Genomic DNA, 288,358 nt, shown 5'->3' on the forward strand with positions numbered 1-288,358 from the left:
ACTATAGAAAACTTCCTCAAGGCTTTGCTAGGCTTCCTACCATTTTTAGTTTTCCAAGATATTAGACTTCTGATGGCATCGGCATTCTGACAGTGGTGGACATGAGTGTTAAATGGTTGAGTAATAGTGTGTCTGAAAGGACTAGGACAGTAAAGAGATATTGTAAAACAGTATAGTGGGAGGAGTGGGACCAGGAGTGGAATAGGGTCATATAAAGCAGTGGCAAAAGCCTGGACTCACTGGCTTTTGAAATTATTCTTTCTCTAAAATTAAAAATTAATTAAAAAAAACCATGACATTCAAACAAGTTTTAAAATTATATGAAGATTACTAACATAATTACCAGGAATACAAAAAAAAACCCCAACACAAACACATTTCAAATTTATAGTGACAAAAAACATTAAAGGAGTAGAATAATTTCAAAGAAATTGATATGTTCGATATCTCTCCTTCCTGCAGCATTGTAGGTGAGTCCATGGCAAACACTGTTTTGCACCACAGAGTCTCTCCAAAAGGTTTGCTCTCTCTCATCCGCTGGACTTGCCTGCTCACCAGACTCAGAATTGAACCTTTACTCATGATCAGTTTTCTTAGGCTCTCAGAAAGCAAAGATGCAAAGAGTGCTTAGAAAAGAGTTACCTCCCAAGCAAAGGTGAACTGACGAAAAAGCTAATGGTAAAACAATTACTATTAAAACAAAACCACACATGCCTCAAGACCCAATCACTTTCACCTTTCAAAGTTTGCTTGGCTAAAAACATTCACCCAGTGTCTACAGAACTGAACCACCCGTGTACTTGGAATCCGAGTCAGTTTTCATTATTAGATGATTTCAAACAACTTTAATCATAATTAATTCTTCTTTTAATTTTTAAGCTAAAGAAGATTGAGCTAAATTATTATCTTGTATGAGTCGGTGCTGTTAAGTTAAAAAAAAAAGAAACAAACCAAGCAAATTTAAAATCTTAATATTACAGTATGTGGCTATTAATGGCTAAGCCTCTGGCCATGATGAATCCAAAATTGTTTAACACAGGTAACAGGACACAGTAACAGCCAATTGTTTAACCCACAACTGCTTTGAGAACCACCTAGCTGAGTAGAAAAGCAGTTCACAGTTTTGCAGAACATCTGCTTCTCTGTATTTCTAGGTGCATTACTACAGGAATTCAGTTGAAGCAGAGCTACAAGCCATTTCTAGAATTAAATACACAGTTATTAATTTCGGACGTATAATAGCACAATCATCATTACAGAAAGGGAGCATAAAAGTGAAGGGAACATTTATTTAATTTGTATTTTCTGAAACATCATGGATTTCTTCAGCTATATAGAGAGTAAAGTCACTTTATGCACAGCAGGTGAGAAATATCTACCATGACAGTATTCAGACACAGTATATTTTCATCCTTCAAGATATTAATAAATTCAACCCCTTTTTTAAGACACTCCAGTCTTGTAAATCAAGCCCCAGAAAAGCTGCAAAACTGAAGAATATATTGGCGAACTCCTTATCATTGCATCAGTTTATCTTCTTTCAATATCAAGAAAATTAAAAGGAATAGTTGAGGCACAAGTGATTTTTATGCAGAAGTATAGAAGTATTTCAAATCAGTAGACTAAAACTTCAGTACTTATTTTAACTTTCTTAAAAAAAGACAGAGATCATAGGTATATGATCACAGTAATAGATCACAGTTACTGCAGTCTTACTGGATTGCTTTTTTTTTTTTCCAAGATGAAAAAAGAAATTGGTTCACAGAACTTGCCAAATCCACTTTATACTCCATTTCACATAGCTCATGTCTAATCAAAGTACAAACCCGTGCTTCAAGGGAGTCTGAAATCATTCTGCTATACTTGACAGTAAACTATTTCTTCGGTAAAGACAACTTCAGTGAACCCATTCGCTCAGAGTCCGTCCAGCTGAACTGACATAAATGTTGCACGCAGAACTTAACATGAAAGTGCTCTGACAGCAAGCTTTTGAGAATAAGTTCATATCATAAGAGTTTGTGCTTGAAACTACTTTTATAACTATGGTTATTGTTTCTGTTAAGAGGCACTGCATAAATATGGAGTTATTCATCTAATGCACTTAATATTTCTCAGCTGAGGACTATTGCAGTTTTACCCTATGTCTAGGTGTGATAATACTTTGGTTTGCTTTACAACAGTAGCATTGCACTGGCAATACAGCTGATACTAAAAAGAAGGCTGGAAACTCTGCAGACTGGAGGACTGAAAAAAACCAATCTGCTCCCTTACTTCTTTTCATGCTTCTTGGTTAGTTTTCCTCTTTCTAGCTGGAGGCTTGTACTGTTTGTTCGCTTCTCCTTTTGCTGGCTCTCCTGGGAAACTTGCTGCACTGCTCGGAGGATAGCAGTCTGCACAATCTGCTTGCTGGCATTCTGCAGCTTAACTTCATCTTGCTCCACCCCTGGCTTCTCACCTGCCAAAGCCAAACAAGAAAGAAAAGGAACTAAGAACTTGGGATTACTCTGTGAAAACATGAAGGACAGAAAAAGAGAAGAGTAAAAAAACCCAACAAAACAACCAAACCACAGAGTGCCTGGGGACAGTTTATTACATAAGAAACCTGCCAATACAGAAGACAAATTAGGGTAGAAAGTGCCCCTGTGTGCTCAGTGCTACAGGACTGAATGAAGGGGGAGACTGAGTCATACAGCTGAGTTACCCACACCCCAGCTCTGGGGACAGCTGTGACTTCACAGCTGAAAAAACCACAGATACATTTTGCAGTAAGACAGGAAATGAGGGTTTTCTCATCCAGCTGTTAATCACATCCTTTTTGACTTGAGCTGTGTTTCTGGACGGGGAATTGGATTTCAATTTGCAAGCCTGACATGTACTACACCACCATACAGAAAAAAATCTGTTTCATTAACATTTCTGTTTACTATTACTTCAGATTAAAAGCCCTCATCCATCAAATTCCAACTGACTTCAATTTACAAAATTTTGTTAAGTGCAGTTTATTAATCCTTAGCTAGGTTTTCAAAGATATCTGCACAACATTAAAAAAGGCTCGGATTGCTATATGTAAAACAGAAAACACTTTCTATAGCAACCTGAGAAATACATATTTCTTATGTGAAACTTCCTTGTTTTGCCAGAAAGTTTAATCTGGAGGACAAAAAAGTAATGTAGTGTGACTACTGACATTTGGTAATGAAGAATAGTTTATGTTAAGAGGTTTCTCTTTAAAAGTGTTTTGATTCCTAATACAAATGACAATGCAGACAATAAAAAGTGCTCCATAACATTCAAAGTTATCTTGATCAAAAAATATATATTCTGAATTAAGCTGATTTACACCTATTGGCATTTAGGAACTCAGTTACCAATTGAAATTCTTAACCTAGGTGCTTATTTACATCACTAGATTTAATTTTAAAGGTTTTGAAGACACTGATCTCAGTTCTTTCTTAAATGACTGATATGTTCAAGTATTTAATTAAATAGTATTTGTATTTTACTGTCTTTTTTAATGACATGTATTAAGAATTACATCCTGAGAGAAATCAAACAGAGTGAATTAAAGGTCAGTTGCTTTTATGAGAGGTCCATATCTGGAACTGTGATAAATTCCCAATGTTCTTTCAGGATAAAAAGATAGATGCAGGATAAAGATAGAAACAAATGGAGAATCCCTAGTTTCCTTAAGGAATACACTATTAAGATGTGATATGCTTGCACCTGGGTCAAGGCAATGTGCGATATCAATGCAGACAATGAATTGGTGGTGAATTTATTATGAGCAGCTTTCTGAAGAAGGATGTCGAGATAGCAGTAGACAAAATAGTGGAAATGAGATGGCCCTGTCTGCTTGCAGCCCAGAAAGCCAGTTGTATGATGGTCTACATAAAAGAAGAGTGGTCAGCAGGGCAAGGGAGGTGATTCTACCCCTCTACTCTGCTCCCATGAGATTCTGGAGTACTGTGTCAAGGTCTGGGGTCCTCAGCACTGTAAAGACATGGACCTGTTGGAACATGCCCAGAGGAGGGCCATGAAGATGATCAGAGGGCTTAGATGACTCTCCTATGAAGGCAAGCTGTGAAAGCTGGGGTTGCTCAGCATGGAGAAGACAAGACTCCGGAGAGACTTTATTATGGCCTTTCAATACATAAAAGGGACTTAGAAGAAAACTGGAGATTTTTTACCAGGGCAGGTAAAAGGTCTGAAAGGACAAGGAGCAACAGTTTTAAACTAAGAAGGTAAATTTATACTGAACATAAAGAAGAAATTTTTTATGATAAGGATGATGAGACACTGGGAACAGCCTTCCCAGAGCTGTTGTGGATGCCTCATCCCTGAAAACATTCAAGATGCGGTTGGACAGGCCTTTGAGCAACCTGATGTAATAAAAGATGTCCCCGCCCATGGCAGAAGGGTTGGACTAGATGATCTCTGAAGGTTCTTTCTGACCCAAACTGTTCTGCGAGCACAAAACAACTGCGAGCTGCAAAACAAAGCTTACTCAATGAGAAAGGAGTAATTCCTTATCTCCCACCTTTCTCTGAAAGGACCTAAAACCAAATACTTATTTTTATCATGTTCATATTATACACGTTATACATAAAAATGTTGTTTAATACTATTGAAACTGAATAATTAAAAACAATCCTGCAACTGTATTGTGATGACAAAGTTTGTCTATAATTAAGAGGTTAAAAATGTGAAAACTTAGAAAATATGCTTTAAACTGGAAAAGCTGACTGAAAGGAATCACTTGAATTCTTGGTAGTATCAGCTTCCCTGATTCAGTTTTTCCCACTCCTCAGCACTTGCAACTGTTTTTTTGAATAAAATTCAATGTTACTTAACAGTAAAGTATAGATACTTCTTTATTACTCAAATATGAACTTAATTTTGTTACACAATTGTAAGGTGATAGAAATTAATTAGTCTTCTTGCAGAGTTGATCAGTCAACTCAGCTGATGTTCACAAGATAATATATTAACAAAAGCATAGATAAAAATGAAATTCTAAATACAGATGAGTATGTTGTAATGGTCTATGATATTATGTGTAATGTGAAAAATTTGCCAATCCCTAAAGCCATAAACCCCCAGAATTTATTGCTGAAAAGATACCGTCATTAAGTACATTGCTGTTGAAAATGACTCAGTTTTCTTTCCTTAGGGATGCTTGCCACTTAATATCTGCAAAGTCTGAATTTTAAATATTTTTACATGAGGAAGGTCATTCACAGCAACACCCAGGTGAAAAAAGGATAGTTTTCCAGTGAATTTCTATCTTTTTCAGTTGTTTATTTTGGAGTAAAACCCATCTGAAAGCACCACTCAGATAAGTGAGATGTAGTTTTCATCTGCTCAGCTTTAGATTAGCAACTCACTAGATGATTCTTTTATTTGCTGAGATAACCAAGAACAGAGAATCCAAAACCCCTGGACTACTTCTACCCTGCCTCTGAGGGCTTAGTTATGCACAGAAAGGAAATAAGGCAGTTCAAACAAATTTAATTTATATTTGTGTAACTTCTGGATAACAACAGCTAACTGGCTTTGGACATGGAGAGAGCCAAAGCTGTTGGAGTGGGGGTGATGTGACCAATGAGATCAGCTTCTGCTGACCATCTAAATTAGAAAGCAAGTGAAAATAATAGTTATTTTTGAGGGAGATATCTGGCGCTGTGTAGAGGTTCAAGACTATTATGTGCAGAAGCTGGATGCCAACCAGAATCCAGACATGTTAAGCAGTTCCCCTGGGTGTGTGGTATTAATTACAGCTGGCCCATCTGGACACGATGCTGGGAAAATGGTTCTATATTACCCTACTTGAGCAGGAGTTGGACAAGATGACCTCCAGAGGTCCCTTTCCACCATGAATTTTCTTCACTCCTGTGAGTCTAGCTGGTTAGGCTGCCATAAACCCCAATTTTTCCACTTCCTGAAGGAGTAAACAGCCATGTCTTGAAGAGCATTCCCACTACATTCTCTTCTTCCAATTACTCATTTCAAGGAAATCACTTAGCTAGCTGTTTCTGAGAAGCTCATTTATTTATTGATATGCCGGACCTACTCTGAGGAAGAAGAAAAGAATTGACTAAGGAAAGCAGAGATGACTCATGCAAGAATCCCAAAGAGGCTGAGCTGGAACATATCTACCTCCACCTTGCTGAAATACAGACTGCTGTGGACATCAAAGCAGAAATTTGACTGCCTATAGAATTAATCAGGCATTTTAAGAACTGTGTCTTTTCAATCAGGTGAAACAGTGACATCACTCCTGCTGTCCAAGTATTTGGTGTTTTGGTAATCAAAATAAGAGTTACTGGGGTGATAACATGCAATTAATTTTTATCTATGTTTTTTTAAAATTTGAAGAATAACTTGTTAAGTTAAAATTCTACGACAAGTAGTCTAAGGACTACTTTTTTTTCTATTGATGTCAGAAAATCTTTTCTACTTGCTCTCTACCTTTAGATGCTCACCTGACATACAGCAACCCAGCACCTCAATTCTGTAAATAGATGTGGTGGGGGAAAACAGTTTTCCCCCTGAAGCTATAAAATGGTAAATCCCCAGGGGGTGGTGACCCTTAAAGTTTGAGCCAATGAGCGCTTCTGCAAAATATAAACATATCACAAGCAGACCAGAAGAGAAGAAAGGTAGTTGTAGTGGTAGTAGAAGAAGTAGCCATGTTGTAGAGCCATGAGGAGAATGGGCAGGAGACCCCTGGAGGCCTGTGCCCCCCCCCCCCCCAGCCCCGGCTGGGGGCTACAGGGACTTGGAACAGTGTAAAACTGGGCTAAGTACCTGTGGCTGAGAGGTTGGAAGTTTTTTCTCCACCATGAGCAGCAGAAGCGGCGGCAAAACCAACACTGGCCAGAGAAAGTGGCAGAGAGCCAAGAGATAAGAACTGAAGAAGCAGCAAACGAGCACGCAGCCGAGCAAGAGAGACACAGAGTTGTCTGAGAGACAAGAGCCAGCAGCAGAGAGAGCAGAACTAAGCTCTACAGAAAGAGAGTTTGGGGTAAGAACTGAACCAAAACCCCCAAACTCCTTGGAGACCCCTCCTAGAAAGGAGGGGTGAGATGCAGCAGCACTGCAGAGAGGAGCTGAGAAGCTCAGGCGTCCTGGAAATCTGGACCGGGATGGCCAAAGAAATGCAGAGGAGGGCCTTCGCCCCCCCTGCTGCTTTGAGACAGAGCACGGAGCTCCTCTGCAAAGGGGACTTGAACCCCCTGAAGATAAGGACCGTCACGAAGGCTTCTGGACTTCATTGATATGACCATGGTGAAGCGACCTTTGTCCTGGGAAACGCAGCCCATGGAAGAGAAGACCCTCGCTTGGAGACGAGTGGCCGAGAGGGCTTGGATACCCCCCATGTGTGTACTGGCAGAGATCCAGCTACAGCTGCTGCATGAGAGAGAGAGAGGAGAGACTGCTGCCCTAGAGACATTGCTGCTCTGAGAGTAGAAAGGATCTTTTCCTTCTTCCCTCCTGGACTTTTATTTGGAGGGGAGAAGAGATTTGATCCATTGTAAATACTTTTATGTCATGGTAGAGATAGTTAAGATTGTATGTAATGTATTGTAGTATTTATTTTGTACAGTCATTGTAATATATAATCCCTTTCCCCCATTTTGAGTCTCATGTGGTGTCTGGAAAACCCATCTCACACTGCGCTGAGATGTAAGAGGGGGCTTGGACTAGGGAATTGGATTTTAGGGCTCTCAAACTAGAGAACTGAAATATCCAGGTTAAGTGATGTTAAATGCAAAGCAGTAATTTATCATTAACACCTGACAAAGTCTCTTTAGCATGTTTTTATTACCTTATCTTTCATTTGGTAAATTTTACGCCAACTAACACAGAAGATGAAAATTAACTTTCAAACTCTGGTCTGGTTCTGCAATCTAAAGTTTAGTTTGAGAGATCAAAAAAACCCTCAAAATCTTGGACTGGCTGCAGGAATCAGTCACATATTCCACTTTTAGCTAAAACTAGTTCCATAGATCAGTGCCTTGAAATTCCCTTAGCTTGCTTGAGGATGTTCCCCAAGAAGGAAAACATGCTAGCAGTTTGGAAAAAGAATAAAAGTATTTGAAGTAAATTCCAAGTATTCATTTCAATTAATAGAACTAATATTAGTTTAAGTCCAAAAACATCTAGTGTGGGAGATTTTAAATGCTCTATGATGTTTCTAGACTATGGAATACCCACAGAAAGGTATACATAGAAAAAAATAGGTACAGAGAAAAAACATTTGGCAGAACTTCACTCTGGTTGCACATGAGCCTTTTCTCATTTATACAGTTCACTTTCTTCAAAGTATCCCAAGTCATTTCCTTTCCAGCCCACAATCAAAGTAGTCTCCTACACTGTCTGTTGATATCCCCTGTGGCTTTTCCCTTTCAGCCTGCTACAAATTTATTATGCCTTATAAACACTCCTACTAAATAACACTCAACAACAGGTAATTTGTTTGAATCAGCATCTAAGTTCTCTACTGTACCTTGTCATAGGATTGTTTGGAATATTATCATGAAACTAAACTACCACAGGCATGACCTTGCAAAGATACAAGTTCATCCCAGATCCAGTAATGCTGGCAATAAACAGTGGAGTGCACAATAGGTGATCTAGAAGGAAACAGAAGCAACATTTCTGACATGCAAAGAGAGCAGGAACTAAATGGTGAATGAGCTGTGGTAGAAAGAAACTTTCCACTCTTGGAGAACATGGAATAGAAATAATTTATCCCATACTTTCTGAGAAGGCATTAGTTATGCATGAGCATGCATTACCATGAATGTACATTCAGTCTCAGGAAACTTCTACTGTCCCTCAATTATCCCTTTTGCTTCTTCGCCTGTATGAGGTTACTATTTTTCAAGGAGAAAAATACTGCCTTTAATTTTAATTCACCTTTCCTCAAAGTTTGTGACATTTATGCAGCTCATCATGTCTTCCTGAAGGTTACATCTCATTCTGTCTTGAGGAACAACACAAACATTGCATTTGAAGAGAGCAGCTTAGTTTATATGACAGGTTCCATGAATCTCAAGGGCTATGCATCAGAGGTCAGAAGTTTATGTTCTGTTTCACAGGAATAACAAATGCAGTTTAATTCCAGCAAATGAATACCACTAACGTCAGTCTTCTGGAAATGAGAATTTTTTGTTTGTGTAAACAGCTTTGAGCTTAACCACATCTAAAACTAAGAATAAAAATCACATTCCTCTAAGCAAACTTCTGATCAATTTAAAACTCAGAAATATCCAAAATGTTTTCCCCTGTTAGCTACAATTTTAATTTATGCAGGAATCTTGAAGCTGGAAGAGCCAAGAAGTAAATATTTTTTTCTTCATTTTTACATGAGATTATGCAGGTATGGCCTTTAACCAGAAAATTTACTATTAGTTTTATCAATTGCTTTGGATTGCAATAGTTAACCATTATACTATTTTCCGCAGCACTGCAACATTAGAATTAATTTTTTTGCATTATTAATAAAAATTAATAATAATTCAACATAAATGCTGATCTCTGGAAAATCCATTTCAATTTATTGAAAATTACTACTGTAATTTTTATAGTCCAACTGACAGTACTGATGAATTTTTAAAGGAAATGACAGTATAAGTAAGCAAGACCACGATGATCAGAATTCATCAAATGGTCCAGTGTGGATGAATGGGAGCTGTATTTATGGAAAAAAGTTGCATGTTATTACCTAAATTGTTTTTATAAGCTCTACATATTTAAAAACTTTCAGAACCAGACAAGTTTATAATAACATAATATACATGTGCATGTTGCAATAATTAACACTAACATTCTTTGCATCAATATTGATATTCTTCTACAAGAAACCAAGTTAATTTCTTTAACTTCCCTGTGGCATTAAGCAGTAACATATCTCCATCTTGTTGACCACAGCATAGAAGTTCCAGGTGAGCCTCTTCTGGTGAATATTTCATAATCTGTGAATTAAAATGGTTAAAAAAATCTCCTTCTTTGTTTTGCTTTAGAGATTGGAGCTAGGACTTCAGTACAAAACGCCTAATTTGAAGAAGAGATATAAAGTATGAGGCTACACAGCATCCATAATCAGGAAATGTTGATGAGTCAGTTTAATTATATCCAGAATGAATGAACACGGCAATCAGCCAGGGCTGAAGGCTTTCCAACACATGTGCACAAACCAACTTTATGCATGAGAGTCATTAAGCTGTTCACAGGATTAGAGACCCAATTTGTCTCAATTTTAGTAATGATGCCAGTTCAGAGACCTCATGAAATGATCCTACAAGGAAGTTTTAAATTTAATATTTAAAAAAAAAAATAATAAATGCATTCTTAACTGCATTAGAGTTAATTGTGCCCAGTATCCTTTCTCATGCTCTAAAATGCAGCCTGGTGAGGTCCTGACTAATAGTTGTCAAGAATTGGAAAGCATTACTCAGTTACTGCAATTCCTTGAGGAAGAAGGGAGGATACTGAACATATCAGAACAGCTAAAAGTGTTTTAATGTAGGATCATTGAGTTTTTCCAATACCCTAATCACTCTGTGCAGGGGATTGTAATACTCACTTTCACTAGAAAATTCATGGTTAGGTTCAGTTTTATTTTTTGCCCTAACATCACTCCCTAATTCCTGCTGCAAAACAAGTATGGAAGAAGAACTTCCCCCAAGAAGGGGGCCAGCACAGACTACTTTTTTCTTCAAAATAAAATATAAGAGCAGAAATACAGATAAACTGTTGCAAAGGACATAATAATATCTCCAGAGTAATACTTTACTGTATCTTTTTATCCAGACACTACCTATATCTCAACTGAGTTTCTGTAATTATTTTCCCCACTGAATTTTTCAGTTTCTTAAAAGAAGAAAATATCAGGAAACCTCTTTGGTTTGCTATATGGAAATTGTCTTTTTGGAGACTCCAGCAATTTATTTCATACTATTTGAAATATGCCAGCCAAAATGAAGATTCCAAAGTTGTTTTTTCTTAGAGCCTGAGATCCATAGATACGTTATCTATTCCTAAGCATTTTTTTCAACATATTTTAGTAAGGTTTCTTGCCATAAATTAATAATATTAACTAAAACGAGATTAAACACTTCAATCCATATATTTTCTTCACACCTAGCAATAAGTTCACTCCTTAAGGACTGTGTCTTTTCAGCTTTGAGACTGAATGTAGTTCAAAGGGTTGGTCACAGACAATTCTGTCACACCCAAACACATAAATGTGATACATAGATTTTGATCCCAGAAGGAAAATTTCTCATTCCAATACTGTAAACTAACACTAATTTATCAGAGCTTTTAGCTCCTAGGCTAGAGTTCAGTGTATCAAAAATAAGATACTTCCTAAAGAGCATCTAGGACCAGCTAATTCAAAGTTTGTGAAAAATTTATATTCTCTCCATCTGCACAATTTTCCAATTTCTTTAGGGAATCCATTTCAAATATTGAAATAAGAAACCTGTGATTCGTCCATGGAGGGAGAGGTCCAACGGCACAGAAACAGGGGACCTATAACAGAATCATAGAATAGTTTGGGTCAGAAGTGACTTTAAGGATCCAAACTCCCTGCCAAGGAGCATCCACAACTTCTCTGGACAACCTCTTCCAGTGCCTCTCCATCCTCACAGTGAAGAATTTATTTGTAATGTCTAATCTAAGTCTTCCTTCTTTCAGTTTAAAACTGTTCCTCCTTGTCTTATCACTATCTGCCCACATAAAAAATCACTCTCCCTTTTTTTATAAGTTCCATTTATGGACTGGAAAGCTCCACAAAGTCTTCTCTAGGCTGAACAACACAAACTCTATCAGCCTGTCTTCACAGGAGAGGTATTTCAGTCCTCTGATCATCTTGGCTGCCCTTCTCCGCTATAACAGGTGCATGCCCTTCTTTTGCTGAGGACTCCAACACTGGATGCAGCATTCCAGGTGGGCTCTCAGCAGAGCAGAGTAGAGAGGGAGAATCCTCTCTCTTGATCTGCTGGCCACGCACTGCTGGCTCATGTCCAGCCTCTCATCCCAGCACCACCAAGTCCTTCTCGGCAAGGCTGCTCTCCCAGCTCTTCTCCCAGTCCATGCTCATGTCTGATTGCCCTGACCTGCAGGTGTAGGACCTTGCACTTGGACTTGCTGAATTTCATGAGGTTCTTGTGGTTCTACCTCTCAAGTTTGCCCAGATCCCCCGGATGGCATTCCATCCTTCTGTTGTGCCAACTGCACTGCTCAGCTTCATGTCATCTGTAAACTTGCAGAGGTGTACTCGATCCCACTGTCTGTGTCATTGATGAAGGTACTGAAGAGCACCAGTCCCAAGACAGAGCCCTGAGGGACACCACTCATGATCTAACTCTCCCTGCCTTCTATTTTCTACTGTTCAGGTGCTCAGAAATTCCTACACAAAGAAAGAAAACATTAAGAACGGAAAGCTAAATAACATTTATGCAGGTCTTCTGAATCTTACCAAAAAGTTCATTGGTGGACTTCCACAAACCCCCACTGACATAATTAGCTTTTGTGTTAGAAGACTTTTGTATCCAACACTGCATAGCATAAGTAAAGGGGAAGTTTTCAATGGAGGCATATTCCACTACTAAAGGTTTATTTTGCTAGCTGTTGTATTCATATTTCTGCAATCTTTTGTGGGTTTTGGTCTTAAAGATGTATGTACAGGTTAATTAAAATTTGCTATATCTGAACCTGATTTTTTTAAAGAAGAAAATTGTGAAGAGTTTATGTAACCTGTCAAAAGCCAGCAAACCAGTGAAAACAACTGGCTACATTTTAGATGTGTTTCAGTCCATGGAATTACTCAGAATAAGAAATTGTCTAGCTAAACCTCAGCTGATACAGAGCCCTTCTCTAGCCTTAAAAAAAAAAAAAAAAAGAACAAACAAACAAACAAAAAAACCCCACAATCCACAACAAAAACCCCAGGGAAAAAAACTAAATTTGCAACTTTCCTGCTTATTTTGGAATTTGACTGGAATACCAAAGCTGTTAACATGGCTATTAGCAATTGAGGCTGAGACTTTATATATATATATATATATATATATATATGTATGTATGCATATACACAAAGTCACAAGAGAAAGTGAATCAAAGATTATATAAACCTAAAAGGCACCTTGAAAAAAAACCTTTTATTTATTTTTTTTTCATAGCTGTAATCTTGACAGAATCTGTCTTTACAACAGGCTCTTTTCCACCATTGCAACTAATTCTCTGTCTTCCCAGAGAAATATTTCCTGCTCTATTAAGGAACTATTACCTCAAGATAAAATGCAATGTCAATCTGCGAGTATTTAATAGAAGTAGTAATGGACATGCAACCCCTCCATATTGATAAATTGTGAATAGATTCATTGCCCAAAGACAGAAAATACAGTGTCATTGTATCAAATATGCATACTACAAAGTGAAGCAAATGCAAGTAATTCACAGGAGATTATATTTGCCTTACCATTAGAGAAACAGCTGAGTAGTACATGGCTCAATTTACTTCTTCAGGCAGAAAATTTCAAACTCTCTTGAAGAAGGAAGACAGTATCTTCTGATAACACTACTACAAGCATTTACAGGAGTAGACAACAGCAGCACAGAGCTCACCTGCCCTGACTTCCCTGGTAAGGCATTCTAAAGGAACCTGAAACATTTTATGACTGTTTAAGTCAGCCTTTAATTGCTGCTGACATCAGTAAAGACTCTTCTCCAACTGACATTCACTGAAATTCAGTAGGACCTTTCAAGTTGTAAACACAATACAAATGGGTAACTAGTAGTCAGAAAATTTCAGAAAGCCTATAAAGAAATTATAAATACATTGTTTGCAAATAATTTTTGTTTAACCTAGTATTTGTAAACTTAATACAATGGATTATGTCCTTAATAAAACATTTAATAGAAAAGATTGAGGGTATAGGAATAAATCTACCTTTCACTGTATTTTACAGTAAGTGCATTTATTTCCATTATCATGATAAAGCTTATAAGACTGGAATCTTATTATTTATGCCTATTACAAGTACAAGAGAACAATTCATCTAGAAGAATAATGACTTGGAGGGATAAACTTTAGAGGTCAGTGTAACTCATTCCTTTTCTACACTGACTGTTTGACTTTCCTGCTCAGTAAACAGTGCCAGTAAGGATGTTAATAATGACTGTATCACTTATTACCACCATCCCCCAACTATGAACAACTCCTTCAATATAGGCCACTACACTGCCACTGTGAAAACAGAATTCTTCTTACTGCTAACCTGAAAAGGATTCAACCCAGTGACATGGAAGTGAAAGGTGCCAGCCTCAGTTGTTTAAGTCTTCGGTTCTGTTAAAAATAATTTTTAAAAGTACATTCTGTGCCAGTTTTTAAGACTATATTGATTCATACTTTAAAGAAATATTGCACCTAGAACTGTTGACTATTTTTTAAGCTTGATAATTTCATCACATTTCTGAGTATCTATGAACAAACTTTCTTTCGCTTCACTAATGAGATCTGCTAGCGGAGTTTCACAGCAGGGGAAAGATCAATGTGTCACTGGGGAGAGGGCAGCGTAAATAACAATTTTTCCTCAGCAAAAGAGAATAAGAAATTTCCTCCTATATGATTTCTTCCTACCAGGTGGCAAACACTTCAAACTACTGTTGAGAGCTCTTAGCTGTAACTGAATTTAGATACTTTCGGGCAGCAACTGGTCTTACACTCACTACCAGCCATCACAAATTCTGGACAAGAAAAACATATGAGACTGCCTGAGGCTCTGCAGATAGTCTTGTCTGTAGCTTCTGATTTGTGTCCATCACATGGACTTTGTCAGCAGTAAGATAATGAGTAAGAATCCCACATATAAATACTCTTCTGTCCTATATTAGGGATTTTTTTTGTGGGGGCTACAGAAATCAGAGCATTACCAGAAAGTAGCACAGCAGTTAATGGGGACAAGGACTGCGTCCTGCCTTGTTCTCATGGATAAAAGATACTTCATTAATGGACATAATACCACACTCCGCACAAACACCGGAGATATCCCATAACAGGTTACCTTCAAAAAACTTGTTATTGGTAGCAATTTTTGCATTCATTAACATGTTCCTCCATACCATCTTGATCTGGGCATTTTGGACAGGGATCTCCATAGTACCTGTAATTCTATAATCAAAAAAAGAAAAAGTCTATCAAGAAATTCCATGTCTTCACTTTCCACAGCCCAACAGGTTGCTGCTATCCCAGCTTTTCCATCAGAGGAGATAAGGACTATTGAGACCAGTAAGCACATCTGTTTCAGTGTGCAGCTGCTACGTCTTCAATTGCAGTTTAATGAGATTCCTAAAACATTTGGTACAGGATACGCTTCTGATCTTGTGTCATTACACAAGTCTGCTATACTGCTCCTAGTTTAAAAATGTTAAGAACAGCTGTGCTGCTGAAAAGCTAGTTGAAAAGCTACTGGTGTTGCTGTTGCATGAAAAAGGCGCTGAGCACTGAATATTCTGACTTCTCTATCTTTAAACTTTGTGTTCACACTTTTTTCTTTTTTACATAAAAATATTGATACAAAAATTAGTTCTATCTCATTCTCCTTCTTTTTAGATTGCAGGATCATGAGTAAAGCACATGAGTTTCTAGTTACTGAGAAAATGCCAGGTAAAAGAAATTCTTCAAATTACACTGATAAACAACAAGATTCACCTAAAAGTTGAAATTCAATTCAAAGCAGGTACAAGCTTAAAGGAAGGGAGTATTCTGAACTGAAACAAGCTGTCAGTGTAAATGTTCCAGTCTTTCTTGAAGTATTCAGATCAAAACTGACTCCTTTCCAGGATACATTATTTAGCCGAAAAACCCCAAACGTATTCAACCAAATACAGCTTTGTACTAGATGAAAGAAGGATGGCCTGCAATTATGAGATTTTATAATTTGGTTATTTTATTTATGGTTTTACAGAATAAGAGAAGAGTAAAATTCTCAAAATAGAATAAAATAATCACTGAAATTATACTCTGGTGAGATCTGCTTAGAAAACCCATTAGGTAGCTCAGATGTCCTTAACAGGATTCTAACTTTATTCCCAAGTTAATTTTAAAAACACAGGCCATGGCTGTGCTATATCAGTACACACACATAAGGGCAAAGGCCTAAGACATAAGCGTTTGAGTGACTCGTGCAAAATGGCATCAGAGAAAATCATTGGAGCATGAAAAACACCTTTGTACTGTGCTTGTTCAGGTAAATGGGAAGTAAAGAGTATTATTTTTATGTTTGCACTGAAAAAAGACATCTTAAGGTTGATAATAAGCACGGAATATGGCCAAGGTAATTTTTGGAAGAGTAACTAAATTTGCAAATTAGTTTGATTAGAAACATTTAAAATTATTGTTAAATTTGATAAATGCCAATATTGGAAGCGATCACACCTTTGTAAACTAATTACGTGCTATCAGAAGAAAGCTTGCTGCATTCTGTAATTTTTGCTAATGCTTTAGAACAAATAACTGGTTTAATACCTCTTAATTTCCTACCTGACAAGGACAGATATTTAATCTTTGGAATTATTTAGAGTTATCAATATTTTATAGGCTCATTTGGCATCGATTTTTTTTTTAAATTCTAGAATACATTATCCTCTAAACAAAATCTATCTCCTAAGAAAACCTGCCAATTCAACAGTGATGACTTCTCTTTGCTTTTTGATCCAATACAAAACCTTGAAATTTCATGCTTCTCTACTGCAGTCCAATCCATAATTCCATCCTTAAATCCAATGACAAGTAACATATTTTTGTCTACTTCTCAGGCTGTTCAGTTTAGGAAAGATAAAGAAGTTAAACCTCGCAATATGTGGCTTCTGCACATTTCCACCACATGGATCATACCCTATTGTAAGGGCAGCACAACATGCGAATACTCTAGAAAAAAATGAATGCCCAAACATCTAAGAATTTGGACTGCATTTCCTATACATCAGTATAACATTAGTCGAATAGAAGAAAACTGTATGAAGCCCTGCTCACATTAAACCAAGTAAGGAAAAATGTATTTTTTTTTATTTCTTTTTCTGGAATAGAAAAAGTGGGAATTCTAAGTGGGAATGAAGAAAGATCACATATGAAGAATACGTTTTTACATACCTGCAAATAGCAATACACTAAAATGACACAGAAAGTCCAATTTTGAACATGGAATACTGCCCTCTTGGTAATAATTTTGTTCTATCTAGCTCAGCAATATCCAGGCTGGGGGGGGGGGGGGGATTGTTTATTTGTTTATTTGGGGTGATTTATTGTGGGTTTTTTTCAACACAGTAGCTATAAGATTTCAGGAGTTGAAGATTAACAGGAAAGTATCTATTCAAGTAAATAGTCAGTTGGCTTCAACTATTTAAAAGTCTATTTAAACCTGGTAAGTCTCCTCTTGGTTGTTGTTTTGTTTTCTTCTTTCCACCTCCATTCTGGAAGTATGTTTATCATTCTGACCCCAAACGTTTATAGTTTGATAAATTTTCTGCTTCCTCTCCCCTCACACCCCAACAAATAAATGGACTTTTGCTTCCTCTCCCCTCGCATCTCAACAAATAAATGGAACAGAAAATGAGGTCGTTCATCACAGTGAGATAAAATCAGAAAGTTGACTCAAGAAATGAAACTCAGTTTCTAAGTAAATTTACAATATTCTTACATTACATGGCCTTAAGAACTGTGAAGATGCTAAAGATGTATAAAGCTCTGATTATTTTTATTTTTTTTTAATATCTGGAGAAGAAATAATGCCAGGTCAGGGTTGATTTGCAGCGAAAAAAAAAGGTAATAAAAAAAAAATCGGAATCTACTCAGGCTTGCTCTATCTGAATATAAGAGATTGCTTTATCATCTCTTTTACAAACTCCTACCGAGTTGCCCTATGTATTTTATGGCAACATTTGCAAGGAAACTATGGGCTTTTCTTTGAGTAAAAGCAAACTGAAGAAGAATGACTATACAAAACCAATTTGGACAGATTTTTTTTCTGTCTCTGGATTACAGTTGTGAAAATAATCATGCAGTTATTAATGACATTTGGGGTTTGTTCTCTGTCAGTCTTTGGGGGGGGGAAAGCACATTTTCATTATTTTAGAGGTAATCTCTTCCTGCAGTATTCTGGTCCCACAGTGCATTTCTAGAACGTGTACAGTTAATGGTGACAGTCTGACAGATAAAAGGAGTTCAGAAAAGAGCCACTAATACTGAAAGGTGTATTACAAAAAGCAGTGGCTGGTTCTATTAATATAAATCATTTGGCCCCAGTTTCAGAACACGATGTAAGTGAACGAATCAAATCAGACAGCAACCGGGCAGTTAAAGAGACAAAATGAACTTCAGATTGTTGAAAAGATAAGTTTTTTTCAAAAACTTAGACTCTATTGAGCTAGCAAAGTTAATCCCAAGATAATTTATTTTAATGAAGGTTCTTTCCCCTTCACAGACTGGATATAGGACTTCAAAGAAGACAAAACTTCAGTTAGCTTTGCAAAAAAAAGGTATTAATAGTTATTCATTGTCAAATTGCAGCTTTTACCTTCCCTTTTCTATTGACCCACTATTTTACTGACAGTTATACACCTTTAAACAAGTTATTTTCAAGTCATTTCACTACACATTTATATCCTGGAGCTACCAGGCCTCTCATTCCTTTCTGAATAACAAACTGCCTACTTCAAAGCAGAATGTATGAAACCCAATGCAGATTCTCTGTAGTTTCCCTTCTTCTATTTGTTAGCTGATATATACTATGCAGCAGAGATTCTGCACCCTTATAGAGTGAGGTCTCCCATTAGACATGCACTCCTTCTGAAATCTTCAATTTTGTTCCAGTAAAAATAGGACCGAACAAACTTTCTGTTCTCTTCCATTCAAATATTTTTTGGGGGGGGACAGGGAGGAATTGAAATTTGTAAAATATCTCCATGAGTTTCACAGATTGTCTCATCTGCAGTCACCAGTGTGGATGCCGAGGGCGATTCCCTCTCCAGTCAGTCCAAGGCCACGTCCCCCTTCCTGACCCTTTTGTACAGTCTGACAAGCAGTTCTCTGCACATTTGTATAGGAGGCTCCTCTCCCTGATGGGAACCACAGCGGTGACCCTCATAACCTCCAGCTCCACAGCCAAACACATCCTAAGCTAAGCCACCTTCTTTGAACCTACCTGCCTCTGCCTGCTGGCAGCTCTGGCTCACCCACCACCCCCTCCCCGCATCAGTTCTCCCGCACGGCCGGGTCCTTCCCGCTGGCTTCCCCAGTTGGGGTCGGGAAGCGGCTGCCCTTACCTGGAGCGAACACCATGGTGCCGCCCGGGCGGCGCGGCTCAGCACCTCGGACAGCTCCCGGCCCTGCGGGGGCTCAGCACCACGGACAGTGCCCGTCCCCGCCGGGCTCAGCACCACGGACAGCGCCCGGCCCCGCACGGCGGCGGAGGCGGCTGCGGGCCGCGGTCCCTCCCTCCACAATGCGGCGGGGCGGGGAGGGGGCCGGGGCGCCCGCACGGACACACACACAGACACACACACACTCTCACACACTCTCCCGGGGAACCATCACTGCCACAACTCGCTGCCCTGCAGTGGCAGCAGGGGGAAGGGCAAAGAGGAGAAAAGCAATAGCGATGTGCCCAGCAGGGAGCCCGGCTAATTGCTCCTAATTACCTCGCGGCAACAGCCCCGCTGCCTGACATTTTGGGGTACACTGCTCTCACCACAAGCTAACAGTCCTGGTAACGGGCTGCAGCGACACTGTACTTCGTCACAGTATTTTACTTTCCCAAAGGTTCAAATGCTGAGGAATTTATACTCTGATTTCACAGGCCCGTTAACCCAGCTGTACCCAACAGCAGCACTTTAAGAGGGAACATGAATGTTTTCGCATATAAAATATGACATCAGGGCCAAACAGTAAAGAAAGTAATGGATAAGTAATAAAATAGAGAAGATGAGGCCAAACAGCAAGAGAAGACAATTTAAAATTTCCCACCAACTTTTATGGTTCACATTTAATTTGCTTTTGTTTGTAAAACCCATGCTTAGATTTCCTGTGGAAAATATACTTCTATAGAAGTAAGATGAACAACAGCCAAATGGGACACAATTTAGAAAAACTAACTCTCCTGTTAAAGTCTTTCCTGCAAGAGGAATTTTGAAAAACATTGATTACCAGTGCAAATTAGAGAAAGTAGATTTAAAAAAAAAAAATTAGCATGAATGTTTGCACGTAAATTTTTCCAATATGCAATACATTTTCCAACCACATTTTAATAACCTACAGGTCATTTCATAACCCACAAACTTATTTCATTCTTTTTCACAGTCAAGCATTTTACACACATAGAATTCTCCAATTAAACCCGAAGAGGTTTAAGTCTCAAAATAAGGCCTTATTCTTAAAATACAGATACAGAAAAGCACTACCTTGTTTAAATAATATTGCCTATATACTTCAACAAGAATTCAAGAAAGGCATCACAGTCAAAGTCAAACTAAGTATCTGATGACAATTTTTTCTTTTCTTTTTTTTTTTTTTTTAACTGTATAACATAATTTCTCCTTGGAAATACCTTTCAGATTTACTTTCACTTATCATTTCTAGCATCCGATTTCTGGATATTCCTTTAATTGCTCTTAACAATTTCAGCTTCTTTATTGCCATTTGTTTCTCTCTCCTGTCCTGTATTTCAGGGACTTAATTTCACTTCTCTCAGAGCGCAACCGAATTACAAATATAAACATACCTCCAGTTGCTCAGAAATGGTGTTCCCTCTATGATTATTACTTCAAAATTTTCCATTCTAACCTTTTTTCATCTATTATTATTCTTATTCACCTAAAGTCTGGGAACTAATAGCGTACCTAAGAACTCAATTAGAACAATTTCTAGTACAAGTATCCCACATGAAATACAGACAAGACTGCAGTCAGCATTATTCAGCATTCTTAAGAGAAAGGTGAAGGACATCCTGTAATCTTTAGAAAATCAGAACTGATATACAATTTGGAAAGGCCGCAAGAAAATTTACACTAGTATTTTTATGGTGTATCAGTTATGTGGCCCCTAATGCTTGATTTGTGGATCTCCATTGCTCAATGGAGAGTCATCCATCATGAAAAAGAGATGCTAAGCCACTTCTCCCAAAAGAAAAATCAATTGGATATATTTCTATTACATACATCCTCAAAAGAAATTATATGGATGTCTACAAGGCACTGGGTTTTGAGGTAGTGGAGCACCTTGTTAAAAGATTTTCAAAACATTTTGAGGAAAGAGTAAATTCATTAATGATAATGTTCAACACACTTCTTTCTTTCTTTGACTGCTCTCTGTGTTTACCCTAACAAATAGCTCAAACCAGGCACATTTTATTTTAGAGTTTTCAGTTTTCTTGCTCAAATTAAAGGCTACCAGCAAGTAATGTTTTCTCACACAGAAAATAAATGTTATCAAGAAGCATTTTGGGCTTCTTTTTGTCACATTTTCAAGTTCAGATTTGGTCACAAGTTCAAATGAACACAAAATCACTGAAATAACTGCACATGACAGAGCTCTATAGTGAACTGTCACCCCAAAAAATGTGCAGTTAACGCAGTAAAGCCATCAAAACAAAGACTGAACTAATAGTTATTTTTCATTCAACTTCAGATCAATGGAAAACATTGTCAGGTATTCCCAGTAATAAAAAAATAAACCTTGAGAATGAAGTGCAGTGGTAAAAATTACAGTATACCTTAAAAATATATGTAAAGATGTACCATCAACTCGTATGAAATACAAAACACAAAAGCACTTACAAAAAATCTGTATATATTTTTATCACTAATTATACAGTCCCTCTGTAACATTTACATTCTTACTGTTTGAGTGAGGAATTACTAATTTCTGTAAAACACCAGGACATCTAAAAATTCCTTAGTACGTATCTTCAAAAACTTTTGAAGAAGTCTTGACTTACTTATAGGGTACTTTTTTTAAGAAATGTAATGCTTTTTAAAAAAGTTAACTAACATTTTGAGACAGCTATAAAAATCAAGTTGACTGATGTCACTTTAAATCATCTGTTGCTATTCATAATTCCGTGGTTTTACATCTGAATTAAACCCTGAAAACAATTATTTGGTTGCATAGGATCAGAAGCTTAGTAAATATGTATTAAGGAGATATTTTTACCTGATATTCAAAGTTTCAATGTTTTGTTAACAAGTACACACAGTTAATATTTTTCAGGTAAGATTTTAAACTCTTTTCTGAAAGAATCATTCAGAAGTAATTACTTAAATATGAGAACAATTTATAATAAAATGTTTTCTAAAGCGATAAACAAGGTTTCATACATCTACATCAGATGCTAATATTATATTTTGTAAAAAGCTTTCTTCTCAACTTTGAGAATTAATTATCTCTCTATTATATTAGAGTTTGGTTTTGGGTTTTTTTGTTTGCTTTTTTTTTTTAATTTCCTTCCACATCTAAACTTTAATAGTCAAACCTAGCTTTTTGGGAGGGAAGACTAATACAATTAGGAAATTGCTTCAACTACTTGATGCCTTTTGCTAAACTGACTATTACCATAATGGTCTTCAAAAACTTATTACAGTCACTGACTGTCTTATAGTTAAGCTTAACAACAAAAATCTTTACTAGCCCAGGTGCAATACATTACATCTGAAAATTCAAGGAAATTGTCCAGAGGATTGTGACTGTCAGCAAGAAATACCTAAATATTAGATGAATATTTGAAGTGTCAAATGGCAATTTGTATACTAGGGGTCATACTATTCAGGGTCCTAGATTTAGACACCTAACTTCTAATACCTCTCTGATTATTATACCTCTAACAGAGAGATGTAGTGAATAAACAGAGGTAGAAAAGCAAAAGAAAAAGGGGCACAATTGCAAATCTCCTGAAAAAATAATTAAACAAAAAGCCAGTTACCTTTCTGTGAGTGCTCCAGAAGAATAATGATGCACAGATTTCCAGCAGCTAAAGACATGACACCTTGAAAGCCAGAAGCAAGAACATGCAACATTTCTCAAGACAGGAAAAAGTGAATACCATTGAAGATAAATGTGGCCACCACAGTTTCAATTCATCAGTCTATTAATCTTTCTTAATTAACCTGATAAACTGCACAGTAGTCCAGGGTTGAGATTTACAAATATGAATAAATTTTAGACAGAGTCTAGGAGAAATAGCTGTACAGTTTTAGGGTGGGTTTGGGGTTTTTGTTTGTTTCTTTGTTTTGTTTATTGCAAGGTTTTTTCAATAGCACCAAGATGAGTCCGCCACAGGACTTCCACAGTTGTAAATAGATCCCAAAAGCCCCACTTCCATCTAGCTGGTTTTATTGCCACCCTCTCATCTGAATGCCTCACACCCATGAATGGTTATCTTCCAACAGTCCCATAAGTAAATTGGCATCTTTCTCTTTTAGATGGAAGTCAAAATTAGAGAAGCTGAACCCAAAGCAAAAGCCAATCAACAAGAAATAAGGACCTAGATAAATTCAGGAGGTTTAAATAAAAGATTGACTGACTCACCTAAAACATCACTGCACATACAACTGTGCAGTAGAATCAAAGCAATCGTTGCTCCCACCTGCCACACCTCTGCAAGTTGCCAGTCCCTTCACCGAGACAGATGAACGAATCGCAGTCCAAAATTCAGAGGTTTTCCATTACACGGGAATTCTTTTACACGGCAAGGAATTCAGTCCAGTCAAGTCCTTGGCTAATGACTCTGGATCTAGCAGAGACACTGTGAAACATAGGCAGAGACTTTAAAGAACCTCACACACAACCACTGTCCCCTGACATGGAACAGGCCATACCATTCTGCACCACACTGAAGACACATAGGATGGGTTGGGAATCTGCCACAAATGAAACTCTCACCTTCAAACCTTTTCTGTTACTACCAGCGTGACATTTGTTACACTAAAAATGAGTGGCTTTTACGTGTCTTTCTCTCTTCTATAAAAACTGTTTTAAGACTCTGATCATGCCACGACTTATTGGTGTGTGTAACTTGACATGAATCATAAAATTTGGCATTTGCTTAAGTCTTCAAAGAATCTAAAAGGAGACCATTAAAGAAGCATTTATGACCCATGGTAAAACAGCTTGCCAATGAACTAAGGAGAGGAATGAATGAAGACATTTCCTAACTCATAAAAAATGCTATTAGAATCCTCAATAAATCAGTTATACATTTTGACAAATGTAAACAACCTAAATATTAACCCACATGCTTAATTTAATGCTGAGAGAACAAACATATGTAAAATGTAAATACCGAAATCGTAATTTTAATATGCTACTAAACAGCTTAAATTCAAGAACTGAGAATGGGAAATTGTACTGAATTACAGCAACATGAAATACAAACACTAAATACGCAACTTGTCCCATAGAGTCAAAGGATTGGGGATTTCGTCATGCATGGCTAAAAATTAAAAAATGTGGCCAAATAAGATAAATATATGAATTTTAAATTGAGTTTGAAAACATAAACTTTGATACAAAAGAAAGCGTTTAAAACAGTAGAGTATCAAAACTTTAAATTAGGTTAGCAAGATTCACAGAGCATAATGCATGTCCAATTGAAAAGTATCTATAATAGGACATCCCTATTCTAGTGGAATTTATCACATCCATCAAATCAGGGCTACTGTCTGACTGCATTTAATCTGTCCTTGAAACAATGGGAGATCTACAAGAAAGTCATACAACTGGATAAAAGTTAATTACTGAAGTGGAAAATTAAACCTATGCTTTATATTGAAAGCATATGACCAACACTCTTAAAATGGGTAATTGTTCACTTCAATTAAAACATTTCTGTCTAACATAACTCTGTTTATGATGGTAGTAATGACATTTTCAAGTAAGAATTGCAGGGTCGTGGTTTGGTGGGTTTTTTTGTGTTGTTTTTTGGTTTTTGGGGTTTTTTTGCAGACCAAATGGCAAGACTTTAGCATAAGCAAACCTGTCAGGCACTGTAAAAAATTTAAGTTTTAATTGTTACTATGTGTATAGTTATAGATAACTGTTAGTCTAGTAACCAAGCCCAGTTATGTTCAGACTTCTAACTCATCTGAAATAAAAAAGAGTAGAGCTGCTCTTTCCTAATTCCCAAGCTGACAGTTGAAATCTTTTTCCTTACTTGACCCAAGATCAAGAAATCCAGAAACAAAATTAGAATAATACATATACATACTTTTTAAAAAAAATCAAGTCTTTCTAATAGGAGCAGTCAATGAGATCTTATTGCTTTCTGGGGTATAAAGTTTTCTGTACAGTGTTGAAAAGTTAAATATTGAAAGCTTACACCAGCATTACAAATTTTATGCTCAAAATCCTGGTTTAAGTTCTATTTTATACTTTAAGAGCATAAATATAGTGGCCATTGTTGTTATAAATCTTACTGGATAATCTGGACAAATTAGTAAAATATTACTGGGTAAAATATCAAAATCAATAATAGTTGTAATATAAAATAAGGCATTTTGTAAAAAGAAAATATTCAAATACCATTATTTCAGATGGGGAAAAAAATGTTAAAATCACAGAAAACTATGAGAAATATCAGAGAACAGAAATATTTTCAGGTAAGAATTTCTCACTGAGAGAAGGTAACTCTCAGCAAGGAATACCTTCTGAAGCCTCAGCTACACAACTCAATAACCACATATAAAACTCATTAATCTGAAGTACGTACCAAGTGGAAATGTATGAGGAAAATATTGTTTACTTCTAATACTTGCAAAGATTAACTTATGTTGAAAAAATATATTTTTCATCCTTTTGGGATTACAGTTTTGTTCTTCAGTAAGTTAAATACCTATTGTCTTTTATTAATAACTCTTTTCTCCTTAATTTGATCAATTTTTTACCATTCAAGGTTGTGTAGGATTGCTGAATAAGAGGTAAGCAGGGTCAGATTAATTTAAATAATAACAAAGAGAAAAAAAGCCCCAACGTTAAACCCCAAATTCCATTCTCCCGAAAAAGCAGAAATGAAGCACAGATATCCCTCTTCAAAATCCCATAAGTCTACCAGCAGTGGGTGTTGCAAAGGACTTATGTCTGATCCTTTCTGTTGCCTGGCTGCTTCTCACAAACCGTGCAACAAGTGCTGTGTTTCATCATATGGTATTCAGTGTGGTGCCAAAGCTGGCAAGTCCTGCTCCATTCCTTTTCCTAACTCAAGCAATGTGCTCCTGCCACTTACCTTGGGTCAAACCTAATGAATTGGTTCGACAAGGGAGGTCAATTTAAAACTAACTCACTGAAGCACTCACTGAATTGCTTTGTTATAGGAATACACTCAACTGGCTTATTCTAAAGCCACAGAAGCCACTAAATCTGAGGCTAACAGACGGAGGAAACAGGTGCAAAAGGTAATGGCAAAAAAAGAAAGGAGAGAACGGGATTACCCCTTTCAGCAACAATTTGCAGTTTTGCTATGGCAGTTGAAACACAAAGCTGCTGTCTTAAGAGGTAGCTCCACAATAACTGAAGTCGTTCTAAATTGAGGCTGCTCTTCCACTGACCCTAGCACCAAGGCAATCATGTGGGGCTGAAAGAGTTAAGAAAAAAATGCCTCAGAACAGTTATTATTGTTCAGGTGCTTCAGCTCTTCATGAATTGCTTCACTGAGACCTTACAGGAGTGCTACTGCAGGCAGAAAAACAACAATAAACTGCAGCAACCACAACTTTGCTTGTCTTAAATCACTGTGGATGTGATTCCTTGACCTCATTTAGCTCTTTCGTTAACTCAAAAACAGGGAAACATCTCATGATTGAGCTGTGCCTTGGGCATAAAGCCTACTGCCTTGATGCATTACTTCTCTCTTTTTGTTACCACCTAAGACAGACAAATAGGTTCAAGCTAAATAGAGTGCCAAGCTTCTTCCTGTGCTCAAAGAACCGAGGCTAGATCATCTTTGGATCAAAGTCAATAGCTATTATTTTGTTAGAAAATAGTACATACTATCCAGCATATTAATGAGTAACCAGAATATTAGATCCACCACAATTTTATGCATGGTAAATTCTACCTGAAGAAACAGGTGGAATTGCTTTGAGTTTCCCTTGAACCTCTTTACCCTCACAAGCACTCAAAAATAAAGAATTCAACAGGAACAAAAGAACATAATTTAGCAATGAGATTTGTCATGACAAGATAAACCTTTAGGGGGTGAGCTGTCACTCCTTACACCAGTTTAAATGAGAAGGTCCTGTTCTTTCCTCTTCGCTGTTTACCATCATCCCTGCTCTTACCTGAATACTTTGATCACTTACCTTGCACTGACAGAGAAGTTCACCAGACACCTTTCTGAGCAGGAAAGGAATCAAGAAGGAACAAGACTCACCCTTTCAGCACAATTAAGCTTTACTACACAAAGTATACTTTGCTGTGCCTTTAGAGGACTGTACTCTCAAACAGCAAGCTTTATAGCAGAACAGAAACAAATAAAAACAATGCCTATATTTAAAAAAAAAAAATCATTGTAAACTATTCTTCCATACACAAGAAGCCATTCTCTATTCATTTTGCAAAGCAATCGGATCAAATTCTACTGCCATCTGAGAAAACATTCTTTAGTGGCCTAAGCAAATCTCACAAAAACTTCAGTTATTTTGTAACAGGGAATGGAAGAATGCTGATGGGTTTATCTAAAGTACAAAAAAGATGGATGTCCAGGTGTAAAGAAAAAAAGTTCTAAATGTGGTTAGATACAGACAGTCAGTATAATTTGATATATCAAGCATCAGAGTTACAAGACACTTCATGGCTTTCATAGTCAGAGAAACTAAACCTATACACTGATTCTAAATGCTGGAGATTAAAGTAATGGAAACAAATAAAAAAATTTATGATCTGAGACTAGTGACTTCTTAAATATTGAAAACATATTCTTTAATATAATGTACCCTAAATGTATTAAATACAAAATTGCATTCAATTTGTAATAAAGTTTAATAAATGCAGTGTTTAGAACATTTTCACACTACTTTCTTGCTTTTACCCCAACACTTTTCCTTTACTTTGCCCATGCAACCTTAAACACATGTGAACAAGGTCTGACAGTATGCAAAATTAGAACTAACTAACGTTTTGAAAGACAGCGTCCTGAAAAGTCTTCTCTGTAAACCCTAATTATGCTGATGATGAGTACAAAACAGACAGAAATCACCTGCAGATAACTGATAACCTCCCTTGAAGAGAAACTCCCACCTGGAAGAACACACAATCTTGTGTCAGTACCATTTCCAAATTCTATAGTAGAAAGAAGTAAGGTGTTGATCTCAGAGTGGAGCTCTAGTATACCCCATCCTCCTGTTTGAGCAATCTGCAGTGCCACTACAATGCTTTGTTCCTGTAAACACTGTTTGTAATACCCTGGGACCCTGAAAAAAAAAAGTGTCTTTATTACTGAAGAATGAAAACTTAGATGCAGGGAAGCTTGGTCTTTAGAATATTTTAAAAGACAAAAATACTCTAAGTTCTTAGCATATGCAGATTACTTAAATGTATAAATAGGCCATTGGGAAGAAGTCAGAAAACTACAAGTGTAGGCACAGTAGGACTTGTGTGGTTTTGGTCATTGTTTTCAACAGAAGGGTTTGCATCAGAAAAGACATTTTTCTAAACAGAAGAAAAATTCTCATGTTTTGGTAGAAAAAGCAGAAAATAGCTCTCATGATTTAATGATTTCATAAAGATGATCTATATCCAATGCATTATATCTATTTGTCTTAGTTCTTAGTTCAAAAATTACTATTTCTGGCTATTTCAGGTTTCTTGTATTACATTTAAAAGTCATTCCTGAGAATAGGTGTCTCAACTCTTATGACACATATTTAACAAATCTATTCATGGAAATTCTCCATCTGTTCTGAAATGAGTAAGAATGTTATTATAATTGTTTTAGATCTATATGAAGACAAATGACAGACCAACTGCAGTAATGGAATTTTTAATGAAACGTGCAAGTTTCTGGCTGAATGGGCATACTGCTGTGATCTAAAGACTAACTGTTTGAAAAAGATGAAAATTCTTCAGATCTGTCTTTACCTTCCAGGTAGAATTATTCTGTTCTGTATCAATCTGCAAATGTTTACATTCAGAAAAGTCACCTGTTGTAAGCAGATGTACTCTCCTGCATAAATGCTTTGTCCTTTCTGTAAGCCTAGAGGTGTCTGAATTTATAAAATACTTAATAAAAGATAATCTGTCCCTAAAAATATACTCTAACCTTAGGGTAGACTTTCTGATATAATCAGATATTTTATTCTGTATCACACACAGACTCTATTAATTTTAAGTATTCTTACTTAATGGAATAACAAAAGTTATCTCTACATTAGAAAACTGGGGCCTGATCTTCAAAAGAACTTGTTTGGGTACCTAAATGGTAAGACTTTGCAAAGTATTTAGTATTTTGTAGCTTATATGAACAAACAGAAACAAACAGAAACTGACCCACACATTTGCTACAGAAGTGAGTATGAGGCATTTCCTTTCACAAACTGACCTCTAATACTCCAATCTCCAGGCCTAAATCTTTCTAAAAGAATTAAGCAGAAAAACAAAACCAGAATTACTCACTCAACTGTGAGTTGCTTCATTTTCTATTATTTTTTTAACTATTGATAAGTGAACACTGTGTAAAAGAAGGGGTGGGGAGTGGAGAAGGGCTGAAAGGTATTCTTCCTGAACATTTAGTTTCCAAACTGAGTTGTGCCAAATAATCAGTAGCATACCCATGGCTAACACAATTAGGATCAGAAATTAAGCAGATACCAGAGGACAAAATGTGTTAATTTTGTTCCTCTTTCTCTTAAAAAAACCCCAAAACAAAACCCAAACAAAAACCCAAGCTATTTTAAGAACACCCAGTTAAAATCACAGAATAGCAAAGTTCTTATTTCAAATATTTCTTTTCACTCTAAGTTAGTCTTTTAAAGTGCAAAGCCTTTTAATTAAATTGTTATACTTCCTTATATTTAGATCTTTTTGCAGCGGAGACGACTGTGGTTTAGTGTTTCATCTGGTGCTGACCTTACACAAAGCAATCACCAAAAGAAGCTCATTTCACATCAACTAACATGTTGCTGCATTGTATACATGTAAGCCCTGCTTACACAACACCTATTCATATACTTAATTCCCATACACAGAGGGTTCCATTGAAGCCACACGGTCACGCAACATCATAAAATGGATGGAGGTTCAGTGTCAGCAAAAGAGAGTAACCAAGTGTTTGCTCTCCTATGTATATTAAAGACATAACTGACTCTGATCTCATAAACCACAGACTGACAAGTGTACGTTCAGGACTAATTCTATACATAATATTTTTGCTACTTAATTTGGAGAAAAAAGTAATCCATATTCAACGTTATTTTAGCCGTCTATTTTCTACAGCATTCTTTCATTCCTGCATGCACGCCAATTAGCTAACTTGCCTGCTGTTTGAAAACTTTTAAAGAATGTTAGACTAGTCTGGCCCCAATACAGTCAACAGCAAAATTCCCTTTAGTCAGAGAGAATCTCATCCACTGTCTCAAACTCTGAAAGAAGCTGCCATGCCATCCTTGTAAAAGCAAAAATAAAAATTTGCCCATTACTCAATCAACATGGTTTACAGCTTACTGTTTATCCGGCTGGAAAACATCAGTGGCTTGGAGCTGACACATAGCTGCTTTTATACATGATGTTTTCTGGCACAGATGAGAGAGACAGAAGCAGTAGTGTCTTAAGATGAAGACAGATTTATCTGAACTTCACAGACAGATCCCCACAATATATAAACAAACCTCCCTTCAGAACACACACAACGAACAGCTTAATTTAGAACACATTAACAATAATCTATATACAGCTTCTTATATCCACACCTTCTTTCTGAAACCTCTTCCAAAACTTTAAACTTAAGTATTCTAGGCCTTCTCTCTGCCTTGAGTAAAAACAACCAGGGAGAAAAACAATTATCCATTGGTTTTCAAAAAAAGAAAAAATAAGGTAATTTCACATCCTTCAAACAGACGGTGGTAGTAGGAATTGCCAGTAAAATTCTCAATCAACTTCAGAAATATAACTGAGCCTTTGCCTTCTTAACCAGTATTGTCAGCCAAGCAGTCTTCTGACACTTAAGCACCTAAAACCTAGCAGGAGGCCGAGGCCCCTTTTAAAACCTTTGACATGGAGGCAATTCAATTGACTTCATTTAATTTGATCCTGTCATAGACTTTTAAGACCAAGTCTCATATAAGGTGTTTATACCTACCCAAGGAACATGCAACAATAACATTTGTTCATGCCTCTGCACACTTCTGTATTAGATTATGTATAATATCAATCTGTCTCAGCTTTTAAAAGCTACAAACATCACACAGTCCTTATAGCTGTTAACTTTTCCAGCCGTAAGCTTTAGCAATAGCAGAATTTACTCTGATGTAACACAGAATGTTATCACACTTTTGGTAGTGAGTCTTTTAATGCAAGCCTGTTTTTCTATAACAATTTCAAATTCACAGCCTGACTGCTTGAAAGTCAGGGGGCAATATTCTTTTAACTGTAAGACTTGAGCTCTCTCTTTCTACTTAAGTGCCTGCTGTCCCATGAGATCCATTTTATTTTATTACTTTCCAAAGAACCAACCAACCAACCGACAAAAAACAACACCCTCCCCAACAACAAACCAATGAAGCTGTTCTTGAGAGGTTATTCAGCTTATCCCTCAGCTTCAAAGCTGAATTAACCATATTTAAACCATTCCTAACATATGTTTGTCTAACCCATTTTTGAATGTCACCACTAGTGGAGATTGCAATGTTTCCCCAGGTATTTTGTTCTAGTAATTCATTATTAAACCCTTTAAAAGATTTTTTTTTTTAATGCAAATGTTTACTGCTGTAATTTAAGCTCATTGTTTCTTGCACTTTTCATAGCAGACCTAGAGAAAATTTACTTTCTTCACATTTTACACTTTTGAACTCTTATTATTTGTATGCTCTTTATCAACCCCAATTTAATCTAGAAAAAAAGTGAACACAATTTTAGATAAGAAAACATAGCACAACTAATATATTTAGAAAAAAAAACGTAGATCCTATTTTGGACCTACTATCTTTATATCTATGATCATATACAGTAAAACATTTTAACAATGGTCATTTATCATGTTCCTCAAGAGAACCAATAAAATGCAATGAATACACATCCTCTGATGTTGCACAGGTACAAAATGTATAGTTTGTTTACAAACTAATATTACTGAATGTAAAATGAAGCAACAGTTTAAAAAAATATATTGGTAAAGGTCCGAAGTTTACATTTTCTAAAATATTAAGTTCATGTTTTATTTACAGACCAGCGTTCAAACAATTACTGGCATTTTAAGATAACTGTTTAACCTGATGAGTACATGAATAAAATGAAGCTGTAAAAAAAAACCTCAACCAAACAAAAAAAACCCCAATGATAGAAGTTCCATATAACAGTTCCAAAAACACTTTCTAAATTTCTTTTTAGAAAAGCAAGATGTGATGTACCACACAGTAACTTACCAGAAACTGATCTAACACTTCCATATGCTATAGGTATCGCAAGTGACCAATGTTACTACAATGTGCCCAAGAGTGTGGGTTTTTGCCCATTCCAACTTCAAATGAAGTTTTCACAACAGCTGCAGTATTTACAAATTTAAAATAAAGGCTCGATATCCCTTTGGATTACATTACCACTGTTATTGTGTCTTCTCTTGCTGACTACACACAGGAGACTGCAATCCAAAGACAACTTATTGTGTTGACTCCGCGAGTTAACTATGAAATTAGCAGCATGTACCCCAGCTTATCTTAAAAAAAAAAAATAGGCGAGACTAAGCAACCGACTAATAGCGAACACTCACTCTGGATCAATTACAACTGAATTCACTCACTGAAGTGTCTCTATTGCTGAGAGGTGGTGAGTTAGAAGGTGGAAACTTTTAAACTTGAACAGGACCTATGAGCTGGTATGACAAGCCATGACACAAACCCCAGCTGAACACTGTGGGCAGGTATGTGATAGCCTGTGGTTGTGCTCCGCAGCTCCAGGAGTCTGGCAGTGACAGGTCACTCGCCAGTGCAGCTAAGCCTCCTGTGCTCCCAGAAACACTCCTTTACCTTCACTGTGTTAGCTTAGGTGAACTGAAAGCTGCATAATAAAAAGCACAGCCTCAGGCTGTATTAGCTTTAACTGATTTCTACTGGGTTTGAGTAAGGAGCATGTCTCATCCACGCTGCACCCTTTTTCCTTTGTGGCCCAGTCCCATCTCCAGGGCCCTACACAAGAGTGAACACAAAAACAAATGAGGCAGAGTTTTTTACCCACTGAAGGGATTGGTGAATGCCATGACACTGCTGCTTTGCCAGCCAGAATCACTGTGAATAACGTAGTTTTTTCAAGAAATCAAGTATTTCATTAAACTTGCCACCTTGATTAAAATAAGAGGGTATCTGGGGGAATGGAATAAGAAGCAATTTCATTCTGATCACCATCCCACTTACACTCTACCGCACCTACCTACATTAAGTGAAAAAAGGAGGAATTAAAAAGCTTAGGGAATCAATGTCTGTTTCTCAAAAAATTATAACAGCTTCAGAATTATGAAAACCAAGTATTTCCTTTCCATGTTTGTGATTTTTGAGATTTCAGCGCTTTCAAACTTACTGATTCTCACTGACTGCAATGTTTATGTTGTATGCAGTATTCCATACTGAATGAAATAAGTATCAGCCAGCAATTATCCCTGTTTTTATAGAGAACTTGATCACACTCTCAAATTAAAGCAGGTATTAGTGCATTATACTGTTAATGGCAACAAAATTGCTTCACATTCTAAGAATACCCATCTCTGAAATGTTTTAAAATACCTAAGGAAATGATGCTATGTATTCCTACGTAACATTCAATTCTCTAAAAATATGATTTCTTGAAAAAATTCTCAGTCTAAACATATATCAACACTAGATTTTGTTCAATTTCATTTCTTATATTATTTCTGATAAAGTTTCTGCTTTAGTTTTTAACTACAAGCTATAGTTTCTAATTGCTGCTCTGCTTCCGCAGCCATGGCTGCTGCCTGTAACTGTTCTGTTTCACTCTGGATGGAATTGGCTGTAGTAACTTGTTTTCTTTCACTGTGCATATTGTTCTCATGCCTTTTTAGGTCAGATGCCTTAGCAAACGCTTTAGTGCAGGAACTGCAGACAAAAGGCTTCTCTCCTCGGTGTCTTCTTTCATGGTCCTTGAGATGGGACTTGTGCTTGAAAGCCTTATCACACATATGGCATGCAAATGGCCTCTCATTACTGTGAACTCTTTCATGCTTTTTTAGATCTGGTGCGCGAATAAAAGACTTTCCACACACCTCACAACTGTAAGGCTTGTAGCCTGTGTGTATTTTCAAGTGTTCTTTCAAATGAGCTTGTGTGGTAAAGCCCTTTGTACACATTTCACAAACAAACGGCCTATCAGCAGTGTGTAACTTTTCATGTTTTCTCAATCGCGCTTCGTCAGAAAAGGTCTTGCCACAAGCCTGACATACGATATGTTCCCTGTGACCGTAAAGTAAGTACTCAAACTTCATATCCCCGGCTGCCGTGGTCCAGCCAGGTGTCTGTTCATCTTTCACTTCACTTATGCCGTCGTTAAACGTCAAAGCCTGAGGGGTCTGAGATCCTAAGTCTTTAGATTCAGTTGTTTCCATAGGCTCTACTTCTTGGCCATAGCAGTTTACTTTTCGAACTTCTTCACTTCCCAACTCTTTCAGAATTGCCTCTTGCACTCTCAGGGTAGTTGTTGGTGACTTTCCATCTTCCTGACTTGGAGGAGTTCCTTCCACTGTCACATCTGATGGACTATCATCATGATCTCCAATTTCTTCCACCTCATCATCTTGTGTATCATTGGGCTCTCCAATAGGACGGTTTATTTTTAGACAGTACTTGCTCTTGGACTGTGTGTTGTCTTCAGGACTAGAAACATCACGTTTTTGAGAGCAGAGTTTATCAAGAAATCGAATACCGAGGATCTGGCCTGAAGACATCATCAAATTTACATCCTCTTTCTTAACAGATATCTTTGCAGTATACATGTAATTGAGAACTTCCTCAAAAATATCAGAACGAAGGAAATCTATTTCTATTACTGATGAACTATCAACTTCCAGTTTTTTGAAAAGTTTTTTGAAGTAGGTACTGCAGGCAGCAAGCACACACCTATGGGCTCTGAACTTAACATCTTCAACCACAATAGCTATGTCACAAAATTCTCCTTCCAAACGTTGTTCATTCAATGTTTTCAGGAACACAGTTTTGTGATCGTCGTCATTATATTTAATGGTTTCAGACATACTGATGAAAAACTCCTGTAAAATAACGAGGGAAAGTTTTGTAATTTTTATAAAGCAGTCTGAGTCATAAAATCCCAACAGACAAAACTATTTACATACTAAAAAAATTGTCAAATAATTTTTTTTCTTAATATGATCAGAAAAAGCTTTTAGATTATACAAGCATTACTCTGACACTTATTTTAAAATTGTGAATACATAAAGATCTTTCCTTTTCACTTTACAATTACTCAGTTTTATTTATTGATTCAGTTATAAAAAACTGGAAACCTTCTCTGTGAAACTGCAATTCTCAGTAAATGTATGAGCCAACTCTTAAGTAATTCTTACAGCTAAAGAAAACGTCAATACTAAAAATGTGTAAGAAATACTCTGTGTCAGCACAACAAACTAAATGTGAAATATCAAATATAAGCCTTACCATGAACAACGTGGGAAATTTTCTGAGCAAATGATTATTAAATATTTGACAGATTAGCCCTCAGACTGGGCCACCTTCAGCCTGAAAGACAGGAAGATAATAACATTTCAAGAAATTATAAGATCTATTCCAAAAATTATTTTAAATTTGTATGTTAAAACACAGCATTCTCAATTATTTTATGTTAGACAAAATGCACTGTTAAAATATTCAGTTATTTTTCAGTGGTACTACAGTTCTACTGCACAAACTGATCTGATAGCGTTGTTGATATAAATTATGTGTTTACTTTCCTCTGGCTACTGCACTTCCCCAGCTCCACTTTCCCGCTACTTACTTCGCGTTACATCTAGAAGTCTGAAACACCTCCACAGGAATCACTACAGTCAACCCAGTAACCAACCCATCAAGAAGCTGATTAGTCTTCTGCTGAACCAGAGATCCGAGTAACCCTAGCAGAGGGTCTGGCAAGCAGATCGGGCATCCCAAAGGACAGCAGACTGTGCTATGGGCGGATGAGCATCAAGGACCAGGGAAAGAGACACCAAGTGTACCAGATCTCCAAACAATGGAGATATCCGAAGAGCAGAAGCATAATGCCAGACACATAATTCAAATTATTCAATCCCAATTGCTGGCATCTCATTGTGACAGAAAAAGGAAACACAGCGGAGAGGAGGGAAATGTAATAATGGTTCAGAACAAATCCTCCATCACCTGGCACAGAGCTGCTGGGAACTTCTTTCCTAAATTCTATGACATTCTACGACAGGCATGATGACAGGTATGCAACTTCCACTCTTGGTGCCGTGTGTTTCACATGGTATGGGAACGTTTGACTCACTACAAATACCTTTGCAGGTCTGGCATCTCAGCTACAGTGTCCCTCGCTACCCAAAAAAAAAAAAAAAAAAAAAAAGGAAGACCAAACACTCTTGTGTCTTATGTATTTTTCTGGGCTGGCTGAGTCTGCTGGCCCACGAAAATGTATCAATCCAGCATCAAAGAGGGCAGGACAACCACCATTTCAACAGGCTATGTTTGGAGCTCTTTGTAAGCTGGGAAAAACGCTTTCTTTTCAAACAAGTAGCAAAACGTCACTGCTAATAATCTAGCAGCAATTGCACCCTGTTCTGTTAAAAAATATGCAATTTTACTGCAGTTCTGTTGACACTTACTGAGGGAGAATTAATTATTGAGGTAATTGTCTGAATTAATTCTGATTTATTCCTTCACACACTTTTTACACAGCCGCTACCACCGCCGGGACGTGGGGAGGTGTGTCCGGGGCTGTGCCTGCTCGGGACGCGCTCGGTGCCTGCCCACGCCGGTTCCGGCGGCTGCTGTGCCCGTGGCCGCGGAGGCGCACGCCCGCTCCACGCACCCGCCGGCGGGGACGCGGCGCGGGCGGGTTCCCGGCGGGGACCAGCCCAGCTCCTGCCGCGCCGCCCGCGCTCCCGGACCGGCGTCGGGGGCGCCCGCGAGCGGCAGCGGCTGCTCTCCAGAGCGAGCCCGGCGCTCCCGCCGCGCCGCCTCACGGGGCTGCGCAAGGACGGCGCCCCGCTCGCTCCCTCCCTCCCTCGCTCCAACGGCTCCCGCGCGGCTCCCGCCGCCTGGATGCGGCGCCCCTTTGTTGCTGTGGCCGCTGCCGCGCGCGGGGCCCGCGCGCCACAGGGTGCGCATCCATGGCTGGACGAGTCCTCGTCCTCCTCCTCCTCCTCCTTTCCCTCTCCCTCCCATCGCCTGCGGGAGGCAGGCGCGCGAAGGCTCCGAGGCTGCAGGCGGCGGGCGCGCCCGCGGCGCCGCCATCTCACCCAGCGCGCGCTGCCGGGGCTGTAACGGTGGCGGCGGCGAGCGGGGGAGGGATGGGAGGGAGGAGGAGGAGGAGGCGGAGGGAGGGAGGGAGAGGGCGCGCGAGGGAGAGCGCGCGCGCGCAGCGCAGCGCCGGCCCGGCCGCCGCGCGGGAGCAGGGAGGGGGGGAACCGGGAGAGGGCTCGCGCTTACCTGCAGCCCGCGCGCGCGCGCGGAGCCGCGCTTCCCGGGGGAGCGCGGGGGGGCTCCGCTGCCGCCGCCGCCGCCGCGCGGGAGGGGCACGGGGAAAAGGGAAGGGAGGGAGGGAATGGGGGGGGGAATTTGGGGAGGGGGCTTCGGGGGGGGGGCCTGCGCGCGTCTCTCCGGCCGTCACCGACGCCTCCTGCACGAGCACTCCAGTGCGCGCGCGCGCGCGCCGGGGGCGGGGGGGTGGGGGTGCGTGCATGCGCGGTGCGAGCAGAGGGCGCGCCTGTGCCCGGGGAGCGCGGAGGAGGAGGAGGCGGGGGCGAAGGCGAGGGGGGAGCGGGGGCCGCGGCGCGCCGGCCCCTATCGCCCTCCTCCCCCACCTCAGGGGGGCGCGCACCGCGGGGGCGCGCGGTGCGCAGCCGTTCCCGCCCCGCCGCGGGCACCCGCCCCGCCGCGCCTGCGCCAGCCGCGTGTGCGAGCCCGGGGCGCGGCCATCGCCTCCCTGCCCCGGCAGGCGGCGCACGGCCGCGAGCACGGCGCGGGCTCGGCCCCGAGCCGGGAGCAGCGGGAGCGGCGCGGCCGGTGGGCGGCGCTCGGGGGCGCGCCCGCGCGTCACCGCGGAGGGGCGGCGGGAGCGGGAGAAGCTGCGGGAATTGGAAGTAGATGGACTAGCTGGAAGTAGATGAACTTCAAGGTCACTTCCCACCCAAACCATTCTATGATTCTGTGAAATCTTTTAAGTATTTCTGAATCCTGTACAAGAATTCTGTCCAGCGTGGAAGGAGCTTCCCTTTTACAGTTTCACAACGTGCTAATTCTTTCTTCTACAGTGCCTAAAACACTCCTGCAATAAACTTCTTACTCCTGAGAAACATGTAGCTGCTATTCTCTCACACTGAGCAGCAAATCACACCATTTCGTTACACTCTCTCTTCCTGTTTTATCTGTACAGTGCCTGGTGCAATGTGGACATGCCTAATTTCTAGGGCCAGGTTCTGCTGTAATGTAAGTAATCAGAATTAAACTACTGGTGGAAAAAAAATAGGATCTTTTGAAAGGTATGGCTATCCATTTTTTTATGCTTTTCCTGTGTCATAGGCTACTGCTGAATGTGTATTTTTGCCTGTTTCAAATTGTATCATTAGTAGCTCCCACTGAGATACTGGAGCAGAGGAAGCCTACTACAGTTCAATATCCAGACTAGGTAACTATGCATTGTGGAGAAGAAAAAATTAAGCATTGTTACTGTCTAACTGTGTGTGGTGTGTTGAGCCTGTCTGGATCTCTGGTGCCCACCAAATCTGCTCTATCACTCCTCTCCTCAGCTGGACAGGGGAGAGAAAATATATTGAAAGGCTCATAGGCCTAGACAAGGGCAGGGAGAGATCACTCACTAATTACTGTCACAGGCAAAACAGACTCAACTTGGGGAAATTATTTTAATTTATTATCAATCAAATCAGAGCAGGGTAATAAGAAATAAAAGCTAACCCTTAAAATGCCTTTCCCACACCCCTCCCTTCTTCACAGGCTTAACTTCACTCCCAAATTCTCTTTCTTCTGCTCCCTGCCAGCAGCACAGGGGGGTGGGGGATGGGGGCTTTGGTCAGTTCATCACACACTGTCCTGCTGCTCCTTCCTCCTCAGGGATAGGACTCCTCACACTCTTCCCGTGCTCCAGCATGGGATCCCTCCCACAGGAGACAGCCCTCCATGAACTTCTTCAACACAAGTCCTTTCCACAGGCTGAATTCTTTGCAAAGTGTTCCAGTGTGGTACCCTTCCACAGGGGGCAGTCCTTCAGGCACAGACAGCTCCAATATGGGTCCTCCACAGGGTCACAAGTCCTGCCAGCAAACCTGCTCCAGCATGGGCTCCTCTCTCCATGGCCCCACAACTCCTGCCAAGAGCCTACTTCAGCATGGATTTCCCACAGGGTCACAACCTCCCTTGGGCTTCCACCTGCTCTAGTGTGGGACTCTCCATGGGCTGCAAGTGGATGTCTGCTCCACTGTAGACCTCCATGAGCTGCAGGGGGACAGCCTGACTCACCATGGTCTGCACCATGAGCTACAGGGGAATCTCAGCTCTGGTGCCAGAAGGACCTACTTCCCCTCCTTCTTTGCTGACCTTGGTGTTTCTTTCCACATATTCTTTCCACATATTCTTTCCACACGGCTGCTTCTTTCATGTATTCTTCCTCCTATCTCTTCTGTTTCACAGTTCCCCCTCCCTCCTTAATTATGTTATTCCCAGAGGCACTACCACCGTCGCTGATGGGCTCAGCCTTGGCCAGCAGTGGGTCTGTCTTGGAGTTTCCTGGCATTGGCTCTGTCAGATACAGGGGAAGCTTCTGGCAGCTTCTCACAGAAGCCACCCCTATGTCCCCTCCAGCATCAAAACTTCAGCACACAAACCCAATACACTGTGTCATATTTTTCATTACATATGAATGTTGCACTAGGTTTTGGAAATAAAAAAACAAAAGGCAAAGATCACAGAAATTCTGGCTAAAGAGGCCTGGGCTTGAAAATGTGTACAATTGATGGTGAAGCATAAGAATAAAAACCCTCACATCTCCACTAGCATGTCAGTTGCCAAAAAACAAGGGTTTTTTCAATTTACAGGAAGATACCCTTCTGCAGAAAAGGTGTTTGGATCATGTATCTGATTGAAACACTCTTCCTATGAAATTACACTCTACCTATCTAACACAGATTAGTAATCAGGTTTTGAAGTAATTTTGCTGTTTTCCTATCTGATGAACTAGACTGCAGATGCTGTGAATATATTGAACCAACAGGCTGTTTCCAGATTGTTTGGATTTCAGGGATATCTGTAAGCAAAAAGAGCCCTTTGTAGGATGAGCTTGTTTTGTTTAGAAAATTGTGTGACAGGAGTGAAGAATGACAAGTACCACTCTCTGTAATCATGTGTGAGGCATTGGAGGTGGCAAGAAGGGAAGACTGAAGGTTTTCATCTAGTGTATTTGAAGTGGTGACTGATTTAAAATATATATTAAGTATCATTTGGTTCTCCTCTATTTGAGATGGTAAGGTTCATATTGTCTGTATGAGTTACAAGTGGCAATAGAAATATGATATTATGGCCAGTTGAAATCGTATCTTGTTCTTGCAGAAATGGTCATCATACAAGGACATAGATTTCCCATGTTCATTTTTCATGGGTCAGACTTCTAGTGAGACCAAATTGACAAAACAAAGTGAAGGTACAAATTGTCCAGTATTTGTGAAAGGGTATCAGACTCTGTTAGCATATTTCCACGTCAGCAAGGACGGTCTATCTAAGCCTCCTGAGAGTGTAAGTGAATGTGCTAGAACAGAGGAGCAAAGTCAGGGAACAGATGCTCCTTGCAGTGTGTGTTTCCCATAGCAACCTGGCAGATTTCCCAGCAGGAATTTGCGTATGAGTTAGTCATGTTTTTGCATCACTTACTCTCTTCTATATTTTCAAGTATCCCCACAAAAGAGGAAATAGTAGAGACAAATGGGGAGCAGCAGAGCATAGATGATGGAGGTTGGTGGCACAACCTCTGGCTAAGCTGTATGAACAGAGATGGTGAGAGGCCATGTCACCCTCCAAATGGCTGAACAGTGCTTACAGTTTGCACCTATGCCCAAAGGGGCACAAGTCCTCTCGAGAGAGCTTGATCCAAAAAAACTTACTTAATACTATTGTATTCTAAGTAGAAGAGCATTTTAATTACATACTTACCAATTAATTCTCGTATACATTGTGACGTTATCTACAGTCATGTATATTAACACATGGTGATATACATTTCTCAAAAGTTGTGGTAGGTAAAAAGGTGTGGCTGTGTGAACACAGCAGTTCATACTCTGTGCATGCACAAGGCATCCCAAATTCTAGTCAGGTCTAGCTGTAACTTATATAGTTACACACACCTCATTACTGTCCCTGTTAATGATCTCTCTGTGTCTGTGCCCTGTCCCCAGCCCCCTTACACCTTTTATAGGGTGTATATTTCTTAATGTTTTGGGGTTTGCACTCTATTTCTTCATCAATTTTATCTATTTCTTCCCTTTATCCTCCTCATCCTCTAATTTTTCCTTATTTTTCTTTCTCTTTCACTGTCAATTACCTTACTCTAGGCCCAATTCTTGACTTTGACATACTATTTGACTGGAACCATATGGATAGTGAGTGAAGAAGGATGGATGCTACTTTCCAATGCCAAGTACCAGAGGAATACCATGAAACTTCACTTCCTCTTCCTCTCTCATGATGTTCTCTCCATGTTTCCTTACTCTTGTGTAATTATCTTTCTTCCTTATTCCCTTGTGATCCTGTACTCTGGTACTGAAGCTGCGAAGTGTTGCAGGCTTTAGGGAGTAGCAATGTCTACTGTCATTCACAGCACCCAATGGAAAGAGTACACTGAGCATGTATGAGAGGTCCCAGAGGATCATGCATCCTAGGTAAAGACGGTATCAAATGGACAAACCCTTAAAATTACACACTCAGTCTTACCTGTATATTTCTAGACCTTTAAGATGGTAATGTACAGAAGGCATTTTTGGGAAATAGTTAATGTTCTCTACATGAGAGCTGTTTCTGTGCTTGATTCCTTCTTGTACTGCAGACCTGCTAACACTTATGATCACACTGCTAAGAAACAACTGGTCCACGATAATATAACAGCTTCCACATGCCGGATCTATCAAAAAAGAACAAAATCCTCATTCACAGATCAGGTGTATTTTTTTACAGAATACATATGCAGCTTGGTTCTATATGATGGTTTTAGTTTCAGCTATGTTTCATGTGCATGGCAGAGTCTGTCAGTATGCAGTTAATAAGAGAGACTGCCATTCTGTGAATTATTTATGTGCTGTCCAGTTTGTTTGTGTAAGTAGGGCAGATATATTTTTTTGGGTGAATGATCTGCAGATGTGGGAATGGGCAGAGCAGAACAATTTAACTCTTCTTTGAGGTGGAGTTGTGGTTACCAAGTTATCATTGATCTTTTTATGGCTATGTGAAGAGGATTTTTATTCACATGTGAATTTCATAGAATAGTTTAGTTTGGAAAAGACCTCTAAGATCTTTGAGTCCAACAGTTAAGTCAGCATGGCCAAGTCCACCACTAAGCTATGCCTCTAAGTGCCACACCTACATGTCTTTTAAATACCTCCAGGGATGGTAATTCAACCAATTCTTTGGGCAACCTGTTCCAATGTTTGGCAACCCTTTCAGTGAAGACATTTTTCATAATAATAGAATCATTTGGACATGGCATAGTGTGCATTTTCTGAAAGGAGCCAAGCTTGCCAAATGTAAACAAGTACTGTTTACTGCAATGGATTTATTTTGTAAAAAAAGCTTTTCTCTTGTGTTTGAATATTGGAAACTGTTCCTCATAATTATGGATAGACTATAATTGAAAAATCAGTTGTCTCACAGCTACAGCCCTCAGTCCCCTCCAACCTTATTCTTCATCAGCCTTATATTTTGTTATTCCTGAAAGTTAGATGCTTATTGTTTACAGCAAAAACTACTCATTAAATTCCACATTACTATTTTTGTTATTTAATGCTGTGTAAAAAAGCTAAAAGCAGTATCTAATTAGATTGTTTCATCTCACTGAATGACCAGTGCACTCATAAATCTCACACAAAATGCCATTGGTAGAGAGGAATCAAGCTCCCCCAGTAGACAGCTTGACTGCTTCTAGGTGATACAACTGCTTTCTTCACTGGCTCATTGCAGATATTTATATATTTATAAGCAGTTAAGTGTGTTTTGGCATTCATATCATTAAAGAGAGGTGGCAAGTTTCATACAGTGAACAAGTCGTGTGGCTTTATGTGTGACATTTTATTTAAAGGCAGTCAGATTTTCTGCACATTTTGCTAAAGACCATAGACTTTCACATTTAAAAGTGCACATTTTTGAATGGAGAGCACTTTTACTGACTGTTTTAGTTTGCACATTTCAAGCCTTCATCAGCCCTTTCCTCCGAGGAGATAAGAAAGATTTTAGCCTGTTAACACCTGTATTTTCCATCTCACTACTGAATCTGAATATTTGTAGAAAGCATGGAAACAATTTTATGATAATGAAAATAGAATTCAAAAGTGATATCATCTAACAGCTAAGTCATTAAAGGTCACTGGAATACCCATCACCAAAAAACCCCAAAGCCCACCATAACCACAGAAAACCATTTGAGATTAACTGTGCTCAGACTAGAAAAAAAAAAGCTCAGTGCACTGCTAAAACAATTAAATATAATTGATTGTAACCCATTCAAGAATAAGAAATATTTAGATAATGAGAGAAGAATTTAATTAATTTTAAGGTAATAAATTGGCCTAGAAAGCTAAAATAATTATCCTGATGTCGTACAACATTAAGGAGCTAAAATTTGGCTTTTCAGTTTTCTCAGTTCCATGGACAAACTTCATCTTCGTTACCAGTTATTAAAAGTGTAGAAAAAGAAAGAATAACTTTGGTATCAACTTACCTTCCCTGAACTGACAGTCTCTTTGGTTATATAAATGTGGCAATAGCTATCCAGGAAAAAGAATTAATTCTAATCATCTGTAATGTCAGTTTCTCAAACTATCTTACTCCTAATGACAAGCATACATAAAGTAATAACAAACACAGAAAGAGAAATTGAAGATCTTCTGGTGCTTACTTTTGCTTATAACCTTTTTCTTTCAGAAGAACAAACCTCATACATTGCCTTCAGGCAACTCTGAGGTGCAACTCGTGCAGTAGCAGTAAAACTGTTTTATATATCACTTTTTGCTGATGTTTTTGGCCACATGCTTATAAAAATGCTGCAGAAGATGGAATCTTATCTGTCAGCCTCAAATGCTTCTCAAGCTGAAGAGAGAGATGAAGAGAAACAAAGGGGGAAAAACTAAGATATGAAAGGAAAATAATGCAGAAGTAGGAAGGTTGGACTGGAACAGGTCTAGTAAAGGCAACGGTACTGGTGGAGTTCCCCTGGCTTGGGCTGGTGTGAACACCCTTGGATGAAGGACCAGTGTTTCTACAGTGGATTCTGACCCTAGCACAGTAGCAGATCCCAATGTAAAGTGTTCTCATTATCATCTGCTTGTACTTCTACTACTGGTGTCAGTGGGCCTTGTTGCTGTGTGATTTTTTTTTCCCTGCATTTAATGTTTTTCAGAATGTAACAGATAGCATAATATAAAATTAGTCTCATAAATCTAATAGGTCTGTAACTGTTCTAAGAAGTCTGCATAACTTTTGTCCAACAAAAATAATAAATATGTATAGGTAGGTTGAGACGGGGGGTGGTGTGTGTAGTTTTGCTTTGGGCTTGTGATGGATATCAGTCTCTCATTTCCTGCTGAAATACAGCACAATTCTGGTTCCCCTGTTCTGAAGAAGATGCAAAATAAAAGAAAGAAGAAGCAGAAGAGAGCCTCAAAATTATTTGGAGGGCTACAGAAAGTGTTTTAGAGTGAGAGACTTTAGAACTGCAAGTTATTTAGCTTCCTTGGCAAGTCTGCATTAGGATAACTTGTTTATAGTGACTAAGACACTTAACAATGCAGAGAAAATAGTGAGTGAATAAAGGGATCTTTAGTCCAAAGACAAAAGACCTGAATTGCTCGTAGTTGGAAGCTGAGACCATGAAACCATCCAGATAACCAACGAGGCATACAATTTCTTAAACAGAGGGACTGATTAACTGTTGGAACAAATCAGCAAGAAAACGAATGGATTTTCCATCTCTCGAAATCCTCAAGTGAAAAAATTAATGCCTTTGAAAGTTATGCTTAGTCACACGCTAGTTAATTGGCTCAAAGTAACAACAGCAAGTGACATTGTGTCCTGTTTTACATAGGAGGTTAAAATGGATGGTTATAGTTCTCTCTCTGCCTTGCCAGTCTATGAAATACTGCAACCGCCAAAGGCCCACATTAAAAGAAAAGTAGTGCTTTGAAGTTAAGCACTGCAAGGGTAAAGAAGGAAGAACTGAGGTTACTCTAGTAATCTTCATTATGATCCTCTGTGTATTTGCATTATGATGCAGTCTTAACTGCTCAGTAACTCAAATTTTTCTTTGAAGCTGGACTATTACCAAAGCTATAATCCTAAATTTTTGTAAATCAGACTATTCTAGTGCTTGCTTTATGGAAGCAACTCCTACCTCTTTTATGTGGTTTAGCCCTTAGTGAGGGATGACCCTCACTAAGGGTAACAAGTAACGAACAAGTAGCTGTATAAAGGACTGGCAGAATGAAAAGCACTTTGTATCAGTGTCAAGTTGATGAACATATATTATCTTCAAGGAGAGAGGATACTCCATTAGGCCATCAAACTGACTATTCTGAAAGGCAGCTCCTCAGTTATGGAGAGGGCACGTTCCTGCATATTAGGAACAAATATTCTGTTCATAAATGCAGATACAGAACATTGGTCACTCCCCAGTTGCAGAATACAATGGATTTTTGCACGGAGGATTTTCTTTCTCATATTTATGTTTGTTACCTGAGATGAATACAAACATCATGAGACATATGCCTGTTAGGAAAAGGAATGAAGCTAAAAAAATTGCTGCCCAGCAGTTTGCTTGAGCTCATCATCCGTACAGTCAGTAGGAATATTGCCATGCTTTAGGGAATTAGATGTGAACCCATAATTTATAATGCAATGTATAAATAAAACTGACTTATTGACTGACATTAATTTTTTAACATATCGCTTCATATTGAGAAAAAGAATATCAAATTTCAATACAGAAAAATGCCTAGAGCTATGAAATGGTCTTTTGAACTCATTAAAAATATCCCTCTCTATGGCTCTGTACATAACAAAGAATTCAGGAAATAAAATTACCAAATTAAAATAAAGAAGTGGTGTAAGTGCATTTTTAAGGGAGAGGGCAAAGGGAGTTTAATTTATAATGTTGCCTGCCTTTGTCTCTTACCAGTCTCAACAACATCAAACAGTTGTATGCTAGAGTAGAAAAGAAAAATGTAAAGCAACATTTTGGGGTTTTTATGTGTGCTCCTCTATTTTTTCATGCCCTTTCCAAATGTCATAGTGTTCAGAGATCACATCCAACATCCACTAATGTACCCAGAATGGCTCCCATTGATTTCCATGGGAGACAGTGTCAAGCTATGTTAAGGACAGAATTGAACATATCCTAGGTCTCTTCAGCTGTAGTGGAGTTTTATTCTGACAAACGCAAAGCTCTCAATGTAAATTATTGGTCTCATTTCTTACAAGATGAAAAAAAAAAAACCCTCTCCATTTAGTTTGATGAGAGTTTGGAAAAATTAAAATCCTGTATTAGAATCAATGTAAGTATTATTACTGCCTTGTCTGCTTTCTTAGGCCTGGATTTTGCAAAAGCAGCATTTAATTAATTACTTAAATGCATTGATACCTGTATCTTCCTGTGCTACTCAGTGTGAACAATGTTTCTGGAATAAAAGCAATGATTTTGCTGAATCCTACTAGATTTACTATTTAAAACAGAAACAATCCCCTGTGAACTAGTCTGGTTCTCCTCCCATGTTCGTTATGAGTGTAAGCTTCATCTCCATATCATGTGGATACTTGTCTTGCCCAAAAGAAACAATGCGGTAATTGCTTGGTGATTTTGGCTCTATCCCTCTATTAAAGTTTACAAACCCCAAGAATTCCCAAAACTCTTTATTATTAAGTCCCTATCATGTCAAAAATTTGGAGCTTACTTCAGTAGTGTAGGACCACACAGTTAATGCAAGTTTATATTTCTTTGCTTTCCTAAAGAGAAATAAAATAGTTAGACCATTAGGTTCTTACATTAAATTAAAAGAGTAAGTTATTGTGGTTTTGGAAACATATTTCTCAGTTTAGTGTTCCCACTGAAACACTCCAAACCATACACCACTCACTCACTCCCCTCTCCCCCTCCCCTTCCCCCCTGCTTAGGGCTGGAGAGGAGAATTGGAGGCACAAAAGGTAAAGATCACAGGTTGAGATAAGAACAATTTACTGAAAACAGCAATGAAATAAGAAAATGAACAGTAATAGCAGCAATCCTAATAATAATCTGCAAGAAAGAGGTGAATGATTCACACGATTGCTCACCACGCAGAGCCAGGTAATATGCAAACTACCACCACACTTCCCTGACCTCAGGACACCCCTTCCCTGGTTCCTGGAAAATGATGTGAGGTAGTATAGAATAACCTCTGGGTCCTAGCTATGCCCCATACTGGCTACTGCAAAAACTAACCCAGAAGAAGCATTAGCACCAACTACATTATCTTCCACATTGATAAAACCCCTTTCCTGTTATCATTTTTGGGCCTCACAATATTTCAACATGAAGAGATGTTAACTGTTAGTTATGGGATTTGGTGGGTAGAGAGAAACCTTTACTGACATGCAAGTATTTATATGGTAGATAAGAATGATTTTCCTCATCTCAGAAAAAAGCTTTACATAAAATCAGAAATTAGTGTCATATTAAGTGAAAACTGTTGCTAGGATAGCTAATGGAAAATAGTTGACAATCACTTACTTTGTATATACTAGTTATTTCCCTTTGAATAATCTCCTGAGTACATCCAAGTTAATAATTCTGACTTTGAATTCAAAAACATATCCAGAAGGAAAAGGGGTGTCTGTTAAGGATAATAGTTTTTAACCATAATCAATATGTTTTCTGTTGTGCAGTCTTCAACAAATTGCTTTGCTACAGTTTTATAAATTGCTAAGAGATCCAAATATATCAAAGTGATGATGTGCAGGAAATATTAACTTAAGGTAACAAGGTAACAAAAGCAGCTTTTCCCTTTTCTCCCCTTCTCCCCTTCAGTTGCTTCTTGGCTTCCAGAGGCTTCTAACGGTTCTCAGTATTTGCTGAACTGAAAAAAAAAAACAACACAAAAAACCAAAAAACCAGCAACTACAAGCAAATAATATGTAGTGGTAAAGAAAATACTTTCCTCCACTGTCAGTGTGGACCATAGTGGCAGATATGACAGGTATCCACAAGCCATTTCAAGGGATGACATTATACAACAGTTTAAGTTGTCCTGTCTTTGTAGAGACCTATTTATTTTGCTTTTATATGACTGCATTATTTGTGCCAACTCACTCAAGAAATTACCAGAATAGAATATTCCAAGCGAAGCAACCAGGTTTTGGAGGGGTTTTTTTGTTATTGTGGTTGGTTGGTTTTCAGTGTATTTGGGTTTTTTCCCTTGCTGTTGGCTTTTTTGTTTTGTTTTGTTTTAAAACCTGGTCTTATCAGGTCTAGATCCAGAGAATATTCCACCAATTCCTCTTTCTCACCCAGTTGCCTATGATCATCATGGCTGGGCTTCACAAATGAAGATCTGGGAAGGGTTCTACCCACGTTTGTTACAAGCACGCTGGTGGCTAAAAAGACCAATATGAGTTAGACAAATCCGGTTGCAAAAGGCACAACAGAAAGACTCCTTAGGTGGTGTATTCTGCAAGGCACGATTCTTTCTGCATTGTCTTTTCTCCTCGAGAATGATCCTGCGTGCGTTCTCAAAGGAAGCAGCAGCGTTATAGATGGTGTGTCTCCAGACCTCACGATTGGAGGCCAGAGTAGACCAGTTATGTTGATCAATATGACCAAGGCCGAGATGTTGTTTCAGGGAGTCCTTGTATCTTCTCTTCGGGGCTCCTCTCTTGTGGAAACCAGTGGCAAGTTCACCATAAAGCACAATCTTAGGGAGGCGGTGGTCCTTCATCCTGGAGATGTGCCCTGCCCAGCACAGCTGTGTTCTCAGCAGCATGGCATCAATACTTGTGACTGCTGCTTGCTCTAGAACAGATGTATTGGTCACATAATCTGACCAGTGGATGTTTAGGATTGTACAGAGGCAGCATTGATGGAAGCGTTCTAGGAGTTGCAGGTGGTGGCGGTAGATGACCCATGATTTGGATCCATATAAAAGAGTAGACATGAAGTCCAATGTCAAAAAGCCTAATAATATGGCCTTCTGAAGCTCAGATCTGCCTGTGTTTCTATTGACTATTGACTTTAAACACAGCACTTTTCAGTGGTGTTTCAGGGCACTTTAATAGCTATAGGTTGGCTTAACTATCATTGCAGAAACTTGAAAATAACCCAGTACACTGTAGGTGGTAATGTTTTAACTTATGGCAAAATAATCTGACTTTGACTTCTGAGATAATGGCTTAGATGCATTTAACTAACGTACAAAATCCCCAGGGATAACATATGTCCTTATGAACGCTGGTAAACACAGTTAACAAAATGAGAAATGTAATGACTACAGCATAAAAAAGGCTTAGTGCAACAGGTATGGCAAACTATTCAATTTGCTTTTGGCCTGCTGCAGCAAGAAATTATAGCATGATGAGTGCTTCTGGCTGAGGCAGAAAACATACAGATTTTCCAAATCTGAAGACCTTGCATGAAAGGGGAAGATTGGAATACACCCATGGGATGTAGCTACTGCACACTAGAATGATAACTGGCTGTAGTGTGCCACTTGCTCCTAGTCTGATGATGTTGTACAGTTGGACTTGGTCTGAGAACAGCGTTGGTTGTTCAGCCACAGGATTGTCAACATTTCTGCCAAAACAGGCTAGTCTTACCAGCTTCTTTGATTGAGGTTCTTTCATCTGTTTGAGTCCCCAGTACATGTGTGTGTTTTTTAAACTGATACACGATATCAACTGCATGTAGGCTTTAATCAGGTCATGTGCTTCAGTACTGTACAAATCGCAGGAAATACAGGAAACATAACTTGCAATAAATTATAGGCTTGTGTGAATTATTAGTCCCATGGAAATAAGTAGAAGTTACATTTGCCTGGTTTGAACAATTTATGTTTTATAACCACAATCTGTTAGAGTTTTTTCCACAGAGCACATACAAATATTTCCAGCAGCTGCAACTGCCAAATTGGAGCAAATGAACATTGCTCAGTCTCTGTACTGAGATTAATCTCTGTACGAAGAGATTAATAACAATCATGCCTTATGCTCATCCCAAACATTACTCACTCTGCTTTACCTAATGCATACTTTGGACTTAAATGCCCATTGACCTCTCAGCCAAAGCTGTGAGTGATGCAACTACTGCCTGTGATAGTAATACAACAAGTCTTTTTACTTGATTTGTGCTATGACTTTAAAATGAGGTAGAGTTACATTAATCACTTATAGTACATCTGCAGTAGAATTTGAAAACTTACAGTCTGATTGTTTTATGCATTGGCAACTAAACTAATCTGCATTTACCACTCAATCCAAATTTATTATTCACAGAATTCAAGGTGAATGGCTAAGGATAGGTCTCTGCTTTCTATCTTCTACAGTTTTCCTTCATGCTTTATTTTGACATGAAAACAGAGAGATGATCTCAGAAATGTGGAGGAGAAACACATGCTAATATAAGAACTTCTTCTTGTAGAACCCTAGAGGAACTTCAAAACTAAGTTACCCTTCATCCAAGTGTGATACCAACGAAGATAAGCAACTTTTCAAAAACCTTTTATAAATACCAAAATAGATATGCACAGTCCAGAAATTATTGTTATAGTACCTTCTCAGTCTCAGTTTCTGTATGTAAGATAAGCCAAAGGAGGAAGGGGTGGAGAGGATAGAGGAGAAAAATTTTCCTAGTATCAGCATAATGACTTTGGCTACTGTCTGTCAAGCAGTCCAATTTACAGAAAGTAATGTTGCCAGTCTGATCATCCTTTAATGGTGGGTGTCATGCAGGTGAAGTCAACAGAAAGCCTACAGTGTGCTTTAAGATAAGTTCTGTCTCTTCATAGCCTTTTCCATCTCAGTTATCATCTCTCTCCCTAAATCAAATGTAACTAGCCATTGCTGACGTTCATACCCTATATATGATGTTCTCATAAGTGGAGATATGTGCAAATGAAACAGGTGTGTGGTATTGCATATTGACTATCATTCTCCGACCTTATCATAGTCAAAACATAATTTTCCATGTGCTGGCCAGTGCTGTCCCTCATGGTGGCACTCACTGAAATGATAATCAGGATTATTTATGCACTTTTTAAGCTAGAGCTATTTTCTAATTGCAGCAGTTTTCAGATTTGTGCTTATTTTAATAAGATATATTGTTATTAATAGAAGTAGACCCAAGTTCTTTGTGTCAAGCCTTAGGTGCAGGCAATTACATGTCTTCACAGCTGTTAAAATGACAATAAGTAAGTTTCCATACACATTTAAGCAAATCAAAGTGCTAGGATAACTCTTGCTTCAAATACGTCGCTATGAGATAATGTGGCTTTTGTTTCTCTTAGACTATATGTCCAAAGACAAAAAAAACCTCTAAATTTATTAACTGGAGAGCAGACAACTTGGTAAGTTAATCAGAGAATCATAGAATATCTGGAGTTGGAAAAGACCCACAGAAACCATCAAAGTCCAACTCCTGGTCCTGCACAGTACAGCCCCAAGAATCATACCATGTGCCTTGAGAATATTGTCCAAACATTTCATGAACTCTGGAAGGCTTGTGCTGCCTTTTTCTTTTTTAATCATAGAATCATAGAATATGCTGAGTTGGAAGGTACCCACAAGGATCACTGAGTCCAACTCTTAGCCCCACACAGGACATCCCCAAGAGTCACACCATTTTCCTGATAGCACTGTCCAAACACTTCCTGAATTCTGTCAGGCTTGGTGCTGTGACCACTTCCCTGGGGAGCCTATTCCAGTGCCCAACCACCTTCTGGGTGAAAAACCTTTTCCTGATATCTAACCTAAACCTCCCCTGACTCAGCATCATGCCATTCCCTTGAGTCCTGTCACTGGTCACAAGAGTGAAGAGATCTGTACCTGCCCCTCTGCTTCCCCTCTTGAGGAAGTCATGGACTGCAATGAGGTCTCTCCTTTCTTTCAGTCTCTTCTCCAAGGTAAACAAACCAAGTGACCTCAGCCACTCTTCATAAGGCTTCCCCTCCAGACCCTTCATCATCCTCGTGGTTCTCCTTTGGACTCTCTCTAACAGCTTAATATCTTCTTCATAAGATATTTCTGTGGTGTCCAAAACGGCATGGAGTACTCAAGATGGGGCTGCTATGCTCACAGTATTTCAGTATTTCATGCACAACACAAGTCACCAGCATCTGTTGCAGCTTTGGATCAGTATGCTGTCTATTAACCTACTATACTAAGTGTTAACATTATTATATATGTTTGCATGTTTTGCTGTCACAGTTACAAGATCAACAGGATTATGCATGATCAATACAGAGGCTGAATATGTCATAACAGCCTTAGACATTACAGGCTGCTTTGATCCAGAAATATTCTGTTGCAGTCCTCTAAAACACTGTTAAAATTTTTGGGTTGCTGGTTTTGCAGGAGCAATTTAACCATGAATTCTGCTCAGCCAATCACTTTGCTTTTTCTGAACATACGATATGGCGCTCACAAGAGTTTCATGTAAGCAGTAACTCAGGTAAGACTTGGGTGCTTTTTTCTTCTCATAAGATCAGTGGTGCAGAAAGACCAGAGTGAGGATGTGACAGCTTTTGCTTTCCAGTCTTCTTTTTTTCAAATACTCTTACTCACTCTGACTTTCAGAGCACTTGATTTCACCTTACTCTTATTATCTCCTGGATACCTGGTACCTGGACTCTGTCAAGTACTGTCTAATTTTGACTTACTGTTCTCTGTTGAATGTCTTACTCCTCTTCTCAAGGCTCCTCATGCTCACAGGTCAGTGACTGCCTTGTTGATGGATGACCTTAACTGCCCATTTCCTCATCCTCACCTCTGCTCAACTTACAAGCTTAGCTCAAAACTCCCACAAGAATAATTATCCAATTTGTGTCTTCACTGAATAAAAATCTCTGTGATCTTTGGCTCCATTCCACTCTGGTACAGTTTAGTTTCTTGCATCATTGGCCCCTATCATCATGTCCTGTCACTAGTCCAGCCATCAAAATCTGACTTAATTTCTCATAGTTTACCTTAGGTTTTGTCTCGGGCAGTCCATTACGGAACTCTTTGGAGTTAGTTCTGGGAATTCTCTATAAACATGAATAAAGTGTTTCTCAAGTCCTGCTTAAAAATTCTCCTTTCAAAACTCTTCATTGTAGATAAGCCATGTGCATTGTTATCCGTTATCCCTCACATCCCTTTGTATTCACCTGTGCGTCTTTACCCAGTCTCTTGCATTACTGTTTGACTGTAAGCTTTTTGGTGGAAGAATCCACATTCTTGTTCTGTATGTGTGCTACACCTTGAAAAATGAAGTCCTGGACCATGACTGGGGCTTCAAGACAGTATGATAAAACAAATCATATACTATCCTGATGATGAACCTAATTGTTATTAGTTCCTCACTTTTTGCTGTGTTTCAGTATGAAGTAAGTCATTCAATACCATGCCAGATATACAACTTGTGTTCAATACTCTTGCTTAAATCTAGGGGCATGGTCAGGAGGTTCTAGATTGTGTATTTACAGTTTCTGATGGAAAAAAAATATTAGCACACTTCAATGCATATTTGCCTTATGAATTACCTTTAAATGGTAAAATCAACCTCAACAGTTCAGGCCCTCAAAGGTCTATGGTGTTCACAGACCTTGGTTTTCATTTGAAATCTGTGCTGTAATTATGAGGCTTCTCCAATATTGTTGTTCCAGTGATTTGCTTTAGTTTGCTGTCAGATACTGGGTGGAAAACTTCTGTTTAAAGGAACACTGGTCTTCGGAAGTAAAATTCTGAGGCAAGATTATATTTCAAAGAAATACTACACAAACACGAAACATCTGAAACATTTTCAGTTTCATGAAACATTTGGTGACCTATGGTTTCAAAGGGCAAGAGGGTTCTAAGAGATGATTGCAGTTTCTGCTAATAGTGGAATGTATACGTTCTGTATAAAGTTTACTAAAAGCTTAGTATCTAGGAATGGGAGGACCTCGCAGACTTCTGTTTGCAGCCCCCCAAAAAATTACACAGCAGAATTCCTTTCTTTTCTCTCATCTGGTTTCAAGTCAGCCTTCAACTGTTTTTCATTAATAACAAAAATAACATCTCTTGCAAGTACTGTTCACAAGTTTTGTTCTCACAGTGCAAACACATAGAAAATCTTCAGTTCCGATTTATTTTTCCTGCTTTCAGTACAACCTGGTGCATCTGCTATACATCTGCTCTTTGCTCTAGCCTCTTTTTACAGTTACATTCTCAAAACCCATCTTTTCGGGCTGTTTCAACTCCTGGACCTCAGGGTATACACACGTTCTCTTCCAAATTAAATCTCTTTTTAGAGACAAATATTTCTGTTTATCTCTCTGATATAGGCCATAGTATTTTCTTCTAGATCTGCCATAACTCCCTGTCTAGCATCGTAGAAAGGAATATGCACTGTAGAAAGGAATATGCATTCTTTAATAACCACATTACACATTTCTATGTCTTGAGACAACATCTGCCAGTGAGATTTCCTCCCACATGTTTGAAGCTGTTGCCTTCCCACTGCCATGTTTAATTCACTTGTACTTGCACCAGGACAAAGACACAGAAAATAATATCAAATCAAAACTACATGTTTTCCTGTAATTTGGTAAGTCTGATCTGAGAACTACCCGATAATTTTATTTAAAACATGATGTATAACAGTAAAGAGAAAGAAGAAGTAAAGGAATTTCTCTTAATGTTCTGGTTGTCCTGTCTGCAAAAGCAAGATCCTGACAAGCCACGCTGTTGAACAGCATAGCATACAACACGGACATGTGGAGGAATCTACTTCTGAACGACAGCAGATAGCTGTTGTGTACTCTAGGGGCATTTCTTTGCCAGTGAAGCAAAGATACAACTATCTGAGGAAAGGTACTAGGCTTCCTTTTACCTTTGCTCTGTTTAAGCTGAGGATATGCTTTTTACTATTGAAGTCACCCTCATGCAAATTTGAAAGGGTTGGCTGTTTCAGTAAACCAAATTACTGAATTCGGTCTAAGAGAAATTCCTATTAAATATATTGAAGGAAATATTCCATTTATTCTCCATCAGCCATGAGATTAATAATTTACACCTTAATGTTTGCAATGAGATATGTTGAATAGAGACTGACATCAGTTTTCCAAGGGGCTCTAGCTGGCAATAATACTGACACATTCTGCGTTTGTGAACTTCTACTCATCAGCCATAGCAGCAAGGTATAAAGAATTATAAATGATGGTGGGCATTTGATAAATGGGTATAGATATATTGCAGCTATCACTGAATAAAAATAAAAATAGAAAAAAGCAGAGGAGGGTGTTCCATTATTTATGTTTGAACTTCTCTTTAGGTAGCTATTGCATGCACTTCTCTTCTGTCAACAGAAAGATTAGTGCTTGGTCATACTCACCAAAGGGACTGGGACCCAGTATATGGGGTTTTATAACGTGGGAAGATCCTAGCTCTGATTGCTATCATAGCAGGCTCCGAGCAGGTTGCAGGTATTGGCTGACAAGTAAGTACACATGCAGAAAGTTTCCCTGTCACCTTGCATGGATATGGATGCCTATGGAAATTTCTGACAGCAAGGCAGTAGCAATATTGTATTTGTAGGTTGAATCCAGTAGACCAGTAAGGTCAAATCTTCAGGTCTTGTGACTTGTGTCCCTATTTCCTTTTACCACGAATATGAGAGTAAAGCTCAACGTGACGCCTGGCCATGACTCCATCCCAGAGACAAAAGATCAAGATGAAAACTTTTTTAGAAGAAGGATGATGGTGGGTGTTGAGTGCCAAGGGTCCTGTAATGCATACAGTGAGAAACACTGCAGAATATCTGGGAGGGATACAGAAAGCAGAAACAGAACAAGGAGAGGCCGGTTTCTCCCCCTGCTGCAGTTCTAGATAACTTAAAGTGTAACTGGGCAGGGAAGTCTGGTGAGGAAACTGATGCAAACCAGGTAGAAAAGACACTAACAGATCAAATGCTCTCAAATATCACATCTTCTGAGGACAATGGCTTGCCCTGTCAGAAGCAAAACCTGCATGGGATTAATGACTTCTGTCCATCAGTATATTCCCAAGAGAATCAAGAGAGAAACCCTACTGTCTGTCTATGTTTTCTTCCCCTGTGAAAAAAATGGATGCAGAGGATGAGGCATCTATATTAGAAAGTCTTAGATACAAATGCTGGCTCAAAAGATCATTATTTCTTTCCCTGGCAGGGAAACAGTGCCAGAGGAGAGACCGATATTGGGGAGTTTTAATTGTTGGTGCCAACACAGTACACATTAGTTTTGACAAACAATGTTTGCTTTACCAACTGACATATAACAAATCTACTTGCCAGCGTAGTTGAGAAAGCAGAGGTCTTCTTGGACCAAGCAGAGAATTTAAGGTGGATCCTTATCAAAGTACGTATAGCCAAAATCAAATCACTTGGGAGTCTCAGCAATAGCTGCTTTGCATAATTTCATGTAGATATTACTGGTTTAGTGTTGAAATACTTCAATCTTTCTCACAGAATTTGTAGTTTCATGGGTGTAGTTTCATCCTCTGTTTATGAAGGGGAAAATACATATGCAAATACTGTTGCATCATGAAACCCCTTGACATTTGTGCTTATGAATGAGCCATCATCAGCTGTAAAATTCTCAGGAACTGGAGCTCTGCAGGCATTGGATTTAGACCATCTTCCCCCTAGTTTCTCACTGGTATACATTAAAAATAATAAGAGAGTTTTTGGTATCAAAAGACATGATTAGAGTTATGGTTTAGTATACACACTGAAGGCATCTGTGGAACCTAGCAACATTATGGGGATGGCCTTTTCTATTCCTATTTCTATTCATACATACTAACAGAAGAGATATCTTGTATTGCATATATGAACATTTTGTTACTCCTGCAGTACAACATTTTGTCTGATCAATTATTTTACCAAGTGACACTTAGATAAATAGGTTGTGTTCTCTCTACAGAAGTCCTGGATTAGCATTGTCCCCCTACCTAATTTTCCTTAAAAAAAAAAAAAAGGTTTTTACAAAACCCACATAGCTATTGGTTGTTCTGTATCACCTCATGCTACAACACTACTGTCTTATTTTACTTGCATGTGTTTGGAGGTTTTCTTTTTTCTATGTGATAGTTCTTGTATGAACAGCCACAAGATTTTTCTAACCCTCTGTCGCCCTTGCTTTTACCTTAAAGAAGCACAGAATTAGTTCTGTAGACACAGCACAGAGTTTGACATGGTGGCACAGTCTTTTTACTGAGACTCAGTCATAAGAAGTAGCTTTCTTGGTGCTGAACTATTACCAACTACCTTATCTCTCAGTCACATCATCTTCCCCAGGCTCAAAAATAAGTTCCATCATACATAGTGAACGAATTGATTTCTCCACCATAACATGTGAACAATACTGCTGCTGTTGGAGGAATTTTGTTAAGGCTGTGGGTAGGGTCTTTTCCACCCATCATTGGTAGGTTTTAGCTTTGGCCAAATTAGTTTTCCTGTGACAAAATACTTTATTCCAAATCACTAGAGCAATGGGTTTTGGCCTGCCACAGTACCAGGTGTCTTTCCTGATCCTGTAGGGTTAGTGGTCAACAGGAAATTAACATACTTCACTGGAGAAACTGGAATCAAGTCCCCACACTGTACATATATTTCTGGTCAAACAAGGACATATAATGATAAAAATTTGGGTAGGGACCCAACTGGTGCTACTGTTGTCCCAACATTCATTAGCTTTTATTGCTGAAATGACTGATGTACTTGACAACACAGGTGGAACATGCCAGGTGTCAGCCAAGGTTTCTGTCACCCACAAGGCTACGGCAGAGCTTTTGCTCTGCCTGCCTCTCTTTTGCTATCTCATCCCCTTCCTATGTCATTAAATGCACTGAAGAAGACCTTAGTGGCATGACTGAATAAATAGTGCTGATGCACCATTTTAGTACAAATGTGCCAACGCATGTAATCAGTGAGTTGATACCTGACTTAGCCAGCCTGTGTCATAGCAGCCTGACTCACATGGGTCAGAAGATTTCTTTGCATTCCTAGGCTTTAAGTAAGGGCCATAAGTACTAGAATGGGAGGAAACAGTCCCATTCCTCAGCCCTTGCTCTGAGCAGATCAGGTAGAAACGGTCTCCAGTTCAGAGATCGTGCAATGTTGGGCCCTACTGAAGACAACCATTTGGTCATGGGGCAACTTTATAGGTGGAAAAAAACCTGTCTGTTATGCTAAAACAGTTTTGCCATCAATATAGCAATGATGTTACCTCTTTATTCTCACACACTAACAAATATGTCATTTCCTGGAGGTGTCTCCATTTTGCCTTCACACAGAAGTCATAATGTGGTTACGCAAATAGCAGAGCTGTTTCTACTAAACAGTGCTGCAGCTGTAAATACACACAAATTGGTTGAATAGAAGCAATACTTATCTTCTTTTTATTAAGCTGGACAGAAATCTGGGCTGAATCTACATTCCTGGAGAATCACAGCAAGGCAGTGTAAAGGGAGATAGGATGCATGCCATAAGCTCCAAAGATTTTCACAGAAAAGTGGAGCGAAAGCGACAGCCTGTTGCTAAAAGAGGGTCAAAAGGACTTAACTGAACATGGAGAAGACAGGATTAAGATAGAAAAGTGGGGTATGTGTCTATAGAGAGGACAAGTCATGGAGAACAACAGAAATGTACTGGTCCTGAGCCTGGAGAATAGCTGCTGTGGGGGAAAACATGCTGGCCTCCAGAATGGAAGAGTAGCTCTAGATAATGCTGACAACATGATACTGGATGTGAAATTGAGAGTTGGTGGAGACCAGAGCAGACATTTTTACAGTGAGAGGAACTAAAAATTTAGGAAATAAAGGTGATATTTTTGAGGAGAAGGATGCCTTAGGATGCAATCATGAGGATGTATTGAGGCTTTCAGAAGTTGAAGTAGACAAAAAATTTCTATGTCTGTGAAAAGGGCAAGTGGAAACAGAGAATTAAGAGGAATTTGAGAGGATGGTAATCATTCTGCTTGTTAATTATGCTCTCCTTGGAAAGTATGGGCAAGAGCTCATGCAGAAAGAAGTAGACACAATGGGCATTGTGTATATTGTCTACTTGGGGGAAGGATTTATTTAAATACAAGAGTGTGGTTTAACATTGTTGGAGAAAATAAATGTTTTTGCACTTTAGGAAAACTATCTACAGGAGTTCCATCGTGCATGCTTTTCAGTGACAGGTCAGAAAGAGGTGCGGGAAAGTCAGGATGGGGTTTAAAAGGTCTGAAAGCAGATGACAATCCATTAAAGCTAATGGACCAGAAAACATGAAAGGTCCAAGTGTCAATGCAAGAGAAAATTGGCAAATACTGAAAGAGATCAGATGAAGGCTGAAGTGAAAGTGTCTACAAAAAAAAATAAAAATCAAAGGGAGTACTCTAAAATCATTTATGGGAAAGACACCAGTGATGAAAAGAATGAAACAAGACTGAAATTTGAAGAGAGATATGAAAGCAAAGAAATACACACTTAAGGGTTGGATGTACCGTCATTGTAGGAGCTGAGGTGGTTAGGGATGAGTGGGGAACACTACAGGACAGAGAGAACTAGCAAGACTTTAAAGAAGGTTGATAGGTGGGATAAGATGTAACAGCGGAATGAATGCAAGGAGGAGCAGCAGATGCAGTCTGCTTAAAAGCCATGAAGTTGGATGGGAGAGAGGATGCTCAAGAGAGGAGCCTGATAGATCAAAGACAGATGGGTTACATTGGAGAATATGAAAGAAAGCAAGAAGGGACAAAAAGAATTTAAAATAACTGAGAAGTGGTACGATAACTATTACAGGCTATATTCTGAGAGTCTGCAGAAGCTTCCTCACACAGAACCACATCATACAGATATTCAAGACAGTCTTTTATTTCTGTATTATCAGGCCACATGTTGCAGTGTTTTCATGTTACATATTCACTTTTATAGATCAATATGACAAAATGTATCTGTACTGACATGTCATCTGATTACAGGAAAAAAAAACCTTCTTACATGTCAATAACCAGATGGCATTTTGAATGGAAAAAACCAAACCAAACCAAAAATCCTTTGCTTAATCCATATTCAAAGATGATTTCATCAAAATACTATTAGAACAAATAATGTTCTGTGGAAATGTGTTTATTTTAGTCCAGTAGCTTAGGATTTAGGTGTTTTAGAGATGAGCCGTTAAACTGTCAACACCTCTGTGACTATATAAAAAGATTGATGGGTATGTAAGTTGCATATGGATTGGAGATTGGACTAAAGGAATATAAATGCCTTTAGAAACCTTCATATGCCAAATCCATCAACTGTTTGGCCAGAAAACCAATGTCTGAGAAACAGCCTCCTAAATCCACTGAGGAAGGACATCTGCACTGGTAACACTCTTGATTTAATGAAAGAGTATCATCATACTAGCTATACTCTTCCTACTGGAAGAGGCTTTGAAGGTTTCTTAATGATTTGCTTTTGTACACTCAGATATATTGCTTTCATTTTTTTCTTTGCTCTGTTGTACAATTTATGACACACCCTTCTGTGAGCCCCATCATGTGCTCTGTCTAATCTTGTCCTTTTTACACTATAGTCACACAGGATTATTCACCAAATAACACATGCTCAGTACTTAACATGTGCACTGTAAAGCAGGGCTGGTGTGGAAACACACCGCTCTGAGTTGTAATTCAGGCAGCCCCAAAGCTTCATTTGTTCTCGTATCTGTGTTTTGCAGTTCCAACCAGTTGACATTTCCCGAGCTTTGCTTGTGCACAGAAGTTGAGAGTCATGGTACACCGCAACACAGCAGAAAGCAAAGTTACTTCTAGAAAATGGAAAAGAAATGCGTAGTAAACTCTGGAGAAACCCAGTTCGCCTCCTACTCCCTGACCCCCCCGCCCCGGTCAAGAATAAAAGGTTCTTCTTGAAGTTTTGCACTGAAGAAAACAGAGCTAGTAGACTGTCAAGATAAAAGTCTAATGTGTTTAAAAATGAAAACAATTTCTAGTGTCAGTAGTCTTTCTCATTTTTCTTTTCCACTTTATGTCACTGTAGTCATTCTCAAAGAACAGACCATTAATCCTACTTACAATGACTGATGGTCATTTCAGCTGCAAGAGTGAGGTCACTGGTTTATGGAGGTTATAGCTGCCTTTGGGAACACAAGATGATGAAAGAGTTGACTGACTTTTTTTGTGTAATTTGAGCATACCGGTTTTCATTTTAAACAGAATTTTTGAAATTCTGTTCCAACTGTCTTTACAGGAGCCATTAGTTCTAATTGAGAAGCAGTACTGATGTTGAATGGGAGACAGAAAAAAGGGTGGAGGTGGAATCAAGAGGCATAAACCAGAGTAATGTACAGTATGAACAAGGGCTAACAATACTTCCAAGATAATGGAATATTCTGCTTTCAGTTAATGAATACAGAAACTTGTGGAAAATATTTTTATATGAAAACTAATAGCAATGCGCCCCATTGTTTATTTAAATGTAAATCCTTGAAATGGAACTAAAAGATGCATAACTACAAATGGTCCTTTTAAGTTGTCATGGGTTAAGATTGCCCCCCCTGAGAGTCGGGGGCTCAGAGGTGATTGGGTGCCAGGGCAGTGTTCCCTGGAGAGCCAATCACCACTCGTCTTGTTCGCTTCTACTAAAAAATCATATATACACAGCACTGGAAGCTGTTGGTAATTTCTGTTGGTGTCTGCTGCTTGTAGGTGTAGAAGGCCAGGGGGTGGCTGGACTCCTTCTTCCCCCCCTCCGAGGGGGAAGGGGAGCCCTGCAGCCCCCCCAACTCTGCCTAGGCCAGAGTTGGAGGCAGCACTGAAATGAGTGTGTGTTGTGAAAGAAGAGATTTGCAGCACCTGAGGTAAGAGGGAGAGGCAGGCCCCTTGCGAGGAGGCCAGGCCCTCTTCCCCCGCCCCTGCAGCTGCAGGATGCTTGGGACAGTGTATAACTGGACCGAGCTGCCTGTGACCAAGGCTAGGGGGCTTTTTCCCCCCCACTGCATTGAGGCTGGTGGGGGGTGGATTTTAAGGCTTAGTATTGAAGATAAGCCAAGAGACGGGCCGGAGGAGGAGGCTTGGTTGCCAGGAGAAATAGCTGTGATTCGTTGCAACAGTTGGAAGAACTTCAGGCAAGAATTGGAGACGGGCCAAAGGGCTCGGGAGTTGCCCTACAGAGGTTTGACCGGGGGCAGCCGAAAACTGACTCGGAGGACGTTGATAAACTGACTGAACTACAGCAGCCTATGAACCAAGGTATGAGAGGACAGACTTAAAGCTACCTTCTTGGACTTTGTGAGGAGAAAAGACTGCAGCGAACAGCTGGAGGTTGGTAGGGAGTGTTCAGGGGCCCTGAACACTCCCACGAGAGAGAGACTGGTTACTCATCAGCCTGAAAAGGCTTTTCTGGGACTAAAGTTAAAAGGAGAAGCTTCGAAGGGACTGACAGAAGTGTAATAATATATATATATATACATAGTTGCTTTTAGTTTGTACAGTATATTTATTTGTGTAAATAAATGTAAATATTCCCCCTTCCCCTATAAAAGCCTCTTGCCCGAAAGTTTTCTTTTTGGTGTTAAGATAAATTGTGGGAAGGGGTGAGGAAGCCTGGAAATTGGATTTTGGATTTCTAATGTGGCTCAAACTGCCACATAAGTGTATGACCAAGGTTTTGCTAGGAAGACTGGTATTTTGTATTGCTCTGAGGGACCAGAGCAACCATGGGCAGACTCTTTCCTGATGTGGCATAACACTAGTGACAAAAGACACAGTAAACCACTATTTGCAGTGTAAGACTGATATAGCCTTTGGAATCTATAGATTTAAGAAAAGTGCTTAATTTCTTCTCTCTTTAAAAATAGTATAAGCAATGGAGAGAGCGTTTCTCATAGTTGTGCATTAGTCCACCCATAGTCCATCCATAGTACCTCAAACCAGCTCTATATCTTGGAATCTATACAGGACTGTAGGAGGTCCAGCTCAGCTCCTGTTATCATATGTAGCCCTTTTTCATGTCCATCCAGCCCCAGATCTTTTGAGAGGATGGATGTTTGAGAGGACTTTAGTCTTATTGAACTCAGTGGAGAGTTTTGTCATTTGATAAGCACATGGCCACAGAAAACATCAACCCTGAAAGCCTGTTACTAGAGACAGGGAGTTTCAGGAGCAAAAGAAAATTACAAAGACATCTCAGGAGACTAGATTAGTAGAGTGAACTGAAGGAAGTTCAGTACCAACAGAAAATATTTAAAACAAGTGCCTGCTTCATTACATCGTGGAATGTGGAAAAAAGAGAATTCAACAATTGTTTTTAACTTCTTCTCATTAGTCAATTTTTACTGTTCCATGTACTTCAGGAAAAAGTGGATCTAAGACCAGGGAATGAAATATTGCCCAATTAAGGATTTTCCTTAAAGTTAACAATAGAGAAGAGCTAAGATCAAATTTCAAAACAGTGAGCCAAAGTTTGCGATATATGTACCTTGAAAAAATTTTCTTCTTAATGCTTTATAATAGCTAAAGTCAAATGAAAATAGCCTTTCCTTTGGTTTAAGTTTGAACTTTGTTTATTTGAGACAGTTTTTTGTTTAGCATCTCAGACTGTATGGTAACTAACAATATAAAACAACAATAACAATAAAATAACAATATAAAAATGGTGCTGGCCAGTTTGATTGAGCATGTGGTTGATTTTGTGGGATTTTTTGGGGGCAATACGGTATATAGTATATGCTTCTGGTGTGTTCAACAAACATTAAAAAATATAATCGTGCAACATATCTCACCATTGCCTCAGGCATGTCACAAACTTTAAATAACGGAAAAATAATGAAATAGGAAAAATAGGAAAAATAACGAAAAATAAAGGTTTGATTCCTAGTTCTGCAGAATATAGACCATTGTTGTTCCAGTACAAAAAAGGGGAATGCATTTCGTTATCTCACCATTATTACCTGTGAAGAGGGAATGTGTAAAGGTGAAGCTTGTAAATGGCCTTATGATCTTAAACGACAGAACTATTTTGGTTTAAGGCAAGACACCTGCAGCAAGACTTGCCAGTGTGATTACCGAACTGAAGCCTGGACTCAATGTACAATTTATATGTCATGAAAAACTATTTATAAGGAACTGTAATTTTAGCAGATACAAATTGTTGTACAGGTTAACCACATCATCTCACCAGCTGTCTAAATCTGCTCTGGGAAGAAATAGGGCCAAGCTGTTAAATCCTTGCTCTGATCTACTATATGGATTTAGAAGCTCATTAATTTTTTTATGTATGCTGGAGCACAGAAATACCAATACTTGCCATTTGTGATGAGACAGCCTTAAAAAACCTTCAGAGGGGTAACTGTTAAGGGATTTCAAAAAACCTTAAAAAATGCCAAGGCGATGTATTCACTCTTTCTGTATCTGTAATGGTCACAATTGCTGTGATCACTTGTGATGCCCACTCTTGCCTGGTGTGCAAAGCCCTGCCTGGACATCTGGGTCCCTTACCATAATGGTGCAGAGTATGGGGCTGAAGCTGGGACTCCAGTTGTAGCAAGTGAGTCTGTCTTCTGTACTGTTGTCTGTGTTAGCAATGGTGTTTTCAAGTAACACAATATTTGATGGTTTGTTTTCTAAGCTGTTTTACGTCGAGAGGCCAGACAAAGACCAACAATAAATGAGAAGAGACGGAGACAAAAGATGGTTGGTAGAAACAGGCAGGTGCTCTTTATTTCATGTGGCACAGCATTAGGTAGACAACCCAAGAAACAGTTTCTAACAAAAACCAAAGCCATCACTTCCAGGAACCATCCCCCAAACAAGGGTCTACTACCAACAGTGGCACTGAGATGTCCTTGCCTGTCCACTCTCACCTCCTCATAGTTTGTATGTGCTTAGGCTGTGTCTTAGCGGTGAGTGTCCTTTCCAAGGAGACTAACTTCTTATGACACAGTATCTTTAGACAGCATACATACTGTGCAGGATCACCAGAGTACAATCTCCTCAAGCCATGCTAAAATATAATGCTAACTCTGGACAGAAGGCTGTGTGATCGCCTCGTGTCTCTCTGAGGTAATACAATGCTGTTCCTTAGCTGACAACATGAGGGGCACCTGAGGGAGGATCGATATGGCTTCAGAGTCTATTTTTAAACTCCTGATGCAGTAGGGAGGACCTGGCATGCTGTCTGCCAAGACAAGGTGAGGACCTCCTCCACCCCTGGCCACCAGCAGCACCAGAGAGCTGAGTCTACTGCCACCCAGAGGGATGAGAACAGAGATGCTCTTGGACTAGGAGAGGGCCATCAAAATTCACAATGAACTGGTGGTTAGTAGGTGAAAGGTGAGCAACGATGGGAGTTTGGGGGGGGAGTGTTACATCATTAGCACTCTGGATTTAAAGGCATGAAGAATGGCTGGTGGAAGGAAGATGTTTTAGAGACTAAGGGCAAAGCTTTAAAAGCCTCAGGATATTACTTTTAATTATTATCTACAGGTTATTCTCTCTATATATACTATTTTTTTTTCTAAATTATGAAAATAAACATTTATTAACAAGTCACTGGGTCAAATCCTGCTCTCCAATGAAGCCAAATCCATTGACTTCAACGGGAGGGAGCCCTGTGTAAACAACGAAGGGCAAATTTGGCCCTTTATGTCCTGAAAAGTCTGCTTGTACCCATTTTCTTTCAATACTGCAAGGAAATACAGATTGAAGGGTGAATTAATTGTTACATATATCTCTTAAACTACCAGGGGAGTGTCAATGAGATGTGGCAAAGGAGCAGAAAGAGAGAACCGTAAGTAAGTACTGATTTAAAGAGAATTTTATCCATATTCCAGAACGAAAGTACTAAAAGAGAGTGGATCTGGATCAAGCCCTACTGTCCTTTACTTTCTAAGCAATGACAAAATCCTTCATTTAGCTTCAGTGAAATGTTTACACAACCAGAGAAAACAGAAGGAACCAAACAGTCCTTTTCCTTTGCAAACATCATATGCACAAAGGTGAACACCGTCATCCCTTTGGATGCTTCGCTAACTCCCACTGTCTGCACAGTGCAGTGTCAGCCGCTGAAGACAAAACACATCTACTGTGCACACGAGTAAAACCTGTGGTGTCCTACAAATGTAACATTTTGATGTTTTGAATATTAAAAACCTCTAGGTGCTTTTAGACACAGAACAATACGATTTTGGATGCATTTACCACTTTTATTTCACTATGCAGAAACATACATTCACCATGTGTTGTGATGCAGCTGACAGTGTAATGGACGCTATCCCTTCTGTGGGTATTAGAGCTGGACACTAATGAGTTTTTGGTGGATGTTCTGTACAGGTTAAGGCTTGACTCTGAACTAGATAGTAAATGCTGACCAGATTCTCAAATAGATTTTTTTTTTTTCCTCTGAGAACAAAAGGGAAATCAATAGAAAACCATCACGGTTATTTCAGATTAATAATTTTCTAAAGCTGCAAACTAAGTAAAATACAGATATTCTTTTTTTTTTTCTCCAAAATAACTACATATAATTTACAAGGTTAGGATCTGTGAAGGGTGACTGGAAGCTGACTCTGAACAATGCTGACAAAAATCGTTAAAGTTAATATACTAAAATCATTACTACCTCATAGGGTATTCATTCAGGTATACAAAGCACACTTTGTAAGCATTTAAATGTTTTGATAAGAGTAGAGATTCATCATTGTTTATCGGGCAGTAATAAAACCAGATGAAACAAATATAAGATTCAAGTTGTTTACCGAATAAACTGTGTTATTGGCACATCTAATGTGTGGTAAAACATTACACACAGTACCTATACAGCTTCTAGCATTTTGGGGGTAATCTTCATTTACAATATCCATAAACAAAAGGCTTGCCACCTAACAAATTTTGATTTGTTTAGACTTTCAGAAACTGTGAAAGGCATGAACTGTTTATGTGTTACATGAGATCACTGTTTATATTGTTTATGAACGTGCAGGTATAGCTGAAAACTTAGACATTTTAAGAAAATTAAAAATGCTGCTTTTCTGTAATTTTATTGTTGCTTCATGCAATATTGTTTAACTGCTGCTGATTCAGATTGCTTTCTATGGGAAGGTATCTCTGCCAGTTTCTTTATTAACGGTCAAGATCAATTCTTCTGTACTGAAATTTTCCATAGACAGATACAAGTCAGTCATGTTGGAACTGAGACTCCGTATAGGCTCTCGTATTCCTACTGGTATGCATGTCTGGATTCATATGCAATCTAGGTTATTCCTGCAGAAAAGAGAATTGAGTTAATTATTTGAAGCAACTACTCTCTTACAAAAGATATTTTGTAACTTTGTTCATGTAAGAAAAGCTATTTGAAAATGGCATCATCCCAGTATGAGCAACTTGGACCAAATCCAAAGTCCACTGATGCCAATGGAAAGAATTAGCGACATCAATAGACTTTTAAGCAAGCCACATTGAACTGTCTCTGAAACAATTAGCAGAATACCACAAGAATCACAGCTACTCACTCCTTAGTGACTGGTTCCATCTTCCAAATAAATAACTGACACTGAAATTCAGTTTTCTTTAGGGTCTGTATATCCAAAAGCAGAAGAGCCAAAGAACTTCAAAACGTGCTGTGCATTATACTCTGTTACTTACACCAAGTGCTAGGGAATACATATTGTTTTAAGAATAAAATGCTGCTATTGATTCCAACAAATCTGACAAGCAGCGTTTTCTTCCCCTTCTGCATACAGCAATCAAAGCAATTTGTGCAGTGGTGCTGGCATTAACAGCTTTTGCATAGCAGGTTAGTATGCATGGCATGTTTCTGCACACAGAAGAAATATAGGAATATTAAGATGTCTGTTTATCCAGCCACTATTGGAGAGCATGCCTTTACTGAAAAAAAGCTTGACGCAAGAAAAGCTGCATTATCATCTCATCCTGATAAACAATGCTGCTTTAAAACATAAAATGTTCTTTCAAATACAAGAAAGCCAAGACACCCAAATACTGACAAACTAATTCACTGCGTTTAACAGCAAGTTGGACCATATCTTTGCAAGTTGGGAATTAAAGCATAACTTGTAACATATCTGCAAGGGACATTTAAAAAGCAGCTGTAGGGTTTTTTCCTTGGCATTTTTAAACCAAAATGCACACCTTTAAGAACAAATTATTTTTGTTCTTAAATGATACGAAAGCAGATGATTTTTTATTACTTCAGAATTAGAAAATTAGACTACAACCAAAGCATGGACAATGAGGACTTTTCAGAGAGCCAACGAAAGCAAATGAGTAGTTCTCTTTCTCCAGCTGGCACCATTAAATGAAGACAGATGATTAGAGCTGAATGTGGTTTACTTTCAAATACCAGAACTGATAACCAACGCAAATGCAAGTGGAAAATGCCACTGAGAGAAAGCGAAGAGTTAGAGGTGAAATATGGTAGGAGAACAACATTTGCAACATGCCAGCCCAGTAAATGCCTAGGAAAATCATCTAATCTTCTTACCTCTGGTCAATCCTCCCCATCTTCTGGTGTGATTTCTGTCTCTTTATGTACCACTACTTTGGTCACTGACATGTCAGGGTGCTGCTCTTTGGCTTCTTTAATTGCCTGAGCCAGCGCCTATCCCAAGGAAACCACAGAAGGGCAAAAACAAAAAGGAGGTGGAACATGCATGATCAGTAGCAAGGTGGAGAGATTCATGAGATATTACACAATTTACAAATGGGGAAAATGATTAAAATATGAAATATACCATCAATGATTTAACTAGTAATCCAATTTAATTTAAGGCATGCCAGTATGAATAGTATCTGTCAAAGCAGTATCTAGAAATGTTCTCTTTGGCAGTCTTCATGGTAGCTTTTTTAGCAGTTTATAGATTTTACCTGATCATGATCAATATCTGCATCTCCTGTGATGACTATTCTTTTTTCAATTCTTGTCTCTGAGATGCCTCCTTTCACAGTCTAGATGGGAGGGACAAATGCATGTCAGTAACTTCGGAGTGCTGCTACTCATCCAGAGAATGATCAGGGCAGGAACCCAGACATGACTGGACTGAACTGGCTCAAACAGCACATGCAGAAGGGGCAACCCAGAACTGCACCCTAAGCGGCTCTGAAGTCAGCTTGCTCTCAATGGATTAATGACCTCCCAAGGTCCTTCCAACACAGATTATTTTATGATTCTAGTCAATCTGCACATATATTAGGAGAGATGTTTGTATGTCAAAAATGGTAGGTATTTAGAGTAAATTTGTCCCATGAATAACAGAATGGGAATACAGACACCCCATACAATACAGGGTGGTATGGCCTTTGTATAACTCATCTACTTAAAGGGTTAGTAGCATGAGAAACTTCACTGCAGAAAGATGAAATCCTGTCCCCAGTGAATATTGGTAGGAGAGCTATCAGAGCACTAAGAGAGTTTCTGCTTAGGGAGGAACTGTTATTTAGATGCTGTCTTGGAACCTGGAAGACCCAACATCTTTTGTCTTTGCAGCTACGAGCTTTCAGTCCGGCTGTTGGAGAGTTCCCCAGGGTACTACCCAGAAACACAGCCATGGTGTCTGAGCTGACTGAATGTCCTGTTATGATTACATGGTACAGATTTATTATGTGCTTTCAACACCATGCACGAGTAACAGCTCAGGAATGAAAGGCAGTATAGTCATGTCAGTGGAGCCTCATGTTCAGGTAAATTATTCCTTCCAGGCTACCAAATGATGCCAATGTGATTATACTGCTTCCAGTTCCAGATAGTATTTGCAGGTAAATCAAGTGTCTCTGCACAACAAGGTTTTGTGTTTGCAAAGACATACACTAAATGTTCATGACTTTCAGGACTCCAGTCACATTTTTGGGTGATGAATTAATCAAGTCAGTATAGCCAAAGACAGGTAAACGAAGAGAGGTACCCAAAGCATACAAGATTTTGCCTAGAGAGCATAAGCACGGGTCCACAATTTGAAATAAATCATGGAACTGAGCTTAAGAAAGCATGCACCCTGGTGAAAAAAGAGCTCCCTGTTTTCTGAGGACTTACTTTGGTGATATGTGTAGTAGTTGTAGTGCTGGTGGTTTCAGATGTGATAGTCTGTGCACTCATCAATACACCTGGTTCAGAGTCAGCACTGGAATCCACCTAGGAACCAGAAGAGAAAACAGTCATCAAAAAAAAATGCTTCTGAGTACAGGGAGACAAGAACTGGACTGTTAAACTTCCCTGTTTCTACAGTTCTTCATAAAGCGAGCATCTAATGGTAGGGAAATAACTGCTATTAGGGTGATCATGTGTCAGTATTTCTCTGTCTACATCTGGAGGCTCCCCTTCACTTCTGGAAGGACAGATGAGAAGCTGGCATTTTTAAATCTGTAGTTTTATCTAGAAAGGCCCTACACCAGAACATGAGAGTCACCCTCAGGTAAGTTATTCTGATGTACATCCTCCTCATGCCAATATTTAATACTTGAACAATTTAGAACAATTTACACTAAGGCATACACTTAAAAATGGGTAAAGAACCATGGGTTCCTTAAGGGCATATTAAATTAGACAGTGTCTTTTGCAGAATTTCTTACCTGAGAAGACTCATAAGTAATGGTTTTTGTTTCTGTATGGACTACTGGCACTTCTTTTGTTGAAATTTCAAGGTTTTCCCCACCAGGAACACTGCTGAAACTGATAGTCTCAGTCTTCACAACTGGTGACTGTGTGAACAAAAAACAAGGAATTGGAATATGGATTTCTCAGAAGGATTTTTTTTTTTTGCTTGGGGAAAAGAAAGAACAACTAAAAAGTGCTCTGCATTTAACAAAAAAAAAAAAGGAGAAAATTATCTTCATTACAGTGGTACATACATGTATATAATGCTAGTAACACTTCACACTTCCCTGGACTTCGTGAAAACAAAGTTCAAAAACATTCTAAAAACTACAAGAGGCAATGGTCACAACCTGAAAAACAGGAGATTCCCTCCGAACATCAAGAGACACCTTTTCACTGTGAGGGTGACTGAGCACTGCCACAGGTTGCCCAGGGAGGTTGTGGAGACTCCCTTCTGGGAGATGCCCAGAAGAAGCTCTCTGGATATGGTCCTGGGCAGCAACTGACTCTGGGCATCCCTGCTTGAGCAGCAGGGTTGGAGTAGATGAGCTCCAGAGGGCTCTGCCAGCCTCAACTGTTCTGTGATTCTGTACTTTCTTAACATGACAAGAGAATGAACCCTGTTCAGGGTTCATCTTCCGTCTTCTTTGGAAAAAAACCCTCTGCAAACCAGCTCTTGAATTCTGCTAATGGGTCTAAGGTAAGGAACCTGGGTTAAGACACTGTACACTTGTTCATAATTGTACCAAGCATGGAAAAAAAAAATCTATTTCCTGTCTTTGAGGACATATGAACTTTGCCAATCTGGACAGACTTTCCCAAAGACAATGCTAGCTGATCTTGTTATCTGTTGCATAAAATGCCATGAAATTCAGTATTTCTCTGTAGCATGAAAAGCACTTTTATGTAAAACATGCATGGCATTTTGCTAATGATGGAAAGCAGCAACAAGCCTTGCAGATGCCATGCAAGGAGGAAATAAGAGGAGAAACAAACTGCATGCTTCAAAGATGCAATCATACAAACTTGGCACACTTTACTTTCCATGACAGGAATTAACTTAGTCCACCATTGCCTATGTTCGCAATTCAGCACAGGCGTGACTGATTTAATAACAAATTACCTCAAAATGAGATTTTCTTTCCAAAGACTCTGAAAGTTGGACTGTTGTTCTGTGCTCCTCTGCTTGCTCACATGAAGCAGTGGCAGTGACTCCTTCCTGTTTGGTTAGGGCTTTCTCAGCCTCCTCCCTTTTTTCCTCCTTTGCCCCCTCAGTCCCAGAAGAGCCCTCCTTCCCTTTCACGCCAGCAGCCACCGCGGATGCTGCCTCAGCTGGGGCATCCAGTGCAAGTCCAACCACTTTAGCAGGATCCCCGCCTGCATGCACCTCCATCCCATGTCTCTCCTTGACAACTACAGTCTCCTGTACAACCTTCTTCACTGTATCCTGATGTGGTTGAACTGCTTGCTTCATGTCACTGGAAGTTATCTCCTGAGATGTTGTTGTGTCTATTCTCTGCAGGGAAGGAGGAAAAAAACACTCAGCATCAGAAGGAGACAACACTATTTGCCGTAGCTCCTCAGTTTAATGTACTGTGAACATAAACTAAAAAATGAGTATTATATTTTGCCAATTTATTTCTCTCATGTTGCACGGATTTGTTCTCAGGATGTTATCAGTACAGTAGAAATGCAAAACAAAGCAAGAATCACAACTTTTAAAAGTGAAGAGAAATGTCAATGTCAGTGTTTTTCTGATTGGTATTTTTGTGGGAGTTTTCTAAAGGCAAAATACAATACCCTGCACAATGATCAAAATAAAGTGAAATGAGAGAAAACCTGGTTTGTTTGTTTTTTTTCCTTTTTCAGTGAAGTTTCTGTTGTGATCTCTTGTAACAAAGGAAAAGGTACATGAATACATGCATTACTTATATAGTTCCAAATTGTGCAAAAAACTAGGAAACAACAGAAAAGCAAAAGTAATTGTTGTGTAGTTATAACACTGATGGAGGGAATCAAACGGCCACCTGAGCCCAGCTATGGGAAGTTGAAGTAACCCCTCCTATGAACTCAGTCGGTTTTCTGGCAGACTCTATTAGAGTGAAGATATCTGAACCATCCAAGGTTTTTTCACTGGTGGACTGTTTAGTCTAAATAGACAAAGAAATGTAGAGTCATACATAGAAGAAAGGCAGACCCACATGAACAGACATATTAATTGCCAAAACTGAAGGCCGAGACAGAGGAAAAGGAGAGAAGGTTGCAGGGGCACAGAGAAGTTGGAAACGGGAAAAGAATGGGAAAATAAATCAGAGCAAATTCATAATGGCTGTAGTAAGCAACAGTTTAAAAGCATAGTTGTTAGCATTGGCATTTTGCTGATTCAAGCAAATCTTTTTTTTTTTTTCCTTTTATTAACAAGCCACAGCAGCAATAGTACATTTCAGTAAGACGGATCTTTAAATAAACCAGAAAGGTTGAAAGCCTTATATAATGTCTGTTTCAGACTGTGGAACAGATTCAAAGTATGAGAGAAAAAAAATAAGCTGGGTTGGCTGCTGTCAACACAAAGCCAGGCAGCAAGAGAACCGAAAGGTAGGGCGGTGTGAGGGGATTGCCTAAAAGAAGTCATGCTTTTATCTTTAAATCGTGGCATGAAGTCAAAGCCACTTGTTACCACCACTCTTGATGCGGACGACTCAGTAACATAGTGAGCAGTAGCAATGGTAAATGGCTGTTCTCTGGAATATCTCCACTCAGACAGGCTCTTATCTGTCCAGGCAAACGCCCCTGCTTTTACAGCTTCACTGCCAAGATGCTTCTCTGCTTTGCCAAGCTGTAAGCTTCCCAGTGTACCATGTAATTGCAAATCCTGGTCCATCTTTAGTGTCTTTTTCAAACTCTCCTCTTCAGGACTTTGCAACTGAGATTCTGCTTCCTTTATGGGTGTCAGAGAGTCGGAGAGCTTTCTTTTTGTGCTCTGCATGTCGGATCCCCGCCCAGCTTTCTCATCAGTGACGGGCTTGAGAATTTCATACTTGGCCACTATCGGAATGATTTTCACAGATTCTTGCACTTCCCTTTCCATTTTTTGTGAAGTTTCTACTGAAGTCTGTACTGCTTTCTCGCCCTCTTTAGCTTTACTTGTCATGGTTACAATTTTCCCAGACATGGTATCATAGGACTTTCCTAGAGTGAACATTTTCTGCTTATTCTCCTCATTGGATTGTATTTCGCTTTCCAAGTCCTCAAAGCTCTGCATTAGAACGGTACTGGATTTTACCATCTCAGGTGGAAAGGCAGTTTTACTGCTCACAGTCACTACCTTGTATGCCAGATTTTTTTCCGATTCACCATCAACTACCTCAGAGGGTATTTTGTCTATAATAACCCAATCCTCAGTGCCCTATATTTGAGATATAAAAGCTAAATTAGAATATCTGAAGGTTTATCTGTACTTCAGGAACACTAAAGTATGAAGACTTCTAAGAAATCAATGCTGCCTCTTCTGAAAGCATATAACAACTTTTACCATTGTAGTTCTTAAAGCAGTTATCAAACAAACAAGCAGAATCACCTTAGGCATATGATTTCTTTGCCTATTGTCTCCCCTCAGAGGCCCATATAACGTGGACACAAAAAATATTTTTGCCACACTATGTTTGTATTCGTTTTAAGTGGTATAGCATGTCAGGGCATGTTTTAAAATGATGACTGGACTCATCCCGGGGTTAAAAATAACATATCACAGAGGTTCATAATGCTACCGTAAAAGAAAAAAAAAAAAATTACAAAATTAGGGCAAATAAGCCCATTCAACTGTTCCCCGGTTGTCACAAACACATTGTTGATGAGGTTTTATAATAGTATGCATTTGTACGTAGCTGCAGCCTGCACTGAATTTCCTTGTTTTCATTAGAATAATTTCAACCCTCTTCAGGATTGTCTAAATGGAGCAGTACAACACAGTTAACTGTGTAAACTAAACATACTACTAAAGATTCTGAATGGAACTTAATTGCAGCATCTTTTTCCCTGCTCATGCAAATATGCTATGTGATTTTCTTTGACTACGCAATCAGCCCCCAGCTATTTGACCTTAAGACCATAATTTCTGTATTTAACTAAACAAATGAGGTAGTTTAAAATTGAATGAATTAAAAATAACCTCTAGGGATGATGGGATACTTTTCTGGATAATGATTTGATGAGAAGTAACCAAAGTGCCAGCAGATTCTCCTTCCTGTAGCTTCTTCTCTATCACACTTGGCTAATAGAAAAACCAATAAAAATACAAAGTTCACCATCACTCGGTATAATCTAGATTCACTTGATAATAAAAAGGAAATTCATTCTAGTGACAGAAGTGCCCCATTCACCATAACGTTCTCAGTGAGGTTTATGCTGGAAATGCATGCACAACCACAAACAACATCCACAAACAGCACTGTGCAAGTAGATTTCTAACTAGCAGAGAAATCCATTAGGAAGACATAAGCTCTGGAGGGGACTCATTCCTCAGAATTTTGTCCCCAGATTACATCTCCATCTGAAACTTTTGAAATAATAATAATAAAAAACCATATTAAAAAGGGAGGGCTTGGAATGGAAAAAAAATAATAAAATAATAAATAATTGCCATCCTATTTGACTGCATTTCAAGAAAGTATTGTTTGTTTTTACCTGCATTTCAAGGAATGTAGTACCTCCCTTCTGCAAAAATATGAGTTTTTCTGATTTTTCTCTTTCTTCTTTGGTCTAATGTCAGGGGAATAAATTATTTTAGTAAGCGGAGGGTATAAAGTCCACTATACTTTACAGTAGCTCATCATATTTCTCTACACCAAATATTATTAACGGAATGGTAAATTAGGAAACAACTAAAGAGAATCATTTTACAGCAAAGAGGTTTCCAATAAGAAGTGAAATCAGTGCCTCTCTGTGGTGAATGCAAAGTCATCACAAGCAAACCATTTGTGTAGTACAAAACCCACTATAATGAGTAACACCTCAGTTGGATGCACTGTGTTCCTTTCATCTCATATTATTCATTTAACAGTGACTGATGCTGAGAACAGGCCCCTCCACCTTCACCCTGGATGAGGCTCTCTTCTGAGTTTGCAGCCCTTCCTGCTGAAGCAGGCACAAGGTGTGCCCTGCAAAGATTTCAGCACTCCCTGCTGGTATAAGAGGCCTCAAGAGTCCTCTTCCTACACAGGAAGCTAACCATTGCTCTATTATCACTATAATGAGACGCTGAATTCCTCCTCAGTTTTTTATCCCATCAGTGCCTTCTCAGTGCTGTGAGAATAGTATCTCTGCAACTTGACCAACTGGGAAAATTTTAAATGTTGGTAAGACTCCACTTCCTAAGCCTTTTGAGCCACCTTCTCGGCCAGCCACTGTTGCCATTCGGCCAGAGAAAGCAAGTCCCTACAGAACAAAATAGGTTTCTTGCTAAACCCTTTCTAGCCACTTCAGTGGTTATGTGATTTTTTTTGACTATGCAATCAGCACCCAGTTATTTGACCTTGCACTTAGCCACTTCAGTGGCTAGTGCACTTAATAGACATGCCAGTGGAAGTGCTGTGACTGGCATGACAAAAGCCTATATTCAAGTAGAAAGGCAGAAATTTAAAGAAAGATATGAAACTAGAAAGAGGAAGGGGTAAAAGCTCATCTCCCTGACTGCGATGAGATGCATAAAAGTGTTGGCTTGATCCAATCCAGGTCAGATTAAACATTGTCAAGGAGTTTGTTAATATGTTTGCTTTCATGTTCTGCAGCTATCAGCCACCATCATGGCAGATATTTAAAACTGTATTTTTCATAACTAAAGAAGAACGAAATATTTCCCCTACTATTGTAACAAACCAAGTCGGTTTGCACATTTTGAAAAGGCATATTTTCCCTTCAGTTCTTGGGGTTTTTTTATATGAAAGAGCTACAGGTAACAATACACTGAATACAATTTTAAAGTGGATATGCTAAATTAAATGTGTAACTTCTTTGACTAGCAGAAGGCACTACCTAATGCAGTTCTATATGCTCTCTGCCCTGACTGCCTCTGCATTTCTTGGTAAATATCAAGGTGCTAATTTTGACCTATGGATGGCTTCAGTTTTTTCCTGAAAAATTCCTCTCTCAGCAGGACATGTGAACTGAAACCACCCTGCTAAGTGGGACCAAAAAGGATAGCCACATGTTACATACAGCAGAGGCCCCTTTTTGCCAGAAGTCACCTCAGAGTTAGTCTCTAATAGCTCAAATCCTCTCTCAATTTTCCACAGAAATGCCTTCATTTGGGTGAGGTTCTGTGAAATAGCTGTAGATCAGTTAGATACATATAAGATTTAGTAACTCGACATTGCTTTTGAGCAAATCATTTTCTACTAGTAAGATAAGAGATACCAGATAAGGATAATTCTTGCCCTTTTCCTTTCCAAAAGAATGTTAAATTCGGATGTGTTTCCTCAGGGTGAAGCCTACATAACTGTGTAAGCCTTTGCTATTGCTTGTGTGTTTTAATTAAAAATTGTTATTACATTTCTAAAGTAATAAAGACATTAAACAAACAGGGTGGTGCTATTTTAAGTTTGCTTCCCCTGCAATCTGATTCAGGCTCAGCTAGCCACCTGCTCCCTTTTCATCCATTCCTTACATCTTTAATATGTTAAATGCATCCTGTTCATTATATTTATCATTTTATTTTACAGTTTTCTTTCGTGAAAGAAAACCCGTATTTTCAACTACAAGCAAACTAATCTGATCTAGGGTCTATTATGATTCCTGAACAAGACAGTAGGAACAACACTACGACTCCTCTGTGCTCCCCACAAAAGGGAAGCTTTGGGTATTGAGTCCGCTTTTTTAGGTATTTTAATTCAACTTGATGGCCACACCAGTGCATGTCCGATGCCTGTATCAGCCACTGGTTAGATGGGTATAACGTGGGAGAGGAGGAGGTGACAGCCTTTTTCTTGGCAATATCCCTTTCCTTAAGCGGAGAAGCTGACACATGCTACCTGCGTGCCTCCACAGACTCCCTTCCCCAGAGAGTTGTGGGACTGCAACACCAACCTCTGAGGTGGAAAAGCAGAACAGCCTTTCCAGCCAATTTTTGCTGAGTTCCTCACAACATTACATCAGTGCTGTGGGCACAGAAGCAAATTGCACGACCACTTATTGGTCTGTAATGCCAAAACCAAGAAGTAACCATAAAGATGATTTCTGTGAGGCAGAAATCAGATATCCATCCACAACAGAATAAAAAAATGAACTTTCATGCAAACCACACAAGCTTATTTCTTTTTGCTCCACTGGATTTAAACCAAGATGCTGTCTTTTTTTGAAGATCTATGTATTTTACTGCAACGTGAATATTGCTACCCCTACATATCATTATCTACCCACAAATTAAGTAAATGCCAGCTTTTAAATTCACAAGTTTCTTACAAACACTTCAAGACCGCACAGTAATCAGGATTTTTTCACACATGCATACTGCATAGAAATGCAGACACTTAGCAATCTGCATTGGGTCTTCAATGAAACAGTATCCAGCAGACTACAGCAACCCTTACGGAACTGGCCAAGGTGATCTAATTATCATCATTATTTCTTCCCTGTCTTCAAAGACTGAGAGAGTTCTGCCCTTTGCTCTGTATTTTCTTGTCAAGCCTGGCACCATACCCCCATCTGTCTCACTACACTGCTTCTCCCAATCAGTCACCATTATTTAAATTTTCTCTCCATCACTTTCACAGTTTCTTTCATGCATGGTTGGACTTCCTCAAGCTCACCGAAACTGTAATGACAGCTCAGAGAGACCCAATTCTGCCACACAGCTTATAGTGAATTTCACTCTCTAAATACATATATATATATACTATATATATTTATATATATGTTGATAGTATCTGCTCTTCCTTGCATCTAGAGCTTCAGTCCTGAGGAAAGGGGATGCCTACCAGCAGGGAATAGCTTCTAACTACGGCCTCTAATCTACTGAGGGCTGCTATAAGTAAAAATGAATAGACAAATACACAATGAATCCTTTCAGCTCATGCTGACCTCTTCAGGCACTAGTGGTTCAATCATAGGAGCATCCTCCTGCCTTGCTGCAAGCCGAACGGGAGATGTGGAAAGCCTCTTCTCCCACTCATTAGACACAGTCGTTTCTGTGGAGGTTTCCAAGAAGGTGCGTTTCAACTCGCTTATATTGGTCTGATGTTTCATCAGATCTTCCTGGGTTTTGTCTAGGTCCTGGACAGTTTTAAAAGAATAGAGTAGTTTGTGATACATCCTAAGCCAACCAAATTTTAGAGCCAAAACACACAACTTGGTTAGTATAGAGGGAAGTAACAGCTCAGGGAGCCGGGGAGCACAGCACTAACACAACACTCTGTGAAAATGTGGCATTTTGAAAGATAACAGCATAGCATATCTCGTACAAGTGAGTATAAATACACTCTTAGAGAGCTTATCCGTATCGCTATAATTTGCACCTGATCAGGAGGCTTCAAACAAACATACATATGCGCGTGGAGGCACACACATATACGCACACGCATATATCTGTATTTATAGTACAAGTTAGAGGAGTCATCATAATCTGAGAAAAAAAATAATCTATTAGGAGGTGGGAGTACACAGTTCATGCATCATAGTGCAGATCCACAGTTTACCACTAAAACTAACACACATGTACGTACATGCACTGGTATATACCAATACCAACCTCTAACATAAGATTACTATGTTTGACATACACATTTTCACCCTGTATTCGCTTAATCAGACTATTCTGAAAGAAGTGAAAAAGAAAGGGAAAGGTAAGGGACACAGTATTGAAAGGATACAAAATGCTGTTTCTACACATTTCTTCACAGAGAACCGACAGTAACATGCTGAAAGAGGTGAACACCTCCACATTGATACCTGAGCAACATCTAGGCCTTTCGTTTCTGTACCTGTGCCTTTAGATCTCCGTCCTCCTCTTGATCCGACTGCCAGCATGAGAAAGATTGGAAAACAACACCTTACCCACTCGTATCAATTAAGGCTTTATGGACATTGGTGAGAGGTACATACTGGGTTAAAATCCCATTTTCTCTGCAATAAGGGCTTAAGGAGGAGTAGACACATGGGCTTTGCACAGTTTTTCTAACTCAGAGGAAACCTCCTCTTCTCAAATTTGTTATTTGTTAACAAAGCGGTATAAAACCCTTTCCTTTTATAAAAACTGCTACACTCCACATCCATAGATCTCTATTTATGGAGCAGCGGTTGCACCTTCTCACCAAGGTCATGGTTGGACTAGTACCGAATGGCAACAGCAGATTCTTTGGAATTCTGTAAACCCAGAGTTTACACATATGATATCATCCGGGCAACAAGCAAAGCTTTGCATAAACTCGCCATGGGCAAACAACCCGCAGCACTTTCTACAGAAGGAAGCACATTTTATTTGCTTAAAATGCTATTTTCGTAAGCTCAGCCCCTTCCTATATTTCTATAATTTTATTTCATATTTAGCCTGTATATAATCTTTCAGGAGACAGGCCTGTAATGGTGGTTATCTGGAATGGCACAGACACCCCATCCCCTTCAGTGCATGTTTTCTAAAGTAATGCCATAAGGACTGCCCCAGCAACCCGGTTTCTGAGGGTGCAATTTTCAGGTGGCAAATATACCACACATTTTGAAAATCAGGCATCTGTAAGGAAAAGATGACAGCTACAGAGATTAACATACATTTTTAAGTAATAAAATGAACATTTTAAATGTCACAATTTTATGATTACGTTTTACTTTCTGGAGGGTTCAAGGCCTGAAGCTATGGAGTGCAAGAGGCACTTCAAAGGATTTTGTACTCCTGACTCGTCTCAACAGAGTTTATGTTGTTGCCCTGTTTGAATTCTTTTAATGCCTGTGCTGATATTTTATCGTCAATTTTTCATATAGTCCTAATTAGTCAAATGACTCACGGGAAAATCTGTTGATTACTTTATAACTCAGTTCAAATCTAGTCTATTTACAGCCAAGGCTGAATTGTCCTGATATGTCATACAAAAAATTTTTCCTTGACAATAATTTTAACAGTCTCAAATATTAATGAGATCCTTCTGAAAACCTACAGTAGTGTTTGTGGTAAGACTCTGTCTTCTAGCAGATGTCAGACCAAATTCAGCTCATGTTTGCAACTGCAACCATATTAATTATGAAAGCATTATATGCACTTCAGTGAAGTCACATAGGGTTGAATTTGTCTGCGCAGTCTATGTACCACGTCGTGGATATGAGGTTTCCCAGTGCAAGGAAAATATAAACATTTTATGTTCCTCCTCTGAAGACAATAGCTAGACTAGTGGTGTCGATATGTGAAGATGCCATGTGAAATTAAATTCAAGGAAAACCTTAGGTATTTATAATGTGGAAATACCCTTTTTCAGTACATTTGAAAATTGCTTTTAACTGTTTTTTCCCCACTCACTCAGGCGGCAGAGTGTAAGCGCAAACAAACAAACAAACAAAAAACCCCAGGGAATGATCTGACCAGCACGACCATCCAGGTGGAGCGCACCGGTGTGTGTGACACTGCCACTGCCCCACTATCCGCACGATGCGGAGGCCTTGCAGTTTCCAAACTAAACTCAGAAATAAGAGGAACCCGTAGGGAGCATTGAAAACTCAACTCCCCCAGCAAAGCTGTCCCACTCGCAGGCACACACATGCACACACGCGCAGAAAGGGATCCTGAGCTGCCGGAACAGACATGCGGTTTAGCCCCGATGCCCAGGGTTGGGAAGAGACAAGGAAAAATGCTCTCCCCTGCCATAGCTGGGTGCCGGCGACTGTACAAACCTCAGTGGCAGTGGTCTCACCATCAGCCGCAGTATCCGTCTGCTCACTGTCAGTCTATTTGGTTAGACAAGTAACCGGGTCCCAAGAGGAAGGCAGGAATAAAGAATAAACCCAGCTCATCAGTACACGCAGCTCACACGGGGAACTGTTAAACTCAACATCCCTGTGAACTGCATTAGCATTGCTTTTCAAACAACGCACAAGTCAAAGAAGCAAAATAAAAATGCTATATTAGTAAACAGAACAGACTCAGAGGAAGACTCGAGGCGTACTGTACACAGTATATGGCTTTACTGGAACAAATTTATAAGCCATACAAAACATTACTGGAAAAGTGTTACTTGAATAGCAGATTTTTTTTTTTTCCTTAAGAAAGCCAGGTAGCTTTAGAAAAAAATGGGGGAAAAAAGCAGCTAATATTTTCTAAACAAACTTTTCCTCTCAATAACTTTTTAAAATAAAATTATTTAACAAATTTTTGTTCTAGCCAATATAAAGTGGTGGTAAAATTTTTATCCAGAGGGGGAAAAGATAATAATAAAAAAAAAAAGGCTACTTTAACAGTCATCTGACTTTCAGCCCCTCATTTGTACAGAAGTTTTTCTTGTCTCCACATTTATACACCATGAGGCTGTCTGCATTACCAAGGAGTTCAAATAACTATACCCCCAGCCCATCTACTGTCTGTCTGTGGAGTAGTGGTAAGGCTCAGATCCCACTCAGTTTCAATAAAGAGCAGCTGATAATTGTTAATAATAGTAAAAAGAAAGAAAACTGCCACTAAAAGAATAAAAAATACTTCTCATTTCATTTAAAAATATGGATGAAAGCAGGAGAAAAACAAAAGTAACTCCCCCCCACCCCCCAAAACAATTACTAGGTATGAGTGATAAAGATGAAACAAAGCACAGCATTGCACAGACTGATCTATCCCTGCTTTGCTTGACACCATAAAGAACATTTTAGTGGAGAACGTAAGTGTCAAGATTTAATAGAGAGTGGAGTGCAGCTTATTACAGGCTGAGAAGAGAGTTCAAAAGATACTTTACTGTTATCTAAGCATATGGAAAACTAGTAAGTAAAGTCCTCCCTGCTGCTCCAGACTGGCACATCCAAGTTGTTTTGATATCAGCAAGATCTCTGGGTTTGATTAGTGATCTTCTGTGGTCCTTAGATAACCTGAAGTAACCCAGGCAGGTAATTTAAAGCCAGGACAACACATCTCTCCTCAAATCTCATCAGTACGGACAAGAAAAAACCCATAACCTACTGGTGGATGGAGTATCAGTCTTAGCTTTGAATTTCCTCCAATCTTCTGTCATTTTCTGACAACTCCAATGTTTCATAAAACTGTTTTTTTGACATTTTTTTCATTGCTTTCTTTTCTATTATTCTTTCTTTTGAATAGTTTGTATTGTTTGTCTGACAGGGAGAAGAATAAAGAAGCATTTTGCACTATTTGATAAGTGCATTGATTCAAGTTACATGCAATTTTTCAAGCAATAACCACTCGTGAGACAGACCGCATCCATTTTGAAATGAAACTGTACTGTCAAAATAGTCTATTAGGCTAGTCCAATTGCTTTCACTAAAGTGATAGAAAATTCTTTATTAGTGAAGGATCTCATAACTTTATAACATTATAAGCAATTGTAAAGGTACGGCAATAGAAAAGAAAATCTATGCATTGTCACTCCTATTTACAAAGAAAAAAAAAGAAAGAGGAATTAATGAATCTAGACATTTAAAAAGAATTAAAATATTTGTGTCAAGACACAGTAACACAAGGTTGGCACATAAGGTTCATTTAAGAACTTGAAGTCAATAGAAATATTGGCTGCTAAGGTACGAACATGGAAGCTAATGAATTCTAAGGGGTGAGATTTTGTCTTTGATTGCACAGACTGAATCCAGATGCATCGCTCAAGGGACAACAAGCTCAATAATGTATGAGATTGGCTCAGGATACTGGCCTTAGCCTTCTGCATCTCTGTGTCCAGTCATTTGTGAATTGAAGGGGAAAAAAGAGGTTCCTATTTCTTTTACCATAAGAGCAATGAAATCCTAAATAAAGCATAAAATTTGCTTTATTGCAACATACATGTCTGCTAATAAGCCAATCAACAGCCATGGAGTTAAAGTCAGCATTGCTGAGTTACTTGAAATAAAGATTTGGGGTTATCAAAAAGCAGGGAATGGTGAATTAAGGCTGAGCAAGGCAGGCCTCCAGAGCGGAGAATAAGAAAGGTCAAGCTCAGCTCCAAGATGGGCTGTAGTACAGCTGCTGGTGGGGACAGGCAAGGGATGGAGTAAGACAGAAGGTAGCTGTCTCCTGAGATGCTGCGCCTGCACCTCCCCTAACTTGCGATCATAATTGCTGTGATTTGTTTTGCCAGTGTAATGCAGACATGCCTAAGTTTAAAACATATTCACTTTCATGCAATATTTTGAACAAGAAATACCCCGTGGATTAGGCACAAGTCTGTGTTGTCTGCCAGGAAGCACTGCCAGAGTGATCACCCTCATAAAAGAGTGATACTAAAAAAGCCTATTTTATGTGTTTTTATGCTCAATACTTCCTAACTTTACTAACAAAAAGAAGCGCCCATTTCTGAAAGAGGAACAGACCAATGTATTACATAAATACATTGCCTCATTACTGCCTCTGGAGCTGGCACTATATTAATGCTGTTACTGCTATTAGATTAATCCAAGTGCAGAACTAATGTAAATTGAGACCTAAATGCTGTCTCAAAATGAGGACACAAAATGAGACAGCAGTGTTTTGGATGCCTTTTATCAGAAATTGCACGTTATTTTTTAATTGTCAGGCATCACAGAGCCAAAAGCATCCAAACCCAACGTTTTCACAAGATAAATTGATGCAACTTTTTGGCTTTCTATAAAAAGGAAATTAAATCCTGCACCCAGTCTTACAAAACCAATAGTGGCAGATGACACAAATGTTTAGATGTGCAAGCTGATTTATTGAAGACAACTACTGCAATGGCATCGACAAGCGGCCAAGGCGGTTTTTTACAAGCGGCCAACTGGTCTACCGTTATCTGATCTGGGGATTTTTTCTTTACATACAAAGCAAAACTGTACTTTTGTACTTGAAGACAAAGAGGAAAAAAAAAAACTGAGTAAAAAATGAACTCATTATTTTATTCCGTCAACAAAGAATAACCAGGCACCAGCAAAAACTGAGATGCCATCTACTTTGTTACTTAAGCAGATTCTTTTCCTACTTCTGGATATATCATCACATCCACTGTTCCCAGAACTACTGCAGACTCCTACTGCAATTGGTTTATCTGCCCGTGATGACCCTGGTGGCTTGAGGCATCGTTTTTGGCAGTGCTAATCTAACATTGCAAATGTCAAGACAGCCCACGTGGCATGCTCCCCAAACAGCTGCAGAACAGCTGTCCCAATCTGACCTCTCACTGATACACTGGATTTAACCATGGGAAAACAATTTAATATGCAGCAGAGATGAGATCAAGGCTGAAAATCGAGATCCAGGTTTTGCTGGACCAGAAAGCCTTTTCTGCAGTTGGGCTACAGCTGATAGCCTTTTGTAAAAGGCTGAATCCATCTGGATTTTGAATATGCTGAAGTTGGTGAGGGTGCTTTTTATTGTTGGGTAGCTAGTTATATAAATAAATGTAGATACATATGCATATATATGCATGTTTCAGTAATTACGCAGAAAATTATACTTAATATGCACTATTTAGATAACTATTCTAACCCTAGGATAAATTGATAGAGGGAAGAAAAAGGTCTGGGTTGGTTTAGATACAAAACTCCAGAGCTGATCTGTGACAATTTATTTAGCGCAAGTCACTTTGCACCAGCTCACACAGTTCAAACCAAGCCACTTCCACACAGTGTTGTGCCTAACCCTGGGCCCCAAGCTGCACTCCCAGCATGAGAAAAAAAATAAAAAAAAGAAGAAAAAATAAACAACAATCCCCAAACCAAAAAAAAAAAACCCTTCTAACATATCAGCACAGACAGAAATGAGGCTCTGAAAGTAGGACCACTATTGCAGCAATCTAACACTGGTTAGGACTGAAGCACTGAACACGAAAAAGAGTGTGTTCGATGCCGAGGTACACACCTCTTCCTCTGAACTGTCACTCAGGTCATTGGCAAGTGAGGCACTCAAGGAGGCCGCCTTGGGCTCCAGGTAGCAGAGGCACATAGCCAGAGGAAAGGAGAGAGTGAGGGCGTATGGCACTGAGAAAGAGGCAGAGAGCAGAAAGAAAAAAATGAAGAGGAAACAAGGCACGAGGGAGGGGGAGCGGATGGGGAGGTAATGCTGCACGCTGGCAGGCAGGAAGTTGGTTTCGGAGAGGTTAGGGAGTGACAGATAGCCATCATCATCCAGGAGAGAAGGAAATGACTCTGGAAGTTGCAAGGAGAAGGAAAACAGCGTTCTGCCCTTGCCAGCTTTTTGCTTGTAGCCGAAAGCCATGTCTTGCTCGGCGGAGCAAACTCGCCCCTTTCTGTCAGAGTCTGGCTCCGACTCGCTGTGTTCTGGAGCGCTCTCTTTGGGCGCCTCACAGCCTAAGGACTTTGTCCGAGCTCTCTCCTTGCATCTCCTGCGAAGCTTTGCTGAAGATACATGGGGGCCAGGTTGAGAGGATGGCGAGGGGTGGTGGGAGTCAGTGCCAAGCACAGATGTCTGGTGACAGAGAAAGAGCAGCAAACAAGGCGCAAAAGCAAAAGGACAAAAAGAAAACTGTAATTAGTTAATTTTCTTCCGTGATGATAAATAATATATATTATATATATAAAATTATAAACAGTATTTTAATACCACAGCTTTCCACTGAATTAAACGGTGCATGTTCCTATGCCACACACTACAGATATTAGCGATTTGAGATTCCAGCTTACAAAAGGCAACTTCTTGATTCAACGTTTGCCTAGTCCTCTCTGCAGCACAGGATTTCCTTAAAGGCCTCCATGGCCATGTGTGGAGTTCTGGGTTCTGCCAATTTCCACTTACTGTACGACTTGTTTCTGATTATAAGGAGTTTTCAACATGAAGTACATGGAGAGCAACAAAGAAAGAAGGGAACGTATTTCTAACACCAACACTGCTTGTGAGAGCATTCCTGCAGTCAGGATGAGACCCAGTGGGGGCCAAAAGTTTCCCATCTATGTCTTGGACAACCTCAGCAGTAATAATTAAAACTCCAAGAATTCTGAAACTCTACATGCCCAAATTCCTCCACTGCAATATTAAAAAAAAAACAAACAAAAAACCAAACCAAAACCATCTAGGTCCTAAACCTAACTAAAACACATTCTGGTTTGGGAGGGGGGCATAAAAATCCGTATGTTAACTGCTACTGATGGAAGAAAAACTCACTCGATACCCACCCTAGCAGCCAGGTCCTCAGCACAGCCCCCACCGCCACCCAGGCTGGCCTCTCCTGGGCATCCCCACAGCCCTGCCCTCAACCCCTGCCCACTGTGAGTGGGAGCAGGCAGAGCTGGGAACTCACTCCCTCCCAGCCATGCACCCTGTCACCCCTCCATGCTGTACGCCACCGGTGGCACATTGAAAGAAGGGAGCTGAGGTGTGTGGCTAGGCGGGCCCCGTGTTCTCTCACTGGGGATCTGAAGGGGGGCTGACCAGAGAGAGGTCCGTGCCCCACACAGCCACATCTCCTCATAGTCAAAATGTGACCCTCTACCAACAGGGAAGAGGTAAAAATGCACCCAGTGCTTTTGCTACAAATTTTACCCCAATGCAAAGAATACTGGTTACCAACAAGCAGGAGTTACTTTGGTATTCCACCTGTAGGGTATTCAAATGGTCTTTCAGGTCATTTGAGGACAAAAAATTGGTAGGAGAAGGGAGGAGATTAAGCAGGAATGGTGACTGTCATTTCACAAGCTCCCTGTGGGCAGCCACAACTGCATTTTAGAAGGACATCAACCACTATTATCACCAAAATGCATATCCCAGTACAACACATCTGACACAATGCTGATGGATTTGAGATGTTTTGGCCAAAGTCCACCAGGTGCACTTAGCTGAAGTGGCACACTGGCTCCATGACCAAACCCTAAGTGCCTGAGCTGCTCCATCCACAGTGCATCTCCCCAAGGAGCTATAAAAGCCATTTCAACTGCACTGCCACTCCGGACTCCCAAAAGCAAAATGTCTTCAAAGCCAAAACAGCATTTGCCTCTTTAAGCTGGTGTCAAATTGGAGGCAACAAGGAGGGATCCAAGTTTTAGACAGAGGCTGTATCAATGCTAGCTACTAAGCCCAATCTTTACCAGGTATATTAATGGTAGAAATGGGATTTAAGCCAAGTAATTACACGGTAGAACTCCTTTCCCTCCTCTTAATATTTTGCATCTCTCTCTCCTCTAACAATCCATCAGTTCAGGCAATCTGTATGCTTAAATTAAGCTATCAAAACCAAGTCTAGCTTCAAACTGCTTACAGGTGTCTTTATGTGTTTAATGCGGTAAGTTCAAGTCAAAATTTAATGCCTTATGTGAGCTAAATACACAGAACTTCTTTTTATATTCTAAAGGCAAAAAAAAGCCAAAGTAAATGTATTCTTTGCTAATACAGACTATTCACTTACTGACATCTTTGCAGTGTTAATATTTAGAATAACTTCTGGTACTTAAACCCACATGGATAAAACAAAGGCAAAATGTCTTAATGGAAAAGTTGAAAACCTACCTATACAATTTATATACCCTTACACAGGAATTTGATTTCAAGTTTGTCTTGTGTTTCTTGAAGCCCTATTCTCTTTATGATGAATGACAAAGCTGTTGGTAGGTCGGTGTGGAAGCAGGACTAAGATCTCTATAGGCTTACAGAACTGAAGCTCTATTAGTGGTTGGTTTAAACAGAACCCACCTCTTGAGTGGGGTGTAAAAATTAATAATTTCTGCATAATTAAGTTCCATCAAAATAGTCTCTTAAAATACCTTTGACTATTTCTAGCTATATAAGGATTGACTGAAATTTACAAACATTTGGAACAGAACTAGCTTCTATTGGATGTTTTCTGCATATTTTATTTTCATCAATCTTTCCCCATGCAGAAACTAATAGAGTTCCAAGAAGACCCCAGCTAAATTTTGTAGAGATTATCCTTTTAATGTTACAATTACACCATACGCTTTCAAAAGAAAATCTTTTCTCATTTGCAATTTTCAGTAATTCAATTTGTTTCTGATTTTTGGTACCACAATTCAAACTCTTTTTGAGGACTTGATCCTTTACTTATGTAACTCATTGTGGCCTTATATGATAAAGCTAGAAGTTCAGATTTTAACATTTGCATGCGTGGGTACAAAGGTTTTTCTTCCTAAATGATGAGGGTAAACCTTATTTGTTTAGCAAGTGCATTACACAGTACACTTTTTGAATGTGATTCTACTGTATTTCTCTTCACTGTCAATCTCTAGTGACTGTTTTCTCTGTCCTCCTGTTTGATGTACCCCATATTAAAAACTGATTAGATATTATGCACAACCATGTGCGTATGTGTATGTGGTGGTGGTGGGATTGGAGATGATGAGTTGTGACTCAAGTTTAACAACTAAGAAGAGAATCGTCAATGGAAACTGCTTTCTTCAATACAAAACTTCAAACGAGGGAAGCAAATGCTTTTGTAAGCCAGGAAAAGAAAGCTTATAACAGCAGATTAATACCCAGAACTTAATAGACAAAAAAATGCCCATTGAAATTCATGCAAGGAAACAGAGTGCTATGGTAAGTATAAGAGAAAAATACAATAGTTTAAAGCACAGAGCTACATACAAGAATGCAGAACTATTTTGCTGCCTTGTCAAAATATAAAAAACATTATGGCCATACTAAAGTCAAAATACAACGGAAGACCAAAGGAGCAAACATGCACTGCCAGGCTACTTTTGGGAGCTCTTGAATACTATGTAAAAAACACCGGGTTGACTGTTAAACAGATTTAAAAAAGCAGTCCGAGGCAGGAACTAATTTTTACAACATCCTATGAAAACTGAACGGACTACAGAAACACTGATTTAAGACATATATACATAGTATATTTCTTTTCACAGAACTTGTTTTATCTCCTCCCTCCCTCCCTAAAAATTCTGTGTTTCTCCAAGCACTCTCCAGGCAGCTCTGTTGAATACAAAACCCTGAAAACTCTACCTTGGTGTCATGACGTATTGCTGAAATTGGGGTGACTTCCTCTGCTCTCTTCTTTTTGCCCTCTTCATCATCTTTCTCCTCTTCTGTCTTTTTCTCTGGAGTCACAGTGGTTATCAAGTTGGTCTGAGAGATGCCCTTTGTTGTGGCGTACTGGCCAGTACCAACCTCTGCAGCAGACACAGAATCCTTCATGTACATTTCATGGTTTTCATTCACTGATGCTAAAAGCAAATATTTAAAGAGGGAAAGTCTGAAATAGCTTTTGCTGAGAAGCTGCATAAAATTAAAAAAGCTGGTTTAGAAAAACATTTGAGATAATGCTGAAAACATAAATATGTCATGTTTCAGAAAACCAGAAGCATTTAAATAAATCATTTACTTGAAATAAAGCTCGTAGCTTTTATATGCATAAACGGATTTTATGGATGTGAATACACACATTACTGTAGCTAATGTGTGCATTACACAGTTGTTAAATGTTAGCAAGCCATTTAAAGTACTACTGTAGTAAAACACTAGAAAAAAATTCAATGCATTGCCACAGTTATCAGGCAGGAAACATAAGGAGAACCAGCTATGACATCAGCCATGGGGGTGGAAGAGATGTTTTTTTTAAATCTGTCAGAATATAACAATGCAGATCAAATGCAAAGTTAGTAATGTGCTGTTTTATAGAAAATGACAATATTCATGTAACACAGGCATAATACCTGAGAAAAAATGAAATGTGATCCTTGTATTACTGAGTCTGCCAGTTAGGTGAGCTCATTATCCTAAAAAATTCTGTGAAACGATATCATTCAATTCAGTGGACCAAACCAGAAAATTTTAGGATGCAAGTCTTCAATAATTCAGCAAATTTAGATATACATAAATAATTTTGAAATAAATGTACATTTATACATAGGATGTAATAAAAACTTCAACAGACCCTGCTCTTGAATATTGTGTAACTAATCTCTAAGCCAATAAGATTATTCAAATTTATGAAGTTCCTTGTATCTGTAACGAATGACAGCCTGGATCACAGTATAATCACAGTGCAGAATGTTACAGCCACATCTGCGTCATAGTAACGATGCTGGTAAAGAAACTGTAAGCATTGATTAAAAAAACACCTCTTTCCCCCATTTGCACGCAGGCCAATTAACATCACAAAATCCCTGCAGAGTCTAACAAATGCTGGGAAAAGCACTTCAGGTATCTTATCTCTTGGGAATGAGCTTAGGAGGTGGGAGAAAGCAAAGGGAGTAGAGGGAGACATCTTGCTTAGATGTTACAAACAAAATAACGCAGAAGGATAATTTCTGCTTTGAAACACATGCACAGCAATCAGGTCACCAGTTGCTTGGTAACGAGCAAGAAGCGCATCAGTATTAGAAGATTCCAAAATAATTAATGACAAGCAGCACCTTTAGGGGGAGAGAAAAAGGCTTGTCACTTGTACTTTTAAATCAAAGCTTCTCTCCCTCCCCACCACCAACTATACTCATTGCAAATTGTGATAGTCTGCAGGAGAATTCGCCTTTTTTTCAATCTGTAATGATTCTGAATTTAGTTTTGGTCTTTTTTCTAAAAAAATAAGTTGCAAAACTACAACCCCTTTTCACTCAACAGCTGATAACAGTAACAGCTGATGGAAGTAGCTGATACTCTGACTCTGAATCACATGTTGATTTAACCTAAGCAAGCAGCAGAACCTTGACCTCCACAAACCAAGGATAAAGAGAGAAAGGACGTGCTTTTAAGCTGTGTGTGTTACTCTCTGTCTCATACCTTCAAAAGCAACATACAAAAAAAGTCTTTTAGAGCTCACCTGACTAGGACATGAGGTAATTGGAAGCAAGTGTTATTACTCAAGAGAAATAATTAATTTCTGAATTGTATCAAGCTTAAGTCAAAACCTCCATAGGAAAAAAAGATAGATTCAACCAAAACCCAAAGAGTCACTCATGCAAACCCAGAAAAAGTGTTGATGCCTGAATTTCTTGGGCAGACAGGTCCAGTCATCCCGTTGCTCCCCAAAGCAGGGAAATGTTCTACAGGTGTGAGACCAAGGAGAGAGGCTCTGTGATGAGTGGGCTCCCAAGGACATCCTCCAGGGAAACACTTTGTAAGGACTACAGCAGTACATTTAGCATGGAATTTCTCTGCATCCTCCCCTACCCCTGCAGTGAACGCGCAGGTACTCACAGCCTCTACTCAGCTGAAGCTCAAGGAGATGATATGACAAGAGGTTCATACTTAACCTAGAGCAGTGACCACTGTAACAATAGCTTTTGACAAAGTCAGCTGAGAGGACCTTACCACCATCTAAGCTGCGAGACATGGTGTAACGTTTACTAGAAGACCGTTCAAAGTAAGGTGCAGGACGGTCTATGAGGGCACTGGCTCTTCTCGTCTGGGCCTGCGTCCGACCGCTGTAGCGAAACTTGGAGCCCAGTGTAAGGAACTTCTTTGGAGGCGCTTCAGGCAGCAGGAGCCTAAAACACACCAAGCAGTACACCTGTTACTCCCCCTCCTCCAAAATCAGTCCACTCTTTCTGCAGAGGAGAGAAGACGACTGCTGGGTATCACTCTCCATTGTAACCTGTGCCTCACTGGTCTGCAGCTAAAAGGGAATCAAAGGATTGCCCCTCATACAGCATGACAAAATCATTTAGCTAATGCATTTGAAGATTTGAGTTCTTCCTAATAGTCAAGAATCACTCAGCTCCTTCCTGCTTGAAAATCAGATTTATTATCTTCTAATCACCAAAACCAAATACAAGGTGTTCCTTGTACCAGGAACCCTCATTGTGCTGAAATACTTTTACTTCAAATTTAACATGGTGCTGCTATGCTGAGGATAGGGCCAGAACATATTTCCAGTGAATGCCAGGCAGTACTCATTCACAGGGTTGCAGACATTTTTCAGGTTAGAGCTCTCCCACCCTCTGTATTTTGGCCATGGGAGCTGGTTGAAGAAGCCATTCTCCTGCTACGGAGTTTATGCTTCAGACATTGATTTTTCATTAAAAAGCAGAAAATACACCAAAAATGCACACCATATCTCTTTAGATCTTTTGCTGCTAAGACTGCATTTCATACGAACATACAGACAGCCCAAACCAACAGTTTTAGGAAAGGAGAGAAATTCTTCAGTCCTCCCAAACATCCGCCGGAGGGGGTTTTTAAGCACCAAACACCCTTTCAAGTTGTTGAAAATCTCACTCTTTTGGCCTTTCTTTGTTAAGTATCTCTGATGACTATCTTAGCACAAACTGATTACAGCATTTATTCCACTATCCCAAACTTTTCTTGGGTCTTCTCAGAAGTCAAAAAATAGCTGCAAAATTCCACAGTAATCCAAAAATTACAGCTGTGGATTGGGTATTTTAGGTGACTAAAAAATAAACTACCTACTACTGTCTGTACTTTCATATGTAATTAAATAAAAATATCCTTTTTCTTTTTAGACTCTTACCCACATCCCCCAGCAATCTTCCATGTAAGTTGTTCTCCCTATGCAAGTTTATGTGCAGAAGTGCAGCAGTCCTTCATCCTTTTAATTATAGTCGCTGATAATACCACGGCACAGATAAAGCAAAATGATTAATTAGGACCATATGGTGATTTTAAGCAGTATCTTTCTAAAATAGTATGAATAATTTGGGAGAAACATTACAAATTCTGAAGAAGCAACAACCTTCCCTTGTCTGCTCAGAGGTACCTCATGATCAAAAAGACAATTTGATTTGAAGGGTTTTGTCTCTGCTGACAAAATTGATCTTTTCTGTTGCTTTTTATATCACACCTTTAGGAAAAGAAATCAACATACCTGAAAAATGTATGGTGTTCAACACACACTTTCCATAAGCGCTTTGCAGCACGATGATTTGGCAACTTAAACCCAATAGTGCTTTCAAACTGCTCAAACTAGGTAGGAAAAAAGAATAAGTACGTTTTTGATGCTGTGCATCTATTTTTAGACAGTGTACACAGGTTCATCTTCATTTCCTCTGTCTGTATCATCTCATTGCAAGGGTGAACATATATGCTCATGTATATAACCACATATATACATATTCTACAGATTACTGTCTCGGAAAGAAGCTGAGTGATAATAAATGGCAACTTTTGAGAATCGTTTTTGTGGGAAAACACTGGTAATGAGCAGGAGGTTTTTTATGGTGACAGTAATGTCTTATACCCCACAGTAACAAAGAGATCAGTTAAGACTTGGAAGACTTCTGAGAAAAACATCACTAAGTTTTTTAACCCTGTTGATTTAATTTCACCAGTTTAAACTACAGTGGGAAACCTGGTAATATCTGGAGGGGAGCAATAGTCCCTAGGGACTGATTTGGCCTCACATAGCCTTAGACTAAGGAGATTTATAGTGAAAGAACTACAGTTAGTAAACCACAGTGGTTATAGCTAATTTATCTGCTGAGGAGGATGAGGCAAAGACAGGTAATTGAAAAGAGTTGTCTGGGGATATTAAGACACCTTTTTAGATTGTGCTGCAAATTTATATATTTCAGATGCAGCAGCTGTTCCAGCTACAACTACTGTAACATGATGATGGCTACATGCAGATAGCTGAATAGGTGAAACAGAGTTGCTGTGATGGTGGAAAAGCAGGCAGAAGGGCGCTTGTAAGGAAGCCTGCTTCCCTATGGAAGCTGATAGAGAAACAAGGCAGGAAACAGCAAAACAATAAAGATGACACATGGGATGGTGAATCACATTATCATCAAATGTAATTTGGAAAGAGGCTACATTGATTATTTTATATATGGAACTATGACCTGGTCACAGGACACTATACACTAAGGCCAGCAGAGCATTGGTGGTGGAGAACTTCAGTGCAGGCGCTGGGAACATCAGTGGCTGTTCATTTGTTTTTTTTAAATCAGACTCAAGACTGGGAATTTGGTTACTAAAACTGTGTCTGCTGATAGGCAGGAGATGTAGTTTTGTGGATTTTAGTTTAGGACTCTAAAAGAGGTTGAGGGGTGGGGGACCCCAGCAGATTTCCCAGGTCAATGATGAATCATTGGCTCAGGACCCCTGTCTGCCACGCTGCATCAAGGGATAAATGCCAGCCTTCACCTAGGTGATTTCTGTCCTGGTATACAGCCCCACATTCTAAATGGATATGGGGTTTTCATCTATTACAGACCAATTATTGTACCAGCATTTAAAATGGAAATACTCCTTCACCTGTAATGATCCTGAATTTCTCCTGGGATTTTTCCTAAAAGCAATCATCTTATAGGCCAGGTTGGATAGGGCTTTGAACAACCTGGTCTAGTGGAAGGTGTCCCTGCCCACGGCAGGGTGGTTGGAACTAGATGATCGTTAAGGTCCCTTCCAACTCAAACCATTCTATGATTTCTGGGTGAGTGCATGTTCGGCCCGTGAGGTCGGTATTTGCTACGAATCCGGCTGAGCCACGAGAGGGCACTCGCTGTACGAGGTTTCACATCCCCTTCTCCAGAGCCAGAAACAGGCTCCGGTGGGCCTGGGAGGGCTAATGTGTGAGGTTACCAAAAATGCTGAATGATGGATGCTTGACTCTGCGTTACCAGTCTCTGGATCTCTGCTCCCACTCTAAGTGTACTGGTCTGATATGTTTATGAAGTTTGGTATGGCCTGTCTACATCTCTTGGTAAGATAAATAGATGCCAATTTAATATACAACATGACAGAGGATAACAAGCTCTCCATGAATAAGAAAGATGTTACTTAAATTTCCAAAGTATTCATAACACGGATGAGCTTTTTACGTGCAGATGGCCATATTTATTCTTTATGTTAGTTCATGGATGTAAACATAAAAATACCAAAGAAGCTTTTTTTAACCAGTATTTTAAAGAAAGTATGTACCTTATCTTTCCTAAGAAAATCAGCATAAATTAAAAAAATATAAATGAAGAGGAATGTTCAAGGCTTGTAAGACATGAAAAATCAACAAATCAATGAGAACTCAGTTCTTTTCAAGAGGTTCATTCACTAAAGAGTATCAGGATGCCCTTACCTCCCCTGGTCGAATTTTTATGTAGAAGTTGTTCCTCTTGTAGGAAATTTTCAGAACCTTCGGCCAGGCAAATCTATTTATTCTGAGTCTGTCTCGGTATATTAAAAGTCCACTTGCACAGACTCCTAGCATGATTTCCACTCCTTCGGAATCCTGGAAAAGCAAGCAATGCACTTTGTTGAGTATTCCTATCCTTGCATCCTACAGCACTACAGATTCCTGTATCCAGTGTTTCAGTCTGAGCTATGTCTTTTTAATGCATCAGCTGTAGTGACCTGATTTCTGAGTGCTACCCTACTCACTGAATGCATTCATGCAAGTAATAGTAAGGTTGGGCAGGGTGAAAGAAACTGAGGGCTGCCAATGTTTCCTTATATTTTAGAAAGACTCCAAAAACAGGAGGGAAATTTTGGATGTTATTAAAAGAATTGTATCAGCCATATATCAAAATTTTATTAGCATAATAAAAAAGGGTTATTAGCATAAATACCAGATCGAAAGTAAGTAGGACAGCATAAAAATGTACGTCTCCTAGTATCACTCATCTCCATGACTAAATCTGGTAAATCCCTAGAAAGGATTTTCTTCTGTAGTTTGCTCATCTTGGCTTTAGTAGGTTTGCTAGTTTCTTTAACACTGTTGTGTGTATGCTCAGTAATTTCACTTTGAAATGCCCAGTGGGCAGAAAGTTGGGCATTTGGACCAGAAAAGATTCTTTTTTAGAAGTATGGGGCTGTGCCTATGCTATAACCTATATTTGACAGTGAAGATGTAGTTCAAACACATTAGTACTACAGAAGATTTGTCCACAATCTTATTGGAATATACTCATAAATATGTATTTTTAAAATAAGAAATATACACTACTCTTTCCTTTAGAACTCTTCAGATAGTCTAAACCAAATCTTCACTGGTTTCTATCACTGTTGTTTTTATTTAGCTAAGTACTAGTAGTGCTGGAGAAAACAAAAATCCACCTTAAAGCACTGACTGCACTAAAGCACTTGAGGAATTATTTTAAAACAACTTAAAGTCACAAAAACCTGACAGCAGAAGCTATGAAGATGTCAGTCTATGATAATCATGAAATGAATTCATAATTTTCATCTGGTTTTCCCAACCAGCCATCTTTTAAGCACATGATGAAAATCTGATTACATTTTAAAATGAACACAACGGTACACGTGGTCAGTCATGATGAAAAGACCATGGCAGAGCTTGAAATAATAATAGAAAAAAAAAAAGTTTAAAAATCACAACATAGAAATAGTGCCACAAAGTCACTCCAGTGTTAGAGAATACACCAATAGAGGATAAGTGTTCCAACAATGATAGTATCATAACCTAAAACCAGATTTTTTTCTAAATAAAGCTCTTGTGTGATATTACTGTCAAGTACTGCAGAAGAGACAAAGCTAATTTTTTTTCAGTACTTCAGTTTCAGTTTCCTAAGCAAAGAGTAACGTCAAAATACAGTGACCAGATTCTAAAAAAGAAAGTCTCGTTGCCAGTAATCCCACTGCCTGGTGAATGCCAGAAACGCCTGTGTGCCCATACATGACACATAGCTGCAGGTGCAAGGGGTTCCTTCTTTTGATATGCTTTCTCAAAAACTTTTTGAGAAATGTCTTCCTCCCTTTTCTCCGCCTTCACCACGGATCTACATCTGTTCAAGACTTCTGTTACTTGTCGGTGTCAAAGACCGGTTTTCAATGTGATACTACAGGTAAAATGAAACTGAATAAAAGAATTTGGTTTTTTTTCAGGAGAGATGTGGTTACATGGAACAGAAAACTGTTAGCTGTGACATCTGAGGCATGAAATGCTGAGCTGCACATCCCTGCAGCTCCGCATACAAACTGGGGGCTACCTCAGAATGGTGTTAGCCCAGAGGATAAATCTGTCTATTTTAACATATTTTTTCTCGCAGCCTTGCACTGGATAACTGAGAACTAGTTTTAACAGCAGCTGGTGAGTCCAGCATCTGTCTAACACCTAATATATTGGCACAGCCTTAAGGAACTGACATTTACATGAAGACATTGCCAGCATGACTTCCAAAAGGCATCCACAGAGATGCTTGTCCCCTAGCCTGACACCACCAGATCTTGCTGGCATACCTAATTAAAACTAAACATGACTTCTCATGCAGAGTCTACCTTTTCCACCTCCAGCTCAGTTTCCAAGATTACTGTTGGGTTTCTTAGCCCACAGACAGACACAATTTGGTTACCGCTGTAGCTTTTTTAAATTAAGAGGATCACTTTAGAGAGAGATTGGCTTGTCTACCAACTTCTCTTGCTCTGAGTCTTTCCATTTGAAAAAAAAAAAAAAAGAATAGGAAACCAGGATACTAGGGGTTTTTTTTCAGAAAAGAATAAATAAAATGGTTATCTCAGAATATCCTATCTTAAACTTCACAGTCTTTCTCCAATATTCTGTAAATAATACTTAATGCTATGTTATGTTATTTTCAGTAACAAAGCCTGAATAGGAAATATTTAGAACAGGAATCCACTTTGTTGTTGGTTTGTGGGTATCTTTGTATTGGAAAAAAGCTAACAAGTGACATTTGCCTATCCATTTCTCTCTGCTCTGAGTGTGCCTCAAGATTTTGCGCCTATCTCCAAGACACAGGGAAGGCAGTGGCATCCCTCCTGGTAGACTGCTGCCCATTGAGCTGTACCCAGATTTTTCATTTTCATTGGAGGCAATAAACAGAACACAAAAGATTGCCTTGAATTCTCTAACACACATGCACAGCTCCTATGAAATGCCCCAGGGACACAGTTGCAGGCTCTTTCAAGATCCAAGCTGCAAATTTATCTCAGTTCTTGAAAGGATCTGCTGCAGTGCAAAAACAGGCTCACAATAATTTGACCTTTACAGAAAATGCAGTGCTCTCCATAGGGCAGAATTCTTTGGTTCAATACTCATTTGCCAAGGATGCTTGCTAACCTCAAAAATGTTAAAATCCATTAGTCTTACTTTGAAGAGTGAAAAAAAAAAAAGTAATTATTTATTTGGGAAAAAAACCCAACCCAAACCCAAAAGTCAGACAACCAACACAAGGCTAGTAGCTGGCTCTCTCAAGCCACAATAAGAATGACCACGTTTTATTCATAACTTAACCTGCTGATGATTAGAGAATCTACTTGATCATGGGAGAATGTTTCCAGGAGAATTACTGCCCTTCCTGTCAACCGCGATGACCACACTTCAGAAGAGAGACAAGATGCTGTCTCCCCATTACCATCAATTTGATTAGGTTTCCAGCACAGCTAAATAATTGTTTGTAAGTTCTCTGCAGCATTAGAAATTATCTGCTTATCTAGTTAAGACAGCATAGTTGGCCTTATTAAATTGAAAAATGTAGCTGAATGAAATGACAACTGATCACTCTCTGGACAGCTTCTAATATCCTTCCTCATTACTACATCCATTCAATATTTTCCCCAAGGATTTGGTTGTTTAATCAACATGAAAGTTGATGTGCTTTGAATCTACAGGCTAAATTATGTTACAGTTACAAGATATATTTATGCTTATCCCATGAGTCACCTTTCCTCATGCTGACACATGATTTATCCCAAAAAAACTCCCATCTCAAAAATACAAGAAAGAATAAAGCAGGGAGACCATGCAGACTAAAGTACCATGCCACAGGAGAAATGTGACCCATGAAAGAACCGAAGTACCTACCTTGGCATGATGGAGATCTACTCCATACATTGATAGTTTTTTGGCATTCTCCAGGAAATGCATCTCAGCTTCTGCAGGTGTCATTCCCCTGAGGAAATGCAACCAGTTCTAGCATAAATGTTAAGGAAATAAATCCAAAACAAAATCCAGCAGCTGGAAAACATTCTCAGCCTGTCAGAAGTACAGACATACCCCTTAGGTACCTGGGTACCCACCAGAGCCAAAGATCTGAGGCAGACCCTGTTAACTTTCACGTCGCAAAGCTCTTCTCTATCCAAAGACACAGAGAGGAGTCTTATCCGAAAAATATTAAGTATACCGCAGCAGATTTTAATATCTCCTGATGCACCAGGATGGTACCTGAAGAAGCAGGCTATAGCTCACATTGCTGCCCTCTGCTTACCTGTGGCTCTTGTGCAGCTCAATCACTTTGTCCTCCAGCTCTTTAGTGTGATTCGGGGCAAAGCGAAATTCGCTGATGTAGTCGCTGCCGTATTCATCCGGGTCGTAGTCACCGAGCTCCGACTGCACAGTGTAAGAGCCCAGCAGGGCCAGTGTGACGAATGAGCAGGGCAGCCGACCCGACACAATGTCATCTCTCAGCTGCAAGCAGAGGTAGTACCTGCAACGGAGCACCAAGGTGGCTCAGACCGTGCTCCTCCACCTTCGCCCCACTCGAGCACTGTCAAGAGGTCTCGGTTCTGCTAGTAATTTGCAGACAGTTCCCAAGCCCAGAGTTCTTCAGGTATTTACAGAGATAATAATAATTTTGTAAAAAAAAAAAAAAAAAAACCAAACAACCAAAAGAACTACAAAACCAAAACACCAACCTTTTGCCTAATTTATCAGTAGCAACACCTAATTTGTCGTTATACAACAGCATGGAGATCTCTTAATAAAATAGGTTATTACTGTGTTTAGTGACATAAATGGAGAAATACCCATTAAATATACTAGATCTCTATCACAAATCACTAAGATATAAATCTACCTGATAATTCTTTTCTTTAAGAAAAGAATTAAATTATAATTATATAAAAATATAATCATAATTAAATTTTTCTTTAACAAATAATTAAAAACCTCATATACTGTCCATTAATGTGTAGCTGACCTCTAAGTCATTCAAAAAACATAAGCTGTCTCTAGCAAACTGTTGTGCTTTCTCAAAAATTCATTTAAACAGTAAATGCTGCTAAAAACGCAGAGATAAGCAGTGCAAGGGATCACTAGATAGCGGAAAACAGAAAATAATGTGGAGAACACTGGTTTGGTGGCAAAGGCAGAGTTACCGGGGGAAATTTTAGAGTGACAAGAGGAAAAAAGCAATCCTTTCCTTTCGAAGTCCTCTGTTCAAATGTGAATTCTTGGCATACTATTTCTGCACAGTACCCACCACAGGGAACCTCTGATCTAGGCCAAAGGCTTTGTGCTGCCTTAAAAGCAACAAGCAAGTCCATAAAGCATTAAAGGTTAAACATATCCACAGGTTTCAAAATGTTGAAACAGGCTAGAGAACAATTAGCTGATGGCACAAAACTTCTCATGGCTCAAAGCTTTTGTGCCTTACACCAAGGAGGAAATCAGGTGAGGGCTCTTTTGGTTGCAGTTGCAATCTGAATACAAAAACAGAGAGCAGAGGTGTAGATTGAAGAGCTAAGTGACTTGGAGAGCAGGGAGCAGCCATTCATTACCATCGTATTCTCTATTCTGTGCACATCAATTGCTTACTTTGTCAAATGAAACACAAAATTTACATGCATGCTTATTCCTATCCATTCTGGTTTCAGTTGGGGTTTGGGATTCAGTATGGTGCTTAAACCACAGCATCATCTCACTTCTTTTCTTTCACAGATATGATTTTACTTACAATAATAACTTGTTACTACTGGCAAAAATGGGCATCAGGTATCTTTGTGAAAATTAAAATCAACTCCCAGGAATATGTGTATTGAAAAAGCTGGGGTTTAGAGTTAAATTAAACAAAAGTCTTCATAGCTCCACAGATAGACACTGTTCATACTGTCGTTTCTGCCAAAGCCTTGCATATTTTCCATAAGCTCATATGAGACAGAAAGACAATGGGAACATAAAACATTCCTTTTCTTGGATAATTACAGTGTAAGTGCTACTAGGAACAGCTTTTAAGCCCCTCCTAGAAAGGTATTCAATGTTTAAAATACCTGGTAATATCTTCAGATAGCTGGGCAGGATCCGGAGGGTAGAATTTCACATTAAATGCAAACTGCCAAGCACCACCTGGAAAAGAACATAGATTGACTGAAAGTACACTGTAAGTGCAAACAAAGACACTCATGCTGACTTAAAAAATATCCCAGCCAAGCAATTAATAAGAACAGGATTTAGTATCTTTTTCCCACACTTCACACTGAAGACACTGTATTAGATCAGATTTTACAGCTCTTTTCTTATTTAGTAAGATTGCCAATGAAGCGAGGACTCTAAGGGAGCAGTAATTTATTACCAATATTAAAAAACCCCTCAGTCTGAAAACTAGGTTTATTGAAAATAACCACCTGAAAACACAGTCTACAGAAGCTTTAAAAAACAATAACCCAAATCAGAGGTACTGAAAACACCAAAAGTCAAGAGTACGAATGGGCTCTGGGGCAGGGTTATGTGCCAAGGTCTAGCTGCCCAAACCAGCTCACAACATCCTCTCAGAGTGCTGCCTCAGCACATAGCTCCTTTCTTCAGCAGACATAAATTGTGCAGACAAAGCTGCAAGGACAAAGACAGAAAGCATGACCGAAAAAAGTATGTAGCACTAGGGAATTCTTCTTGACTTATTTCAGTAAGTTTAGGTGACCCACGTGATGGATACCGGTTTGTACCACCACAGTTGGTGAAATTATTTCTGGAGTGTTAGCTTTAAATGTTGTAAAGAAGGAATATCAAGATTTTAAAAAGAATTGAACATGGTATGTAAATATAGAAGCTATTCTGAAAAAAGGGTCAGGTTACTCTAGCGCATGTCTTGAATGCAAATAAAAAGCAATAACAAAACCCCAAACCACAAGCAACATGGGGGTTTTACAGTAACAAGATTTTCACCAAGGCCTCTGTTCTGGGATATACCCCTCATATCTACTTCTACCACATAAATTACAGTATTTTTGTAGTCCAGAAACCAGAAGCAAAGTAATGTCACCTCTCTATTCTGAAATGCACTGGTGTCAAAGGACAAATCTAACTAGAAATAAATATCCCTCTCAAAAAATCCATATTGGCCATGTAACAAGGAAGTGCTCAGGAACACTGTGAAAATCAAGACTTTTCCTTATAAACCTGACACAGGGTAGGGCTTTCCCATGATCTTTCATTCAGGGGCATGTTGTGCCTAGGTACCTCCTAAAGTGTATTGAAGGTTTTAAGGGGTTTGGAGGTATATCTGGTGCACTCTCTAGTAAGATATTATCTAGTAAGATAGCTTATATGCTGGACAGATCTACTCGCCCAGAAATACTGTATAGTCCTCCAAATTGGGTGTTTGGGAGTATTTATTTAGAGACAACAGGGAAATTTCATTCTATGCAAACCCCCACTCACTTTGATGATCCACATACCTGAGAAAATAGGCTCATATGTTCAAGGCCAGGTTGGATGGGGCATTGAGAAACCTGGTCTATGGCAGGGGTTCAAACTAAGATGATCCTCAAGGTCCCTTCCAACCCAAGAAGAGTTTTGATGTTTATCACTAGGACTTCAGCTCCTTGTAAGACTTTTGGAGTCCTTGATTTTAGGAAGCTTTCTGTTTTCTTGGGCCATAAAAGCTGGTAAAGGAAGATTTGGCTGGCAGCGAGGATGGGGCATGGCCCCACCCAGGAGAGGACCAGACCCAAGGTGGGAGTGCAACCAGTGGGTGGCACCTGGTCCCACAACAGATGGAAGGGGCCCATAAACCTATTCCTTGGCACATATGAAATAAATCAAACCTATGATAAAGCCTATCATATAGCACAGATGGTTAAGATACTAGAGTAAGAGGCCTTCACCCCATACTTACAGGGTTTTAAATAAAACCTAACATCATGTGCAAGTTAGTGGGTGCAAATGAAGGGTCACACACATGGCCCTTTCTCACCACTGGGATGAAATCCCTGTGGTCTGCAGTGTGGTACAAGTGTTGTACAAGTCAACCAGGGTTTAGCAGGACTATATATATATGTTTGGAAAGCATCATGGGTAACAGCACTACTTTTCACTATTGTCCTGTTCCAAAATTCTGGGGTGAATTGTACAAGCAAATTATTGCTGTCATCTTCTGCAAATACAACTGTCCACTGCCTCAAGTACAGGACAAGACTCTTCTGCCCTGGTTAATCTCCCGCTGTCACAACCTTTCATTGTCTATTTCATGGCTTGGGAACATATTAAATGCATTTCAAATTTGTGGTGGGGAGCTGAGCTGCTTTACTTGTACTGAGCAGTAGCGTAACCTGATTCATTGAGGTCTAAAGCACCTTCCTCTCCAGATACATCTTCTCATGAGATTCAGAAAAGGCGAATTTTCATGTATTGCAGATCACTTACCTGTAATGAAAATACTACTGGAAGAAAGGTGAGGTTGTTCATAGTAAGTAGGGAAATTTTCCAGTGTAAATTAACCTTTTGAATCTTGGAGAGGGAAAGGATTCACTTGCCAGGCCTGGTCCAACAAATGTGACTACCAGATATATTTGCTTGTAAAAGCAAAAGTGTTAGAAGAAATCATTTACAACATGTGCAAAGAAAAAAAAATACTGAGCTTTCCTGCACATAGAAATCATGCACATAAAATATGGTCAAGTTTTAAAAGTGAGGGGAAGAAAAAAAAGGCGGGTCAAATTTTGAACCTGGCAGTCTCAACAAGGCTTTCCTTTGAGAGGTTTTTGAATTTCTAATGTAGCGGACATCTAGTTTTAACAACCGAGATTTTTAAAAGATTCATGTGAATCAGAAAATTGACTGTTTCTCTGTGAGTTGCATGGTCATTTTAGGAGCAAAGACCAAGCTTCTGAAATGCAGACAGGAAAGATATTTTAGGTAGAATGCTATCTTTGCATCAATGAAATATTTCAGTACGAGGCATGAGTAGTGTTCCTGGATACGATATAAATATCAGTAACACAAGAAATAATTCATATACACGGCCTAGTCCCTAAGGTTACATTGCTTAATGTCAAACCTCGGGTTTTTGCATCCCTGCAAATGTCAAGTTGTTTTCAGCAATGCATGTTCATTTGTTACGAGCCTCAGTAACCACTCACACTCATTATGGGGTAAAATATCTAAAAGATGCAGGTAATTCTTTTGCCAAAGACTTGGGACTGGATAAAAAGATGACTGTGAAATATGCTTTTTTGCCATGGGGAGACATGTAAAAGGGGACAAGAATAACAAACTTACTTCGGATCTGCTTCTTGATTTCCTTGGCAGGGTCCAACCAATTCTGCAAAGAAAATGTTTCCTTTTTTCAATTTGAATTAGAAAACACAAAACCCATTATTTTTAAAACAGTGCTATGAGTCGAAGCTAGAACACGCAAAGGTCTGCCACCCCTTTCTCCTTGGAGCAGCAGTAGGCTGGGATAACACTACTTTTCATGATGTGGCCCTGGGTAGAAGTAGGATTTTTATTAACCTTCCCAGACATTGAGGGGCTAAATGGTTTGAAATAAAAGAGTAAAAAATTAGAAATTGGTAAAGTGAATCCACAGAAATCTTTTTCCAGAGTATCTTCTGGAAAAACGAAATTTCTAGAAGCTTGTTACAATTGGTTGCTTGGTTGATTTTTTTTCTCTAACCCTGGAAAGGCTGAAAAGTCTTGCTAGAGGATAAGCAAGTGCAGAGGAGGGCACTACCCCATTTGCAAACCAATGTGGGTATGAGGGGCTTTTCCAAGGAAACCAGAGGCAGAACCACAGCACCTTTGCCCCCCATCCACACCGTGTAAAGCCCAGTGACTATGCAAGAAAAAAACCCTTCAGAGGAGATGGGGAATTATCACAGTGATGTGTTAGTACTCTGTGGACGTCAAGGAGCAGATGAAAATTCCTCTGGGTGAGGTACATAACAGCTTGGGGTCTCTTAGTGCCACTGCTGCCTTGACCTCTAAGAGAATCAAATTAATATTTAAAATGCATAGAACAGCCCAGAACAAAAAGTTTGCTTCCCCTAGGAAAGTTTCACTTTCTCCAAAGAAAGATAAACAAATGTATCGGAGAAACAAAAAAACACTAAAGAAATATCAAACAAGCAGAACACAACAATCCCTCCCCAACAAAAACAACCAGTTTGCAGCTGTCCAAACCTGGTCTGTGGTGCAAAACATGAGCCTGAAGAACTCCAGCTATTGCTGAGGACAAAAGCACACTATGTACCACAAAATTAAAGATGCGTCAGCATTTCTGTTTACAAAGATGTCATGTGATGTGGGCACATATGCTGTCTGGTTGGAAGTTATGTACCAGAGGATGGAGGTGAATTGCTAAGTACTTTGACATTAAAAATATACATGCTTTTGATCAATAAATGTGGTGGCAGGCAGTTATTCTTTTAACTGTTTAGTTCTGCAAAGTAAATGGTGACCTACAAATGTTTAGTGCTTCTAAACCAAGTGTTAATAATAAATCCATTCTTCTCTTTCCAGTACATGAAAGCACACCTATCTGGAAATGAACTTAGACATCTGCCTAGCTTTTATAAAAACTCAAAACTAAGCATATGTTAAAGTGTTATCTTGCACTGACATGGACCAAGTATCCGCTTAAGTGATTTTCTGAATCAGAAACAAAGAAGTCCATAAAGAAAGGGGGAAAGAGAGACAAAAAGACTGACTTTTTTTGTATCATATATAATTGAAACATACGGAAATCTAGAAAATACAACTGTTGTTCCCACAAGACACAAGCAGCTAAAAAAGTAGTAAGAGCTCCAGCTCCATCAGGGAAGACCTTTCAGGCCACGTAAAGCAAAAACAGCTTCACCTTGTGAGCTCTGCTGGGCTACTGCATATATTGCTAAGAAGTTTTGCACTGTTTCAAAATATTTATCTTAAAATGCCAAAATTACACAGCATATTTTAAATTATCTTTGATACTCTCTCTTTCCCTGTAACAATATATATACATATCACCTGCACATTAGATAATCTTTGACACAGCTTATTTCATACTAAAGTTGAGATGCAGACAAGCAGAATGTGATTCACTCTTGCTACCAACTGCTTCTGAAGACTAATGTCTTTAGTCAAAGCAACAATAATGCTAAGATAAAGAAAGTCAAGACTTGGAGCCTTACTTTATCTTAGCAGTTAGCAGGAGCAGTCAATCTGCTTATCTGTGTCCCAACACAGTATTATTAAGCCATATTTTAGTATCATATATTTAGCAGTGTATCTCTGAATGTCAATCTGACTTTCATCTATGGCAGTAAAAGAATAAATTATACTAGAAAGAGAACCAACTATATGATTAACTTCCTTCATGTCATAAACAGCCAAAACAGAGGGAAGCCAGGGAAACACAGGAGACGCTTTCATGAAATAGAGTGAGTCACAAAAAACAATAGCTCAAACTATGTCTATGGAACCTGGCAAGGAAGATAAAACCAACTTCTGGATTGTTGCAACTGTCTGGGGAGTCTCTAAGTGAGCTCTGGTGTTCGCAGGCCAAAAGTCAGCTGCAGCTCTGTGGGTTACCTTTTGGTTTTCTGTGTCTCTGTATGTTAGTCCAAAGTAGTCTTTTTCCAAAAGGTTCAGATGCTCACACACTTTGTCGAATAGCACTTGACCTCTGGAACGTTTCTGTAGGAAATTAACAGAAAACAAAACAAAAAAAATTACGTTTGCAAAATAACATAACAAAGCATTAAAATAGCACCTCTTCTGTCAAATCAATAACTTCAAAATCATTCAATTCAATGCATCCATCTTTCTAACCTATTGACCTGGAGCTTCATAGGAAGCTGCTGAATGGGGCAAATCCTCTTTCCCTAAAAGCTCAAGTCTTCTTGCAGAGTTAAAAATAAGTCACACATGTCATGTTTCAAGTCTCAATAGAAGATCTCTCCTGTCTTTCAGAAACTGCAACTCCAAGGGCATGCTAAGGTCATATCTCTGCAAAACCAGAGCAATTCTTTGTGTGCAAGCAGCAACAAACAGCAGCACAAAATATTCCTGGTCATGGATTATCAGAGCTGTGACTGCGGTGGGGTGCCAATCCACTGGAGATAAAACCAAACATGGAGATACTTTTTGCTTCGGTAACAACGTGGACTGATTCCAGGACTCATTTTTGTCTAATATACATGGAAATGTGATTACACCATCTACTGAAATCATGGAAAGAGCCTAGTATCTAATTGGGAATGCAGCTGGGTAAGAAAGCAGCTTCCATTGTCCCACTAACCCTCTTTACTGCTGACATGTTAGATGAGAAGATATCTGTCAACAGCCAGAGCCCTTAGCAGAAGCTTCGTAGTATCTCTCGTACTGGACAGTAAATATTGAGGTCATCCTAGTTGTCAGTGTTGTATGTGAAATTGAGAAAAAAAAATCTCCAAAAGACCAAACACAGACAGAAATGTCCTTTTTATAAGCTATGTGTTCCAACTTTGATATGTATTAATTATGATAATCAATTCAAAATTATTTGGGACACTGTTTCATTACTGCTTACCTCCGTAAGTGCAACTCAGCTAAAGGAAAAAAATCTCCCCACTTTATTCCAAACACACGCATACATAAATATTTTAGTTGATGTTAGCACAGCATTTTCTTTATCTGTAGCATACATATGACTTGAAGCAGACTGGAAATACATCACTTGCTTCAAAGGCAATGCAGGCTGTGGAAACAGAAGATGAGAGAATGCTGCCCCCAAATTTACGTGCCTCTGCTGACAGAGTTGCAGCCAAACTGCGTTACCAGCCCAGCAGTCTTGGCCGGGAGAGGATAGTTCACAATCCAAGCTGACACAGCTATGCCAACAAACCCATGGAGCCCAATGCTGGCCTGAAACTATTTTAGAAGTGGCAAGCAGGCCAAGAGAAAAAAAAGAAAAGAATCGAGGATTGCTGCCTAACACTCCGTGAAAACATTACAAGAGACAATGGAGGGAGTTGTGCAGCTTAATGTAATTTATGTTGAATTTGGTGCTCTGATGGTATATTGGAAAGGACACTGGGAAACATCCTTTACATTTTTATCAATGGGGAAGCTGATGCATGTGGTTGAGCCTAAAAAGTGTCCTCCAGCTGAGGAAAAAAACCAGGCCCAGAATTGCATTACGAGTGTATTGCTGTAGCTTCATTTACTGTGTCTTCCAGCATCATTTGAGCAAATAGCTTTACAGCCTTGTTCTACATGTCCCATGCTTTCCACCCTGTAGTAGGAAGCATAAATATGCTCCTTTATAATGTCAAACAAATGTTTAGTTAATTCTTCACGCTCCAAACTTGGAAGTAAATAATAAGACGTTGGTGGTTTTATACTTTGTGCTCCATGTGGAAGAACAGGAGGATAAAAAAGATCTCACTATTGCTGTGTGGAGAGGAATGAACTCAGAATCTTCCAGCCAGAATAGACACATTTCTGCTATAAGAAAGCAATGCTGCATTTTGCCAAATTTCCTGCTTCTTTACTTGTTAACAAACTAAGTACTTATACTGAAAGGAGAGAAATAAGCAGGTTAGCTCTAGAGGACACCAGCTTTGAAAAATACTGTCTGCACTACTGCGCCATTTACATGTATTCAAATTGTGACACTTCAGTGCTCTCTTAATTTTAAGAGTCACTTAAGGCCAACACAGGAGTTGCTTTATCTGGCCAATCCGTGTAGCTACACAGATGTCTGCTTTGAGAAATACTAGCTAGCAGCTGTAAGGTATGGTGTTTTAACAGGGAACTACAGGAAACAGTTGTGCAGGGCTGTGCTGTAATAAAACCCAACCAACCAGAAAACCCCCAGCGCTCAGGATTTCTTGACTATGGCAATCCTGAATAATTTGCATGGCAATATATCCCCCTCCTCCTCTTTCTCCTGTATGAAGATGCCCAAGCTGTACTCAGTCACTTTCTGCAAAATTCCTGCTGCATCAGGATATGGGAAAACACTGCTGGTGTTGCAAGAGCATATCAGAAATACTACATGTAACTGAGAGCCTATCCTGGTTCCGGTGTTCTCTTCCCCATCACAAGGTAGGAACTAGTGATAGCTGAGAGAAAGCCTTACTAGGACCACTTCTCTTTCCACTATCCACAGAAACGCCCATCAGCATCCAGACAGATGAGCCTCTGACCGCTGTCCCAGGTCAGAGATGACCTGCAGGAGCAGGATTTAGACGACTCCAGTCATTTCAGGAGTGGGGGGGTGCCTTGCAATGGAGCCACCCCTGCTGCTCTAATGCAAAAGCCAAAAGAAATCCTCATGTACCTGTATATCGGCAGCACTGCCACTTTGCACTCATGTGGTGTGAGCAGGCACACTCTGCTTCTAAACCATCATTGCACAGAAATACAGTGAAGGGAAGGTACTGAGTAAATTCATGGGAAATTAAGAGGTTTAGTTAGGAATATATAATTAAAGAAACTGAACAGACCTCCTGTGCTCTTGCTAATTGCTTTTATTTTACTGAGTGCCCAAATAACCATGCCAAGAAAGACACGGGTATCATTGCTTTGGCAGGGACAGAGTGGGAGGAGGAGAGAAAGGTCAGCTTACAAATTCATACAGCTCCTCAATCCATCCTAAACCTTTGCTTTCTATCATTTTGAAATGACAAGTCTAAGACGACGAAAGATTGACAGTCTGCTGGTTACTGTGGATCGTAAGTTAATCCCAAAAATGCCAATCAATTCTCAGCAGTCAAAAAAAAAAAAAAAAAAAAGAAGACTTCGAGCTATAAAATACTGGTCCTGTAAATGAAGAGCTTTTCTGAAAGGCAAATATTGCAAGAGTCTCCACTAAAAATACTCTTAGATATTTTTCAGGCATGAATGGGATGAAATGAAATGTGCAGATGTGAAAAAAGACACTTTGCTTAAGCTCTGGTAAATCAAGAAAAGAGAAAGAATACAAAACATAGATTTAATGGTATAAATGAACACAAAGGTCTGAGAGCAAAAACTTTACGCTTTTCACAGTGTCATCCCTGCATCCCTGCAGCTCTATAAAGGCCAGGGCTCTCTCGAAGCTGGAATGGGAATAAACAGCCTCCTGGTCAAGCTCCTAGGGAGAGGAGCCAGCAGCAGCAAACTTGGCAAGCCTGTGCCTGCCAGCAATTCCCACACACACACAAGGGAAAGGAGAAGCAGCCTCTCTTCTCACCAGCTTCTCTTTGGTTTTGGAACTGAACTTCTCCCTCCCTCCAAGGCTGAAGGCCTCCCCTAGTTGTCTTCTCCAGAAACAGTTCATGCTCAAACCTTTCTACATCAGCTTCTTCAGCCCATATTCCTCCATTATACCCCTACCACCTTACAATCCCACCAGAACAAGATAACAATGAGGAGCTCAAAAATTAAGTACTTCTGTCTTAGCTCTTTCTGGATAACGAGATTACTATAAAGTCAATTACTCTCACTGACAAACATTTGAGTAAAATATTCAGTAATAATACACAAACATTATTCAAGTGAAAACATTCAAGCCTTTGTTATTGATACATTGTAACTCCAGCCATAAAATATGTACTACATGTTAATCACAGAACCACAGATTGGCTGAGGCTGGTGGGCACCTCTGGGGATTGCCTAGTCCACCCGCCCTTCCACCTACAGTGGGTTGCTCAGGATTGTGTCCACTTGGGTTTTGAATATCTCCATGGATGGAGACTTCCAGCCTGTATGGGAAATCCGTGCCAGTGTTTGACCACGATATGATATTTACTATGATGGTAATTTTTTTTTTCTTCCATTTAAATGAAAATTCCTATCTTTCACTTTGTGGTCCTTGCCTCTTGTCCTGGCAAATGGGTACCACTGAGCATACTTTGGCTCCATCTTCTTTACTCCTCCCATCAGATATTGATAGACATTGTTAAGATCCCCCCAGAACCTTCTCTTCTCCAGGTTGAACAGTTCCAGCTCTCAGACTTTCCTCATGAAATAGATGCTCCAGGGCCTTTGTAATATCTGTGGCCCTTTGTTGGACTCTGTCCAATATGTTCATGCCTGCCTTGTACTGGGGAGTCCAGGTCCAGACTCAGCACTTTAGGAGCTGAGTAGAGGGGAAGGATGACCTCCCTTGACCTTCTGGTAATGTTGCCAAGGATGGCACTGGCCTTCTGTGTTGCCAGGGCACATTGTTGACTTTTTTCCACCTTTTTGCCCATCAGGACCCTCAGGTAATAAAAAAACCTGTATTGCAGCAACCAAGCTACCAAACCCGTATGTTCTTGTACTGTGATAAGCAAAGGGGGAAATTACGTAGAAAATGAGCAACCAACAACTTAATACAAAGATGTGACACCAACTTTCTTGTCATACAGGTACTAGTAAGACCCCAGGAAATTCCTTTGGTATTTAGTAAGATACAGGGACGAGATCAGAAAGATTTCAAATGTTATGTGCTGGATGGTGCTTCCCAGACTGGAAGCCAGTTGTGCCAGAGGAAAATTTATCAGGATTCAGAACTGGCACCTCCAAGGGACAAATTTTATTTTTCTGTGCAAGACTGTAGGCTTGGCTCCCCCACGCCAGCAGGCACCACCTCTCCCAAAAGTCTCCTTTAAGCTGCTGTGGCTCCTGTTTTGGCCTGTCCTGAAACACAACCATTTGCAGTCTTCCTGCAGGGCATTTTGGCACCCACTCTGATGATGCAGCCTGAGCCTCTCTTCTGCTGCACCTCACCCTGAATGACCCACTTTCGCTTGCTGGGGTAACCTCCAACCTACAGGACCAGCTGTTTTTGCTAGCTTTGTTTCAGCAAAGAGGTGTCCATGCTGAGGATCTGTCACGCTTGAGCTTCTTCCAGACAGAATCCAACCCTCTGTCTGACAGATTTCTCCCTGGAGGGGCAATGCCATGCTAGGACCGGTAGCTCAGGAGGGCCAAAGAGTCTCTGTTCTCAGAAGGTTTCAAGGCCTTGGCCAGGCAATGCCACAGCTGGCCTGACCCAGCCCCAGCCATTGCCCTGCTCACATCAGGGGCCTCCCCAGTCCCTTCAAACCATGATACACGGCCATGACACTGGGATCCCTGTGCACCTTCACAGATTACCTTTCTCTCACTGAGAGGGATACAGGAGGAGCTGAAGAGCAGCAAACAGCCCTCTCTGCTTTTTAGAAATGAAACTATTGCAGCCTCCAAAGTGATGCATTTAGGGGTGGCTCTACTTTGGCATTCGATACTGCAGTTTCATGTGGGTGCAGAATGCGGAGCAAGAGCTGCCTGCAGCATGGAATCAACTACAAGAGATCACATTCAGACCAAATTTTGCAGTGCTAGGGAAAACCTGAAGAGAGAAGAGACTTCTGCAACCAAACAGTTACAACAGGATTCATTTTTGCCACCAATAACCATCTCCACTGCACAGTAACTACAAGGTCAGGGCACCCTGATGGACTGAAACTTCACCTCCCTTTCTGCTTAGTCAAGGAGCACAGCAAGACGAACAAGTATCACAGCTGTGGACCTGGATTTTAAACGGAGTTTGCACGTATCTTTCTGCATGAATACATATGCAAAAATGACACTGTTGCTTTCCTCGGAAAAGCTGCCAAGCTGCCAGCGAGCAGTGTCACACTAGCACTAGCCTGGCATCAAACTCCATGCAATTACTGTAATAACTCTAGTTGGGCACGATTGCTGGAAGAAGGACAAACAGATCTGTATCATGAAATCCCAGTAGGAATAATTGGACTCGAACTGATGTTGAGGTTATCTGGTTCACATTCCTAATTAGCATTTGCACTTTCCAATGAATCTTAACAATGCACTGTATAAATGTATGGGCTGGCTCTAGCCTTGCATGCTGTAATGTATTTTGGCATGTGGCTGTACTAACCTCTTCCTTTTCCCCCTGTTCTTTCTGGTAGGGAACCATTAGTTAATTTTTTTCATTTGCAATGTGCCTGATAAAAAAGATATCAACTGTGCCCAGACCACTGATTTTATTTCATTTTACTGTTTCAATTTAAATTACTCTTTGCAATTTATTTTGGTTGACACTTTGGCTTCTACACTACATGGTCTGCACAATAGTCTCCTCTATGCAAACACAAGGAAAACACCTGCAAAAGTTAAAATGTATACGGCAACAAATAATTAGAACATACAAGAAGTTTCTCCCTCCCCTGTTACAGCTTCTGCAATTATTCTTGCAACACAAACAAGTGAAAATGACTAAGTGGTTATACTTTGTTCTCACCGCAGTGAGATCTCTCTTCCCAAAGTTCCTCCAGCTGAGTCGCTCAGTTGATGAATTCCAGCCTCCTGACAGCACATTTTCTCATTCTTTCCTTGTGAATTACCCAACTTACCCAAAAATATGCCTCATCCCAGAAAAAAAGCCCCACTACTTCTGCAAATACTCAAGACTTGCAAGCTAAAATGACTAAACTTCCAAGATCACTTTTGTATTGAGAACCCCATTTCTGGGGAAGAGATCCTAACATCACATATATGTAATAAATTATTATGCATAGGCAAATATGTAAAATTTAATGCACTTAATCTATGCATACAAACAGATGCAAATTTATAAGTGAATTCAGTGTGGTTCCAAATGCAGAGAAGCTCCTGGTCACATCACATTGCTTCCCCATCTACGGGGAGCCAATGAGAGATCCTAAACTCACACAGTTGTTCTGGTAAGAAGCACATTTTTATCAGTGAATGAAATAATAATCAACATACTATGAAATTTCCCATTTTTTTTTCTGAAAAGAGTTTGAGCTGATCAAGATATGAAGGAAATTCTAGAAGGTAATCATTGCACTTTTGGCCAGATAATTTCCAAATATGGAGAACACATTCTTTGAATAAATCGTGATTGAAGCCGAAAAAAAAAAAAGGCAAATTGTTTTTTCTTTTTTTCCCAAGAAAGATAAATGGAAGAAGTAATTCAAAAGAAGTTTAACTTCGTTTCACTTCTACACACTTTTAATTTGCATTTTCAAAGGATTTGGTTTTGTGCTGTTTACACTTCTCCACAATTTCTCTCCACAGGGAAAAGAAGATGAAGAAGAAAGATGACAGAAGAGAAAAGAAACCCAGAATTTCTTCAAATCTATCATTTCTCAACTGAAGTCTCCAGCAGGAAGCTAAGTGAGGAGCATCCAGAAAGAAGAACAGGACAGAGAATCCTTCGTGGAGTCTTAACTGGCAGAAAAAGAGTAACTTTTCTGCTGGTTTACTGAACTAAATCTTACATGTGTAATGTGCATGATAAAAACTTTTGTAAGCATAATATGACAACCACTGGAATTTAGACATCTACATCCCCTGCTGTGCTTGCCGAAAATGGCAATGGCAGTTCCAGAACATCAACAACAGTTAATTCATCTGAAAGTTCAGCATGTTGAGAGTGATGTTCTAGGCATTACACAAAACATTTTCAAGTAAGTAATTTCTGCTATGGAACAAAACCTTTGCTGAAGTTTATTGTACAACGCTGTACACCAAAGACAGAAGTAAGATATATGGAGTGACAAAGCAAACAACAAATACACACAGAGAAAAAAGCTTAAAGATAAAAGAAATTAACTAATCTTGTCTTTTTATTCCAACTATTTTAAGTTTCTTACAGAAAAAAAAATTGGGTTTGGCATATGAAGAGTATTATAAATCAAAGAATCACAGAATGGCTTGGGTTGGAAGGGACCTAAAGATCATCTGGTTCCAACGCCACTAGATCAGGTTGCTCAACGTCCCATCCAACCTGTCCTTGAACATTTCCAGGGATGGGGCATCCACAACTTCTCTGTCCCAATGTCTCATCACCCTCACAGAAAAGAATTTTCTCCTTGCATCTAACCTAAATCTTGCCTCTTTTAGTTTAAAACAGTTCCCCCTTGCCCTATCACTATCTGCCTGTGTAAAAATGTCTCTCTCCCTCCTTTCCGTAAGTCTCCTTTAACTACTGGAAGGTTGCAATGAGGTTTCCCTGGAACCTTCTCTTCTCCAGGCTGACCAACCCCAACTCTCTCAGTCCTGTCTTTACAGGAGAGGTGCTCCAGCTCTCTAGAGCATTTTTGTTACCCTCCACTGGATGAGCAGAACACATAAATGTTCATAAATTAATATGCTCATAATATAATGTAATCAATAATAATAAATGTTCATACATAAACATTTATAAGGACACATACATCCCTAGGATGGACAGAATGCTCTCATTCAATTCCTAAGCAGTTTGCCAGCACATGTAGGAGATATCGAACAAGATATTTCTGCCAGCCTTTCAGGTCACAAAAGGAAAAAAAAATATGCTCAATAAACAGAAAAGGTTCAAAGCAAAATACACTCATTTCTTGGTCCTCAAAAGGAAGTACCATTTAATGTTTTCCATAGTTCAGTGGTAAACTGTACTTAGAAATGTCTCTAGTCACAATTTTAAATACAATCGACTGAATAAACTATTTAGTCAAAAGCGGGGAAAAACTAAGAATGAAGCAATTTCAGAAAGATTTCATTGAATGAAAGCTGTACTAAAAAGACTTTTTTTTTTTCCCCCAACGTGAATATATTTCATATAAGGAAATGCTTTTCCTGAAGGCTGCATGCCAGTACAACCTTTCCAAATGTCCTATTTCTTTATTAACTTTTTTATGTGTAAACCTGCATAGAATGTCATAGTGACTAATACATTCTAATAGTTTGAAATAAAAACTTCAATACTATTCTGCTTATCTCTGATTTTTTAATTTAGACTCTATCTTATATTGCTGTGCACATACAAATGAATGCCACGTAAGGAAACTTCCAGGAGACAAGGAGGTATTTTGACATACAGTGATGACTGATCACTTTCTTTTTTCCCCCATTATGGGAGTACTATAATTTATCAGCTTATTGACATTTATCTTAATATACCATATTGAAATGTATTACCATTCCTGAAAATAACCTTTTCTGACACTTGCAAATGAAGTATTTAGATAAACAGATAAATATGTAACACTGTCCATGCTGCAGTTACATACCTGCAGCAAATGTCAATGACATTGTATAATATGACACAGTTTTTATCAGGGGCAACCTTCTTTAATGCCGTTTGAGCTTGCAATCCTAAACAGCTAGCACTAATCTAAAAAAACCCAGAGGACTGCTAAACCCCAGTAAGAAGATTGGTGACCTAGTCCCGATTCTGGCATCAAACCAAATTAGGGTTTTTGCCTTCTACATCAGCAGCAGAGATCACACCAGCACTGGCATCACATGAGCTCTAAGCGTACCGACAGGTACACCACACAGTTTGCGTCCTTAGGAAAAAAGTGGGCACTTCACTCACGGCAATGCAACTGCTTTGGGGGCACCTGAGAAAGAACAAACACTCTGGAGCATGCTTTTATACATGGAAATGTAAAAGCCATGTCTGCCTGTGCACAGTGACTACAGAAATACCTGTCAAACACGATGATTATCAAATGCATCCCAAGTGCATCAACAGAATGCATACTGTATAAACTGAGATCTGGTAACAGCTTATGAGCACTACTCTCTGATAAATGAATACAAAAATAGTGGACACGATTTCTCAATCAGCAGTTCTGTTCTCAGCACTGATTAGTCTCACACATTTGCTAAATGATGACATAAAATAATAAACAGTATTCCACATTTCTAGAGGCTTTTCAACAGAGAAAGTAACCCCCTCACTCAGCTTTCTTAAGAACACAGATTGTTTGGGCTCGGATTTTAGCTAAATGTGCAGCTGATCCATTGGCTTAATGCCTCCTGATTGCCCTACCATCTCCTGCAAAACACTCTGCAGTAACTCAGATGGGTCTCTTGGGATTCAGTAAAGCAGCTGAAGCTTTTCCAGGGAGGTTATAAATATAAATATTTTCCTTATTCTACCTATACTTGGGCCAATTCAGCAAACACTCATCTCTCCTTCTTAACTGCTAACTAACTGTGCACAAGTCTAGTAGTGCCACAGTGAGCAAGGGGAACCAATCACTACCTATAATATAAATAGTTCCTGGCAGACATTAACAACAACCAACCATAAACATTTTGTTTACTTTCAGCTGAAAAAAGCTCCACTGTCAACATAGTCCGATTTACAGAGTAATCTTGCCATATGAATTTTAAAGCCACAGAGCTCTCCCTGACCTACATTGCCAGGCTGAAGTGGAAAAAAAAAAATACATTGCACAGAAACCACAGCAAAGAGAGATGCTCTTGAGGTAGGAGAGGCAGTAGGATGATGAGCCTTTTAGATTTGGGGTACCTTAGTATTACACCATCAGTGCTGGGGTTGTGAAGAAAACTAACACAGCCTGTTCTCAAGCTACATCCCAGCTTTATCCACTTCAGATCAAAATCATTTCTGTCAGAGCAAGATAAACCATGAGAGACAGATCTTGCTGCCTATCAACACTTTGCTTTGCAAGCAGATATTTCCTCACCACCCGGTCCCGTCTCTGATATTTTGTTCACTGTATCAACAGACATGGGTAAAAAACATAAAAGCAGCCCAGTGAACACTACATGGGGCTCAGCTGGGAAAAAAAAAAATCTCTCATATGAGGCATTAGGATTTTATATGACAAGCTAATATAGTTAAGGAATGATAATAAAGTGAGATTTACTTGGTTTTGGTCTCGAAACAGCAACTCTTATTGCTAACATGGGGACAGCACCTATAAATTGGAGCAAATAGCAACAGAGTTGATGATGAATTTAGACAGCTCAGTTGGGAGCTCGAGCAAGTAGTAGGCACTTCAGTGACACAGAAATGGGGCAGGAAACATGACAAAATGCACAGAAGCTTGGCAGGAGCGTGACTGGGCAGTGACATGAAAATCAGCAACTTCTCTGTTGGATGGGCACGGGATAGATGGGGGAATGTACACACTTGTTCAGAAACAGCAAGAAGCTTTAAAATCTGAGTATCCATTTGGGAAAGGGAAAAGGATAAGCAAAGCCCTTCATCCACTCTTTGTGATTTACTTTCCAGCAGCGCTTAAAAAACATGTGTGGAGGTTGAGTGCTGGCTACACTCAGGAAGAAGCTGGAGGCAAGGACCACCCCAGGAAATAAGCCCGGAGAAGACAAACACGAAGGGAGTGATAGTCTTACCCTGGTGAGGCCATCAGCAAGGACAATGACAAGGACAGGACCCCTGTAGCCACCAGACATCTATCTGTCTGGGGTAAAGGGCAAGTGGAAGATCATCCTCTCCTAGGCTCTTGCAAACAGATTAACAAGCAATGAGCCTTGCAGTACCTCTGTTTGAGTGTGCATGACCAAACCAGTTTTTTTAACAACTTCACCAGATGGTAAACAAGCTCCTGTTGCCTGGCTTATGTCCAACTGGTGCCCCAGGGGAAGGGGACCAGAGGCAATATTTCAGTAGGAAGTTTTCAGCTAGCCATTTGTTCCCTAGAAAATGCAGCTTCAGGGCAGCTGAAACTATTTGTCAATGTAGGTGGACCCCTCTCAATAGTTTTCAACATTATGGAAAATAGCTGGCACCTCCAAAGTATCAAAATGAAGATTTTTACCTGCTAAGTCCTTCATTTCACAGCATAAATCACTTTCAGAAACTATTAACAAAAGGCAAGAGATAAGAGGACTGGATGTAGAAAACAGATGTGGAGAGGACACGTACAACTTTTTTTATTTTTTGTTATTTTAAGCTTCTGGCATTTGATTGTGGCCATGTCCTCTGTTGTGCCAAAAGGTGGAATTTAAAGCCCAACCCCTCTGTTCACTTAGTATGACATTTGGAGGAGTTACTTGGTTTTAATTCTTGGTTTCTCATTCAGTCTCTAAAATACTTTATTAACTGGAGAAAATGCAAGAGACCACCACTTAGGTGTTTTGCTACCAAGATTACAAGAGACCTTCTCCCTGAATACCACACAGCCCAGCTGCGAGAAGGTGTCAGGGAGCTGAGCCTCTCCTAGTGAGGAAGAAATGGTCCAGACCCACACCAACATCCTCCCTCAGCCTCATGGCATTTCCAAAAGGCTTAGCTTAACCTCAAGTGACTTGTTTTGATAAAGATTTCTTTAGCTTCAGTGAAATAGTAATAATTAACATCACTAAAAGAGAGTCCCAACATTTTTATTTTTGTTTCAATTATCAAGTTTAAGCAAAAAACCGTTCTCAGCTCAGCCTCACAGTTGATTATCATGAGTTGGATAACATTGGTGTCAATTTTCAGATCATTGTGCTTCTTGAATTGATGAGTATTTTAAGACATAAAAAGCTGCCTATGGTATTTGGAAAAAGAAAGCCAGAAGAATTGTACATTAACTTTATTCAGCTGAAACATATTCAGGCAATACTTAAGACTCCTACTGACATGTGTCAGGTAACATAGATCTTAAGTGAATCCCTTGGCTAATCCAAGTCAGCCCTAATTAGAAGGTCTGGGGACAGAAAACATGCTGTGTAACGGCATTGACGCCTCTCAACCCAGTCACTTTTACTGAAACATGTCCTGGGGAAGGAACAAAACCCAAAACAAAGGTCTTCATATTAAATTAAGTGAAATGTAAGCAATGAGTAGGTCAAAAGGAAAAGACTTACTAAAAAAATTCCCTCTTGCATTCAGTAATCAGTTTCACATGTAAAGCCGTTTGCAAGAGACTGTGTGGAATTCATTAAACAATTAAAATGTGCAGGGGGCAACTGAAACTGTACCCTTCAGAAATCAGAGTGCATCCTATTACAGAGGTTTCCTTCTTGACCTTAAAGCCTACCTCAAAATGGATAAGAAATTCAATGTTATTAACTCCCCATGCAAAAGCAGGTCCATGCTGAGACAGCTCCCACGAAGGGTTAGCACAGACACTGTGCAGAGAGGAGGACCCACGGGGCCATGCATTCCCCCACTGTCATACAGAAACACATGAGGATTTTTCCTCCAGAGGGAGTCTTGCAGGGCAGGAAAAGCAGCACACACAGCATTGAGGCCAGTAACAACTCCCTTTCATTTCAGGCAGTGGTAGCAGTGCAGAAATAAGTCCGCTTGTTCTCAACTCTTCAAGCCTGTCCTATGACAGTCTTTAATAACTTATTTTTTAAGGAAGCATCCATGTACTCTCACTTTTTAACAGCAAAAAGAGAAATTCATGCAAAATGCGATATTTCAACCTATTAGAGAATCCATTTATTTCACCTGCGTTTTGCCTTCAAAAAGGAGTGTCAGTCCATACTTGCATAGGGCAGAAAGGGACCTGTTTACTCCAGTCTGCTTCTGTCCATGCTACAAATCCTGGTTTCAAATGTATGGAAACAAAACTGTTTGCCATTTCAACTCAAGTACGCAACTCTGATGTCACCTAAGGACGTGGGGAAACCCATTAAGAAAGTGGGGTCTCCATCATGGAGGACATGTCCCCCCCATCTGGGGACGAAGTGACCAGAGGTTCATCACAAAGGCATAGAGGCGGCTACAGCACGGGACACCCAACCACTGCCCAGATCCCAGTGGCAGTGCGACTGAGAAAATTTGAGGAAAAAAACCCAACAACCAAACATAAACAGTGTATTTTTACCAGCCCCCTCCTACCTCAGCTGACCTCCACTCACCCAGACGTGGGGGTAGCAGTAATGCTTCGTGAGATGTCAGCTTTCCATGTGCTCTGCAGCTTATCAAAATCCTACGTCAACTCACTGCTTGATGTAGGGCTGCAGAGATGCCCCAGACAGGCTGCCATGGAAACATTTGTTTTAATTTACTGGTGGTCTGCACAATAAGAAAGTCTGAGCAGTACAGGAATGACGGAAGAGTATAAATTACCAATGTGTTCAGACAGCTGAGCCTACCAAAAAGAAATCTCATTATTTTACCATTTTACCATTTAGACAGATTACGTTATAGATTTCTGATCTCACTTTGTGAATAATAACATGTACATGTTTAGAGCAGAAACAAATACAAATTCCAACTTGTTTTAGGAAGACACTTTAAATTAGGCTATGTGTAATGGAGAGCATAACAACTGGTTCCACTTGTATCTTTTAATTAAAATGCAGTAGTCTAGATAACAGAAAATTGAAATGGGGCAGAGTGGAACAAGGAGGGAAATAAATCCCAGAAAAAGCATAACTGTATCCCTACTTAAAGCTGATGAAACCCAGAAATAAGTTACTTTGCTTGGTTTTTTGTGTCTTAGAAAAAACTTGAACTAGTCTGTTCATTGTCTTTTCTAAGGTTTTAGCAGTCTTTGATCTTGCTTTATCTTTGGTTCTTCAAACCAAAAAATGCAAAGCACTGGTCTAGCTTGCTTAACACAGAAGTCTTCAGCTAAGTCTTTGCAGTGCAGCTTTGACCACAGCTACAGCCTCTGTTGCTTTGACAGTGGACATTTCTGAGCCTGATGCTGGCTGAGAGAGGACAGTGAAGAGGCCAAGGAGAAGCACTTGCAGCAGGGGTGGACATTTAGGTGGATACCACCGCTCAGTAATCCTCTGAGCAGACTGTGTCGACTCCTGTGACTGAGTGCTCCAGCTTGCTCACAACATTGGAGAAACACGCAGCCACCCTGAGGCTGTTCTTCTTTAACAGAGTACTGGGGAAATGTCTGTGTACAGCAAATATCTCTTCTCCAGAAGCCAACAGCCTTTCCTGGGAAAGGGAGGCACCATTAGGTGCCTTTTACAGGTCCCACCTGTAAAAGGAAACCCCTCTCTGAAATAAGGCTGCCACTACCATCTGAAGGCTTCTGGACAAGAACAGCAGGAAGGGTAGAGATGGCAGCACTGGTGGTTTATGGTTTTGGAGGAGGATGAATGAACAGTTTGGGTTACCTACTTAACCTGGTTTTGGCTTGTAATGTCTTACTGCATGAAAGACTTTCTGGGTCAGGACAGATAGAGCACACAGGCAGTAACACTGCAGAGCCTCAAGGGAAGATTTTACCTGGCATTTGCTTAAGATCCTTTCACTGAATGGATACCACATTAGATGAACCCCTGTTAACCTCAGCTTTTAAGTTAGTTCTTCTACATTTTCCCTTTAGATACATCTCATACAATATGAAAACTCCCAGTGTCACAAATGCAAAGCACTAAATGTGAGAGAGACTGAAAGATACAGCAGAAAGCAGCAAAGAGGCTAAGAATTAAATATGGAACAATAAAGAGGAGCTTCTGAAACAAAGGACACCAAGGGGATAATGGATTAACCAAACCTGCCTCAGAAGTGTTTCAATCTGAGAGTATGTGCCACGTCGGCTGCCAGGTCATTAACTGGATGAACACATAATTGATAAGCTGCAGGTTGCACTCTACTGGAGAGCAATAAGCTCCTTTAAATGACATTAATATTTAACATACATAAAAAGTATTTGTCATTTGCAAACTGCTCTGTAGAGTAACTGATGGATTCTATAATAATCCCCAACTCTCAGACTAGGGAATGCAGTTCTGGAGAGATAAATACCTGGCCTGCATCCAAACCAAGATTCACTGAAATTCTAGCTCAAAATTAGGTTTCTAAGTTTCTGGTCCTTCTAGATTACATTGCTTTGTAGCCTTCAGTAGATAGAAGCATGATACACACAGAGCTGACAACATAGTATGACATTTCTGACTCACATTCACCAACTGTCACATTCCTACCGTGGGTCACTGTCCGCTCCAAAAGATGCAGCTGAGTGGGTTGGACACAAGGAATGGAAGTATTAAATATCTGATTGCCATGTGTTGTCTGCCCTTCTCACCTTTCTTTTAAAGAATTAATCTTGGGGAATTTACTGACCTCCATAACTTGGGTGTCTCAGTATACTTTATATATCTATCTGTATATATAGAGAGAGATGTGCATATATAGGGTTTTTTTCCCCATTTAAGTTGATACAGTGAGTTAACTTGTAGGTAAGCCTTCAAATATGACAGTATTTTTCTGAAACATGACAGATTTATTTCTCATGCTGCAGCACTGAGTTTCTGTGAAACAGCCACAAAACTTTGTTATTATCCAAAATTCTTGTAGGAGAACTTCACCTTCAGCCTCCTACATGATTTCCTGAGATGTCTGCTGAGACAGACCCTCAGTTTCCCTGCCCTACTAACTCCCTTTGTATATACTATTTTCTCCTCAGGAGAAAAAGCACAGTGAAAGTCACAGAATTTCTCTTGGCTGGACTCAGCATCCTTTTGCTGTAGCTAAACTTTATGCACATGGAAAGTAGACTCTCCTGGGGATCTACAAAGTGTTCTGATGGGCTGGAATGGGCTGCGCCAGAGAGGTACCTGCAGTTGCATCCTCCATACACACAACATACTGACAATACTACCTAGGAAGGATGAAAAGTCTGAATTGCCCATTTAAGGCAAGTAAATGCATAGGTCACTCCAGCTGCACTTGTTCCCTGAAATATTTGTTCCTTCTAACTAACTTCTGTTTCAACACTCTGCTCATCATTATAGCCTTACAGTTTTGTCATTGGAGGATTCACCCTTTTAGGAGCTATATTCTCATCAATATTATATTCTGCCTAGGCAGCCTGATCATCTTAGAAGCAGATAAAATGATTACTCATGACAGTCAATACAACTTCAAAATATTTCAGCAATGTAAGCAGAAAAATGAATACAAAATTTATACTGGACATTATTCAAGAGCTATTCAGAACTTGCAAAGCAGAGAAATTTCACAAGCAATAAAACATGACGGCTTGCATATGTTAGCATTTTGACACTTCAACTCCAACAGAGCTCAAGTTTAGTGGAAGAGTGCAACTTCCTATCAGAAATTATTACTCACATTTTTTGCATAAGTGGAAACCTGACATAACAAATCTCTCTTTCTGCACTATCTTAGATTCCAATAAAGCTCAGCCTGCTACAAGATTTCGATGGAAATCCTATTTGGTAAAATTCGCTTGATTGTATTCCAAAAAGTGACTCACATTTTACAAGCAAGTGGTAAGAGCTGAAACAAGTTTGACTCTTTACATAAAAGCCAGTATGAGTCATTCTTCCAGCTTAATGGCTCACATGCTATCCTTGAGAGAACAAACTGAGACTGTGGGTCAAGAAATGACCATTTAATAGTCACAAGGTATGTGGCCAAACAGCTAGTCCTAGACTGAAGGAAACAACACAGGACTCAACCAGTGAAATTAAAAGATACTCAACAGCATGGACTACCAAGTTGTTGTAAGAGTAGTAAAATACCAGCTTCTGTTCGCAACTCACTCATACCATAGCAAAATGTGGCCCAAACTGTAAAGTCAGGGTTAAATAAAAACCAGTAAGGCTTTTTCTCACATGCCATTTTCCAAAGCACTTAAAAAGAGATCAGCTGACAGACATGAGGGCCAAGCGCAACCTGATTGTAAAGATGTCGTGATTTGGCTTCCAGTCGGTACTTTTTCCTCCGCACTCTCTCCTTCTCCATGCTCCTTCGGATTCCCCTTTCAAGACTGAAGACTATTTAATCTCTGCCTTTATACTCTCCTGTTCTCCCCAGGTGACTTTTCCATGGCACTCTGAGGTTACCCAAAGAAGGTTTGGCTTTGCCAAGCCCTCCAACACACATCCTTCCGCTACTGTCCACTGCTCAGCCAAGGATCAGCCCTTCCTTGCATGCATGACCTCCTGACCCGAAGCAGGTTCAGGACAGGCTAGTTCACTGTCCAAAAATCATCTTGTTGACAACGACTGAATGGAGAAATGGGTCAACTCTGAAATGCTGAATTTTGTCATGCTTACTCCAAGGTAATCAATGTGCTCACTTTCTGCTTTTCTGGGACCTTCTGGAGTTCAAGGCAAGGAATCCTCTTGGCACGGGTCTGCCCACTGGCACAGACTGGCTCCTAAGAGTGCACTTGTCCCAAAAGTAGGCTCCTGTCAGAGTCTCAGCAGGGAAGGCAAGTTTCCTTACAGAAAAATCACAGCATCTTTTTGCCCATAACATTCAGACACAGTCATGATTCACAGACATGGATAAGCACACAAAACTCTCCACTCCCACTGTTATTTGCTCCTGAAATTTCCCCCACTTACCCAGGACATCTCTCATGCCCTTACTCATCTCACCATAGTCAGAATTACTGCATGGACAATGACTCAATGTAAGTCTCAACTCAGCAGAGTACCAAGGAAAAGAAAAGCCCAATGGGATCAAAATCCTTCTTTGTTTATGGGCTTTGTTGCCCATAATTTGTTTTCTGCATTCTTATGTGGCATGTGCCAACAAAAAATTAATCCAAAGTCTCTGGTTGTTTCAGGGAATGCTCAGAATGCCTTACCTAGCTCAAATCTGTGCACCTTCTTCAATGTCCAGAAAAAAGAATGAAAGCATCTCTGAGCTTGGCACTGGCAAAATATCAGGACATTCATCCTTTTGCTTAAATTAGAAATATAATTTCCACTATTTACTTCTGGTCAGTTGAAAAAAAAGAAGACAAAAAGCCATTTACCTCTACTTCACATGCATATTCCGATCCATCCAGGAGTGTCACTTTGCATTGCATATTTTTCGGTTTCTTGACAATCTTTAGAGGAGACTTGGAGAGTTTGCTAGATGAAGATTTTTGAGAAAGCTTGTCTTCCTCTAGTTGCTGATATTCCAGTTGTTTTGCACTTGTAGCGGCAAACTCTTGTTCTTTCTCTGTGGCCTATAGAGAGAAAGAAAGATACTTTTTGAAGTGAGATAAACCAATCATGCCATGCAGTACACTGTGCACCCTCCACCCAAGCATTTAATTGAGCCTTGTGTGGGGCTTGGACAAGAAAGCCCCTGATGTAGGACAGTCTTTATTGGAAAGATTTCCCATGTTCCTCCCAGCTATTATTTTAAAGTCTCATACCTATTAAATCATATGATGCTTCCATGGTGCCATACGGAATAGAAAAATACCATCAGGTTTGCACTAATTTTGCTGTCAGTGAGAAATCAGTCCCTGAATGAGGGTAAGGATGCCCCCCTAACAGTGTGAATTCACAGGGGGATGTTGACATGCCCGGGAGAGCAAAAGGCTACCCAAACACCTGAGCAAAGGGTTAAACAAATAGGATGGAAGTGAGGGACCAAACAACTTTTTTGTGCAGTCAACTGACTAATGGATGATAAGTACAGAATGAGACGCTGAATTTTGCTCTCTGAAGATGCACAGTAAGTCCCTCCGGCTGACAAGAAAGGTGCTATTTGAAAGACAAATATACTGCAGGGAAAAGGGGCAAGAAGAAACAACTGTGGTCACTTTTGTTTGGGTTTATCTGAGAGTAAGGCCATTTGAAGTTACCATGATACAGCGCAGCACATCGTTCTCTCCATGGCACTAGATGAAAGCCAGAGCAGCTCTACAGCATTTCACCCTTCCTAGCAACAGCACTGTGCTGCAGTCATTATCCTTCTCATCAGTTATGTCCTGATAGATTCCAAACAAAACTTCAAAAGGAGTGAAGTAATACTTAAGCTAAAGCTTAAATAAAATAAAAAAGTCTTTCTGTTATCTCACTACAAGGCAAAAAAACCCTCCACCCTCCTTTAGCTCTGAATTATTTCAGTATAATAAGCAACAAGTATTACTTGAAATATATTGTAAATTAACCCTACAAGTCTGTTTCCATTCATTGTATATAACAGACTTCATGAGAATGGAGCAAATCCATCCAAAGGCTTTAATCTGCTTTGAGACCAGAACAACCTTGCATCATATAACCAGAAACAACAGTGTACTGCTAAATCACAGTGAACTGTCCCAGAGTGATTTCATAAAAACAAGCCATAAGCTTCCCCTCTGCCTTCAGGTGAATGGGGAGAAGGGGAATTTGGAGCCAGCTGTGATACCAAAGGTGCCAGCTCCCACCAAAGCCCCAGCAAATTACAAAGAGGTGAGGCAAGACCCCATGGTCCTACTTTCTCTGCAACAGAGGACATAGCAATGGTCTCCTGCACTTCCTGGGTGGGGAGGCTAGAAGAAAATGGAACTAGAAAGATAAAAAAGCAAGAGCTGGTTTCAAAGTCCACCACATCTCCCGAGCCATGGATTTTCTTCCCCAGGAGCAGACCAGTACCTGCCATCTCTTCTCCCATCTAGCTCCAGCACTAAAGGACTTTCTCCTTCCAGTACTTGGACATCAGCTTTGACATCTGGATGTCAAGGTCCTAACATACCTTGAAGACTGTCAGAAGATGGAGGCACAAAGTATGTCAGTGGATTAGCTGTTTGCTGAGCATTTAACACTCACAGCAGCTGTGACAAAGAGAGAGAGTCCCCCTCGGCTCACAGCAAGGCTTGAGGTCAGCTAACCTTCTACCACCTCCACAACCAGCTGGCAAGCGGTCCAGGCTGGTGCACTGAGATATAAAAAAGACTGAAGATGCCTCCTCCTAGGGCCTCTGTGCAGAGCTGCACTGCTGCTGATGGACAGAGGTGCCCTTTGATGATTTCTGTACATTTTGTTAAAAGAAATCTGCCAGGGAAGCTGCATGTGCTTATATGTGGGTGCAGAAGTCATTCTGGGGATGAAAAAAAAGCAGCACTGTCATACACAGTGGCTCATGACATTTCTGATGTGAGAGTTACTACCCTACTCCAACAAAAAAAAAAACACCAATGAAATACCCCAGACACATGAAACTTACTAATCTTTTACAAGAAAACAGAAAAGCTGCTTGAGAGAAAAGCCCACAACAACAAGGGTGCCCATCACCCATTTAAACTTGAGAACTATATTTAGCCTGCAAGTAATTTCTGGGAATCCTAACGGACTAGTAATTATTTTCCTTCATAAAGACACTTGGTAACTTAAGACCACAGCAGAGTTTTGTTTATTTATAAATATTTAAAAATATTACTGAGGTTATTTTGTTTGTTAAGGTTCCCTTCTACATTAAGATCAGGGGAATGTGTCTAGGTTAAAATCATACAGAAGATTTTCTCTCATTTGTCTGGAGAAAAAAACATGCCAAGAACTATTAGAGAAGATTACCCCAAACTATGCTGACATGTTCAGGCACTGAGGTACCTTCAGACTGTATTAAGACCCTTCTTCCTAAAGAAACCTGACATTCTGGAATCTAGGAAAAAAAGATAGCCAGTGAAAAATCCATGTACACAGTGAATCATTTTGAACTCTGCAAGCGTAGCTGCATTTTCTTCTAAATTCTTCTCCAAGATACTTTTGTACCATATTTTTGCAGTATTTTTGGTGTCATCGGCTAAATTCTAGTGCAGCAGAAGTTGCTTCAGGATTTGCATTTTTTGAGCATAACCTCTTTCATCTATGACATAGTATGTTCAAGCCCTTCTGAAGCTGCACCTCCTCTCAAAAGAAGCCTTTGGAGTCTCGGGATTCAGCAGTAATGATCATGGCTACTTCACAGCTTCTCATTAGGGTATGAAGTGATATTACCACGCTAGCACAACACATTAATCCCATCTACTTATGGTAGTTGCTTGGAAATATTGGTGCCCAACCCATGTGATGCCACTTTCTCTTTTTCAAAGAGACAGGAAGGCAGGCATATAGTTAGGCTGCATTATTACACCTGATAGGAAGGACTTATTTCTCTAATAACTATTAATCTCAGTACGGAAAGGTTCTTCCTCTTCATTAAAATGTTTTGGGTTTTTTATGTGTATAGGATGACAAAAGACACTTTCATGGATTGGTGACCTAAATCTTTCTTCCCAAGGTTCTCTCATATGAGCAAGAGAAAAATCAATTTCCTCACTACAATTACAGACATCAAGGAAGAGAATGAGCAGCTTGAAGTTTTGGTTTTTTTAATGACACCATTGCAAATAGCTTTGTCTCTTAGTGCTGCTTTTGAGTGGTTCTTTCCTGTGATACAGACACTTAAGCCACTGTGAAATGTACTGGGCCTACCATCACTGTTGGATTTGGCAGTCTGTTTACAGCATGGACATTTGGATTCAATCTGGTAATCTCAACAGGAAGGTGTCGCATATCTCTTTCACTAACCCAGTTTTTCTATCAAGCCTTCTACAGACACCAGCTCACTGTGATCTCCTTTGGGAAAGAAAGGGATCACGTAGTACATGAGAGCATCTCAGGTCTGCAAACTCACACCTCTTAATAAAGATGGACAGTTTTGGTGTCTGATTTGGGGTGGGTTTTTGTGTGTGTGGTTATTTTGGGGTTGGATTTCTTTTGTGGTTTGGGGTTTTTTGGTTTATTTACTTTTTTAAGATGAAAAGAAACTTGAAGTGGAATGATTACTGAAAATGTCTGGAAAAACAAAATAATACTACTTATGCCTAGGACTGATAAAATTACACTTTAAATTAATGACCAGTTTATTCAACACCTTCCTCTTCTGGACAAGCAGCCCTGTTTCTTTCCCCCAAAATAATTACAGGCAATTTCTGATCTATTTCAGAGACCAAAATTGTCCCAACACATAATTGGTGGATGTGGGAGCAAGAACAGAGAGGTGTCTAGTGGGCAATGGAGTGAGGCTATCAAGGGTTATCAACAATAGAAATGGACAGCGATTCAAAAAAACCCTCAGTTTGGCTGAACTTCAACAGCAATCAACAGCAGAAATCCTGCCCTGCTATGTCTACTTCTCGAGATGGAAGATTTTAGACACCTGTTTTAATTTGGTCCCAGAAACATTTGTTGTCCCAAGCATTTAGGTAATGCACTCTACCGGAGTGAGATACAAAAATATTTTGTATCTGAAATTGCTTATACGCTCATTTTTTCCACACCAACACTAAGTTTGGGCTGTAGCTTTCTGAAAAAAAAGCTTAAAACCCAAGACCACAGCCAGCCCCAGAGAGCTTCTAGAGCAGCACTCACATTGATTTTAAGTAACACCTTACATCTGCTTGCTTCATCAGCACTGTCTCTTCCAGTCAGGTAAAATAACAGGAGCCCACTTCAAACAGCCAGAAATTTTTTAAAGGATGGAGGAGAGGAGGAGTTAGACTGACTCTCCAAAGGTGAATGTGATCAGATGAGGGTCACAACCTTATTGAGCTAAGTGAAGTGATTTGCAGGTACCTCATTATTTGTGGGTCAGTTACCCACGAAGAACAATGTCTGTTAATCCTATTGACTGGAAATTATTAACGGGAAGAAGAAAGCAGCTTCCGCAAATTTAATAAGTGCTACAATGAACTAAATGGAAAAGCACACGATAGCTCTTCTGAAACCTATTACATGAATAGTTCAGGTAATTATAATGCAGTTATTCCAGAACCATGAGAAACTTAAGGGACCACAGACTTCATGGCTCACACATCAGACAAGCAAGCATGAAGTCAGTGTTCAGCAGGTGTCAAAAGAAATGAACTCTGAAAACATTTTCAGCTTCATAAAAACTGACACTGTGTGCTATCTAATGCAAATGCAAGATCGAAGATGTTTCCTGCTTAGTTAATGAGACTACCCTTATATTTAAGCAGTGGATGCAGAAATACCTGTCACGAACTTCAAAACATTCTGCATGAGAACTATTATTCTTTAAATGCAAAAGGCCAGCCAGCCAAGATCTACAGCATCACATCAAACACCCTTCCATGCGTCACTGAATATATATTTCCTCTCCTAACATACCAGACTCGTTATTTCCCAGGAGCAGTAAGTGGGTACACAGTTACTTGCATGCTCAGGCTCCCTTACCTGCTCCTTTTTCACTGGTGTGCTGTGTGCTGCCACAGCTGAGAACTGCTCGAGTGCGTTTTGAGGTTCTTCACTTGGCTGCTGTTGCTGCTGTTGCTGCTGCTGGTCCTGCGGCTGGGTCTCTGCTGCCCCTTGCTGCGCAGGGCTCTCCTGCTGATCTTGCTCTTTATCCTTGGACTCGGAGTCCGATCCTGATTCTGTAGTCATGGTTGGTTATTCTGCAAAACAAGGTGAACAGACCCACTGAGTACACTCTCATAGCCGTGAATTTGTAAGCTAGGCTTACAAAATGAAGAAAGATCGGGTACAAAGTTTTAGTCTTAATATCCTCAGAATTTAAAGTGGCTATCACACTGATCCAACTGCCATCCCTAGGAAAGCTTCCCTGGTGTAAAAGACCAGGTCTAAATGCATCCATACTCTAAGGAAGAGTGTTTTTCCATAAAATCTTATTTTACACTGTAATACACTGACATTATAGGACTTCTGTTCCAACTAAATACAGAATACATAGTTCATAATTCATAGAGGGAGAGCAACATGATGAGAAAAACTTATGTGATTGAGGGCCCTAAATCCGACAAAATCCACTGCAGTTCTAAAGCATTTAGAAACTTTTGAAAAATTAAATCTTTTGTCCTTTACATTGAAACCAATACAGCTTGAGCTCCTCAACATCTGCACTCCCTTTGGGAAATGTACTCAAGTGCTTTTGATGCTTCCAGGCAACATATTATCTGTTGGACTCCATGATCTTAGAGGTCTTTTCCAGCCTAAAGGATTCTGTGATTCTGCATGTGCTAGAATGTGCCAATTCTCCAACTACATACAAGCAAAACCAAACGTTAAAAAAATACTGTGATTTTGTATCAAAACAAGGATTTGAAAAAGCAGGCTCTGCGCCAGTTCAGTAAAGGGAGTGTGCTTTCATGTTTGTTACTCATATGTTCTCAGATCTCACAAACTTTGCTTGAGCATTTTGCTTTTAAGAAACAAACCAGTCTGCTGAAATCTATTTCTGTTCATCATCAGGACATGATTCCTTTAACCTGGTAACCATAGCTACTGTGTAATTATAGGTGGTTCCACAGAATACATCTGCTAACTCATCTGCTAGGAATTCACTATCATCTACTAGAATACACTACAATGTTTACTAGTAGAAGTAGGTTTATTATAGATCACAAGAAAAATAAACTATTTTTTTTATAAATGTTTAATAAGCTAAATTGTTTGACAGAAAATGTTTTAAATTAGGCCAATTACTATTTCCAAACTCATTTACGTATTCTGCACTTTCAAGGCTAAGCTCTCTAGTGAATACATGTCCCTGTAGAGCAAAGCAAGTAACAGCATTCAGCCTGTGCTCAGCTTTTGTCCTGTGTATGAGGATAGAAGTGCATGTTCCTACCCCATGCAAGCCAAAATAACACAAGAGAGAAGTAGAACTAGAAAGCATACATGGTAGATTTATGCTTCAGGCCACATTTTCGAAGTACTAACGTGTGACACACTTGTTTAGGAACACATCATAAATTTCTACACTCAAACTGGCACAACTGTAAAAGAAAAGCCCTTTTAAAACGCATTATTTAACAAATTGTCTTTAGCGTCTACAAAAAAGCAATAATTAGCTTGGGTCTTAAAATGTGACAGTCAGAAATGTGTTCACCTAATTGAACTTCAGCTGTCTGTATCTGAGGTGGTCACTTTAAATGTGGAGGAGGAAAACAGACGTTTCAGAGAGCGATTCATCTGACCTATTTTAGATTCCTGCTTTAAGCTGAGATAAATCACATATTAGCGCAGCTTCGTCCAACTCACTACAAAGGAAGCCTAAACAAGTTCCTCCAATGTAGATCACACAAACCCATCCTCTATGTTCAATTCTCCTAAGCCACTCTTTTTTGAACGCTTTAAACATTAAATTCCAGAACAACATTATTCTCTCAGAGTTTTGGTTTACCCATCTGTCAATTCAACATGGAATAAACTATTTTTCATCTGATGCTGTTACAGCTGCCTTGAAAAGCACGCAGGCCTCCATGAATGTCCCAAGTTTCCCCCAACACCATATTTTGTACAAGCGTATGAAAATATGAAATGCAAATTAACCAAATAGTTATCTCAGTAAACTCAAACTACGTATTTGATTTTCTTTTCCAGAAACTACGCATTAGGAAGTAGCCAAAACCTAACTTACCGCTACAAAAATCATTGATCAAACAACACTAAAGAGGACCTATGACCAATACAACGTGTAATGCATGAAAGTTGTAGTATCAAGTCTTTATTTTCCTCCCTCTTGGTATGAATTAGAGCAGTGTAAATAAAAAGTAGCTATCATGCTTGCTGTTTAGAAAGAGGTATTAAGGAGGTATAAGATATATATAAGAGGTGTATATATATAAGGATATAAGAGGTGTATATTCATTTTCATGGCTGAGCTTCGCAAACGAAGATTTGGGAAGGTTTTATCCACATTTGTTACAGGTACGTTGGTGACTTATGAGGCCAATACGTGACAGACATATCCGATTGCAAAAGGCACAACAGAAAGACTCCTTAGATGGTGTATTCCGCAGGACACGGTTCTTCCTGCGATGCCTTTTCTCCTCGAGAGTGATCCTGCGTGTGTTCTCAAAGGCATCCGCAGCGTTATAGATGGTGTGTCTCCAGGCCTCCCGATTGGAGGCCAGAGTAGACCAATTATGGTGATCAATATGGCCAAGGCTGAGATGCTGTTTCAGGGAGTCCTTGAATCTTTTCTTCGAGGCTCCTCTCTTGCGACAGCCAGTGGCAAGTTCACCATAGAGCAAGATCTTAGGGAGGCGGTGGTCCTTCATCCTTGAGACGTGCCCTGCCCATCGCAGCTGTGTTCTCATCAGTATGGCCTCTACACTTGTGACTGCTGCTTGCTCAAGAACAGATGTATTGGTCATATAATCTGACCAGTGGATGTTTAAGATTGTACGGAGGCAGCGCTGATGGAAGCGTTCTAGGAGACGCAGGTGGTGGCGGTAGATGACCCATGATTAGGAACCATATAGGAGAGTAGACAGCACTATGGCTCTGTAAACACTGATCTTGGTGCTTTTCTTCAAGTGTTTATTACGCCATACTCTTTTGTGGAGTTTTCCGAAAGCACTGTATGCCTTTGCCAACCTGTTGTCTATCTCCCCGTCAATCTTACCATCCGAGGAGATGAGGCTACCAAGGTAATTAAACTGCTGGACTGATTTGAGCTCTGATTCGCCAATGGTGATATGGGGATGATGGAAGACTTCCTGAGGTGCAGGTTGATGGAGAACTACTGTCTTCTTTAAGCTGACTTCCAGCCCAAAGAGCTCAGCAGCATCTGCAAAGCAGGATGTTAAATGCTGCAGAGCTGCTTCTGTGTGGGCAACAAGGGCCCTGGGTGTATATATAAGGATATATATATAAGAAGTACAGGATTGGACTACCAGCCAATACAAATCAAAACTCTGTCTTCCTTCAGCTGTCATCATGGTGTCACTTGAAGCTCATTTTTGCACCCTGTGTAGCTTCTTTCCTAATGACCATTTGTATCCTAGCTGTTTGTAAGCACGGAAACACAGCCATTTAAATCAGCCCCATAAACCACAACTTCATGTAGCATGAGATAAAAACAAGTTTTATTTTTCCTGCCAGTTATCATGTTGAATCTCAGGGAAAAACAAACGTGGTTCTTATATTCTTCTGGGACATTCCCACATGAAACACAGCCTTACAATACTGAGTTACTCTCTAGGATTGGTTTTCTCTCCAGTTCCATGAGTCCTTGCTGGCTTTAAGAGTGCTTTGTTAGAAAACTTTGTGTGCATTAAGAAATCTTTTAGCATAAGAGATTCCCTGGATACAGTATTACTGTCATTAGTCAGACAGCAGATGGGTTTAATTAACCTAAGGTTACCCATTTCCAAACGTCTTTATTTCCCCACGCATACATGTTTAGTAACAAATACTGAGAACAAAATACTATTCATTTCATGCTGTTATGTTACAGGTGTAAATAGAAGCAAAGTAAACACATTGTGAATCCAATCTCTTACAAACCGCTCAGATGACTGTATTATTAAGATTTATCTCATTCCACCTAGTGCAGGTTGAAAATACCTAAATTGCAAGACAAAAACCAACATTCCTCTCTCAGTGCAAACCAATAGCTTGTTTTGCCTTCCTCAGCAAACAGCTGCTTATCCACATGAACTTTGACAGCATTTCATTTGTTATAAGTAGCAAAACAGTCCTCCTAGTAAGAGGTAATTTCACTCACTAGAAGAAATAACAGTAATCTTAAGAAATTCACCAACATAAATATTACTCTACCTTTGTATGCAGCAAACCTGACAGAATAGCTAGTAGGGCCTGAACATTTATCAAACATGTAGCTGGCTGAGAATTTCTTATTCCTATTTGATTAGTTTATTTACTGTACCTAGCTATGTACCAAAACCATGACTTCTACTGTGAGAACAAAATCACTGAAGTTCCTTAAAAACCTTTTCTGTTGCCAGCACAGCCTCCATATCAAATTCCCCTTTCCAGCACACAGAAAACAAAATAATGAAAAGAAACTGGGAGCACTACCTTACACAAATGAGGTAATACTATGCAAGCCAGATGTGGTCTTGGATAGCTAAGTTTTGGCTTACAGTCCAGTGTTCAAAGATTCAAAAAAGATTAGCTGAGTCCAAACTCAACACAGATGATGCTAATATTGGATAGTCTGAGGCTAGGGTAAATTTGGCTACAGAATTCAATCAGAATGAAAATCAAGTCTTTTCATTAAAAGTGGAAGAGAGGGGGAATGGCTCAAAATTACCTTATTTTAATCTACTACTAAAAAATTAAGTTAAAAATGTATATACTTCCAGCAAAGTTTTAAAATATAAGTGTTTGAGTGCTGCAGATGAACAGATAAGAGAGTATAAATATTAATATACTGTCAAGGTATTAAAACAACTTCAAAAAACCCCATGACATTTAAAAATAATTTTATTAGGTTAAACTACAGAAAATAAATATTTTCCTACCCTTACACTATGCAAAGACATTTACATAAGATTACAAAACCTGTAAACCACTTGCGCAAAAAACCCTACATCCTAAAACCTTATGGCACACCTAGACCTGGTTACCTTCAGCCACCAACCTATTACTGCTCGGAAGATTACCATTTCCATTACCAATTACTTGCTATGGACTTTAAGCTCATAATTTCCTCTTCTCCATAAGGGAACCAAAGCTATGTTGTCTTCTGTGTCACCTGGTCCCCTACAGTAAGTGACAGTCCCAATCTACTGTATACATTCATCCATTCAAAAACTCATTTGACACCCTACCTCCCGTTCTCAAAGCACAGACCTTCTGGGTTGCATCTACAGAGCAACAAAATTCACAGACAATTGACAGCAGATTCCACAGTTTAATTAACCTAGCAGTCGTTAATAAACTTTTATTTATATATAAATACATGCTAGTGAAAATACATGCTATATTAAGTAAACAGAAATCACATTAGAAAAGAAATTGCGAATTAATTCTGAATAAATTGTGATGTAATGAGAAAACAAAATTGAACCAAGTATAATTAAATGAACTATACATAGTCACTAACTATTTCCTGCAATGCACAGATTAATGATTTACATTTAAAAGCTTCTTTGATCTAATTAATTCTCTTTGTGGAAAGTTCTCCTTTAATTACAGTAATTTTTGAAGATTGTTATAAATCTTTGCAAAGGTCCAAATTTGGAAGTTATGTAACAAAATAATGATTCCATACTTCAAAAATAATGTTCTGCATAATGAGAGACATATTTATCCAATAATAATGAGATGCTGATGAGAAGAGCATATGGAGAACAATATTGCTTCAATGAGCAGTAACGGAAATGCCAATATATGTTTCAAGAAAAGAATACACACCAGAACTCCACCTTCTAAGCTTGAAATATAAACTGTTTTCATCAAACTGCCTGAAGCCTCAGCTCACTTCATTCCAGTTGTGTTCCTTTTTAGGAAAACAACCATTTTCTGTTGATCCATTTTAAGTTGGGTGAGTTTTGACCTCACGTGCAGGAGGCACCTAAGCCACAAACATGTCGTGCAGGGGCCCCAAGAATTAAAACGAGTTCTTTCTTGACCCATCAACATCCTTCAGTACCAGTCATGCCTTACAGAGGAGGCATCTCCCTGGCACTGCAGTTACTCCAGTGGACACCAACAAGCCAAAGTGACTGCAAAGATGTGTCCTAAATGGATATCGTTGGGAAACAGCCACAAAAAGGGCCACTGGATGCCCCCTCCCAACCACAAGCTCCTGTCACCCCTCTCATGCCAGCACCAGTGTAATTTTGGGGGCCTGGTGGCTCAGCTGGGAGGGCTGAACCTCCCCAGCATGCAGAGGGAGAAGTAGCACTTCTCCTTCCATCATCAGTGGGTGCCCCATCTGTCTGACATGGCTGTGAGGCTCCAGCCCAGGAAGTGCAACCCTTACAGTTCAAGGCACAAACACACCGGCTGTAATGAGAATTTAGCATCTCACCTTAAATGTATACATATAAGCATAAAAGCATTAGAGTCTGCACATAAAAAAAAAAAAAAAATTAAAAGAAAGTCAAAAAAGTCATAACAAAAGAGACAAGAGGAAAACCAAGAAAGGCACTGAGCATCAGGGTGAGGTGCCATTGTGCCAGCAAAGCGTGATCCAGGTTAAGTGACTTAACAGATGTGGTGGCACAAGACATGTGCCCAAACATAAGTGCATGAGGAAGACTGCAGGGAGGGCAGGGAGGTGTTAATCAACAATAATAAAAATGGCTGCTTGGAGGTGATGTAAGAAAGACATAGCATGACAAAATATTTGTGTGGTCTGCTAGGAAGGTGCATGATACAGATTTCTTTAAAGTTTCTTGATGAAGATGAAAGAAGGAAAACTAGAGGTAACATCTAAGGAAGGAGTCATGTAATCCAGAAGAGAGGGAGGAGACACCTTAAAACCACCAGACACACCCTTCAGAGGGGACAAAAAGGGGACTGCAGATGTGAAATACCCATCAGGACCCAAAACTCCGCCATCCCAGGCACCTCTGTGGCGGCACCACCACTAAATGAAAGTGCAGCTGAGCATTTCTGGAGAGATTATCCTTCACCTAGAAAGGCTGGGGACAGAAAGTGTCAGAAGCTTTTCAAGGACCTGGGAAGGAGGGGAATATATCAAAAAGAGATTATACACCAAAGCAGAACCAAGGACACATGAACACAAAAGGAAACATGAAGACCAGGATAAAAACTGACTTAAAATCACCAAGAGCTGTGGCAAACAATAAGAGAGTCTATAAATACATAATAAGGAAAAACAGGCCTGTTACAGAACACGAGAAAGGCTGAATTCTCCAGTGTCTCACTTCACAGCAGCTAGATGGGACCAGATAATGGGGGCATATTTCATTTGACGCAAAGGATGTGCAAGGGAAGAACAGAGCAAACCCATCAGTCAGCCAGCTGGTTTCAAGTCAGCAGGAACTACTGGAAATCTCCTTATGGTGCTTGGGAAACCACCATCAATCATCTTTAAACCGTTAACCACTGCCAGGGAGATGCCAGAGAGGCCAGGTAAGGTCAAAAAGAAATGAAAAGACCAAAAGCAGCATCCAAGCTTATAAAAGAAACAGAAAAACCAGAAATTACAGTGTACTTTTTAATACCAAAGTTACTGGAGCACACTGGTAAAGGATTTCTAATCCTGTAAAAATAATGAGATTAGGAACAAAACAAAACAAACAGCTAACATTAATGTACCAAAAATTCATGTCAAACTGGAGTAATGTTTCTTTTGCTCTCTCTGACAGGACATCTGTCCCAGCTGATAAAAAAGAAGTAGAGTAGTACAGATGACAGAGCCTATCTTTAGAAAGGCTTTTAAAACAGCTCCACATGACTTTTTCATGAGTGAACTATAGAAATAGTTTCCATTACAAGAAAAAAGGGGAAAAAAAAGGTGCACAAGCGATTAAAAACCCCAACACTAGCCTACAGTTAGCAGCATGATAACAACCGGTGAAAACTTATTGATTTGGAGAATCACAGCCATTTGAGGATCAGTGAAGGGCGGGAGAGTGCCTGATCCATGCTCATCAACAAACTGGGGAGGTTGGGACACACTGCTGGCATCCTCACCCAACTTAAAGATGAGAAAAGCAGCCTGACAGAAAATCATATATATGCTGAATCCAACTACATTCCTGTCAGGATAATGGCAGCAGGAGTGGAGACCTCAGAAGTTAAAAGTGATAAGGAAGATATGGGTTATGCGTCAGGAATGAAGCAGCTTGAGGGTCTGAAGTCGTGTTAAGGAAGGCGAATTCCTGTCGACACAATGCTGGAGATGTTCTGCCTTCTGCAGCACCAAGGGAAAATATACTGTATTTCAGCTTGGGATTCATATTTTTTGAAAAATGTGCATCAAGAAGGGAGTAGAAAGAACAAAAGCAGCTTTAGAAAATGTGATCTGTGGAAAAAGGTTTAAGGAGCAGGATTTTTTTACTCTGGGAAAGGGAACAGAAAGAGAGGCTGATAAGAGCCTTGCAATACATACAAACTTCTTGCAGACAGAAATTAATCAAGCATTTCCTAACACTGAAGCAAGAACTTGAATTGTCATCAAGTGGGATTTAGAGTAGACAGCATATCAACTGTAATGACAGTCAGGAAGAGGTTATCTATAGCTGTGTGGAGTAATCATGGGACACTTACATACAGACAAATAGAAGCAGCAAAATTCTCTGTTTGCAACTTTATTAAGCATAAGATATTAGAATTTTGTTGATTTTGCTACCCCTTCCACTTGGGTTGGCAACTGTAAATTCAGAAATGCATATCTGCTTCTGTTTCAGAGCACCCGGACACACAGGATAACATTTTTGTCTCCTGTTTACCTTTCATTTCTACAATTCAGTGAAATTACCTGGGTCTGTTTTCCTCTCTGGACTGGTGGCTTCCCACTGCAATAAAACCCAGAATCACAGAATTCTGCTTCCCTTCCTGCATGCAGGTTTTATGAAGAGTATGACTGACCGGGTTTCCTGAAAACACCAGATCGTCTTTTGGAGGTCATAACACCTAGAGCACCCCAAGGCTACCCTAATTTCTGAACAGGACAAGAAAAATGAGGCCACCATAACATGTTTTGGCTCATTTTTTCCTATCCTGCTGATCCAAGCAGCTTTCCCTATGGGCAAACATTGATTTACCAGAGGAAGAAGCAAATTGCATTCTCCTATCAAACTCTCTTTTCAGATCTGCAGGCATGGGGTGCAGTTGCCACTGCACCTTTCCCTGCATCCAGAGTGGGGGCTGGCTCTGCCCCCCTCATCCCCCACTGCCAAGATGCATCCACCAGCTTCAAAAGCAGGTTTGATCACGGCCACAGTTCCTGCAGACAGCCCCTGCCTGTAGGAGCACACACAAGTTGGAAAACACACACCTTTCTGGGAGTGCCGAGTGTAACTATAGAAATGCACAGTGATTAAACCCAAAACCGACAGTTATTTCATTCATTAAGAAAATAACAACCAGTGTCACCACCAACACAAAAAATAACCCATCAAAAAAACGAAAAGGTAAAAGGAGAACTCATGAGAAACACAATAAACTGCTGCTTACAATAGACTTCAGCAAAGCATCTGCTCACTAAAAACCTTTAACCTACAGAAATACTGCAATTGCAGAAAGGTAAGGGGAACCAAAAATAATACACAAATAACTTGATAAATATGTATGGTAAGAAACAACAGGGAATTACAGGGAGTAGGCAGATGTGAGGAGGAGGAGAAGGAAATGAAGGAACCAGTAACGGAGACTACGTCCCACAGAAGGTGGTCATGAGAGAATTGCATACAAACACCCTTAATTTCACCCCTTCCTCATTTCAGTTACAAAAAAACCTAGGCAAAAAAAACCCCCAACCCCCCAGCAAAACTGCTTGTAGTGCTGTGATTAAAACCAATTGATAAAGATTTCATTCAGAAACTAGAAAGGTAAGAAACACCTCTCAATGGCACACCCTAATTTTGCGCAGACAAGTGACTTTGATTACTTGGGTTACATTTACATGAAGTTTTGACCTTTCTAAATTGCTCTGGAGCCAAATGTTCACATGGGGCTCCCTGTGCATCAGTCACTATTTAAAAGTTGCATTTAATGTCACAGAGGCTAAGAATGCTTTAGGCATCACATCATTAAAGTTCATATTCTCACATTGAGTAGAAAATAGAATGAATTCAAAATTTAAAAAAAAAAAAAAGAGTTGCACAAGTTGCTGACACATGGCAGGTGTGCTACATTATCACACTACCCTCAGGCCAAAATACTGTAACACCTGTGAACAATATTTTCTGTTTCATACACTACCTAAATAGACTGTGCTCCAGTGCTCCCAAGCTGGTGACCTGCCTAACCTCACAGAAACAAGGGAATCAGACAGGCAAGGTACAGATCAGAGCATCAAGCCCATCTCCTCCAAGGGCTTCTGACTTCCTCCCAGCAGACCTTTATCTTTCTAGCTCAGGTGATGGAAGAGACTATTAAGTAAAACAAAAAAATGAATTGTAATTTAAAATATCAACCTGAATTTTCTGATTTCCCGGACATCTTACTAACTAGAATTCAGCAACAAAGTCAGTTTTTTGCTTCATTTTACTGAGTAGTGCTTGAAAAAGTCAAAAAGGACTGCTCACTGATGAATCAAACCCTACCCAGCCTATTACTTGTAAAAGCAATGTAGTATTACAATTTTTTCTGGGTTTTTTTGGTTTTTGGTGGTTATTTGCAGTGACTGGATATTTTCCCCCCAATTTTACAGTTTGGAGGGGATTAATTTTTACATTTTTGTAGCTTTGTCTCTAATCCAGAGTGGTTCAGAGGTGGAAGAAAGGAAGTAGAGAAGACGGCCGTTTGGCAGGCAGCTGCCTAACACCTCTTTCAACTGGCCACAGCCATTTCCATTGTCCACTGCTGCTCCATCCTGGCAAGACATACATCAGCACTGTGGCTGCAATCTCTGCTCCCAGCTCCATACAGGTTCACAGGCATTGCTGCCCTGCAGTATACTCAGCTTCAGGAGGCCACACTGTTTTCCATAAACCTCCCCAGAACTGAGCCTTTTAAGTTTTTTAAGGTGGTCATCATTCATTTCTTTGTGGAGGCAGACATGTGACATGGGTCATGCAAGGCAGGGCTCTTTGAGCAATGGCTTCCCCCACAGCATCTCAGAGCAGCGCCTGCTCTTCATCACTGAGGAGCTCCAGGTGTTCCTGAATGCTGGATTAAAATAATTAGTAAAACTTCAAAAACTAAGGCAGACACAAAAGGAAGGAAGAAGTCATAGGCAGTGAAAAAAAAAACCCAGAGGAACCATCCTGAAACCTAGTTAGATAAAGGCGCTCTGTGCAAGGAGAGTCAACATGTTAAGACTTGGGACAAAAGTGCTCCTACTTCATCTTCCTTTTTTTTTTTGTTCCCTCCTATACTAACACTAATTTTACATCCAGTTTTTCAGCTTCTGAAGGCATTAAAGGGGACTGATACAGTAAGTTTAGTCACAGTGTGTTTAGTCATAATAGCTTTTGTTTTTCTGAAATGGATTATTAATGTCATATTTAGATTTTAATTTCATAGGCATTCATGTCAGTTTTGAACATAAAACACATCCTGCAATACCAGCTAATAGACAGCAAACCAGCAGTTCTCCAAAACCAAACCCATAGCATCAGACAACTAGCTTTTTATACTTAAACTCTTCTGGGATCCCCATGCTCCCCAGAGCTTTAATTACCTACTACAGATTACAAAAATACTGTTAATTTGGCACTGGCAGCTAGCCCGTGACACCTGTGCTCCAAGTTACACTGTCACTGCAAAAACAGTCTCCCAGCCACCTTTTAAAATGCATTTCAACGTTTTCCCCCAAAACTGAAATACACATACTAGCAGTCTGCTTTAATGCCTCAGAGCCACCAGCTGTTAAATAATGTGTTGGATGCAAATCAAGATCTGAGGATGCTGTAGGAGCAGGGACTTCTAGGAATGAATCAATCAGAGTGGAAAGGCATGGATGACAAGAATATTTTCGGTGGATCCAGGCATCTGTAGAGTGATCTCACTTAAAATGAGAGAGTAAGTGGGACTCTCTCCCAGCTTCAGTTACACTTTGGTTACATGTTTTGGGACCATTTCAGTTACATATTTCCAAAGCACAGGAAGGTCGCACATATGTTATCCCAATGCATACTAGTTAAGTCCTGAGGGTCCTTTGCATGATGAGCTCTACATGGAATTAAGAGAAAGCTTTCTGTGTCTTCACATAACATCCCAATAAAGCCAAAAACCTTTCACCATCTGTGCAGTTAAACTATGAGGATTTGCAGATCAGCATCCAATACAGCCTGACAAAGAAAATAGCTATCTTTAAAGAGGCTCTAACCCTTTTTACCTATTAAACCCTGAAATGCTCTACATACAGCTACATAGTAATTACATTATATACTCCTGACCCAGTGTTATACTGGATTATGCTGGCTCTGAAGATGGATGTCACCAGATCTGGCAACTCCTCTGTGACGTGTATGACCTTCTTGGAGTTCAGACACATAGAAGCGACAGCAGCTCAGAGAGGACAGAAGGGTTTGAGGCAATGGGGACAGACAGGTGGCTTGAAGTGTCCCCACAAGACAGTGGTCACAAAAAAATGGAGGAGGAGATAAAGAATAAGAAAGTAGGAAGTTGCAATAATGCAGCTTAATCACAAAAGCTAAGAGTAAGAGGGAATGGACAGACTCTTGCAGTAAAAAGAGGAAGAAAAGCTCTTTGCAGTTTTTAAATCATGAGAGTTTAAAAAAAGCAAGTAATGTAAATCTAGGCTACTCAACAGGAATCGAGCATTTAAAATAATAAAAAAAATCTACTCTGTATTGAGTTGATAACTTAAAAGCAGAAGAAAAGGTGTTATTACCTAACTGAGGAACAAATGACTTTACAACCTGAATTATTTCCTTCCCCACATACTTTTCCTTATACACACCTCTGCTAAATATTTGATGGTGTGTTTTTAAGGCTACAAACCACTAATTTCATAGCTACAAAATAATCTAAACAATCTACCTTAATTTAAGGGAGAATCCTGCAATTCAGAAACAGAGTGAAAGACTTTGATACCAGACCCTATTCAGTGTGCTGAGTTTCCAATTTGTCTCACATGCTAACCACATAAATGCCCAAATCAATACAAGTCCAAGAACAGTAGCTTTTTCCATCCTTCTTCCTGATGTTGCACAGGACATTCTCTGGGCAATGACAAAGGACTGCTGTGTGTTGTTATCTAATGATGATTTTATGCCAAATTTTTTTTTTCAGTACCCTTCAGGTCACAGCACATAAAATTTAACTTGTTTATATTCCACAGTACGTGGTAGTGGGGGGGGGCAGGGGGAAAGGTAACTCGGTAACTGTCTCACTCCTTACTGGAAAGATTTGCCCAAGAAGGTATTTATAATTTCAAAGTTTAATATAACAAACAAATTTGATACCTTAGTGCACAATTCAACATTCTCAGAAGCTAATAAACATGCAGAAAACACAGTTACTCCTTACTGCATCATAAATGGTGGCTCAACAACAAAAAACTTCTAGTAGCTCTACCTGATGCCAGATTAACGAGAGAGTTGCATTTCACCTCTCCTTCCCCTCTTCTGCTCACTCTGCAGTCTGTTTTCTGTGGGGACACAAATCTCCATGCCAATATTCACATGGCCATTACATCTGAACTAAAAAATGAATGAGGTAATCCACCCCCTCACTAGATGTCATGAATTGCCCCAGGGAAGCGGGACCCTGCAGCTGGGCTCCAACCCACTCTGCTCTCTGTCACCTCCCTTATATGCATGCGTTTTACCACATCTGGGGCCACAGAAACCTTACCCCTAAGAAATAATTGTTCTAAAGGTTTCCAAAGAAGCAAAAACCTATTAATCCTTCCCCCAGCTCCAGAACAGCATTAATTATTGCTACAGCAGCAGCCACCAGAGGCTCTCTCTCTTTGGAAAGAGACAGCCATGCAAGCATGCCAAAAGCACCACCAACAAATCAAGTACATAAGATATGTGCTGGATATTAATTAGGGGGTTTGTCTTGCATACTGACATCAATGGTCTATGCTCCCCTTCCCAGCTTCCTTTGTCTAAACTCGGCCTGGTATATATTTATGTCACCTTTTACCAAAATCCCACAATGCTGAAGTTTCCATGTTCCCCACAGGCCATATATTCCATTGATTTCCTAGCCTTACTGTTAATAAAAATTTTCCCAAATGTCTGACCTAATTCTTCCTATTTGAAATGTAGGCACACTCCTCCTCACCCTGACGACAATGGACACATAACACGGCTTTGCAGCTTGCAGACGGCTGCTGTTCGTCCCTCAGACCACTCTCTGTCTCTTCTGGCAAGTCCTATTTTTAGTTTTCTCTCAGGCTCTTTCTCCTGTTCTCTGTTCTCTTTCCCATCAGTCCACCTTTCTTCCGAGCAATAGCATCCAAACCCTACTTTCAGCTGAAGATCAACTGTGCTTAGTGGTGCTGAACAGCTTGGAAGGATGGCTTTATACCTGAAAACAATACTTTTCCTGCTAGCAAAAAGCTCAATAATTTCACTGTATTATGACAATTAGCAACTCAGTTTAACCTTTGATCTATTCAAAATCCCACACTGTTTTCTTCAAACTCGTGCTTAAAGATCTCCCAGGTGGAAGATAACTATCCTAGCTACATTATGTTCAACAAAAAGCAAGGAAAAAACCCTCAACTTACTGGGTAAATATTATTTTTTTTTTTCATTTTATACTTTAAAAGTCCTTTTTCTTATGCTGTGTATCATCAAAAAAGTATTTATTGCTGTAAAAGATCTAGTTTCAGTGACAGAGTGCACATGATTTGTATCAGAACAACTGCAGCTCCCTGGATTCAAAGTATATTCATGCCATTACACTCTCTTATTTATTAAAATATTAAGGAGTAGCAATTGGAAACATTTCCAATTTCACCTTTAGCTTCCATCCACTGCTGACATATGCATTCCACCTCCTCAACAGGTCTTGAGGGCATTAGCAATTTGGCCAGGCTGACCCCCCAGCACGTTTGCTGTAGTGGTTTCACGAGAGCAGAGGACATCTTCCAAAAAACACAGGAACTCGATGCTCTTGTCCGCTTCCAAGAGCCACAGGGCCATTAAGGTGACCTGAGTGGCAGTGCTGGCAGTGTCGTAACTTATTAATAAATTGAGAGCAAGCTCACATCTGCTAGGAATGGAAAGTCTAGCCTACCTCATTTTACGGTCTCTAGCTGAGTCAAGTACATTAAAATATGTATTACTTCTGTCTACCTGTCACTTCTTGTAATATGCTTAGGTGAACCCATGGCTGGAAGCCAGAGCCCAAACTGTTTCAACACAAGCAGTGCTTTTGGGGAAAAGTTATTTGCAACATAAGTGTCAGGTTCCTCTCAGTATGCTGGTAAATGTATGCCTCAACCTTTAACGTACCAAAAGTTAAATCATGAGGAAAGACTGCAATTTCAGCTTAATCTGTGAATCACAATACACTCATGAAATGAACTACATGCTCTGCTTGTAGCTCATGCTCCAATGAGAGAAATGGAAAAGCCAAAAGACTGATTGAGGCTGATTCCTTTAGCATGTATGTTAAAAACAATTTTGATATTGGTTTCTCAAGAGGGAACAAAACCCCAGGCTACATTACACCATTAAGGAGAGTATCATCTCCTACCTTTGGTACCGACAGTAAATGTGCCATGGGGACATGAAGCCACAAAAAGGGCTGACAGGCCAATATAGGATATTGCTTCATTCCAACCCATTGCTAGACAATGGCTGGCATTCAGACAACTGAAAACTTGCAGAGAAGCTAGTTCAAGCTGGCTTAAGTGGATGCAAGTATGGACTTGGATATTTAGGAGTTCTTAAGAAGAAAAGCAGCTTGCAGTATTTCAGGGTGGGGTTCTTAGACTTTCTTTTTTGTCTAATTCATTAGTGCTAAATAAGACCAGGAATATGGCAGGGTCATTTGTGCTCAGAACAGCATCTAAGCCTCAGAATTACAGCTGTAGTTAATAGGGTTTCCAAGTTGGGGGGAGAGGGGAGGAATCAACTAAGGAAAAAAGAACTCTAAACCAAAACCATTTAGAAAACCCCACCAGACTAAGCAAGTTAGGGATTCCTTCTCTTGCTCACACACAAGTATACAATCAAGGGCACAACTTCCAAAATACATATATTTTTGAGGTTCTTCCTCGTTTCACCCCATTTATAATCTTTTACAAGCTCGTAAAAGCATGCTGCCTTCAAAAGGATGAGGGTTTTTTTATTTCTTTTTATTTCATCTCCAGTTCAGCACATGGATTGACCTGCGCTGACATAACCTTAAGTAAAACAGGTTCAAGTATGCATTTTCACCATCCCTAAAGCAAGCACTATTTTATTAGGGGTTTTTTTCTTTTTCCTCTCCCTCTGCTCACACTTCAGAAGAGAGGAAATGCCTGCTGTGAATTCTTGTCCAGCATTTTAAATACCACATGAAACGCTTTCTTTCCAATGCGAGACAGCTTCCCATGTAAGCTCTCCAAGAACAAGGGGTGTAAATACCTCTGTCCTTCCTCAGTGAGTGGGAAGCAGCTGGGCCAGAGAGGGAGACCAAAGGCCCTACATGCCACAGCACCTACCCAGCACCCATTCTCATGCCAGCAAGGACAGAAAACACCATCAGCAAATAACCAGCCACTTCTCTCGACCACCCAGCTCCAGTTGTAACCAAAACTGGCAAGCACCCAAAAAATACCAATTTTTTAATATGAAAATCATTCAGTTATTTTTAAAGCAACAAACTATACTACCCTATACGCCACAGCCATATGTTCATTATGGAATTATTACCTAAATTATTACCTTTTTGCAACAACCTTGGTGTTGTAACACCCAGAAATCTCATAGAAGACAGTTTTGTAGCTTATTAAACTAAATACGTTTTTGTGTTCTACAAGGTTTCATTGTCAAGGAAGATCATGTACAGCTATAAATCTATGAAATGTATTATAGATAATGCCACAGGTTCAAATCGGTTCGATTGTAATGGAAATGATGATTCTCTTAGTTTGTTCCTTCAATGCTCAGGCCACAGCAGTCTGCAAGGTACAGCAGACCCATTACTACAGCTGAATAAAAGGCAATTTCAAAATTCACATAAAACAGAGACAAATCCAAACTTCTCTATTTAGGTTGTTACCCTCAATAGAGACACCAAGTCATTATTGCACATCTGTTTTAAACACTCTTCATAACAAAAAGTCTGGCTTTTTGATTTGTGTGTTGTGGGCTGGTTGGGGGTTTTTGATCGCCTTTGGGTATTTGGGCATTTTTTTCTTGTTTGGGGTTTTTTTGGGGGGTGGTGTCTTTTTTTTTTTTTCCCTAAAAGATGGCTCATGTTATCATTCCTTGTCCTCTCAGATACTGTAGCATGTTAGAAAGCAGATTTGTTAAGTCATGTATGCACCTAGCAAGTTTAAGTCTGGCACACATCCCTTCCAACTCCTCCTCATTCAAACGAAATTTATATAGTGAAAAACCTGTACCACAGAAGAAAAAAATCCTCTATTTTGCTATTTACAGAACAGAGTGAATGTACTTGAATGAATAAAACCTGAACTTAGTTCCTAGAAAAATGACAGAAAAGGAAGACTGATTAAGCCTTAACACTGTGTTGCCTGTAGCTATCCTAGCCATTTGCACCATTACTAACCTCAGCAGTGGTGCCTGACCTCTGCAACATTTATAGGCACCCTGAGCAGATGCTGAACTATTTCCCAGTGTATCGCTTTTAAAGGCAAAAGGATGTGGAATTTTCTTCAAACTAGTCGTATGGGTCTGCAACATAAGGTACAGCATGCTTACAAACCCTACACTCCATGGCATGGGTTTTTGAACTTGTTTTAATTCACAGGTCTTGGCAGGCAGAGGCAGTGTGCTGTTTGGGACCAGAGCAAAGCCAGTGCAAAGCATGTGGATGGTAGGACCTCAGCCCAAATATTTCACTGTATGGATCTCCTTCTCTCAGGCCAATGCCACTCACCTAACATGAACATGGGTGCATCCTTCTCTCCTGGTTTATATTTATCCCTGGTCCACGTGGTGTTTTCCAACAGTAAACACAAGCTCACCAGTGCTCAGGACTCCGAAACCAAAGAAGGAATTTTTCCCCAACTCTACACATACCTTTTCACGTGTGAGACGTTAAAATTATACAAATTGGGTTCACGTGCCAAGGAACAAAGGCCTGGAGTTTTTGAATGTTCAAAGCCAGCATATGTCTAGCCTTACACTTATCTTCTATATGTACTTTGCCTCTCTGAAGCCTACAGCACAGCTGTCATTAACAGTCACCCCTTCTGCTAACACTTTCCTTAATCCCTAACTGACTTCTCAGCCTATAATTAAACTTTCCAGCTGCCACACTCAGAGATGGCACCAATATCCATCATTTATTTCTAAGTAGACCCTAGAAAGCTCTTTTTTCGACTTCCAAGGCCATGGGCTAGGATCAAAGCCTCTTACACTTACAGGTTTTAGGCTAAAAACCTTTCGTTCGCTTACAAATTGTCCCATCTTTTACTAGGGAAATTAAATGGCCAAGTAGTATTATCTTAATAATTGAACTCATGCATCTTTATAGTGTCAGTAAGTGGAATGCAAAGAGCTTGAAAACCGATGGATAAACACTGCACGTGTTTACACATTTTGTATGGAAAACACACCAGAAAGAGCTGTATAACCAACATCATTTACAAAGCTGTTTGATCCAAGTTCGAAGTTTTAATTGGAACTCTGTGGCAAAAGAATTAAGATTTGGAAAGACCACCTGAACAGAAGTAATGAAAGGCCTAATATCTAACTTTAGATTGCAACAGTAAATTGTGGTTAGCACTTCAATCTTGAAAAATCTGTTTCTCACATTCATGTAAATGATTACTTGAGTAGCAGAGCTGGTTGGCAACATTTTTGTCTGGTGCTATTCTTGCAGTGTTCAAGAGGACTTCATATTTTATGAGAAAATTACTGGCTTCACTGCTGAAAAAGGAAGGGAGAAGATGTCTAAAGCAAATGCTGGGAGTTTTTGGTGATGTGACATAACAAGACCCTGAAGCAGGTCGGGGCAGTGTAACACCCACTGCACACACACAGTATGGGCTTCAGGACACCCATCATCCACAAGCCCTTCAAATCCAGGGCAAGAAAACTGCACTAGACAGCCACAAAACCCCATTACTTTTGTGGGCCTCAAATGTTCTGGACATCTGCTGCATCTCCGAGCCCACAAAGCTCCCTCAACCCAAACCTGAAGGATAGAGAACCGTGCACAGCATCTTCAATCCAAGAGCTCTGCAACTCCACGCACTGCAAACTAGGAGCCTACCTCTCCACATACTATCTGTTGTAGAGTAGGGCAATATCTGCTTGAGTGCTGAAGCACTCTCACTGAGAACAGCAAGCAGACACAAAGTGGAGGTACCTTCAGAAAAGGAACCCATTGTTTTTCAGTGTTATCCCAGTGGTTGAGGTTAACAATTTAACAGTAAAGCTTTAATGAATTTTAATAACTGTGCAGGATTTATCAGCTACTGTAGTCAGTCAAGTCTAAAAGCATCACTGTTAAGCAAAGAGATCACACTAGACAGGTGCAAAAACTCAAAGCTTGGACAGCTATGGCTTGTTCCTAGCAGTAAGGCAATAAAGTTCAATATTTTAAGAGAAAATGAATACACTTTCAGTTACATCTAAACTATGGGTGAAACTTTTCTCCGTCCTTACATTAAACATATCATTTCAAACATGCATTTTGAAGAGTGCACGTGACACTCTTAGGCTTCAAATACGTATGTGTTGAGAGGTTAGGAGAACATGAAAACAGTGTTTCATTGAAACCCGTTTGTCATTTTTAATCACAGGATAACTCTAGAAGAGGTGTGACTGATGCAATTTAAATTTTCACCTGACAAACTGAATTATTCATCTTCGTGGTGCCTACAACAAAAGACCAAGCAGAGCAGTCAGTCAGTCAGTCACAAGCCCCAGGAGCTACCACGGAAAATCCTTGAGAAGGGGGAGTTGTGTCTTGCAGCTCCTGAGTGTGAAGTCCTGCTCCTCCCAGGCACTGCAGCCAGGAGGGTCCAAGACCTCGCCCTTGTTCCCACTGCTACCTCCTACCTCTGGTTTTCCAAAGCAGAGGAGGACCTTGGGCAGCCCTACTGATAAGAAATGCTGTGGTTTGCAAGGAAGGTGACAGAGAAACAAAGTCAAGGGCTTTATCTGCAGCTGGAAAGAGCTGTTTGTTCTGTACTTGTGGCTCTGGCAGGGAGGGCTAAGGAGCCTGAGGAGCTTTTTACTCATATCTGAATGAAAGCCTTACCTATTGCTAGTTACTATTTCATTTGCCTATGGAAGACAATAAATATTCCAAGCTCACACTAAGTTTTCAAGGAGTTGTCTTTTTCTAACAGAGCGCACTTGTCATGATGCCTTGTTACTCCAGCTCTGGAACACACCAGAACCGTTTTGCAAAACTGTTATCTTCAATGCTTTATATTATTCTTATACACTAATTTTGTATCTCTCTAATATTAGTGATCAATAGTTCCCTTATTATGTGTTTAAGCAGAGTTCAGAAAGAAATAAAGTTCTAAAAATTTCCACAGTTACTTAAAATGGGATTTCCATACACCACAATTTCAGAATACTGGGATAAATTAGAATAGGTTATCCAAGGTCTTAAAATGAGGGCCAAAACTAGGATTCCTTGCCTGGGAACCTAAAGATGTTGGATTAAACATGCCTCTAGTCAAAGACTGAATTCTGCTCAGCCCACATCTCCAACTAGTATGTTTTCAAGTAGGAAATAATTCTGCTCATTATGTAAACTCTTATTCAGACTCTTGTTAATGTTTTTGCTATTCTTTCTGAATTTCTGGACAGTTTATTTCAGGCTCAGCAGCCAACATTTAATTAAGAAATATTTAACCACTAGTATTTTTTAAACAATGTCACGTATGCAGAAATAATTGCCTATCACATCTACTTCACAAAATCAAAACACAGACAGCGGAAACCAGATACAAAACACTCGCCTTCAGCTGAAATAGTTTTGTTTAGAAAATGAACAGACAACGTAGTTCCTTGGCTGAGACCTTGATCTGTTTGCCAAGTCCCATCCTGCAGATAATTCTTACAACATTCCCATCCTGCAGAAATTACTCTTCTTACAACATTCCAGGTGCAGAGGACACTATGAAGGAAGCACACTCACAGTTATGCAGATTAGGAATAATGATAGCCTTGGTATACCTTAAAAGAAAGGTAGTAAAGGATTTTCAGCAAAGTACATAATGCAATATGTAGTTAATGTATCCATTTTAGATTGGAAGCTAGAGAACGATGGATATCCTATGACAGTTAGTTACTTTAGCATATGATAGTTTGTTGCCACATCTTCTATTGCACTTTTGTTACTTAAAAAAAAAAAAGGCACAGCAAGATTTCTTACAAATCTATGGAGATATCAAACACTTGTATAGATTTCCACAAAGTGGTTAAAAAAAGGAGGCATAGCTACACTGACAGCATTCTTCAAAGCAACATCACAGGATCAGAAGGTCATGGGAGGGCATCTTTTTTCATACCAGCTATCTTGCTTTTAGATAGAAGAAACACAGGTAAGAGTTAGAAAGGGGCGCTTTGGGTGATGGAAAATGCAGGACACAGGGAAACAGGAAAATAAAGTGCAATAACTGAACTGCTACTGGGGTGAGGCGAGGTGATTCAGAACAATAAGAGATGGGGAAAACACAACGATCATGTCTGCACAGCAGATTGGTAAAAACAAAATTGGAGCCAAAGAGGAAGGCAGCCCAAAGCCAGGTAAAGAGTTCACTTTAATTGAGACACTCCTCTTACAGAAGCTGCTGATATCCTTCTGGTCAGTGTAACCATCCTGCCTCCACAGGTAACCCCAAAACCATGCAGTTTGCCCTGTACTGGCAAGAGACATTTTATGTCTGTTCCTACAGAGCAGCAGTGGGAAGCTGGCAAAAATTTAAAAGGAAGGAACTTTTTTATTTTTTCAGCTCCACATCCCTAATTTAATCACTGTCCCCACAGGCTGAGAAAAGGACTGGCTTTACTGTTCTGCATCACTGTGTTGGCAGAGATGCTGCACAGTACAATATTCATGGTTTATATATGATACAAGTGTAAGAGAAACAGTTTTGAGTTCACACAATGAAGAACAAGTCAAGAAATCTGAGTCACAGAACTAGTAGATTAGGATAAAATACTTTCAAACTTTAAGTGTGAAATTCTGGATGGTTTGGCTTCATGAAAACTATGGTCAATGGGTAACAGATCAGAAATAACAACCTCAGCAACAACACTTAGAAGAATAAGGTAGGCTTTTCAAGTAAGTTTAGTTTAGTTTAGTTCTCAAGTAATTTAGTTGTATCAGCATTTCACCATCACAATAATTGTGTGGCATATTTAGTTATGTGCACATAAAAGTAAGTAACATTGTTTATGCAGACAGAATATATTTAAATATATCGATGAAGGTGATGGGCACTGTCTTTTCTCCCTGCCTTGGACAACCAGTGATGGTAGAAGCACTGCCTGCTGGCTCTGCTTCTCCATCCCATCACAGGTGTGAAAGGATTTCCAAGATCAGAATAAACTATGACAAATCAGTTATTCTCTAGTTCTTGAGAGTGTCCTTAAATAGGGTGGCATGAGAAGGGGTTGTGAGTCATGGTTATCTTTTTTACTTTTTCCAAATATCTACTATAGCCCATGAATAGAATGATTATAATCTACAAATATGACTAGTGGCACTGAGGGCAGGACTGAACACAGAATACAAGCCAGTGTAATTACCAGATCTAAACTGGTGTAGAGCTTATCCACAACCTCTGTTTGCTGCACTTAGCACGCTATCCCTACAAGTAACTGACGAAACCCCGACAGAGTGCTGGCACAGTATTAAAGGATCCTCCTAATTGCCATGCCTCAAATTCCAGCTCTAAGCTTGCTAAGAGAAAGTCTGCAAAACTCTTTAATAAATCATAGAAATCAGAGATGGAAATTAGGTCATGTCACCCACGTCTCCTATCCGCACTGTGAGTTTCTTACCCATACATTGCTGCTGAGTGGCTCTGTCTCGACAACTCTTAAATGATTCAGTTGCTGAGGTTTCTCCCAATTCCCCAGGCAAGCTGTTACACAGCCCAGTGAACCTCACCATCACTTTTCACTGACCAGCGTCATCCTCTCCACACCAGTTTTGCCTTGGTCCCATTTTGTTCTGTTCCTATTTTTATCTCGCTCCAACTCCTTCCAAATCTGCTCTTGATGCTACTTCAACCACCATCCGGCAAAAATTGTTGCTCAGGAAACGTTCTTCTGCCTCTCCTGTAATACCGCTGTAGTGTGCTGCTATTTTTAGGAGAAGAAAGGAGGTGGTAAGGGAATGAAAGGCTGCCAGCTCCAGCTGCACAAGAATAATGCTCCAGTGCGAGGAAACTACATTACAATGTTTCTCTTCAAGCACATATAATTGACCAAAAACTTATAGTCTTCTGGAATGATCCAAATGGGAGAGACAGAAGAAATGGAAAAGACAAATTCCAATGTTAAAAAAAACCCTTGTCATCTCACTTCACCTTTCAACCCCGCAGCTGGGCTTCTCCTTCCAGGGCTGCTCTTGAGATTTTATAACGGCGTTTTCCTAGTGAGACACATGGTTAAAGCAGTCATGTACTGTCATCATCCTAGAATCACAGAACTGTTTGGGTTGGAAGGGACCTTAAAGATCATCTAGTTCCTACCGCCTGCCATGGGCAGGGACACCTTCCACTAGACCAGGTTGCTCAAAACCCCATTCAACATGGTCTTGAACACCTGGCTTCAGACAATGTCCTCTGGCACATGATGAGATTCCTGAGGTGTCCTGCACAGGGCCAGGAGTTGGACTCGATGCTGATGGGTCCCTTCCAACTCAGTACATTCTATGATTCTACGTCTTCCAGAGATGGGACATTCACAACTTCTCTGAGCAACATGTTCCAGTGTGTCTCACCACCCTCACAGTATTTCTTCCCAATATTGAATCTAAACCTGTCCTCTTTCAGTTTAAAGCTATTCCCCTATGTCCTATCACTATATGCCCATGTAAAAAGTCTCTCCATCTTTTCTGTACTTCCCTTTAACCACTGGAAGGCTGCAATGAGGTCTCCCCAGAGCCTTCTCTTCTCCAGGCTGAACAACACTTCTCTCAGCCTGTCTTCATAGAATGAGTGCTTCAGCCCTCTGATCATCTTTGTGGCCCTTCTCTGGACCTGCTTCAACAGGTCTACACCTTTCCCTGGGGACCCCAGAGCTGGACACAATACTCCAGGTGGGGTCTCATGAGAGTGCAGCAGAGGGACAGAACCACCTCCCTCAATCTGCTGGCCACTCTGTTTTTGATACAGCCCAGGATGCAGTTGACTTTCTGGGCTGTAAGCATGCATTGCTGCATCATGTTGAGCTTCCTGTCCACACGCACCCTCAAGTCCTTCTCCTCAGGGCTGCTCTCAATCCATCTCTCAGCCTGTATTTGTGCTTGGAATTGTGCAGGACCCTTGTGAAGGACCTTGCACTTGACCTTGTTGAACTTCATGAGGTACATCCAGGCCCACCTCTCAAGCCTGTCAAGGTCCCTCTGAATGTAATCCCTCCCCTCCAGCGTGTCAATCACACCAAACAGTTGGGCATTGTCAGCCAACTGTGTGGTGTGGTTCACTATAAAATGATCAACTGAGAAACCTGCTTACAACAGGAGGGCACTGTGCCTTAGGCCAGACCCTTAAGTGGAAGTGAGACCTGTGTTTTACACCTGCATCAAGACAAGGTGATGTGCTGACCTTCAAAAAGGCAGCTGCCCATCATTCTCCAACCTCCCTGGCAATGCTGGTGCCAGATACCCCATACAAAGGGCTCTGTGCAACCAATGCCTGGACTATCAAGACCATCTGGCCAAACTAAAAAGACCCTGCTTTCCCGAGTGCACAGTTTTATACATCAACCACTACCTTTACCCTTGTCAAACCTCCTATTTACTGATATGAAAGGTTAAGAACCACTACTGGGATCAAATAAGAGGTACTAGATTTCTTGATACAAATAATTCCCACAGGCAAGTGGCAGTGTTTCTCTGTAGAGATGTCTATGTCCATGTACTGACTCCAGTGTATCTGTGGGGCACCCTCAGCAATCACATTAGGGAGCACAGGGGCTAAGTGCTGCCTGTCCCAACACTTGCTCTGCAACAGCAGCAATTTAATTGAAAGAAAACAGCAATAAATTCAGTTGACCTGGTGAAGTAATCATCTCCAGGGTCCTTAGAAAGATTACAGCTTCCTGACCGAAGCTACGATGTGGTTGGGTCAGATTTTGATACCTCTATTTAAACTGAATTGAGCCCTGCTTCACAGATAGGCTCACCGATTTCTATGGGAAGACTGGCAGATTAAGACACTCCCCGACATGAGTCAGGGTGCAAGAACAGGTCTCTCAGTTAGCATAAACATATGTTTCCTAGGTCTGGAAGAACTGGGTGGTTTTTTTCTTCCTTCTTCTGTTCTTCACAGCCTGTTTACGTCTGCTGGCTTATTAAACAAGATTGTATTTGCAGCCAGTATGTCCTAGGAAACAGGAGGTGTTACACATAATTGCCCTTAGATTCATAAGGAGTAAACAAGGTAACCTCCACCAGGGAGTCCTCCTGCTCCATTGCTACCAGCAGTGTCATGTTCCCTGGCTGCCATGAGCAGTGTCACCTCCTGCCACCAGGGAAAGGGCTGCTGGTGCTCCCCAGCACATGGCTGCCTCCCAGGATTTACTCATCTCCTCCGGGGAGGTAGAGAGTGCTGAAGTTGAGCCACTGCAAGGGATGAAGCTCTGAGGAAGAAGAATATGAAGGAATAATCCCAAATGGGGAGGAGGAGAAGGAAGCAGATGCTTCACCACCTTCCTGAGTAATGGGAAGAATGGACAGTGCCAGAGGCTCTTGTCCCAGCAGGGACCCCACCAAGGAGCCCAAAGAAAGGGGCACGCAGTCAGTGACAGCAGCTAGGGAAAAGGGACATGGGGCAGGAGCAATAGTCAAGAGCCTGACTGGAGGAGCAGGACACAACTAAAGAGCAGAGCAAAACTACAGATGTAAGTGTGCTTGCTCTGGTGTGTCATGGGCCAGGGACTGGTGCTTTCCCTACCTCTCTCCCAGGAACAGCCCACCGACCATCAACAGGGTTCCAGCCAAGAGCCCACCAGGGTCAGCTATTGTCACCCCAAATTACCCCCCCACTTGCTACCTGCAGCCCATCTGGGAATAAACCCCAACCCCTGGTTTAGGAAAAAGGCTGCAGAAAAGCCAAGCAATGGATGCACACTACTCCTTGGTAGTCTCAATTTTAACATAGCCCCAAACCAGAAACATCAATCATTATCTATTCCATACAGGAGCTTTCTTCTCCCAACTCTCACTTATTAGAGCAGTGCTATGACTACTTCCCTCTGTCACATTTGCCAATAAACATCTGTTTTATACAAATACATGCATGTGAGCAGGTATCCAAAATTGTATCCTGCTTTTTTCTCTTCACATTCCCTTTCCCTTTGTGAAAATATTTATTTATATTCACATATGCTTTCCATTTATTCTAGCCCTTTACCCCAACACATGCTCTGAGTCCTCATTTTCCACATTCTTCTTTAACCCTCTAAACTGAAAGACTTTTCTCAGTGGGATCAAACATCTGGTGGGTGATCCTCATGCAGATTTCAGTACTTCTTTTGTTTCTCAGCTTGCCAACAGATCAGTTTTGACAGGTAGTGAAGCAACTGAAGAGAATTCTCTGTGTCACAAAAAGTATTTCCAAGACACATAAAGGAAAGGGTAAAAATTTAAGAGGTCTACGTAAAAAGTTTTCCCCACCCCTTTTTTTTTTTTTAGTTCATACACTTTTTATTTATGTATTACCCTTTTGCATACTGCATCCCATAGGATGCAAAAAGATTATTATAATTTCCTTTTTTACTTTTATCCACTTTATTCAAGAACAGCCAGATCTGCTGATACAAAGATGAAGTAAAAAGTAAAGATTTCATTTTCCTCTAGAGACAAAAAGCTGACAATTACTCAAATTGCATTATATCAATTACTCAGGAAGGGTGCAGAAGATACTGATTTTGCCATCTATACAGCACATTGTCTCAGATTAACTCACTTGTCCCAAATACTGACCCATTTCTGCTTTTCCACAGATACTTAGTCCTCTGCAATCCTCCCAAGCTTTCTCTGCACCGATGCTTATGGTGATGATGATCGAGAATGGCACGGGTGGGAGCAAAGGGCCTGTAGGTTTTCTCTTACTGAAGCCAAGATAAGTGCTTATGCTCCTCTTCTCCACTACCTAGGCTGTTTATTTTAAGAAACTGAGATCTTTCTAAAGAAAACAAGCATTTCTCTTTGGGTGTTTCTAGCCAGTTAAAGCAAGAGGAAGTGCTGTGTGTCCATATACACATTTAGACTTGGACTGTTCCCCAGCCCCTATGAATGGCTAAAACTGGAGATTGAAAATTTAGAGAAACTTGCTATAAAAACTAGCTAATCTATCATTCTTTCAGTGGTTCATCTGTTTAAAAGACTTCCTTTATGGTACTGACTCAAACTGCTTAGTGATGCTTATTTAAGTCTAGTTCTGGGTAACACTCTTATATACTCTAACTTTCACACCAAATAAAAACAATCCATTGTGATTCTTCAGAATAAACTTACTTTCAGCCTAATTTTCAGCTTAGTTGACAGCAGACATAGTTTTCAGTTATATGCATGCATTATATTCACTCGATTAAGAGAGAAATTCTGTTGGAAGAAAACACTTTGCAACACTGCATTCATAACACATGCCTATAACATTCAAACAATGCAGTCATAACATATTTCCTGTAAAAATGTGATAAATAAGATGCTAAACTGCGGTATCCTGGGTCCATGCTATACACAATGAAAGATCACAATCCTGCAGACTCACAACAGCTCTCTCTGCATGGACTGACCCTTCATTTTCAAAGCCCAACATATACTGAACATGCACTGAACATACAGAGATTCCCACCCAATGATGTATTTTGATGTAAAAAAAGTCACATAGTTACTTTTGTGTTTTGTGTTGAAAATGCTGTAGCTTGAGAAATAAAGCTGATGCTTCCTCTCATGAGAGACAAGTAGTCTTTTATAACCGCTTATAAATGGTTTGACGTTTTCCCTCAGACAACAAGCAGTCATTTACTGGTACATGAGATTTCCACAAAACAAGTCTGAATGTCACCCACCGTGAATAACACATTTAACACATTTCAAGAACTTTCTGTTAACTCAAGATCATGCCTGAAACACAAAGAAGTGACATTTTACATATTTTAAGAAAACAACCACGCATCACCCCCATGGAATTCACAACCATGCATCAAACAACAAATCTAACAACCATAGGTGCGACTACATTGCTGTGGGACAAACCTCCTATCAGCACCCTTACCTATACTCTTATCCACAGACCCCTCCCCAGACTTCAAAGAAAAATCTGTGAACAATAATTTTTTCTCATCAAAGACTAAATATTCTGCAGATTTCCACTACAGACAAGAAAAGATTTCACCCTGTTTAATTGAAAAATTACATAAGTTGTAGCTTCACCTTCACTTGCTCCTCCTCGGAAGAGAGAACAAAACCCCAACCCAAACCAGACCTCTCCAGTTTTGGTGCAGCTCTCCAGCAGTCAGACACAGCCCTATCCAGTGAGGAGCCGCCAAGGCAGAGGCGCAGGGGCAGGCTGGGGATGGGTGCCACACCCTGCTCCCCCCCTCCCCCGCTCCTCCTCCTCAAGGCTAAACCTGCCCACCGCAGCAGCGGGCTCCCATCGCATGAGCTCCTGATGCGCATCCGACCAGCTCCTCGGTCATACGGGGCATCCTTTCGGGAGAAAAGGCCGAAAGCTGCGCCACTTAACGGAGGGATGCGACTGCGGGCAATTAGTCTGGGGAGAGGCACGGGCTGTACTGGTCTGATTAAATAAAACCAGTGTATTTTTAATGCTTCCCGATATGTTTCATGTTTTCTGCTGCAGCAAGCAGGTCTGCAGCATGCCAGCGCCTCAAGGAGCCCTCCTGTTCCTGCGGTGCCGTTAGGAATAAACTCCCAGTGCTCCTACTCTAATGCGGTGCTCTCGGGCTCTCTTCTCCTCCCCTTATTGCCATGCAGGTCTCATGCTCACATAGAGCTGAAACTTTCTAACCCAAGGAGACCAGCACAGCAGTATTTGCCTATACTCTATTATGTATGTACACACACAGAGGTGCAGCAAGACCAGTGAATTTAACCACATCAGTGATGCAGTACGATGATCTTGACCTTTTAATACTCTATCAAAGGACTCTTCTCCATAGATTTAGAGAAAAAGCATACATTTGATTGCATCTGACCTTACTGGTCAAAGCCTTATGTATTCTGCTTATATTCTTATTTTCTATGAGATTTAGTTGCTTTCTTTATACAAATATTTCAGCTTTCTATGGACAGAGACAAATGCTAACAACATTAAAAGTAAAATGAAAAAGGTATCACTCAGCTCACCAGGCTGTAAATGGATGGATGCACATGGCACACACCTAACCCAGAGCTTTTTTTTTTTTTTTTTTTTTTTTTGGCAAGCGGGCCTCTGACTTGCAATCATTTTGACAGAAAATACCTCAAACGTAGGTAGTTTCCCTTCAACTTACAAGCAGCATGCATGTTCAGTGGAGGAAATACTTTCCATCTCTGCCTCAAACACGGGCACATGCTGGAGAACAGCGGTGAGTGATAACAGCCTTTACCCAGCGCCTTCCTCCTCCAGCACAGCCCCAAGAGAAATTAAATCAAGACAGCGCAAGGCCAGATGAGGATGCTTTGCTACTGCGATCATCATAGGAGTGCGAGTTTGTATATGCGATAAAGTTTCACTTCTGAATGAAAGACGGGACAACCGAAAAAGACAAAATGCTATTCCACCCACCCACCCCAGCCCCTCTCCGGCCCCCCAAGGGCGAGGGGCCGCACCCGGACCCGCTCAGCCCGCCCGCTGGTCGCACCCGCGGCTTTTCTATTCCCCTTTCCCCAGAGACCTGACCGAGCACCGACACTTCCACACAGCACTCCGCGAGGCCTGGCGGGGGGATAGGGAGGAGTTCGAGGATGCAGCGCCCGGGCCGCGCTCCCGCGCACCTGGAGCCCGCGCCGGGCCGGGTGGGCAGGGACGCGCGGTCCCCAGCGCGGGGCGGAGCGGGGCAGCCCCGGCCCGGCGGGGCCCCTCGCTGCCGGCCAGGAAGGGGCCGGCGCGCCGCTACCACTGCAGCGGTCCGGGGCTGCGATGTGCTCTCCGTGCATAACCACACCCACCGCATTGCAGAAGCCACGGCCCGGGCCGGGGGGGGGGGGGTGAAGCCCCCCCCGCCACCGCCAGTCGCGGAGCCCCGGCCGGGCCCCTGCACCGCCCAGGTGCTGTGCCCCCCAGGTGAGCGGGGCAGCGGACACTCGGGGAGGCACGGCCCGGGGAGGGGGCTCGGAGTGCGCCCTACCACGCCAGACACCTCCCCACTCTTCCGCGCCTCTGCCGCCTACAGAAGTTTCCCACAGAAATGCGTATCGCCCTAAAAAAATTTAGAATTGCAAAGCGCTCCCCCCCTCCCTCCCAGACCCCGGCAGAGCTGCGGCGGGAGCAGCCCAGTCTGTGTGTCCCCGCGGAGCCCCCGCCGCCCTCCCCGCTCTGCGTGGGGCACTGCTCGCTGCCTACCCCCGGCGCCCCCCGGGCAGCCCGGCCGAGCGCACACACCGCCCCTCCAACTTAAAAATGGCTCCTAAGAATGATGTGTATATATATATATATAGTATATATGCACACACACATATATATAAATAAATACGTATATATTTAAAAGGAGGGGGGGATGCAATCTGCTCCTGCCCCCCCCCCCCCCTCCCGAGCATACCCTCTGCTTCCCGTGGCGGGGAGGGCGCCGCAGGCAGCGATGCCGGAGCGGCGCGGAGGTCCCTCGTCGGCGGCGCGGAGCGGCGGGGACGGGGCGCGGGGCAGCTCCCGGCGCGGCGGCGGCGGCGGCCACGCGTCAGCAGCGGCAGCGCAGCCCGGCTCTGCCCAGAGCGAGCCTCCGCCGCTCCCCAGCAAATCAGGGCTGCCGAGGCTTCTCCGGAGAGAGGGAGGGAAAAAGGAAAGGAGGAAAAAAAAAAAAAAAAAAAAAGGCAAAAAAAGCGTACGCCGCGGAGAACGGCAAAAGCTGGATGCAGGGAGGTCTGTGGAGCCAGGCCCCCCGCCTGCCCGCCTCCCCGGGTCGCCAAGGGCTGCTCCCCAGGCACACTGAAGGGAACCTACCCCCGCACCCCTCCCGCCCGGCACAGGGATCCCCACCTGCGTCCGGAGGAATCCGGCCGTTTTTTGGCTCAGCTAAATGAATCCGTCTATTTAGAGAGAGGAGTTTAGCTGCTGCAGTTGCAGCCAAACGCCCGCGATGGAGAGGCTCCTCGTCAATTTAAAAGCAGCAAGCTGTGTGCTGGCAAGGTCTAGCTTTCAATTACACTAGAGGGGTTTTGATGGTGGAGGGAAGTTACCAGCTTTTTCAATTTTAATTTCCAGTGACAAACCCCATGCTCTTAAAATCTTAAAATTTCCCTAACAACATCGCCAAAACAGAAAAAAAAAATAAAATGTTGGTCCTGCTACATATCGGCTCCCAATCTAAAAAGGAAACTGTAAAACTGAATACGACTTTAGAGTTCTCACTCCAAGACAGATTACAGCATTGCCACATGTCAAAAAGTATCAAAAATTTCTAATGCCTATAGAAGCAGTTCGGGAGCGAATTAATCCTACTTGCACCACTTTGGTAACTATGTAGCTTCTCTTAGAGCTCATAACTGAGCTCTCCGCTTACTACACAGTTGGGTTTGAGACTGATGCACCTTGGCACCCAGAGGAACTACTTGTTTGCTTCTCCGGGGGACCAGAAGCAGCTGAACTTGCTCTTTTCCAGAGGAGGAATTGGCCACAGGAAGGGCAGTGATGGCTTGGCTACAGAAGAGAGACAGATCGACACGTTCTCATGCTGCACCTTCAGTCCTGGTACAGCATAGTGAATAAAATGGGGTTTATATAGGCCCTTTATATAAGGCATTTTGAGAGCTCCCAAAACTTATGAGATCCAAATTATACTCAGGGCTCTGATAAGAATTGGGAGAGGTAAGGGGGGCATGAATATCTCCTTTAATTAGCAGCATCTCGGGGGGATTTAAGAAGAGATTTTTATAGTAAGCAGCAGCATACAATTTCTCAGGTCTGCAAAACTGTGCTGTTCTGTATTTCATGTAGAATCATAGCCAGACACATACCCCACTCTTCACCCCCTATGCAGGAGTGCCACTTAACACATCTGGCACACCCATAACATGCATAAAAGGGAAAGAGACTTCAAAAGAAAAATGTGTGCCATCAACTAAGAGAGGACACAACTCTGGTCATGTAGTTGAAATAACAAGACTTGCACATTCTTCTCCACCAGGAGCTCTGGAAGCCATCACGAATCACAAGGGAATGGACTTGACAGCAAAGACACAGAGTAGAGTTAACAAGGTTTGATTTGAAAAAACAAAAACAAAAAACAAGAGGAAAGTAAAAGAAGGACTGAGTTGGTCTGAGTCAAATTGAGCCTCAAAAGAAGCTAGGAAACTTTAGAAATCTTTCGGAAAAAAAACAGGAAGAATTTACCAGCTCAACCTTTGGCAGCTCTTGCACTGCCCATTACATCACTTTTAAGCAGAGATACATTGCTGGAGCATTTGCGCTACCCAGCCACACTTGTCTTTAAGCAGTACTTGCAGGTAGATTTGCCCCATAGTTACACTATCCTCTGTGATCTCTTTTGTGGTTATACTGCACATATAATGTCATCTTTCACCTGAGGATCTAGAAGGCTTTCAGCATATTGATTTAACTTCAAAATATGAAGTGGTATTAACAGGTTGCTCCTACAAGCAGGAAATCTTTGCTATGGATAAAAGGTAGCTGGTACATCTGAGGTACCAATATGGGCCCAAGTTTGAGAGTTCTCAACATTCACAGTATTTTTAATATTTTTTTTTCAACTTCAAATGTTACTTTCTAATTCCAAAGTGGGTTCGTTGTCCAACTTGCCTTGACTTCTGTCAGATGGGAATTCCATGGAAGTTTAGGTTTCCATGAGTCAACAGCTTTTAATATTACTTCTCTTTTTTAAAAAAGGTATTTTCAGTAATTTATAGCAAGCCTGAATCTATACTCTTCTCTCACAGGTGAGAAACGTGAATAATCCCCCTGCACTTCACTGGGGTTATTCCAAGTATTTACACAAAAGAAAGACCAGATGACAAGTCCAGGTAGCGCTAGAAGAGACTGATCTCCTGCCTTGCTATGGGACAATAATTTTATTTTTGCTGCTTTCTCATCTTTCTGGAGATGATGTTTCAGAATTGAATGTCAGGAGCAAAGGGTTCTGTTTGAGTTTCTATTCACGTCAGACTTGGTGCAGCCCAAGGTAGTCCCTTCTCCCAGCCAAGGGTGGTTGATGCATGTCCAAATTGCTTCCGTGCTGGTCTGGAAGCCAGGCTGTCCCCAGCATCCCATCCTTTGGGGAGGGAGGCACATAGCTACTGAGACACCAGAACCCAACTGTACAAGCAAGAGTCAGAGTCACTCAGGAGATCAACATATAACTGGGGAAATGGATAAAATAGGTGGCAAGCTCTGCCTTCTGTTCTCTATCCATCCATCACTTCTGCTATTCCAGTTTCTCCCTTTTGGTAAACACTTGCAACTTGCTTGGGAAAGCCCTTTAAAGGGAGGGAGGGAGGGAGAAAAAGCCAGGGAAGAATAAAAGCAAAGACAGCCTCTGACATGAAGCAGGTAAATTAGAGGTGGAGAAGGAGAAGGTGCCAACACACACACACACCCCCTTCCCCACAGGGTTCCAGTCAGAGGCAGAGAGCCGTAAGGAAAACAGGCCTGTGCAGAGCATTTGGCCACTACAAGGACTTTTTTTATAGGAGAGGGGAATGGGGAGACACACGGTCTCTGCCAGGAAAAGATGAATAGGCAACCCTGGAAGAACAGGGACAAGGATTATTGCCCAGCTCTGGGAACTGATGCCTAAAACATTCTTGTGATTCCCTAATTGATTGGACATGGCATTCAAAATAGCACATTACAGAAAAGCAAGACACAAAAATGCTATCAAACTCGGCAAAAGACTGTCTCAAGTCCAGCCAATGATGAATTAGCACTGAAAAATGGAAAGTACTGTAAAAGTAGTAGCATTAGTACAGCATTATTAAGAAGATACTTCTTAGCAGACAGGAGCTTGGCAATATCTGTCTAGACGAGCAGATGGGTTTGGAGTCGAACTGATTTTTTTTTCAATTTCTTTTTTATTATTACCGTATTCACTTCCATTTATTAAAAGCAAACTGTTCTGCCCATGACTCATGCAGTTTAACTTTCTGCATGGCAATGAAACAAAATTCTCATAATTAAGAGTGATTACTGTGAGCAGATGAAGGTAAGATTTAGAAATCAGACCAGATCTTCTATTTCTGTCTTCCCTCACTGCAAACATAATGCCCATTAATTGGCCAATATTACTATTGCCTTCAAATATGTAAGTAGTAAACCTTCTGGTGAGATATCCCTTAGTACAACTCAGTGACACGGTAGGTCAGATTTATTCTTGGCACTGGTTTATTAACCTCAGTGAAGAGATTTATTTGGTGTGCCGTCTGAAGTAAGTCTCACTCTGCCATTCAGTGCCAAATCCACCCCATTTTAATACTACTGAAGGAACAATCAGCAAATTTGGCCTCAGTGCTTCTGCAACTGAAATCCTGCCTGTAGAACATTTACTGCAATTAATTCAGCACTGCCTTTTGCCACTTTCATATCTGTAGCTACTTTCTGACTGAGAGTATTAACTGGATTATCGAGTGATTACCTCCTGCTGTTCTCCAGCCCCATTGTGAACCAAAGGTAGCCACATTTTAGGGGATACACAATGCTTTGGCATGTACCTGAGGCTATGTCCAAAATATACAAAAGTCAGTTTTCAGACAGAGTAATAAACTGAAGCTTTTAATCTCAGTTAAGATCTTGTTTTTTTTTATTTTGTTTATGCATAATCATTGCTATGGTTTAATTGTATTCTGATCTAACATACACTGACTACAGGAAACTCACAATACAGAAGACATGCAATATGCAGTTATCACGAATTTATTTGAATTTCAGTAGGGTTCCTGAGCAGTCTAACAATGAGGGAGGCAAAGACAACTCTCATTTTCTATTTGCAACTCTAAGACTGCAAGCTTCCCAGACGGTAACCATGTCTATGGAGGTCAACACAGACCATTTCCCTTTTACTGTGTTGCTTTCTGTTGAGTCCATCTATTTCAGTTCACGAAATTCTTGCTTTTTGTTCTCATGCCCACAGTGCACGTTGTTTTGCTCTACTTTTGGGGTGTTAAATAGGAAAGCCTTCCTTCTTCCTTTTCCATACCATTAAGCCCAGTCCTGTATTTTAGTTACAAAACTGTTTTTAGCTCTCCTGTGTCTTCTTTTCATCTAATTCAGAGAAGGATTTAAGCAGGAGTTTACCTTGAGCATAAGCTCAAGTCTCACTGAGACAAAGGAGAATCAATGCTCGTATATATGAAGTACTATGAGAAATAGAAATGTCACCCTGAGTCATAACTGCCTTCTACAATCCCATTTTAAGATACCTCTTCCTCATGACACCTCTAATAAAACAACTCTCGGTGGCCAGGTTAATAGGCATAGCCCCCAGCTGCTTTTATATAATTTGTCTTCATTAGCTGCAAGATTTACCAGGGAGGGAAAGCACTTTAATGAGTGTTTGCATAGCACCCAACACAGTTCAACTCTCATCTTAACGAAGGTTAATAGCAATTAAGGGAAGCACTATAGGTTCTTATTTAAAGAACAATGAATATTTATGCTTATCGTCATATTAAAATGTTATTGAGAAGAGGTAAGAAGTCCTGCTCAAATGTGAACACAATTATCCTTTATTTGTATTGTCTTAAATGCTAAGATGTCACAGATTGCTTTCTTTAGTAGTATAAGGATTACTTTAGGCTCAAGGATTCCTTAGAATTAAAATATTTCTGACCTGGCATGTCTAAACAAGAACTTTAGGTTCCTTGGCTATCTTTCCTGTCAAACTATACCTCTCCATTTTTATTCTGTCAAAGTGACATAAAAGTAGAAAACCCACATCCAATGTTTGTCAATAAGTAAACTCACAGAAAGGGAAAGAGCTGATGTTTTTAATCTACCAAATATACTTACTGAAGGAAACAACAAGAAAGCAAAACCCCAATATATACAGTGCAATTTCTCTGTCTCTAGTTAGAAAAGTCCACAGTTGTTCCCAGTACGCCACCTCATCTTTCCTTGCACAAAACTTTACTGCAGAAGTGGCAGCTCTTCACAAAGGAAGGACCTGGGGCTGTGCCTGGTGGCTCAGGGCCCACCCAGCCAGATGTTGCCTTGCTCCACATAGCCTGGCCCTGGCCCAGTCTGCCACATTCTCCCAGTCAGTTAAACATCTGCAATACCAACAGCAGAAAAGTCTCCATCATTCCCCTGATTTCCCAGCTGCTCCTTCCCACCTCCATCCTGCCCCTTTCACTAAGCCACTACAAGTATTCATTAAAGCCATGGGAAGAAATAGGCAAACCCTCTCATATTAAAGCTAAAAAGGGAGGAGAGGTAAGAAATCTGATCAATTCCTCACCACAGTTCCCTGTGAGATCTCATCAATATGAGACTGAGGAGTGGGTGGTGTGGTATGACACAAGCAGAGGGGATGATGGCAACGTCACACTGCTGCCTCTTTTGGGGCCTATGCCAGCCTGTGCTGGCATCAGATGGTGGTGTTGGCCAACAGCCTTTATTTATGTGAGTGACTGCTCAAAATGATACTAACCTTCAATTCCCACCTGAGAAGGGCTCCTAGGGGCCAGCCCAACTCCAGCTAACAGACAGCCTCTGCACACAACCAAGAGCTCCTCCACCTGATGTTTATAGCTGCTCAGACACTTTCAAAATGCACTAAAACATGCTTTAATTCATATTACAGTTTAAGTCTCACATTCAATTGATGGGATGCTGCCAGTAAAATTGAAAGTAGCGAGGAGAAACCCATCCCTTCCTTCTGCTTCGACAGCTTACTCCCCTTGCTACTCACTCTCACTGTCAGTATTCACAGAGAAAAATCAGATCCAGGTTTTCTGTGTTTTGCCCTTGGCAAATACAGTGGCATACCTTAAAGTTAGGTGCCCTGCGTGCACCCAGTAAATTGTATTGTGGGATAGAAAGTAGTACATTCTACTGGTTTCTTTCTAACTGAAATGAAACCAAACGCCAACTGGACACAGACCTGAGAAACAAGCCTGGGAGATCTGGGTTCGTATCTCTGAAGGGTAAATCCTCTTAATAGCATGTAAATGATACTGTTACATTCAAATGGAGGGATGGGGGGGGAGGATGAAGGGGGAGATCAAACAACAGCAAAACAAACCATCATCTTCAACTCACAGCTTTAAACTAAACAAGTTTCACTCACCCAAATGACAAATGGTATGTATTTGTCCCCTAGGCACTGAAAAACACCCAAGAAAAGCATCTCAAGCCTCTCACCCTTTTGAAAAGCTTTTTCAACTTTGCAAATAATGAGTATCTTGAACAGCTGTCTCACAATGTAAATGTTTAATTTATCCCACAACCCCTGAAACAATAATTTTAAGACCGGGCTTGCTCAGTCACCACCAGACGCTGCTCCCAGTCAGTCTGTGTGCAAACATCTGTCCAGCTGCTCCCAGAGAAACGCACCCACAGCCCAAAGTTGCCAAGCAACACCCTCGATGCCTTAAGCATCAGGCCAACTCGACTGCTTTAGAAAAGTTACTTGGAAAAAGGTTGATAGAAACACGCAAGCTTTCATAAGGACCCTGCACTTAAAAGAAGAGATGCTCTGCCACTCTCCAGAAAATTTTGGGAGTGCACAATAAAATAAATGTAGCAACTCCTGTCATCACCTCCAAAAAAAAAAAAAAAAAAAAGAAAGAAAAAATTTGTGTTCTAAAGTTTCTAATGTTGAAACTAAAATCTAAACAAATATTCAGGTTGAGAAATTTATTTCCTGGGCAGCAACAGACAAAGCACATACTGCCTTTCCATTCCTTACTCAACTCCAGGAACAGGTAAATATCCACTTGATGTCCCTGGGGGCTGACACAGCACCACTGGAGACAGCTAAAGGAAAGCACATGTCGTTGGTTTCAAAAGAATCATTAAAATAATGTATTTACAAAAAGTCTGTGAACTAAATAAATCCAGGCTGCATTCTTCCCCATATTTGAACTCATTTTGCTCAAGCTTCAGGCAAATTATTTCCAAGGTTCACTTTAACACATCAATCAGAGCACCCAAGTACCCACACTTACTACAGTTTTAATGCTAGCTCCTCTCTCAAAACAAAGTAACAAACAAAAAAAGTGGGACTGGATTCTCTGCAACAAGATAAAATCATGCCAACAGTGTCAGGGCTTAAAAACAGGTCTGATCCTCAGTTTCCCAACTTGCCAGCTCAACTCTGATGAGACCATGGTGACTGAGAGCATCAGTTTGCACTTTGGTATCTCAAGCCATCTGTTTAGGAAAAATATGCAATAGCCATTGCACCTATTAACAAAAGTAACCAGACTTCATGCTATTTGGAATTTTGCTGATGCTTGAGGTGCCAGGCAAGGGCAATAAGGCTGGAAAAGGAGTCTTTTCAGTTTAAGACATTGCTTTTACATGACAAGACCTATAGTTGGAAAAATAGTGAGTGCTACAAATATTTTCACAAAGGAAAAACATGGTGGTATTGATATAAAACATTACATTTACACAATATGCAGCACACAGTTGTTTCAATTGCAAGAAAATTCTGTAATTCAATTAGTTTGGAATAAAACGTCCCAAACCCCTCCAATTCTGACTTTGTTGCTGAATCCATTTCTGGAGGTTTGGGCCATTTCACTGCTATTTATACAGCATTTATAGAGCAGCTAATCTATAGCCTAAAAGTTATTTTTGGCAGAAGAAAGAAGTTACAAAGAAACTCAAGCAAGCCAGATAAATGAAATCATAAAACAGCCTTCAGAAGGTTCAGATGACTTCAATGAGTTGCTCTCCTACTTTCCTTTCACATTTTGGGGAGAAAAATTGGGAAGAGGAAAATTAAGTATGAGAAAGGTTGTATTTACAGGGTTTTATTGCTGCTCTTTGTTCTCTACACTCCATCCTTACCCCACCAAGCCCAGCGCTCTGAACAGATACCTTTAGATATTTCTGCAAGGCAGGAAAGAGCATATGCAGTAGCTCTATGGGTGCTGACAGGCAGCACTGCACATGCTGATTGTCCATCACAACACATGCCTTGATTAATCAAACGGGCTACCTGTCTGCTATGGCCACACAGGGCATTTAACAGCTGAGCTCCTGCCAAAGCAAAACATGTCCCTTGGAGAGACAAGGTTTGCCTCTAGACTCTCCTAGACCACCATGGCTACACCACCACCACCACACCTCTTTATTTCTCACACCACTACCCAGGGCGGATTTGAATGTGCAGCGTCAAAGACGCTGAAGTATCGTCTTGTGGTGTAGAGGCTCCATGTCTTTCCCTGCACCACCCACCCTCTGCTTTGCATTAGGCATACAAAGTCCCACTCTATTTTCTTTTCTGGGGGATTCTGCCACTCTTTGAAGGAACCTGAAAGTGATTATACTGATGAATGATGAAATGTGAGCTCTTGTTCTCATGTTCCACCCAAGCGAAAAGGCAGGAGATAGAGTGGTTTATTCTTCGAGAACTCAGCCTTGAGTTTCCACCACAATTGTGGTGACACATTTCTTGGGTTGCAAGAGTACCAACACCCTTCAGAGAGCAAAATCTTTTTTTTGAAAATGAAAAATTTTGTTTGACATGAGCTTCAAACAAAAAGTGTTCTCATGTCATCAGTAAATTCCTAACTGCCAGGTTTTGGGTTTGTTTTCCTTCCTCCGATTTTTAATGAGCAGCAAATCATTATGATCATCATAATAACAACACCAATAATAATTTTAAACACCAACTTTTAATGAAAATTTCTTGGAATTATATGACAAAAAGTCTAGCTTTTGAGAGAAATAAATTTTCTATACTCCACAACACCCATGAAATCAAATACTCTAATGTATGTCCACTATGATGACTGAAGTAAGGACTTTTGTAAGCTCCTCAATGGCTAACGTACAAAGTAAAGCAAAGTGAAATTTTGTTTTTCTGTAACTGACTGTGATCTTCAAATGTGCGTGAATTATAAGGTCTCTTGCAAACGCTGCATCATCAATATTATTCAGTTACCTTCTTCAAAGCCTCTCTAAAGCTAAAATTATGTCCCCTCTTATTTATCAATTTTATTTAGGCTAATCAAATAAAATTTTCACTTTACAACTTCCCAGACATCCCATTATGTGGTGTGTCTAAAGTTTGTATAGAATTCATCAGTCAATGAATGTAGCAGAGCAACGTTCACCAGGCAATTACAGCATCTGAAAAATCTGCCATAAAACAGCAGTTACCATGTATTATATACATGCAAACTGAGTTATTATGGTAAGATTATGTAGCATGTTACATCTTACTTTCTTATCTTTTAAGTCCTTAATACCCTCAGCTTCTGTACCAGGAGTACAGCAACTGCTTTTAACCACTTCTTATTACCTCTTTTAGTGCCTGAAACCTATAAAATACTTGCATTGTGTAAGGAAAATTTCAGTTATTTTTACTTATTTACAAAAGAATAAAGTGATGAAAATTAAAGACACTTTTAAAACATCTACTGCAGTTGTTTACCAAGTGTCAACTGACTAAGTTAAATCTAAGGAATATTTTGGGTCACAGAAAGTAGTGATAGCTATACTTAGGCATTCCCAAATAAGCCAGAGCTTTACATATGTGGAACAACTGTATACTGTGTGCACAGAGATGACACACTGGAAGTGGAGCATGAGAGAGAAACAACAGCTACTTGTAACCACGCAGCCAACGTTGAACCTGGACAAGCCCAGGGAACATCTCCATCTTCTGGGTCAACAAGCTGAGACTTGCAGGGGGAACTCAGCTCTGCAACTGCCACATTCAAGAGCAAGGGGGCTGGACAGATGAAGAACACAGCCAGTGTCCTGAGCAAATACATGCCGGAGCATGACTCCAGAGGATACCAGGATCACATCTCTGGAAGACTATATTTTAAGTACTGTGATGTTGTCAACCTGGTTCATTATGAAGGACCAATAATGAATCTGTCTTGAAAAATATAAGTTCTGTGGAATAGATGAGCTGCAAATACTTTCAGACTAAAACCAGCTGAAATTCTTACCAGAGAAAACATTTTGAAAGCATTGTAATGTAGCAGTTATATAATTTTCAACTGTATTGTGTATTCTCTCTCCCAAATTTCTGATGTTCTTATACTTGTTTCTATACCAGGTTCTCTTCATATACATATATTTAGGGAAATAAAAAATACCAAGTCTTTTTGAGAGTTTCAATTCCCCCTTCTTCCTCCCACCCACATCTGTACATCTCCATTTTGCTTAAGCCTTATGGCTCTAAAGAGCAGTAAAGTAACTGATGGAAGGGAAGCTGAGTGTTGTAACAGTCTGCTACTGGAATGAGAAAACAAACATAGAAAGGAGAGGTGGTATGAATCATGCTGAGACATGTGACATTTTTAAATCACAACAAAAATAAGTTTGAAAAATTTTTTAGTTAATAATAGCATTGAATAACTCAGACTCCCCAGAAGACAGCCAGTATTTGGACCTGTTCTTATCCAGGGTTCTTACACCTCTGTAGACTACAATTTCCTTTACTTTTTGTAGTCTTCATTGTACTATGATAAAGTTTACTTTTTAGCATAAAAGAAAATCAAACTAATCAGGTGCATGAGAATTAGAAAAACAATCAAGGCATTTTGTCCAAGTGTTCATTATTACATTGGGAATGCATCCATCTACTTTAATATGTATTATGTTTTCTACTAAGTGATTTTAGGAGGTGCTATCATTATAAGTAATAGTGGGATATTAGGAAAAATTTCTTCACTGGAAATGTTGATAAGCATTAGAACAGGCTGCCCAGGGAAAGTTATGAGATCACCATCCATGGAAGTGTTCAGAAAACATGTAGATATGTCGCTTATGGACATGTTTTAGTGGTGGATCTGGCAGTTTTAGGTTAAACGAACAGGTTTCAAATCCGATTTGAAACCTGCACTGATTCTGAGCACGATGGCAAGAGGAAAGGAGGGAGCAGGCAGAAGCAGCCCTGCCTCCTCCATATGATTTTCTAATGCATATTCTGCTCTCTGGCAGCAGCTGATAATTATATCGGATTTCACAAGACCGCTTCTCTGCCTGAGCAGTTGTGTTGCTTATAAGACTAAGAATTAAAGCAGCATTATAAAACACACAAATAAGCAGCCTCTCTGTCTGTTTGCACATAGGTTACCCATTGGTGGCACTGAAAGGCCTTATCTCAACACATTCTTTTCCAACCAAAGCACTGAGAAACAACAGAGACTTTCTAAACCTCTGTTTGAAAATCTTATCACTCACTCAACAAGAGCCTTAAACATACTATCCCAGGAAATACAGTAGAGGTGGAAAAAAAAAATAAAATCAATTATATCTATACAACTTTCCACAGTAGCTTTGCATAAGCAAAGGTGATACTCCTCCCTGCAGAGAAGTCTGATCTCAGCAGTTCAGTGAGTGAAGTCCTGGACCATAGAAAAGGATGGGAAAACTCATCAGTTTAATGATGCAAGGGTGTCCCTGCCCTGTGTGGTCTGATATTCCTGGTGGTCAAGTCCAACAAATCCAACAGAAATACAGTGTCGAAGAGAAACAGTGCATTGTCTGACTGCTCTGTTTTACAAATTAGACACAGACAATTTTAACAGTTGTACAGCTGTATACCTATGTACTGTGGAGAACTAAAATCTGACTCTATCCCTTTATTTCTGTTTTACCCAGTAGTAATGCTATATTAATTGGAGAATTTTTAAAAATACCTCTTTTTTCTTTTTTACAAATAAATGGAAAAAAGTACATTCAAGAGAAACAGCTACATTATGCCTAGTAATGAACTAACTATTACAAAATACATACTCATCCCAAAAGTATTCTAGCCTAATAATACAGCCCATTTGATAATTTAATTCAAATGAAGACAATATTTGAAAATTACACACACACGCTTGCACATAATACGGGTAGTTAGTGCAATTACAATAATTTCTCATCCAAGTTATGTGCACAGTTGATTTTTTGTGCGTCTCTCAGCATTAGACCCACTAGACCTTCCCATTCCCCCCTGCAGCATATGAAGGTCAGCTGCTTTTAATACCGGAAATTTAGTGAAACATCTTGGGTTTTTATTGCATTGAAACTGGTTTTAGTCGGAGCAGCTCACAGTTAAATGGCAGGCAGAACAAGCAAATTCAATTAAAATAGCTCTGAGGCAAAAAGGAGATGAGTGTATTACGAAAATATAAATGGAAATTTAAATGAGTGCTACAAGAGCACAACCAGGCCACAACACAGCCCTGTCTTTCCTTCTTTCATACCTGTGTTTTTCTCTAACTATGAAAAATATTTTTAAATAGGCTGTGCCACTTCACTGTATCTTATCTTGGCATGCAGTGAGCAGACACAGAAGAGTCAGGTTTTCACCAGTCCTGCCACACCAATCCTTTCTTGCAGAGGAGAACTTTCAAAATGCACAGTCTGAAGTATCCCGCTTTCCCAAGCTTAATTTTTATCCCCCGCCACAGAGAGAAGGCACACAGAGCACTCTTTCTGCAGGGTGCCAAGCTGAGTGCAGCCAAGGCAAGAGCTGCCACTAGCCTCTTAGGGAAGAGAAAGAGAAAGTGGGGCGTAGTCCCCACAGCTCCCAGGCTGCTCTGCCAGGAGCTTCAGAAATGAGCCTGCAAGTTATTCACAGATTCACATAAATGGCCACATAAACCTTTGTTGTTGTTGTTGTTGTTTTAAATCACTGCAAGACACTGCTCTACATGAGGTCAAGGGCAGCATAACATTTTCTTGGGCTCATCACTGAGGACCACAGTAGTTGGGACCTCTTCTCTAGACCTTGTTTTATTCTAATAAATTCTAGAGAACATCACCCATGAAATGTGCAGTTGCCTGCCTCCCCAGGAGCCTAGTCCTCTGGACTGGGGCTCACCTTTGCCTTGCTTTGCAATTAATTAATGCAATTCCTTCCCTTCATCATTGCTTGTGGTACCACTTTTATTTCCCAACTGCAGAACACTATCTAGTTGAGGGAGAGTCAAACCCTTTTTAGTCTCACCAGATATCAGACAGTTCTACATTACGCTGAAGAGAAGCAGGAATAAAATTAACATTCTGATTATATTCAACAGTTTCTGTGTCTCTCAATGAATTTTTACCTTTTTTTAATTTTTAAATCAACTGTATATGTGTTTGCATAACATCTACACCAGATCTTAACAAAAATTTGCTTTCAATGGGTCTGTTACCCCGGTAGCTGTGATGTGCAGCTATATCCCTCTGCACCAGCAACGGATCAGATACTAGAACTCATCCAAATTACAAATTCAGTTCTCTTTCCTTGACTTTTCCACAAGTTTAAATAAAAAAAAATATCAGTCATCAAAGCAATGTTCAAGTAACACATGTTATTCAAGTTCAGACTCAAAGTTTTACTCTTCAGACCTAACTGAAAACAGGCATTTTCTGAACCAATGGGAGTCACACAAAGTTGTTTGCTGTTACTTTTTTTCCTTTCTTTATTTTCTTAGAATCAAAGTAATGTGCCTTCAAGCACAAATATTTTATTTTCTCAAAACACGTACAAATTTTTCTTGTGGTTTGCACGATAGTCTTAATAATTGGAGAACTAACAGACTTGGGATGAAGACAGACCTCAGGGACACTGAATAAAATTTTTTCTGTCCTTAGTACCATCTACTATTTGGGCCACCTTTTTTAAAGAAAGATAAAAACTTTTTGTCCTATATTCCCTTTTTTTTCCCCCATGCCCCATTTATTTCACAGTTGTGGTGATCCCTTTCAGATGTCAATATGAAAATGAGAAAGTTTTTTCCATTAATACACCTAAGTCATACTATTAGTTCTTCTCCTGTAGCATCTCAGATCTCCAGACAGTGAAAAGAGCTAAAGCACACTATACCCTGTACACATCAACAGCAAGTAACCCTTGCTTTAGACAGCCAGGATTAAGACCAGAAACAGGACTAAAGTGAAATTATTTTGAAACTAAACCCCCTTTTCACAGTGAATCCAAGCAACTTCACATTTCTTACATGTAATTATGTTTATGTTGTGTCTAGAGCAAGTGTAACTTGGCAGGAGTGCAACACTCAGCAGACAGATATGGCAGCGGGAGAAAAGATAGCAACTCTAAAAATAAAGGCTCCAACGTATCACAAGCAGGAGCCAAAATCCAGAAGAAATATATATTTGCTATCAGTGACGTTAAAGAGATGGTGGAAGCTCATGCAGCAGAAAGGTCCACTTAGACCCTGAAAGACGATTTTACCTTTTCTCTGAGTGATCTAGACAGGACAAGCTGGACTTCTCCTTTTACATCAGTAATGCTGAGGATGCAAACAGACCGAGAAGCTTCAGAGGAACATGTCGTTAAAGCCAACACTTACAACAGAAAACTGACCAAAAAAACAGGAACCTAATTTTATGGGTAAAATTACCCACCAGAATACATTAGCATTACACTGGTCAGTACTTCAGAAATGCCAGAATTAAGTTGCCTTCTACTGATGTACTATGTCTAACCTCCTTCTTTCTCTTTTTTTTTGACCAGGAAGGAATTGCTGCCTTATCCAGTGGAAAAGGTGAAGAATATTTAAGGAATTGAGTTATGAAGACAGAATTATCAATTTCCTCGCTTGCTTTCCGGTGGTACTTAACACTGATAAATGAGCAGTGCAAGAATAGCCATCAATACTGATAAATCGCCATCTTTCCAGCCCCATTTTTTACAGAGACTGAGCCACACACATTAGTGTTAAAAGCATCCATCAGTTTGGGATGTCCGACTTGTGCCACCCAGGGAAGCGTGCTAACACCACTTGGTATCTTCTAGCACAATCTCAATATTTTTCAACTACATCTCAGGGTTTTTTTCTACTGTGATTCTCAAATTACAGCTCAGACCTCAGAAAACGGAAAATTCAGATAAGTGACATACCATCACTAGGGAACTCCGGGCTAACGGATAGAACTGAACGGTCAATCAAGTCTGCTACTGCATCACCTGCATTGCCTCGTCCTATCTATCACAGGCCTTCTGCAAAATGTAAAAAGCAGGCTGACTGGCTTCTGAGTATACCACTAAATGAGTCTTGCCAGGAAAAAAGCAAGATACTACCCTCCAGTCCCTTCCTCTGACTTGTTTCCTTCCTGCTCCCTTCTTTTTCCTCCCTTTCTGATCCACATCCCACTCTCTACTCTGAGACTTCCCTTCCGTCCCGACCTAGTCTTACCAACTTGTTCAAATCCTCACTAAACACAAACTTTTTATGCAGTACTTCACTCAGTATGGCCTTGCCAAAAAGCCATGCAGCCTGCCAGGCTAATAGGGTTTGCCAGAGAATAATAGAATTTTTGACAAAGGACTGTAAAAATATTTTAATACAGGTAAAACAATATATAATCTTTTCATTCCTGAAAACAAGGTTAAGATAATTTTGGCTTGGTAAAACACAAATCCCTTCTCTTCCATTCTAAGTGAAGCACATACTCCTTTTGGATAAAAGCGTTAGCTGAAGTGTTTCAAATCAGGAATAGTTATGAGTTGGAAAACACTTTTCATGAGAAAGACCAGACTAGCAGTCATTCCTGCTAAAAATCAAAGAGTTCATAAAGCATAGGATTTTACTTGAATCACTGAATAATTTGGACTGGAAGTGACCTCAAAGTCATCAAGTCCTATCTCCTTGCTGAAGGTGGGGTTAACTTCAAAGATAAATCAGGTTGCTCAAGTGTTTATTCTGTCAAATTCTGCATATCTTCAAGTATGAAAAGTCTGCATACTCTCTGCACAACTTGTCCTGATATTTGATCATCCTTACTGTGAAATTTGGTTATTTACACCTTGCAGGAAATCCTCTTGCTGCCACTTTCAAGATGACTCCGAGCCACCTTATTTATAAACCATTTGTAAGATTCCCCTTTAACAATTTTCTTCTTGAGGATATATAAAGCCACACTTCCCACCTCTCTTGGACTGTCATTCCACCCTTCAGCCTCCTTCTTATTTTGATAACCCTCATTCTAAAATGGAAAATCTTTTATTCATGGGAGCAGGACTCAAAATGAGGCCCAGGACTCTGGATACAGCCTGTCTATTGCTGATTAGGAGGCACTTGTCTTGACATGCCTGGCTATGCTCTTTTTAATCATCATGGACATGGTTTAGTGGTGAACTTGGCAGTGTTATATTTATGGTTGGACTTAATGGTCTTAAGAGTCTTTTCAAACCTAAATGATTCTATGATCTATGATTCTGTGGTTGCCCTTCACTGCTGACTTACATTCAGTTTGTCCACCAAAAGGACTTTCCTGCAAAGCTGTTACTGAGGCAGCCATCCCCAGCTTTTGCTTATTCCCTCCTAGATGCAGTTCTCTGATTTTGCTAAGCTTCACAGGGTTGCCTCCCAGTCTACTAATGAAGTTTTCTGCAGTTCTCATTATTTCTAAAAACTTCAGGCCTTTTCATGGTACTGTAACAGTGAATACAAATAACTTACTAAGGGAAAAGGCTTTGGAGTGTAAAGTCACCTGACAGGAATTCCCATCCAGACCTGGACCCTAGCACACCTTTTAACTGCTCATGTCCAAGCTTAGGACTGAGACACTTCTGCTCAGCCAGGGAAAGGCTCAATACCCACTGCTTTCAAAGGTAGCCCCAGCAATGCAGTGGAAACTCTGCTCGTGAAGGCTTCTTTAGAAAAGGTCCCCTAACCACCTTCCCACAGAAGGGACAGGATATGTTTATTCGAGCATCACTTCTGGAAACATTAACTACTCTTATGAGAAGGCACACAAAAAAAAAATCAGTGCAAGCTATGAAGCACTAAACCAGATGTGCAGCAAGGAGAAATGAAGGAACTTTTGAGAACAAAGTGAAGGACGTAGAATTGACAAGTTTCTTTTTCCCCACTCCTCTGAGAAGAGCAGGAAGCTGATGGATGATTTTTTGAAGGAACATCTTGTTAAAAATGTTGGCAACACATCATCAACTTTTAGGGTCTACTTCATCAGTTAAAATGGCTGCCTCTGAAAGAATCAAATTAATATTAGACATGAAAGATGAAAAAAAAGGAGGAACTTGGAGAAAGGAATAGATTTAGCTGACTCATCCCTCTGAGAATCTTGTTTAATTACACTTTGCCCACAATGGAGAGAGAATTGTTTCTCAAGTAAAAAGTTCATGGAAGGTAAATTCATTCATCCAATCATCCATCACCACTGAAGCAATGTACTGATGATAGAATGATAATTGCCATCTAAATTCCTGCAATATTTAATTGAACCAGTAAGTGATGTGACTGGTTCTCCCCGTGAAAGAGCTAGTGTGTGGCCCCACACTGAAACAGCTGATGGTGATCTCAGCTGGGATGTAATCACCTGCTCAGGCCAAGGGCATTGCAGTTGTGTTGGTTGTCTAAAAAATAAGCATCCTTGCTTTGGCCAGCTTTGCTTCCTCATCGTCCTTTGCCCCTTCCCAAAGCATCAAAGCCCCATGTGCTACTATCCTAGGGGAGTTTTGATATGATTGCATTTGCTATCTCACCCTCTGCTAGAGTGGTGTGAGAGGGGCTGCCCAGATTCCCTGAACACACTAGCAACAGCATGTGAACCTCACTATCTATTCTTGACACGTTTCTACTGTGGAACAAAAAAATAAAAAGAAAAAAACTGCTGGTTGCTAGCAGTTCAGCCACAGTTGTGGTTACTGGATTGGATGTCAGGGTCAAAAACTAGATGCCAAAAACACCGAGATCTCATGCTCTCGGTAGGGAGCCAGATTCTCATCTGTCTCAAACTGGCAGGGCTCCACACTGACAGTCTGCCTCCCAGTGTAAATGGGCTACAAACATGGTCTTTGCTTCATCTGTGAGGCTTGGGGTATCTTAAATTTGACAGTCATTGAATGAAACTTTACTCTGGAATTGAGAGCAAATTATTGAACTGACTTGCTAAATTATATTTCATTAGCTGTAGGAACATTGCAAACGCACACTTTGTTATTTGAGCCTTCAATCTGATTTTGTCAAGACTCATTGTACAATTTTCTAAAGCAAATTATTCTGAAAGGTTGTGCAAATGGCATAAAAAGCAGCAATAGAGTAATGACTTTCTAAGTAACAGTCAGGGGTGGTGAGAACTAATTTTTTTTAAAACAAAAAAATCAAAATTTCCTAAGGCTTCTTAGGTCAACAGTTCTCAACGGCTTCATATGCAACCAGCATATTCTCAGCCCAAAGGTGTAAATCCTGAGGAACGTGAGACCTTTGCACTCCTGTTTAGAGGACCCTCAGCGAGCTGTGATTTAATATGCACCACAGTGAAAGAACTTCCAGCTGCCAGCAGAAAAGGAAAAGAATTGGAAAACAAAGTTTGAATTACTTCTGTAATTCATCAGTTAGGTATTAAGGAAAAGAAAAGAAGAATGGCTGATTCAAAGCCTGTAAGGAATCACTAGGTTTAAATTTACCTCTGCAGAGAAGGAAATCACATCTGGAGTTTATATTAACTTTTTCAACAGAAGCAGAGTATATTCACTTGTGAAATCTTAAACAGCATGAAATGAAAGTCACATAAAATAAAATTCTAAAAAATCATCTTCTCATAAAAAAATTTTGAAAATAACATTTTTAGTCATTGTAAAGACCAGGGACCTATGAAATTCCTTAAAAAAAATTTAACGTTCTGCTTATTCACTTCCCAAAATTATTTACAACTCCCATGAAAACCAGGTCTGAGAACCTTTGCTGCCCCTTCCTAGTGGCGGGAGGGGTGTGGGCGGAGAACCCCAAACCTTAAGTTCTCACTCTAGTTTGAAATTGGTACAAAGTGCAGCAAAATAACATCCCTACAAAAGGTGGAAATTTATGGTGTAAATTAAAAAACTCTCTAAGTGCCAGACAGCCCACGAGGCTCCCACCTACTTCAGGATGCCCCTGGCCTATCTATGGCTGGAATTGACCCTACACTGGTATCAGAGAAGGATCTCTGCCATTTTTGCAAATGTGTATTTCTCATAGGCATCATGGCCACACACCAGAGTAAGGTTTTGGTGACAGCAGACACGAGGCATCTTCTGCATCCCACATCAGACCAAGCCACGGAATCATGCAAAATACAGTACATTTTAAGCAAGTTAAGGTTTCTGATTTACAGAGATGTCACTGTCGGATTTGGAGCACAGGAGGTTCATACAGTATCCCTCCCGCAGCCCGGGCACCTGCTCTGTGCACAGACTCCAGTGCTGTTACGACCCATTTCAAAGCAGCTGGTGGATAAACAAAATGAAGCACCCACACTGTGTAGCCCCAGATGCTGAAGGGCTGCCATGCCCTCACAGATATTTCATCCACGGTTCCTGCCACCAGAGAACATGTCTCAGATTCACAGCAGGGAGGCCTCACTGAGCAGCCAAAACACTCCTGTCTGCTCATCAGCAGTAACTGAGGGGTGGAAAAGAATTATTTGGAAGTAGCGCAGCCTAGAAATTTAACCCAAGCCTCCTGAACAGGAGGTTGGAGGATTATTCCACCTCACCAAAGCCATCTTTGTTTTCCTGAGTGCTTCCTAACCCACGAAGTGCGTAAAATACATTCTCTTCTAGTATTATAAGCATGATTTATTTATCTATTAAAAACAAAAAAACAAAACCACCCCCATCCCATCTGCCACCCCACCACATCCCCCAAAATAAAGTAAAACCAAACACAAACCAGTAAAGAGCTCTGCCTTTACTAAGAACAGAGGTAATCCAATTCTACTCACCAGTGGAGTACTATGGAGTGAAAAATATCAAAGCACTGAGTTTTTACACTATGAGGATGAAGTTTATAAGTTCAAGGTGATCTCTTTAGACCTCTTATGGCTCTTCCTCTTAATGTGTTTGGTAAAAACATCACGTGTATTGCATAGGACAAAAAGGCAGCCTAGAACAGTCTATGTGCAAGATGTGAACAAACCAGTTCATCATCTAAGTCATGATAGTGTTATATAGTGGGGGGAAATATTTGCACATGAGGAAACAAAGTACTTTTACAAAGTACTTGGAAAAGAGCATGCAATAACCAGCTGGCCATCAGCAGAGCTCTTTCAAATTTACTTTTCAATAGAAGTCTTCATAGTAGCTTTTTAACAAAATTCACTTTCCTATATTAATTCATTATGAATTTGAGATGTGTAGAAACTCGAGAAACAAAAATAATTTAACTCTTAAAACAAACTGCAGGCAAAGACCTGCATATAATCCATGTTAGTACTTTTAAAGTACACTCCTCACATCTCACAATCAATTTTATCTTATACTCTCATTCCCTTTCCAAAATTCCCACCACCAGGGATAGAACATGTATCAATATCATAGAAAATACCATTGTAACATACTCCGGAAAAATTAGATTAAGAAAGTACATTTAACTTTTTCCCAAAGGATCAAGGATGCCATGCAGCACAAACCAGTTACCAGAGCTGTCACAGGGATAGAGGTTTCAAGGATCTACACCAAACCTGCAGGAATGTGAGAGCCTTTCCTGTAGCCAGCTGGCTGTCAAAGGGTGATGGATTACTTGCTCAACCAAATTACAGGAACAACCAATTTTTAGGTGATTTGTTTGATTTTAAATCCTGATTATGACTCAAAACAACCACCCTTAACATCAGCATGGTACCACTGTAAGAGACTTCATTAGGATTTGCGCTTCCATTAGACAAAAAACCCTCTCCAGTAATGCCTGTGTAAAAGCAGCTGCACTGTGCCAGGACATCTGCTGAACCCAAGATTAAACCCGAGCCTCTATCCAGCCTGACTGACAAAACAGAGTTTCACACAAAGGAATTAAGAAGTAGATAAAAGCCTTCATCTGGGGAATCCACGGAGCTGACCCATGGATACCTTTTCTCCACTTGTATGTAATAACATATTCCTATATACACAGCCAGAGTACACTGTTGGAGAACATGACATTTTTTTATTAGTTCTTAATGTTTTACTGTCTGTCCACGCAAAGATAGCCTCACAGATCATATCTCATCAAATGTGTAATGAGCCAAATTATTCTCTACTACTGTAAATCTGTGAAGGTCCATTGATCTCATTACAGGAGAGCAATTTACACTTGCAAAGAGGGTGGGAGACTACTTCTAAATGAGGAAAGAGAACAAAAACCGTAATCATGGGAAGCCTAACTCAGGAACAAAATGCATGCAGATCACTTCCTTTTTTTTCATCTGAACAGCTATATTTATAACAAATATTCACAGTAAAGAGTTAAATAGTGTTTAGAACATCTTACTGAGCTTCTGAGACTTTGACGAGACTTTGCAGTGTTTGCAGAGTTGAATAAAGGCAGTTTCCTTCCTCTGCAAAGCCACCAACGCCTGGGACTCACTTGGCATTCCTAAAGCATTCCTCCCTCTGTCCCTTAGCGATAATAGCCAGGGCCACTGACCACCAACTGCTCTATTCACCTTCTCCCTCTGCAGCCACCACGGGTGACATCCACCAAATGCAATGCAGAAACCTGAGCAACACCTCCGCTAACGTAATTGCCATCATGTCTTGTGGATGCACTCTGTGCACGTGTTTTATAAATTTGGGGCAGGTGGAAGGATTCAGGAGGGAATAAGTGATCTAATCTCTCTGCCATACATTGCCTGATAAAAACTTTTTAAAAAAGAAAGGAAGGAACACTTTAAAAAATCAAATATCAGCTGACTTTATGACCTGATGATTTGTTTACATTTCCTCTTGATATATGATAACATATGTCTTGCTACAATATAGGCTAGGTAGGAAAACACATTTCAACATGGAATTATAGAAACTGCTTGTAAGCAAATAAGTAGACACATCAGAAAATTATTTATTTTTGCATCACATGTTAATAATTTTCAAGCATAGGAATCTAAAGGCATAATTTTTTAATTAATATAATGAAGAGCTATACCTATGAACTTGATTTATTATTTAGCATACACAGACTTAGTCTTACATTGAAACTTCCAAACCAGCTCAGTAGGAGTTAGTTAATTCTAGTACACAGCATGAAGTTAAAATAAAAAAAAAAAAAAATACAAATGGCTTCCACAGGCATAATGCAGTTTATTTGGCAGTAGTAACACTTCACATATAACATTTTAAAAAAATGCTTGTATAGCTGCTTTTAACTTCCCTATTCAGCCCAGAAAAAGACTGAGAAGATGCTGAAGGAAGATAATTAATTAGCAGGAATCACTTCCAATGGTCCTCCCAGATGGTTGTTATTAGGAGAGAAAAGCTTGCTCTGCTGGGCAAGAGGCCATAGACATAATGCAGGATCCTATAGATCTCTGGGGATGGGATAGCAGGAAAATAAACAGTACATTTGTGTTTTTTTCTGGTTGTTTTTGGTTTGGTTTATTAATGACTTGTGCTGCTATAGTGTTCTCCCATTGACTACTGCTGCTCTGACCAACGGGCTGTGTTGAACTATTACTTTCTGAGAGACCCACAAAAAGAGACAGCTCTGTTTCAAGTACAACCTAACCCAATATTTTGTGAGAAATATACTTCTCACAAATCTCTAGCTAAAAACAAATCATAATAGTAATAACACAAAAATAATAATAATAAACAACATCACTGGACTCAAAGAACATCATCCCAGATGGAGAAAACTTATGGAAGAAGCTGCAAACTATGTGCAGAAAAGATCTCTCTCTGGCCTATAAAAGAAAGGATAAAAGATCTCTCTCTCAGTATAAAAGCCCAACCTCCTGCTGTTGGGGCTAAGCATGTTTGGATTTGATTAATAACTGCAAAATGCTTTTCTCTCCTATACAGGAGCCTGTTAATGGTTTATTTCTTTCATTATCAGGAGGAGGTATGTCACTACATGAAGGAGCAGCAGTTGCATCCCTCCCAAATGCAAGCTCTTCAAGGCAGAGCTTGCAACTAAGGCATCAGAGACAGAGCTGGTTCCTGGGACACAGTAGGGCAAACAAGAAAAGCCCACAGATGCCCAGCAAGCCCATAATTAGCAGTCACTGCTTTTCTCTTAGTGTCATCACAAAAGGGAGCTTTAAGAAAAATAAAAAGCTTACAAGAGCCATTCATGAATTTGAGGTACTGGTCTGAAAACTTGACAGTTCTTAAAAGTCCTTTTCTGGTTATATTTTGTACAGAAACCAGTGGAAAGGATAACCTAGAGAAATTGTTTGATAAATAAAAAGAACACTAAAACATAGAAGAGAAGAGGGTTACTCTGTATTTTATCAGCTGTCAACCTGGAAGAAACATCCAAGTGAGATCTGAGGCATTGCAGAAAGAGGGAGGGAAGGAGCTGGACCATGAATATGAGACAGTGATGGCAGGAAAGAGAGTTGAGAGAAGGGTGCACTCCCGCTGGACTGGCAGAGCTCCAAGCTAAAACCATTATACCAGAATAGGAGAGAATTTATTTATCCTGAAGAGTCAAAATGGTTGTGCCCTATCTGCCAGACACATTCTATCACACTGTTACTGTTTTTCCACTCAGTGGTGACAATAAAACCTGGGCCATCTCTGGGCTGCCATTTAACCATACTCAGAAAAAACATTTCCAGAAATTAACTAGCATAGGAGCAAGCAGCAGCACATCACGGGGAGGTGGGAGTACTGTTTCAACAGCAGTTGTGATATATTTATTCAATGCACAAGTAGAACTTTAGGTTGCTGACCAAAATACAATTCTTACTGCAAAATATAGTACACCCATCATGGATGAAAGATGCATTTCCCTAACATGTTGCATATGCAAAATGAAAATAAAACTAATTAAGCCACTGTACTTCAGTGTATTCATATTCAAAAAATTCAGGGAATTTGATATAATAAAAAAATATTGACAGAATAAATGTGATGAGCCAGAAACCTAATGATTCTTTTGTGCCTGGACATAAGAACAAATCTAACTGCATTAAAATGAAATCATTAAAATTTCTTCCAGTAAATGTGAACATTTGGAAAGTACAAATCAGTAGCTAAAATGTTGATCTTATTCTCCCCATGAGACATCACGTACATATCTAAGGTTGGCATCAGACATTAATTACATTTACTAATATTTTGTAGAGGTTAAAAAGTGAAAGCTGTCTTTGGTGACCACTCCAGACAGCAACAGCAAGCTAAATGGCTCCACTTCTGGGACACTTCCAAGTCAGTTCTCAGCCTATAACCATGAGAAACTGCAAGGTTTTCAAAAGGAAGTTCACTTTTTAAAACTGTATCGCAGCTTAAAAGAGTTGTCCTAGCAAAGGATCCAAACAGAAACAAGCTTTCCTATGCTGCTCCTGGGGTCCCAGGCCTTGTGTTTCCATTCCAGTCTCAGTCGGAAAGTTTCAGTGGGTCTCCAGCCCTCTGCTTCAGCTTTAGGAGAGCCACAAAAACCAGAGTAGGAGGAACATTAAAGAGCTGGTAAATGCAAACATAGCATTTAAATTAGAAGAAGTGGGATTCGAGGGGAGAACGGGAAACACAGGAAACCGACCAGCCACTTTCGAGACTGTGCCAAGAGCCACCAGCCTCATGAGCACAGCACCCCATGCAGCTGCCCATGGCTAGCAAAGAGGTGGTAAGAAAAAGGATGAAGTCAGCAGCAAGGTGGGATCCATGTGGCACGGGGCTGAGATGACAGGCACAGCCCTGCTAGAGCCAGGAGAGTATGGTGAGGCACCTGGGCTTCCTGCAGCATGACAGGAGGGCGTGGAAGGACAGCAAGAGAGGGAGATACTGGGGAGGCATCAAGCACAATGGTAAGTGGAGGTCAAGAGCGGTTAATCAGGAAGCAGAGGAAAGATCCAAAGGAGACATCTGTATGCAGCAGGGGGGGAAAAGTGCTTTTGAGTGTTGTAACAAAGCAACAGGTCAGGCAAAAGCACAGCAGGACTGCAAGGGGAAAGCCCATCAAGGAATAACAGGTGTGCTTCGGGGGACAGACTGCATTTGTCAATAAAAGGGTTCCCTTTTTCTGTCCCATTATTTCTTTTACTAATAGTACCATAGGTGGTTCAAAGATTTTCTTTCCTCCTTCTTTGCATCAAGCATTAGGAATTTATTAGAAGTAGTATTTTTCCAAGACAGTTTGGAACATAATCATAGAATGGTTTGGGTTGGAAGGGACTTTAAAGGTCATCTAGTTCCAAACTCACTGCCTTGGGCAGGGACACCTTCCACTAGATCAGGTTGCTCAAAAACCCATTCAACCTGGCCTTGAACACTTCCAGGGATGGGGCATTAATGGCTTCTCTGGGAACCAGTTCAGTGTCTCATCACACCTTAACAGTAAAGAATTTCTTCCTAATAATCCAACAAACAATTATAAATTTGCTTAAATTCAAGCATATATGAAGGCCTTTTGAGATTGAGACCGCTCACAAACCGTCTTAAGCAAACGTGGAGTATATGCATGAACACTGCCTAACTTAATTGCATGATAGCCTCTGCATTTTCCTCTTTACTTCCAGACTGTGACCCCTCTATGCATATACCCTTCTCTCACCTGCCTTCTTGTCAGCAGCATTCAAGCAACAGTTTTTTTTTCTTTTTCCTTTTTTTGAACTGGAAATATTGCAGCAAGGTTTTTTAATAATACACCAAGCAGTACCCGTGTAACATCAGCAACACTAAATTTTATATGCAAAGCCATCAAATTCGTACTACAACATATGTATAAAATTATCAAACAGGCTGATCTGAGATATCAGAGATTTTTCAAGGAACATTTCCTTTGTAAAAAGATGATTTTCTTTTAACAATAACATGACAGACACTAGGACTGAATACAGGTCAGGAATAAATGAAATAATTCCCCCACACAAGATCATCATCAGGTGATCTAAACCAATCGTAGTTTCCTTATGCCGTTTTTCCCCACCTTCTTCCAGAAAAAAGTAACAGTGTATTTCAGAATGAATGTCAAGGTTCTCATTTCCAAAAATCCCAGAAGTGATGGTTTATTTTCTGTTAAAAAAATTTCTATTTTCTATTCAAATATTGAAATATAGCAAGTAAAATAAGCCCAATCAGGATGCAAAAAGATAGCACTCCTGTACAGTGCTAGTATTGATTAGCTCCTGGGAGCTCTATAAATACACTTCAGTGACAATACTACCTGAAATATCTCCCTTGGAGGCATCATCATTTATCAATACTACATTTTGCCTGCTCTGATTGAGCTATTTTGATGTAATGACAAAATTGTTCTTTAAATATTCAAAACTCTGATTAATGCACTTTTCTGAGAAGCATACTTTTTTTCATTATTTCTCCTAGTACTGATAACATTTACATTTTCCTTTGGAAGAAAAAGATTTGTCTTCATTGCTTCTTTTTGTATTTTGCTTTATTTTATCTCTTTCAACACTGAGCATAGCAAGGAAGAAATATTTGCATGCTAATGCAAACCAAAGCATGAAAGCAATCAAATCTAACAAAAAGTAAAATCATCTCTTGAATTAATGGAACTCTTTCTCCTCTTACAACATTAATTAAACACTTTCTTTTCCATGGTATTGACTAGTTGTTAGCTTTTCCCTTAACCAGAATTATCAAGAGAAACAAACCCTCAAGATTTCAACATTGTATTGTACATTCAAAACAACAACAACAAAGTTATAAAACTTTTTTTTGTATGTGGGAACATGTATGTTTAATTGACAAATTTAGATCACATCCCAGTTTTTCTAGAATCAAAAATTTTTAGGTATGTGTTGCCCCTTTATAACTTCAGAGCAAAGCAGAAATTTGAGAGGAAGGAAAAAACCTTTGCAAACGCCATTGCATATTCCAGTTCAATCTAGTTTTATATTGCTATTTAAACAGCAATTAGATCCAAAATAACTCCAACTAACCTCATGCCTACTTTTGCAAGGAGAATAGCTGCAAGCATGCTTGGGCTTTCAGCACAAGGGACACTTTGCAAGGGCAGGCAGTCTGGCATGGCAAACTAATAAAACCTGCGTTACATGTAGCCCACACTCTGCACTGCAGGCAGAGCAGTAACTTTTGGCCATTGCATTACAAAGTATTATGTCTGAAGGCATTCTGTTAGTATTTTGCAACAAAGTAAACCTCAAATTATTTTAATGGTGTGTATTTGGCTTTAATAATGCTATTTAAGATTAGATATTAAGTTGTATAACTTCTATCTTCAGACTAGGCAATTTCATTATTTTCCCCTATAAACAGTGGCTTTAATAACTAAGCTTTTACACTGTTTCCCCCATAATAAATAAATGACGTTAAAAGGCTCTTGTCAGCACTGAAGAGCTGGATCCAGTCCCACAGTGGACATTAAGGACAGATTAGATCAAGCCAAAAAAACACTTAAAGCAAAGATTTTCCCTATTAGCTGTAGCAATTTTTAAACTCAAATTCAGTAATATGATTTTAATGCCAGGTGAATAAGGTCAGACAAAGAAGAAATTACATCAGTGACAACAGGCAAATTCTTACCAATTTCGTGTCTACAAATTAGAGCAAGCTTTCCTTCAGAAATGTCTCTAGAAGAACCGAAAGCAAATCATCTCATCAAACTCATGAAAACAGAGCTACGATAAAATGATTGCCATTATTTCTTATGGGCACATTAAGAAGGAAGGATGATAGCATCTCTTCCCCGACTAAAAAGACAATTTCATATTAAAAGCAACTGTTTAGGCCACAAAACCAATCCTCTCAATCTTAGGACAGCAAAGTTACCTTCCCAATTTCTCTTCCTCCAGTTTAAATGGATGTCCTTTTAGCACACTTCTGGTTCATAAATATCCAATGTCACATGCTACTGTGGCACAGACCCAACAGGTCATGCAGCTACCCATGCAATCCCCAGCAGAGCAAGAAAGCAGTTCAAGTCAGGTAACCAAAATGAATGCAAAACTGTAGGTGCCAGCTAGGTCCAGCTCCCAAACTGGCAGGCTCCAGTTTGTGAGGGGAAAAGGAATGAAAGTGCAGGAGAGGTGAATACACATCTACTGTGACAAGGGTGCTGTGCCCACTACACTGAGGAACATTGACAGCCAGGAGCTGACCACATACCATGATCTGAAATACTGATCATAGAATGGTTTAGGTTGGAAAAGACCTCCAAGACCATCAAGTCCTACTGTTAACCCAGCACTGCCAAGCCCACTACTACTAAACCATACCCCTAAGTGCCACATCTACACACCTTGTAAATACCTCTGATCTAAATTAAGGATCTTGCCATCTTATCACTCTTAATCTAGTTAGCTGATGTATTAGTGTACTCTCTCTCAAAATACATGCCCCAACCCATCAATTAGCTGATGCCAACTGCCTGCCCTTTACTATTTACTTCCACAGTGCACTATTTGCTACCTCTACCATAACAGAAACAGGTAGATGATAAAGTATTTTATACCTTAATTTTACTTGGAGATACAGAGTTCAAAATAGTCAAGTCTTCTTAATAGTGAATTTCTTTCCCCCCTTAACCCTCCCCCTTTTACTTATAGCTTTCTTTTTCTTTCAGGTTAAATAGGTTAGGAGTAATTACATCATCTTCATGACCTGCACTACTTGAAACCATTAATTATTTCTGCTCTTTTCCAATCCCTGTCTCTATTTTAGTACATTCCTCCTTTAACACAGCAACAGGAACGATCAGAAAGCTTCAATCCCAATTTTCATGTACCAGAACCATGGTTCCAACCTTATGTTCTCAAGACTTTGATTTCCTCTTCAATTGCTGTTATAAACTCTGCAACGGCTCTTCCAAGTACAGCAAAGCAATTCTCTTCTACATTATCCTCCATTCTGACATTTTGAGGTTCAGAGACTATTTGACATTTGCTTTGTCCCTTTAGACTCTTCTGTGCTCAGAGGGAGCTGCTGTATGCAGCGGCACACAGTACTTGCAAGCCTCCCCTAGTCCTGCCACCCTCTTTCCTGCAGTTCAGTATCATGACCAAATCCAGCCTTTTTGAGGTTTTTCTCTCCTTCATTGAGCTTTACCATTTGTTATCTTGGACCCAGCCAGGAAGAACTGGTGCAGTTGTGCCATGAGGCCATGCTGGGGGACAGGGACAACTATTTTGGGACCCTCCCTCCCCTGCCAGCACCAAACCATCTCTCTTGGCTGTAAGACACCACCAGCATGATCACCAGCAGCACTGGACATGGCAAGCATAGGTTCAAAGCTCATCTCTCACAGATTCAAAGCAACAACATGCATGAGGAGTCCCATCCTGTTACCTGGTGGGTGACAACAAAAGCCGCCTGTTAAGACCTTTTTGGTCAATTTTAGCCTCAGCTAGAAGTGCAGTGTAGGTTACCATGCAAAGGGGAGTTGTATATAGTGCAGTGTTTGAGTTGATGACTCTGGATTATCAGGCACCAGAAAAGAAAAATAATGCCTTGCCTTTTTGATCTGCAGTTTTACAAATACATCTTAAAGGTGCTGCGGCAGTTTAGATTCAGACCAAATTTAATTTTGTTGGAAAAAACAAAAGGGTTTTTAGGATTTATAGGAAACAGAGATATATCCAGATTTTTTTTAGAAATTGAAGTATAATCACTGCTTCTAAGTGGGTAACTAATAAAAACAAACGACACAAAATATTTAGTGATCTACTGTATTACTGTAAGACTCAGAAGCCTCAAGTAACACAAACATGTTTGCTTTCATTGTCCACTCCAGGAGAAATGTGAAATTAAGTAACATAAAAAAAATAAACTGGATTTAGCAATGTGCTATTTTAAATTTTTCAAAAATTCAACAGATAAAGAAACAGGTTTTTTTCCTACAGAAGACAGTATTTAATAGTAAAAGAAGTCCAGGTGTCCATCTGATGCTATCATCTCTTGTGGGGTTGAGAGACCAAACTTACAGCTATATGGGACTGAAGATGAGAGGTTGCCAACTACATCAGTGTCTCAAAAAAAATAACAAAGACAACAAAAAGTTATGAAGTGTTAAGAAAGCGTGTATACTTATACATACTTAAGCATCCCCACTGAACTGCCAGCTACCTTCCTTGGCTAAGTGAAACAAGCACAGCCCAACACTGGGAGGCTCTGGGGCCATCCATGCCCAGGGCTTCGCAGCGGCACCCTGTGTCCAGGAGGGTTTCACCACCCATTTTCCTGGCTCCCCTCTTCAGCCATCGTTCCTGACCCTTTCCCCCACACTGCAGACGTGAGCAGCCCGGCACCCCACCACAGGAGCTCCCTGTTTTCACGTGGCCGAGATAGCCATCTCACCACTCCCTCCTGGCACCAGATGTTTCCCATTAACTTTGTCTGCACTCAGCTCGCAAGTGTCAATTGGAAATCCCAGATCCCAAATATTTTACAGATGAAACAACAACAGACTCTTTGCCAATGACTCAGACCTGGATCCCAGCCCCTGCTCCACACCGCTCCAGAAACTGGTGGAAAATAAGCCAAGAGCTGTCTTGGGATTTGGTGGGGGGATCTTCTCTATCTCACAAGGGCAGGCAGCTCTGCAGCTCTCTGAGTCCCAGCCCTCAGTGTAAGCAAATATGGGGTCAAGTCACACAACCTCACCATGCCTTTGAGTTGTGGCAAAGGTCTGCAACATCCCCGTGCAGGCAGGGAGGGCTAAGACATGAGTGGCTCCTGCACGCCTGGTAGCTCAGGCAGCAGTCACACTCAGCCCAGGCATGGTGCCTACCTGCTCTTCCCTTATTGGTCTCAAAATGCTGCAAGGTGCCAGATTGCTCAGGCTAAAAGCCTGATTAAGTGGCCTCCAAAATCTCCCTTTATCCAGAGGAAAAAACACAACTGGACAAAACCCCACTGTACTAATAATTAAACAGCTCCCAGATATCCCAGGTTTTCCTCTCTGCAGGTCTGCTGTTGTGCCCTCCCGACTAAATATTTTGAGTCTCTGCTTCTTCAGTTTGGAGTGTAGAAGGTAAATCTGTATTCAGTTTTAAGACTTTTATTTAAACTTTCTCAGTCTGTTTGGGTTAAAAAAAAAAAAAGAAAGAAAAAAATTGCTTGGATAAATTCACACCACCTTGAATACATGAAAAAAACATTTTTCTTCTTGATGCTTCTTGTCCTGTCGCACAGCACCATTATCATCAGGGCACTGGAGACATGAGATATTAACTATCAGATACTTTTCTATTTTAGTTTAAAATAGTTCAAAATGTGATATCCTTTTCAATAAAAAAAAAATAATAATTAAATAGCCTTTGCCAGAGGGTTAAATACTACAAAAGCTGAAAGACTAAGGAAACAGTAAAAATAAAGGATGGAATCCCATATGCTTTTTTAGAGAAGCATTACATATTGGAAACTATTCTGTTGACTGGATATTAATACCCAATACCCATTTCAAAATCCATTACTTCTTAAAAGACCTCCACAATTAGTTTTCTAATTTTGATTTTATAGATGAACAGGCTGGTTTCCAAAATGCCACATCAAATACTGTGAGAGTATATATAGGAACTAACCGCAAAATATTTCAGGATCACATCATTGCCAGGCTGGTTTAATTTTTTTTTATCTCTGTGCTATTTCATAAAAGCATTATTTTAGCTTCAAGTGAATATGGAAGACAGATGAAGTATTTCAGGTTTCCATTCCCATACTGACTGTATCAAGAAACATCTCATTCTAGATAATCATCAGAGAAAGTGATGCCTATCGCAATTCCTCCTCTATGTCCTTTATGCATGCTGCAAGGGCATTCAAGAAAAGGAACTGGAGTCTAATCTTTCATTTAAACACTAGATGGAGCCCACTTCCCAAGACTGAAAAATTAAAGCTTTCCTTGCAGCAAACTCTTACAGCCTATTGCAATATCTGGTCATGCATAAACATGGCAAGACTCAAACAGCTGCAGTGACTGTCCTTAATGCAAAAAGATATACTGGCCAGCAATTATATCTCTGCATAAAGGGACAGCCTTTAGTACTGGGCAACTGCAAAAGAATTTATATTCCTCTACAGATATATTAGTTTGCTGTAAAAGACCCACAATACTTCGGATAAACTAGGCATATATGGATTTTTGTAATACCATATGATAAACATACTGCTGGGTTGAGAACTATGACAGAGTCTGACATCTCTTCATTTTGACAATAAACTCTATTGATTCCAACTATGATCATTTTGTACATATAAATTTATATTAAGTAGGAATAATCCTTTTTCAGTGGTTGGCTTGAATTAGTTCCAGCATGAAAGCTCATTTATGACATTTGATAAAATGCCACTTCTCTCTAACGAAACATACCACACGTTCAACTAGAGATAAGTGAACTTTGGTGTTAAAAATAGGATGCCACAACACCAAACCTCAGTACAAGCATTCTGGTGAGAAAGAAAAAAAAAAAAAATAGAGCCAAGTTGCCAAGATCCAAATTGAGCAGCCTCATGGTTACTGGATAAATCCGTTTATCTTAGGCCCCACCACAAACAATTGCCACTCCTGCAGTATTTTTGCTACATGCTGGACTGTCCTCACAATGCACAGGGCAGGCAGAAATTGCAGGCTGACAACCCTTGGCCCTTCCTTAGCTTGTCTAAGGACATGCTCACAGGAACAGCTAAGAGCCGAGCAGACAAGAAAGTCGTGCAAAGCCTCAGACAAGATTCCCAGCAATGCAATTCTGCTGACAGCAGAGCTATCGCTGATTGCTTTAACCTTTGCTCAGTCCGGGCCACTGCCTTCACCTCACTCTTTTCCTAACAAATCTATGGTAATAGCTTCATCAAGGTTAAGATAAGCACAAAGCCAGTTAGCTTTACTACAGAAAACTACCTTCTGCTCACAGTGATCCATCCTGCTAAAACAAAATTAACCCACCTTGCCTTAGGGCACATTCTGAATTGGCTGGGAGGAAAGACAAAGGAAGTTATTACCTAATGGCTATTTTCAGAAGGAAAAGCACAGTGTCTAGGATGATCAGTGCAAGTCTTCCTAAAAGGCCCTACTCACTCCTTAATTCTGTGAAAGACTTACATAGCACATTTTCTTGGTCCCACATCCTTGTGGATGAAAGACGGTCTTTGGAGTCTTGCAGATTACTGCTGTAATGCTCTGAAACCAAGCAAAGCTCTTCAAATGTGAGACCTGCTGCTAGGAGATCATGGCTTGTAGTCACCATCACGCTGACAAGCGACCGCTTGACCCCACTGAAGAGCACGCACAGGACGATGATCACATCTGTTTGTCAGAGCTAGAGCAAACATACTGCAGCCATAAAAGCAATGTGCTTTCCAGCTGTAGCAAGCACACAGCCAGCTCAAACGTTAATACTTCTATCTGTGAATATCGTGGTTCAATCCTATTACATTATGTTTGCTTTCCAATATATTTAAACTGAACACGTATCTGCTCCCAGATGGGAAGACTGATTTGTGTCATGGGGGTTTTTATTGGTTCGTTTTAGCTTTTTTTTTTTTTAACAGTGGGTATAGCAAACATCTAACATTTCTTTTACAAGTAAATCTGAAAATAATTAGCATTTGTTTGACACTTAACCTAAAACTCTCTGGGAGAACACACCCATGTACTTCCACAATCTTTCAGTTCAATAAAACAGGGACTTTATTAGCAGGAAGAGTATCTGACGAACCACACAAATTAAGTGTCAGCAAAAGGAGGAGACAATCGAAGTACCAGCCACAGTTGCAGGTTTGACTAAATAGTAATGTTTAACTACTTCCTTATCACAATCTTCCTGTACAACTATAATTTAGGAACCTTTGCCACTGTAATTTTCTCTGCTTCATTTTCTTTACAGCTATGCTTTAACATGTCAAACGAAATACTTGTTCATCAGCACTATTACCCATGCAACAGTGGAAGATAACCATCTGTGGGAAAAACACAGAAAAGAACAAATACAAAGGCTTTGCATATGTATAAAAGAAATCAAAAGAAAAGGCAAACTACCCAGTGAAGTATCTGATGCTGGGGAAAAAGTGGACACAGTTACAACAGTTACACCAACATAACTCTGGAGACAGACACTATGCAGACATCCTGAGCAGAGTGGTTACAGACAAGGTAAAGCTAAGGCTAAAATCTAAAGCTTTCAGTTTCTCACAGCAATAATTCTGATGGCTTTCAGACTCTGAATATGGAAGAGATAAGACTGTGTCCTTGCTGGCACCTCACCCAGCCCATCACAGCTGGAGCATGACTGCCAAAGATGGGTGGAAGCAGACAAAATAGCAGTAAAAAAAGGGCAAAAATAAGCGAAAACCTTTTAAATCCCCTTTGGAGTTACTAGCGATTGCTTTCCATATTGACCTGTATTGCCTCCAAACACAAAGAAGGAAAGTCAATCTGTAAATTAAACTGATGCCCTTCCAGGAGAAACAAAAATCAGGCACAAAACCAAACCCAGAAATACAATGGAAAAACTGAGATTGGGTTAAATACTCCAATTCATTTGCACATTCACAAGGCATACGCTACTAACAATGAATTTTGTACATTTTCTGTTTGTTTTCAAGTGGTTGCTGGACTCCAATGTTGAAGGCCATCTTCCTGAAAACAGAGGAAAACACACTTGGAGGGTTGTCTAAACCATTAGCAGTGCTTTGGTCCTCCAAAGGTGCTATGATCATCTGACTCATCCACACTCCTCTTTACAGGCTCACCTATTTCATCCTGCAAGGCTGTCTCAGTACTTGGACCACTTCTCTCTTCTCCTCTACAGAAGCTCTGTTTGGCTTCATATCATGGATAAGCACTACCTCACATTGGGGAGCTGACTCACTTTCAGTCCACTCAACCACAGATTTTAATCTGCCTTCTCTTTGCACTCCTACACGATTTTTGATGGACTGGAAATAGCCATAGATCAATCTTAAAAAAAAAAAAAAAAAGCAACCTAAACAAAAAGTCCCCCAAAGACTAGAAGCTTTCTGAAGGAAGAATCTACTTGTCCTGAAGACTGCTCCCACAAGGTGAGCAGTGTTAACCAATATAAACAAAACTTAACTGATTATTTCCAAAATTTTGGAAACTAGCTATATACCTAGCATTGACATAAAACAAATAGCATACAGCAAGTGTCAGGTTTTAATTGCTTTGTGCAATTAAAACCACTCCAGATAGCACTCCAGAATGAGCCTGGACAGATGCTGCATTCCTCCTTGTCTTACAGCAGCCACCACCAGCCTTGCTGTTATCACAACACCCTACATGACCCTGCCACTTCACCCTTCCTTTATTGTTTTATTCTTTTTCCCAGCAGAAAAGTCTCTCTAAATTCAAGTGGTTTTTAATGGATCACAAGATAATTCAGGCTAGGAGGGACATCAAGAGGTGTCTGATGCAGGCTTCCGCTCCAAGTAGGGCCAGCTATGAGATCCAACTGGTTGCCCAGAGCTTTGTCCAGTCAGGTCCTGAAAACTCCCAAGGATGGAGACTGCACAGCCTCCCTGGGCAACCTGTGCCCCTAGCCAGCTGTCTGTCCTTCAGGTGAACACATTTCTCCTTGTAACCAAAGTGAATTTCTCTCATTTCAACTGGTGTCCACTGTCTCTTGGCCTTCCACCACTGGGAAGAGACTGGAATGACATAACTCTTCTAGTGAAAAGAAAGGAAATAATTCCTTATACTTTTAGCTCTGCTATTTATCTATTTATGCAAAGTACACTTTGCTCTTCGATTTAGATTGCTATTTCAAATTTTAACTTTGCTAGCAGCATTTGCCAAAAATTCAAATATAACCAAATCAGAGTGAAAGTGAAAAACAAATCTAAGAATAAAACTTGGGTGGAAATGCTTGCCCACATGATCACATCGAACTTCCCCCTGATGTGCCATGGTGACAGCAGCACTTCAGCACCCATTGCTGCATTTCCAGATATCAAAGCAGCATCTCTTTATATAGGTGCAACACAAGAGCCAATTATTCATGTAGATTACAAAATAGGCCAGAAAAGCAAGATACATGCTGAAGCAAAGCCATGAGGAACGCAATCTTCTAGTTTTCAGACTCAAAGAGTTTTGAGTAGTGTGTCCATCACAGTAAATATGCATTACTTCCTGGGCCCAGAAGCTATTGCTCTCTCAGGCTGATCAAGGCTTCTTAGCACATCAAAGGATAGCAATCTGAAGCAGCAGTCCACTTACAGACCTTTTTGCTTCTCAGTCACCAAATTACTATGTACCAGTCAAGCAGAAGGCTTCTTAACTGCACTTCTAAGCCATGCAACTGAGGAATAAAAGACATAAAACTGGAACTAAGAGAGGAGGTAAATGCAGCAGTGCAACAAATGTTCTGAAAGGTCATATGAAATGTGATTAGTGCCATTATCCTCCAGGACTCTGAAAATTGCCCTGAGACAACAGCTTTCCAGCATAAGCTATGGATCAATAAAAAGGATTAAGCAATAATACTTCGGAAATACTCAAAAGTAAAATATCAGGCTTTATCTCAAATTATCTCTCAACCTGTGCCTGAGAAGTTGAAAAGCCATCTTATACTCCCAGGTTCTTTGCACCAGTGCAAGAATGCAGGTGACGCAGACTGTGCACACTCCAGAGACAGAAAAGGAAGGAGAGGGAGAGCCAATGCCAACCCCCACCCCCAAGGGGTGTGCCCCAGCTAAACCCAGCTGCAATCTGTCAGCAAGTGGCCAGTGCCAGCCCTACGCTCACTCCCACACCTTACCCAGGAATGGGTCATCACCACGCCAAGAACACTCACATTTCCCTGGAACACAACAAGCAGCCAACTCCATGCCCAAATCATATTTGCCTTCTCCCTCAAAACTTAAGCCTGTGCATAAGCGAGGTAGTCACAAAGCAAGTGAGAGGTGAAGCAAGTTGTTTTCCTTAATTGAGCCTATTAGTAGTAACGAGTCACTCCTGCTAGGTCTAAATAGCTCAGAGATAAATCCCAAGGCTGCTAAGCTGCCAACCACCTCCTATCAGTGCTCAGAGGCAGCTTTACTCCTACAGACAAAGCTCGGTAAATACTACCACCTCCAACCATGCTTGCTTCTAGGGCAGATCTCCAGGCTGATATGCTCAAACCAAATGTTTTCCCTGCAGCTGTCCAGTCATCTTTACTGAAACACCAAAGTGCCAAAACCTCATCCTCAGGTAGCAACAGCAGGTACCCCCAGATGGATATTCTGCAGGTCAGCCATCTGCACATGAGAAAAGCGTATGACCCTGACAGAGCTTGGTGCTTGCTTTATTTTATTCTGAAAAAAGAGACCTCACCAGAGACTACTTGGAATGGAAGACCTTTTCATGGAAAAATCTGATACAATATTTAATGCAAACACACCATCAACACTTCAGGTCTTAAAGTTCACACCACGGGCAACACCAGTATTAGGAACAGTAAGAAGAACAACATAGTGCTTTTCTAAAAAGTCATCCAATGAATTAATCACTTTCTGTCTGAAATACTTGCAAAACAACTGAATAAGCCAGAAAAGAAAAATTAAAATGTTCTAAGCCGTTGCTTCACAGTGTGTCTTACAGAAAAGTAATTTAAAAATTATTACAAAGGCAATAACACTCAATCTCATAAAATGACAGTATTCCAAATTAATCCAGTGCATGTTAATTCCTTCACCTTTGCCAATGATTAAGCAGAATAAGAAAAAAAACACTCCATCAAAAATAAGTTGAAATTCAGTAAGCTTTGCCTGTTGCTTTGACAAAACCAGCACTGCAAGAACAGCCTTAGCTTTCATCAAACCCAACTTCCAATACATGACATTCTTCCTCTCTCTCCCAAGTAGACAGAAATAAGTGAAATTCATTTTTCAGACTCACCAAAATTATCCATATTCCAGGAGGCAGCCATTCATCCAGTTTGTGAAGTTCATGGTTGCAGCACGGTCATAGCAATTAGCAGGAAAATGAAGGGAAAAAGAAGAAAAAAAAACAACATTTTTGAGATTCAATGAACAACACAAACCTACTGCTTTCTGTACAGTCCGCATTACAGAACAGTTTCAGATAAGTCATTAAATGGCATGAACATAAACCCACACCCTGAACTTACTCTGAAAAGAAATAAACACAACTGCAATGCCATATTAATAAAAGAATAATAATTACACTCTGTCAAGGCTGACCTCATAAAGAATACTTTTTTAAGGGGGGGAAAAAAGGTATTTTTAAGAAAAATCAAACTTTCTATTGTACCTCCCCCATCAGGCTATGACAGGTGGGCAACATCACATACAGAAAAGGTATGTTATTTTCTCACACTGCTGACATTTCTAAATCCTTGATGAAGAGATGTAACATTTGGCAAGGAAGTGAGGCAAAACCGCCACAGGCCACAGCAACTGCTCATTTTCAGAATCCTCAGTCAAGGATGGGGGACCAATAATTTATTCTTTGCAATTAAGGGGGCCTGCAGCCTACCCCACAGCTGAGTATCAATGCACTGTTACACATCTGCAAACTGTCAAGAACACCCAAGCTGAAATAACTTTTTTTTTTTTAATGTGGACCTTGAACAGTGTCTGAGTGACCAAACACAGAGTGTGTCACTTCTCTCCTACTAATAAAAACCCAAGAAAGAATTTTACAGCTTTCCCAGGCTCAGCATTGATTTCTTTTGGCAACTGCTCCTAAACACTCGACCAATTTAGCATTTGGTTTTTTTGCTTTTCTGTTTGGTTGATTTTTTTCACTATTATTCCTTTGAAGAGGAAACACTTCAAAGACATCAGTATGAAATGCCAATTGCTATGGGTTAGCCTAAACAAACCTTGTGTGTGTATGTAAGGGCAGGGAAAGGCGTGCTCTTCTTTTGACTAGAGAAACCAGTTGCCTGTGCTAGTTCAGGATATGCACAAGGTCCAAAGCACAGAGACAGCAGGCAAGGAGAGTGCCAAAACCTGCAGTGGGAGGAAAGGAGGCAATGAAGAAAATGCTTCTCCCAGCAGCTCTATGACCATCAGAGTGATCATCACACCAAGGCTGATGAGATGACAAAAAGCCAAAGGTCATTGCAGAGTCCCTTGCAACGGAGTAGATATCTTCTCAGTTCACGTTTCAACCACTCAAATTGTCCAAACCAGCTGTTCTCAGGAACAGATATCCTCACAGCTCAATGCTCTTCTGCCTGGTACCAGAAAAGGGCTCATAGCCAGAGCAGCATTTTGGCCTCCAAAAATCCCAAGGCAGCTTAAAATGGCAGTGAGCCACCAGTATAGCCCCTGATGTAGTTTCTACTTGATCCCTGCAGAAACCATGTCATACAAAGACAAATTTATCTGTTGGTGTCAAAAAATAAAACAGAACTGGCACAATCAACTCCTTTGCAGCCCCCCACCAATGAATAACAACTGATGAGTTACCTCCTCCTCTGCCTCCACGGCCCATTAATAAGACAGCACGAAAGACTGCAGAAGAAGGATGGGGATTGCTCATTTATTTACCACTTTGCTAGCAAACAACCTTTTTTTTGTTGCTGTTTTTGTATGACTGCTTTTACAGTAGGAGCCCTTCCAAGACCTTCATATGAAGAATATTGGAGAGGAAAGGGAAAAGAGATTGCAAAGGATTTGTCTTCACTTCTGATTTCTCTTGTCAGTCTTGTGAACCAAAGTCCATCCCCAGAGCACCAACCATGCACCACTACTGTCAGCATGACTGTAGTGACGGATTGCCCACAAGATATTACCTGTCTTTTACCTCTGCAAGGGAAGCTGAGATTACTGGGAGGACATTTTCACTGGAGCAGACATGACTCCAAGATACTCCCAAGGATTGCAAAGGCCACTGAGTGACCTGTGTAAACACAGGGCTGCATACTAAAAAAACTGAGATTTTGATGGTGGTATGAAGCAAGCTTAATATTAACAAATTTATCAGGAGGGGGTCACAGGAAAGCAGATGCTGAGTAGGGGGGAATGGCGGGAAACATGGTGTGCCAAAAGATGAGAAAGGAACAAATCAAAAATGTATGGATGACTCAGAGCTGGCAGAATCTGAGCAGGAGAGCTGCTGAACTAGTTTATTTAGAACGGGGAGGAGACAGGAGAGAAGCATTTCCATTGACAATACTGCATACACATTTCTCAGTGAAGAGAAGGTGTGATTGTTGAAATTTGACACATTATAAGGGGCAGTTTTCCATTATCAGCTCAGAAGGTTTGTGAGGGGAAAAAAAAAGTCATGATATGCCATGATGGGATGGACAAACAGATGAGATTTAAATTGCCTTGAGCATTGCAGCAGCATCCACTGCCTACACTACCCGTCAGTTGCCTGGATCAGGGTGCAAAGAGATACATAAGAGCAAGACCACAGAGGCATTTTGCGTTCCCCCTGTTCCTCTTCACATTCTATTTCTGCATGACACTTGTTATGAAACTGAAAACATTGGTTCAGCTTCAGGCAGCAATTTTAGGGTCAATTGCTTCTTCATCAGACACTGAAATCACAATTTCTCAAGCATCAAATTAACTGTGAACGTTTTAGGGGACAGTGAACTTGAGTTATGTATTATTACTGGGTCCCCCTCCTCAAAAGCCTATCTGCAATCTCTCTTGATATGGCAGGTACTTTTTTTTCTTTTGCTAGAATCACACTTTAAGATGAACTCCGCAATTACACTGCTTGCTTTTTGCTCCATCAACTCATTGCTGACTGTTATGCACTCTCCAGAGTCCAGATCTCAAGTGGTAGAATACGCTTTCAAAATCATGCAAAGCGTTTTATCCATTTATCACAAAAGTACGTCAATATAGGTTTTCCAGCCGAAAGCATTTGAAAGTCTCCTCAAAAGTTTTATAGTTCAGCTTGGACCTATTCCTAATCCACAGACAGGTTAAAAGGCTCATCTGGCACCAGTACACCATGAAATAAATAAGCAATAAAGCAGTAATGAGGTTAGCTGTCCAATAAAACCCCAAAACCCACAGCTACGCATCTTTCCCTAATACTGTCAGTACAACACAGAACAGCTACAGGCCTTGGTGCTGCAACTGATTTCACTCTGGATCCAGCTGAATCAAACTGGTATTTAAACAGCATTCCAGTCAATGCTCCAGTGGTCAAGGAGAGATGGAAACTACTGGAAATTGGAAAGACGTTGTTGGGAATGATGTCAGATTTTATGCCACCTCCAGTAGCAATTCTAGGTGAGAATCAAACTTTTATATTTTTACTCTTCTACGCAAACATTAAAAAGTGAATACAAAAAATGTGTTCTTTAAAATGGAAAAAACTGTCCAGGAACATTCTGCAAATTCTATGCATCTTCAGTTAATCTAAATGAGAAGGGATATTTTGTATCAAGATGGGATGCTCATAAAACTTTTGGAAATATGGTAGTTAATATGAAAAATTATGAAATCAGCAGCGAAGATTTTCCATTTAAGCAATGCATAATGTAAAGATGAGTTTGGTTTGTTCAGCCTCCATTTTAGGTCTACAGCCCTACCTCCACAGCCTGCTATCTGACCATTCAAGTACCTGTGAAAGCTTACCATATCACAAGCAATGAGCTATACAGCTGAAAATTCCCAGTTGCCTTCAGTAAAGCAAAGGGAACATTAATCAGCAGCAGTACCAAAATCTCCCCTTTAGCACTTGGGCTTTATATTTCAGGGATATCTGAGTGTCACCGAACACAAGCTGTGGTAAGCCCTCAGAAGGTGAGGAACTTCAGGTCTTAGCAACATTTCGTAGGTTCATCCAAGAAATGAAAAAGCCATACACCTGTATGTAAATAAATATACACATAAACAGAGTATATGTAGGTAAATACATACAAATGCATACATACACATCTATAAATTAATTATAATTAATATAAAGAGGCTCATCACCCAGCAGGTGGCACTCATAACCTGAGCTCCTGAGGCTGGAGTGTGGTGGGAGGCTGGGAGCAGGCACTGCTCAACAGGAGGCACCACCGTTATGGGAGGTAAAGACACCACGGGCAGGAAAGCATTCACCACTCTTTTGCAATACCTGATGTGCCAAGTCCAGCATCTGGGCCAAAATCCCATTTAGCTTACTGGCCAGCCATCCCCTCCATTAATTCCCTCAACAGCTGTAAAACTCCCCCTTCACTGCTGCTAATTCTCAAGAGCTCTTGCAACCTTTCCAAAGGAGCAGTATTTTGTGGACTGAAGGGTCATGGAACATTTTTGATGTAGAAGCATCACATTATGATGTCAAGAACAATACAATTAAATGTAAAGCTTCCTTTAGACTTCATCACTTCTTTTCTCCATTTAACACACCCAACTAGCTTTCAATCAGTCCCACTAATAATTTGGGCTTTTGAAGATCTCATGAATGAGCAAATCAGAACTGGCAGAGGAAATGCTGTTTTCCTTTGATTAAAATTAAAGTCTTGTTTTCACCCATGACTTAAGTGTCACTATCATATGTACATTCTTAATACACCTCCTTCTTCAGCTGAGTGGTGCTTCAAACTTCAGCTGAGTGGGTTTGTTTTTAAAAAAATATTTTCTTTTCAAATTCAATATTCCACCCATTTCCCTCCCCTCTTAAAAAAAAAATAAACAAAAAAATCAGTTTAGAAGCATCAATTTGAAAACATCAGCTCTGTGTGGAGCAATGCTGTTTCCCGTAAGAGAATGCTTCGTGTCAGATTGAAAGATACCTTTCCAAGGTCATTTCATGTTCCAATGGGTTTGTTATGAAGTTGTGGAATGGCAGATAAGGTTGCGGGAGATAGTAAAGTGCCTTCCTAAGCTAGTTCTGGGCAGTAATGTGCAACCAATATTTGAGCAAGGGACTTCTATAACATTTACCTCTGAAAGAAATGTCATATGCTGAAATAAATGGTGCTGCAGGAAGGACAGGAATAGTACTGAGATACTGATAATCTGTTTCCCAATTAAAAAAAAAAAAAGCCAAAGAAAAGGCCATTTTCTTGACAGATTTGCGCTAACTGCAAATGTTTATGGCACTTGGCAACAATTGGATGCTTCTAGGAATGTTTTAGGGGGTATCTCTTCAGCAAGTTAAAATACTCAACCCTGTGTCATAAGAAGAATTTGATATTAAAAACTGTTCAATTCAGAATCAATAGTGATGCCTCCAAGTTACAAGAACAAGGATACCACAGCAGTTCCCTATTAGGTACCAAAAGTAATAATTTGCAAGCCTAAAAGGAGAAAAAAAAAAGGCATATATCTAAGAATGTTTCTTGGAAAGTCCTGTAGTTACACATGAGGGAAACGATGATCCAGTATTTTTAGACTGCTTCTAACAGAACCCAAAAATGGAGGAAACCATACAACAGTATCCTCTTAGCAAGCTTTTAATACTGCCTGAGCCTATCCCAAACTCTGAAAGAAGGTAAGCATCTGGCAGCACACTGAATTGCGTGCCACCATTTCAGCCATCACACCAGGGACTAAATCCTTCCCTGGAAAGAAGAGAGAAACAAGCAAGCAAACTCCAGAGAGACAGAGAAGGGGGGGGGAAAAAATCCTCCTCACAAATGGTTAGCTACATCTTAATGAGGTTTAAAGCTTGACGAAGGATCACCCATTTGGAATACAAAAATGCAAGCATTTAGCATCGGAACAGCCCTAGCAAAGGGATAGTGGAGGGGGGGGGTGTTTTTTCAAGTCCCAAATGAGCATCTTGTGGGTCTAACAGCCTGTCCGGAAAAAATTAGAAAAATGGCCACCCAGCATTGAACTATGCACAAAATGCAGAGTTTCGGCGCTTCCAGTTCTGCATTGCACCCTACGCTCCCAGCCCCCCGCATTCCCACAGGCTCCCAAACACCCCTGGCCCCCTCACGCCACTGCCCACTGCCGAGGAGTGGGGGACTACGGGTCCCTCGGCGCTATCTGCAACCACCTCCGGGTCTCTGTTACTCTACTACTTTTAATTTTCCTGCTAGCATCACTTTTCTAATGAGCTGCTGTTGCTACAGAAATGTAAATATCGCCAGCTGACTAGTTCGGGGTTTTTTTTAAACGTCCGAAAAGACAGAGAAATGGGGGGGGGGGACACACGGACACACACCTCAGAAATATCCACTATTAAACATTTTTAACGCTAAAGCCGCACTGACCCTGCCGCCCGCCCGCAAAACCTTGCGGCTTCCTCAGGACTGGCCCCAAGCCTACGTTAAACCTTCCCAAAAACTGGCTTCAGCGCCCATCAGCACGGGCTAGGCTTACCAGCGGATGCTCCCCCGGCCGCGCTCCAGCTTGCGCGGCGCAGCGCGGCCCCTGCGCGCCCCCGCACCCCGCCCCCGCCGCGCACCGCCCGTAACTTTGCAGACGCCGCCGCGTCCCAGCGCCCAGGCGGAATTTTCGCGGGGGGCAGAAAGGCGGGAAGGGCAGCTGAGTGACAGGCTCCTGCAAGAGCTGTATCCCGCCTGCGGCACTCCCGCACCGCACCGCCCGGCCCCGCGCATCCCGCGCCGCGGGCGGCAAGTCCGCCCCGCCGCCGGGGCAGGGGCGAGCCGTGGCCGAGGACCCCCGAAACGACCCACGGCGGGGACGAGCGGGGGCATGGGACAGCCCACACGGCCAAAAGCAAAAACGCGGAGAGGAGAATGGAAGCAGACGAGAAAGCGCCCCCGCGCCGCAGCCCCGCCGCCCCCAGCCCTTCCTCCCCGCGCAGCGATGTGCGGCAGCAGCGCGCCCCGCGGGGGCAGCGCACGCCCCTCGGCCCTCCCCGCTGACCTCAAGCCAAGGACAGCTCGGCGATCCCGCAGCGCAACGAGACCCGCGGGCCCCGCTGAACCGCGCCGGGCCAGGCGGCAGCAAGAGCGACCAGGGGAAGCGAGGGGAGCGGGGCCAGCAGCTCCTCACCTAAGCACGCCCCGGTTGGTGCTCTCCGCCGCCGCTGCGGCTCCTCCCGCTCTCCGCGGAGAAGGCTGGCGCGGACAGCCCCGGCTCGCCGAAGTTACGCGCCGTCGCGGAGCCGGGCTCCCACCTGCAGCGCCCGTCAGACTCCGGCAACCAGCACGGCACAGCACCGCACGGCTTGGCTCAGCCCGCCCCGCTCCTCCCCATTGGAGCCGCCGCCGCTCCGCCTCCACCCTCCCGGAGCAACCGCGGGGGCGGAGGTGGGCAGAGGGATCTGGGACCCCTCTGCTCGCGGACCTGCGGTCGGAGCAGGTGAGGAGACGTGAGAGGCATCAGCTCCTCTTGCCAACCCCCAACCGTCCCTGTTTTTTGGTGGGGTTTTTTTTTTCCTTTTCTGGGGAAAAAGGAAAATGCTGAAAGTGGATCCGTGACGTTACTTTATGCCATCGCTTCGTACTGTTGGGCTTACGGGGAGCCCGCTACCTCAGCAATCGCTGAGAGGCTCTGATGCAGGCGCTGCCACCCGGTCCGAACCATCTGAACATGGTCTCTAATACCCCGAAAAGGCAGCGGTAGCCCAGGCAGGATGTCACAGGGTCAGCACTCCGTGACAGACCCAGGGAAACCGCAAACTTCTGTGCGACAGTTAGAGGACAGGGCCGAGTGAGCAGCCTCGGGGCTTCCTGGGCAACGCTGCCCGCAAAAAAACCTGAGCACTTCATCCTTTCAGTCTCCTTCCCTCAACAGCCCGTTGCAATTTCTGACTTTTTTTTTTTTTTCCTGTTCAATTTATAGGTAGCACTTGCACAAGTGTGTTCTAGACAGAGAAGGACAGTGTATGGGAACTGAGGGATGGAAACAAGAATACAGCTGCGCTGGTTGGAGTTTAAAGACAGTTTCCAGATAGTGGGAATCCCCTCTTGGATTTGGGAGCAACCACCCTGAAATTTTGGAGAAGGAGGTTGCACCTCTGGCAAAACAGCTGTCCCAGGAGGGGACATCTTCAGCCACATTTAGAGGTGAAGAGGATACCCATACAGAAGTGAGAATTTCCTGGACCAAAGCACAGCGGGGAAGAACCAAAACCACTCATGGCTGACTTGTCTTGGGCAAAGCGGTTGTGAGATGTCCAGACGAGGGGAAGAGTGTTCCCAGACCAGCCGCTTTGGGTGTCATGCCTGTCATTAACACCAAGATTACACCTGACCCTGTCGAGGTCTGTAAGTCACGCCGAGGCTGACTTATCCTCCGTGGGAGGCAGCCAGAATCGCCGCATTTAGAAAGCCTACTGGCTATGCAGAGTCGGTGCTTAACGCCCAGCAAATCCCCTCTGTTCAGCGGCAGGGAAGGCCCCGGAGCCAAGCAACACGGACAGACGGGCTGTGTCCCAAAGGCCACGGTGCAGGCTGGAGTAGGAAGGGCTGCGGCGTCCTTTGGCGTGCGGCCAGCAGCTCCTGCTGGCACCTCTGCCTGAAGTTTGCCCGCAGCACAAATAATTGCTGAGATCCACCACATGTAGTCTTAAGAGTTCAAAGGATACCCGTGGGGGACAGCTCCTTATGGGGGGGGGGGGGGCACGGTGTGCCAGCTGCCAGTGGCAAAGGTTAAAGTTCTGACGGGGAAATTTTAGTTCAGCTCACAAGATAATTTTCTATGATAAGTTATGCTTAGGTTGGCTCAGCGAGAACATTCTGCTATCGAAGGGAGTTGTGTGGCAAGCAAATTTCCTGGGCGCTTGCATTTTTATTTTTTATTTTATTTAACTGAGGATCTATGTACACTTATTGACTTTTACAGCTTTGCAAATTGATATGCAAGAGCGGATGGTCTCAAACACTCTGACTTCATTCTTCTGGTGTTTGGCAAAGCATTCACAGAAACTAAAGTCCTGTGTCTATGTCAGGATGCACATAATGAGGTGAGAGAGCTGGGATGTGACCCTGGCCAATGCATCAGCAGGCGTCCTCTAGCCAGGAGCCGGTGATGTTACAGCAGGGACGTGGCTCCAGCTGAGAATGGTGAGGCCAGGCTTCCCAACCGGAGCAGGGCTGCGAGGTGAGTGAAGCTGTGAGCACCAAAGTGGCTTTGGTCATGTCACACATTGCTATCACATAATAGACTGACAGTGCATCCCATAGAATAACGGGTTTCTTAGCTGTGCTAAGGTCAAGGTGGGCTCTGGGAAGGAACCATGTGGGTAGCAAAAGTGCTGTAAAGTGAGTCTTAGGGGTGGGAAGGCTCCTGGGGGAAGCTGGTGCTCTGCCATGGGTGGCAGCAGGTGCCTGGGTCTTTAGGGGAACTGGCTTCAGGTAATTCCTAAGCAATTGCCTGGCCCTGCTTTATTGGACAAAATGGCTGAAGCATATTTTGTTCCGCTGATGTGGGAAAAGGCCGTGTCAGTCCCTGTTGGGGAGGCATTAATTAAAGGAACTAATGGCGAGTTCCTAAAATATCCATCGGAGTGATCAGGATGTCTGCTGAGAGAAATCTGACTTGCTGGGCTTCAGGTTGTGCCAAGTCATTGTGTTAATCAGGAAATGAGGGTGTTCTGGGGCAGGTAAAACAGAAATAAATCACGCTGACCCTCCTCTGGTACTTTCTGCTCCTATTTCCAAAGCCACATTTTGGGAGGTGGCTTACATACGTTCGTTATGTTGCTACTTAGTAGGATGTAACAGCTCTGAAGCACTTTTTTTTTGCTTATGTTGTGGTTAATACTTTCAGCGCATTGTATAGGAGTCTCTCCTTACTAAAACTACCATCCTAAGCACCCGTCTCTGAAACTCCCCTGCTAAGTATCCCTTTCAGGGACTGCATTAGAAGAATGTTAACCTAATTTATGGTAACCTGACATGACAATTCGTGGTAATAGGTGATAAAACGTTGAAACCTTGTGACAGAGGACATTCATCTCTGACCATGATGTCATCATGGGAAGTTGCAGAGGGCTGGCTCAGGAGAGCACAGACCTTGTGAGCATGGGATGATGAATGAGGGGAAGTATTTGCAGCATCACTCTGAAGAGTCATTTACATCAGACAGGATCATTATTTCCACATATTCCAGTAGTTCCTAGCGTGGACTGGCCTCATATATCCAAACTTTTGTGGGTCCTCTATATTATTTGTGTGGCAGTGGTGGGTTTTTTACTTTAAATGAACCTAATTAATAATGCTTCATCTGTGGGATGGTGGGAGAGGAGTGGCTGGTGGTCACTCCACTTCATACTCTGAAGGAGAACTCCCTGAGGGTTGGAGTGCTTTGAGGATGAGATCAGAAGAACAGATTTACAATTAAGTTTGTGTTCACATAAAAGGGTTAATAAATACTACACTAATACACTGTGCAGATGGTCTTTTCTTTGCAGGAGCACCTTTCTGAATGGTCTCTGCATCCTTGCCATCGCAGGCACATCAACTGGCAACATTGGCTATTGGCATCCTCTGCCCCCAAGGGTATCTTGCAGACCTTCCACTGTGGCACCAGTCCTCATTTGTGTGCTGTGAAAATCTGTTCCTGAAAAGTTTTCTGGTCTGACAACTCACCTGCTTACAATAAAATCCAAGAGCCCTTGTTTAAATGCTCTGTTTCCAGTAAATGAAACTACACCATAGAAGCAGCTTTGCCCCTGCCTGGTCATTTTAAATCATAGGGGTTTGTTAGGGGAACCAGGGCAGTGTTTGTTATAATTTGTCAGCCCCTGAGGATTGCTTTCAAATTGGAGACCATTATTATCTAAGATTAGAGCTATCCCCAGCTTCATTTTTATACTATCATTATCAGACATGAGTTTAAAAGACAAAAAGACAGAAAGAGGCAGCAACCCTGCCCCATCAAATACATGGTCTGGGGACTGAAACAGATTTATTGAAATCAATGTGCACTTTACCATTGATTTCTTTGTGCAGTGAGGCCTCCTTTAGAGCTTGTCAGCTTTTTCTTGTAAAGCTGAAATGAGACTAACCTGATGTAGAAACACTGAGGATTTTGAGGTGACACCTCTCTCTCTGTTTCTCTCTCTGTCTCTCTCTCTGTCTCTCTCTTTCTTTCTCTTTCTCTCTCTTTCTCTTTCTCTCTTTCTCTAGACTTCTGAGACACCACAGAATAACTTTTATTTAAAAATATGTTTATCACATTTACTGAAGGTGTCCAGGCTGCCTAAAAATATACATAATGCATGCAAAATTCAATTTAACATTGGCAGGGGACTTGACCAGATGATATAACTGGTCATTTATAACCAGCTATGACTGTAATTGCATGTCCACATTGTGCTGTTTAAAATCTTAAATTCATCCCACACCATATTTTCATTTAGTGAAAGGAATTTATTTTAGCATCATTCTTTCCCCGTGTCACAAGAGCAATTTTTCACTGTTGATAAGAAAATGTCATTTTTTGTTTAAAAATTGCGAACGACAAAGCCATTGCCATGTCTCCTGAGCTTTTCTTATTTATTGTCTCCTTATTTAGTGAGTAATTTCAATGAATTTTGTAATAATAACAATCTGTAGTGCATATCTATCAAATTGTTCAGAAAAGACTTTAAATAAATTATTGTGAATTATGATCTCGTCATATGAAATGGTGCTTTTTCAGCCTCCATAGCTTGGCCCCTGAAAAGAATAGCAAGAAATACACTGTTTGACATTTTAAGTGGACTGACAGGCTTCTACAATGACATCACTTGCTTAGTGGATGAATGGAGAGCAGTGGATGCTATTTACCTTGACTTTAGAAAGTCATTTAACATTGTTTTTTATAAGACCTTCATAAATAAGCTGATGATGTACAGGTTAGATAAGTGGACAGTGAGGTGGACTGAAAACTGTTTGAATGACCAGGTCCAGAGTGTTGTGATCAAGGGCAGTGGGTTCAAGGGGACAAGTCACTAGAGATGTGCACAAAGGCTCAGTGTTGGAGCCAATGCTGTGTACCCTCCTTAATAATGATCTGGATGATGGGGCAGAATGCAAATTTGCAGATGAAACAAAGCTGGGAGGAATGACAGATACACCAGAAGGTTGTGCTGCCATCCAGAGGGACCTTGACATATTGGACAAATGGGCAGATAAGAGTCTTGTGTAGTTCAACAAAGAGAAATGCAAAGTGTTGCAACCAGACTTGAACAATCTCAGTACAGAGTGGGAGCTGATCAGCTGGAAAACAACTCTGCAGAGAAAGACCTGGAGGTTCTGATCACCAGCTGATCACCAGCCAGCTATGTGGTCTTCACTGAAGCAACTGGCCCTTGCTGCAAAGGCCAGTGGTATCCTGGGCTGCGCTGGGAAGAGTGATGCCAGCAGGTTCAGGGAGATGATCCTTCCCATCTTCTCAGCCCTGATGAGTCCACAGCTGGAGTGCTGGGTCCAGTTCTGGGATCCCCAGTACAGGAAGGATACAAACTTACTGGAGAGAGGTCCAGCTAATGGCCTTTAAGATCATTGAGAGACCTGAGCTTCTGAAGTTCACATGAGGAAAGGCTCAGAGAGCTGGGAATGCTCAGTCTGGAGAATAGAGGGGGGATCTTATTAATGTATGTCAATTCCTGATGGGAAGGAAAAAAGATGAGGTAGCCAGGCTCTTTTCAGTGGTGCCCAGTGCCAGAACAAGAGGCAGCTGGCACAAATTAAATCAGAAGAAATTCCATCTGAACACAAAAAAGCCCTACACTTTTTACATTGATGGCAGTCAAACACTGGCACAGGTTTCCCAGAGAGGTTATGGAGTCTCCCTCCTTGAAGAAATTTAAAAGCCATCTGGACATGGCCTTGGGCAATCTGCTGTAGGTGTCCCTACTTGAGCAGGGGGATTGGACAAGATGACCTTCAGAGGTCCTTTCCTATCTCAACCATTCTGTGATTCTCTGAGTAATTCAGATACTCCACAGAGTGCACACTTCCCAGTTCTCAGTGAGAAAACAGCAAATTACTCCACTGCAATTCCATTTTCTGACTCTGATGAACGAAAATATGTTATGCATCATTAACAACATACCAGCATATTAAAACCATATTAAGCTTGTAAAATAAAGAATATTTTTTTAACCATTGCCATCAAATTTATTTCTGTATTAATCTGAAAAATGAAATAAGCCCACGTGGATCTCCCAGTTAGTGACACCAAGTGCGTGTATTCTTTAGTTTGAAACAAAAATATTTCTGTTCAAAGTTCAAGATGGAACATGCACGCTACCATGTTTCAAATTAAAACAAAGTAGATGATTTTCAATCAGAAAGCTATGTCAAGGCAAAGGAGATGGCAGTATCACATATTGACCATTCTACCCTTTAACGGCTCATCAGTCCAGGCCAAAAGAGAATCATCTGTCCTTGGTCTGGCTGACACGAATATGCAAGAGGCATATTGTGTTGTTGGACAGGACTGGTGGCTGCCTGCAAGTGTGAAGTCTGGACAGTCACAGACCACACTGAAGTGGAAGGGCATGCTGATCGTCTTTTTTTTCAAATGAAATGAAAGAAGAATTAAAGCCTCATTTATTTAGTGGTAATTGAAACAAGACGAGCCACTGCCCAAGGTGCAACACAATATAGGAAGGCTGGATTGGAAGCTCGGCCATGTGGCTAGAGGGGTTTCACTGGAAATTGGTTGCAAACCCAGAAAATGGGGCATTGAATTGGTTGAAGCTCTGCTTTAGCTTGTGGGTGGAAAGAAGCACAAAGCGAGCAGGCAACTAGAAAGGCAGAGTGTGTGTGTGGCCCCAGAAAGGTAGCCAAGAATAAATGACTTTTTATTCTTTCCAACCCTGAAAAGCCTGGAAGAAGATCTCACAGACAAGAAGACAGCTTCTAACTGTCTGGTCCTTCTGTGTTTCAGTGGAAAAAAAAAAATATATTCTAACAGATTTTACCCAACTTGTAAAAACAATTTCGACTTGGTGCAATCAAAGAACTCTGTGAACTTTTGCTTCCTACAAGGAGCAGCCTTATCTTACTGCAACACTATATAACTTACAGCGCTTAAAGCAGTCTTCTATACAGCAGGCTAGAGTCCCATCCCACTATCAATTAGAACTCCTTTCCCAAAATAGACTGAAAAAGATGTGCATTGCAGCCTTGGAGCAATACAGCTTCTCCCACAGTTATGAAACCTTTCTTCCTTTAGGGATAAACAGAAAAGAAACATCTAATTTGTATGAATAACTCTTCCAGATGCTTAAATACTTCCAGCCTGATGAATTTTTAAGCTCTTCTGTTTTCTCTGAATGTATTACTCTTTCACCTGTTATTTTAGTGCAAACTAAATCATGCCATGTCACTAGTGCTTCACATTTCCTTCCATGTTTTTTTTAAGATTCGTGATTTGACAGCTTTTTCAAAAAATGGTAAAATATTAACCAACTGTCCTTTAGATGGTTCTCCAGGTAAGGTTTTATGTCTGGTGGTCTATGGCATAAAAAAAAAAATCACTTGCTGAAAAAGTTGTTCAGTCTACTTGTGGTTCTTGCTGAACTGAGAATTTGCAGAAATGCATGCAGTGCATGGACTACTGCTTTTTTCTTGCCAACTCCTCATCTCTAAATGCGACGCCATTTGTGTACAGAGCTATCCAGATGTGTGTCACAGCTTGATTTCTTGGGGCTGTCTATGGAAATGCTTCAGGAGAAGCAGTGCTCTCTACCCCAGTGACATGATAAATCCCTTCAGGATGCTATACAGTACTGGAGCAGCAAAGCTTTATTACATTTGCTTTTAATGTGTCCCTTTTCAGTTTGTCGAAAATCCATCTTCTCTTCTGAACATGTTCACGAAGCCCACAGAAAATTCTTTTTGTCATGTCTTACTAAACCTTTTTTAATTTGACAGTGGAAATTGTGCTTCTGTACTGTTAGCTGTTTGTTTGTAATCTGGGCTTTTTCACTTATACAACAAAAATAGCTCCAATCTGAAGGTGAAAATTCTAGTCTGCATTTCTGTGCCAACAGTCACAGAAGAAGTCTAGCAGTGCAGGGGGGTACAAACATATGCCTTAATCCTCTGAACGAACAGGTGCCTCATAGTTAAAGACAGATGAATGCTTATTTAGAATATTTATTTGGCATATCCCCTATAGGTTCCTGCCTCTTACTGCCCTGTTGCAACACTAAGGACTCATACCCAAAGCACAGCGTGGCAGCTCCTCCACTTTTGTGTCAAGAGCTCAGTTGGGAAGTGTGCACAGCCCTTGGAGGTAAGTTTTGATATGTAGGGAGAGGAGAGGTTGAAGGATTCAGATCCTCAGGAGTTGAAATCTTACAAACATTTGCAAGTTGTGGATTCCCTTGCTTTTTGCTTCTCTCTTGCTTTTCTTTTTTTTTTTTCTTTTTTCTTTTTCTTTTTCTTGACAATGTGCACTTTGTTATAGCAACTGTAGCTCTGTTCTAGTCCTGGTGCAGCACTGGGAGCTTGAACCATGGTGTAGGACCTCCAACTCCTTGTTCTGTGGAGGATTTCCCATGATAGAGCTGGGCTGTGGGAGCAGTCCCTGCATTTAACCTTGCAGTGTGCAAACTTCCTGTTGTGAGGGCTTGTGCACAGTGATCCTGGAAATGTCTGCCACCAGGGCTGCTTTGGGACTCATTTGTCCTGGTTTGGGTAGATGGGCTGGGAATAAGAGCAGGTGCTGTGATTTGTGGGGCTTGCCCTGCTCTGCTGAGCTTTTGCTCTCTCTCTCACAGTCCCTGGCCACATCTCCACCAGGGTGGTCCTCAGAGGACATCCTCCAGCCAGATGGGCACTGCATCTGCTGGCATAGGTGGACTAGGATGGACATGGAGACCCAGGTCCAGCTGGAGAAAAGGCTGGTTTTGTTTCCATGTGAGCTGCCACAAGCCTAAGAAGACATTAAGCAGACCATGCTCGTGTAGCTGCATTTTCACTATTTTCTTTTAAAGCTTTGGCTTTTATAGTTGAGAAAATAAAGATGACAAGTAAGCTGAAAACATTCTAAGGATCAGAAAATTTGTAAAGGTACTTCCTGACAGCCTTTGTATTTTGACTATGTTGTTTCTCAATGGCATTTACAGTTACTGTGACAGCTACTATTATAACCCGTTAGATTATTATATATGATTTTACAGCATGGATCATGAATTGATTACAAAAGGATCATTGCATATACTTAAGATCCATAATCTGCAGTGTATGCTACATTAAAAAATAAAAAATGCTTGAAGCAAGACTGTCTAATGGACACATGTCTTTTCAGACCATATTATTCTCCCTGATTAAATCACAGATTTCAAACGCTGGAGAGAAAGGGTTAAACCTCCTGACAGCTGCAAAAGTTTTCACAAAACAAGTGGTAAGGGTACCGTTAAAAAGAAACCAAACAGAAAATTAGTCCAACCCCTCCACAGTAGAGACTGAAAGACAGAAGATAATTCCTTGGTGAGATAATATTTGTCTCAGGTATCACCATGAAATCTGTCTTTTTTATTTCATTTTCAATTTTAAGTAAAGGCATCAAAACTAATTATTAAAATAGCACCTCACACTCCTTATTACAGTAAAAAAGAGATTATTAACATTCATGAGGGCCCTACTTAAAAAAACAAAAGACTTCAAATGAGCTGAAAGATGAAATAGATCCTGCAAACAATAGGTAATTCATTAAGAATTACAGAATAACATCAATTAGACTCAATAACTACAAATACGTTGACATATTTGACTACTTTTACACAATGTATTAACTCCACACACTAAAATTAAATACATGCAAGTGCAAAAGTAGTAGAAGGCATATGTCTAAGTTCAGTAATTCTTTGACACCAGTAGCATCTTTGTTAATCATATGAGTGGAGGAAAATAGCTTTTCATAACTGAGGGCATAATTTTTTGAGTGTTGCTGGAAAGACAGTGAAGCTGAAAGCACAGGATACACTTTGGAAACTTGACCCAACAGAAGACAGCAATTAGCTTTAATTATGATTTCTAGCATGAATATTAATGTGGTCACTAGGTGTAAAAAAAATCTAACCACCTGTAAATAGTGTGTTTTGTATGGGTGAGATGGAATGGTTATTTCTTGAGGTCAACACTTTAGTGAGGCAACTTAAAAGAGCGTATAAAGAGCAGTGGGATTGTATGCTGGGATATTAGCAATACAGGAAGGGCCATATGTCCTCTGACTAAAGAGCATTACTTGTCTAAAGACTAAAGAATATATAAAATCCCAAAATAATAAAAAACTATATACATTTTCATATATGTATTATTTTATTGAAATCTGTAATGTTTCCTATGAATTATTTATGGCATTTAGTTCCACTACACACTATACCTTACACACATTTTCTAGCAAGCTGTCTTGTTTGCAGTAGTTAAGACTTGTTTTGCCAGTCTGTTATTCACAAAAAAATTATATTCTAAAAAATCTTTCTAAGCTGCTTTCAAACACACCTGCCCATTCCATGTCATCCACACCATATGCCAGAGTCATGGGTAGTGTAAAGGGGTTTATGGCACTGATTTTATATGTGGAGCCCCCATAATCTACCCTGGCAGAGAGCAGAGCCTGACACCTGTGCAGGAAACTATAAAGCCTTAAATGTGTGATCAGCAGTTTGGGAGGAAGATTAATCATATGTTTTATGTGTTACCATTTCTCTGATAAGCCAGTAACTATGCCAGTTCAGAGGATGTATTGTGCCTTCGAAATTAATATTACAGTCAGAGTTGTCACTTCCCATTTACTCTGTGACCTTTGAGCTTGATCAGAGAAACTTGCACAGTTTTAAGTTATTTGCAAAACTTTTTTTTTGAATATGTTTTACATTCTTTTGATGACATTGTGTGCAGTTTTAGTCCTCAGGCACTTTTCTCAGTAAAGCATCTAAAAGAACAAAATTACTTTTAAATATAATCATTAAGTGTTCCCCTGAATTAGAATATTATTGACTAAATTTCATGCCCACAATAAAGCTACTAAAGCAGGTTATTGGAGCAGGATTTGAGATTTTAATTCAGATTTACAATAAAACATAAGGAAAATGGGTAATGGATGTTGACTACCAAAGGTTACTGTGATGTAAGATAAAGACTGAGACAGAGTTCAATCAGCACGATGGTGCAGAGAAAGTTTTCATCACAGTGAAGATGAATTTGTGATACTATGGACTGTTGCATTCAAAACAGGATAACTTTTCCCAAGTCTTACATAGAAACTTGCCATTTATATTACATTAAAACATTATACATTAACAGATATTTCTAAGAATGGCATGATTTTTGTTCATTATCCTTTTTAAATTAAGTCACTCTACAGAGAGAAAATCCTATGGAATAACTTTACCATGAAGTAAGAAGGATGTTTCAATAGAAGTAACAGTAGAAGTTCAACTCCCAAACAAATTTTGTTGCTGTAGAAATGTTTTTTTTTCTAAAAAATGAAAATACTTTTGACTGAATTGCAAAATAGAAAAAAAAAATCAATGGCATTCATTGGCAAAATCATTCCATCTATTAACAGCAGGCAAACTCATAATTAAAGACTTGACAGCATAGGCAGCATAGACTTAATATCCTTAACTTCAGAATTCTGTAATTAAAACTGTAGATTTTGTTTGCAGTCCTACAAACATATCTCTAGCAAATGCTTTCAAAAGATAATATGATAAACTAGGGTAGTTTACCATCCATTTTTATCTACCCCTCAGTTTAACCGTATTTTAGTCTGGAAAACATTACCATTCCAGAATGAGGAGTGCCTTGGAACTGTTGATATAATCTGTTTTATCTTGCTTTTAGTCAGGAAACCATCAGCCATTGCTCCTAAAATGTATATCAAATTTTGTTCAAGTTTGATGTCTGGCTGATGCAGCTTATACAGACACCGGTGGCCAAGTTCAGACTTCAGAAAGGTGAATACTGTGCCATCAGACTCAAGTGCAATTTCCCTCATTGTACTCCAGGCCCAAGCCAGGTTCCAATAAATAATTAATCCTGTGAAAAATTCTAAAACCTCCAGGATGTGAGACATGGGTTTGGACATCTCCTGTTTACTTTGGACAGTAACCCTTTCAGATTTAAGAGTTGCAGGAGCTGCTTGGCACAACCAAATGCATCCTGCAGACTTACGACCATTTCCCACACGGGTGTAATAGGAAGGAACATTTCTAGGTTCCAACATTGGCATTTTGGACATAGAGAGATAAGGAATGTTTCCAAGCACTGTGCATGCTTCCAGCAAAATGGAAAACTATATTCTCCGGTTATTAAGCAAACAGCATATCTGAGTAATTCTTACCAGGATGGTGATGACTCCTGTTGTTAGTTCTTATCTTATTTCTTTTTCTGAATAGAATTAAGGCCAATTTATTTCACCATGTAAAAATTATAAGAAAATAACATTTGTTATGAAATAAAAATTAATTCATTAAATTTAAACGATACATCTGAATTCTCCTTACTAGCAGTTTAGGCAAATACTGTGAGGTGCTTGATAGGTTTCTGTTCCTTAGCAGTTACAAATGCTACTCTTTATTTTTTTCAGAAGAGAATAATTTGGAATACTTATTTAAGAATGATGTTTCTATAAAAAAACCCACCAGTGAACCTTTGTACTGCTGGTAAACACAAATGAGGTTTTTGTTAAACAATCTTTCTTCTAAGTTCAACAAACAGCCATTGAAATCCCTCATCTGTCCAGACATTACATGTTTGTGCTTTTACTAAAGTCTACCTCAAACAGTTCTGCATTGCAGTTACCTGGGGTAAGTCTAGAACTGCCTACAATCATCTCTGAGTGTCTTCAGCTTCCAGGCTGGCACCTAAGACAGGCTAATATGACTCAGCTACTTTCTGGCCAAAATTTTTTGCTCCTTGCGAAATAAATAATGCAGTAACCATATTAATTCAACTACATTCTAAAAGTAAGTATTTTTTTTCCTAGTGTGTATTTTGTTCTATATATTTTATATATGTATTTGTATATATATATGTTTAGTCAAATAGCACGAAAGAGAACTGAGGAAAAAAAGTCCCTTTTATAGTTGCTGAACAAAGTAAAATTACAGTAATAAAAATGGGTAAAAGAAAAAGCACATTAATTTTCTAGTTTGATTAATAGACCATTTGCAGGAGGAAATAATTTGTTAAAACAAAAGCTATACCAAGTAAAACATACTTCCTTGGTTAAAATTTTCTTCTATTTTCAGTGAAAATAATTTTCAAAGTGGAAACATCATGTTGCTTTATGCAAACTATCTGAGCTAAGCGAAGGATTTTTCAAAGCGTCTCCAAATCCTTTTTTCACTTTAGCAAAGATCTCTACCATTGATTTGATACTCTTTTTATGGATGAAAACCTTATCCAAGAATGAGAAATGTTTCCATTGAAATCACTTATCAAATAATAAGCCATTAGTGTGTTTTCTTTCTGGAAGGGATGATGCCAGGTAAATTACTTTCATTATAGGTCAAATATCACCAGTACTAAGAGCCTTAGACATAGTTTTTAAATGCTTTGATGGATCTATATCAATGCACTTTCTACTGTTGAGGACTTCTGAAATCCCAGATCATCAAAATTCAATTCAGCTCAACTTACCCGTTCAGTTCCAGTTCAGGCCTCCTCTTCACAGAAGAATTTCAGTGAAGAGTCAGAGGACACAGGAACAAAGGGAAGGGTTCTGTTTGTTTATTTATAATTTTCCTTTTTAAGATCTCCCAGGAGAAGGAAAGAAAATAGTTCACAGTCTGGTAAGATCAGAACAGCAAAAGTATTTGCAATATGGCACACAATAAAGCATTGCCTGCTGCACTTCCAGCCACACCATCCTGAGAGACTCACAGATCAGCTCCAGATCCTGCCACAGATTTGCTCCGGGACCTAAAATTCCCCTCACCTCTGGAGAGTTTTCTTCCCTGGAGGGCCTTAAGAGACTGATGCAAACCAGATTTGACCCTCTACAGAATATCCGGTTATTTTTCTAATTTTTTCTCTATGGATGGCTAGTTTTTAAGTACTACTTTAAAAATGAGGTTGGTTTTCATTCCCACTGGCAATGTTCATATCCCAGTAAACTTGTATTTATTTTACAAGTCTGTTTTCTTTAATCATGTCATGGAGCAGACCACTAATTCTCTCCTTCTGGATGGCTACAGTGAGACCACACAGGCTTCGCTCTGAGCACTAGCAGACTGGAAAGAGATGAAAAGACAGAGCAAGAACAAAACACCATTAGAAACCCAATGCTGTTCCCATCTGAATTGTTCTTATACGGTTCCTCACCGAGCCTGCAAACTTCACGATCTTTGGTCTCTGTGGCCTGGCTATCAATTATTTTTTTTCCCCCCACTGCTTTATTATTCCAAAAGTGATGGCAAAGCTGCATCCAAAGAGCTATCAATTAGCTCTTGGAGGTAATCCAAAACAGCTAGCAGCCTACACTATACTTTTTGGTTGAGACACCGAGACCAGAAAAGGTGATATTGAACTGATCTACCTGAGTAAAAAAAGGATCTCTTTGGAGTACCTAATCGGAGAATTTTTGAAGTGCAGTACACCAGTTATATTGAGGGATGATGCTGATGGGAAATAAAGTCCCTATGTTAATGTGCTGATTGATTAGTTATTTCCAAAAATACAACTTGAATATTGTATGCAGTTTTGGTCACCACAATATGAGAAAGATGTTAAGCTAGTAGAGAGTTTACAAAGGAAGGCAATGAAGATGGTAAAGGGACTTGAAGGCAAGTCCTAAGAGGAGCAGCTGAAGTCACTTGGTCTGTTGAGCCTGAAGAAGAGGAGACTGAGGGGAGACCTCATTGCAGACTTCCTTGTGAGGGGTAGGCAGTGACTTCTTCTCCGTGATGACTAGTGACAGGACCTGAGGGAATGGCCTGAAATTGCATCAGGGAGGATTAGGTTGAATATTAGAAAAAGTTTTTCACCCAGAGAGTGGTTGGGCACTGGAACAGTCTTCCTAGGGAAGTGGTCACAGGACCAAGCCTGACAGAGTTCAAGAAGCATTTGGACAATACTCTTAGGTACATGGTGTGACTCTTGGGGAGGGCCCTGTGCAGGGCCAGGAGCTGGACTTGAAAATCCTTGTGGGTCCCTCCCAACTTGGCATATTCTGCAATTCGGTAACTAGAATCTATTTTGAGTGCACAGTGAGCACTTGTGCTTTCCCTATTTCAAGGAAATTGGCAAGTTGGAAAAGTTTTGCACAACTACACAGACTGTAGTGGTCTCCATTTTAAAAGGAACTGCAATTTGAATCCCAACAAGAGATTACTCTGAGAAGACATTTCTGATTCCTGATTTGAAAGTACAAAGCATTCAATTTGATTTTTACAGTAGTGATATTGTCTAAAGGAGAAACAGCTTGTGGTAAGTATTGCTGCCTTGACATAAAAAGCTCTCTTTCATCTTCCTATCCAAGATGACATTTTTTGTAACATGAATCTCGCTTGAACTTCTGGAAAGAAAGCTACAGTTTGGAAACCTGGTTGTTCAGTTTGCACTATTTGCATAGTGCAGATGTTTATATACCTACTGATGCAAGAGACACTGTCATTGACTGCTTCCATCTCTGCAGCACATTCAGTGTCATTCACATTAAATGTGTTTTGCCATCAGGAATTCAGATACAGCCTTTCTCTCGAGGATGGTAGCCTTATCTTATAGTCTCACCTTAAACCTATGATTTTAAGAGATATATATGTTATTTTATGGACATTACAATCACTCAGAGAAGTAATGGCTTGGAATGCAAGCTCCCTGCAGAAGTTACTGGTGGCCCCATGGGGATGGACAAACTGTTTGCAGATTCTACAGGTTGCAGTTCTTAATTTGGACACTCTCCTCTGCCAGCATACACAGTTATGTGTCTGCGCCCTTCCTCAAATAGCCTTGGCCGCTCCTTCTAGGTCTGCCTCTCCTATGAACCAATGTAATATTTGACATCAGAAGTGCCTGGGACTGAGGTCAGCTAGTGTCATGGACAGAACCATTCAGCCACCAGCCACAGGCACGTTCAGGAACTGTTTGGGAGGTCAGAGTGCCCCAGCTGCAAGATTTGTTGCCATGCATCGGCACTCTTTGGGCATGGCAGCAGGCAGCATTTAACACTAGGGACCACGAGGTTTATAGGGGAATCCAGCTACTCAGCAGCTCAGAGCCAGACAACAGCACTTTTACATCAACCCATCTCTTATACCTCATCTCTCAATTTTGTCATTAATAGAGTACATTGCATGATAATTATTTTCATTCACACTTTGAGTGCACACACTCTAGGTAATTTACAGGCTTGTTACTAGAAGCCTGTCAGTTTGTCAGCCTCACCTCGGTGCTGTGGAAGGTCATGAAGCAGACCATCTTGAGTGCCATGACACATGCAGGACAATCAGGGGATCAGGCCCAGCCAGCATAGATTTGTGAAAGGCAGATCCTGCTTGTCCAAGCTGATCTCCTTCTGTGTAAAGATGACCTGCTTAGTGGATGAGGGGAAGGCTGTGGATATTGTCTTCCTAGACTTTTGTAAAACCTTTGACACCATTTTCCTGGAGAAACTGACTTCCTGTGGTGTGGAAGTCATCATCACCAGCTTCATTGCTCTTCTTACAAGATCAGGTGCTGGGTCCTGCGCATGGGTCACAGCAACCCCATTTAGCACTACAGGCTTGGGGCAGACTGGCTGGAAAACTGCTTGGTGGAAAAGGACCTGGGAGCACTCGTTGACAGCTGTCTGAACATGAGGCAGCAGTATGCCCAGGTGACTAAGAAGGCCAATGGCACCCTAGCCTATATCAGAAATAGTGTGGCCAGCAGGACTAGAGAAGGGTTCATTGCCCTGTAATCAGCACTGATGAGGTCGCAGTTCAAATCCCGTGTTCAGTTTTGGGCCCCTCACTACAAGAAAGATGCTGAAATGCTGGAGTGTATCCAGAGAAGGACTCTGGATCCCTTTCCCCACTCACGGCGTGGGGCGGCCCAGTTCTAGTTCCATTTCCATCTGAAGAACCATTCCGACATCTTGAAGGACGGGGAAAGGGAACTCCAGGGGTTTTCTCAGGGGTTTCTTCTGGCCCTGAGGCTGGAGGGGAGAGGTGCCCTCCCCTCCCCCCACGCACGTGGTCCCATGGCAGGCACAGAGACAGCACACCAGCATGGAGAGGAGGCAAGAGAGAGTTTATTGTTGGGGATGTTACATTTATAGGGTTCAGGAGGATTCACAGAGTAACCAATTAGAAGTCTCAAGGGGCTTACAGGAACACCCAATCACAGGAGGGGGTTAACAAAGCCAATGGGAAACACCTCAGGACACCTTCCCAGGACATTCCTGATTACCATGGGGGGTGTTGGGAAGAAGAAGCATGTGTTTGCAGAGAGACCACCAAAAGCCATTTTAAGACATGTTTAAACAACAGATTTCCCATATAATGCAGGTTTAGTGCTACAAAGGACAATGAGGCTGGTGAAGCATCTGGATCCCAAATCTTCTGAGGAGAGGCTGAGGAAGCTAGGAGTGTTCAGTTTAGAGAAAAAGAGGCTCAGGGGGTACCTTGTCACTTTCTACAACTATGTGAAAGGAGGTTGTAGCGAATGGAGGGTCAGCCTCTTCTCCTAAATAACAATCAATAGTAAAAGGAAATGGCCTCAAGTTATGCCAGGGTAAGTTTAGATTGGATATTAGGAAAACTTTTTTCACAGAAAGGATTGTCAAGCATTGCAACAAGCTGTCCAGGGAAGAGGTGGAGTCACCATGCCTGAAGTTTTTTAAAAGATCTAAATGATCTTTAAGGTCTCTTCCAACCTTAAAAATTCTATGATTCTGTGATCACAAGTAAGTTTGAAAGTTCAATTTTTATTTCAAACAACCAATTGATTCAAATGTGTCCAACAAAGCTTCTTAGCTTCAATTGAAAACAAAAGTTTTGGATGGATGGTGAATGAAATCAAGAGTTTATTTGCAAGCTTTTAATAGCCATTTGCTCAAGGTGGAATAGGGCCTCAGGTACAGCATATGCAACAATCAGTGAAAAGTGCTTGTACTGAGGAACCAGCAGCGACTATTTTTCTGACAAATATTTACCCCTATGAGTTGCATTATCTTTCTAGCCAAAATCTTTGTTACCAGCTCCTCAACAAACTGGAATGAAATTGTCTGAAATGCCATCAGATCTAGATAAATGCAATCATGAACATCTTACTGTGTCAAACTTAACATAAAAATGAATATTAAAATTAGTATTATATTGAATAAAATTAGTATCGCTGCCTGCAAAGTATTCTTTGTGCTCTTCATTTCAGCACCAAATTCTATTTATCTTCTCCCAAACTTTTCTTTTCAAGATGTGTCCCAGGCTGGCAGACTGACAATGCCAAATTACTTTGTAGCCTAGGAATTGTGGGGAGGAATCTGGAGGTTTTACTGACTGGGCAGAGAATAGGTGGTACATCTGCCGCACAGTGAAAAATATGGGAAGTGGTTTGGGAATGTAATAAGAGCATATTAGCTGGATGTTTCTGTTAGAACATTCAGTAGCAAAATATTTAATGATGCTGACATTTAAATTGTGATAATTAGATTTCCTAGTTAGCACCACATTAAGAAGAATGACAACAGTTTATATGTTGTTCAGAGCTATTATTTCAGACTGTCTACCAACTTGGATTGGCAAGAATGACCTGGTTCCTATTCTATTTATATATGAGTTTTATTTTGGTGTTAATGAAAGCTTAGCTCTTGGATCACAGTCCTCTTCTATTATGTGGCTCTATGAGGATGGAAATCACGAAAGGCTTGCTTTCAGCCAAGCTCTGAGCTTCTCTAGTGAGATAGCCCCACAAAGCATTACCTCTACAATTACTGGTCTGCAAATATGGCAGGATATGACACCTCCTTTTCAAGGGAAGATAGATTATCTAGGCGTCTTAGAAGGTACACTGGACGTTTGAATAGAAAATATTTTCTTTGCAAAAAGATTGCAGGAGAAGCAGAGTAAATGCTTGCCCCTATTCCCTCTCCAAGACATTTGTGCCCTGGCTGTAAGAGGTTTGCTACACCAGGCAGCATGGAGAGCTGCACCTACAGTGACACAGACTGACAGTCTCCAACTGATGACCAGTTTTGCTGCCATTCTCAGTAAGTGTAGGGAAGCAATGCATGTGAAAAAAAAAAACGTCTTCTGCCAGTTGATTTTTTCCCCCACAGTGTTTTTGCAACAGAACAGCTTTGGTGAATGGGATGAGGAAAGAATCTGCTGTCCTGCCCATTTTAAGAAATATTATGATCATTCTCTTCTTTTTCTCCTATGGGCAGGGGACTGGTCTCACTGTTAACTGTACTTTTGGCCCACATGACAAATTAATTATTTCAGTTTAGATGTCCTTGTCACAACTTTGGGGAAGACAGCTTGTCTTCTGAAAAGCTGCCTGCAGCCAGCTTACTCTGCAGCCGAGTGTGGCTGGGTACAAGTCCAATCCCAAAAAGCAGGGAGCCGATCCCCCTGATATGGGGGCTCCTGCCAGCTGAAGGGGTAGAAGCCCCTGCCTGGATTGAAGGTTGGAAGGATCCCAAAAGCAAGTGCATCTGAGGGGATGTCAAGGCTGAGGGAGGAAAAGAGGGAAAAGAGGACTAGAGTAGGACTGGAGAGGCAGAATAAGTGCATGATGATGAACAGTGGGACACAGGGATGTGTGGTGGTGATGAATGGAGATAGAAGACCAAATAGTATGGGTAAGAGCAAATTGAAGAGAAAAGAGAGAGCATGGAGACAGACTATCTGTAGCCACTGGGGTTTTCTGCCCTCCAAGAAGCCAGGTTGATCCCAGGGGCTTCTCCACCCTTCTACTGTCAGTGGATATCTAAGAAATTCAATAATGATGTGTGAATCTCACCTTCCCTCATTTCCAAAAGGCTACCTTGCAGTCTAGCACAACCCCCCCCCCCACTGTTCCAGTAGCAAAAGTGTTCAGGAAGGCAAGACTTATGCTGTTCTTGTGGGGATAAACAATACTGCTGCTAAAGTTCAAATGATGCCTGCCTGGTTTTTGAAGAAATCATTAAGCCCTCCAGAAAAATTCTAAACAAGTCTCTTATTAAAGAAAAAAAAAAGCTGCAGAGCAAAGCACTCAGAATTTAAGAAAAGCATCCAGAGTTAACAGAGACTGAGTACACTCCCCATGTATGTGCTCACTGTGAAACAGTGTTTAATTAGGTGACCATGTAATATTTCATCTACATGACCTTTACCTGATCCTGCACACAGGGCAATGAGTCTTCAAATTTTTTGCTACTCTTATAAAGCACATTTCTGTAGCAGGCATTTTGTTTTGCTCTACAGGAATTAAATGTATTTATTCAGTTGTAGTAGGTTAACAGGGGAACTATCTGAGGAGAAGCGGAAGGGAAGAATGACTTGATGAGTAACTAATCACTCATGAAATTCTCATAGTGACAGTTTCTACAGGGATTTCTGAATTTGTGAACTACCTCATCTTCACTGTGAGCAAATCAGGCATTATTGACTTTGTCTGCATAGCAAGGGATGAAATTACATAGCAGCCTTCCCCTTGGAGGAAACACTAATATGGTCTTTTCACCTATACTACTGTTTATTTTCCATGAAACTTTCAGGATCAGAAGATTGCATAACTTTAGACCTGCTGTCAGATCTGGCCAGTGGTAAGTGTGCAAGCTGAGAGACAGACTCCTCCAGCTCCCACTCACACTCATTCACAGTTAGTCAATCAGTCACCTGAGTGTGAGCACCCAAGCCTCATTTCTATGGGCCACACAGATTGAGTCCACATATGGCAGATTGCAGAAGGCTTTTTCCAGTGTCTACAGCTTTGGATTTGCTCAGAAAAGTTCGGAGTCCCATATTTGTGAAGCCTTATCCTGGGCTTCTGGGCAAGGAATGCCTGGCCGCATGAAGAGCACTGATGTTGTCAAGACAAGTTTTTAAGGGAGGGAAGCCCCAAAATGCAGCCTGTGAATCCCTGCTGGGTGAGGATAGCCAGCTGCAGAGCCTTTAAAACCAAATGCACTGTTTCATCAGAAATGATACCTCTGACGGTACACAGTCCCTCGAGCTTGAAGTATCTGCAAACAGTCAATTTGCTCACAGTATGGAAGCTTATCATCAGGCAACTAATTCAGCTTTCCTCCACTGGGATAATAAATTCTATTTACTTACCTGTTACCAGCAACAACTGTTGTTTAGAAAGAGTGAAACAGAACATGATTGATTAGTTCTTTCTGCAGCTCTTTGAGGATCCAAGGTTATTTTTGTCATTCATCATGCCACACTAACACAAGCACAATTCCTTTCAAGGTACCAGTGTGGCTATCATGGTAACGGAGTGGATTATTTAGTGACGTATTCAGCAAGAGTAGCTGTTTTTCTCCCGTCTTCACTGCAACATGAATATAGGATTTCTAAGGCTACCACACGCTTACAGCTTTTTCTCCCATACTTTATTTAGACAGGAAAACCTGCTGGTTTCTGTGTAAATTTCAGTGTCTAGAAATAAACTGCAATCCTCTGAACTAAAACTGAAATTCAGATATATCTCTTTGCTAGAAGAAAAAATTAAACTAGAGGTTTTTTTGTTTTATTTATTGACTTCCTTATTCTTTATCTGTATGGGCAAACAGTGAATTTTCGCTTCCACTTTCACTGAAAAGTCTCTTACCAGGGCTTAGGTCCTTTTTTCTCCCCTGAGCATTCTCTTCATGGAGCTGCAGCTGGTCAAAATAGAGCCAGCAGAACTGCAGCCATGCCCTTGCTTATTTGCTTGCTATTAAAGTCTGTCATTGCTTCTACAATAGACAATATAATTTCCCACTTACAACAGGTGGCAGAGCAAATGTAATCCAGACAGGCATTCACCCAGCACAGCAGCTGTGGCTCTACCTCCCCTGGGACATGCCATGAAAAAGTCAATACACTTACAAGGCATGGTTTTTCCTAAAAACTGTCTGTGTATTTGGATAGAGACAGCCTGCACCTCCCTTGCCCTGACTTCACTCTTTCTCCTCCTCCTGTAGCATTCACGGTCTACCATGAGTCTTTAAGCCAAGGCTCCCTCTGCAAGTTGGCACAGAATTTGGCATGTCAATGCTGAAGATGAAGGTACTCTGTCCTGCAATAAGGTGGAAAGACTGATTTTTTTTCCCAACAAGTTTTAAGGGATTGTGGGTGTGCTCTGTGGGCCATTACTTTCACCAGGCAGATGCTGAAGAGGTAGCACCAATCTCATCACTGTCCAAGTCTTCTCTCTTTCTTCCCTTACTTTACTGCCTCAAAAGTTCGCCAGTCATTCAGCTGTCTCGTGGACTAGGAAAATGAAGAAGATATGGGAGGGACCCTTGGGGTAGTTCTTGCCTTGAGTGCCAAAGAATTATTACTCTGTGTGGAGGAAAGGTGAGTGCACTATAGGACAGCTCCACTAAAAAAAGCAAAACGAAGAAACATAAATGACTGTGAATGAACTTGACTGAAGCACTCCAAGGTCCCAGCTCAGTTTTCAGATGAACTAACAGTAAGAACATTTTTTTAACTGATTTAATTTTAATCAAGTGAGAGAGGAGCGACTGGTAGGTCTGAGGGGAAAATGAAAGAAATGCAGCTGAGGAGAAAATCTGCTGCTGCACTGGCTTCATCACACCTTGAACTAATCCATCCCTGTCAGCACTGCTGAGGAGGGGGTGGAAGAGTGCAGCTTTGTAGGTGGCTGGCAGCCAGCCAGCCAGCCAAAGTGGACCCACCACACTTGGAGACCAGTGTATGCCAGTATCAGCACTGCCCGAAATCACATACTGAATGTGTACTGAATGATAACAGGCATGGAGGTCTTTGGGCTGTCTGTTCAACACAAAGGTGCAGGAGCAAGCAGGCAGACACGTGGACAAGGGCTGCCATTTTTGTCCCCTTCAGCCTGCAATCTGGAACACCAAGCTGGAGTGTACTCTCCTTGGCAGGCAACAAGGTGCTCCTGCTTGAGCAGCTGGGCTTCCCAGTGCTTTCCTCAGGACTGCCATGGCACACAACAGCAAGCCTGTGTTGGGTTTTCTGAACCCCTACTCTGTCCTGCTTAATGAAATCTTTGGCTTCTCGGAGCAAGAGCAGTCCCTAAATCCAAGGAAACCTCTGTTTCAAACAGATTCCAGGGTATTACATACTAAAATAATTGGCTGTAATGGGAAATACTGAAGGAGATGATGCCAAAAGGACTGTCAAGAGCACAGAACAAATATTGCAGAAAAACATGACTTCGCATAGTCTGAATTGTAGGCATTTCTGTTTGAAGAAGTAAACATACATTTTCCAAACAAAGTTTTATCATGGTCTTTTGAAAAAACATCCTTTCCTTTAAACCTACAAAAATATTGGAAGGTACTTGACTTGATACAAAATGCGAGAGGAAGTTCTAACTTTTAAATGTTGCCTCAACATCATGATTTCTGAGAAGTTGGCACTGAAGATGTGATATGTTGGTGCTCTGAGCAACAGAAGACCAGGACCACTGGTATACTAGAGATCCTGCTCTTAGGAAAACTGAGTCCTTAGCTTTAAGTAACAATCTACTTTTTTTCCTTGTTACTTATAGCAATGCTTCTACTTCTGAGTTCTCATGCAAAGATATTTGAATGAAATCAACACTGGTTTTGTTGTTGTTTTCTGTAAAGAGAAGTGACCTGGAATCTCTTGTACAAATGGTGCTGGGCATGTTTCTGAATTTGTGCAACAAATATCATGATGATCAGAAGTAGCTACAAAACTAAGGCTGCATCTACAAAATAAAGACTTTTCCCAACTTACCCTCACAGGTTTTAAATATCCACTGCGGAAAAAAAGCCCAAACAGGACCTTCATTAAGTCACTTGACAGCATAAACCAGAAACAGGTCTTAAATCCTAACTTTTCTAGGTCCATAAGTAGCAAAGATCCCCTACCTATACCTGCATCTGGCCCCAGTTAACAAAGTAATTGTGCATATAGAAAGATTAAGCCTTTTGGAAGCTGCAATCATTTTCTACCAGTTTATGCTATACTGCTATATTTTTAATGAGGTCATTTTCTGGAGGGTTTTGACCAAAATCCAGAGTATTTCTAGACTGGCATGGACTGCCAAGAACAATGGTAGATAAAAATAGAGTGTATACAGGGAAAACTGAAATCTGTATACTCATTTTTAATTATAAGTTCTTGATCTGGGAGATGTGTGATATATTCCAAATCTTATTAGTGTTTAAATTTTTTTTTACTTGATTTATTCATTCTTAAACAGTTTTTGAATAGTCTTCTGTGCTATTAAACACAGTGGGCCCAATTCTCATGAACAATATGTTTCTGTCCCCTTCTGACAGCTCAAGGAACCCTGAAAGCAAGCAAAACTGGCAAGAGAAGGTAGTACTTCTTTTTCATGCTCCTCTACTTTCTGAACAAGTCCATTATAAGTGAGAATAAAGGTAGCTTTGCTTCTTAAAAAAACCCAGGCATATTCTTTGCGAAGACTTATATGTCTTCACCAAACTTTGGCTTTTGCACTGGTTTAGCTACAGCAAGCTGGGCAGATAAGTACTATCTACAAAGAGAAGCACTTGAAGGCTGTGTTTATCATTCTAGCTTAGTTAACATCTGCCAGCAGCCAAAGTATCCTAAAACATTTCTAAGTCCTCCAAGAGAGGAGCTATATCCTTGTTCTATTGTATTATTTCTGTGATAGTAGCAATGGTCTGAAATGCAAAGGTCACTGGCTCTCCAAAACATTCACACTTCAGTGTGACTATTCATCTCATGCTGGTTCAAGTCTATATCCACAACCTCATTAATGAGGGTCACTCTTGGGACAAAAGTAGACCCTCTGGACTACTTCTATATGACTCTCCAGATTCTCATTTAATTTCTATAGAATAAAGTGAGCTTAAACTCAAGCTTTGAGGTTAATAGTGGAATCTTGACTGGAATAAGTTCAGCCCAGACAATATCGGTGTCATCACCGTTATAACAACAGACTCCGAGGATTTTTCTTTTTGAGCATCTGTTCATATATCCATAGATTTTCTTGAATGGGAGCTTGAATTCAGCTAGCAGGTTTAAATTGATTTCTGGTCTGATGTTGATAATATGTGTCTCTGCCTATGCACAAGTTTGGATGTTAATCAGTTATTTCAGTACACAAAAATTCCTCTCAAATTCATTGAGTAAACATGTTTCCATGTTTCCAAACTTCAATAATTAACTTGTTGCCTTGCTTATTAACCAGATCTGCTCCATTGTGGCCTGCTATAATCTTCAGTAAGGGAAACAAAATTGGAGGATGAAGAAAACTGGGAAGAAAAGTAAAGATGAGAGCTGTATGCTGTTCTCCGTTAGCACAGGGGGTTGATGGTCCATCTATAGCTGTTTAAATAGGCAGTGTCTATAGAAGGATTGGCTCTGGTGCCTGTGCATCACTTACTGGCAGAAAGCAAATCTTCGCTACTGCTTGCGTGCAATGCCTAAGGCACAGTGCTGTATCATAATGGGGAATTAGAGCCAGAGTATGAAAAGCTTTGTTGCCTGCAACTAATCTGCAGGATGACAGCAATTTTAAAAATGGATAAATGCTACCTGAGCAAGGGAGGGAAACTGCATTATCAGAGAAGACACAGTGTATTTCCCCATCAGCAACAGAGGCTATATGTCACAGCACTCAATACGTTGGCTATTGTAATCACACTCAGTACAGCATGGGATTGTTTTACGTGGTTGATTTGCTCTTATCTTTAATTAGCCACAATTCTGTCTTTTTGAACATTAAATGAATTTGGTTTAAGAATTCTAATTGTCAAAGTCTCTCAAATTAACAGAATGGAAAAAAATACATTCATAATGAACTGAATTTTAGATTACAATACGCTATTACAGGGAACAGAACAAACGTGTGCAGGAAAATGATTAAACTGCAGAGTTCTTGACACTGTACCACATTCCCCTGCCTTCCCCATTTTGGATACTCTTCTAGGCTCTTTCAAGCCCAGAGCTTCATCTTCTACAGCCACATACAGTTTGTTTCAATGGAGACAATTCCTGAGCCTCAGCCACCCCGTCAAGGGAAGAATACAAGAATATTGACTCAGAATTTAGATCATAATTTTCAAGGGCTAGAGTGACTGAAAGATTCTCTACCACTTAATATAGAAATGGGTGTAATCTTCCAGAAGAAATTTCACTCTCCCACAGCCTTGTCTTGAATATTCTGTGAAAGGAAATGGGCTTATATATTGCTAAAATATCTTGAGCAGCTTTTGACACTTCAAAGCATCACTGTGCTCAGCACAATGTGGACTAGCTAACACTTTCAAAGTGACTGTACACTGAGGATCACACTGCTTTAGAGACAGACAAAATTCTTCCAAAACAGATGTCAAAACTCACATGGCAACCATTCTGCTGTGTACTCTGGCTGTCGCCTTTCTTAAACTTGCCACAGGGCAACCATCAGCATATTTGCCATTTGATACAGCTCTTTCAAGATACATCAGAAAACTACCTCTGCGAAGCTAAGAGGATATGTGAATGTAATTTGTTTTTCCACAAAGTATTTGCTGTGTTCTTCAAAAGGTTAACCCACCTTACTAAACTGTTCAAACATTATTTCACTTTTATTGACACTCTTTTCCGACCATGAAATGACTTGAGTTTTAATCTATTTTTTTATACTGAAAGGAACAGACTAATGTAATAAGCTGCACGCACGGAGGTATTTCAAAAACAGGTTTTCCAAAGCTCTTGAAGTACAAGGAGAGAACGAAAAATGGTGTGGCACAAAGAAGAGGTTATCGTAGAGATAAATACGGCAATATTTATTGGGCTGATATTAGTTTTTTGGAGGGTTTTATATCAAGGTCTGATATCAGGGCTCAGATTTCATGCAGGAAAGGCTCCATGCTACTTGCATTGCAAATAGTAAAGTTTTATAGTTTGATTATCTTTTCTTAGGGGAAAAAAATAATATTAAAATGAAACTCTGAAAGGTTGATTTTATCTCAGCATAATATTCTTTACCCAAATGAACTGCATTTACATTGCCTACTTCACTTTCCATGGTGTGCAAGAGTAGTTGGTGGAGTACCTCACAGGGCTGGCTGCTCACTGGGGCACTAGGAGGGGTTGTAGCCTCTAGTCTGGTGCTACATAAAAGGAAAGTATAGGCAGCAATTTGTTCACTTGATTTTGCCATATAATTTCCAGAACCAATTTTCCATACTGTGCCTAGGAGGAAGTAAATGGTCCCAACACTCCTGAACATCTCTGTGGGCCTAACTACAGTGCTCCTACTAAATACTTCAAACTCTGAAACAACAAAAAAATTTTGTCAGTGGGATATTGTCAGTGGGATATTGTAACCCTGCTGATACAAACTTGTCTCTACTGAGAATTCCACCCTGTATTTTTCTGGTGAGGGGATAACTCAGAGATGACATTCCACAAATGCTACTTCCAAATTCAGTAACATATTTGAACATGTGTTTGAGTAACACAGCTTTGCTCTGTAGAACTGGATTTGGCTATGTCTGCAGACTCTTGGGTTTCATAGCTCATGAAATTGCTTCACACAGCAAAATACTAGGGATGTCACAGATTATATAGGCTATATAGATTAGGACAATGGCACATAGCATTAGCTAGCTGTTGCCTGTTACTTAAAAGGAAAAAAACTCAGCAATTCAGATTGCTCTACAGTAAGCCTATGAGGAATCCAGCTATGTTGAAGTCTCTTGAACATCAGGCTGGTCAGGTTGACCAGAATAATAAATTCAGTCTATATTAAAAAACTTTTAAAGTACAACTAAGGAAACAAGGATTTTGTTCTTGACAGAACAGCCCTGTCAATGCTGAAACCTGCAGCCCCTTTGCTTTTATTCCCACACTTTGAGCTGAGCATTTGGGCATTACTAATCTTCAAACTGACAGCAGCAAATGATCTTTATGATGAGAGAAAAGACTGTCCCAGAGTAGCTACCTATCAGAGGTTTCTGCTGTAGAGTCTGTGTCAAAGCGATCAGCACTGGTGAGGACCCAGCACTCCTGCTGTGTCCAGTTCTGGGCTCCCCAGTACAAGAGAGACATGAATATACTGGAGAGTCCAGCAAAAGGTCACAAAGATGGTGAAGGGACTAGAGCATCTCTCCTGTGAGGAAAGGCTGAGAGAGCTGAGACTGCTTAACCTGGAGAAGAGAAGGCTCGGAGGAGTCTCATCAATGCCTATAAACACCTGAGAGGATGGTACAAAGAGGACAGAGACAGTACCTTTCCAGTGATGCCCATTGTCGAGAGCAGAGGAAATGGACGCAACCTGAAACACAGGAAGTTCTCTCTGAACAGCAGAAAACACTTTTCTACTGTGAGGGTGCATATATTTTCTTTTATCATATTGTCACCCTGCATTTTCCTTGTTTGAAATCTCTTATACTCTTAAGCACAGACATTGGACCACACAGTCACTTTTTTTTTGGTCCATAGTTTAGACCTGTTATGGATGGCTCAGGGCTCCATTTTTTCCCAAGAATGTGTTCTTAGCAATTTTGGAAATCCAGACTTGCATGTGAAATGTGAAAACCACAACATACTTGGGCAGCTTGGTCTCTCTCACCAAACATCAATGTTTCATAGAAGTAGACGAAGTTACATTTCTTCCCAAGTGGGACATCACTGCAAGTATACAGAAAAATATACACAAATATGAGAGTATAATGTACTCAAATATAAAAGCATAATGACAGTTTTAACTCTTCACCTGATGAGTGTTGATAACATTTTGTCCTGAGCACGTAACTCGGGAGAGGCATATCACATGGTTGTGGTAATTCCGGTTATCTTTCCAATTAGATTCGGAGTATTTGCAGTAGCTGGAAGAACTCTGAGATGGAGAAGAGGTGAAGAACTAGAAGCCCCAAGGCCATATGAGGTGAAGAGAAAAAAGGGTTAAGAAAGAGAAGGTATCAGATAAACTGATTTACAGAAGTTCTTAAAAGTTTTGGATAACCGAGTAGTTCAAAGTGTTATTTATATTGGATTCTGTGATAAAAATCAAGGTAGACTTGTATGATACTAAAACTGAAAACCTTTTTTAGATTCTTTTGCTCAGTAGCAAAAAATAATGGAATTGGAATAAGATACCAAATATATTTAATATAGAGAGTGTTTTTTTTAAAGTTATGACTAGGACATTTTCTCAAACCTGAATATTGAATATTATTTGAATATTATTTTTTTTAAATTAAGGGAGAAATAAACATCTGTAATCTCTGTATAAAAAAAAATCCTTTGGGGATGCACCATCTCATTTTCTACAAAATTGAAAGTTGTAATACTGTACAAGCTCTGCATGTCCTATTAGATCTACTTTTACAAAATCTGGTGATTTTCTTCTAAGGCTTCTTTCATTAGTTCCTGGCACCCAAAGACTAAGCAAAGACCTTCTTTAGTAGCAAATAAAAAAATTTTGAGGTTTAATGGACTGTCACTTGAAAGGAAAATTATCTAAATACAGGCAGCAATCAGGTTTCACTGTAACCATTCCAACTTCAGCTCTTCCCATTACGCTAAACTTTTGCGCCGGAGCTAAAATAAATTAACAAAAATATGAACATGGCTAAAGCAAAAATTTAACCTGGCAAGATTTGGGGCTGTGTAAAATAAATTTTATTAAAAAGTCCTGTTAAGACAGACAGAAGTAATTTTGTTTCATCCTTGCCTGTTGTATTCATCTGGGCCTGAACAGCAGCAATTCAATTTGCACAGGAGCTTGCCTTATCAATAAAGAGAAAACAACATGGCACAAACTGTGGCTGGAAACCTGACTTCCTTGCCTGTAAAGGGAATGGGAATTTGTTCTCTATTTAACATGCATGGTAATAATAGGAGAAATATTCCTTTTTTATTGTCACAAGCAGTGCATGAAAGCTAGTGAAGAAAATTTCTGTGTTTACCTTTTCTCTTCAGAAATCAAATGAGATGTGTGAAATTTAGCAAGAGAATGTTAAAGCTTCATTGTAAATTCAGTATATTTTTAGAGATGTGCTATCTGCTTTAAATACTTTCTAATTTGGATCTGAGCAAACAAAATCTGCTAGCTGAGATAAATACCTGTGTAGGATGGAGAAGATTTTGGCTGGGATATATGCAATCATCCATATTAAAAACCTTTAATAAAGCATTGAAAATCTTTGCAGTGCTTTATCAACACATAATTATAATATATTATTTTAGGACCCAAATTTTCACTTAGGTTTCACAGATCAGAATAAAAAATATTCCTCCCTTGGAAAATGCTGGATCTGGACACAGATCTTCCCTACTGTGACCATCTTCCCCCACAAAATGCAGTGTGGCATGGAAGTCCCCAGGGAAGGCTGAGTAGGCTGCTCAGTGCAATATTCAGACAGAGCCCACGTGGGCACCTCTCTGCCTGCAGCAAGCACTGCCCCCAAAAACCAAGAAAGTGGTTCAGGTGCCTTGTCATGTCCAGAGTCATTGGATTGTCCATGGGCTGTCCTCCTCACCCGCCTCTGAGGTAGAGTATGGGATTCCTGCAGGTACCATGTCTGCCTGCCCCATAAAGATGATTTGAGTACCATTGGGCATTCAAGAGGGCTCTGCTCATTTGAGCTTAGGCTGCTGAACCTTATCTCAAGCCCCCTCTGCATTCATAGGACTAAACACCTAAGTGTCTTCAAATGTCTTGGCCTTGGTGTGTAAAATTTGATGGTGGCACCAAAATCATTATGCAACACCATGCTGCGAATAGGAAGAGTATTCTGACAGCTATTTCTAAATCCATTATAAAAAAAAAATCCCACCAAATTTACACATTCTAAAGCTGGTTTTGTTAAACTCCAAAGCTCTCTCCTTGGCTTTACTGTAACCATTGTAGGTCATGTTACAGGCTGCATATTTGGCTATAGAAAAAAATAATTAAAGAATGATTAGAACACATTAAACATTACAGTCTAACAGTATTTCCTTTCTCTTGGGCCAAACGTTTTTGGGAATCCTATCATATCACTGCAGGAGGATGGCTTCTTGAAGGCTTAAAGATTTGTGTTACAGGTAAGGGAGAAAAAAAGAGACAGCAATATGTATTCCCATCCATTCAGCCAATTCAATCTGCTGTGCAAAGGGGTGAGTGGTGACTCCTCTTTCATTCTCCTCTCAACAGAGCAGACCCTCCTGGGCAGGACCTCACTTTCTAAATCACAGCCTCAGCTGGGTTGGGATCCCCACTCATCTCAGGTCTCTGATCTCAGGGTCATTCCAACTCTTCTGTGATTGCCTAGCAGTAAACAGCCCTCCAAAGGCAGAACTTACCTGCTCTCAGCTACATACCACAGAGCATACCACAGAGTCAGCTTCCTTTAGACCTCCCCTTCTGGTTCAATGAATCTTGCCCTGCTGTGAATCACCTCATATGCCTCCCTCAGGCATCTAGCCTCCAAAGAGGTCAGAGTCCAGCCTTTACTCCTGCACTAATCCTTTCCTTGGGCTGGCTGAAAGCAGCTCTTTTCTCAGTGAATGGCTTTAAATCATCTTCCTCGGTCCTTGGATTTCATTGCAGTCAGCATGTGTCTAGAATGAAGAATTGCAGCATCCCGGTTACAAGCATCCAGGCTTTTATTACCTATGGTCCTAAGACCCTAATTCCATGGTTTAATCATTAGATAGGTCTTCCTGCTAGAGATCAAACTTCAAAGTCAGTCTTAGGTCAAGTTAACGTTGTTTGTTTAATAAACGTTCCCCCATATCAAACCATGCACTGTCAAAAGGTTAGTGGTCACCCACCACACTGCTTGCCTTTTGAACCTCTCAAGTAAATTGGCTTCAGATAATATCATAGTCGAGAAATATTTTTTCCATTAGCTAGGAAAACAAGGCCTCACCTATTGGAAGCTACAAGCCATCAGTAGGATGTAACAAATATCTGAATGAAACTTGCCTCTGTTGTGAATGAAACTCATCTCATTCATCTCAGAAACAGTGTTGTAGCAGCAACACTGAGACTATGAGTCTTGTAAAAAGTTAATAATTATAATAGCCTTCCACTATATTTTTATGAGGCATATCAGAATTCAGTGGTGATAACATTTAAGGCAAACTCTTCCTTCTATGTGAGTTTGGGGCACATGGAGGTTCTTTGCTTCAGGTACAAGAGCCACACAGAAACTGAGTGCTCCTCTCGTTTTCTAAGGTGTCCAAACGAAGGATAAAGGAATGCTACCATCTGGGGCAATACAGATGGGAATACCTAATATCTGTGTCCACCTAATATACAAAGAGCAGATTTTCAAGAGATATTTGAAATGACCGAAGAGTGTTGGAAACACACTGTATTTACAGAATTTAGTCTTGGACTCTTGGCAGCCAATATTCTTCACAATAGGAGGGAGGTTTGCCAAGGAATTTTGAATCAGGTCTCTTCACTTATTCGAGTCTTTGAAATGTGTTTTGCAACCCATGGAGGAAAAAATAGTCAGAAATTAAGACCGTGACTCAGAACCATCCCTAGAAGGTGTAAATTAAAGGGTTAGAAGACATCTCACTTTTAAATAGTATTCACATTCAATAGAGAAAAGCACCCCTGGATGTTGCACTGACTTTTTGATTTAGAGCCCCGTAATCAAAAGCAGTTATTTTTAAAATGGATGTTTGTTAATCCAAGATGCCGTTTCTCGGCATTTCATTCCAGGCAACACTGTTATACGTTTGGTCATAAAAAGCACCCCAAAAGCACCAGTTTTAAATCAAAAATCCTGTGAGTATTTATCTACTGGATTTAAGACATGATGAATTTAAGAAGCTTAGGAAAATTCCAACAGAAGTCCACCAACTTTCTAGCACTGCAACTGCTGCAATATAAGTTGGAAATGGATTTCTTTTAGAAGAGAGGGCTTGCATTGGAAATTGTACATTCTCATTGTGGGTCCGAAGGGCGAAGGGGAAAATTGTGATTCTACCATGTTGGATCCCTCCATGGCTGATCATCCCAATGGAGGGAACTGGGTGCTCTGCATCCCCTGGAAGAGGAAAATACCTGGACCTTACATTTTTGTCCAATTAGACAGATATAAATGGTCATTATGGTTAGATTTGAAACTTGATGGTGTTTTCATGTCACTCAAAGAATGTAGTGACAGCTAGGTATTTCAGATCATCTGTGGGGAAAAGCAGCATGAAGAGCTTTAGTACAGATTAGTTACCTTTAACTTTTAACTCCAGGATCTATTCTGTGCAGCTAAAGTTGGATATATGAGATTGTGAGTGTCTGATTAGGGGATTTTAAAAGAAAACTCCTTGTCTGTTGATAATGCTTTTAACTTATATGTTTAGTCTTAATTCCAGTTTTTTCTACTTCACTTGTTTATAAGTTCTGTTTTCTTCTATTCATATTCTTATAGAATTGAACTCTAGTATTTTTAGGCTTTCTCATTCTAGAAAGAAGCTTGAAAATGAGAGTATGTATTTACTTCTAGTAATACGCAAGTTACCAGGCATCTAGTTAAGGGGTCTTGCTCAAAAGTTCATGGTTATACCTACCTCTAGATCTAGAGTCTGAAGAAAATTTCCACCTCCTCTGAACACATCAACAAACAGATGTTGAAGATTGTTTTCACTGATCATGTGGAGCACAGTCTAGTTTCTAAACAAAGGTTTAGGACAGTAAGAAGTTTTCTTCCACGGAACAGGTCTGGGAGAAATACATGACCGCAGCTTTTCTGATAGCATACCTGTATTTGCAGTTTTTTATTCCTTAATTTGTTATAGACTGCTGGGAAGTTATGGAGTGTAAGGTATCAAGGGCTGCATTGCCCTTCCCGTCTGAACCTGGAGACTGTGCCTAAGATGGCACAGGACAGCCCCCAGGAGCAGGTCCCACCATCCTGTTTAATTTGCCAATGCAGAATTCAAACTTGCAGGTCTCGTAAATTCAGAGTTTTCCAGGGAGAAACCTCTGTGACCAGAGGATACCAGGCTGGAACTTTACTGATATTACTGTGTTAGTATGTTTGCCAAAGGAAACATGAATATAGGAACATCATTAAATTTGGTCTGAGAACTTCAGTAGGCAAGCAGGACTTAATCTAGAAAAATTGTTACAGTTTGAATATTTCCCTTCTCGTGAGTTTGTATTTTGTCAATCTTTGACAAATATCTTAGCTCATTTGTCAATAAAAATGAGAGAAGAGTAAGTTCAGAAGCATGTCAACACATTCTGTTTTGTTATCAACTGTGATAAGGTTAACCTTGAATATTTTTGAATTTATTTGGTTAAGAAGAAAAATGACATCTGTTTTGTAACCTCACATCTTCCTACACTTTCTGACAGCATGCAGCATTTTCACTGAACTGTGAGATTTGCTCATAAAAGCTGAGCTAATCAGAGGTGGCTATCTAAAGTTCAGTCAATAAATAGCTTGACTTTCTAGCTTGTAACAATATAAAGGGAGATCAATAAAAACTATTAAGACTATTTCTCCATTTCCTTCTGCTTCACGTTAAGCTAGCCATGAAGGACAGACTGCTTCCCTTCTGCCAGTTTCTTGTCCTTAGATATTATGCTGCACCTATTCAGTGGATATAAAGAACTGTAATGTGAATACTAGCATTTGAATATTTGCATTGAAGTAATACATTTCTAAACAACACCTGTTTATAACCTTTGTATATTTACTATCAAATCAGAATATTTAATTTAAAAATTATGTAATTTCAGTCTTTAGGATAAACATGTTGGTTTTTTTCTTACTGTTCTTGCAGAACCGGCTCAGTTATGAATATGTAGACCAAATCCCTGTCCTGAAAAATGCCTACAAATACTAAGAGCAAGCTTTTATTCTGAAAACAAGTGCATAATTTCTACCTTAACAACATATAGCACAGCTTCAGTAGTGTCAGCCCACATGGAGCTTGTGAGATATCCATTATGTCAGATTACTTTCTCAAGAAGGGTTTAGTAAATGACTGTGCTGGAAAAGTAAGGAAGCGTCCAGTTTGAATTGAATATCAATGTGGAGATTAAGCATTGACCAATGTGAAGTGAAGGATATTTCTGAGGCAAAACAGAAAAAAACAAAAGCCAGTAAAAGGAAACACAGTTACATACTGAATATAGATTGCATAGAGAAAAAAAGTCAAGGAAAAGGATCCAAGAGAACCAAGTTAGTTTTAAGTGTTTACATAAATGCAGTTATCAGCAAAACCAATGATAATTTCAATTGGGATTTTTTAAAAGGTTGGTTTAAGTGAGTATGTACTTTAGATCTCTATCTCATCTACAATTAAGTTTATTTGTGACCAGACATTTAATGCAATTTTAAATAGAGGACTAAGACACAGACCAGAACCTGGAAGAAAATGCTTAATATTCATAAAGAGTTAAAAGTATTTGAGTTGTCAGGATGGCTGAAATTCCAGGAAAGAGTCTAGGGAAATAAGCCAAAGTAATCTTGGAACAATTCTCTTTGAATATTCATTGAGGACAAAGAAGGTCTGAGAACAGGAAAGGTTCAGAATGTATCTCCAAAAAAGAAATTTATGGAACAAAACAGAAAGCTTAACTTCAAGACTCAGGAGGAACAAATCAAAAGTTTCAAGAAATGGTGGAGCTTTTCCGATCTTGGTTATCTACCTTCAGTGTTGAAGAGGTTTGTCATTGCAACTAAATGTGATGTTAGCTAAAAGTTTGGGGTAGTTGGTAATATAGTGCCACAACTTAATATTTCTGTTAATAAATTCCATCTCAGAGCAGGAACAAATGCCAACTTGGAGCACACTGAAAGGAGTATCACAAACTCTGCACCTTTGAAAAACAGAGGTACTGCCTGAAATTCGCAAAATTAATTTCAGTGCATAAAACTGCAGGGAAGCAAGATAGGAATGAAGAACGAACACAGAGTAGGAACCATGCAGCTGAATACCACTACTGCAGAAGATAACCTAGCTCATACAATTGATCGTGAACTGCAGACATGATGATGCTGTGATGCTATTACAACAAAAAACAAATTAAATTTTTGTATGTTGGAACACAGGCATCACACCTAAGTCATAGGAAGCAGGTTGGGGTTTTCTTCAACTCATGTGGAGCCTGGGATCAGTAGTTAGGGCCCAGTGTCCAGTTCTGGATACCACAAGGTGCAGAATTACAAGGAGAGAAAAAATAACCAGGGAGAATCACTTTAAAACACCTGAAGTCAAAAGGATGAAGGGATTAGACCTAGCTGAGAAAGACAAGAAGAGACTACCCAAGAGTGTAAAGATTTTGCTATAAAGATGACAGTCAGTTCTTCATGCTTTTTAGGAATACGACAGGAATGAATAAGCCCTGATGTTCAGAGCCTACTCAGACCCTTTCAGCAGGTTGTTGCAGAACTTAACCATTGGGATATACCCAGGATGCAGTATGTGCTTTTGCCCTGTCACTATGTGTTGCTAAATCTATCCCCACCCCCTCTGTAGTCACCCTCATGGGTAGTTGTAGACAGCAATTTAATCTCTTTGCCCTTTGCTTTTTAAGATTGAAAAAGTCAGTTCCTTCTCCTCTCCTATGCCTTGTGCTCCAGACATGCTCCAGACATGCTCCAGCATGCCCATGTATTTCTTGTACTGAGGAGCCCAAAACTGGACACAGTTGTCCAGATGTGGTCTCAGAAGTGCCAAGACAAAAAGGAAAAAGAATTTTGCTCAGCCTTTTCTCCATCCTGTAATTCATGTCATTGCCATAAAAACCTGCTGACTGGTGTTAAGCTTGTCTGTCAGGATTTCCAGGTCCCACCCTGCAGAGCTGCTCCACAGCCAGTCAGCCTCAATGCATGTTACAGATTATCCCATCTGTGCTTGTTTTTATTGAGCATCATGAGGTTGCTGTCAATCCACCACTGTGGCTTGCTGAGGGTCCTCAGCTCTAGTCCTGCGCTTCAGTCTTTCAGCTGTTTCTCCCCAAATTTCATATCACCCACCAATTTCCTAAAAGCACACTCCATCCTCTCATCCAAGGTAACAAATAAAGACATTACACAGTATGATACCTGAGGAATACTACTGGTACATGGCTGCCAGGACTTCCAACAACTGACTACTACTGCCTTAGTCAATAAAAAACGGCCATTTTTTTATCCACCTTGCAGTAAATCCTCACAGTTTGTATTTCCCCTACGAGTTTACTGTGGAAGATCCTGTCAAGGTAAAAGCCCAAGTAGATATGTGGAACATCCACTGCTCTCCCCTCATCCACTGAGTTGGTCATTTTTGTTGCAGAATGCAATCAGGTTTGTCAGTCTCCTTTTGCTCATGACAAATCTGTACTAGCTGCTTCCCAAGACTTTATGTCCTTCATGTACCTGGAAAAGGCCTCTGTGAGGACATGCTCCATAATGTTCCCACTTATTGATGAGAGTCTAGCCAGGCTATAGTTGTTCTTTCATTGTTTTGTTTTTTTTTTTTAAAGTCAGAATAAGATTCCTCTTTTCCCAGTCATGGGAAACCTCTCTTGAACACTTGTGGTGGTCTGACCTTGGCTGGATGCCAGGTGCCCACCAAGCTACTCTATCATTCCCCCTTCCCAGCTGGGCAGGGGAGAGAAAAGAAGATGAAAACCAACTCACAGGTTGAGATAAAGCAGTTTGCTAAAGCAAATGTGAAAGTTTGCATGTGACAAGCAAAGAGGAAAAAAAAAAAGAAATTATTCTCTACTTCCTGGCAGCAAGAGATATCTGGCCACTTCCTGGGGAGCAGGTCTTCTGCATACATAGTGGTTGCTCAAGAAGGCAAACATTATAAATAACAAATGCCCTCCTTCTTTCTGCTCCTTTTCTTTGCTTTTACATCTGAGCTGACCTCATGTGGTATGGAATATGCCTTCAGATAATTTGGGTTAGCTGGCCTAGTTTTGTCCCCTCTCAAGACCTTGCCCAGGTCCAACCTACTGATGATGGGGAATGTTGGGGAGACAGCACTGATGCTGTGCCAGTGCTGCTCAGCAATAACCAAAACAATGGAAAGCACAACACTGTGAGGGCCTCTACGGGAAAATTAGCTCCATCACAGCCAGACCCAATACAACACCAAAAGCACAACATGGGTCAGTTCCTTCAACTCCATCCTTGAATTCAGATCTCCTCTATCAAGGTGGGAATATATATCTTGACTTCCTATACCTCACTCTTCTAAATGCCACTACTAAGAAACTGTGAGGTCTGAGGTCAAAAACTTGCCAATAAAGACTGATGAGAAGATGGCCTTGAGAATCAAATCCTTACAATGCCCTTTGCCACTAGTTTGCCTGCTCCTAGACACCATATTCCTTGGTATTCCTTTTGCTGCCAAAGTACTTAGAGAAGATTGTCTTCGCAGCCTTCACATCTATGCACTGTCAAATCCAGCTGTGCTTCGCTTACCAAACTTTCTCCCTGAAATAACTATGGGTAGTAGTTGTTCATTGCCTGGGGGTAGCCTGTCCCTACTTCCAACTATTTTCCTCATACCTGGGCTCACTTGGGAGTTTTTCCTCCTTCTGTCATAATTTTCTCTTTCTATGTACAAAAAGAAAGATACTCTATAAACCCCCAGTGTAGACTTGGAACTAAAATTCTTCACAAGAGGCTGTCTTGGAGCAGGCAAATGCAGAGGTACAAACTTCTACATACCCATCCCAAGCCAGATCAGTCCTAGATGCAGAACGAGCTCTTTAAACTCAGTTTGGGTAGCTGCAACCCAGGTTGGTGGAAAACACTGCTGACACTTGCTTGAAGCTTCTTTACAATGGACCATTAAGTTACACATGCATGTCTTTGGTTATATTGATACAGGAAAAGCAATTCAAGCTTTAGCAAGAAATGTGGAAAAGACACTCCAGAAAATTCATAGTATGTATCTTCAATGAAGCCAGGAAAACACTTTCTAAGATTCTCTTTGCTTCATCCTTGGTCTTCGTCTTAATACAATCCATAAATAAACCCTTCCCAAACATCCATCTGCAGTAGTCTAATATCTACCTGCCATTAATGAGTTTGATTTTCTCGTCTGCAGCAGGAAGACTTTCAATCTGCACAGTATGGTACACAGTGTGATAAGCAATATTAAGTGCACTTTTTTGTATAGTATAGCCAAGCTGGTAAAAATAGAAACAGACCAAAGCCATCCTAAGGAAGGATTTCTCATTCTCCCACCACCAGATGAAGCTCTTTAGACCCATAATTTAACTGTTTGTCTCATTGTAGAGGTGCTAAAAATTTTGTGAAAAGACTTCAGCTAGTTAGTCTGCAATTTAGCTTGAAAAGTTTGTTTCTTCCCATTCTTCCCAGTTTTTGAATAAAGAGATAAGGAAAAATGCATGCTTGCCATGGTAGGTACATGAGCTATAATTTGCAATGAAATATCGTGAACTGTGTCATATTACAGAAGCTTTAATTAGGGTAATTTAAACACATTGTAACTTACCAGTGATTTTGCATTCAGTATATTTTAAACAGCTGAGCCCTGAAAAAAATGCGGTGATTTACTCACCACCACATATCAATGGGTTTCTGCAGCTGTGGAATCACACTCAAATCGAGCTTGCACAGGCAGCCAAATTATTCTTTAGGAAGTGGAGAAAATCAGAGAATGATACTCCTAGAGACAGACCATTAAAGAAAAAATAACCATTAGGTTTCCCATGTGATTTTTGACTATTTTTACCTGGATGGTAGAATATATATATATATATATATGTGTATGTATTAGTTCCTAGATATTTCCTTTGTTTGCTTCTCTAGCCTCATGCATTTGCTGTTCTCCACTAGGGCAGGAGGTGACTGACTGGTCTGCACTGACTGACTGGTCTGCACATAAGGCCATGAACGTGTCCCTCTAGTTAGTCAAAGCAAAGAAATATGCTCCAAGAAAATATGCTGTGAGAACTGACTCATGGTGGAAATGAAAAGTTACCAGGTATTACTGGCCGGCAGAGTCACACCAGCTGTTTGTTAAAGGATTATCTGACAAGACTTAAGATATGAAAATGCTTTTGAGTGAAGAAATGCGGGCTAGAAAATTTTTTTCCTAACTGTTTCTTGGCAATTACATTAGCTTTGTATATACCCCCAGTGTATTTTATTATGTAAGCCCTTACCATTTCCAAAGAATATTAAAAAAAATTGTTTTCATTCCTTGCACAGATGCTTAAATCAAGATCAGCTATGGGTAGGAGACATCTAATTTGATTGTGCTTTTACACATGCTGCACAAGTGCTTAGTGAGAAATATGTAGGAGATTCAGCAGCACCATCACCATCTCTCTAGCATATCTCCATGTGGCACACTGCAGTGGCTAGTTCAGGTTGCGTGTCTGGTGCAGATCTAAGTTCAGGCTTGTGCCTAAATACACGTACTCTACATGCAGAAATTCCTAAGCTTCAACTACCAAGTATATCCTGCCCTGTGTCTGCTAGAAGAGAAGCAATCAAACCTATCTCCTGTACATAGCAGTAAGAGAGACTGGAGAGTCACAGCTAACTGCCCATCTGCCATTAGTAGTTTCTGCAAGCCCACCATGAGGGCTGAGATGGTATTTGGTGTTCACCTAAGTAAAAGTGCTGACATCCTTCTAGCCAGCACATATCAGAGGCCAATTTGGGCAGAAAAGTGCCAGTTCAGGCACCAGATTTGCAAAAACCTAGAGATTTCCTTTAAGGAGAGATCAACTGCAAATAAAAGATTTTTACACTTCAAAGTTTAGAAAGGTTAACACCCCTGAGATTAAATGTACACTACAGAATCTGTAAATGGTAGAGAACAGTATCAAATTTTTAAAGGGCATGAAATTTCCCCACAAAAGCAAGGGATTCATATGAAAACACTCTCTCCAGGAAAGGATTGTTCTAATTATATTTTCAAAAGAGAGAACAACAAAACAGCTAATCATTACAGGCTTCTGGAAGACACTCTACACAGTTAATTCAAACTAAAAACCAGAGGAATAGAAGCACTTTTTTCCATCACTGTTCATTTTTTTTTTTAAAACTACCTATCTGAAAATGTAATTGAGTCAGCTATTCAAGTGACAGCATTCACAATGGGGAAAGGATGAGTCTTCAGTGGGTGATTAAAATCTGGAGTAACCCATTTAGATAACCATAAAAATATTTTATTGCAGAGCTAGTCCAAATTCAGGAATAGGTTTGTGTCATTGGACAAAAGAAGAAAAAAAAAAAAGAAGAAAAATTAATACAAGATTCTTGTATAAGTTTTTCCTTTCTTGGGAGCATTTTAAAATTGTAATTTAAAATTTCTGATAGGGTAACTTGTCAGAGGACATCACTGCTTCTCACTGCACACCAAGCTACCCCTTCACACCTCTTGAAACTGTGAGTATCTTCTGCCCATGCAGCAGGCACCAAATTTCATTAGCATGCTGTGACTGCATTAGGGACACCGATGAACCTTTTCTCATTTCGAATTCTCATTTATCTGCAAAATTCATAACAAAATAATAATCAACCTTCACAAGGTTTGTCACAAGAAAACATCTACCTGACCCCTGACAGTACTCACAGCCCACCACGTGGATGCTTGTCACTTGCACAATAAGCCACTACACCTACAGCCCATGTAGGGGCCCAGGGAGATCAGGGTCCCACACACTGCCCCAGTAGGGAACCAGGGGAGGATGCTCTGGCTTAGGACAGTGGTAGTGATAAGGTCATGCCAGCCACAGTCCAAAGAGCAGTAGCCTAATCTCAGGTCCAGCAATGACAGTCCAGTGTTTTGTCCCATGAGGATGTACTCCCACAAGATTTATTTCACCATATAGAGTTCATACCACCAGTCCCTGCACTGAACGTTACATGGGTCATCCAGTCCTTCTCCTGTGTCTCTGGCAAGAGCAGGGTGCTGAGGGGTGCTGGTACAGACTCCTCCACAACAGGCATCTGTTGCATCAATATTGCAACCAGAGGGAAAGCTGGCTAAGAAGTCTGGATAAAGAGAAAAGAACCCAGCTGTGACCTCCATAAATCAGCTAGGCCCACTACTACAGGTAAATTCTCTCAGCAACTGCACTTACTTAGGAAAAGAAAATAGCCTTGTTTTCTGGGTATATTGTGTAAGAAAATTTCAGGATCTTCCTGTTTTACTGGTAAACCCATCTTTCATTTGACCCATAACAAAATTTGATTTAAATGTTTTTCATAAAAGACTTGTCAACACTGTATAAAGACAGTATTAGTTATTGTGACCTAATGCCATGATATTTATTATTTTATGATTAAAAAAATTAAAGAGGCCCTAGTATACTAGGGAGTGAGTTATCAACAGGGATTTTAGAATAAGACTAGGGAATTCCTGCATTGTAACTACATTCTTCCTTTGAAGCATGACTAGAGAAAATAACAATTGGTAGTACCAGCAAGTTGTGCAATGCCAGTATTTAGTGTTTAGCTTTCTTGCCTTCTCAAAGGTCAGTCTATTCTTCTAAGAATTGCTACCTAAATACTCACTGTTTCATCTAATCCTACTGCTTATTTAGAAGCATATGTTTAATATTAGCCAATTTATTAATTTCAAAATGCTGGAAATACCTCAACTCAAATCAGTTGGGTCCTTCCCTTTAGGAGCAACATGCTAAAGAACCCACCTTCTCTGCAAAGGTTTGTCGCACACACCTTAACTTCACAGCTAAATGCCACCAAGAGTGTCTTCTCAGCAAATTTCAAAGACCATGCAGAGCAAAAATAAAAAAGAAAGAACATAGTAAAGGAGAAGCTTTTATAAAAGTAGGTCACAACCAGCCCTAGTTTTTTATTCATTAACATTTACCTGAGAGTGTCCAAGAGCTTCATGTGTTTAGTGTAAGAAAATATATGAAGCAGTAAATCTATTGAGGAAATATCTGGTGTTTCAGCTGTATCAATGTTGGCCCTGCTGTCTTTCCAATCTATCAGATAAGCAGTAACTTGTAGTAGTTCAGCTTCAGTTTTAATCACTTTATTTACTACAGGTGCAGACGGGTCACACTCATGAGAAAGGCTGAGTCATGTGAATTGGATTTGGTATAAAACCCCATCTCAGCACTCAGTTCTGCCTGTAGGGAGTGAAAGTCTTAATCAAAAGGTTTAGGTGTGTCTAGCATCATAGTTGTTGTTGATCAAAATATTTAGTCTAAAGGATGTCCATGTAAGGTGTTAGTATTGTTATTAGCAGGTAGGTGAATTAATGGGTGGTTGAATTTTGCTTTATAACTGTCTTCATGGTTATAACATTGCTGTTTAAAGAGCAATAGTTGGTTAAGCAAATATGCTGTGTGTAGAGAAGCAGCAAGTTGTGGCTTCTGCTAATGTGCTTGAAAATAGTTAAGCATCATAGGAGTTTGTGGGTTGGGAGAGAGGAAACATGAGATGCTGTGGTCTAAGCTAATTTGGTATTAGTGAGGGTAAAGTTGTAGCTATTATAGGCAGAAAAATCTAATTGCTCACCATGTTTGTATTGTCCCTTTTTATGGTGACTCCGTAAAGTACCTTTTGACTGTTTTTACTTCTGAGGGAATCTCCCTTTGAAATGTGTTCCTTGAGGTATATGATTTATTATGGTGCTGTCCATTAGTGCTGGCTTATATAGCAGGAGGTAGCAGTCTGCTATGAATCTGAGTTATGAATTGTTTATACCTTTTCTATTTTAAAACTCTGTTCCCAATTTCTTTTGGCTATGTCTATTTGCGATGCTAAAGTGACTGGAAAACTAAAGAGGAGCAGAACCCAAGTCTATTTGAAACTGAATCTGTATACTCTTCCTTTAGGGGAGGGGAGAGGATAATAAAAATATTTTCTTTCTATTTGATTTTTTTTTATTTATTGAACTAATGTCTGTCCTTGGAGCAAACTGACCTTAAACATCAGTTAATGTATGTTAGTAGAAACCTGACCCTCTTAAATATAGCTATATAATGTGCTGAGCTATTCTGTTGTCCCTTTAATAGGCCTCCAAAGACATGGAGCTTGAATAATAACCTAAATCTAAGGCTGTTACCAAGTGACTACAGGCCTAATCAGCTACCACCACTGGGAGTAGTTAAAGACAAAATTGTCCCACTTCTTTGTAACTTGTGTGTATTATTTTTGTTTATGCTTTAGCATTTGTTGTCATGATGCTTTTCAAAGAAAGAGGACAGTAAAGTTTCTCTCAGCCTTAAGGTTGTCCTTTGGGTTTGACACGTGATTCTGATAACAGCTTGGAGATGAACTTGGTATTTACTGGACCAATGCCAAGCCAGTAGCTTTGAAATGTAAATTTTCTGTTTTGTTTGCCCAAGAAGTGGAGATGAGCACTGGTAATACAGGTCTACCTTGTCCTGGGAGTACTTGGTAGTGTGCCTGAGGGAGGATTGCCTGTAGCTGAGAGCATTTCATCACCTCCAGAGAGATACCTCCTGGCTCTACCACATTGCTGAGGGACTGAGGGGCTCTGCTTGGGTAAAATGCAGTAAGAAAAGGTGATGTCTTTGCCCTTGCCCCCTACTGACCACTGGTTGTCTGCTCTGTCTTGCTGCCCCAAGATCCTGTCTGTGGCTCTCATTCCTTTTCACTTATGGAATAACTGTCTTAAATCCAATTTACCTCTTTTCCTCTTAGCTGTGCAGTAAGTCTGCTGTGACTTTCCTTAGGCTTTTCTAACTGCTTTAATAAGAGCATGGCCTTGGGAGATATCTTAATCTTGGAAGCCAAAAGGGGGATATTGGGAGGGGAAAATTGCTTCCTTAAGTTGCTAGCTCTGATCTGCAGAGTGGATTTGTAGGTCCTCTGCAGACTGCTAACAGGGATAAGTCCTTGCTGTTCTGTCAGATAATCTTTTCTTGCTTTTGGGATCCTTTTAGTGCTGAAAGGAATTCATGGATATGCAGTGTAAAGGGTTTCCACAGTTAAGGAAAGAGCAATCTGATTTATACTCTAATATTGGCACACATAAGTTTGTATAAATAAAATGCATGTTTAGGTTATATAAAATGTATGTGGGTATGTATATGTACATACACATTGTGTGTGTATATATCTCTGTATACAAGCTGTAACCTAAGATTCTTATTGCCATAGTGTTTACTTCTAAAAAAACCCATTCAATTCTAATGCTCCCAACCCAGAGCATTTTTTTAGAACTCCTTTATTAATCATTACTTTTTGTGGAGTTCTTTATTCCTTTTGTTGATGTAGAATGTAATGGTGCCAGTCTGCCTTAAGACAGACTATCAAAAGACAAATTTTTCTGTAAGACTTAGTTCAAAGAGACGTATTATTCTTGCAGCTCTCTTCCACGTTTCCAAATATGATCTCATGAATTTAAATAGATCAACTGCAGTTGATGTCTCAATCTATTTGAATTGCTTCTGAAGCTACTGATCATATGCTTGTCTCCTTCATGCTGGTGACACAGCTGCCTGTTCATTCAAGGCCCAACTTCTGAGATTCTGGTATTATTCTGTGGCTCTAAACTGGCTCTAAAACTGGTAGCTCTTATAAGTAATCAATGCTAGCTCACTCTTGGCAAGGATTTAATCCATACCAGGATTTTGATGGAATGGTTCAATTATTCTTTCTCTTAAACTTGATAGTCAGATGCAAAAGGAATAAAGGAGATAGGACAGTTTCCATAACTCTTAATGATATTGTGCCTTGCTCTGCAATTAATAGAGTTTATAGCTTTATGTACTCTTTCTTCTGCCTCCTTGATATAGAAAGGTGAATTACCGTTTCCTAAAAATCCATAATAAATCAAAAATAACTCCTGTAAATACCTTCTTTGTAGTTCATTTGAGCAGTTAAGCATAGTATGCCTTCTCTCTTCAGTGATTGAACAAAATTCGAAGCAGTTTCTAAAGAAAGCATGAGTCTATACATATGCTGGAGGTGCATTCCACATATATATATTACAATTGCTTATCTTGTAGCATTAAGTAATATTTTCTTTTCCTGAGAATGCTTCTGAGTAATAGCCTTGTTAGAACTTCTACAGAAACAAGCTTGACATTTCAGAAGTTCCCATTTCTTTGTTCCCTAGAGTATCTCATCTAGCAGGTGCTATGTATTTCCTTTTCCATCCCTGCCATCCTCTTGTGTTCGCATCACATTTGGAGATGACTGACCCACATAACACACAGAAAAGCCTCCTCTTCTGTGGACATCTGACCTGTCTGAAAACGCACAAGAGACATTCAGCCATAGAAAATTAAAATATCTCTGAGATGTTTATGACATGTTAATTTTGTTTCAGTATGAGGGTAGTAAGTGCCTACAATAATTCTGACATGCTGCACAAGCCACAGCATGTAAGAAATGTTTGCATAATATATACCCAGAGCTGTTGTTCCTCCTCAAGAGGATCCTAGGAAATTAAGATTTCATTCATGGGAAAGTTATCTTTCAGGATTGCCAGTTCTTTGAAGTCTCAACAACAATCACAAAATATATCAAAGCAGTTAATTTGTTCCTACTGTACTCAAGTGTCTGAAAGTATGTGCCTTAATAACTTCCTAATGGATGCTTAAGAAGTTGTGTGTATGTCCATAACTGTAGGAAGCAGAAGGGTCTCAACACGTTATGGCTAATACCTGTGAGTTTAGTTAGTGGGGTTAATAGGTTGCAGTGAGAGGTCAGCTTTTTGCTGTCCCATTTGGGAATTCATTGACAAAGACAAGTTATCTGGTATGTCCCAGTGTTATGCTTTTTTAAAGAAAAACAAATTTGGGGGATAGAAAGGAGAAAAGATCTGCATTTAATGTGATCTGCTTTTGGAGGTCAGTAAGTTGGATGACTGAGTGTAGAACTGAGTTCTGTCCAAAATCATGTCTCATCCTGTAACTTGTAACTCTGGGTAGATTGTGTGGTTTAGTAAAACACTGTGTAGTACCAGATCAAATTTGTTCACCAAACTTTCATTTTCTTCTGCCAGTTTATTGGGATGCAGTCAATCTTCCTCTCTGTCCTGCTGTAAGCTCCTTTCCTAACCCATTCCAAGAAAAATGATGCAGATGCTGTGGGTAGTTACTTCCCTGTATTCATGGAGGGATCATTCCAGCCCAACACATCCTGCTAAAAGAGAAACCAGAAAAAAATCGCTACAGAGGTTTTAGGGTTTTTTATTTTTGCAATCTGAGTACAGCTTTCATAGTGATAGCTGGAAGTAGGTTGCTCTTAGCTCTTCTGTTGTTATTTAAGAAAACTACTTTTTGTTTGGTTTTTTTGGGGGTTTTTTGTTGGGTTTTTTGTTTTGTTTGGTTTTTTTGGTTTGGTTTTTTTTGTTTGTTTGTTTTGGGGTTTTTTTTTTTGTTGTTTTTTGGGGTTTTTTTTCTTTTTTTGGTCCCCCATACAGAGGGCATAAGCACAAGGAGGGCTTGGCAGAAGCATGTTACAGTAGGTGTTCTGTGGCATAAGAGCAGTAGTTCTTTACTCTTATGTATAACATATTGCAGTTATACAGATGGAAATATGTCCTCTTACTCACCCCCTTCAGACCCCCTCCCCTCCCCCCCCAAAAAAACCCAACCGCACAAGAAAGTCAAAACCCCAATACCTTCCACAAAACAAACAAACAAAAAACCCACAACCCACAAGCAAACAAAACCCCCCAAAAAACTCAAAACCAAACCCCACCTCCCCCAAACAAACCCTAAACCAAATCAAACCAGACTAAAACACAGGGAAAATTTTGAAAACTTAATAAGCATCAACTTGCTAGAGTGAATAGAGAAAGGGGTTTCAGGAATAGCTGTTTTCTTTATATCCAACCATTATTCTTCAATTTGAGAAGAAAATTTCTTGATAACACTCAAGTATCACAAAACTTTTTGCTCTGCTCATCTCCTAGGCCAAAAAGTAATGTATAAATTAAATGGTAGTCGACAATTCTTACTTGCATGATGATATAATAGTAATGTGTTGTATAATTTCACTACAGTCCAGTGTGGTGTCACTATTTCTGGCTTTAATACAAGATTCAGAGTAGCAATTTAGGATTATTGTGCTGTATGGGGCTATATCTATAATAGCATGTGCTTCTTCAGAGAATGCAAAAAAACCAGCCTCTCTTCTGGTGCTGGAGTGTTGGATACTGTCTTTGTGTCTAAATGTGGTGAGCATATGAATGTGAAATATAAGAGGAGATTTGCCAACTGCTGATATCTTTCTGATTTCTCTGCCTCCATATGTCTTTCCACTGGCTGCCTCTTACGTCACAGTTTCCATCCCCCTGCTCAGATGCTTTTATATAATTTTTGGAAGAAGGATCTGTGTTCCTCTAACAGAAGGCATGCATAATGTGAGCTACTTATTGAAATAGAAACACTTTCTTGGACCGTACATACACATTGATTTTCCTGCGCTCTCCCTCGAGGGTACAGGTAGGGAGGCTGGGAAGAGAGAGCATTACCTTTTTATATCTGACTAGATCTGCAGTCCTTCAGTGCAGGGTGAACCACAATGGGAGCGTGACTCTGCAGAAGTGTGTGTTTACGTGACAGAAAAATCATCCTTGTTGTGATTCAACGGTTCATCCCGTTTACATACACCAATACCCAAGATCATTTTTATTAATCATGCTTGAAAATTTCCCAAGGAGGTGCGTGTAATGCAGGTTCTTAAATGTTATTGAAAAATATTCAGGTTTGCAGTCAGGTACATATGTTTCTCCAACAAAAGAATGGAAAATGCAGTTTCAAACACGCCAATAAAGAAGTGAAAGACAGTTAACTTGCAAAGAAATATTTAAGCTACTGACCTAAAACTCTTGTTTAAATACCAAAAAAATTTTTTTCAATAACTTGAATTCTGCAAAACTAAATCTCCATCTAATATTTGTTTGTTTATACAATAGGTACAAACCAGACCTTATTATGTATAATGTATGGTGTCAAACCCAGTGACTTTAGACAACTATAAGTCTAGCAACTGTGTTCAATATTAAAATAACTTATTATTCTTTGTTTAAAGAACAGATTTTTTTTAAAAAGGATATTTCTTAAATAGGTGCATTTGTTTCCCTAAAATTATCTCCAGTCTCCAAGCAAGCAAAAAAAATAAGATGAGGTGATTTTTTTCGTTGGACAAGAGGTGCTATCTCTGCTTCCTCTGAAGAGGAACATGCTGACTTTCAGCAGTTCCAAGCCTGCCTCTAGCCCACCTTGCAGCTGACTGCTGTGGCTGAAGGAGGGCTGGATGCTGTGTGGTGGTTGGATGTTCCTTTGCAGCACTTGCTGCACAGCTGACAGATGCCCTGGCTATACTATGCTCTGCCCAAGGCTAAAGAATGTGTGAGCCTGAGTCCTTTCACACTTCTTGTCTGAATAGTATTTTTGTAATTGGCTGATTAGCAAGCCTTCAGGCAAGTGTGAACTAAGGACTTGACATTAAGTGGCTTGGATGCTCATGCAGAGTTTGGAAATATGTATAAATTAAAACTCATGAAGGCTTGGCTGTTCAGATAGGGTATTCTCTCTCTCTTCAAGGTTAGATACAGAGTCACTTAAGACGGAGACTTCCAGATGTTCTTGTGTGCTTGTAGAATAATTTTTTTAAAGCAGCAAATAATCCATATTTGCTTTTCAAAGTAGATAAGAAGAGCCATTAATCTACTGACTAAATCCTTTAACTTGCAGACAGTCACTGGCTGGATGCTACTGGAGACCATCACAAGCAGAGGCTGAGGTGATGTAATGCCCTGTATTTTGGATTAAAGTTTGTATCTTTAGTTGATAGTGGGAAAGCAGACACTTAAAGTATTCTGACTTGTGAACTACTGCTGAGATAATGGAGTTTGTGGAAGTGCAACAAGAAATTGCCTGTGATAGAGAAAGGCATCTGGACTATGCTTTCAGAAAGCCACAGCTGTAGGCTTTGTAAATCTGACAGAGTTAAGCCCTGCCTTTGCACACAACAAGTGCTTTAATATAAAGACAGAAGCACCTGTGGAAGAGACATCCATCCTGTATGGAGCTTGTTTGGTCTGTGGATGCCTTCAGAAGTGCTGATGTCAAAGGGCAACGGGGATGCCAGGTCTGGCTGAACTGGTGGGAGCTGAGAGTGTCCTGGTGTGGAGGGCCTGACTTTGAAGCTTCTGCTCAAGCGAGGGGGAAACCTTGGTTACCAGAATATCTTTTTCAAATCAGTCTTGAATTTAGCCCTCCCACCTGTCTGTTAAATGGGACTGCCTTTGGGAAGGAGTAACGAAGTCAGGACATCCCTGCTAGGCATGCTGGAGAGCAGTTAGTTGTGTGTAACATCATGTTTTTTAATTATTACTTCAGACCCAGTATTTTAGTTGCTCGTGTATCAGAAGTGATTGAATCTTACCTTTTTAAAGAATGGTGTTTACTTGCATAAATGATAAGCCTACCAAAAATCAAAGTAATCTCAAGTGTGTGCTGATTATGTTATGCAAATTCCTAAGATTATCTTGGGTAACACTCTTGTTTCATTTTAGGGAGTATAAAGATGCAGTTTGAAATGCAGACTAATGTGCCCAGATGAATTGCACCTTAACTGAGTTTTGCTTCACTTGGGGCTGTGGGGAGGGAGACAGCAGAGATTACAATTAAACCAACTGGGAAGGTATAGAATATCTGCTTCTGTTACACCTAAAAGATCAGTACAGTATCCAAGATAATTATTGTTTAATGGTTGCTCAGAGATCTTCATGAAGAAATGCAATGACTGGGACACATTTTATGGGTGAGTTGGTTTTTTACTGCAGTGGGAAAGTGGTACAATCATCATATTATTTTAGTCAGTGTAAAGAAACTTCTACAAAACCTCTTTAACACAATGTATAATGACCATAACACACAGGGGAGCATGTATTATTTGAGGGAGGATGGTTTATCTTGCATATCCAATATTTTTTTCTAATTATAGTGTTTTAAACAATGGCTAATAAAGCAAGCTACACAAAATCACCAAAAAGCTAATAACTGCATTCCACTTCAGAGGAATGGTGGTGTTGGCTTTCCTTCTCCACCACGTAGTGATGGTCTTTTAAGATACTGTAGTCACTATTCTATGCATACTGCATGATAAATGCTGAAACTCTATCCACATACAGATATGATAATGGTAGATCATTAAATACAAGTCAAGCCTTTTTTATCTTTCATCTGTGCTCTGGGAACAATTCATTCACCGGGGTCTGACAAAGTGTGGAATTGTAATTAGCCACTAAGGAAAAAGTACCTTTGTGTCCTCTGTGAATGGTGGGTGTTTCTGTCTCTGTCTTTCCACCAAACATAAATATTATTCACTTCAGAGCTGCTGTTTCTCTTATTTTCACCCTCCCTTTCTTTAGCCTCACTTCTGTAGGGGAACAAATCCTTTAAATTTAGTCTTGGTAAGGATTTAGCAGCCTACTGGTGAATAGCAGCTTGGAATGCTATGCTCATTTGTTACTTCATCTACTAGTCAGAGGAAAAATAGACATCACCAAATACAGTATCAGTTTTGAGAGGTGTGAGTTGCCTCCTTTTGCTACTTTTATACTAGGAAAATGGAATTAATAAATTAAAATGTCAAGAAACCTTGAACTTCAGTACCTCTTGAGTAATAGATAAAGCTACACACAAAGAAAGCAACTGAAGAATTTACTACACTCTGAGTGGGCTTGGTTTAGACCCTGAAGAAACATGTAGGTATAGACAAGAGAACAGTGATGCTTTTGATTTACTCATTCTCTATTCTGGGTTAATTAACTATGGCTCTCTATTCCCTCCCACCTTCACCCTTCCTGTTGACCCTGTATTAAACCTCTAGGAAAAAGTAAGATGAGACAGGATAAAATATGCCTCAGTAAAATCATTCTCTACCTGAAGTCGTATTGTACAGACGAATTTTGTATTTAAACTTGGTTCCTCTTTTCTTGCTACCATTTCTCAACACCTGCAACAAAATGTCTACTTCATGAAGCTGCAATAAACTGGTAAGGGGGGAGAAACTTGGACCCAATAATTTCTGTGTTTTCTCTTGATTTAACTTAATTTAGTTTTAATTCATAGAGAATAAAATGAACAGGTCTTGTGGCATTCTGTGATGATTTAGATGATACATCTTCATGCAGAAATATTGTTTGTAAGAGTATATTTATGGCAGGTTCCTTGCCTTGTTGCACTGTCTTCTCCTTAACATTGGGGGAGCTGAATGCTGAAAAGGTATTTATGCAAGAAAAACATCCTAGCATGGCAGGGTGTTTTAAGCATGGGTTACCAGAGGGTGATATTGTTTAGAGAGATATTTTTTTTCTGCAACATCCAGGTCTTTTGGCTTCAAATGCCTTTTGGTTCGTGTACATCATATTATTTCAGTAAACTGATAGCTTTATTTGAAAAGAAATAGGGGGAGTACTGAGGACCCAGGAAGCCATGTAGATCTTGGGTAAAGCACAAGAGGAGAATTATTACAGTGGCCACGTGCCTATGCTTGACCAGGACCTGGTAAATCTTCCATTTATCCCCAGCATTCTCAGCTGCCTCTCTGTACCTAAGATGCAAGTCTATGCCTCGTGCTGAAATGCATTTGCATCCTGCTCTCCTGTAACTGGCTAGCAAGGAAGAGGACTTGTGCAGAAAGTAAGGCCCATAAATAGAGTTTTATTTTCAGCTTCCCAGACCAGTGCCAGCAAACTTCCATGTTACTGTCACAGCTGAAGAGTTTCCGACCTATCTGATGAAACAGAACTGTGTAAAAGCTATTCTCATGGCTTATTTTCTGTGCAGAGAGGCTGTTTTGCATGAGACAAAGTGGCTGTAGCAGACTTGAACATCATCCCTCAGATCTACTGAGGCAGTGTCACCCATTCAGCAATTTCCTGTGGCACTTCTCTGAAGTGCAAAAACTGTTTCTGGGTGGAAGCAAATGTTGCCTGACTTCCAGGGTATGGGATCTTAACACTGTCAATGCAGTCAGTTGGGCAAAGGGGAATTTTATTTCACAGTAGAATTCAAGCTTAGAGCAGCAGAGCTGAATTTTGTATTGCCATTCACATTGGTAATTTCATTCTTTTGAGACTGAGGAAGTGAGAAGTATCAGAAAGACTGAGGTCTTAGGTGGCATTTAGCCAACATCTGCATGAGGCACGTCAGCTTTCCTTCGAGATGCTTCTAGACCCTTTTGATCAAGGCTGATGCTAGTTAGGCACAGTTAGTATTGATTTCTAAACTTTGGCATGGGACTGAGTGTGAGGGGAGCTTGCCTTTGGAGCTTGTGCTTTAGAACTGTGTTGTTTCAGAGCTGCTGGCTGGGATACAAGTGTCTGCATGAGTTCTGTCTGTCAAAAGACTGAAAATGGAATAAACAACTTATTTGAAGAAAGAGCTTTCTTCATAGTTTAAATGTCTGAAATGCAGGTGGGTGGCCTTCCAGCTTCTTGCAGGACCTCCTCAGGGTGTACTTCAGGGCTCTTTAAGTGCCATGGGGGCAGGAACCTTTCTTATTTGTATAGACTGCAGTCTTCAGCTCTTGGCTGCCTGCCTTGTGCTGGAGCTTGTTGCTGGTAGACAAGTATTTGGTGTCACATGGGCTAAATGGCTTGGCAGGGGTCAGAATAACAGTTGGAAGGGAGACTTGAAGAAAACTTGGGGTCCTCTGAGACACTCCTAGCACTCAGGATGTCCAGCCACTTTTATTTTACACAGGTGCTGAAATGTTTGAAGGACTAAGACGCTATGACTCCATTAGCCTCTGAGGAGTTCAGGCAGAAGAATCCTGAGCCCATAATTATTGGCTTGATGACAGCCACACAATGGATGTAAGGACTTGCAAGTAGTGTAGGGATGGCTGGGTAACAGTTGCATCTCTAATACTTTCTAAGTGGTGGGATTATCAACTAAAAATTTTGTGGTAAATGTGCACATATGAAGCAATACAGGTTTAAGAGGGAAATAGTGTAGGTAATGAACTGTAATATTGTTGAGACTACCTTGATATTATGTATTGAAAACCATAAAAATTATCTATTATCTTGTAAAGGGCACTGAAGCTTCTTTCTATGTGATTCTTCTATATTCAACATGAGTTGCTGCATTTCTCTTTGCTACATTGATGATAGCCCATGAAATCCCCACTAAAGGCTACTGTGCAGGCACAAATGCAAGAGAGATGACATGATTTTAAGTATTAGTTCAGGGGTGAAAAAAAAAGACCGACAAAACCATCAACAAATGTCCACCATCACAGCATCTTGTTGCAAGCTGTTACCTGTTTTAATGAATTTTCATAGTGGAGCAGCTCAGGCTGAGCGCAAGACAGGGTTTGTTTCGGCTTGTTATACCTCAGCTGCACATTGCTAATAAGACGCTTCAATGGGGTTTATGAAGTTTTAGTGGCATGAATCTTGTCACTCTACATGCATGAAACTCTTTCTGATTCATCTTCGAGCATCTAAATGCTTGTTTAGAGCTGACTTAGATGCTACATTCTCCGAACTATTGTAATAGCTGCTTACCAAGGCTTTGCACAGCTTTGAGGCTTAATTTACATGACAGCTTCTGAAAGAGAAGAAGCTTTCTCAAGTACCTTGACTGTAGAGTGTAATGGTGTCTCAGTAGCTGCTATCCCATTACAAGTACTGAAATGCACAAGTGTTCTACAGCAGTTGTATGTTGAAAGAGATTCTCTGAGAGACTTCAATACTGTTCTTTTCTTCTAGTTCCTTGCTTGGACAGTGAAGACATGAAAGCAGTGGCAGAGCTTCTTTTTGTCAAAGCTGATGTCAGAGAGATATTTGAAAGTAAGTTTCATGCTGTTTCAGGATGAAGTACCGCATTAGATAGTGCCCTTCATTAAACATCATCTACTAGCTGATCAGGGACTCATCATATCACTGATTAAACACTCTTCCAGAAGGACAAAATCTTCTGTTGAAGCCCAGGCACAAACATCATGGATAATAGCTGATTTTATAATTAGTTTATGACCACAGTGCTTCATCTCCAGGGAGGTAGGATCAATCTATTTCTATAGGCATTTGGCCTCTTCCATTCTAAAAATCTTTGTTAGCCTCTTTAAGGCTTTACATTTGACGTACAGTCAACAAAATTCTTAAAGTGTAATAGAATACAAGAAATATGGATATGTCTGGTGAAATTGCATGTGAAATATATGCAGGTATTAAGACATCCCTTTTAAAACTAGTCTAATCTATGGAACAACACCCCTACATCTGGATTCTAGAAAGAATGTATAATAGCCTTCTTGTGAAATTCAGTGTGAGTTTAAGCTTTTCATCTTAGTCCACTGCAAAAATAAGTCGGTTTTGTGTTATTTTTTTTTAATGAGGAGATAGCTGTACTACATATATTGGATTGCCCAACATTAAAATATGTAGGCTGTCTGTGAATTTTTTGGGCTTTTTCTATTTAATTTTGACTTTTTTTCATGGTTGTGGGTTTTGTGGGGGTGGGAAGGGATCTAGTTTTCCTGCAAAATTTGAACAAACATTTTGGTTGTCTTGGAGAGCAGATTTATGAAAAATATATCTACCTACTTTTGTATAGCTTCAGTGGAAAAAACCACAATGCTGCCATGACTTGGAAGGACTTGAAGTCAAGGCAGGTTATAGTCTGGGGTTCGAAGCATTTTTCTCATGCGGCTCAATCCTGTTTAGTCTGTAGAATTTATTTGCTTAGATGTCTTCCTGAAAAAGTGGCATTTCTTTTCAGCTCAGTTGAGCTACACTGGCTGATGAAGAAATGTTCTTGGTTCTCTGGGCTTCTGTGGAATTTGCCTCTGAAACAAGTAGGGGAAATAAAGTATCGTTTTGTTCTTTCAGTGCCTTCGCTGCTTTTATCCAAACAGTATGGATGAGCAAAACACATTCTCTGCGACTTTACTTCAGAAGAGAAGGAAATGAGATGGAGTGAATGGGAGATGTTAAGATAAATGAGGATGTAGCAGCAACTTACTGTAGAAAAAAACTGTAATGTACGCATGGAAAGGGGAAAAAAAAAATAGTGTGTGCAGGTCTGATTAGATGGCAACATGTTGCAGTTACAGGAGACCAGAGCTTCCTTGGTGATTTGCTTCTGGATGTATTCATTTTCTGAGTCTTTTTAGTCAGGTTATTCTCTACATGTGAATCTCTGTAAGTAACTACCGCTAGGCAACGTACTTGCAGTCCCTTGATTAGGCCTATGTCTCTCTACTGCTTCATGCTGTGAAATGGTATGCTCATGCTTTAAAGTATGGGAGACACAATCAGGGTAAGAGCAGAAGTCAAGGTCACAGTATAGTAACTAGAAGCAGGGGTTCAGTCTTCAGGTGGGATCTCCAGAGGTTTTTAGATTGAGCTGTTTGACCTGCTTGGAGCTCCCTGTAGTCAGTCCAACTTCAGAGTGAACCCAGACTGAACTATTTTAAGAAATATTTTTTGATAGCTGTTGGACTTTTTTTTTTTTTCCCCCTCTTCCAGTTCCTTTAAATAAGTACTTCAAGCCCCAGAGAAAGAGCAGGAGGATCTTGGAGAATCTCCAGCCTAGGAGAAAGAAGTTTTGGAGTTATAAGATGAAGGCGATAAAACGGGAGTTGTGTAGGAGTCGGCATCAAGAGATGGTCCGGGAGCAGGTTCAGGTGGATGAAAGCCCAGAGAGAGCTCAGCAACTCTACTCACCAGGACATCCAGAGCAAGGAAGAGGCCATCTCTTAGCAGCACAGACACTGTCCCCTGCTCAGCAGCCCCAGGGAGAGAACAATATCCATGTGCTGCCACAGAGGCAGACAGTGCAAGGAGGCGTGGCCTCAGACATGGGACCACAACAAACAGACCAGGGATGGGAGGCCCCAGAAGTCACCGTGAAGGTGCGGCCCCAGAAGATGAGCCAGGAGTGTGAGTGCCCGGAGGTGACTGTGCAGGTGCAGCCTCAGAAGCCAAGCCCAAGATGGAAGGCCCCATCAATGACTGTGCAGGTGCAGTTACAGCAGCAGGGCCAAGGGCCATCTCTCTCACAAGTAACTGTAAAGGTACAGCCCCAGGAGCAAGGACAAGATACTGCTGGCATCAAAGTCATAGTGCAGCTGCAGTTGGTCTGTGACCCAGAAGAGGTAACCTGCCTTCAGGACCAAGGAGAGGAAACCCTAGGTAATGAAGAACGGTGGACCTCAAAACGAAATCAGGGAGAGCCAATGACAAGATCTGAAGGTCAGAGAGAGCTAGCTGTAGTGGAGCTGCTGGAGCAGGGGGTCCTGAACCAAAAGGAAGATCAAGGAGAAATGGCAAAAATCCCGCAGGACCAGAACCAAGAGGAAAGAGCAGAAGTGGTGGAGTTGCAGGTGATGCAGGCTGGAGACAAAGCAGATCTGGATGGGATGATGACAGAGGAGCAGCTGCAGGACCAGAACCAAGAACAGGAACAGCTAAAAGTAGATCTGCCCCCACAAAAGGAAGGCCAAAGAACTACTGAGATGAGGCAGGAGCAAGGTGATATTCAAGAAGGGCCCAAGGGGATGGTGGAAGACCAGAAGGAAGACCAAGGACAAGAAGTGTCTAAGAAACACCCACAAGAGGTTCCAAATTACTTTGTTGCTATTCCAATAACAGATGATCAGGTACTTTGGAGTAGCTGTTCTATCAAAACAAACAAAAGAAAACCCTTAACTTTAAACTTACACTTAATTTCTTATTTATATTTGTTGCAAAGCTTGTTTACAAGCCAAGAGTGACCAAATTCTACTCCCTTACCTTAAGTGGTGTATTGAGTCTGGCTGGGATGAAGTAAATTTCCCCATAGCAGCCCTTTTAAGTGTTGTGCTTTTTTTTTTTTTTTTCAATAGATAGAGTTTTGTCTATAGCATACCAATGTTTCAGCTACTGCTAGGAAAAAGAATACTTTCAGGATTACTACTGCCCTTTCTAAAGGGTCAGAGGTGTTGTCTCCCGTAAATAATCTTCTATTCTGTAATTTTTTTCAAACAAAAGCAGTGGCTTTTATCATCTTGCATTGTCCCATCCTACATTGTCTTTTGGCTGTATTTAGTAAAATGGTATTAATTTCTTTGTTCATCTTCTTTTCCACTGAAGCTCACAAGGGAGAATGAGAATTTTCTTCTCTTCTACAGAAGATTACATGGAATTGATCTCTTTTCTCCGTCTTTTCTCCAACGAACTTTCCTGAGATCTTAGGCAGACAGTTAATTTCAAGAACCCATGTGTAGAGTCTTTATGATCATACTTTATCCAGATGTGCTCTATTCTGTGGTTTCCATGTTTAAACAATGTTGAAAAAAGCAAGAGATGATTTCACCTCCATACCGTTAAACCTAGGTACAGAAAACAGTGGAAATCCAAATAGAATTATTTTCTTCTAGAGACTTTGTGAGGGACCTAAAGCATTCCAGTTACCACAGTAAAGGCTTCTTCTGAAATATGTCAATACAGACTTGCAGGGCTTGGCTACTACAGGCACTATCTTAAGATCCATAGAATTAATTCCAAAAAAGATACAGGATAGAGACCGATTTCAATGAACAAAACTTTCTTTACAAGGTAGGGGCTTCAAGCAAATCATAAATAACTGCTGCATAATTCTTTGTACTTGTTAGTGGGGAAAATGGTAGTTCACATTGAACTACTTCTTCCCATTTTACTGGTATGAATTTTGAAGCGCACACAAAACTTTCTGGAAGAAGGATACAGAATGTCTCATTCTCAAAGCAGCACTGTTAGTACCTTTATGAACATGTTTTTTACCCGTTAGCCTTTCATAGACAACTGTGACCTGCTGATGGCAGTGCTTTGTTCACAGCTGCTCAGAGGATGCAAAAGCAGAAAGAGCTCTCACTTTGTCCCAGTACCTGCTGCATCCCAAGGGGGCTTGGCTGGAGCCCTACTCCTCTTGCAGAACAGCAGCACAGTAAGGTGGGACATGCCCCATGCCTTTAAGTAGGGGCAGCAGGTGACTGTGCACTCAAATATACTACGGAGAGAAAGAAAAGCTCTGGGGTGTAATGACGAGGAGTATACTATTCCACCTGACAGAGACAAGCAGGGGAAAGTCTTAATTTGAATCAGTAACTACTGAGTCCCAGCTAGCATGGGCAGAACTGAGAAAGAGTATATAAATTGTATGGATTATTAATATTTATAATACATATATGTATATGCATCTTGGGATATCTTCTTATAAAAAAATGTAAAAGGCAAAACCTGAATATTAACTTGTACGAACAGAGTGAAAATATAACCCTCTACTACCAGCTCCTGCTGTTAGTTTATGGTACTTTTTCCAGTGAACCAAATGGATATTGTTTGTTGCAATATATAACTTGATTCCTTTTGTGTTCCCAGTTTAAGCTTCCACGTGGTAACTGGTATGACTGTATTTATGCTGCTGAAAGGCAATAATTAAGTAGGATTGCTATATCTGTTGTACAGATTTTTTTTTCCTTTGTTTTCTTTTCCAGTGTGACAAGCAGCTGCAGTACAGTAGCTTGCTTTGGCAGGCTTCTGAGTTTTTGTTTTTGCCTTAGTTAAGTGTAAAAACACTATGTATGTGTTAGAGAGAGGCGCCAAAAAGTGCCTTCCTCTTGGTAGGCAATTATTTGCTGTGGCTTTGACTTGAGCAGAATGATCTTTGGAGGTTATCTGGAGGATGGCCTCACATAACTTTCAGTGATTCCTACATATGACTGGCTTTTGAGAGGTGAACAAAAGTGCAGAGCACATCAGGAAGATAAATGCCAGGAAGGGAAAATAACTGTGTAAGCTGAAGACAATGTTGGCAGGCGAACAAATGGGTATAAAGTGGGCAAAGAATAAATCTAAGCTGGAAACTGGAAAGTTTCCTGCCATCTGAGGAATGAGATCATGGAACAGCTTGAAGGGTCATGAATGCCTAACTTATTCTGGTATTTTAATGAGATTTGAGTGTCCTAATATATGGCTTATGACCACATCCTGTACCGCTCTGTGAATGTCCTTCCCCTCTTTATCCTTTCTCTCTTTCGATTTTTCTCTTCCAAATTTCTCTGCTCTAACACCAGCCCCAGTAATCCGGCAGCTCTGACATCCCCAGTTGGATGCTCTGCCCAAGATATTGCCAGTTTATGCTCCTCTAAAGTGATACCTTTAAGGGTGGCGGTGACCTGAGACAGCCCTGTGTGAGGCTCTGAAAGAAACTGAAGGGTGCAGTTCTGTAAGGATGGTATGTATATATGCAGAGAGTGAGTAAACAAATCATAGAATGGTTTGGGTTGGAAGGGACCTTAGAAATCAGCCAGTTCCAACCTCCCTGCCATGGGCAGAGGCACCTTTCACTAGACCAGGTTGCTCTGAGGTCCATCCAACCCGGCCTTGAGCACTTCCAGGGATGGGGCATCCACAAGTTCTCTGAGCAAACTGTTCCAGTGCCTAACCACCCTCACAGTAAAGAAATTTTTTCTATGTCCTTCTTGTGCTGGAGCTCCCAGAGCTGGATGCAACACTTCTAGGTGGGGTCTAACCAGAGTAGAGTAGAGGGGCAGAATCACCTCTCTAAACCTGCTGACCAAATGTGTGTGTATACATACATATATGCACATATTTCAGATATGTGACCATTTCAGATGCTTTTACCTATAAAGCATAGGCTCCTTACCTTACTGAACATACAATGTGATTACCTGTTACACTGTGGACCTTCTATATTAGAGAAGGGTTTTAAAGATGCTGTTAGTTTTTTGGGTATAATTATTTTGCCCTAATTATACTTTTAAGAGAGCTCTCCACATGACAGGGCCTAGGGCTGTCTACATTTTTCTCTTTCAAGAGGACAAAGGAAAAGCCCTGTTCCAGTCCAGCCCTTCTCTCTTTGTGTCTAAGCAGGACTCCAGGAGGCTGCACACCAGACTTGGACTGGGTCGGATCTAAGAATATTGTGGTCTCAGGCATTCAATACTCCATTAAAAGTGCTTCCTTCCTGTTCCTCACATAATCCCCCCACACTGCTCCAAAAAAAAAAAAAAAAAAAAAAGAAAGAAGAAAAAACTAGCTATCTCATCAAATACACAGCACTTACAGAAAAGTGTTACAGACTGATACACTAATTAAAAAAAAAAGGCTGTAGAGAGATAAGGTAGGTCATTCTCATAGGAGAGGGAACAGGAAGTTTTGAAGAAACATGTGAAGCTGACAAAGAGAGGTAAGAAAAGACATTAACGTTGCTCTGTAATAGTTAAATGTTTACCTGAAGGAATTTCACTCCAGCTCAGCTTCCCAGGTGTCTGTGCCTCAAACTGAGAAGGTACAAGGATCTTCTTTCTTATTTCAAGGATATTCTTGGAATGATTGGACAAGGGAGGAGAACAGGAGGCTGTTTTGTGGAATTGCTGTCAACACGTAACCCAGTCTGTTGAAGCAGAGGTTGCAGTTTGTGTGGTCAGACAACCTGATGGCTTGATTCCTGCTCCATGTTTTCACCATCTAAGCATGCGCTGTAAATAGCAGGCTGCAATAAATTGTGCTTCAGTTGCAGTAGGAATTAGCTTAATGTAAGAGTCATTTCGGTGATGTATTTTTCACAGTGACAAATGTACCGTAAGAGTTTGTGAATTCAGGGAGTTCGTATCTTCAAATGGTTATTTTAATTGTTTGTGGCTTTTATCCTTATGTTTATCAGAAACTTGCTATACTAATCTCTTCTGACGTGCAGACTGTGGGACTATTTACTGGACTGCACAATGACTGCTGAGGCTGTATGTAGAAAGATAGCAAAACAAAAGCATATTGACCCAGCTGTTTCAATCTATGTAAGAATAAAGTGGAGCTCCAACAAGTGTGAGCACTTAGGCATGTAAGCAGAATTTGCTCGGTGAAATAATCTGAAAATCTCTAAATGACTTGTCTGTAACAAAGGTTTCCACTAGGTACTTAGTCCCTGTGTGATTGAATTCTTCTCTCTCTGCCTGTTTCTATGACTGACTTGTAAAACCTAAGAGATCATATCGAAAAAAAAATCTTTGGAGTCAGCTGTGTAAAGGCACAGATCCACAAGAGCCAGAAACTGGCCACACAGTTCTAAGAAACACCAGCTCAGAAAACAGCATGTTTATCCAGTCAATCTACTTTGTTTACTGCTACATTTTCCTTTTGGGAAGAGATCTCAGTTTAATCTGTGATCAAACTTGTAATCAGAAAATGGCATAAGACTAATTATGGAAATGCTATTCAATTTCCATAGCCTATTAACAACTGACAACTGCATGAAGATCCCATCAATATTTACACAGTGCTGTAAGCTTAAATCTAACATGCTTAGGGTCAGATTCACATCTACTTTAAAATTTAGGCATTGTGGTTCACAGGAGACGTATGAGTTTAGCCTGTAGGCTTTAAAAGAAGGAAAAGAGATCAATCAATTCCTGAAAAACTAAGTTTGAAAATTGCTATATTATGGATCTAGGGGGTGGAGGGGGTTGGTTGTGTGGGTTCCTGGCTCAAATATTGAGTTCCATTTTTGAGTGTGTAAGGCTTCAGCATTCTGAATTTTTCAAGTACTATATGGGCATTCCAAAATGAAAATTTGTTCTCTGTTTCCTCTTTCTGCATTGCAGATTTTGGACAGAATTGAAGATGTCCAAGAGCACATAATCTCTAAAGAACCTGACCTGTCACGAGCTCTTCTTCCTATTCAAACTATGCACCTTACTATAATAGTAGCTCACTTGGGAACAGAAGAAGAAATAAAAAAGTAAGACTCTTGCAAAATTTAAGTGTACCTAATTTTCTTGTAAATGTGGTAGCTTTACTGCTGCTATTGTGAATAACTGTTTTATTAGAGCCTACACACAATTTTTCTAAGACCTTTTTTTGATTGGTTTCTGTCTTGCTTTTAATACCTCTCAGGAAGAATCTTTACAAAAGCTAGATGTGATGATGCATCAGAGGTTGAAATTTTGTGTATCTGCCATGGGGTGAAGGGAAAAGGCAATGTTTCTATAAATGATATTATTACTTTTTTACTGTGTTACTACCACAAATTAGCTCAACAGATGTAAGTTTTCTTGAGAAACCACAGCTTTTCAGATCGGTTATATTTGTATCAGCTGGAAAAGGTTAGCTGTTAGAACATCTTACATTAAGAGGAAAACAACAAAATAATCTACCTAATTCCTTTCCAAGTTGCTCTCTTGTCTAATTCAAGCTGTGGGCTGTTGCTGTGGCCCTGTGAATTAAGAGGATGTTGAAAGATGGCTACGGAAAGATACCCTGTGGTCAGAAATGCTAGAACTGCTAGGAGGGTTGAGAAAGCAGAGCCAGTATGCTGCAGGTTTTTTCTCTAAGACTTATGCTACTGTACCCCACTAGGAAATCTGAGACTTCTTGATATGAGGAGGCAGAAAGGAAAGGTCCTTATGTGCCAGGGAAGGCATTGCGTGGTAGAGGTGGGGACCTGGTGAGAGCAGCTCTTTTTCCAGGGGCCTTGGCACACATCAGCATAGGAATGAAAAACAGGCCTCAAAACCATATGAGTGTCACACAGGATCTGCTTGGGTTTAAAGCAGAATGCCTAGCTGGAAAGGTGTCAAAAGAACCAATATGACTAGAAAAAAGACCCTTCTGCCCATACAGGCAGCACCAGTTAAACATGACTAAGATGCACGTGACAAGTTTGTATGTGCCTTATTTTAAAATTATCTCTGTTGTACACTCCAGGGACTTTTTTGGAGTGTCTAAGGGGAAAAAAAATAGGAGTGTTATATGTGCTAAGGAACCTCATGCGGAAGGCAATGTACGATAATTCAGTAATAAAATCCTGTGCCAGTGCTGCTGACTGGGCAGGCTGTCATCCAGGAGGATAGGAAGCTAGTTGAGAGCAGCAGTAAAAATGGGAATCAATTGGTTAGGGAGGTGAGTAGAGCTAAGCAGTGTTAATGAACTTAAGAGTCAATGTGTGTCTGTAATGTAAAAATAATGGGCATACCTAATGAAAAGCAGATCTGCCTTGCCAAATGCTTTTCACTTTGCATCTTTCGCCTACCTATGTAGCTCTTCCAAACAATGCTGTAGTTCAGTGGCTACTGCTCTGTGCTGTCACATGAAAGAATGCCTTAAGCTGTTAGACTGAGTATGTCTCACTCTCAAGCTAACAGCACTGCTGATACAGACAGCCCAGCCCCTCACGGGGGGAGAGAGACATCTTCGAATCCCATGGCAGAAGCTGGATAGGAACTTCTTAGGTGGTCATCTAGTGACTGGACAAAGGGGGATGGCTTTAAACTGAAAGAGGGTAGATTTAGCTTAGATACTAGGAAGAAATTCTTTGCTGTACTCGTCCTGAACAGAGAAGTTGTGGATGCCCCATCCCTGGAAGTATTCAAAACCAGGCTGGATGGGATTTTAAGCATCCTGATCTAGTTGGTGTTCCTACCCATGGCAGGGTAGTTTGAATTAAATGATCTTTAAGGTCCCTTTCAACACAAACATTTGATGGGAGAAATTGTCCTAGCAATATTTAATGGTTACTTAGACATTATGGACTTAGATGAAGGGCTAGAATCCACTGCTTGTTATTAAGGCAGAAAAAACAAGATCCTTTACAAAGAATTAATTCCCTTTCCATCTTGAGTCCTGTCCTTACTAAATCTTCATCTGCTGAGTCCCCAGGAGCCTTAGAAAGAAGCAGCTCTTATGTGATTGTAGCTGTTATAACTCCAATGTAGTAGTGAGGACTGTTCATAATGTTGACTGTTGTTGGCTTAAGTGGTCTTTGTATGCATTAAATGCGCAGTATTTGTTAAAAGTATGAAGCCTTAGTAGAATGTTTCTGCTCAAACTCTGTTTGAAGACTGATAGGATCCCCCTTCCTGAGAGACCAGGGTAAAGAAAGGTACCTGTAAAACTTCAGTAGGTTTTATATTACTGAAAGACTTGGTGCCTATATCTAGAAATTTAAAAGTCATGCTTTTTCTGTGTCTTTAAGAAAAATGGTTTAATTTGAAGCTTTAATGTCTTTGGGTAATTCACTTTTTTGAAATTTCTGTGCACAGCAAGGTGCATACCTGAACTTTATTGAAATGTGACATAGAGCTGACAACAGAAACATCAATTTGATATTTTGTTAGCTGCCCTGGAATAGGAGAATAGAATGGAAACAAATGATAGGTGGGAGAAAGAATTTGTTTTAGTTTAAGAATAAAACTAGTGAACCAGCTGAAAATGTTGATAATTAAAACCACATGACACCAATCTAAGTTCAGTTTATCCCTTTTGACTCTTCACCAGCATATATTCACGTAGCTTTTCTGGCATGTTAATGTTTTGAGTGTTCACTAGCAAAACTCACTTCTAGTATATAATCTAAGGTTGAAGTGAAAGACACAATGTACTTAAAGTCCAACTGTTACAAAAGCATTAACAATTAATTATAGTGTACCTGTTACACTATGCATAGTGCTGCAGAGTGGTCAAAATTAGGTATATTGGCTGGTATTAAAAATATAACAGTATTTTTATATGCAAAAAAGCTATTAACTTTGAGCATTTATATATTATTTTTTAAGGGCTGTTGTGGCACTGAAGCATAGCAAGACTAAAGTGGAAGACATCTTGCAGGGTAAAGACTTTAATATGACATTTCATGGGATTGGACAGTTTAATAACCAAGTGCTCTATGTGAAAATGTTGGAGGAAGATCAGAAAATGCTGAACAGAATTGCAGGTAAGTACCAAATCTTACTCTATCGCTTGTGGTAACCAGTTTGTAGAGTCTGTTAGTTCTTGTAAGCACTGGCCCAAGCTGCTGTTCACAATTGTCATGTTCTGCCTTTCCTCTCATCTCTTCTTTTTCCTAATTGTTAAATATGAAGCCAGCAACCGGGTTAGCCCTGCATTAGGGCTAAAATAGGTTTTCTGTATGTATTTGAGACAGATGAGACACAAAGACATTCAATACGTCAAGATCACACAGCAAGGCTGTCCTAGGCTACCCTCAGTCAGGATCTCACAGGCCTGTGGTGTACACAGTCTTCGAAGTGACACCTCAAAGCTGGGGCTCTGTTCATTCTAATAAACTGAAAGCCTATTAAGTGTTGGCCACCTCTGAAAATACAAGGACTTCATTTAAATTGGAATACGTGTGAAATCATGAGTACCTCTGAGACTGAAGATGACAAAAAGCAGTACTTGTCTGCATACACATGTGTAGCACCAGCAAATGTCTTTTGCTTCCACTGTAGAATGTGAAACAGAAGTGTAAGAGTAGCTTGTCCTCTACTCTGACTTCTCAAAGCACTGATGGGTTTGTGGAGATGTTCCAGGTCTTTGGCCTGCTTACCTGCATCTGAGTACAGTTTCAGAAGGGCTTGGTACTCTCTTCCTCTCCACTCTGTTCTCCTTTTAGGAGCTGCTTTAGCCTGCAATCCAGAACCTAATGTGTGTCCTGGGCTTCCACTCCAACAGTGGAATCAATATACATTATTTTTCCCTGCTGTTTTCATACTAAGCAAAAAGGAAGCATGGTTCAACTAATGCTTCTCAAAAAGGCATGCAACAAAAAGACGCTATGTAATCTTCAAATGACTTCTCAGAACAGTCTGTTTTCTTTCTGTTGATGCTGCTTCCTACCTCCTCCAGTTCTCAGCTTTGATATAATAATTCTGCTCTCTTATCCTCCTATTTATTTTCCCTTTTAAGTAGTCAGTGTTGCAACTAGACAGAGGATGCTTCTTATGAACAGCTTCTTTTGCTCAGCTAAATAAAATTAGCCACTTCACTATCCATTACCTCTTGCCTGACTCTGGCTTTCGCTTCTGTTATTGTTCCACCCATTCCAAAGATAATTTTGACTCAAGACAGCTGTGCTTTTGTTGAAAGTACTCTGATGTTGTCCCTACTTAATGGAGCTACAACCTCAACAAACTTGCCTATGTACAAATTGTTTCTTCTAAAGTCTTTAACAGGAAGTAATCTGGACTGGAAGATAACAAAGTAGAAGTCAGATCATGCAATTTCCTGTAAGATCATGTTTGTTATATGCCTGTCCATAACATATATATAATTTGGTGCCATTGAAAGAAGGGCCTGATCTGCCTGTTTTGAGAGCCCTACCTTGGCTTTCTCTTTACTCCTGAAAGATGCAGAAGTGAACACCTCATTTCTCTTGTCTGAATACTGCTGATTTTTCCTCTACTCATTGTTTTGCTTAACTGAAAATTTTGTTCCCAATGAATCATAGCATACAAGGTCAATCTCTATCATGCTATTTTGTCACCAGCAGAAATGTTTAATTTTGGTTCTGCAGAATGTGTGCTATAATGTTCTTTTAAAATATATTGGAGCTGTATATACATTAAAAACCATTACAATAGTTGGTGGCAAATCCTCCATGTTCTCTGCCTGGATAATATGTATCTTCAGGGTTCTGGAAACCTGATGCCTAGCTTCTGATCTGAGCCCCTTTCCTAATCAGATAGTGGAGAAAAATTTTGATTGAAAACCCCAGGAATATTCTGTCAGTATTTGTTTTCAGTGCAATATGATTGTTCACTGCCTGAAATAATTCCTTGACTGGGAGACAAGCTGCCAGTTTTCAAGCTGTTAACTCTGTTACCAATGATTTTGCTATTCAGAGAGATATAACTTCCAGTGTTTTTCTATTCTGCATAACTTCTGACCGTTTCTAGAACTTAATGAATCTGGGGATTATGCAAATATGTATCAAAGTCTATCCTTACAATATCTCCAAAGAAATAGCTTTTTTTGTTTTGGGGTTTTTTGTCTCCTCTCCTTTCCCTCACCATAGCAATTGAATTATTATACAATGAATAGGGATTTTTTTTTTCTTACCTTTTAGTCAATATTTTTGGTTGCTCATGAGGTAGGTGTGGATTTCAAATGCTGCCTTTTCAAGTGGCATGGTGGGCCAATCACTTGACTGGCAAAGATCAAGCTACACCTGCCAGCTATCTCTATCTTCATGCCCTTATTGAGGATTTGTCAACAAGATTAAGAGTTCTGCCTGCTCTAACGAAGTCTTTGAACCTCTGAAGTGTTCCTGACATCATAAAATATAAAAATAGGTGACTGCCACTTTGTTTGTTTTTGTTGCTACACCATAAACTTCAGTTTCGAAGTGGAGAGTTAACCTGTCTCTTGATCAGTTAACTACAATTAGTTGGTAAACACTGAGCACTAGTGTGTTTTTCTAGCTGCTAGTGACCTCATCTGCTTTGAAGAGATACTGCTTAAGATGTCTTGGAATTTTCTTATGATATTTATCAAATGAACCAGAGGAGATGGTGTCTAGAAAATTGAGTGCCATCCTGGCATGGGCTGGACACCATCTATGAAACTTGTTCCTAAACTGACTTCTTGAAGATTATTGCTAGCCTTGACCTTTCTTCCATCATCAGCCTTTCTGAGGAAAATCTGCTCGTGACAGTAAGACCTTCACCTTCCAGTGATAAGCTTTTCCTGGTGTTTGGTGGGATCGATGCTGGGTGGTAAGCAAGAGGAAATGCTACTTTCAGGTTTTCTTTGTTAGGTTAAGCTCTAGCTTGCTTCTTTTTATGCAACTAGAAGATGTTATATGCCTGGGTGATGTGTGTGGAAGGGCTTTTCTTTTTTTTTTTTTTTTCTAGAAGGAACCTAGACACTTTGCTACTATGTTTTATTTCCTGGGATTTGCTGTGCTTTGACCTACTGACATGGGTACAAGACTTAATGATATGCAGAAATTATTCAAGTTAGTGTGCTCTATTTGATGAAGTACCAGAGGCACTTTAGGGGTTGTTTGATATCTAACCATGATCATATAGGATCACTTTTAGATGCCCTGAAGTGTCTGCAGCATTCACACTGGACCTACAGCCAGACTATACCCTTATGCAGCAGCAGCTGGAGATCAAGTAGGCATCCTGTAGGGCATCTAAAAGGATATTAGATGCTTGGTCAGACAACTGGATCCTGGGTTTTGTGTTTTCCAGATGGAAAATATATGAAGCAGTTGCCTTGGCAAAGTGACCATACGGTCCCAGCTGCTGTTCCTTTAAGAATACTCTGAGAAGAAACATTTCAAAGCATTAATTAGCTAGACTCTAAGACAGAGACTTGACCTTGATATAAATGCTTATGACAAACTTGTAAACATACAAGTAGCTAAACTTCCTGATAGGTGGGAAAATAAAATGTGAGTAGGGTGATTTCAAACAAGGCACTTGTCACATATGCAATATGCTATTTTTTACACAATTTCAACAATAAACCTGTTTCTCTCTTATTGCCTAAGAAATTAAGAGTAAAAAAGATAGGTGTCAAGGTGGGGAGTCTGGCAAGAAGAGCCACAAATGTCACAGGTTTCCATTTTAAAATGTTGAATTTTTTTTTTCTTCCTCCACTGTTTTATCCCCTTTATGTACAACCAAGGAATAAAGAATTTTGGCAACAATAAAAATTGTTGGAGGGTACTCCAGCCTTAGACAAGGCTTTCAGTGTAACTTTGGAATTATTTCTTACTGCTTAAGCACAACTGTTGAACAAGACATCACCTTCTACATTTGCCAGACTTGCAGAGGTCTCCCTCATGCAAGCTTTGCCTTGCTATTCTTGACTCTGCATCCCCCAATTCCAAGTTTGTGAAAACCAGGGCTAGTTCAACTTGGCTTGAGTTGTCATTACAATCCTTAATTGAAAGGCCTTGAATATAAATCCTGGAGTTACTCAGATACTTCTGTTTTATTCATGCAGAATAATACTTTACTGTTTTATAATTACGTGACTGAAGTTTTTAAGCCAATACCATCATAAACATTTTTTATCGCATTATCTGGGGAAGGAGTATTATGTTTGTGTGATGTTCCCTTCTAAATTGCTGTAAGTGCTGTGGAGTTGTAGTAGTTTTGGGAATCTAGCCACTCTTTTGCTGGAAGCACTCTGCTTCTCACATTGCTCTTTGCAATAATTGGGTAGAATCTGTTCTATCACAGGCCCCAGCTGTGTCCACTGGTGGTTGCGTCTTGTTGCTGGCAGGGCTGTCATGTGCATATGCTTTCCTGAACTCAGCATTGTGATAGAAGATCTACGAATTTGGAAGGAGTTGTGTTGCAAACATAGAAGTTTGGATCTAGTATCAGGTTTGCAACATAAGTCTGTATGTCATGCACAGCTTTGGTTTTGTGTATTTTTTCTTTGTCTGTCGCCTGTGATAGTATAACTGGTTACCTGCTGTACTTTTTAACTGTGTCTTGCTCAAGAAGGGCATAGTGGCTTTTTGTCTAACCTCCCTGTAAGTATTTTTTTTCCATACCTCCTAAATGTTATTCATTTCTTATCTTTTTAATAGAAGCCGTGCAAGAATGCTTTACTGAAATGAATCTCTACATTTTGGGGAATAAGGACTTCAAACCACATCTTACTTTCCTGAAACTCTCCAAAGCATCAAGGTTGAGAAGAAGGGTAAGTAACTGGGTTGAAAAATACTATTTCTGGGATCTGTTATAGTGATTATTTTCCTTCTAATGATGTTCTTGGGACTCCTGTACTTAGGCAATAATCATTGTAACCAGAGAACTATATAACTTGCATTATTTAACAAAGGTTATACTGGTCAACTGGTCTACAAAATTGTATTTGTTCATATCCAACTGGGAGAAATGAGGTCGCTTGCTCATATTGTGTATGGCTCTTTTGTAGAGTACAAAGTGCTTTCCTTCTGCTATGGCTAGTCAAATTTGCACAAAACCCACATCAAGCTGTTTCTATAGGGCAGGATGGCTTCTGAGTAATATTTATCTTCACACAAGATTTATGTCCTGTTGGAAGTCAGACTCATGCCTTGATTTATGCTGGAAATGTGTGATGTGCTTTTCTAACATTTACTGCAGCATTGTATAGGATTTATCACAAACAATTAAAGTAAAAAACAACTTTGATTAGATTGCTCATTTCCCAGTGTAAACTGTCATGCTTGTTCCAGGAATAGTACTTATATTTATGAGGTCAATATATTACAAACCTGAAACACTAGAGGAGCATGCAGAAAGAAACAAAAGAATGCTATAATAGCTGAAGAAAATGACCTTATATTTGTCCACTTCAAGTACTTTTATGTTGACTTGATATTTGCCTTTTTTATACATGATACAATCAAAGTTGCATAGGACTGATAGTTCTCTGCTGAAAGTCTTTTCTTTTATACTGCCCTTAGGGATCTTCATGAGCACAGGATTGGCAATGTCTAATGTAAACGAAACTATACAGTAGGCATGTAGGAATTACTGTTGGCGTTGTCTGGAGTATTTTCGCACTTTTTGCTATCAAGTTTTTTAATAAAATTTCTTGCACGCTCTCCTCTAGCACTGAATATAGCTTATTCCTCCACAGCGTTACTCACGTATGCCATCTCCTTGCACACGTATATATTTATATATAAATATGCAGGTGTAAAGATCTTTGAATGTTGGAGTGTCGATTGAGTGGTGAGTCCAGAAGTGGATGCAGTACTCCTGGTGTGGCCTCACCAGTGCTGAGCAGAGGGGAAGTATCTTTTCCCCCACTCTACTGGCAACACTCTTCTTAATGCAGCCCAGGATACCACTGGCTGCCTTTGCTCATGCTTCTGGCTCATGGTCAACCTGGTCCACCAGGACCTCCGGGTCTTTTTCTGCTAAACTGCTTCACAGTCAGCCCTCAGCCTCTGCTGGTGCCTTGGTTTGTTCCTCCCTAATGGCTGAACTTAGTGCTACTTATTCAACTCCATGAGGTTCTTGTCAATCTGTTTCTCCAGCCTGTTGAGATATCTCTGGATGGCAGCATGATCTCTGGTGAATCAGCCACTCCTCCCAGTTTTGTTATCAGTAAAGCTGCTCAGAGTGTGTTCTGCCCCAATATCTAGACCATTAATGAAGATGCTAAACAGTACGGGACATAGTATTGCCCCCTTGGATACACCTCTAGTTACCAGCCTCCAATTAGACTTCATGCCCACCAATCACTACCACGTGGACCTGGCTATTCAGTTTTAATCCACCTCACTGTTCAGCCAGCCAATAACCCATCAGCCTTCTCTATGAAGATCTCCCAGGAAACAGAGTCAAAAACCCTCCTGAAATTCAGGTAGATGATATTCACTGCTCTTCCCTTGTCTACTAAACATTACCCATTTTGTCCAAATTTGTTTTCACCTTAAAACCTTTGCTCCTAAAATACTATTCAGTGCACCAGGGCTGTGAAACTGGAGTGAGGCTGTTATGTTAAGTTAGTTATTAGGGGCATGTGGACTCCGTATGTCCATGTAGAAATCTCCTTGAGGGTAGTAAGGCTCAACCCTAGACATAGGATATAACTTCAAAGATCAAACTGGAAGATTAGTGTGTATGTATTCTGAGATATGGCACATGTGTTGATAGAAAGTTGACACTGTCAACTTACTTCTTTCAAAATCAAAATATAATAGGGATAAAAAGGAGGAAAACTGACTACTTCTATAGTATCCTATTCCTAAATGCTGCAGGAGAGAAATCAGCCTTCCTAAACACTAGAAGATGCCAAAGTATGAATAAGACAAAATATCACTTTAGTTATTATGATGCCATCTACTGGCTGTAATTATTTTTTTTGTACCATAAATAACTCTTTCCTTGTAAGGGTGTTGATCAAGTATTTCATCCAACTTAAGTGCTTTTTATATGAACCTTGAGAGAATTACTAAAACAACTTGTAATTTACATCTCAAAAATACTTCATTATTGAGACAGGTATGTGATGATACTGACGGTGTAGCTGCAGACCTTGTTCTCATTCATGTGGAAGGAGGAGTCAGTTCTCTTTAAAACAACTGCTACCACTGCTAACTTTCATCTTGGGAAATTGTGCACCTTTGACTTTAGATGTGTGTCTAAATATCCCAAGAGGCTGGAGAGAGCTTGGTTTGTGTGGTTTTTATCTTGAATAGCTACCAAAGGAGTACTATGTGCTGTTTGAAGATCAGGTTCAAAATGTGTAGCGTGCCCCTAGCACAAATATAAAATATGGGCTCTTCAGGTTTTTTGACCTCTCTTTCTAATGAGCCAAAAGGGAACAGTTCACCTCTTAAGAGAATCCACTTCAGTATCTGTAGTAAGAGCCTTCTCCAGTGTGGGCTGTTAGCTTCTAGTGCTGGGCACTACCTTTGCTCACCTATGCCAGAGCAAAGCTGTGGATCAAGTGCTGTTCTGCTAAAGTTGAAAATATTTGTTCCTTCTCTTTTGTGCTGCTTCAAGTAGATTCACTTGGTGCAGGTCTGCAAATAGCTGTGTTCTACCCTGAGTGGTCAGAGAGCAGCAATCCTGCAGAGTCACACACTTGTATTAAAATACTTGGAGATTTTTAATGGAAGGGCAGTCCTAATCCTGTCCTCTTCTGGCTACTTGATAAGTTATCTTTAATGACATGACCTTACTCAAGTTTCCATTATTGTCCCGAATTACCCAGAAAACAGCCCATGTGTACTGTATCTCTGCATTTCAGCAGAACTTGAATCTGGTGGCATTAAGGTGACACACAGCTCCTGGCTCCTGAACAGCCTGGCTCTGATTGACACATGGGTATCTCTGGGGCACAGAAAAAGGTGTGCTGTTTGTTTAATTAAATTTTCAAGTGTTTTAGTCACCTGGGGCAGCAGTGCCTAATGGTTTGATGTGTTTGACTGTGAAGCTATTTATGTCTGTTTCTGTCCAGGTGACACTGGCTGTTCTGGCTACCCTCCCGCAATCCCCATACTGTGAACCATACATATTCATCTGCTAAAAATGCTGTCATTATGAGGAAGAAAGCTTGTAAAGAGACTTTTTTGTTGTTGTTGTTGCTGTTGTTGTTTTTTCTGCTTTTAGGAGTAGGGCTGAACAAACTGATTGAGACCTCTTTGAGGTAATGTGCTGCCAGGAACTCCTTGGAGCCTTGTTAGCTCTCATTAGGTTAAGAGAAGGTGGAGACTGTTCCCTGTTGCTTAATGATTCGTCTGTCCTTCACTTCATCTCTATGTGTGCCCCTGGTGCATGTGGTTTGCCACAGACTAAATGCTTTGTGGGAGCTCCTTATGTAAACTGGCGGCCTGTTGCTGTCTGAATTAAAGCTACAGGAACCACAAAATTGCTGGATGCTTGCCCATCCCTGGTGACACTTGTACAAGGGAACTAGTGCTGCTGTGCCCAAACTTGCTGAGGGGAAGAACTGCAAAGTAATTACTGTGATGAGGGACTGTTGGTTTTTAGTCCTGACAGACATACACTACAATGATTTCTGAACGCATGCTTTGATTATGGCAATAGAAGTTACTTTCCTTAGTCTGAAAATCACATCTCAAAACACACCCATAGGAGAATACACTTTGATTTATATGTCATTACTGTTCTAACAATTGGCCATTGGGATATTGACAGTGGTTGGTAGCTAAGAGCTGCTGCAGTTTTCTCTTTCTTTTCTGGCTTGATGTGAACTTGCTTTCACAGTAAGTTGCTGAGTAAATTTCTTTTGAATACTACTTTGCTCACAAGGAAGAAGGTGCATGAGCTCTATTTCTAACCTGTCTCTAGCACACTAATTGCTGTTGTGGAATGTGTACACCAAGTAGAAGGTTAAATTTTTCAGTCTGTAAAGATATCAGTGGGATGAAAAAGAGCAAAGTAAACTCTAGGAAAAGCTAAAGGCAATTCAGGAGAATGGGATGTGGATGTGGTGACTATGAAATTGCTTGAAATATCTAAAATTAGGTGCATGCATTTAAATAACAGTGGGTTAAATTGGTTTTGTATCTTTGTTTTGTTTTTTTTTTTTCTTGTGTAGGGTGGGATAGGTGAAGGATTCAACAGAAGCCAAATTTCCTATAACTTGAATGATTCATTTTTCTCAGTATTAATTTAATACTACACATGGAGTTGATATTGCTATCCTAATCAGCAGTGGGGTGCAGGGGTGGTATTTTCTTTACTAAGTTTTGTTAAGATAATACTTGACACACTTTTCTACAGCGCATGTGTATTTGTGTACATATAATATACATATGTCTCACTACTCTTTCAATATTCAGGGCTTCAGAAAAATTTGTTTGGATCTGTATAAAGAATATGAAGACAGTTACTTTGGCACAGAGTTCTTCAGTCGAATTGATCTCTGTGCCATGCATAAGAAGAAGCAGAAATCTGGTTACTACTATTGTGAATGTTCAATTAATGTGACCTCCAGTAGTACAGAAGAGAGTAAAGAACAAGAACTATTGATAGAAGATGTGGGAGAAACAACCAGTGAAGACCTTCCAAACAGTGTAGCAAAGGCTGAAATAGGAGCAACTGCTACAAGCTGTAAGCTTGCCTCAACAGTAGTAGCTGATGATAAACCATCTGAAAATATTGCTGAGGCCTCAATTGCAATTAAAGAAAAAGAAATCAATGAGGCAAAGGGAGAGCCTGAAGCTACAGATGGAACTTTTCTTACAGCTGGAGAGATCTGCTCAAAGTCGGTACTTGGTCTATTGCCAGCAAATTCAGATGTGTTGAAAAGCATGGAAATGGAACAAGAAAAAGCAAAGATAGCAGATGGTAGCTTGCATAAAACTGAAGCAATGGAATATGCACCTGATCAGCCAACAAGTTCGGGATAAAGCTGTTGCAGTCCTTGGTGAAATGAACCCATGCTTGGTGATGGTGGAGAAGGTAGGCAACCACAGTGGGGCTGAGGTTAGGGGGATGGGCATGGTGAATGAATTTTTGGCAGAAAACAGCCTTTTTAGAAGACTGACAGAACAAAATAGAGCAAAATCTGAGGGAAACATCACCGAATATTGTAATGGTGAAATGCCTAGCTCTAAACCTACACTGCTAGTGTATGTGAGCATATGTACTATAAAGGCAAGTGAGCCCTGGTTTTACAGGATCTAATCCTTCAGTAGTCATGCATTGATCTGAAAGTTGCTGCCAGACACCTCTGGTGCCTAAATGCACACTGCTACCCTGGCTGAATTTCTATCTGTGCTGCTTCACCACTTGCCCTGAGCCTGCAGCTTCAGTTTTGCTCCTTCCTTTGCCTGCCGTCTCCTCTCTGAGTACTGCCTAAAGACACCTTTCTCTTGCTTAATCCCTACAGTGTTCTGACTTGTGACTCTAAACCATGATTAAAACAACCATCCTTCACTGCATGTCTGTAACTGGTAGATGATTTTAGTTGTTAACACACCTTTGTCAAGTACATGCTTTCCTTTGACTTAGTAGCTACTTAAAGAGAAAATTATTTTGCCAGACTTATGGGAAGAGTATTTTTGGAAGGAAATAATGTATAACACTGAATACTTCTCTTTATGGATTTTTCTTCCTCTTCTTTTATCTAATGTTTTGGTTTTGTAAAATGCTTTGAGGAGGACACAAAGGACAAAGAGCTTTTTTTCTAAACTGAAGTTTTGGCTGGGGCTGAGGCTTCCTGGCTTTGCCCTTTGACTGAGGCCCAAGCCGAGCTGTGGCCCCCCGGCCCCGCTTCCCTCCTCGCACGGGGGTGATGTTCGTGGCGGAGCCTCGCTGCAACAACACCAGTAGATGGCACCGCTGGAGAGCCAGCTGCGGTGGGAAGGGACTAGCCGACTCCCGGTCCCGCTCTCGCAGCAGCCTCGGGCATCCTCAGAGAGGGCAGAAGGGAGCCAGCCGGGCACTTGGAAAACGTCTTTCTTCCCTTTTCTGCTCTAATTGCACATGGAAAAGGAATGTTTAGTATCTCAAAAGCTCCTTTTTTTTTTTCCCTATTAAAAATGTGTGCAGATAAAAAAAAAAAATAGTTGATCAAAAGTAGCTCTCCCTCCACATACACAAAAACAGTAGTAACATCAAGCATACAGCGTTTTGCTTCCCTACAAGCTGTGTGAGAATACACATGTAAGCAGAACGGTACTCTGTTAAGTTAACATCAGGCTGTTCTAAAACTTATTGCCGGACTTGGAAAAAACCAGAGCATGGTATTTGTACCTTTTTCACGGGGGGGGGGGGGTGTGTGTGTGAACCAGTCACTGTATAGGAGGAAAGAGAAGGTCTTGCATTTAATGAACCTTCTTTGTACTCCCCCTGGGGTCTGTGTCAGATCCCTTGTGCTGCAGAGCTTGGCAGAGCATTTATTTTTGTGTCCCTGCACTGAAGGCTGTGAAGTTTCAAAAGGCTGTCCCCAAATGGTCTTCTAAATGCAAATTCCAGTGTAGCTATTCCCAGCTTCTCTGGGGTCTTCAAAATGCAGCGACATTGCTCAGTGTTAGAGAAAGACTACAAGGTTAATTTGGGGGAGTAGTTAAAAGTGAGACCTCATAAAGCATTTCTGCATTAGTGCATTCTGGATGTTTTTTGTTGTTGTTTTGTTGTGGGTTTTTTGTTTGTTTGTTTTGGTTTTTTTTTTCAGGAAAATTTACTTTAAATATACATTGAGGAAAGAGTGTTTCTCAATGATTTTTATTTTTAAATTCAGAAAAGGAGTAGCAGTGTCATTCGTCATAGGAACTGAAGTGGATTCAATAGCCTAGGACCAAACACACACTTTACAACATGCTATATTTCTTCTTACAGAAAATGTTAATTATCTCTTTATAGACAGATGGCACTGGAGTGTAGCAAATGTGTGGTAAACCTGAGCTCAGAAACATTTGGGGTTTTAATGTGTACAGGTTCCAATTAAGTTTACTCTGATTTGGGGTTATTGTTATGATATTAGAGTAATTAATTTCACTTATCTTTGGAATATAGTTTACTTGTTTTGGTACATTAAGTTAGAATAAATACTTAAGTTATATCATTGTGATTAATCTTGACAATTTAGAATAGCACTTAAAACCATATATATACCAAGTTCACCTTTCTAGCTTCTAATGACAGGTCAAAATAAGCTTCTATAATGCTGTTCAAATCATATAACAGTATGTTTTCAGCTTTGTGATGGAGATTATAAAATAAGTCTTATGTAAGTCCTAGATTTTGTTGGTGCTCTGCTTCAGCCAAGGGGATCCATGTTTTTGTTCCCTGGTATTTTTTATTTAAATTAATTGAAATATATTTCATTATTAGACACTTATGATGTAAGGCAGGTGGGAGACAATTGCTGAAATGAATATGTCTTTATAGTGCTGAAGCAGATTAATTGTCTTTCTTTATGACTACTGGAGGGAAATTACACTGTGAAATTTAGGTCCAGAAGGGAGTTTGATTCACTCTGTATGATCCCTGCATTTACTGTTCTCTTTCTATGATTTTTTTTTTCTCTTTATGGTCCCTACCTTGTCTATTTTTTCCCTTTTAGTAATTTTCTTTATAAGCACTAAGAGTTTATGTAGAAGATAAATACAATTTCCTAATTTTTTCTAATTGAGTTTAGCTGAATGGAACTGCAGTTACTGAAGCGATGGTACAACACTGGAATTGGAGAGAACTTGCAATAAATATTACCCACTAAGTGTGACTTTTTCTCTTTGGGAAAGTACTAAATGATGAATTGCAGTGCAATGATGAATATTTTCCAAGTAAGTTGAGAGGAGGCTTTGACAAGAGCATCTCCCTATGTTGTGGCTGGTTGTAATTGGATATTTGTTAAACTAGCTATTCTAATAAACAGGATGCAAAAGCCAGAGGAAGAAGTGTTCTGTAAATACCTCATCCTGAATACTGTAACTGGTTGCTATTAGGCACTAAAGAGCAGATGGGCCAGGGTTGGTTTTTTTTTTCCTGTACATTATATATTTTGCAGGTTAAATGCAACTGAGCAACAGCTTTATATCTGAGGTTAAAGTAAATAAAGATCATAGTGGTTAGCCCAGCTGCCTTCCCATTCCTGTAGTTTTGTACATACACAGAAGAAAGCAGAGACATCCTCTTCTTTACCTATGCTTCATGTCAGGAAGATGCCAGCCTCTTCTGTTGGCATAGCAGAGCCATCAGAAAGCTGGTAGCTTCATGTTGGAGCCCTACAATCATCCTGCTTTGGGTGTATTAAATCCTTGATCCTTCAGTTAGGAGTGGAAAATTTTAGAGGTGAATACCAGTTTGATCTTCTCAAAACATTCTATTTCCATGAGTGTATTCTGCGTACTTCTGTGTGTCATTGGCCACAGCTTCTATAGTATGGTGTATTAGCAAGGCAGAAGTCCTACAGTGTCTACATGCAGGTAGATGGGAATAATCCCTCAGTCTGAAACACTTGTCAAAAAAAGAAAAAAAATCCAAAATCCTCTACTTGCCAAAAAAACTTGAAGCAGATTTATGCACAGGCCCACACTCTCGTATTGTCACTGTGACCCCCATCAGAAGGGCTGCAATTGCTTTACCAGGAGAGAGGCCTGCTTATGGCACTCTGGAGTGCTGGTGGGGTGGATCAGACAATATTGTATTGAAACTAAGAGCAGATGCAGGAATCAAGGACAAGTTTGACAAGTATTCCTGTTGAAAAAAAAACATGTCTTCAAATGTTGGTAAATATTCTCTTTGTGGAAGTGGCTGTTCAGAATTAGAACCAGGACACATATGGAGGCCCATGAATCCTAAGCAAGGTAACTGTATTGTACAGTTTCCTTCTCAAAAGGGACTCCTAGATGGGCTTAAATCCAGGCACTGTGTAGGCTTAACACCTCTGAAGCTGGCTTCTGACCATGGATTTTGGTTACTGACCTGTGCAACAGAAACATGAAACAAGTATCATAAAGAGAGTCTAAAAAGCCTCTATGTTAAATCAGAGCATACTTTTCAAGCACATGAGAGAGAAATTAATTATTTTATTAAAAGAAAAAGAATTTATGTATTGAATGTCCAACCAGAGCTTTTTCTTTTCCATTATGTAGATTGACTTTTAATCTTAAAATTAGGAAACTGCTTTTTAAGATCAACTGAAAAGATTGACAACTGCTTTCAGAA

At 40.2% G+C, this 288,358-nt stretch overlaps 3 protein-coding genes and 1 long non-coding RNA gene across 38 annotated transcripts; all 4 read right to left on the bottom strand.

Annotated features, from left to right (window-relative positions):
• Positions 1–1,738: 1,738 nt before the first annotated feature.
• Positions 1,739–32,754, bottom strand: AKAIN1 (A-kinase anchor inhibitor 1). Of its 2 annotated transcripts, XM_032695624.1 has the most exons (3): positions 28,325–32,754; positions 22,986–23,807; positions 1,739–2,455 (listed from the first exon to the last, which is right to left on the bottom strand). In XM_032695624.1, exons 2-3 carry the CDS (start codon positions 23,077–23,079, stop codon positions 2,268–2,270), a joined length of 282 nt encoding a protein of 93 aa, XP_032551515.1. In that variant the 5' UTR covers positions 23,080–23,807; positions 28,325–32,754; the 3' UTR covers positions 1,739–2,267. The 2 variants fall into 2 exon arrangements, with proteins under 2 accessions (XP_032551515.1, XP_032551525.1); XM_032695634.1 differs by lacking the exons at positions 22,986–23,807; positions 28,325–32,754 and adding an exon at positions 19,336–19,443.
• A 128-nt stretch (positions 32,755–32,882) lies between these two features.
• Positions 32,883–38,111, bottom strand: ZBTB14 (zinc finger and BTB domain containing 14). Of its 3 annotated transcripts, none has more exons than XM_032695603.1 (3): positions 37,888–38,111; positions 35,884–35,964; positions 32,883–35,477 (listed from the first exon to the last, which is right to left on the bottom strand). In XM_032695603.1, the coding sequence occupies exons 2-3, from the start codon at positions 35,884–35,886 to the stop codon at positions 34,134–34,136; spliced, it is 1,347 nt and encodes a 448-aa protein (XP_032551494.1). In that variant the 5' UTR covers positions 35,887–35,964; positions 37,888–38,111; the 3' UTR covers positions 32,883–34,133. The 3 variants fall into 3 exon arrangements, with proteins under 3 accessions (XP_032551494.1, XP_032551486.1, XP_032551500.1); XM_032695595.1 differs by lacking the exon at positions 37,888–38,111 and adding an exon at positions 37,124–37,238; XM_032695609.1 differs by lacking the exon at positions 37,888–38,111 and adding an exon at positions 36,601–36,695.
• A 27,472-nt stretch (positions 38,112–65,583) lies between these two features.
• EPB41L3 (erythrocyte membrane protein band 4.1 like 3) lies at positions 65,584–208,750 on the bottom strand. Of its 31 annotated transcripts, XM_032680017.1 has the most exons (28): positions 205,713–205,882; positions 178,046–178,086; positions 132,021–132,238; positions 126,839–127,036; positions 107,988–108,092; positions 105,696–105,738; positions 102,470–102,545; positions 100,690–100,908; positions 100,287–100,374; positions 96,585–96,737; positions 94,380–94,477; positions 92,867–93,042; positions 90,560–90,780; positions 86,495–87,061; positions 82,366–82,419; positions 80,472–80,507; positions 80,240–80,305; positions 79,573–79,764; positions 76,183–76,257; positions 75,668–75,769; positions 74,177–74,905; positions 73,527–73,649; positions 72,623–73,015; positions 71,475–71,603; positions 70,939–71,037; positions 69,777–69,857; positions 69,394–69,510; positions 65,584–68,153 (listed from the first exon to the last, which is right to left on the bottom strand). In XM_032680017.1, exons 3-27 carry the CDS (start codon positions 132,225–132,227, stop codon positions 69,400–69,402), a joined length of 4,341 nt encoding a protein of 1,446 aa, XP_032535908.1. In that variant the 5' UTR covers positions 132,228–132,238; positions 178,046–178,086; positions 205,713–205,882; the 3' UTR covers positions 65,584–68,153; positions 69,394–69,399. The 31 variants fall into 31 exon arrangements, with proteins under 31 accessions (XP_032535908.1, XP_032535915.1, XP_032535940.1 ...); XM_032680024.1 differs by lacking the exons at positions 178,046–178,086; positions 205,713–205,882 and adding an exon at positions 163,708–163,827; XM_032680049.1 differs by lacking the exons at positions 178,046–178,086; positions 205,713–205,882 and adding an exon at positions 163,274–163,368 and having other exon boundaries at positions 90,560–90,726.
• A 46,567-nt stretch (positions 208,751–255,317) lies between these two features.
• Positions 255,318–274,706, bottom strand: LOC116798054. Of its 2 annotated transcripts, none has more exons than XR_004360817.1 (3): positions 274,616–274,706; positions 269,710–269,871; positions 255,318–255,607 (listed from the first exon to the last, which is right to left on the bottom strand). It is a non-coding gene; the product is annotated as an uncharacterized LOC116798054 (long non-coding RNA). The 2 variants fall into 2 exon arrangements; XR_004360816.1 differs by lacking the exon at positions 255,318–255,607 and adding an exon at positions 266,501–266,806.
• Positions 274,707–288,358: the final 13,652 nt, after the last annotated feature.

This window comes from Chiroxiphia lanceolata, chromosome 1 (assembly GCF_009829145.1).
Source record: "Chiroxiphia lanceolata isolate bChiLan1 chromosome 1, bChiLan1.pri, whole genome shotgun sequence".
Lineage (NCBI taxonomy): Eukaryota > Metazoa > Chordata > Aves > Passeriformes > Pipridae > Chiroxiphia > Chiroxiphia lanceolata.

Coding starts and splice junctions, on each gene's coding strand:
- AKAIN1 (XM_032695624.1), bottom strand. CDS start 23,079: ATGTTGCATGTTCTTGCTTCTGGCTTTCAAGGTGTCATGTCTTTAGCT. Junction 2,456..22,985: donor TCTGGAGCACTCACAGAAAG/GTAACTGGCTTT, acceptor TGGCTTTGGCAG/GTGAGAAGCCAGGGGTGGAG.
- EPB41L3 (XM_032680017.1), bottom strand. CDS start 132,227: ATGACTACAGAATCAGGATCGGACTCCGAGTCCAAGGATAAAGAGCAA. Junction 93,043..94,379: donor GAACACCATACATTTTTCAG/GTATGTTGATTT, acceptor GGTGTGTTTTAG/GCTCCTGCTGCCTGAAGCGC. Junction 87,062..90,559: donor CAATACGTCATGACACCAAG/GTAGAGTTTTCA, acceptor CTCTGTCACCAG/ACATCTGTGCTTGGCACTGA.